At 47.8% G+C, this 288,358-nt stretch overlaps 1 pseudogene; it reads right to left on the bottom strand.

Annotated features, from left to right (window-relative positions):
- Positions 1 to 164,042: 164,042 nt before the first annotated feature.
- Positions 164,043 to 287,182, bottom strand: LOC115843499 (T-complex protein 1 subunit gamma pseudogene; annotated as a pseudogene).
- Between the last annotated feature and the right edge of the window lie 1,176 nt (positions 287,183 to 288,358).

The following is a 288,358-nucleotide window of genomic DNA, read 5'->3' as shown; positions in this document are numbered from 1 at the left end:
TTTGATCATACCAAAAAGAAGGTGGGTTGTATCTTAGCCTAAGGCAGCAGTGGTGTCTTCCCAGGCCTACACTGGATTCTTTGTCCGGCCTAAACACTTGTTAATAAATGCAGCAGGAGCAGCGCCTCTGGAAAGTTAAGCCACATGGGGCCAGTGCCCAGGAAAGGGCAAAGCCCAGCACACACTACAGACTTCTTCATTGTATCTGTCCATAAGCAGCCTCATCGCCTGGGGCAGCCCTACCGTATGACATAAAACTCACGCTGTGCAACGACCTGCTCCCTGTTGCATCTCCACTTCCTTTGCTTCCTGGACACTGCCTTTGTCCTGCTGTAGGCTGGTCATTTCCAGGTTCCACACGTGTACAATGGGGACAGTCACACCTGTTCTTATGTGGCGATCAGAATAAAATGGGAAATACGGATAGGGTTCTGGGAATCCTCAGACAAGGAGTGCGGCCACCCTGGTGGCTGAGCACCATGGCCAGAGCACAGAGAGGAACGGTGCCTTGGGTGAGTTGATGGGCCGGCCTTTAAAGATTCGGACTTGGGTCTCTGTAAGTGTGAATAAGAAGGCATTTGGAGGAGCTTATTCTCTGGGTTCCTCATTTCCTGCCTCCAATTCAGCATGAAGGAAGGATAAAGGAGATTCCAGCCTAATAACTGGGAGGATATTTTTAAAGCATTTTCCATAGAAGGCTACGTTTGTCTTTTCAGGCAATTCCAGAACCAACAGCAAGGGACCTGGTGATGACTTCAGCTGAATTCGCTTTCTCACTCCAACGGACCAGGTAACAGTGAAGAACACCCAGAGAAACAGGTCCCAGGGCTCTGGAGGCCCCTCTTTCCTTTGGCCACATGCCTCAGAATACTTCTGATTGTTAAGGAGAGATGAGTGACAGAAGGTGACTCATGGGAGCTGAAGGGGACTGTCCCTCTGAGGGATTCATCGCCTAGTTGAGAAGAAAGACAGGAAACCAAAGGGTCGCACAACAATATAAGAAGCACTGCAAGGGAGCCATGTCCTAAGGTGATGGGAAGCAGAAAAGAAGGACTTATCAGGTCTGCTGGAGAAGGTCAGGAAAGCTTCATGGATGGAGAGGCAGCTGACGTGAGTCTTGAAGAATCAGTGGAGACTATCAGGTGGTCCAGGAGGGGCTAGCATGTGTGAAGGTTGGAGGCCTGGGGGAACTGTAATTAGCTTAGGAAGTCTGGAACCCAGAGCCCGAGCTCGGAGGGCCTTGTGTGTCTGGTGCTGGGCTCAGCCTGTGTGAACCTGGAGACTTGGATGGGACGACATGATCGCATCTCTTAGATCGTATATTTTAGAAAGAGGTGCCCAGTGGCAATGGGAAGGTGAACAGGAGGCAAAGGGATGAGCAAAACTGCTACAGACCCTCTCAGGATAAAAGGATGAGAAGGAGTTGAGGGTGAGAACAGATCTGGGTGGGAAGGTGATGTACTGGGTTGAAAGGGGCTGTAGGTTACCCGTAAGGAGAGGCCGCGTATGTTTTGGGCAATGAGTAACCAAAGCACCGTGAAGAGGTCTCTGCTGGAGATGAATCTCCAGGGGGTGATTTAAATAGAGATGGCTGTGGGCAGCATGGTTGGCTTAGGGCTGTTGAGGGAGCACATGCAGCTGAAGATGAGGGAGGCTGGGGCACTAATATCAACTGGACACACAGGGTCTGTGAAAGGAAGAAAAGCAGAAGAATGTTGCACCACGGATGCCAAGGCGAGGAGGGAGTTTCAAGGTAAGGGGCCACCACCAGTGTCAAATATCCCAGGAGGACAGAGTAAGGTATGTCCTGAAAAATGCCCTTTGGGATGCAGGCATTTAGGAGGTCCAAGTATTTGGAGTAAGAACAGTTACAATGAAGAAATGCCAGGCAAGGGGGAAGCCAGATTTCAGCGGACTAAATAGAGGTAAGGGGAATGCCCTGGAGGTCCAGTGGTTAGTACTGGGCGCTTTCACTGCCAAGGGCCTGGGTTCGATCCTTTGTTGGGGAACTAAGATCCCACAAGCTGCTTGGCACGGCGAAAAAAAAAATTTTTTTTTAAAGAAGTAAGAAGGGAATAGTGGAGACAGCAAGGAACGTGTGTATAAGAGAAAATGTTGAGAAGGCTGTGTGGACGTTCGGCACTCCTGTCTGCCGGTCGGACAACTTCAACCATGCCACAGGTGTTAGGACACCGTCAGCGTTACAGACAATCTGTTCAGCCCTGGGGATATAAACAAGACAAAGTCCACGCGCCCAAAGAGCTTTCCATCTGTGGTTCCAGAGAGACATATGGACAGACACGTCAAAATGCAAAATCGTAAATTCTGGACAGAGCAGTGTTTAACGTAAGTCATGATCGGGAGGAAAACTACACAATCCTTGCTCCCAAGGAGCTTACTAACATTTAGTTTGTCTGCAGACAGCTATAATATAACAGAAGGGATAATGCTTTAGTAGAGGAGCGTTGTCCTTTGGGCACCCAGGAAAAAAATCAAATATATATATATATTTAAATTAACTTATTTATTTTTGGTTGCGTTCGGTCTTTGTTGCTGTGCAGGGCTTTCTCTAGTTGCGACGAGCGGGGGGCTACTCTTCATTGCGGTGCGCGGGCTTCTCATTGTGGTGGCTTCTCTTGCTGCGGAGCACGGGGTCTAGGCGTGTGGGCTCAGTAGCTGTGGCGCACGGGCTTAGTTGCTCCACGGCACGTGGGATCTTCCTGGACCGGGGCTCGAACCCATGTCCCCTGCATTTGCAGGCAGATTCTTAACGATTGCACCACCAGGAGAGTCCAGGGTGTGATATTTTAAGGGGAAGTTTTACGAGAAACCTCTGGAGACACTGTCCGAATATACAGGAGTAAGAATCCAGTATGGATCTAGAGCACAGAGTCAGGCTTCTCGGAAAAGTTAATTGGATCTAGCCTTTTATATCCTCTCGAGTCACCAAGATCCAAGCTGCTCCTGAAACAAAGCCTGGGTCCATACCATGGAGACCTCACTACTATTTCATCTTCCCAAGGGCCTGTCCCGTGGCTCCATGATGAATGTAGGAAAACAGTCGTGCCCGCTGTTGTCAGTGCACGTGTGTGTGCACTCTCCATGAGTACACAGGGCTCCTTGGGCAATGACATCACAGTGGCCTCAAGGAAAACAAACATGGCGACCTATACTGACGAAAGAACACTGAGCAAGCCTGCAATATGCTCATGCCATAGGGTCCTCTTTAAGGTTCTATCAGGAAGATTACACGTTCTCTCTCCCCCAGAGCCCTCATGTCTCGACTTACGTGTTCGTTTTTGAAAATATTGTATTGTATTGAAAATACTGTGTAAAGATAGGGCCTTGGGATAAAATATACCAATGTGAGGTTTAAATATAGTTGGATAAATTTTTTAAATTCCAACTTTTCCTGAAGGCAAGGGAACTTAATTTAAACAAACAAATGGTTAGAATCACCCACCAGCATGTAAACAAGGTCATACTTTAAAATGTGATCATCATTCTTACCGGTCCAGCCGTTACCCTGGTCTGAATTTCTAGCCCTGTTCTCTCTACACAAGAGGCTCATGTGAGCTGAGGTTTTGGCCTGTTTTAACAGCCACTTTTTTGGCAAACAACGGGTCAGAACACACAGCAATCAAATCAGCCTCTAAGTTGGCTCCAAACATCAAACGGGCCTGGATGTGATGGCGTAGTTTCAGGCACATATAAACTTTGCCTGTATTCTTCAGGGTGTGAGGCTAGCGCTTCTCTGGATCAGTAAATAAGCTTTTTGAAAAGCCCAAACAAACCATAAGGAAATCCTGCATTCTGAAACAAAAGGTATAAAAGCTAAGTAAAGACACACACTGCATTGTGTCCTTGGCCAGGATGTGAGCTGTCGCCTTGGGAGAAAGATAACATGAAAGATGCCATAAATGCAGGGCCAAGACTGCAGGCCCCATGAAAACAGGATAAAAAATAGCAAAAAAAAAAAAAAAAGAAGTGCTCCAAGTCCTTTCAGCTGGGCCGGGGGGAAATAAATCAAAAGAGCAACTCCCCGTTGAACTTGTTCAAGAAATGGAGACACAGGGGGAAGAAAATGAGAAAGAACACCAGGATTAGGTTAAAGTACATGAGGGCGGGGGAGAGAGAGAGGGAGGGAGGGAGAGAGGGAGGGGGAGAGGGAGGGAGGGAGGGAGGGAGGGAGAGAGAGAGAGAGAGGGAAAGGAAAGGAAAGGAAAGGAAAGGAAAGGAAAGGAAAGGAGGAAGGAAGGAAGGAAGGAAGGAAGGAAGGAAAGAAAGAAAGGAAGGAAGGAAGGAAGGAAGGAAGGAAGAAAGAAAGAAAGAAAGAAAGAAAGAAAGAAAGAAAGAAAGAAAGAAAGAAAGAAAGAAAGAAAGAAAGAAAGAGAAAGAAAGAAAGAAAGAAAAAGAAAAAAGGCAGAACGGGGCTCCCCTGGTGGCGCAGTGGTTGAGAGTCCGCCTGCCGATGCAGGGGACACGGGTTCGTACCCCGGTCCAGGAGGATCCCACACGCCGCGGAGCGGCTGGGCCCGTGAGCCGTGACCGCTGAGCCTGCGCGTCTGGAGCCTGTGCTCCGCAACGGGAGAGGCCGCAACAGTGAGAGGCCCGCGTACCGCAAAAAAAAAAAGAAAAGGCAGAACGATTTAATGGCAGCCAAAGGAACTAAGGGGAATAGGGTGTGCTTTTTTAAACAGTTTGCTTTTTTCCTTTTCCTTTGTTCAGGGGGAGGAGAGTGGAAAAAGAAAATGTAGGCGCATTTCATGAATGAGGAGAGAGGCGAAAGCGAGGCAGCTCTACATTCTCTGAGCTTTTAAATGGCTCTTTAAAAAGTATCTTAAACAAGGAAAATAAAAATAAGGGGTAAGGACTATTGGGAAATAATGAAGATGCTGTCAGTAAACTATTGAAAAGGAGGAGTTAAGGGAGAATTTAAAGAAATTGAATTTAGAGATATGCAAATGAGAGGTTTAGAATTTAGAGCTATGCAAAGGAGAGGTTGCGGTAACACACATCCTAGGGTATTTAGTGGAGATATATATATATATATTCTTTTTCAGATTCTTTTCCATTATAGGTTATTACAAGATATTGAATACAGCTCCCCGTGCTATACAGTCGGTCCTTGTTGTTTATCTGTGTTATATATAGTCGTGTGTATCTGTTAATCCCACACTCCTAATTTATCCCCTCCGCCACCCCTTCCCCTTTGGTAACCGAAGGATTGTTTCCTATAGCAGCAATTATTTCTAATGCCATCCAGTATACAGGGGGTACTAAGAACAGGTGTCTTAACATTACACTGCATCTAGTACTAATATCGTTCATGATAAATGCATTCACTATGCTCAGAGTCGTACATATTAGTCTGGGTCTCATCTTCACCTCCATTCTCAGTGGCAGTACGAGAGAACTGAGTCAAGCAAAAGGAGTTTAAAATGCTGTCTGGTATTAAATAGAAACAGAAATACATCCCCCCAGTAAAAAAGGAAACTCAGGCATTGGGCAATCAAGGGGATTGTTGGAGATCTAAGACCGGGTCAAGGACTAAGTAATGACCCATTTTCTAGAATTCAGACGTCTCCCCCAAGCAGAAAGAGCACAGAAGGTAACTTGGGTCTCAGGTGTTAAAGCAGCCTCACTGCTGGGAACCAGCAGGGGAGCAGGCCTGGTCTGCATTCACAATGTGGCCACCGCCAGAGCTGGGTTTTTTCCAGGCATTTTCCTCCTCCAGGACGGCAGAGCTAAAAATATCAACACCAAATCGTTCATTCGCCCCCTACCCCAAACAAATTTCGGAAGCACTCCAGCTACCTTGTGAATCGTGCCTGCCCCCTTACGCTGCGAGAGCAGCCCAGTCAGGAGAACGGAGGGAGAGGCCTTAGCGGTTCCTGCACACGGACCAGACCAAGGGAGAAACGAACCTTTAGCTAGTGATCACGGAGCGCAGGTTTTGAGAGTTCAGAGGACATGGAGGTGAAGGTGGCTGGTGGTCGCCCCTACACACCTTATACGTGTCTCTTGCTGAATTACCCCGTCCTGCCGCACTGGCAGGCGACAGACACAGACCTCCACTACGTCCTGCATTGGCCTTTAGGGGCCGCTCCAGTTTCTGCCCCTCCAGACTGGACCACGCATCCAAGGCCTCCCTGCTCACACCTATTACTCATCCCCAGCCACCTGATCCCGGAGCATCGTCAGGGTCAGTGTTTTCACTCTGCCTGCTTGGCTGTGCTGACGGACGGATGACAGCAAAGCACAAACCGTGCCAGAGAAGAATGTCCTCTCCTTCTGGGCTGATTCAGCTTGGGACAGGAAGACGGGGCATCTGGCATCTGATGACGCCCTTGATCATCCCTTACGAAATATTAACTGAAATGGATTTGCGTCGGCCTGGTTCTGAGAAGGTCGCCCAGGATGGGTTTGAAAGGCAAAGGCCCCGTGTCAACAATGAGAGGTGATAAGCAGCTTGCCATTTCTCCGAGCTAACGTGAGGGATCACGTACCACGGGCTCGGTTGTATCTCTCTCCACAGATCGGTGTGTCTTTATGACAACCATCTCCATAGCAACCAGGTGTCCAGACACTAAACGGATCTCAGGGATTCTAAATCTCAGCGTGGGAGGGAAGCCCCTGTTGACTGTGGTTTCCACGGCACCATTTCGGGATGAGGGCTCATGGGTGAGCTCCGGGGATGGTTGGGGGGCTTCCCTAGGGCCCTGCTTGGCACAGGGACAGCCGCGATGGGAGAGGAGGCTTTATTGGATTATTTTTACTAATGCTCCAGAAGAAAGAGTAAACAGCAGGTCAGTTAAACTCTGATGAAACTAAACGGGAAAGAGTTGCAAACACCAGAGAGACTGGAGAAATTATGTCAATGGTAGAGGAAGATATAACCAAGTGGGGATTGTCCTGGTAAGCCCGGAGTTCGTACATCTGGGGGCCAAGGTTCCCAAATGAGAAGGCAGAGGAGGCGAACAATGCAGGGGTTGTTTGAGGAGGTCCGGGAGAGAAAGATGGCGATTAGGCCTAACACACAGGAGGGCGGGGTGCAGGGCTCACGAGGAAGGGGCGGCGCGGCACAGGCTCCTCCGGAGTGGCCAGGTGAGTACAGGGATCTGACCCGGGGAGGAACAGAGGGAGATGGCGGGGATGCGGGAGGCTAGGCGGGGAACCCCCAGAGCAGCATCTTCTTACGGCAGCGCCTTACCGCCGGAGGCAGCGGTGCCACGGATCACCCCAGGTTCTCACCAAACGTGAGTCCGGCTGACGCTGAGCCCTGCCCTCAACGGTCCCACCGTACCCAGGGCTTCTTTTGTTCTGAAGGGATGTCCCTGTGCTATCAGTACTCGGAGGGCAGGATAAGGACGGTCCAGACGGAACCAGAAGGAAGGCACAGATGATGAGACGGAACAAAGGGACAGCAGTTGGAACCCCAAGGGACATCTAAACAGGCTGCGAATGGCCTTTTGGAGGGAACTCCCATCCCTGTCTCATAATCTAAACCAGGACCAGACTGGGCGGGCTAGCCTGCTGGGGAGGTAACACATGGGCGTGAGGAAGGAGGGCGAGGCCGCCTCCCAGCTCCCTCGCTTCCCTCTGCGATCACTCTATCATCAGCCCACAAGTCACAGGGTTGAGGTTTAAATGTGTGGTTTGTCTCCTGAACGAAGATAACGGGATCCCTTACACTAGGTGTGTCCCCTGAAGAGAGCTGACCCCTCCCCAAGGAGAGCTAGGGGTTAAACCTGTAACTGTCGGCGCGTCTGGCAACAAAATAAAAGGAAACCACATTCGCCATGAATGAAGGAAGAAGCAGGAGGAAGGTCGTTTGCTTCTTTGGTTTTTTTTTCCTTTTCTTTTTTTAAAACCTGAGTAAGATCCTCAATATGTTTGAGATTATTTAGCAAATTCTCTGAAAGCGGCCACAGGTCACTAACCAACAGATCGTGGATGTAGAACCCACACTCCTCCGACTTCCCTTCCCTCCTCGACCCCAGCGACAGCAGATTGGGCGTCCTGGGGGTCTCTGTTGAGTTAACCGTTAACAATTCATAACAGTCCAGACCCCTGAACGATCAGTCCAGTCCTTGGAATGTTATTAGAAAATCCTATTTCTGGTCTGTTATGAAACAGAGGTTTTGATGTGCTGCCAGGTTTATGGGGAACTCTGGAAACAGAACACTTGCTACTCAGAGAAGCCGAGGCCGGTGGGTGTTACATAAAGCTTTCCTAGCAACTCAAGTTTATCAGAGAATGTGAGGCTGCAATAGAAAAAAAAAAAAAAGCCAACGAGTTAATGCGAAACATGAACCAACCCACTATCCCCGTATGCTCTGAGGCCTTCCGGCACATTCGTGGGAGTGATTTTAACCCGTGAGGCCCTGCGACTCCAGGTGGTTGCAAGGTTCAGCCCAAGAATACAAGTTCAGAGCTGAAAGGCACCTCCACATGGACCTCACGGAACGCAGAGCAGCTCTTTTCGCCTCTGAACCAATTGCTTATTGAAATTCACACAAACGCATCTTCTTTGCCCTTCTTGTGGCTGCTCCCAGTTTCTCTGAGCACTGCAGGAATAAAAGGCAGCAAGATCACAGTGTGGAATCCCTGCCAACTTAAATGCACCTAATGGCGTGACTGTGAGTCTGAAGTCAATGGGTGAGAATCTCATCTCCAAACTGTCGGATCCAAAATTATGCAGATTAGGGTTGAATCCTTTTCTGTGGATGGCTGCCGACTTTTGAGAGGTTTCTGAAAAGCATATGTCCAATCGGTTGTTTGAAATCTCCCAGGGCTGGGAGGGTAATGGTGGTTGGGGGAGACCTGGGGGCAGAAAATGGGCACAGAATCCCATGTCAAAGCTGCAGAGCAAAGTCAATTACCAATCATGATCTGCTGACACATGACAGCCCGAACTGCAGCGTTCTAGAGAGGAAGGGAGAGATTCCCCAGCCACGAGGACGAGTCTGAGGCACTGGGCTGGGCTGGGGGACGTAGTCAAGGGGGATGATGGTTGAGTTGGAACTCGAGGGGACCGAGGACAGGCAGTGGGAGAGGCGTGGCTCCTTGGTGGACAGCGCTTGATAAACCTGCCCCGGGGACTGAAGGTCCCTGTCTGTGATGCCACCAGACCCCGGCTCAGTGCTCGCCTCCTGGACAGTCAGTGCGAGAACCCTCACTTCATTTGGGAAGGAAAAGAATGGCTTTCAGAAATCCCAGAGCCCCCTATCCATGTGATGACAATCACCCAGTGGGAGGATAGCCTTTCCTTACATAAATGAGATTGCTCCGAATCTAGAGGGCCCCTATTCCCCAGGCCTTCTTTGCTGAAGGTCGTGCAAGGGGCTGAAAAAGGTAAAAGCTACATGTTCCTCTTAAAACAAACAAAGAAGGAAACCCCAAGACATCCGAGTTGGATTTGAACTTGAATTCACCTGGTAATGGTGAATTTCTATTTTAGGTTGTCCTTGAGAAGTCACCAGAAATCCAGAAAAGAACTGGCACTGAGATGCCTCTTAAAAGATTCCATTAAAAGTGGAAAAAAAAAAAAAAAGTTGAGGAACACCCAACAAAGGGCACAGGCCTGCCCAAGGGGGACAGAGGAGTCCAGCCACAGCTCCTCGTACGAGAAGATCTTATCCTGCCCATTTAATAATCAGAAGAGGGGGAACCCTCTGCAGAGGCCTGCCTGTCCCCGAGCATCCCCGCCCTGCCCGCAGGTAGGGGCGCCTCCCTGCAGCCCTGGAGGTTGGCTCGCGTCTGGCGGGGGAAAGCTATCTGCGCCCTGCATGGCCATAATGAGCCCATTTCAATTGAAATAAGATCAATACTACTCATTTTCTCTTGCTGGCTCCCGAGTGATTCATGAATCTGAAAACTAGTTCATGAATCACAGCGAGGTGGGGTTGTGGGAGCCCGGGCGGGGGAACATTTGTGCAGTCAGCGAACCTCGATTCCTTTCATGAACCCAGACATTAGTTGCATAACGCTTGCCTGCCTGCTGTGTTGAAACCAGCCTTTTCGGAAGCAGCTTTAGGCTTCTCCTTATTCACCTATTCTCATTCTCGAAAGGGAAAGAATGACTCTGGGTGCTGATTGTGTGTCCGTCTGTGTCGGGGTGGGTATCTCCATGCCCTTTGTGTAGCCGTGTGTGTGTGTGTGCGCGCGCGTGCGCGTGCAATGGTCTTTGTGTGCATATTGTGTGTGTGTGCGCGCGCGTGTGCATGTGTGAGAACCAGCCACGTATGACCGGCCGCAGGCCCTTTAAACCTGAACGGCCGCCAAGTTCATTTCTCAGCGGAGCTTCGTAAGGAAGCACGAGATGGGGCAGTTGGAAACCACAGCCCTGCGAGTGCTGATTACAGCCTGCTAAGGAAAATGAGATTTTTATCTCACAGGAATTCAGTTATAAAAATAAAATACAACGTCTGGCTTGATTCAGCGAAATAGACAAGCACCGGGGCGTTTGTGCATTTCACAGAGATGCTGGACAAGAAGCATGGCCTCAAACATTGCGTTTCAAGCGAGCCGGGGCGGGGGGGCGGTGAAGGGGGGCTACAGGAAGGAAGTGGGAGTGGAGGGGTGTGTGTGTGAGAGAGATGGAGGGAGAGAGGGAGGGAGGGAAGGAGGGGGGAGAGAGAGAGAGAGAGAGAGAGAAAAACCACCCTGCTGGCAAATGAATGCAGCGGGGATGATGTCATTGGAACAGTTGGAGGAGAGGAAAGAAAAACAACTCAGAGCTGGGCTAATCCTGTTTGCTGCCCTGAAGGGAATGGACGGCCGCCAGGGCAGGGAGTTCTGGGAAACCATATAAGGGTGCCAAACAGGCTTTGCCGCCAACATTAGAACTGACAGCTTTGTTCTTTGTAACTTGGCTGTCAGCCAGAGGCCTCATTTCAGCTCTGCAGCATGATTACCCTGGACGGCCGCCAGCCCTGCGCTGAGAGCTCCTTTTCTTCTCCCCGAGTTTTTTTTTTTTTTTTTTTCCTCTTTCCCTTTGCCAAACATGCAGCAGTTACCATGGCAGTCGAAAGTAAAGTTTTAAAAAAAACACAACAAAGTAGAGAGGCACGCCTTGATCCAGATGTGCCATGTGAGCGGAGAGAAAAGGCAGTTAACCTAGTCTCGGGCCTCCAGCTGCAGGAGAAAACACGGAGCCCTGGCTGTCGAGCCCCGGGGAGGTGACACCAGGATACACAGAGAGGACCTGGCCCGGCTGTTGACAGAGAGGGGCTGGCTCCCAGGCCTTGTTTGCCTTCTCTCTCTCTCTCTTTTCCTGAGGCATTGTGGAGTGCGTCATGTGAAACGGAAAATGTCACGATTTCCACTGGGAATGTGTCCACAGTTCTGAGAAAGCTCTAGAAACCCCGGTCCGCCAAGCACGAAAGGGAGCAGGAAGGTGGAGAGAGGGTGTGGACGGTCACAGTGGCCCCCGGTCACCAAGGTGAACCCAGTGAGCAAGTGATGGCCCGTGGCCACGGCCGAAGGACTCTGCTGGTGGCTGGTGCGCAGCCAAGCGGTGACCCTCGGGCCGGGCTGTGCCGGGATGTCGCCTAAGAGGGCGCTGGGGGGTTTGGTGCAGCGGGACCCCGGCCCCTGGAATCTTGGAGGGAACCCGAGGGCCAGGGGCAGTCCTTTTTGCTGCTCGGAGGAGCACCCGTAGTTTTGCTTTACAAGGGGATTCTGTGAAGGGTCCAGTCTGCTATTTTTAACCAGGTTCATTTCTCACCTGCTCGGAAAGTGGAACATCTCCTGGGAGGTGACACATCATGACCATCGGCAGGTCTCCAGGCCGGGAGCCGGCAGTTTACATAGAAGCGGGGTATTGGTCGCCAGCTGCCCTCACTGCACAGTCTGACCTGCCCACCCCCATGTGCAGCAGGATGCTGGGAAGGGCCTCTTCTGGTTCTAGAAGCTGCTGCAGCAAGGGCTGACTCAGCCGTTTCCTGGCCCCTTTAGTTGGGAGAAGGCAAGGCCACGGCAGGCGCTGTTCTCACCGGCCTGCGGCGGCCTCGCTGTGAAACCGCTGACCGTTTCCTTCCGATGGACCACACGGGCCCTCTGAAAGGGGCGTTGGCCTTTTGGGAATATGCATGATCACCTCCTCTGTCCAAGGATGGAAACGGAGGTGTCAGGGAGGAAAGAGCCCAAGGTCATGCAGGGAGGAGTCGCAGTAGGAGGCCAGCAGTCTTTACTCCTTGCCTCCTGCTTTTACCAGGGCCGGGCTGCCTTTCTCGGGACATATAAGGCTCGCTGGGAGGGGGGAGCTAGGAATCATTGCCTTTTTAGGGGAGCTGCTGAGGCAGAGAAGCTCCAGCCCCCTCAGAGGGCAGTTACCCTCGACCATCCCTGTGGGTCCATCCCTGCACCTCGTTGCTGCCCTGGACCTCCGGGCTGGCTGTCACCCTTGATGATGACATGACCACGGAGAGCTGAAGCGAGGAGGGCAGAGTTCCCGTCCAAAGACTCCCCATGGGCCTGGGGTTCAAGAGAACACCAGAGCCCAGGAGGTCAGGAGCCAGAGGCTAGCAAGAGACACACTTTGGCTTCAGGTCGGGGACAGAGCCAGTGAAAGCTGACTGGTGGGCAGAAGCGATCCAAAGACAAACGCCAGTTGCTTAAGAATCAGGAAAGGAATGGGCCACTTGGGTTCGAGAGCTGAACCTCAAATTTTTTGTTGTCCCCTACCCTTCACTGGTGACTCAGAGCTGTGCAGCTGATACCCCGTGCAGGGCCTGGCCGGGCCACATCTCTGTGCTCTGAACGGACTCGAATGAAGGAAAACGCTCACTGGTGAGCTTTGAGAAGCAGCCCTGAGACAGACGGCTCCGTGTCCATTTTGGCACAAGAGAGGCCTAGTGTCACAGTGTGTGTGACACCCCATGGCCTCCCGACCCTGGGGACTCAGCTTACCTCCCCGGCTGCTGCTGGGAAAGCCAGTCTCTGGCTGGGATGTCTGAACCTGCCCTTCCCACCTCGGAGGAGAAATCTGACTCCCTGGGCCTGGTTTTTAGAGGTCCAGCCTTCTGGCGGACAGTCCGAAAGTGGAGAAGGGCTAGTGGAAGGAGAAACAGACTGTTTCCTCGGGGGAAGCAGAGGCTCCTGGACACCCCCTCCAGCATCTCCACAGGGCCGGCGGGTACCAGGCCCTGCAGAGGTGAAATCACTTCCCCCAGGGCCTCCGCATACTTCAGGAGCCAAGGGTCTGACATGGCACGCGCGAAACAGCAGAAAAACCGTTACCCTCGCTTACAGATGAATGTAGGTTTCCTATCGGGTTTGTCAGGCAGACAGAAAAGGAGGATCCTAGGGGATTTTTCTTTCCTGAGAAAGCAAAAACAGATCTGCACGGGTGTACATGTGGGTCTGGGGGTAAATGCCTTTTCAGTAGCCACTGAGGCCTGAAGCAAGGCTAGTATTTGCAAACAGGTTACCTGTTCGAGTCCTCCTGTGCTCTTTCAGTTCTGGTGCTAGTTTTTCCCCCTCATTAAAGAGGCCCAATCTAATTTCTCACTTCCCCTGCATGGTAAAAATAATTACATACAGGCATTAAGCCTGCACTACAAATCATCGTACAGAGAGATTCCACCTTCGCCTTTGGTCATCACAAGACTTCACAGCCATTAGTAGAAAGCATTTAAAACATTTCTCGTTGTAGACAGACAAGTGAAACTCATCACCAGTCTTCTAGCTGGAGAGAAGCCTCTGTATGTTAGGGAAAGTCAGGGACCAGAAATTCAGAGAAGGCTCTGAATTGTGGAGCCCAGGGTCTGTTTGCTTACGAAGCAGAGGATGCTAGGATGGTCACCAGAATAAAACGCTCCAGCTGAAGATGCCGGCTCCGAAGTACTGCTGCTGCTTTAACGCGCACGGGATTTTTCTGTATTATCAGGAGCTCAAGCCTGAAGCAGGGAGGGGTGTAAAGAGGACCCTGGCGAGGCACGGGCAGCCACAGCACCCTGCACCCCCGAACCCACACAGCGCTCTCACCACCGTCTCCCGCGGACAGCTCTCCCCCGGGGTTTAGGATGGGCTGTGTTGCGGGGGGAGGGAAAGATAGTGGCCACCTTCATCAATATCTCCCTTAGCTCCACCCAGATGGGTTTGGAGCATTTGAAGACTGATTCAGGTGAGGCTGTTTCTAGCAGGAGGGATTAGAAAACTTGCCATTTGGGAAACAGTGTTGAAGGTTTTTCGAGACTCAGGGGTTGGGTTTGCACTAACGTTTGGATATGCATGAAACCTGCACGTTCCTGGTCCCGGCCGTCACGCAGTGGGTCCGGTGATACCCGCGTGTGTGGGTCTCTGGGCCATCGTATTTAAACTCCTGCCACCCAGACATCTCTAGGATTGGTCAACAGGTTCATCGTTTTTCTCTTGTTCTACTGGTGCAATGAGGCCTTCCACCGAAAGATGGAGAGAGGAAGAGCCCCGCCAGCCTTGTGTGTGAGGCACACTCATCCTGCGTGTGTGACGCTCCCACCATCCCAGAGGCCACAGGGACAGCTGCTGTCCTTTGAATGGCCGTTCAGGTTCACTGGCCAGGGCCACGGAGCTAACGAGTGGCAGTGATGGGCCTATAACCCAAGTCTCCAGCGTCCTCTGCAGGCCCTGGGGCCACCTCTGAGGTGGGCCCAAGTGACACCACGGGGACACTCAAAACCCTTCCGGGCTCCTCCCCCCAAAAAAAGCCCAACCCAGCAGGCCAGCAGAGCTATCCTGTGGCCGCACGCCGGGCACTGATTCTTAGTCTGCTTCCCGGTCCTTTCCTATTTACTCAAGAAGGCGTCTGTTAAAGCCAGGAATGTTCTTTCTTGCCACATAAATCTGTGCTGAGGTCACACACGGCACTTGCATCGGCCTGTTTGTGCTAAAGCTGGGACAGGATCTGAAGGGAAAGGAATGCCTCCATCACTTGTCTGTAGCGAGGGGCCACGGGGCTCTAGAGGCCCAGCTGAAGGGGTTCTCCGCAGTCTCCTCCCCGAGGTGTTGAGGCCCCTGCTCTGGCACCAGAGTCTGACTACTCTTCCTTTAGCTCACGGCTGGCTTCTCCAGCCCCTGGATGAAAGGGGAACCTTGTGGCCTTGGGTTAGTCGCAGACTTCGCCCATTGCCTCAGTTTCCCCATTTGGGTAGAGGACCTCTCCAACGCATCTGATGATGCTGTAATCCAGTGAGAGCGGCGGCAGAGAAACTTTAGAAATAACCGATTGCCCGTGGCAACCCATGGCACGGTCCAACGAATAGTGGGATGGAAGATGCCTTCAGCGTTCTGAGGAGGGAAGGCGCTTACCGACTCTGCCGGCCACGGGGCTGGTCTCTCAAATTCTGCACTGCTGGACCGAGGGCTCAGTTTCCCTACATTCGACACAGGCAGAGACAAGACCAGGCTACAGAAATGCATCATTGCATGTGATCGGTTATCTAAGCGCTGCTTCTCTAATGTGTGTGTGGCTGCGATATGCCTTGCTTTCCACCTAGCGTGTGAGCTCTTTGGGTGCCGAAGCCGCCTTCCACCTTTCCCCTGGGTCCTCCCTAGAACCTGGCAGGACACAGCCCTGGCTGGAAGCACCAGAACTCTCTTCTTAATGGATTGAACATTGAGAGAAGGGATGAGACCCCCCCACACACACCCCCAGAGGCAGGTGATCTTTGCCACACAGTCTGGACTCAGAGAGGTCCCTGCAACGGGCACCACATTCCGGCTCCTCAGAAAAATCAAGCTTAGCCTTCCCGATGGCCCCAAATGCACATGGTCTCAGGGCCACGTGGACCCACCGAACAGTTGCGATCCAAGGGCTTGCCCAGCCATCCACCACTCCAGTGAGAAAGAGGCCTGCAGGCACCAGAGAATGACCCATGCAGGGATGCTGTCTACTTGTGGTCCAAATCTGGAGCGTTGAATTCTGCGAACTGTGGCTTTTATGGCAGTGGTGAGCATGTTCACGTCACACCACTAACAGTGGAAAGGCTGGGGGAGGGAGTTGTTTTTTGTTTTTAAAGATAATGAGAAAAGTCTCTAATATTTTAGCGAGAATGTATCCTTGTGGCCGGTGTAGATTTTTAGCCAAGTGATACTGTATGTAATCAGGAAAAGGCAAACATGTATATTATCTACATCCCCTTCTAACTGCGTGAGATAACGTGAAACTGCAGGAAGTATCAAGCGAAAAGAATAAAAGCGGTCTATTCAACCCCTGACATGCCTCCCCTGCCTGTTCTAGAAACACCCTTTGGCTGATAAGAGTGGACAGACTGGGAAACACACTCGCGGCCCTGCACCTTGTCATGCTGGGCCAGGCTGTTTCCTAAGCCACAAGTCACCTTTGTGTCTGTGTTGAATCAGCTGCAGTTTACATCAGGCAAGTGAAGCGGCTCCAGCGGACGTCTCAGGCTGGCTTCGCCCAGTGTGTGTGCATCGATTACACATCACCTAAGTGCAAAGCCACGTGGAAGGCAAGGTGACCTGAGGGAGGCCCCAGCTGAGACGGCTCAAGAAGAGTGATGGAGACAGTAAGACTTGATTCTGTGGGAGAATTCTGGTGTGCAGCTATGACCTGTGATTAAGGAGAACAGTGTCTGGTGGCGATTCCTGCCCAGATCTCCCACGTACAGTAGGGCAGGGCCATGGTCCTGGTCCACGGCACCCCCAGAGACGTTTATTTCACACCCTGCACAACAGTCCACGACAACGGTGTCCTGCCTGGCCCCAGGACAGAGGAGGGGTCTTCAGGACACACTTGAAGCCAGAAACAGTGGGCCCGACTCTCAGGGAACACGCTGCAGCTATGTTTTAAGCCATACACACTTCGGGCTACGTATGGAAACTTGAGGGTTAGCCGGATATACCTTAGAGGTAGGGAATCCCATCCAGCACTGGGAGCTGAGGCCCCCTGCAGACCAGACAGCGTGGGCTTCTGAGCTGAGGACTGGTCACTCAGGATAAACTGAGGCATGTCTGCTTCCTCCGGGGCAGCCTTCCTTAGGTACAGGCTCACCAAGCCACAGGCCCCTGAGAGCCCTGTGCTAGCTTCGGGCGCTCAGGGGCTTCTTCCCAGCAAGGGCAGGGGAAGCTGCAGACTTGCCTCTCCTGGAGACATGCAGGCCCTGGAGCAGATAACAGTCAGCCACGCCTGGGATCTTTACAACTCAGAGAAGAAATGGGTCGAGCAGGACCAGGCAGCTGCCAGGAGGAATGACCACCACCTATAAAACTCTACAATGCGTGCGCTTCACCATTTCCAAAACACTCTCGGAGCCAAGATCTCCGTCGAGGGAAGACCCGTTCTCGCTGTACACTGTTTCTGATGTTCAAAACCCAACCTCCAAAAATGTGAAGACGAAACAAAAGGAATCACCAGAAACAAAGGAGGCACTGGTCACCCTCCAACATTTCACATCAGACCCACATCAGCTGTGACACCGGCGGTGACAAAGGCCCAGCCAGACGAATGCTCTGACGCCTGCATTGATCCAATTCTTTCACCATCAAAGGGGAATGCAGTTAGACCAGGAGGAGGAGAAAAAACAGAAAGAACCAGAGCAGCTAGGAGAGACTAGTGGTGTTTCCCTGGTGCTGAGTCATGCTTTTACAGTGGCCCGGACCAGCGGCCTTGACTGGAGACAAATAATGAAAATCTCACCATCGTTCTTTCTGGCGTCCTTACCTGTGAATACATGCAAGAACGGGTCTGTGTGTGTATATACGCATCTGTGGGATTCGTTAGAACTCACAAAAGTATTTAAGCACTAGATTGGGAATTAGAATCAACAATCACAAGTTAGAAGGTTAGCTTTGTAGACGGTCATTTCAAACTGTCAACGGAAAAACATTCCCTGTATGCCTGCGACACAGCAGAAGGTACATGTGTGTTGAAGGGCGCTGGGACAGGAAAGGACCCTGACTCGGACGTGAAGCCCGAAGCCCAGGGCCACGTTGGGGGTGGTCCTCTCGCTCTGCTCTCCCCTCCATCCTGGCTGGCTCCTCCCCACATCTTTCTGGTTCCTGATCGCTCAGGCTTTCTCTCTCATTTCCAGGCCTCCTTGTGGAAATCCAGCTTCTTGGCCTGCGCACTCAGATACTTCACAGGACACGGTGGAGACAATGCTGTCCCAGTTCCAGGCCACCAAAAACAATCTCCCTGGGAACCCAGCTCTCCCCCTGCGCCCAGAGGGCCCGGGCCGTAGTTCCTCAAGTTGGGAGGCCTTCTTTCATTAGCACCCACTGCCCCGAGCTTGGAGAGACGGCAGAGGGCAGGAGTGCCTGCTGCCAGGGGGCTCTCAGTCTAGGGGGCAGAGAACCGAGAAGGAATCAGGAATCACGCCTGTCAGCCAGGGAAGAGTGCCCGGTGCTAACTGCCCCGAAGAGAACCAGACAGGCAGGAGAGGGTGCCAAGCAGTGAAGGAGGGCCTCTCTGAGGAGGTGACCTTTAAGCCTGGATGCGGAAGGAGCTGGCTCTGACCAGAGGGAAGGCGGCTGGTCAAAGGCCTCGGGGCAGAAGTGGGCCCAGAGTGTATGAGAAAGAGCCAGGGTGTGGGAAGCTAGTAGGAGCCGGTAGGACGCTCGGTATATATATGCTCTGAACAGGCTCGGACCCCAGTCGTCAGCAGGCTTTACGAAGGACAGTGAGGGTTTGGTTCACGGGGTGAGATGTCACTGTGACTGCTGTGCGGAGGTGTCCTCGGGGCAGCCCACACGTGGGCAGGAAGCCTGGGTGGGAGGCGCCTTCTGGGGTCCCAGCGAGGGACAGGGCTCTGGCAGGGTCACGGCAGCGGTGCCGCAGGGGCTCTACCATGACCTTGGCCTTGGCAATGCCCCGCTGGGTTTGCTGTGTGGTACACTAGGGCCCCTCATCGCCGGATGTAGGTGGTGCCTCTGCACATGACTTCCTCGTGGGCGACCCTGACACAGAGATGATGCACCAGAGGGGGACACAGGCCCTGAGACCTGGCTGACCTGGCTTCAGGGCCCGTCTTAGCCACTTTCCGGCTCAGTCATCTGGGTCAAGGGGCCAAACTTCCCAGACCCTCAGTTTCCACATGTGTAAAATGAGGATAATCGTTGCCTGACAACGTTGGGCCTGAACTAATATATGAAATCGCCCACACAGAGCCTGGCACATGGTAGGTAATCAAACTAGTCTCAGTGGTAGTGGTAATAGTAGTAGAAATAAAATAATATTCATTCAACAAATATTTATGAAGGGCCTCTTATGTGCCAAGTTCAAGGTGCCTGGGATACGTCAGTGAACAAAATAAACCGACATCCCTGCCCTATGGGGCTTATATTCTAGAAAGGAAGACATACAAAGGAGTGAACTTTTTTTTTTTTTAAGTAAATAAAATCATTTGTTAAAACGTGATAACTGCCATGGAGAGAAATGGAGCAGAATAAAGGGAATGGGGGTTCAGGGGTCGGGCTGGGATGGAACGTGGCTCTAAGCAGCGCGATCAGAGCGGGCTTGTTGGTAAAGGTGGAACAAGGACTTAAGGAGGCAACAAGTGAGCCGTGTGGACCTCGGGGCTGTGCCTGGCCACAGGGCAGCCGTGTACAGCCCCGGCCAGGAGAGCGTCCAGAGTGTCCGAGGACCAGCCAGGAGGCGGCTGGGGGCTAGAGGGGAGGGCAGGGGAGGGCTAGGAGTGCAGAGTAGGTGATGTGGGCATGGTGACCGGATCCAGCTGGTCACGGGCCTCGTGGGCTCTTGTAAAGACTGAGGCTTTTCCTCTGAGGGAGATGGGCCGTGGATAAGGTCCCACTCACGTCTACGCAGGTCACTCCAGCCACGGAGTTGAGACAAGGCTGCAGGGGTGAAGCCGGAAGGCCGGTTAAGAGGCTGCTGAGTAACTCAGGGGAGGGGCGAGGAGGCCGGGCCAGGTGACAGTCGTGGCAGTGGTAGCAAAATTAGCAAAGCAACTTCATCCTAGTTAACCGACATTAATTCAAAGATACGCCAAGCCACTGAGAGCCCGGAGTCGCTTCTGTTTTACATGGAGTGGCCTCGCTTTTTTTTTTTTTTTTTGTGGCACCACGAGACAGGTGGGATCTCAGTTCCTCGACCAGGGATCGAACCTGGGCCCTGGGCGGTGAAAGCGTGGAGCCCTAACCCCTGGAAAGCCAGGGAATCCCCAGAATGGCCTCCCTTTAAACGGCACGGTCATTTCTTGCCTTCCTGGCCCTGCGTCCTCCCCATTCCCCAGTCCCACCCGCCAGCGGCCCATCCAGCTGATCCTGGCTCCGTCTCCTGGTGTCTCATCCCAGCTCTCTCCCACGGCCTGGCGGCTCCAGGGACAGAAGATGCCTCCTGCTGGACTTGGTCCAGTGGTACCAACACTGGGTCCCAACCACGTGGGCCGATCACACCAGGACTGGCCCAACGGGTGGGCAGCCCTGCCGACCGAAGACCAGCAGATGGGTTGAGGTGAGACTGGGAAGAAAGGAAGAGACCCATCCGCTAAGAGGGAAATAAGAGAAGAGCAAGATGCTTTTCCATGTGGATACCCAGAGGGTGCGATTCTAGAACGATCTCTAGAATAATGATGAATACTGCCAGTCACTGAGTGCCCATCCTACGCTAGCACTGGGCAGGCACTTTTGCATCCTCTAATCTCACCACACTTTTAAGATGTGCGATTGCCCCCAAATTACGAATGAAGAGGTTGACCTCAGATAGGTTTAGAAACAGGTCAAGGTAATACATCTAGCCACGCAGAGAGATTCCATCCCAGGCCTGTTCCTGCAAAGCCTAAATCCTCTTCCTTCGTGACTGTCCCTGTCGCTTGGACAGGTGGGAATGTGTCAGAGGGTCTTTGCTCCCTTTTCCAAAAGAGAATCCACGGGAGGAAGCTTGTCCCAGGCCTGGCTTGGACCACAGACACCATCAACAACCCCCATGCGTTCATTTGCGCTGGTTTCTGTGTTTGTGTTCACGGGCTTTTGAGTCTTTTTTCAGGCACGTCCGTCTTTCCCGGTTCCCTAAGATTCTCAGCTCCTCAGGGGAGGGACTGAGCCATATACTTCTCGTTTCCGGCTCCACAGCTCTGCGCTCCGCACTCTGTATCCAGGAGTGCTCGCTGGATGTTACTGATGGGCTGACTCAGGCCCCGTCTGCCCACATGAGCCATTTTGAGCAGCTTTGACTGGAATACGAACAGAGCCAGTTGAAGCCGAAGACGCGGTCTGGTCGAGCCTCTCCTCCCTCCCCACCCGCGTTCCCAGTGCAGCCGGGAGAAGCTGGTCCACCTCCTATCAGATCTGTCCTTCGTGAAGGAAGATGAGACTGCAAAGGCCCCAGCTTCTACCGGAAAGGCAGCCAGAGCTCTCCCTGCCACTGGAACTTGTCAGACGAATCCTGATTCTCCCAAGTGACCGGCTCGAGGCTTGCAATGGCCATTTTCCCACCATTCCCTCCATCTCCGCCTGACCAACAGCCCTGCACACCTGCTCCTTGCCCGGCAGAAAGGAACAAATGCGACCTGGTTCTCTGTGCCCCTTCTCTGTCCTCCTGGGACGTGACAGGGAGAAAGGTGATTCTTAAAATTTAAAAAAAAAGTCTGCGATTACCTAAGAATTTACTCACTTAGTCCATAAACAGATACTTGAACAAAGTAGTGAGTTCATCAAGAAAGTAAATTGGCTACAAAACAGGTCAAGATATGTTCAGCTTTTTAAATCCTGAAACCCTACCTTTTAGGCATCAATATTAAAAGGAAAGAGAAAATAAAATACACAAACACATTTGCTTGTGAACACATTACTTAATGTGTTCTCTGATTCAAACCGGTCACATTGGTTAGCTCTTGGAAGAGGAACGGGTGTCCGGGGGACAGGAGTGGGAGGGAGACTTTTCACAATAAAGTCTTTGGAATATTTTAAACCTTGCTAACAGCACTTACACAGCTTATTTAAGAAGTAAAGAGATACGATTTTTTTCAAAGCAAGAATGGGGACAGCAAAGCAACAGAGACATGAAATCATCCAAGCTCTAGACCACACCAACAAATGATTTCCCTATAACACGGGCCATCACAATGACCCCATCATACTCAGATTTTGGGAAAGGGGGCATGTTAAAATAACTTCTTCTACAGGGATCAACTGTTTAAGAGATGCTGGGTGGCTTTATCGTGTTCCGTCAAGCACAGACCAGAATGACTGGATGGTTAATCTTAGGAAGGAAAAGTGGTGAAGAAGCGGTGCATGGGTTGACTCCAACTGTTGCTTGTGACGTCACAGAATTCAGCAAAAACAGAGAGGAAGGAGAAACGACAATCGCTCCGCGACTGGCATCCCCCCAAGTCAACCGTGAATGGCCCCATCCTAGACCCGGCCGGCTCAGTCCTCCATCGCTTTGGGTCTTGGTATGAAAGGCAGGAAGAAAATTTAAAAACAAGGAAGGAAAGAAAAAGATCAAGGTGAGAGGCAAGAGCAAGCAGTCAAGGGCATCACGTAAAAGGTGTGGACATAGCAGTGGGGATGGAGAGGGCTTGCTCTCACCTCCACCTGTCCGACCCGGCCTGAAGTCAAAGGGAGGTTGTAAAAGCCTGAGGGCCAATTCCTCAGCCTCCTAAGAAGAGCCTCTCCTGCAGCAAAGGTCAGATGCCACGGCTGGTTCCCAGCCATCCTTGGGGGCTCTACGTACTTCCAGCTGTGAGGCAGCTGCTTCCATCCCCACGTGAGGGCGTGTGACCTGTGGAGAGGGAAAAAGAACCCTGTGTGGCGGGGGGAATATCCCCCTCAACGAAAGTCTCCTCTTCCTTTTCTCTAGGAACTGTCAGCTTCAAGGTGACATCACTCATGAGCTGCTTTCCATTTACAGATAAAAAGAGAGAGGAGAGAGAGGGAGAGACACAAGCACAGATGTGAATTACTGGGTACTGCTGAGTGGCTCCCCTGCTGAGCCTGTTGCTATGGCAACACTCCGGTTATGGACCACTTTGGATGGGGGGTGGTGGTGGGGATGCAAAGAATTGCAGGGAAGCATCACGATGACAGCAGTGTGAGTTTGGGCCTAGGCTTTCTGTATTTCTGAAGTATTCTCAGTATAGATGCATTTTTTGTTTTAACCCCTGCATATTCAGCTGTCGTGAAGCATCTCCCAAACTCTCACACTTTGCAAAATGGAAGGCATTTGCCCCATCTTCTTTTCTCTGCTCATACCTTTCCATCATTCAGAGTGCCTCTCTAGGCCTGTTTTCCCTAAGTAAAGCAGGAGGGTGTTGGATGTCTCCCCTAAACACACTTTATTACACTTGCCTATTCAAGATTGCTACATTGAACCTTGCATCTATAATGTGGATTTACTAGGTCCATCATATTTATACTTTGAGCATCGCCCTTGTTCTGTGCCTTCTTCCCACAGTGACTATTCCAGGGTGGAGAAAACTGTGAGAAGACCAAGCTCTGGTCAATTTTATTGTGGGAGCAGTGGTTGAGGAAGGCAACTTCATTGCAATCACAGATCTTAGACGGGAAGGGGCCTAAGTAAGAGTCTGGTTATCCAGTCTATTAAGTGGTGGTCCAATCTCTTCCTGAATACCTCTAGGGACAGTTACCTCACCGCCTCCAGACAAGGCCTATTCAATTACTTAGCAATTTTCTTCTGAAAAATGCTTAGAGTACTGGTTTTCTCATGGGCAGGACTGTCTTCTCACACCATCAGGCCCTTCTACGGCATGGTAAACCCCTCATGAGTGCAAGGCACCCTGAATTTTATTGAATTCTCACGTGGATTCCACGAGGAGGGCATTATTATCCCCACTTTACAGATGAGAAAAGTGAGGTTCAGAGAGGTACATGCCCAAGGCCACTTGCCGAGCAAGCAGTAGAGCTGAGATTGGACCCCCATTGTGTCTGACTTGCTGTCTCCTAGACACGATGATAAGAATGATGATGATGAAGCCAGTTTGGACCAGCTGGAGGGGGATGGAGAGGCTGGATCCTGACTCTGTCTGCAGCCACTGACCTGCTCTCAGAGCCGCAGTCTAAGTGGTATGGGTTGGAGTTCGATGTCACCGAGCCCATGATTGCTGCGGCAATTCCATTCGTTCTCACCACCTCCCTCTTCCTAAACAGAGGGACAGCAGGGGCTGGGCAGGAGGGATGCCTGGCAGGAGCAAGAGATCATCCACCCAGTCCTGGGTTTATGGTCCTACCTGGGGTGGTGGGGAACGCTTAGATACATTATTCCCTGAGGTTACTGCCGGGTCACAGCAGGTATCGGCAGGTACAACAGTAATAACAATATCCTAACTACCATTTATGGAGTGTTTATATACACCAGGCCCTACCTGAGATGCCTTTATAGTCGTGATTTTATACAACTGGCTCAAAAAGTTAAAGTGATGTGCCCGAGTTCCCATAGCTAGTAAGTGGCAGGACATCAACCTTGGTCCAGCTGGTTTCAAACCCCTGCTCTTTCCAACACAGTTCACCAAGCCCTCGAGTCATCCATTCAGTCGACAAAGATTTATTGAGTACCTACCAAGGCAGGCACTAGTCCTGGAGGTGCTCAGGATACATCAGTAAATAAAATCAAGATCCTGGACCTCGTGGGAGGTGAGGGGGCGTGCTTTGGAAAAAAGAAATCCCAAAGAACACGAATAAAAACCAGAGCGGGAGAAGAAGGACCAGGGATGCTGGGGCAAGGCAGGGTGGCGCTGGTGACGCAGGTGAGCTCAGCAGAGGTCAGGGTGGGCCCACCGGGCAGGGGGGGATCAGAGCCAGTTCTCAGTGAGGGACTCAGCCAGAGCCCCGGGGGTGGGGGGAGAGTTCCAGACAGAAAGACTGCGTAGGGCAGAGGCCCTACAGGGGGGCTGTTTCTGGCTTGTTGGAGGAAGAGCAAGGAGGCTGGGGGGGTGCTAAAGTGAGTGAGTGAGTTCAGAGACGCGGTCTGGGAGAGAACGGAGGCGGGTGTGATGATTTCAGTTCCTCCCTGAATGAGCTGGAAGCCTCTGCAGGGTTCTGAGCAGGTGTCGCAGCGCCCACCTTCTATTGTCCAAGGGGCGCTCCGGCTGGCATGTTGAGGGTAGAGTGTAGGGGTCCAGGAGAATCCATGGTGAGATGGTGTTGGCTCAGGGTGACAACAGGGGTGGCCAGACCCTGGACGTTTTTCCAGGAAATACATTTTCAGGGGTCTTCTGACCGTTCGAGTGCAGGGTGTATCGAGGAAAGAGAGAAGTCAAGGATGGCTCCGAGGTCTGGGACCTGCTAGAAGAGTCCCTCCCCCCAGCCTCCCGCCCAGCTGAGATGTGTCAGGTTCGGGCGCAGGGGGGCTTGGCTGGAGGGGGCGATGAGCTGGGTTTCAGACATGTTGAGTTTGGGATGTCTGTTAGCCTCACAGAGATGCCAAGAAGGCCTTTGGAGGTATTTTGAATGTGGGAAGTATTTTAGAACATCTATAAATAGGTATGTCTTTTAAGATTTCAGGTATAAGCTTCAGTCATCAGGGGAACAAAAACAGGTAACAAACTTCTTGTTTCCCATAAGACACCATATGGCTGAAGCGTCATAGTAGTCGATACAATAGAAATTCCGGACCTGGGTGGGCAGGAAAAGAGGAGGGGAGTAACCCAGAACACGAGAGGAAGCTGGCCTGGGGTGAGTAACTTTTGTTCCAGATGATCACGAGCTGAATGCATTCAAAGAAACCTATGTCTGAGGACTCCAGTGAATTGGAAAGAAGTACTTTATCTGAAGGGAGAGTCCAAATCTTGTGTACAGATCTGGAAATAGAAAGCACGATTTACTTCACAGCGGGTTAACAAAAGTTCTTGGGAACTAACACTTAACCAGAAGTTCACCAGAGGGCCCAAACGTGAATTATTGTTCCTTCTTTCCCTGAATTCAGCAGGAAGGAACAGCAGAATTGCTCTTCTATCTGCCTCCACCGCAAAGTTACTATCGTGTTACCAAATTTCTTTGGCCAAGTACTACAAGTCTTAGAAAAAGGACAGGGCTGTCAGGCAATGATTGAAGCTCCCATTTTAGATAAGTCACTGCCTTTCCTCCTGGAACCTGAGCTGCTCTCTGTGCCTTTTTATATTTCTACTTTGTGATGCATGGAAATGAACCTCATCAATTCAGATCTTAGGAATCACCAGCCATGGCTGTGAAGTTTGGCGTAGAAAATAATCAGGGAGACGTTGAGAAGAAGCCACACCGTCCCAATCTGAGCAAAGTTCAGGGATTTCGTATAAAATGCCCAGGTGAGTCCTTCTTGGCAAGGCAGAGCTGAGATTTTCACAGGACAAGGAAGATTTTCAGTCTTGTTGGAGAAAACCGGGTGCCTTGTCATGGAACCCATGCAGACACCTCGACACTCTCGTCTGTTTCTCTGTCTTGGGCTTTGGATTCTGTATGTAAAACCTCTCATCGTTATCACCAACAGAGTTCACGATTAGTGCTGGAATCTCTGTGCATTGAATTAAACAAAGGCTGTGCGGGCCCTTGTGGGCACTGGCAGTCTTTTTTGGATGAAGGGTGCAAGGAAGCACCTCTATTACATCATTTTGGCCCTTTCACACATCATCCCAGTAGCTCCACTGTGCTTCCGGGTGACAGCCTCCATCATCGGAAGCCAGCTTAGAACAGGGAAGTGGGTTTGCAGGCTCCTAAAGAACGACGGGTACTACCTACAGAGGGTGATGGGCATCTGACCACACACACACACACACACAGAGACGCACACACACACACACACACCGTTCCACTTGAGGAACAAATGTCTACCGGCATCACCACCATTACTGCTGTAGTTGGAAACCGATCAAAACCATTCCCTTTGATACAATTACCTATATACGCTTCATATGCTACAATGATAACTATCCACTTGTATCTGTCTCCTCACCGCACTGTGTGTTCCTTAATGACAAGGATGGGGGCCTTTCAACCTTATATCCACAGCCGGAAGCCGGAAGCCCAGTACACAGTGAGTGCCTGATAAATATTAATTGACCGAATGTGGAAACTGAGGCACGGGTCTTGTCCTCAGGGCCGTCTTGAGAGCCAAGTCTGGACACAAGCTCAGGATTTCCATTCGCGAACTCGTGCTTTTGCCAGAGGGTTGATGAAAGCTTGAGCTCCAAGCTATGCATATCCACAAAGAATTTCTCCTAAGCTCATTTCTAAGAAGGGACCAAGGAGCCGTGTGCCTTTTTACCCTGGACCCAGGCTTTCATGCCTCTGCCCAGTGGATGCGGCCCATCCGCCATGGAGGTGCAGCATCCTTGTGGTCTGTTCAGAGCATCACAGCCATGGCTGCTCTGCCACCCCCAAGCCCCCAGGCTGCAGGAGAAACGTCAGACAGGAGGGGAGATGCTGCCACACTGCAGACTGCGTTCTGCTTATCCTGCCGAGGGTCATGCTTTGAAAATATCTCTAATTTTGTTTTCATAGCTTGTTAACCTTTTCCTTCCCAAAACAACGCGGGTGTTTGTTTTGGCTCCTTTCGTGTACTGAGGACGGGTCTGAGTTGGATGCACAAAAGCATTTTTCCCTTAATCTCATTACAAGGGCTCCTCACTCTTGAATTCTTCCCAGGGCTCACTTGCTGTGAAGTGATTTCCTCTTGGAATCGTTTTTCTCTTTGTGAAGCTGGGAGAGCCAGTATGTTTGGTTTTGTAGGGAAACAGGGAGAGATAGCAAAGACAAAGGCGAAGAAAGCAAAACCCAGTGATACAGTGACGCCTTGGGGAGTTCTAGTATAAAATGGACCCAACCTAAAATTCCTGCCCCTTCGAGCAGCCGTACCCCAATTCTAATTTGCGTGAGGGTGCCACGATGAGGTCACTCTTCTCACTGTCGTCTCTCATCTACCTGAGGTTTATAAAATGTGTGACCAGAAGGGCCAGTGCTTTCACAGCAGGCATTTCTCATGTGTTCAGAGTATCTTGTTTCATCCTTTCGGCCCCCGGAATGCTGTACACCTGCCTGCGTGGCCACCGTGACTTGGTTCCCGCAGGCGTGTGACATTCCCAGCCTGTTCCTTCTAAGCATGGTGGACAAATTCACCTTGATTGTCTACTCTTATGTTTTAACGTTCATCGTCAAGTCCTGAAGGAATTTTAAGTTTAACTGGTGTTTTGTTCATTTTTCCGTCCTTCACCAAAGTATTCCTTTCCCCTTGGAACGGTTTCTTAAATTGCATCTGCAAACACAAAACTGAAACGAGGGGCAGAGGGTTCTGGAAGGATACATTGTGGAGCTGGGGGAAACTGACAAAGAACCTCACCGACCAGACCAATCGGCTGTGGCCTGAACCATTCGAGTGACCGAGGAAAAGGGCCAGGCACGTTTTGCCTATTGTATATTGTACGAACAATTGTGTATTGTATGAATTGTATATTGTATGTAGATTGCATACACACTATTGCATAGAACGGGAAACATGCCTTTACCTTTTTCAGGACCACGTTTTACTTTACACGTGAAACAGAGAACGGTGCACCCTACCCTACGAGAGGCAGTGTGAGCCAGTGGTTAGGGCAGGTGTTTGCAGCAGCCTTTCTGGGACCGAGCCCCGGCCCTTTCTCTCATTGGCAAGTTACTTCCCCTCAGCTACGAGATGTGTGTGGGGTACCAGATAGCATCCTTTCTTCCCCCATTAAGCATTAATTTGGACGTGAACTGAGAGACAGGAAATATACAGTACAGTCCCCGCTCTTTGCAAGCACAGAATCCAGTGAAACTTACAAATAGAAAAGGATGTAAGCAAATTCTTGACAGCATCTCCCATGTACTCACACGTTCTCTCCTGCTATTTCTTTATTCTATTTTCATGTAAAAACGCGTGTGGGTGAGGGAAGGATTCTGGTAGGCGTCCAGTCCTGGTCCTTCAGCACTTATCAATCACCCTTCATCTTGGCAGCTCACGGCCCCTGTGCCCGTGTGCTGAAGAGGAATGACTCATCCGAACTCAAACAGCAGTGCTGACAGTTAATTGAATTCCAGGGCTAAAGTTCCTTCCTACCTACGGCAACTCTCCACAGCTCAGAGCTCCAGATTGCTCGAAGCGAGGCTGCAGTGTTTCTGAGAGAGAGGGTGCCTTTTTCCAAGTGATTGAAAGGTCATGTTTATGGGTAAGATTCCATTTCTCTTCGACTTCCAAGCTTAGAACTTATGCAAACTTGGTCCAGGAGAAAATGGACCAGACAGTAATTAGCGCCAAAGATTGCTGTTAGCATCTTCCTACAAGGCAGAGGGCAATGGCAGACCAGCTTCTTTGTACTCCCGACCTAAACGCTGTAATTGGCAAGCAGCTGGTCCCTCCTTTAATAACCCTTTATCTTCTCCGCAATGACCAGGGGTGGTCGCTGTTTGCTGGCTGCCTCACTGCTGTTTAGAAGGAGGGAAATTAATGCATGCGCAGAGAATTTCATTGAGGAAAGATTTATTGCTAGAGTCCCTTCACAACGTGTGTACATTTCAAGAGGAAAGTGAGGATGCCAAGTGAGGAAGATGATTGTTTCCATTGGGGGCATCAAGTACTGGGCGGCTGGGTTGGTCGGCCTGACGGACGCTGGGTTGTCATGGATTAAAGTTTAAGCAAGCGCTGATCCCTGCAGGGAGCAGACGAGTCATTCACGTGGTTTAGCAGACTGTCGTCGTGATCGCGTGCACACAAAAGCAAACACACTTCTTGGGAGATTCCAAATTAGGCTGTGGAGTCTGGGAAAGCCATCCCCAGTGCGAGCCCTGGCCCCTCCAGAAGCCCCGTTTACGGTGGTGGTTTCTCACGGTGGGTCACTGACCCTTTCTCTCTGGTTCCCGGTTATATTCAGGATTTAACTGAGGCAAGATGACGACCCAGGTGAAATCCTCCGGTTCTTCCCCTCTTGAATGGTTCTTTGTTCTCGGCCAGGCCCAGGTCACAGTACACAGCCTGCACGGGCCTGTCTGTGCAGGACCCAGCCAAGGTTGTAAACGTCAGGCAGCAGAAAGAGGCTTTAGGCCTGGGGTAGTGAGTGGGCAGCCCAGCCCTGCAAGTCCCACACCCTTGCAGAAACGACTTTGGGGTCCTTCTCAGTTCTTAGTGCAGACAAGTCACTTTCTGACTGTGGCCCTAACGATCAGAGAAATGTCTACACTGGCAGAAAGCTTGGTGACCTACACCTTCAACCGCCTCTGGTTACAGAAGAAAAATCTGACTCCCACGTAGTCATAGTAGAAAGTCTGAATCAGATCCCTGTCCTAACTTGCGATAAGTCCCTTCTCAGACCACCACAGGCCAGCAGTGTGTTGGGCATGGAGTGGTAGGGAGCTTCAGACCGGCTGATTTGGTTTGGAAACACTGGGCTTTAAGACACTTCTATCCGACAGAACCCTTCCTTCTCCTTTTCCTATAACTGGTTGCAGAAATTCGTTCAAGAGATGCCAATTTGAGTCCTGGCTAATTAGCTAAAGTTCTTTTAGAGACATTCTTTTTTTTTTTAATTTTGTGTGTAGTTGATTTACAATGCTGTGTTAGTTTCTGGCATACAGCAAAGTGATTCAGATGTATATATATATTCAGATATATATATACTCTTTTTCATATTCTTTTCCATTATGTGGAGACGTTCTTAACCCCTTTGGGTCTTGGTTTCTTTCCCTGAAAAATCTAGAATAATAGTGATAATAATAATAATAATACCTTACATGCTGAACTGTCAGGGTTGCCATGAGGATCTAATGAATAATGAACACGAAATTATTTGAAAAGTATAAAGTTCTCAAAGTATCATGTAGTGTTACTGATAATAATAATTTCACTGCATTCCCATCCCTTAAGAACAAACAACCGAACTCTTATTTCTTTGACTTTCACCAAAACAAGGCTCTCTCTGACCTTTACCCTTTGGGCTGTTGGCTGCTCCCAAGCATTGACCACCTGCTGCTTAGGGTTGGATTGTGACCCTGATATTCACGTTTGGTGTGACCTAGTCAATTTCTTTTCTTTTTTTTTTTTAATTGTATTTTTATTTATTTATTTAGTTTTGGCCGTGTTGGGTCTTCGTTTCTGTGCGAGGGCTTTCTCTAGTTGCGGCGAGCGGGGGCCACTCTTCATCGCGGTGTGCGGGCCTCTCACTAATGCGACCTCTCTTGTTGCGGAGCACAGGCTCCAGACGCGCAGGCTCAGTAGTTGTGGCTCACGGGCCTAGCTGCTCCGCGGCATGTGGGACCTTCCCGGACCAGGGCTCGAACCCGTGCCCCCTGCATTGGCAGGCGGACTCTCAACCACTGCGCCACCAGGGAAGCCCATGACCTAGTCAATTTCTTACCCCCTTTCTGTTTCTGTTGTTCCCCTGTGACATCGATGTAATCGTTCAGAGATGGCGGCTGTCTTGCCTTGCAGAACATCGATGCTGAATTGTTGTTAAAGCATCCCTATCATCACAGAAGTGTTTGATGGGCATGTGCTGTGTGTCTGAGCTTTTGCTCATGGGTTTCCAAGCTCGGCATTCAAGGCCCTCTATGGTCCAGGCCTGTCCTGCTTTCCCAGTCATGTTCCTTCTGCTGCTGGGAATGCCTTCCCTTTTCTCCCCCCGTGTTTCCAGCTCTGCCTCTGTTGGCCCTTCTACTGCTGCTCTGTCGTGGCCCCCCCGTGTCCAGTCTTCTGAGGCCTGAGCATCTGCTCCTCCCTCCTTGAGGGTTTCCCTGAGCGTCTCAGCAAAAGGCACCGCTTCACTCTCAGAGTTTCCAGGACTCTTCTGCTGAATTTCTTTCATACCGCCTTTCTCGTTCCGCCCTGTGTCTTAGATCTTCATTGGCATGTCTTCTCTGAAATAAATACTTGCTGAATGAAGGAACAAATGTGTTGTCTTGGAATAACTGATTTATGTTCGTAGCTGCCTCTATAATTAGGCGACAAGGTCTTCACAGGCAGGGACCACATCTTATCCACAAATATAATTCAACTAACCAACACGTTGGAGGAACCAGGCTGACGTGACCCCGGAGGAGGTGCTTTCAGGGTGGGGACAGAGTACGCGAGACACATCTCTGCCCTTAAACTCACAGTCTAGTTGGAAAGGTAAGACCAAAAGATGCACAGAGAAAACACCCCAAATGTCCGTCAACAGGGGAAGGAATGAAAAAGCGAAATTATTGTATCCATAAAAATTAACCAACTAGTGACAACGCTCAGCATTGATGACTCTCAACAAAGTTATGTTGAGCAAAAGAAGCCAGACATCAAAAACGATCCACCGTTTGATTCCATTCATAGGATGCTCTAGAAGAGGAAGAGGAAGCTATGATAATAGAAATCAGATCAGTGGTGGGCTGGGCTGTCTGGGTGGGTAGTGGGTGGTGGTGAAGGAAGAGGATCACAGCGGAACTTTCCAGGGTGGTGGTGACATGTACACGTTGTCATCAAACTGTATACACTTCAATCCTGTGCATCTTATTGTATGTAAATTATACTCCAACTAAGTCAACTTAAAAATGAGTTGAGGGCTTCCCTGGTGGCGCAGTGGTTGAGAGTCCGCCTGCCGATGCAGGGGACACGGGATCGTGCCCCGGTCCGGGAAGATCCCACATGCCGTGGAGCGGCTGGGCCCGTGAGCCATGGCCGCTGAGCCTGCGCGTCCGGAGCCTGTGCTCCGCAACGGGAGAGGTGGCAGCAGTGAGAGGCCCGTGTACCGCAAAAAAAAAAAAAAAAAAAAAAAATGAGTTGAGAACTAAAAGTACTTTATTTTTTTTGAAGAGTTCTTTTTCTTAATTTTTATAGAAAGATAGTTGATTTACAATGTTGTGTTAGTCTCTGCTGTACAGCAAAGTGATTCAGTTACACACATATTCTTTTTCATATTCTTTTCCATTATGGTTTATTACAGGGTATTGAATATAGTTCCCAGTGCTGCACTGCAGGACCTTGTTGTTTATCTATTTTATATACAGTAGTTTGTATCTGCTACTCCCAAACTCCTAATTTATCCCTCCTCCTGCCATTCCCCTTTGGTAACCATAAGTTTGTTTTCTTATATACCACTAAATAGTACTTTAAAATGTAAAAACCAGTCCAAGACAACAGTGGAAGAGATATAGCAAGTCAGGATTAAGAGTAAAGATTAATTATAGAGATGATAATTGCATTGAGGGTCCGAGGGGGCCACTCTCCCATCAGGCCATGGTGGCCTTTAAAGCAGGGACTCGTGCAGAACCTTGAGGATGATAAAGGGGAGGAAGGTTGTGCGCCAGGTGTGTTGGCCTCAACCCTCATCATAGCCCCAGGACCCCAGAAAGCACTTAGCAAATAATTTTTTGCTACAAGAGATGAACTCTGAAGAATGAGTTCTTTCACCCTGTGTCCTGGGAATGTGGGCACATGCCAGGCCAAGGCCACGTCTCTGACCCTTTGCCCAAGCTGTTTCCTCCCGCTGGAACCCCCTCCCTCCCTGTTCTCCACTGGAGAAATCTTGTTCCTTTCCCAAGACTCAGGTTCTCTTGCATGGGGGCTTTAAGGACCTGCCCCTGCTGTCCCTCCAGGTGGGGTTCTCTCTCTGGGTCAGGCTCTCACGGTGCCTCAGTCCTTCTGCTGCTCTGATACTCCCCCGTCGTACCCTGGTTAGCAGTCTCCAGTGCGTCTGTGAATAATTCCTAACTAGGTGCTTGCCATGTAACCAGTCTTTGTTTTTCTTCTTCTTCTTCTTTTTTAGTGTGCACAGAGGCAATGCCACATATTCAGGGCTGGCTAAGGGTTTCGTTTTCAAGCCAAGCCCTGCTACTTGGTGGGATATACCCCTCCAACTGTCCACCTTTGCAGGGTGGCTGCATTCTGTAGATTCCTGACCCATAGGTAGCCCAGTGACCTGCAGAAGCAGTTCTCTCAAAGGTTCCCTGAGTGCCCAGCAGCGAGAACCCAGAGGGCTGTGAGCTGCTGTCATCACGCATGTCTGCAAGCAGTAAATTGCACCCAGTGAATTTCTACGCGGTAAAATCCTCCTGTCAATCAGCCCTGCTCCCTGGGGGGCAGGGGACCAGAAAAGGGCGATCGCTCACAGAATCATAGGACAGCTAATGGTAGACAAATCTAAAATGACCATCTAGTCCAAAAGATGGGAAGACTGAGTTTTAAAAGGTGAAATGATAGTCTCACTATGGGGACCTTCAAAAGCCAACAGAGAAACAAGAGAAACCCTTTTTGTCCTCCTCAAAACGCAGGGGGTGGCGAGGAAAAAAAATCAATCAAAAGTCACCTGGAACAGAACCCATCGGTAAGGAAAGACATGCTATTTTCAAAGTTTCTAAAAGGATATTAGTAACAGTCAGGGGGGAAAGAAACCCACATAAAAACTGCACTTGATAAAGGCCTTTTGGAAGCAGATAAAGGTGTGCTTTGCTGCCTCGCGGCCTTGAGCCTTTCACTCCGCTTTGTCCAGCTGGGTCTGGAGATTGAGGTCTGGGGGTGTGATTGTTTATCTGTTCCAAGTGATACTGGAGTTGTTTGCTTTGAACAATGTGACTTTGTTCCTTTGTTGGATGCGGCCAGCAGCAGAAATGTTGCTTAGGGAAGGAAAAAAACACATCGGGAACTTGCTCAAAGTAAAAGGGGGTTTTGCGGGTTAAATGCTGGCGCAAGCGCCGAGGCAGCTGAGCTGAATCTCTATCAAGGCAGAGACTCGGCTGTCCCGGGGGCAGGGAGGGACATGCCTCCACTGATTCCCTTTCCAGGGCAGCCCTGAGACAGAGGCACTGGCCCTGGGTTATTTCCAAGAAGTTGCTCAGAGCAATTTATCAGAAGCCGGCAGAGAGAGCCTCATTTTTTTTAAAAGATCATTCGCTATTTGCTTCTCCCAGAAGAGGGGATCTATTACCTGCCTTCTGCAGGGCAAGGAGACAGACCGGAAGCTGAGAGTCCTGGCGGATGTGAGCCGCAGCTCGCTAAGTACGCCTACTGCGTGCCAAGCAGTGTACCAAACAGCTTTAAACACTGTCTGTGTATCACCTCTAGTTAAAGCACCCAACGACCTAATGGGACAGGTTCAGGGCTGCACGGCACAACCAGCTCACAAAGCCCACTGTGTGCATCGCCTCCCGCCCGCATGTTCGGCGACATCATGGTACTAACTTGAAACTGGCCATGATGGATTCGTATAGCCACTGTGGAGAATAGTATGGAGGTTCTTTAAAAGCCTAAAAATAGAGCTACCATATGATCCTGTAATCCCACTCCTGGGCATACATCCAAAGAAAACCATCATTCAAAAAGATACATGTACCCCAATGTTCACTGCAGCACTATTTACAATAGCCAAGACTTGGAAGCAACCTAAGTGTCCATCAACAGATGAATGGATAAAGATCTGGTGTATATACACAATGGAATATTACTCAGCCATTGAAAAGAAGGAAATAATGCCATTTGCAGCAACATGGATGGACCTAGAGATTATCATGCTAAGTGAAGTAAGTCAGACAAACATCATAAGATATCACTTATATGTGGAATCTTTAAAAATGATACAAATGAACTTATTTTCAAAACAAAAATAGACTCTCAGACATAGAAAACAAACTTATGGTTACCAAAGAGGAATGGCAGGAGGAGGGATAAATTAGGAGTTTGGGATTAACATACACATATGACTATATTTAAAGGTAATCAACAAGGACTTAGTGTATAGCACAGGGAACACAGGTTATCTTGTAATAGCTGAAAAAAAAAGAATATATATATATATATATATATAACTGAATCACTTTGCTTTATTCCTAAAACACAACATTGTAAATCAACTATATTTCAATAAAAATTATTTTTAAAAAAAGAAATTGGCCATAATGGAAGTATTTACACCATGGAAACTGGCAAATGCTAGAACATCAGAAGTTTCTTTTTTGCTTGGTTGGTGTTTTTGAGAGCTCGCTGTTCACCGTTTACCACTGGACAGCCACGAGACTCTCCCCAGTTTACAGAGGAGAAATTGAGGTCTTAAGGAACTTGTCTGGGGGCACACAGGTTTCAAGTCCTCCAAAGAAAAGGCCTTCTGCTGAGACCTCCTGCAGGGTGCATTGGGTTCCTTAGGAGAAGGGCTAGAAGAGGCAAGGGAGGCTGGAGGGGAAGGGTAGAAAAAGGAATGTTTGCAGTTAAATTGTCAGCAAGAGTGAGGGGAGGTGATTTCATTGGGTAGGTCACCAGGCAGGGGTCTGCAGGACTCAGACAACAAGATTTTGCTCGGAGACTTCCTGGCAGCCTCAGGAGCTATTGGGAGAAAGAGACCAAAGAGACCTTCCTGAAATGGGGGTCCTGGGAGCCCTGGGTGGGCCCGGTGGCGGCTCTGAGGCCTGTCCGGAGGTGAGGGCGGGGGAGGAAGCCTGGAGGATTCCTGGGGATCCGCTCCCTGGAACCTGCTTTGAAGCGCACCCCCCAAGGTGAGAGGCTGTGCTCAGGGGCCGGGAGAAGCGGGCGTGACCTGGCCCGGCACCCTGCCCTCGCGACCTGCCCTGGGACCAGCCTTCCTCACTTCCTCAACCAATATTCCATTCCATCCACCCTCGAAGTGCACTGGCCATGCCTGAGGCCGCCAGCCTCTCAGGAGTGAAAAGGTCATGGTAGGGCTGGTGTGCCCTGTCTCCGTGTGCCCATCAAGCTGGTATGCAAACCTCAGGCCTCTGTGCTGGCCAGGGCAGGGCTGGGTCAGCCAGGTTGTCAGGGAGCTGTCCCACGGAGGGTCGGACGTCTGCAGAGAAGATTCCGGGACGCAGACAACGTGGGTGTGCCTTCTGGGTCACCTATGAGGACTTGTGATGTGGGGGGAGGGGGAGGGGTGGGGGAGGGGGCGGAGCTGGGGTTCTGAGGGGAGGGACGCTGATGGCAGAGATGGCCAGGGAATTCCTGAGTTTTGCTGACCAGGTGAGAAGGGGGCGCTGCCCTCCCCACCTCTACGGCTGCAGCATCTCCTTCCTCCAGCTTGGTCATCGCTCAGGGATGGATAGTGGCTACCAAAGCTGGCTGGTAAGTTTCTATGACTTTTCTGCCATGGAGGTCCCAAGTCATCTCAGGGGCCACGTTGGACATCCACAGCCCATGTGTGGGATATTTACTTCCCACTCCAAAGTGGGCTCCAGAAAACCCAGCTTTGGGTGCCAGAGAGAGATCACTACACTTCCAGTCAAGCCTGTGGCCAATAAAAAATGCCACTGAAACACTGTCGAGCACCATTTTTTCTTTCCTTGTGTAAATCAGAACCGTCAAGGGTGCCATTATAAATGGCCTCTTTGTTGTGCATCAGTAAACTTTACAAGATAATGGAGATGGAATCGTGATGTTGTTGGAGTTTTTCCCCCTCCCTTCTTAACTTTCTAAATCTTTCCTGGCTTTGTGGCTTTGCTGCCTAGCACAGTAGTAAATGATGTATGAAATGAAGCATTTCTTCCCTCCAGCCAAGCAATGGCTCTGCCATCATTGCCCCAAGATTTATTATTTGGCGTTGTGTTTGGACTGGCTACAGTCAGAATAGCCCATCAGTGCTTTCTGTTTGTTTGTTTAAGACCAAGAAGGAAGAGGAGGAAAAGGGAGAAAAGCAAGAAAGATTTGTGTAATAAGAAAAATAGACTGGGTCTGTAATGCCAAAACATTGGTCGGACTGACTTCTCCCTAATATATATATATATATTTAGCGTCTTTATTGGAGTATAATTGCTTTACATTGTTGTGTGAGTTGCTGCTGTATAACAAAGTGAAGCAGCTATATGTATACATACATCCCCATATCCCCTCCCTTTTGCGCCTCCTTCCCACCCTCCCTATCCCACCCCTCTAGGTGGTCACAAAGCACCGAGCTGATCTCCCTGTGCTATGCGGCTGTTTCCCACTAGCTATTGGTTTTACATTTGGTAGTGTATATATGTCCATGCCACTCTCTCGCTTCTTCCCAGCTTACCCTTCCCCCTCCCCGTGTCCTCAAGTCCATTCCCTACATCTGCGTCTTTATTCCTGTCCTGCCCGTAGGTTCATCAGAACCATTTTTTTTTTAGATTCAGCAGAGGAAAGGCCTTCTCCATTATGTTCTGTACCCTCTCCTGTGGGACTCAGCCCTTCCCTCTCGGTCATGGCGGTCTCATCAGACGGTTTATTGCCTTTGGGGCAAACATATGCAGACTTGGTTGTGTTTGTTGTTTAGCAAAATATTACAAAAATGTGTGACTATCTGTCAACTTGTACAGATCTCATTTTTCTGTAAGCTTTCCCCGTCAGGAATCTCCATGTGATTCCTGCTTCCTTTCAACTGATCTTGCGTTTGCTGTTTGTGACCACATAATTAGCTTCTAATTATAGTTTGTCCATTCTCTAATTATCTACATACAAAATTTGGCCCAATTATTTTTCGGCAGAGAATATCATCACTTGTTCCCTAGTTATTTCTGGAAAGATTCTTGGCCCTACAGTCTGAATTCAAATCCCAGCTTTGTTTCTTCCTAGTTCTGTCACCTGGAAAAAATGGACTTTATTTCCCTGTGCCTGAATTTCTCCTATATGGAAGCATATTGGGGCACATAATGTGTTTGCAAAAGTTATTCATTTTTTTATATTACTTCAAATACACGTGCGGTCTTTCTCACCACCCCACGCGGGCTACGGGCTTCATGAAGTCAAGAATCCTGTTGCACATTTCTTGGATCAGTTGTAGTATCAAGTACAGTGTTGGATGTTTGTTGATTGACAAGCTGTTTCTCCAGCTTGGAAATAATGAAAACTATTTCCCAAACTCTTTTTTTTTTTCTGTCGGTTTGGGTTTTAGCCCGTGCATTCTTATAAGCCAAATGATCATTTGAGTTACTGGAAGCAACACAAAATATGCTCCCAAGTTCAATAAGCAAAAGCAATAGATGTAAATGACAAGCTCCATGTACCAGAAGAGGCCACACATTCATCTTTCTGTGGGATCAATGCGGGGCAGATGCGATATCACTTGTAAAACAAGCAGTGATTCTGTGTTCCCTGTAATGGACGTATTCTATTTCTACATCTTGAATCAACATGGGTTTTACCTGAGTTTACTAATCATAGCTACATTTATTGAGTGCCTACTATGCAGGGGTGTGTTGATAAATAGGCTCTTGGGGGAAAATAAAGCCCTGCTTTGTAGCATCTGCTGATTTCCATGGAGGAAATACTCTTGCCGTGGTCAATTTCAAGCTACTGACATGACATCACTGAACAAATGATCAGCCCCCAGCCACCTCCCCTACAATGGCTGACGCTATACATATATTAGCAATAACTTTCACAACAGCCCTACAAGGAAGATATTATTGTTCCCACGCTGTCAGTAAGGAAGCAGGCTTGAAAAACGCTTTGCCCCAAATCGCATAGCTAGTAAGACATGACTTAAGGATTAAACCAAGGTCTACGTGACTCCCAAATCCACGGTTTTCCCAGCACATCACATTTCCCCGATACAATGTGGTGAATGAATGTGTGAATACGGTGGCCCACTAGTCACAAATCCTGGCAGGACTGGAGAGCAGGATCGTGTCCAGAGAAAGATCCAAGACTGCCCAAGAACTCCTGACCCAACCTTGAGAGACATGAAATTTCTCACAACTTACAAGATGGTCCGTACCCATTGGGTTAGTCAGGCAGTGTTATCTTGCGTAGTCCTGGCACATTTCTGTGTGATATAATTAACCCAGCCATGTGGTACCTACTCTGTGTCCAGCAGCACCAAGGTCAGTGTGTCTAGGGGAGAGTGTGGAAGGAAGTCCTCCGCACAGAAGGGGTCGGAAGGGACACCATCATGCCCGCCCCTCCAACAGCTGCTGGCCGGCAAAGTATGTCGGTTTTCAATGATCCTGTGGTGTGACCAGAAGGGGAATTTTCAGCACATCGCAAAAGAGGTTTCAAATGAGCTCTTCAGGTTCGGGTTCTTTCTTCTGGTAACTCCGGATCTGCCAGCTTCTCCCTGTCTTTAAAACTGGCACAATAGTGTCCATCTCTTTATATCCCCAGGGGATTAATGAATTCATGTCTGTGAAGGCTATAAAACCCTCAGATGTCAGGAAGCATACAAACACACATTGCTTTTCTTTTCCTCCCATGACTTGGTTTTCTGGATGTCACATCTTGCTATCATAAGACCTAGACGTAACCAAAGCAAACAAAATAATTGCTTTCCATCCTTATTGCTGTTGTAAAGGGGTCCTGTGTTATGAAATAATAATCATGACAAAAATAATAACATCTTGTGTCTGTGTAGCACCTTTCTTCTGAGGAGCTCAAAGCACTTTACAGACACAAGAAAAATTGTCAACAGACAATTTATAGGGAAAAAAATTGACTCATGTTGTAAGGAGTTACTCTGTGAGGGATAATGGTTCTGTTATTTTCACAAATTGACTGGCAAACACAGTATCTATTTCTGGTCTAAACCAGGAATACAAAAGCCACGTAGGAGGAAAGCAAGGGGACTCGGGGTGAGCAAGGAGATCGAGAGGGCTCCTCTTCTGGTTATTTACCTGAACGCAGTCTAGACGCAGTCTGGGACAATTCTGACCCCAACTGACCCCATGACAAAAGGCTGCTCATGGACCTGGATGTTAATATCAAGGGACAGCTGCCTGTTTTCTAGACCTTCCTTGGGGTTCCTCTCTGGGGTCCAGACAGAGCTTGTTGGATCATCTCAGCAGATGTTGGAGGGTAAAGCTTGGAACCCATCCCCAGAGTGCCTCTCCTAAATGAAGGGTAGGCCTCTCCCTGCTTCTTAAATACTCGCCCCCAATTCCCTATGGCTTCTGAGTTTACCTCCCAATACTCACCCAAAATCCACGAGGCGCAGACAACCAGCTATAGACCTCAGAGGGGACTCTGAAGTATCAGAAAGAGAAATTAAGTAAACAATCTCATTTACAATTGCATCAAAAGGAATAAAATATCCAGGAATATATTTGACCAAGGAGACGGAAGACCTGAACGCTGATCTTCATGAAAAAAATTGAAGAGAACACAAACAGATGAGCAGATATCTCAGGCTCATGGATCAGAAGAATGAATATTGTTAAAATGACGATACTCCCCTAGGCAATCTACAGATTCAGTGTATTCCTTATAAAAAGAACCAATGGCATTTTTCACAGAACAAGAACAAATAATCCTAAAGTTTGTATGGATCCACAAAAGACACCAATAGCCAAAACAATCTTGAGAAAGAAGAACAAAGCTGGAGGAATCACACTCCCTGGTTTCAAAGTATAGGACAAAGCTATAGTAATCAAAACAGTATGCTACTGACACAAAAACAGACACATAGATCAATGGAACAGAATAGAGAGCCCAGAAATAAACCCACACTTATATGGTCAATTAACCTACAGCAAAGGAGGCAAGAATATACAGTGGGGAAAAGACAGTCTCTTCAATAAATGGTGTTGGGAAAACTAGGCACTACATGTGAAATAATAAAGCTAGACCACTTTCTTACACCATAAACAAAAATAAACTCTACGTGGATTAAAGACTTGTAAGATCTGAAACTATGAAACTCCTAGAAGAAAACATAGGCAGTACACTCTTCAACATCAGTCTTAGCAATATATTTGTGGATCTGTCTTTTCAGGCAAGGGCAACGAAAGCAAAAATAAATAAATGGGGCTACGTCAAACTAAAAGGCTTTTGCACAGTGAAGGAAACCAACAATAAAGCGAAAAATCAGCCTACTGAATGGGAGAAGATATTTCCAAGTGATATGTCCATTAAGGGGTTAATATCCAAAATAGATAAAGAATTCATACAACTCAATATAAAAAAAAATCTGATTAAAAATGGGCAGAGGACCAGAACTGACATTTTTCCAAAGAAGACATACAGATGGCCAATAAGCACATGAAAAGATGCTCAACATCACTAATCATCAGGGAAATGCAAATCAAAACCATGATAAGATATCACCTCACACTTGTCAGAATGCTATTTCAAAAACGACAAGAAATAACAAGTGTTGGTGAGGATGTGTGGAAAAGGGAACCCTTGTGCACTGTTGGTGGGAATGTAAATTGGTGCAGGCACTATGGAGAACAGTACGGAGGTTCCTCAAAAAACTAAAGATAGAACTATCATACAATCCAGAATTCCACTTGTGGGTATTTATCTGAAGAAAATGAAAACACTAATTTGAAAAGAAATACGCACCCCAATGTTCATAGCAACTTTATCTACAGAAGCCACGATACAAAAGCAATCTAAGTGTCCATCATTCAGCTGAATGAACAGGTGAAGAGAGTGGGGGGGATGGGCAAAATAGGTGAAGGGGATTAAGTGATACAAACTTCCAGTTATAAAATAAATAAATCCCAGGGATGTAATGTACAGCATAGGGAATACAGTCACTAACACTGTAATAAGCTTGTATGATGACAGATGGTAACTAGACTGACAGCGATGATCATCTCATAATATATAAGAATATCAAATCACTATGTTGTATGCCTGAAACTAATATAGTATTGTAAATCAATTATACTTACAAAAATAATTTGGAAGTTATCCTATTTTACAAAAATAGTGCTGCCTTGTGAAATAAACCTTTTTCACTCCGAACAGAAATGAAAGTAGGGGGCCCTACAAAATGCATGCAGCCCACTCAGAAACACTAACATTGTTTCAAAGGGTTGCTGTTCTAGGTTAGGAATCCTTGCTCTGGAAAGGAACCTATTGGAGCTGGAACAAAAGTACCGTATATTTGGGGTTTGGAAGGTTGTCCTCCTGCAAAGAAAGCGGGGAAGGACAAAGTAAAGTAAGGAAAGCTGAGGGCGCCTGGAGAAAACGGCAAGAAAGGCGCTCAGCAGCGGTTTCTCTCTCTGTAGAGGAGAAATAAAAAGTTCTCAAATCCAACTTTGAACCCACTTGGTGTCCCCCAATTCAATGTTGACGCTGCCCAGGTGAGAGCAACCCAGTGTCCCCCCCCAGCCCAGGGGACTCAAACCCAGGGTGGGGATGGGCCACTGCACCCAGGAGGTATTGCCCCAGCTCAACCTCCCGGTCCATCCACCCCTTTCTTCCAGAAATCTTCACTTCCCTGTGCTTCCCGTGGGATTTTCTGCCTCAGCTCTGGGCTGCCCATTCCGCTCAGTTCTCAAGCGTGTTATCCAGGTAGATGGGTGTTAGTGAGAGAAAGTTTGGCGCGGGTAGGAAGGGGAGCCTGACTCCTGATTCTCAACACCTTTCCAGCTCCGTGCTCCACGCAGCTGTGTGTATGAGAGAGAAAAATAAGGTGTGTGTGTGTGTGTGTGTGTGTGTGCGTGCGTGTGTGTGTGCGTGTGTGTGTGTGTGTGCGCGCATGCTCATGCGTACGCAAGCAGAGTGGGCCGGAGCAGAGCTTTCATCACCGAAACGAAGAGTTCCTGTTTATAAACATTTGCTCACTATTTATACATGGGGAGGGAATTAACCACAAAACATGACCCACAACTTCAGGGCCTCCATTTTCACATCCTTCACACCACATACACTTTCTCTCTCTACCCCAAAGCCACTGAGTAGAAAATAATTTCTCTCTATCGGAACTACCAACAGGAAGAACACACTAAGGCCTATGGAGGGGGTAGGGGAGACCCTCACGCTTGGCCTGTGGGGTCACTCTTGGAAAAGTTATCAAACGGGCAGAATGTGTGCCCCTATCGGTTAAATAGTCCCTTTTGCAGACTCTCTCTTCAACCCTTTCCTCCCGCCAACTACCACGTAAAATGCTGTGTAGGGCGGGGCGGGGGGCTGGGGGTTGGGCAGCTACATGTCAGCTCTCTGATGGAGGTGGCAATGGCTTAAGGCATTTACTCTTTCCAGACCTTTCTGAAGCCCCCAAAGAGTTTGAGATCCAAACCAAAAGTATCTCTGTAGGATCTGAGGCACCATCTTGGGCAGGGGGGCAAAGCACCATTTGTAGGAAAAGCGGAGCTCCAAGTGAGGCTGCCTACCGTCCATTTGTGTCCTCAGCACCACCAGGTGATGTCACCTAGATACAGCTTCCCCTTGGGGCCGCCCCCCTGCTTCCCCCAAACCCGCTCTTACCCCCTCACCACCGCCACTCCCCAGGCATCTTCTGTGGAAACGGGCCAAGGACAGGGCCTCACACCCAAGTCAGCAGACCATGGTGCATCTGACCAAATAATCCCAAACCCGGGCTGCTTTTGTAGAAACTTTTATCGATGGGACACTCCTTAGATCAGGGCCGTTTCATTGGGACATACTAAAAATAATACAAGTCAATGGACATTGAGTGTTTAATATATGCCAAATTTGGTGCTAAACGTTTGACATACATGACCTCATTTTGTCCTTAAAACAGCCCTGGGAGGGAGACACTATTATTCTCCCCATTTTGTGATTGAGAAAACTGAGGCTTGGAGAAGTTAAGTAACTTGCCCAAAGTCACACAGTCAGCAGCAGGGCCAGGACCCGAGTCTGTCTGATTCCAAAGCTTCTTCTCCTACTCTCTCCATTTGTACACAAAAAGATCGTTTTCTGGAAGGTTCTAAACCTCTCTTGCATTCAGTCCTAGACAGAATTAGCAGAAAAGCGTCTTCCATGGCAGAGGGAACCTGGGAGACAAAGCAGCAGGAAATGCACAGCAAACAGAAGGTTGGTGCTGTGGGTGAAGGTCCGCAACATCAAAACATTCAGCAGGACCGCCCCTCACATGCGGCCCCGCCCACAAGCAGCATCCTCTCTAGACGGTATGTGGATCTGATGATGGTCCCCAGGTTGGAGCACGATCGCTTCTCCGACAGGTTTCCAGCAAATGCCTCTAGGCTGTCCTCTTCCTTCCATCTTTCCTGTCTGCCTCCTTCCTTCCTCCCCTCTGCTAGTCCTGAGGGACAGGGCTCTGCTGGGTGACCTGGAGACACGACCCCTTCTGCATCTATTTCCTCATCTGGTTTGTAAAATGAGCAGAGTAGTTCCACTCCCGAGAGAGGCTGTGTGAATTAAATATGGTACAAAAATGAGCGACACGCACTAGCACGGAGCAGGTGATCAGAAGATGCTGGTGACCTCATTCCAGTCATTTTCTTTCCTTCTCTCCTCGCTTTATGTTTTCCTTTCCTTCTTTTGGCATTGGACCATAATGGCAATTTTTTCACCCCCAGGATCCCCCAATCACTCCCGCCATGTGTGAGTCACGCGTGGAGGGATTAACCGTGACCACCTTTCTTTTGCAACTAACGAGTCTTGTGATCTGGGTGCTAAACTCAGTGTGGCCGCTGATGGAACATATGTGCTGTAAACAGGTAGAATATTTGAACTATCTTCTAAAATAATTTTATATTTTGGATTGGAAGGGAACCTCTGAGGCTCCATCTTCTTCAGGCACCACTGGGAAGGGTGATGAATTAATGCAGCCGTGCCAGGAGCTGCCACAAAGTCGCAGTCTGCATCCCTGGAAAGGGTCCTTCTGGGCTGGATGGCACAGTTCGCTCACCCCGGCTGCATCCTTGGGAGATGGGCGGGCCCTCAGCCCCCCTCCCCTGGACCTTCTCAGCCTTGTCATTGGTGGCAGCAAGTTCTGTATCACAACGGCGACTGCCCTGGTGCTTGGCCGGTCTCTGGAGACTGGGATGACCCAGGAGAAGGGGACTTGCCACGTCAACCACAAGAAGCAGAAAGAGGCTGAGACCTGGGAGTGGACCAGGTGAGGGACTTCCAGGCACCCAGCTGGGGAGGGTTCTGGCTGAAAGATGATTTGAGGAGAAGGGCTCTATAGGGATGGTGGTGGTTTTGCTTGGTTTTTTTGGGTCATCCTTTGAACTAGTAAGACGGTTCTTTCTGATGAGGGACTGAGCTCGTACTCCCTTCCAGCTGGTTTGGGGGCACTCCAACGGCAGGGATGTAAGCGCTTTGCAAACCATATTCCAAAGAGCACATCTAACCATAATTCCGGGTTCTCCTGTGGGAATGTTCCCCATCACGGCTTTTCAGCTCTTGCTTGGATGGCTAAGGAGTCGGGCTGGGGGCAGGGGACCCACTTTGGGTTCAGATCTACCGAGGCTGAAGAGAAGAAGTGTGTCCAGGCTCAGAGGGGGAATCTCAGAACCAGGGAGAGACTGCTCCAGGACACGAAGGCCCCGGATGGCACTCCAGGGTCACTGGGCCCCGGCGTCCTGCTTCCTGAGGTTCACCCTGAGTCCCGTCCAGAGTGCCATGCGTTAGCATAACCAGAAACACAACCGCGGCCAGCTCTGTGCCCAGGGCTGCACGCAGCAGCACGGAGAGAGCGGCCACTGCCCGTGAAAGGCGATCACCCCCCCAAAGCAAACTCCCTTTCGCTCTCCAGGGCCCCCAGAGATTGCGATGCCCCAGCTGCTCAGCCCCCCAAGTGTTCTCTCTCTTCCGGCCTCATCCATGTCAGTCTTTTGAAGCTCTGCTCTTATTCTGTGAGCATCCCAGATCTTAAGACACTTCTCTCCCACGTCCCTTCCTTCCTCCCAAAGGAGAAGCAGGTGTAAATGCTGCGTACCCATTTTTCAAAACCAGGTGGAAGGTGGGGTGCAGGTCTGGGAGGATGAGTAAGGGCGAAAGAGAGACAGAGAGAGAGTGAATGGCATTACGGGACTGGAACTTGACTTCTAATTTGCAGGACAGGGGAGGGAGGAGGTGTGCTGGGCTCATAAGGCTAAGGCAGTGGCGATATGGGGCTGGGGTCCCTGCACGTTCCCCAGGCCAGGGCACTGTCATGAGGGCTGCTCAGAGGCTCCCCATACTGGAACACAGTCACCAGCTTCCTTCACTTGACATTTACCAGCAACTTGGGGATGTCTTCCATCTCTCCAATTACTTCTTCATGGTAAATACATGTGTATATATTGTATCATGAGTGCACTCGTGTGTGTGTGTGTGTGTGTGTGTGTGCGTGTGTGTCTGTGTGTATCCTTACAAGGAAAACTTATGCTCCCTAGTAAAACAACAACAACAACAACAAAAACCCAGTATTAATTATGTTTTGGATTGACTTCACAGAGATCTGGGAACATAATTTAAGTAAAAAGCTATACTCCCGATTCCAGCGCTATTATTCTCATTTGAATTGTAACCCTAGGAATTTTCCAGCCCGTCAGCCAAACCCACACTCGGGCAGATTGACAGTTTCAAAAGCTAAGATCGTTCCAGTCTTCCCCTACCTCCTGGGAGAGGCCTGAGGTGCTGGAGCCCTAGCGGGACTGTGTCCCTGCTCCCATGGCCCCACCCACTTCCTGGGGCTTCCTGACTTACTTTAGCCCTCAGGGGGGTGAGATGCTCTTGAACACGTCAGTAGATCTGCCTTCGAGTGTACTGGGGTGCTGCCTGCTCCTCGCTCTGTTCAGTGTGCCCCGGCCCAGGACCTGCTCACAGAGCTCTGAGCAAACCTCACCCCAGTCTTCTACCCTCGCTGCTCACCTGGGGCAGGTGGAGGGCTGTCCTGTGTGGGCAGTCAACAAGAGGGCCTCCCTCTTGCCCTCACTTGTTAGCCCCTTCCTGACACTGAGGGATGACAGAATGGTACCTGAACCCCGCCTGCCGAGGGATTTGAACCAAGAATCCCAAATTCTACAGCTTCTGTGCCAATCGAACCATCCGGCTTCCTTTGGTTCCCATGTTTCTACAACACGTTCCTTCAGTGTTGTGGAACGTAATTCATTATACATCCATTAGGGATACAGATCCTCACTTATACATGGGGCAAACATAGGTACCTATAGGTTGCATAGCACAGACACATACATATATGTACAAAATGTGGAAGGTGTGTTCCAACTCGGAGACCTGCACGCTCACAACCGCACCACCACAATCCTCTAAGGGCTCCACAGCCAGCCACAGGCTCCCTGAGGCCCTCCTGGCCTCCGTAACTCACCTCTGTGCATTCATAATGGTACTTTGCTGCATTACAGGGCATTTTCCTAACAGGAGAGGACTTCCGTTTTGTTTAGGTGTCAATGAAAACAGAACTTTCTCCGATGACTGAAAGAACCCTCCACAGATCAGATTCTGGCTCCATACATTGCAAACTCTGCTTCTGCTCCCCCACGGACCTGGTTCTGGACCCAGAGGCCACAGGATTCATATGGTCATGTGACCCCAGGTGCTGTACCTTCACATGTCAATGCCCTACAAGCCAGCACGGGTACCGAGAGGGAAACAACTTCTACGCCAGAACAGCTAGGAATCACTTGGTATATACTGAAGAGACGGCACACTGCATAAACATCCCACTCGGTCCAAATTCAATATCCCCCCAGTGTAATCTTCCCTTAGCCAGATCCCAAAAATGCTCAAAGCCACTTCAACACCACGAGAAACTAGTGAGGCGTGTAGAGGCGAAGTTGGGTTGGAAAGAGACAAAAGTCCTAACCTACTTATCTTGCTGCTGCAAATTTTACAAAGTACATGCCCATGTGAACTGATTATTACGGCGTCTCCAGGTCCGAGGGAGGGATGGTGCAAGTGAGGGGCCCTGAGGTTAAACTTTATTAACCTCCTGGTAAAGTCACCTCTGAGAACAGGATTTGGCAACCGCTGATCAAAGGGATAAAGGAAATCAAGTATTCCAGCTGAAAGCAAAGCTTCAGCAGAGATGTGCAACACTCAGGACTCTGCGGTGAGCAGAAGTTCATCTGGGGGAACAGTTGTGGGCCTGAAGTGTGGAGAGGATGTTGATCTGAAAGGCAGGCCAAGTGCAAAATACAGAGGGTTGCAAACGCTGGGGTGAGACATCTCAATGTCAACTGTACAGTGAGAAGCTTTGAAGATCTGCCCAAGGCTCAACGCGCGGACGGCCCCTCTCAGAGCCAAGCTTCGGAAAAATGAATCTGGGATGTGTGGATGGGAGGGAGGGAGACCAGCTCAGAGGCATCAGCTGCCACGTCCTGCATTTTAGAAGTCTCTGGGACAGAAACACACACTCCCTGACTCAGTAGCCCTGGGGCAGTGCCGATGCCTCTTCCTGCCCTGACCCTGTAAACCCTGGGATCTGTCCTCAACCCAGCTTTACCTGCGGGGTTGAGATCTCCAGAACTGCGCTCCACAGCCCATCACGGTCCTCCCTGGGTACTGACTCTCAGCAGTGTGGCTCTGACTGGCCCCACCTCCACCAGCGCCCTTGCTGCTGGTCTCCCCAGGCCAGGAGGCAAGAGGACACCGTGGCTTCATTCCAGGAAGAAATAAAGAGCCTCCATGGGGTGGTGGCCTTGGGACTGGCATGGTGGGGACCGAGGGGAGAGACAGCCAACCTGGCAACTAAGTGTATGCAGACAGCAAAGACGATGGAAGGAAGGATGTTTGCGTGTTGAGCTGCAGGGGCAGCCCGCAGAGTGTGAATCGATGCACTTGGTCAGGACGTGTCCACTTGGAGGGGAATGGCGTCCAGCTGCTTCATTTTTAGAGCTCCATGTGTTTGAGTGTTGGTCGTGGGGAGGTCAGAGTGCCTCCTTTACCTCTTAGCACCCCCTCTGCTCTCCCCAGGTGGTGTGACCGGTGTCCTGGCTCTAACTTCAGGGTGGCACAGGGACCTGGGCCACTGCATTGAGTTATATACTCGCTATCCAGGGCTAGCGTTCGTGGTGCACTTGCTACAGTTGACCTTGTCCTTTACGACAAGCGCCCATGTGACTGGCCAGCACCCCTGCCACGGTGGTTGGTGACTTTTTATTGTGGTAAAATGTATGTAACATTTACCCTTTTAACCATTTCAAACTGGCATTAAGTACATTCACGTTGTTGTGCAACCATCATCAGCCCTTTCCAGATCTTTCTCATCCTCCCAATCTGAAGCTCTGTGCCCACTAAAAATTAACCCCTCATTCCCCTCTCTCCCGACCTCCCATCCTACCTTCTGTCTCTAAATTTGACTCCTCTAGGTACCCCATATAAGTGGAATCATACAATATGGGTCCTTTTGTGACCCTGTTTCACGTGGCATAATGTCCTCAAGGTTCATCCTTGTTGTAGCAGGTGTCGGAATTCCCTTCCTTTCTAAGGCTCAATGATAGTCCATGGTACGGATATATCACATTTTGTGTATCTACTCATCCACCAATGGACACTTGTGTTGCTTCCACCCCTTGGCTACGGTGAAAAGTGCTGCCATGAACACGGGTGTACAGACATCTGTTTGAGACCCTGCTTTCAATTCTTCTGGGTACATGCCCAGAAGCAGAACTGCTGGATCATATGGTCATTCTATGTTTAGTTTTTTGAGGAGCTGATGAATATTTTAAATAGAACACCTGTCATAAAATATATACAAGCGCTACTCAACATCTCCACATGGTACCTAGGTAGCAGCTCAAAGGCAAAATATTCAAAAGCAGAGTCTTGATTTTCCCTCAATCCTAACCCCCCCGCAATGCTCCCCACCTCCATAAATGGAATTGCCACATGGCCAGGGCTAAAACACTTGGCATCATTAGTGACTCCCCGCTTTTTTTCACTCTCCACATCCAACCCAGCAACAAATCCCTATAAGCTCTCTTCTCACAATAGAGCCAGAACCAAATCCCTTCTCGCCACCTCTGCTGCTATCACTGGGCCCAGCCCACCACTGCTTTCACCCCAACTGCTGCAATAACGTCCTAAGACGCCTTCACTCTTGTCCTTCCACCATCCAGTCTCCATCCAGCTGCTAGAGGGATCCATTTTAGATGTCAGTCAGATTGCATCACTCCTCTGACCAAAACTTCTGAAGGCTTCTCATCATAATTAGAAAAAACCCACAAAAGCCCCCAGCAAGTCCTTACTCTGGCATAGGAGACAGCCCATCTCCTGGCCTCCCGTCCCACCACTGTTGTCCCACCTGCACATCTGGCCTTGGCTCTTCCTCAGGCACTGATTGGCTGGTGCCTCGGGGCCTTGACCTTGGAAGACGCTTCCCACAACTCATCACATGGCTTATTCCGATGCCTCCCCCTCTGAGAGGCTCCCCCAATGATCCCATCAAAAGTAGCAGCCCAGTCTCCCAGTCTTCTAATTTGGCTTCACTCCTCTTCACACATTCAGCACATTACCTGATTCTCTATCTCTCCTTCCAGAGTGTAAGCTCCATGAGGGCAGGGAGAGGCTTTGGTGGCTTCTGGGTGGCTTCCCTGGGTGCACGAGATAGCACCTTTCCGCCTCACCAAAGGGCTTCCCATTAGCATCAACACATTCCTGTCTCCAGGCCAGTTCACTTCTGTGGACACAGGAAAGGAGAAAAGTGCTGAAATCCACTCACTTGACACATGGGCAGGTTCAGGGCTCTGGGATTCCCAGATCCTGTGACCAGTGACTTTTAAAAATATTTTTATTGGCATATAGTTGATTTACAATGCTGTGTTAGTTTCTGCTACACAGCAAAGTAAATAGGTTATACATATATATATGTGTATATACATAAATATGTGTATATATATACATATCCACTCTTTTTTAGATTCTTTTCCCATACAGGTTATTACAGAGTATTGAGTAGAGTTCCCTGTGCTATACAGCAGGTCCTTATTAGTTACCTGTTTTATATATAGTCGTGTGTATCTGTGAATCCCGATCTCCCAATTTATCTCTCCCACCCCTACTCCCTGGTAACCATAAGTTTGTTTTCTACATCCGTAACTCTATTTCCGTTTTGTAGATAAGTTCATTTGTCCCCTTTTTTTAGATGCCACATATAAATGATATCATATGATATTTGTCTTTGTCTGACTTACTTCATTCAGTATGACAATCTCTAGGTCCATGCAATGTAAATGGCATTATTTCATTCTTTTTTATGGCTGAGTAATATTCCACTGTATATATGTACACACAGCAGTGACTTTTAACTTACAGAATCATAGCCACCCTCATCAGCAGTGTGGAAAGTGCACACAGAGATGACTTTCAGTGCTTTAGGAAGGTCTCAGGCCCACAAACAGCCCCAGCCACTAACTAACATATCGCCATATCTTAAGTTTTACCGTTAGTCATTCTTTTCTTTGTTTAGTCCTCTCACCAACCTTATGCCCATTTGACACATGAGACACCTAGGCTTTCAGTCACCCAGCCAATGTAGCAGGACTGGAGCTCTAGGGTCCGTGTCCTCTTCACCAGGTCAGGCTACCTCCCGAGGGCCCCCTGACCTCCCTGTGAATGCAGTGATTCTGGGCAGCACCTCCCTAATGGTATTCTTCAGAGCACTAAGATCACCAGATAAGGAATGGAATGGACAGATGCTTAAGGAGGGGTGGAGGGGGCAGTGGCTGGAGAAGCAAAATCAGAAACAGCTTCCAAAGTGCTCCCGGGTTATTTTGCGTTTGAAAAATCTTTGTTCTAAGGTCCAGAACATTAGTATGAACCTGGCAACGGGAAGCAGCAAGACCTGATGACAAATTGTCCTAACCGAGAAGCACTTTGAGCTTCTTGGAAAGAAACTGCTGCATTGAATGGGGCCGGAAACTGGGCATTATTCTTTCAGACCCTCATCTCCCCTAAGCTAGTCACTTGAGCTTTCAAAATAGTCATTGGGTTCAGCTCAAGAGTGACCCTATAATATATTGTTCAAACAAGTGTGCTTTTGAGAATAAAAGGGGGAACTCTTCACAGTTATTCTGGACCACAGTGGGGACCGGACTGTCTGGGCTAACGGGACGCACAGTCTCCTAGCTGTCTCTTCTAACCATGAGGAATTGAGCGATGATCTAGCATTTTAATGCACCAGAGAAGGAAGTGAAATTCCCAGCCCCGCCCCTACTGGAAGGTACAGCCTCATCGTTGCCACTGGTGTCCCTGCCACCCCCTGCTCCTTCCCTGGGCCCCGGGTCTAATTAATGCCTTTCCCTAAAGGCCTAAGTTCTCCTTTGAGTCTCTTGCACCATATATCAGCAGAGGAATGCCGATTTCAACCACTCTTTCCTGACCCCCAGATTTTCCCAAGCACGCCCCTTGAAATGACCGCTTCTGGGTGCTTCCAGGTACTTCCACCCGCCCACCCGCAGTGAATCGCCGTCTGGCCCTGCTGGTGTTGCCCTGGGTCCCTGACCACAAGCTTTGGAAACGTCTCTTCAGCAGGGTCCTGCTTACACTGATCTGTTTAAAGGTCCGTTCCCTCGCCCAGAACAGGAGCAGAGAGCAGCAGAGCTGCCGAATGCAACTCTGCTAAGATCAAAGTGAGAGCTGGCTGAGGCTTCACGTCTGCAACCTCCCAGCGATCCCTTTGTGCTCACCCGGTGAGCAGAAGTGATGGTGAGCTAGCGTGCAGAGACCAACAAGACCTGAGCCCGAAGAGGAGTGCTTTCTGAAGCTTGATGGCTATAGCCTGTGTCAGCGGTGCTTCGACACTACCGCAGCCCAGCACGTAGTAGGTGCTCAGTAAATATCACCTGACTCAGTGAACCATCATCGCCATGGACCACGCTGAGCCCGGTTGAGTCAATGTGATGGACGGGGTCGAGGGCTTCACAGTGAATGCTGGAATGTTAGCGCTAAAAGAGATCTTAGAAATCATCCAATCCAGCCCCCCAAATGAGAGGTTTCCGATGAGAAACCCAGGAGAGGGCCCTGAGAGGTAAGATGACCTGCCCACAATTTGCTAATGTCAGGAGCCACACTAGGCTCAGCTCTCCTGACAGCTAATCCTCTGCTTCTCTGCCTACACCACATGCCCCAGGCCAGCTGGGCCTCTGATCACCACGATTGGCCTGATATCTCACAGCACGACCCGGACACTTAGCCTCAGAACCAGAAACCCGCACTTTGGCCTGTAACCCTAGCTCGATGTCTGACCACACTCCTGTACCCCCCGCCCTCCCCTCAACCCCCGCAAAATGACTCTCACCCTCCTCCTCGTGTGATTATTCGTCTCTCGTGCCGCTATCCTGTACCTCACACCGTTATCCTGTACCTTTCCCCGCTGTATTCCTATTGGGTCCAGAGGAATCTGCCTTCCTTACAATTTTACCAGGAACAATATCTTTTTCAGCTTTGATTCTCTAACACCTCCACTGCGCTTAACACTCATATATTATAGGAATAAGTGACTTGCTGTGTGACCGTGAGCCAATCGTTCACCATCTCTGAGCCTTCTCTGGGATCTATAGAATAAACATGATCCTGCTGACCTGTATACAGCATGGCTGTGTTCTAATGTATATACAGTCGCACAAGGATCTTGGCAGTGGTGCTCAAGAGTAGACGCCTGGTCCTGAGAGCATTTCTTGGAGACTGAAAGGGGACTTTCCTGTCTGTGATGCAAGAAATGGAAGATGGTTCTGAGTGGCTCCAAGCTCATGCAAAACTCTGTGTATCTGAGCACCCGGCCCGGAGCCCAGTGTGAGCTTTTGGTGGGGGAGGAAGGAACCTGGAACCTGGGAGGGGTCTGAGGGTGCAGACGTCTTGTGGCGAGAGGGCTTGACTACACACTGGCCCTCCTCTTCGAGCCGCCCTGAGTGCTGCCCCGTCGGGTCTGTCCAGGCCGCCTGCCCGCAGCGGCAGCAGTGAGGGAAGAGCCTCCCTCATCAGCTGGGTTCCTAGCGCTGCAGATGGAGCGGGGAGCTGCCTGCTTTTAATTAGAGGCGCTCCTTTCCTGTTTTCCGTTGGCGGCCAGCTTCTGCGTTTCCCTGCACCCCCTGCTGCTTCCCAAAAGCAACTTTTTTAAAAAAAGAATCCAAACTGTCTGGAATGAGAAAGGAGAAAGCTATCATTATGTGAGCTGCGTGGTGGTGGCTTCTGCTAGCTCTGCAGTCGTTTGGAGGTTGTCGAAGGGATGACCCTACTGTCCAGACGTGGCCTACGGGCCTGGTGTCAGTTGTCTCCTCCTAATACCATCAGCTCTTCTTGTACATCCTGAGCCCCTGTGGGGAGAACACAGCCCTACCAGCCTCTGATCCGGATTAGAACCGGCTCCCTCTCATGGCTTGTGGAGCCCGTGTCCACTTAGAAAGGGCTCCAGAAGGCTGCCTGAGTGAGCAAACAAGAATACAGGGCACCCAGTTAAATGGGAACCTCACACACACGGCGCACAACTTTTACTGTAAGTCTGTCGCAAATGTTGCATGGGACATACTTTTAAAACTATAACATGTACGACATAGTTGCATTACAAAAACGATTCTTTGTTGATCTGAAATTCACAGGTAACTGGACGTCCAGTATTGCTTTGTTTTTTAATCCGGCAACTCTTTTCTGAGGTCCACAGAGAGTCCCAGACCACAAACCCGAAAAGTCCACTCTCCCCAAGAGTGGGCCGTATGGAATGTTTTCCACTTGGGAGAGGTCAGCAAAACCAGGCGGAGGAGAGGGATGGCTGTCTTGCGTCACCAGGATAAAGAAGAGAGACTTCTCACACCTAAAGGCATCCACATTATAGGTGCCTAGGCTTGTTTGGAAACGTCAGCATTCAAGGGGAAGATGACAGAGACGGTCCCAGGCCACAGGGCCTGCAGATGAACCTGGTCTGCCCAGAGGCCAGTGGCCTGACCAAAGAAGGAGGAAGAAAACCATGGGCCAATTTTGGGGGGCACAAGTCGTTGGTCATTAATTCCCAGCCCTTTTGGTACCTCCACTCCTGCCGTGGTCTGCTTTGATGCCGGCTCTGGCCCTACTCCAATATGTGTCAGACGGCCTACAGTCTTAATCATTTAGCTCAAGTTTAATTTTATTTGAGAACGGTTTACAAACATAGAGAACTCTCAGACATCATAAGGAGAAGATTCAGAATCTCTGCACTGGAAACTAGAAAGTTCTAGAAGATCCGTGAAGGAGAGGCAGAATAGTAGGGCAAAGTCTCAACCCTCAGGGTCATCTACTGGAGGAAGTGGCCGAGTGGAGTCCGGAAGGAGAGAAGTGGCCTGAAAACCAGGCAGATGGGAGTGGTCTGCCGGGAGAGGAGGGAGACCCCCAGGAGAGCCTCAGCCCTGAGGGCAGAGCAGAAAAGGAGGAAGAAGGTTCTCACAAAGAAGAACGTGGGGCTTCCCTGGTGGCGCAGTGGTTGGGAGTCCGCCTGCCGATGCAGGGGACACGGGTTCGTGCCCCGGTCTGGGAAGATCCCACATGCTGCGGAGCGGCTGGGCCCGTGAGCCATGGCCGCTGAGCCTGCGCGTCCGGAGCCTGTGCTCCGCAACGGGAGAGGCCGCAACAGTGAGAGGCCCGCGTACCGCAAAAAAAAAAAAAAAAAAAAAGAAGAACGTGCAGCCTGCTGTTACTTATAAACTGCGATGGAGGTTGAGAGGCTCTCCACCAGGTTTCCCCCTTATGTAAATGACAATTCACGATGCACCGGGCCTGATAATTTAAACCCTCTCCGTTCACGGAGCGCTTTGTGCTCCCCCTTTGTTCTCCTCTCCAATTCCCCACTTCAGGAACCGAGATCTGTGAAATTGCACGTGGTCGATAGGGAAGTACATCAGAGCTGTTCTGAACTGCCGTCCTCCTGCCTCCACCCGCCCCAGCTCTGGTTTCGTCTTGGATATCAATTACGGGCTTTTCCATAAGCCGGCTAACGCGTTTTCAAAGCAGGCACATCCTCTTCCCATGTTTTGACAGTTTGGCTTGAGTTGAAATACAATTAAAGTTTTCGAAAACAAGGCTTTGAAACACAATCTCCACACTGTGTACATGTTGGTTGTTGGTTTTTTTTGTTGTTTTTTTCTCCTTAAGGGTTGGGTTTTTGCTTGCTGCGGCGCAATGACTTTGCCCTTCACTTTCTGCACTCCAAACAAACACTGGTTCTAGGCCTTCAGCTTTTCTAGCGCTGCATAGCTGAGAGCAGAAAAAATAACATCTGAAACAGGATGGGCTTTTGATGCGACCTCCTTATGACAGACACATCCGAAACCCACCGCTGGTGAGTCACTCGCATTCTGTGCATACCCTCTCTGAGGAGCAGGAAGTGTGGGTATTTTAAAGCCCGAGGCCAGAAGTTTTCAGCTGCATCTTGGCCGGCACCCCTCCCGTGACGAGCACAGTGGCCTGGCTAAGCGTGGCCCCGTCTCCTGCCAGCCTCTCTTTGTTCTCTTTGCCCTGGTTTTGCTTGTGGGCTAGGAAGCCAAGTCGAAAAAGCACAGAGCTAGCGAATTTACAAAACCAACAAGAACTTCAAAAAAAAAAAAAAAATCAGCAACAACAACAACGGGGGCCCGGCGGTTGGTAGGGGCGGCTCTGTGGCCAAAGAAGAAATGAAGAAGTCGGGTCCCCGCCAGCGTGACTCCTAACCCAAGTCGCTAGCTGTGGGAGTGGCCTGACTCTTCCCTTCCACTGTCTCCAAAGGCCAAAGAAGAACAAGGAGGGGGGAAAAGAAATAAAGACACAGAATCGAACCCAAATGACTCTGGATGAAAGATTTTTTTTAAAAAAGAAGGACTTGGTGGAAATGGGCCAGATGTTGCCATGAAAGAAGTTATAAATCCTCAACTTGTTTGGGAAAGCAGGTCCAGGGAGCTTCTGAAGATGCCGCCCGGCGGGGCCGGGGGCAGCCCAACTGGCCTCGTCATCCAGCGCCAGTGGGAGACCTCAGCTTCCTCTGTGGAAGGAGGAAGTCCTTCCAGAACATCGGCCTCTGATGATATGGAGAGGCAGTGGATTCATGCGAGAATCCATGTTGCGCTCATGTTTTTGTCGTTGCTGACAGTTTTCTTAAAGACGTGGAGTCGTTTGGGAAACGCATGCCCGGCCTTCCGCATTTTTAGTCCAAGAACGTGGTACGACCCCTGAACCGCTTGGGAGCCGTGTGAGCCACAGAAGCACCCCAACTGTGACGCAGGACTTCTCTTGTCACAAATGCCAGCTGCCTCCTTGTCCTAATGGAACCTAAAGGTTTTGTGGGTGGAAGAAAATCCCTGAGTGGCCCCAAGCAGCTCCAGAAGAGGTCAGATTACACAGAGCATCACGGATTCTTGGAGGGGTGTATCACGACGTGCACCCTCCTCAGAACGGCTTTGTGGGAGGACTGGGGTGGTGGTGGAGGGCGTCTGGGACACTCACAGAGGCAGCCCACGGGACACACAAGGCACAACTACGTGGATTAGTCTCCTACCGCTGCTATAACTAAATGACCACGAACTTGGTGGCTTGAGTAACACACGGTTATCACCTCACCATTCTATAGAAGTCTGCCACAGGTCTCATTACACTAAGACCGAGGGACAGCAGGGCTGCGGACCTTCTGGAAGCTCCGGGAGAGCCTATGTGTCCATCCCCTTCCAGCTTTTAGAGGTATCTCGTGGTACCTTTCTCCCCATCTTTCACATCTCCTCTGACTCTCCTCTTCTCCCCCACACCATCTTCCACTTTCGAGGATTCCTGTAATTACACTGGGTCTTCTTGGAGAATCCAGGATAGGCTCCGTGTCTTCAAGTCAGCTGATGGGCATACGTAATTCCCTCCGCAACCTTCATTCTCCTTCACCATGTGACCTAACACCTTCCCAGGTTCTGGGGATGCGGCTGGGGACATCTTTGGGGGCCACGATTCTGGGAGGGCGGTCTGTAGTACCCTTTGTGAGTCTCACCGAGCATGAGACAGTTTCTCATTCATAATAATGTAATTGATATAATACACATATACTATCTGCCAGGCATGGTTCTAAGCATATCATGTGTATTTAATCTTCATGACAGTTCTGTGATGTTAATGTTTGCCCCGCTGTACACATGAGGAGACCGTCCAATGTCCACGGCCGGTAAAGGGTGGAGACAGGGTTAGCACCCAGATTACAGGTGCTCTAGATAAATAAACGGGTATCACCTTCTAAATCCCCCAGGACAAGCCCACCTAGCCCCTTGTTCCCGTAAGTCCTCCTGCGGAGAGAGCGGGCTCCCTGTTATGTCAGAGGCCCTGCCCAGGAGGCAAGGGTGAGTTATAAAGTTCAGTTCATCCTGCTGGCCTCACACCGTCTGTGTCCTGACCACATGAAGCTGCATTTCCAGCTAAGAATTTGGAGGAGCCAGAAACACAGGCAGCCTGGCCTGCTCGGCTTCGACCGTGACAAGACAAGCTGGTGACAGCTGATGCATGGAAACTGTCTTGCTGCTTTTTTCCCTGAGTGGAGAGGGCCTTCTGCAGAGGAGAGGAAACTGGCATAAATTAGAATGTGGTCCCACCCTTCAGGGGACCCTGGAGTCATCTGATTGGACGGGAGAGCGTGCACGTCCACACGGGGAGGTTGCCTACTCCTTTGTGTCCCCTCCTCAGCCTGGCCCTGTGACCCCCCTCTGTGGAGGGGCCCCTGCCCACCAATGTCTTCTTGACCTGCCCACAATGACGGAGGAAAGTCAGAACTGGACACCCAGACTGGGGGTTGCCCCCAGCCCCTCAATATTTTCAGAATTTGGTCCAAGATGCAACGGCCGGGCCCCAGTTGGCAAGATCGACCCTAAACCAGAGAGAATTGAGAGCCAATGTGAAGGTCCTCAGGGCCCCAGGGAAATCGGCCAAGAGAACCTCCACCGCCAAGTTCCGCAAATTTCACAAGTTTGTTACAAACCCCACAAGTGTTGTTCGGTTGCTTAAAAACGATTTAATTTTTGCAATCTCTCAGAGAGAGGGTGCCCCAAATTAAAACTGATGTTTGAAAAACAGCAGCTATGGGGGGTGAAAGATGGTTCTTCTCTAAGGAGGAAAGCCGGCAGGAACGGGGAAGCGGCCCAGTGCCAAAGTGAAGGGAACCTTTAATTCCAGCTCCTGAGACATGAGATGCCAGGCGATGGAGCCTGTTCCCCCGTTAAATAGCTAGAAGAGCCATCTTCGTGCGAGTCACCTGGCAATGTGATTGCCATCAGAACCCTGAGCACCGGGGAAGAAAGGAGGACCCCCCACCCCCGTCACGGTGGAGCTGAGGCCTCAGACAAGCCTGGGTTGGAATCAGAACTCAGACGCTCACTTCACGGCTCTGACAAGATGGTCAGTTTAGCTGAGCCTCAGTTTCCTCGACTGCAGAGGGAAGGTGAGCGGCTGGGCCTGGGCATTGCGGGGATGCTGGGATGAGACCGTGGTGCTGTGAAGCTCGTGACCGCTGGTGCTCTGGGGGCCCTTGATCACGGTCGTTGCTATCACTGTCACCTTCCATGTCATTACTCCTGGCATTGGTGTCCTCATCAAGATGGCCTTCTTAAGAGGTCATTTACAGGCCAGGACCCTGTGTGACCTCTCACACTTCTCACACAATCGCCATGAGGCCAGAGGGCGAAGGGACGACCTGCGTGAACTTGGATGAGAGAGGTCTGCCTGGCCCAGCAGCAGGCACGACGCGGCCTCGGTTCAGCACAGGTGTCCCGAGCACACGGCCCCGACAGACGGTACAGCTGCAGCTGCGGCACCCGTGTCGCCCGAAGCCTGTCCCTCCCCTGCGCCTCTCACACCCCTGGATCAGCAGCGAGCACACCTGAGGGCTCCGCGTTCACAGCCGGGGCCGGAGTGCCCAGAGGGGAGGCGCCTGCGTCGTGCAGAGACGGTCGGCGCTGGTGACCCTCCAAGAGGCAGCCACTGCCACGCAGGCGTCGGGGGAGGGACACGTGCCAGGGCTGCAGCTTTCCAACCTCTTTGCTTGAACGCGATGCCGACGGCATATAACCCGGCCCACATTTTATAGCTGAACCCCAGATGGCTGTGTCCACGGTGTCGCTCTTGATACCTTTCAATTGCCTCGCTGCCTGACGTCATTCAAGTCACCTGGCTTTCCCCAGCACCGGCCTGGCACACGGGCAGGTTTGGTTGTTCTCTACAGGATGCCCACCCTGGCCCGCACGAGTGGCCAGGGACAGCTGAGTGGTGGGTTCCGGGGACTGACTCACCCGCAGTGGCCACACAGGGTGCCTAAAAGGCGGGAACGCCAGGGAGCTCCGGGTCTCCCCAGGGAAACTTTCCTCGCAGGGTGCTAGGCATGCTGACCTTCCACCTGGGCAGCAAACGGGATGGCTGCAGGGACCCACGACTTGGCCCTGTGACAAACAGTAAGTGACCACACCCTCTCCTGCGAGTACAAGCCACATGCGGCTTTGTGGCTTCGAGGGTCTCGGGAATTCCCTTCTGTTTGCTAAATGCCTCTCTCCTGGGGGTAGGGGGTGAAGATGCTGCATGCGCTCCGAGAGGACAAACCTGGGGGATGTCAGTTCCGGAAAGAAGAAGAGGCACCATACACACACACCGCAGGTGAATCAGCCTGCCTGGCTCGTGGGGATCCGACGACCTCCCTCAAATGTCCGACGGTCATGCACAGTGGACACCAATTGAAAGAAAAGCCAAGCGGACAGCAGTGAGAGCAAGCGGCGCAAGGCTGTGTTTTCAGAGCTTCACGTGCGTGAACTCGTTTAATCCTCGTAACAACCTGAAGAGCTAAGTGCTGTCCTTACTCTCATTTTACAATGAGGAAACCAAGGCAGGTTAAAGAACACGCCCGAGGTGACAAATGTCGTAAGCGATGCTGCTGGGCTTTGACCACTTAGTCTGACCCACGATGGGAACACTTCTGACTCCAGGGACTGTGTTCTGGATCTGGACACCAAGCTGGATAATGACAGGACACACCTTGCAAAGCAAAGAAGGAGGATCTAAAGATGCCCAGAGCCTCCTTTTGGCAGAGGGGAAAGACAGGTGAATGAGACAGGCCAGGTTTCTAAGCTGGCTTCCCTCCCAGGAAAGACCTTCTCTCCGGGTCGGAGAGGACCTGGCAAGACGTTCTTACTCCACCAGAATGAATCTCGCAAGTGCTGGAAAAGCACAGCTACCCCCAAACCCTGTCCCCAGCCCCACTGTGCAAGGAAGTGCCCCTTGTAGTGGGCTGTGGCAGTCACGTGCGTGGTCAGGGCTTCCAACTGCAAACAGAAGAGGAAACCGCGCCAGGAAGAAGCGCACTTGACCAACGCCATGTGCAAGCGTGTAGGGGACCCCGATGCATATGGGGTCTCGGGAGGACAGGAAGGCCGGGCTGGGTGGGGCTGCCTCCCCAGAGGATGCCGTGTGCTCGGGGCTGAGCTGCTCTGGGAGAACCAGGGGGAAGGGCCGGCGAGGAGCAAGGAAGGGATGCTGGTCCAGAACCCCACTCTGAAGACGAGGGCACTTCCTGAGAGCCGGCCTGAGGCCGCTGGAGCAGTTCTAGGAGACGCCCGGGGGCACTGCCCAGATCTCGTCCGTGGGCCTCCACCAGCCTGCGGCCAGTGCGGCAGCCTGTCGCCCCTCCCTCCCGCAGGTGACCTCTGGCCCGGCCCCAGTGAGCTGAGCCAGCCTCTACCCACACGGAACACAGCGGGCGGGTTCCCTGGAATCGCAGCCATTCCCCGCGGCTGTTTCACGAGGCCCTCAGGATCTGCCGTGTGTCTTTGGACTTGAGGCATGTCAGGGGCAAGGTGGCCAGGAATGCATCTGGGTCCCTGTGGAGCCAACAGGCATTTGAGCTGATGCCTCCTACACGGGCAGGGCGGGGAAGGGGGAGCAATCTGATGAAAAAGCAGAAATCTTAGTTTGATTCCCATCTCTGCCACGTGCAGGCTGCCGACCGGAAGCGTGTCACCCTCCTCAGAAAAACGCGGATAATCATACCCATCCCACAGAATTGTACGGCTGTGACCTGAGTTACTGGGTCACTTATTTGCTGAGCACTTGAGCACCCATTGTACGTGGAGCACTGGCAGTGAAAGGGCTTTGAATTCAGAAGAGTACCCCATGGGTTGGAAGGAGGAAGGGCTGCCTGTCTCAGGAGCAGAGCTCCTGGGGTGAAAGGTAGGCCGAGGAGGGGGCCTCCAGGGGCCTCTGCCCAAGCATCGAGAAGTGCAGGAATCAGGGGCCTCCCATATACTTGGGGTGCCAGGTAGCGTCTGCACCTGGGACCACCGCTTACCTGGCCTACAGGTGACTCCCTGCAGCCAACCCCCAGGATAGCAGAGTGCACCCTGTCTCTGCCTGGGCACCAGCAGCAGGCAGAGAGGGGACGAACCCTGCTCCAGCCAGCACGCAGCCTGATTCAGCGGCTGTCCTGGGAGTCCCAGCCACCAGCCCTGGAGAGGCCCCTGCCAGGAGCGGGTCCACACTGAGAGCAGCCCACGGGGCGTCTCGGGAAGTTCCCTGGCCGCACTGATATGCCTCACGGTCCTGGGAGGATGCTCCAGGTAGCCCACAGCTGCCGTCCCAAGACAGCCTCGGCAGAAAGCCATCTGGCCTGGAAGACTTTCCGCTTGCCCGAATGTCACCTCACACGCTGCCACCTTCTTGGACTCCCGTTGGACCGATGGATGCTTGAGGATACTGCTAATTGCATCCTTAAATGATGCTGACAGAGATCATCGCTCAGCCCAGGCAGCGGCTCTCTCTTCTCCAACCCTGCTCCACCCCACTGCATAATGGCGACCAGGCATCTTCAGATGACCTGGCATATGAGTCCCCAGAAGAAGCCACCTCTTCTCTGGAGGCTACGCCCATTCCTGGATCAGGGGTGTGGTGTCTGAGCATCAAGCTAAACTCTGAAGCACCAGGTCTGCTCAGGCAGAGGCAAATTTCCAGGCCTGTGGAACTAACAAGGCTCCTCAAAAAATCACATCCACTCTTTGTCCCTTTAGGGAGAACCTGGGTAGCGAAAGAAATAACTTCGGAGCTGATGGAAAGAGTGCTGGGTGTGACATCTGCAGATCTGAGCCTGTCATGTCCATGACTTACTGGCCCTCATCCTCCTGATGCCTCCATTCCCCATCCATAAAATGGAACAATAATACTTGCGGGTCCAAGCAGAGTTCCGTGTGTACGTATGTTGTGCAATTTATAAAGAGAGCTACGAACGTCTGTTATTAGCAGTATTAGGTAGAACCTTCTTGAAGGAAGGAGAGGAGATGGTAGAAATATTTATACCTGTTTACGATTCTGAAATCCTGGAATCTTAGCTTGTTTCTGTATCTTCCAGCTGGGCCGTGACAAGATGTTGGCTTGTGAACATTTAATCTCTGAAAACTAATTTCCCTCTGGAATATAAGACCGTGGCTGACTTCAACCGTGGGTCCACTTCACACATCCAGGATGGGTTGGAGTGGCCTGTGTCAGGACGGCCACATTAAACACCTCTGGTCTCTACGTTTAGAGGCTGAAAAGAAATTAGTTGGAACCTAAAATGAACTGGACCTTGGCCAGTGGATGTTTCAGAGTAAACTGAGACTCCAATCCACACCATTAGCCCGGTGCCTCCTCACGCCAGTGATAGTTACCCGCTGGATGCAATGAATCAGGTACCCTGGAAGGGGTAGGGCATTTAACGTGCTGGTGACTTCGGGCGGGCTGGTGAAATGCTGGAACCGGGCTCCATTAGGAGAATCCTCCACTGATTGATTGGCTCTTCTGGGTAAGGCTTTCCAGAAAATAAAGGTCTTCTTGGTAGGAATCTAAGAGAACAGGCATCCTGGTTGTGCTGGGAAGAAGATGGCTTTGGAGGCAGACAAATCTAGCTTCAGTGTGGACTCCAGCATGTCAGGGTAGGCAGGGCTTGGGGAGCAATCCCATCGAAAGGGAGGTGGCAGGCAGGGCAACATATATCAGACTTTGATTCTGTCCGCTGCGTGCTCCTTTTACTTAGATTGTGTGTTTATTTGGTGAGGGCGGGAGGGAGAGGTGTGCCCTCCCAAACCATCCCTTGAGGGTGTCACTGTCTTGATCCAAATTCAGAAGCTACCACGTCCCATCTATGTGACCTTGGGCAAGTAACTCAGCCTCTCTGAGCTTCTGTTTTCTCATTTGTGTAATGGGAACAGTAATGCCACTCTGGCAGCGTTCTCTGAGATAACATATGGGAAAGGGCTTAGCACAGCGCAAGCATCTAACAGGCCCTCAACATCAGCAAGTCCCTTCCATAGCTGGTCCCCAGATGTCTTAGGATCCTAACGGAGGAACCAGATGGGTACTCAGATCTGGAAATCTGAAAACGAGGAGACGTTGGTAAGATTTTGTGGGGTTTGCCTTTGGATTTCGTGGCTCGCCAACAAGTGTGTTCCAAGAGGATACCACATCTGCCCTCCACATTGTCAGTCGGGAACGCCAAGCAGCCGGTCTACTTGAAAGGGAGCCTTCACAGACCGAGCTATACAGGCAGCGCCAGTCCTGCGGATGAAACAGTCACCATGGCGAATGAATTAGACCAGCGGTTTTCCTAATGTCTGGAGGCAGCAGAATCTTCCTACAGTGGGTTTTTTCTCTGAGTGTTTTCTTCCCCCTCCCTCACTCACAGAGCTCCTAGAGTCTGGACAAGACACAGGATGACAGAGGGAAACGTTATAAGCATACGTCCAGTACCATGTTCTTTGCAAGGAATCTCCAGAGGCGCCTTATGGAAGTGGCCGGGTGGCGGGAAACTACTGAATTTGCTCGTGACCAACACAACGAGCCCATTCATTCATTCATTCATTCATGCAAGCATCCGTTCAAGAAGGATTTACGGAAGAGGGCCCCATGGCTTCGTTGTTAAGATAAACTGACACACTTCCCAGGCCCCGCATGTCAATGATGTATCCCAAGTAACAAACAATGCTGGCTCAGTAAGAAATGGAAAGTTGCAAAATCAGCTGCCTCGAGACCTAGGCCAGTGGATTGCAGAGCCCCGCACCTGCATAGTGTGTTTCTTTGCAGGGAATCAGACATCTGACTTCTGGTCTACCACACCCCCGATGGCGTGCAAGTGTCAGCCCCGTGTCTGGCTCACAACACACTTACTGAATGGATCTCGGGGAGCCCTCTTTATTGCCTGCAAGTTGTAGCTTCCCAAGGGTTAGGAGTAAGAGGAATAAGCCATTTAAACGAAATTGCTTTTGAAACGCAGAGGAGTTTGAAATCTAGAAGAAAGGGTGCTTGGCCAGACACATTTGGGATCTGGAGGATTCCACAGCTCACGCTGTTTGATGCTTCCATAAACCAGCTGCTTCCACTCTTCCCTAAACATCAGCTCCCGAGGGGGCAAGTCAGCCCAGGGCTCTCTGGGCAACAACAGCTTCCCGAATAATATGCAACCTCTTCTGGAGGGCCCAGCCAATCAGCACGGAGCACACAGACTCCAGGGGAACACAGCTCCCATCTAAAGCGTTCTGCTTCTCTTCTCTCCATGGTTTCCATAACAACAGCTCACACACGCGCACACACACACACACACGCACACGCACGCACGCACACACACACACACACACGCTCAGCAGCAGAGTGTCAGTTCAACTAAGCATGTTTCCCAGCACTTAACACAATAAATTCCTCACCAGGCAGCAGAGATGTCTTCTTACCTGGAATCTCTGGGAGCCCCTGCCTCCAGAGGGCCACAGGGGCTGTGACACTAGCAGCCCGTCCCAGGGACCCTCCCTCTTGTCTCCCCAAGGGCCATCCTTCAGCAATCTGTCCCCTCTCTCCAAGCACACCATACTTGCCTTAAGGTGCCCAGAGGCCCCCAAGCCAAGAAGATAATCTCCTGCATCTTCTCTGATTCCAGGGTCCCTTGCGACCCCTTCCCCCAACCCTTCCCCCCACCTCAACTTTATAAGCAGCTCAAAAGAAAACACAACCAAGACTCTGCCTTTGACGGCCTGCAACACAGCAGCCAGATGAGTGAACCCACTGGGGTTTGGATTTCATTAGTCAAACCCGGATCAGAGGGCTCTGGGTAAAAGTTTGTCAGGCTCAAGGAGACCTAGCCAAGACCGTGGGAGGAGAGAGGCTGCCTGTGGCTGTAGGGCCACTTCTGGAGGTCTGCATCAGAATGAGAAAAGGAAGCCTCCCCTCTGCAGTCTGCAGACCCATGCTGTGTGGTCCTAAAGCCTCAGGATCAGAGAGGAAGCCCCAGGCCAAAATTTCAGGCTTGGGATTATGGCCCCAAATGGGTAAGCTTCCATCATGATGAAAAATGTATAACGTTGAGTGGATGGTTTTTTGTTTGTTTTGGTCTTTAGAATATGGATAGGATTTAATCCAGCTGTCTGGAGGCTTCAGAGGAGAAAGACATACCTAGCATAGCTCTCGGCACCTAGCAGGAACTCAGCACACGAGGGCTATTGGTTTTTGCCCCTCTCTGCACAGCGAAAGGCCCAGCCCTGCCCAGTCTGGCCTGATTCCTCCTGGGGAGCTGCTACCTTTCGCAGGGAAAGCTGCCCTCCCCCCAGTTCAGTGGGCTGTGAGTGTTGGTTTTGCTCCTGTCACCTGTAACTGGGTCATGTCTTACTTACCCGTCTTGTACCCAGCAGAGGAAGTCAAATGAGAGTGTTAACTGAGGACTGGGTTAGTCAACACTGCTGCTCTTTTCTGGTGCGCTTTATGGAAGTGTAAGGCAATCCCAGCTTACGGCAGGGTTTCGGTGTCACCGAGAGTTCCCGGAGCTCTGTGACAGCCTCGCACTGAGTCCAGGCAAAGCGTAACAAGCAGCATCTCAAGTTACCTAATCACATGGCGGCAACACCCCATCCCAAGGCCGCACGGGGCCTTGCCGTGGCGCTCCATCTGAGGAGCTCACGGGGCGTAAAGAAAACCCTTTCTGTATTTGGGCAACATTATTACCTGGGTTTGACCGAGAGAGGCACCGAGACGTGAAGTGACCTGCTTTAAGACCACACGGTAAGAAGGGGTTGGGCTGAGCGTGCGGCCCGGGCAGCTGAGTGGAGCTCCGTGGCTGGGAGATGACGCACAGAAAGCATCTTACACAGAGCCTGCCCTGGCCAGGCCCTGGGCGGACTTGCTGGGACACTGAACTCGATAACACAGGCCAAGGCAGATGAAATTTTAAAGCCTCAGCCTGAGGAACCATGTGCAGAGAACTGCCTTATCCTTGAGAAAGCAGAATGCAGGACACAGGATGCAGAGACGGAGCATCAGGACGCCAGAGCACAGGTTAGCAGCTATTTCTTCAGTCCTTACCGGGTGCCCAGTGGCAGGCCTCATGGACTGACCCCCAGGCAAGACACTGCATCGCCCCTGCTCCTATATGACAACATTATTTTTATTAATAATCATAAGTGCAGCAACAATGATAATGGTTAGAAAAGAAAAGTGGAGAGTCTTTTTCTGACCTTTCTGCAGATGGTTATGCCAATCAGAAAAATTTAAAAATACAGTAAATATTCTAGTACCGAACAAATGTAATGGATTAGTACCTATAATTACATTAATTACATTTTAGTTACATGAATATACTTTTTGGAAAACAGGAAAAACACATAGCATTTCCATACTGGTCTATTGCAAAAATGAGTAGTAACATTATAGTTTCTGGTTTTGATGTGTAAATGCTTTTTTGTTTTTTAAGATTTTTCTTTTTGACGTGGACCATATTTAAAGTCTTTATTGAATTCGTTACAGTATTGTTTCTGTTTTGTGTTTTAGTTTTTTGGCCGCAAGGCATGTGGGATCTTAGTTCCCCAACCAGGGATCGAACCCATGCTCCCTGCATTGGAAGCATGGAGTCTTAACCACTGGACCACCAGGGAAGTCCCTGTAAATTCTTTAATTTGTCCATGCACTTGAAAAATTGATCTTCAAGTTTTCATGCTTGGTGGACAGGATGGACAGATTCATCCATCTACCTTTACTCCTGGTTAATCAGAGAACACTGTTTATTAATTTTAATTTTGAAAAGTGTCTTTCCCATAAATCAAGAGATATAGAGTTATGAAAACTCTTAAAATACATATGGCAAAGAGTCACGAAAATTCAATTTTACCATAAATTCTAGAAATTGCAATACTGTCCATATCTTTGTTTCTCCAAGATCCATTCTACTGTCTATCAAATGCCTCCAGACTTGAACATTTTAAAACACAAATAAAAACTCCAAGTTTGACAGAAGAGGTTGGCAGAACTGACGTGACTCAAGTTTCATATAAAGGCACACAGGAAGAAACAATCACAGGATAAATATAGAGAAATAAAGAAAATTCAGAGCAAGGGGAAGAAAGAAATAAGAAGGGGAAGTCCAGCCAGGGAGGAAAAGTCACATTCAGTGTCAGTGCATTGATGTAGTTGCTAGCGTTGAACCGTAAATTTCACTCTACACTCTGGGCTTCCTGGCAGCCAAAGAGAAACGGGGATGTAGCTGGTCATGGCACTCACATCCACAGAAAAGAAACCGCTGTGGGAGAGTCTTAAGAACAGCTCCTTGGGAACCTGTGCAGGAGATCCCATGCAGGGGCCAGCCAAGTCTACTGAGGGAGGTAAAGAGTTCCAGGACAATCTGATTCTACTTCTGTTTCCCTCCTATACTGGTTTCAGACCAGGAAAGGATGAACTTGGGAAAGAGGTAGCAGGGGCCCCAGAGGCCCTGTGAACAAACATTAGAAAGTGAGTAACCAAGAAAGATGAATTCTATTAAGACATTAGAAAATTTGTGTTTAGCACATTTTAAAACTGACGTTAGATAAATGGCAATGCTTAATCCAAAGGACTAGAACAATAATAATGAGGAAGGTCAAGGAGAGCAGCAAGGATGGCTTAACGTTGCCTTTGAACTCCGCGTTTCCCCTCCCCCAGCCGCTCCACCTGCCAGGAGGCAGCTTCAGCTCTGGGTCTGGGCGCGCAGGGACCTGCACCCAAATCCTGCCTCTAGGGCATCTTCCCTGGTGGTAACGGCAGGCTGACTTGTCACAGAATACCCTCCTGCCGAAAACACTGGCAAACATCGACAAGATGTATTTTTTCAATCTAGTTGAAGCCATCAAAAAATCACCAGGGCAGTGAGAAACTAAGGAGCTAAAAATCTCAGAAAGAAAGCATGAGCTGAGAGAGGAGTCCCAGCTGCTTTTCTCCTCAGCATTTGTCAGTTCCCAAGCAGTGGCTGAGAAGTTGAGCAGAGCTTCTAGGAGTCTATGGGGCTGGGGTCACAAAAAAGGAATTCAGGGTCCAGCAAGGGGGGAGGGCCAAGTGAAATATCTCAGACTTTCAGTTGAAAGTCCCCAAGAAAGCATGATCCAGAAAGAGGTCAGCCTGCAGAAAGTCCGAATCTTCTTTAAAGAGCTCAGTCCTTGATTAGATCAACGGGATGTACAACAAAGCAATACATTTCTAAATAACCCATGAATCAACGTAGAAATCACGATGGAAATTAGAAAATATTTTAATGAAAAGATAATACAGTAAGTCCCCTACATACGAACCTTCAAGTTGCTAACTTTCAAAGATGTGAACATGCCCCAGTGTGCCAGCTGTTGTACTGTACTACTGTACCTTTCAAGGTACTGTACTATAAGATTACAAATGTTTTCTTTATTTTTTGTGTTTGTTTGTTTTTTATGTATTATTTGTGTGAAAAGTATTATAAATCTATTACAGTACAGTACCATATAGCCGATTGTGTTAGTTGGGTACCTAGGCTAACTTTGTTGGACTTATGAACATGCTCTCAGAATGGAACTCGTTCATATGTAGGGGACTTACTGTAAAACTAAAACATCAAAACTTATGGGATGCACCCAAAGCACACTTAAGAGAAATTTGTAGCCTTAAATGCATCACTGGAGAAAATGAAAGTTTGAAGAAACAATGAATCAAGTTCCTATCTTAAGATTTTACTAAAAGAACAACAAATTAAACCCTAAGATAATACAAGGATGGAAATAGTCAACAGCAGGAATGAATGAAGTAGAAAACACTAATGCAACAAAGAAAAACAACAAAGCCAAAAATTGTCTTTTAAAAAGACTAACGAAATTGATAAGCTCCTGACAAGACTAATTTCTTTAAAAAAGGATGAGGAACAAATAATCAATATCAGGAATGAAAAAGAAGACATCACACTATAGCCTACAGCTATTAAATAAGAGGCTGTTCTGAACCAATTTATAGTCTTATATCTTTTAAATAAATGAAATCCATAATAACAAAATCTTTCTACAAAGAAAACTCCAGGACCAGATGGCTTCACCAGTGAATTCTTCTAAATACTTATGGACAAAATGACATTCATCTTACACAAACTCTTTCAAAGAATAGAAAACAAGTGACCTCTCAACTCATTTTTGAGAGCAATATCAAAGACTTAATATCAAAGTCTGACTGGGAAAGAAAATGACAGGTCATTTCTTTCTCCTGAACATGAATGCTAATACTAAACAAAATATTATCAAATTGGCTTTAACAGTGTATGAAAAAGATAATACATCACAACCAAGATAGGTTTTATTTCAGGAATGCAAGATTGTCTCAATGTTCAAAAATCAATTAATATAATTTACTATAGTAACAGAATAAGGAAGAAAATCATTGATCAACTCAATAGATTCTGAAAAAATCATTTGCTAAAATTAATCTCAGTGACAGTAAAAGGAAACAAGAACTCTTTTAAGAAACTAGGAATAGAGAGGTGATAACTTAATAAGATGGAGAAGCTACAAAAATATCTCTAGTAAATATCATACTTAACGTTCAAATATTGATACCTTTTCCCAGTATTGAGAACAAAAGAAGGAGGATCCCTGTCTTCATTTCTATTCGTTATTGAACTGGGGGTCTTAGCCTTTGCAATAAAGCAAGGCAAAGAAATAAAATTTTATGAATTGGAAAGAAAAAAAATAAAATTGACATCATTTATAGACTACATGATTACATATGTAGAAAATAAAAAATAGTTTGTAGAAAAACTGTCAGAATTAATAAGTAAATAAAACAAAGTTGTTCAATAAAAGAAGTCAACCTTGCTTGATTTACTCATGAACTCTGACAGTTTTTCCACAAACTGTTGTGTATTTCCTACATATGTAGTCATGTAGTCCCTATTTTTATACAACAGAAACAAAAAGCAGACTCCAAAAAAGAAAACATCAATAAATTAGACTACATTAAAATTTGGATCTTCTTTTCATCAAAAAAATTAAGAGTGAGAAGGGCAGCCACAGAGAAGAAGATAATTGTAATTCATATGACTGACAAAGAACTCATATCCAGAAAACACAAAAAACTCCTACGTATCACCAAGAAAGACACACAACCCAATAGAAAAATGGGGAAAAGACCCAAACAGGCCAGTAATGACCAATAACATTTGAAAATGTATTCAATTATATTAGTCATCAGGGAAATGCAAGGTAAAATGCACTCATCAGAATGGCAAAAATAAAAAGACCAACAATATCAAGTGTTGGTGAGAATGCAGATCCCCCACCCCACCCCCCGCCAAAAAAATCTCATAGCTGTTAGGGGTTGGCCAAAAAGTTCGTTCAGGTTTTTCTGGAAAGATGTTAGGGAAAAACTCAAACGAACTTTTTGGCCAACCCAATATTTGTTAGGAGTATGAACTGGTACAGCCACGTTGCAAAACTATCAGGATCTACTAAAGCTGACCATATGCGCACACACACACTATGACCCAGCAATTCCATTCCTTGGTCTACACCACACAGAAATGTATACACCAACATACGTATACAAGAATGTTCCAAGCAGCATTATTTGTAATAGGCCCAAATTAAAATCTAACCAATGACCAGCAGCAGATGAATGTATAAATAAATCGTGGTAGATGTATACTAAGGAAATTTTTACGGCATTAAAAATGAGAAAACGACTTGCATCCTTAACAACATTAGATCAACTTTACAGACATAATACTGAGTTGGGGGTGGGGGAAGCCAGATAAAAAGAATGCATGATGTACAATTCCATTTTTACAAAATCAATAGACACGCAATCTAATCTTTGGTGACCAAAATGGTTGCCATCGGGGAAGAGGTGGCTATTGGAGAAGGCGTGGAGGGATTTCTCCGATGCTGGTAATATTCTAACTCCTGTGTTGGATGATGGTTACACAGGTGGGTTCACATTTGTGATAATCCATTAAGTAGCACACTACAGCTTTCTTTATGTCCATTCTACTTCAATCTTAAAAAGTTTATTTACTAGCTAGCTGTGTGACAGTGGCAAGTTACTTAACTATGCTGAGTTTGTCCTCATCTATAAAATGGGTATAATAACAACCACCTCAAAGGATTGCTCTGAGATACAAATGAAATAATGTATGTGAAAAGGACAGCAGAGACGGACTTCCCTGGTGGCGCAGTGGTAAAGAATCCACCTGCCAATGCAGGGGACACGGGTTCGAGCCCTGGTCCGGGAAGATCTCACATGCCACGGAGCAACTAAGCCCGCGAGTCACAGCTACTGAGCCTGCAAGCCACAACTACTGAAGCCCGCGTGCCTAGAGCCCATGCTCCGCAGCAAGAAGAGCCACTGCAATGAGAAGCCCATGCACCGCAACGAAGAGTAGCCCCCGCTCTCCGCGACTAGAGAGAGCCTGCGCGCAGCAACTGACCCAGCCAAAAATAAATAAACAGACAGCCAAAAATAAATAAATAAATTTACAAAGGAAAAAAAAAAAGAAAGCAGAGGATGGCTGAATAAATGGTAGCTGCTTTGTTCTCACTCTAAAGGATTTCAGCTATTTCACTGTTTACTTCTGGGATTATCTGGGCTTGGCTGCTTGCAGAAGCAGCCAGTCCCCTTCTTGGGCACACTGTTCAGCAGCAAACCTGGGAATTTTCGAGGTTAGTGGTCCTCACACCTACAGAGGGATTAGCTGCTGGGGCATGTGGTCAGGATGAGGACACAGACGCAGCTTCTGTCATCCCAGACAAGCTCATGCCTCTGACTTCCCCACAGGAGACCCAGAGGCAGGTCCCCAGGAGGACCCAAGACAGGGAAATGTAGTCATTTGATCCAGAGGAGGTCGGTAGAGCTGGGACTTTAATGAAAAAGGGATGCAGGGCAGGCAGCAGCCCTTGCAGACTGTCAGTCCCCGAGCAGGGAGAGTCCAAGGGAAACCCTACCTGAGACTCCGGGTGACGGGGGAATGGCTCACTGGGGCACCTGGATAATAATGTGGGTGCTGTGATGGCCTGGAGCACACAGACCACCCATCCTGCTTATGAAGAGGGATCTGCAGACTCGGCTGCTTTCTGGAAGTCATCGTGCAATATGGACTACAGCTGCTTTTTGTCAATTCCCATTTTCTAAAAGGCTTGGTTGTGGTTTGTGCCTTTTGGGGGCAGACCCCCACCCCCTCTGAGACCTGGCTTTGTCAAGTTGCTTCTTCACTTTGAGAGGCGACACCTTCAAACCCAGAGTTTACCTAAATCTTTCCTGATTAGAAAAAAAATAGCTGGGGGTCTGGCTAAAAATGCCGATTCCTTGGCCTCAACCCAGATCCACTGAGTAAAATCTTTAAGGAGAGGGGCCTAGGAATCTATAGCTGTAAAAAGAACCCCAAGGGATTCTGATGGTCATTCAAATTGGGAAAACCATCCTTCAACCTGGTAGCGTCTCTGGTAACTCTTCCCACTTGGGATAAGCCCCTGCTTTTTTACCCAAGTTTCTCTTTTTCTATGGGATAAGCTCTCCTGATGGTAGTTCCAAGCTCTGTCCACCCCAAGTTATCAAGCCTCTACTTTGTTCAGGCCCAGAGCCTGGAAATTTGTAGCCGTGGGCCCTACCTGCCTGCCCATGATGCTGAGACAATGTCCTCTACCGCAGCTTCATACCCCTACCTGGGGGAAATCCAGCTAAATGATATATTATGCAATTCAAACTAAAATGCATTTTTGGGAGAATTTTGGAATGATTGGTAACACCATGAGGTAACTCAAAGGCACCCTGCAAAATCACTGCACACTTCCATAGTAGTATCTTGAGAGTTATAAACTAAAATAACATTACCTGCCAGGTAAGAGTACTTTTCCTAATCAGTATTTCTCAATAATTACTTGTGCAGGAGCTACTGCTCAGAACTAAGAGTTAGAATATCTGATGTGGTACATATGTACACAATAGAATACTACTCAGCCATAAAAAAGAACGAAATAATGCCATTTGCAACAACATGGATGGACCTAGAGATCATCATACTAAGTGAACTACGTCAGACCGAGAAAGACGAACATCATATGATATCACTTATACGTGGAATCTAAAAAAAAAAAATGATACAAATAAACTTATTTACAAAACAGAAACAGACTCACAGACATAGAACACAAACTTATGGTTACCAAAGGGGGAAGGAGGAAGAGGGATAAATTAGGTAAATTAGGAGTTTGGGATAAACATATACACAATACTATATATAAAATAGATAAACAAGGTTCTACTGTATAACACAGGGAACTATATGCAATACCCTGCAATAAACCATAATGGAAGAGAATATGAAAGAGAATACATATATATAAAATTGAATCACTTTGCTGTACACCAGAAACTAAAACAACATTGTAAATCAACTATATTTCAATTTAAGAAAAGAATTAGAATATGCGTCTTAGTCTAAGTTCTGATATCAATGAGCCAGGGGAGATGGCTCTATCTAATTGGGTTTCTTCGTCTTTTGTATGCAAAGGTGAGAAGGGTTTACCTGCTTTCCAGAGTTCTTGTCATCAACTGGGGCCAGAGAAAGGGCCCAGCACATAGATGACAAAGGTTTCATTGAACGAAGGAAAAAATGAACGAATAAGTGAGTGAGTGAATAAATGGTGCTACACTTAGTTATTTATTAAGAATAACTAAGAACAAATGTTAGATCTTTGAAAAAAATAAATCCCATAAGGTATGAGGCTGAGGTTCTCTGAAGTGGTGCCTAATTTGGAGATGGAGTCCTGCCGGGAGAATGTTCTTCTCTGCCGGTGTCTGTGCTGACCCTCTGTGCAAGCTGCTGGCTGCCCGAAAAGACACGTTGGCGATCTCCACTTGGGTTTCTACTTCTTTTGTCTCTCAGCACATTGTTGCATCGGGACTGCCAGGGACCAGAATTTGGTGACAGCTTTCAGGTTTGGTTTGCCAATGACAACGTCTGGCTGAGTGTGGGGCTTCCGTGGTGTAGCTGGCCCATGGCCTTGAATTTCTTCCGGATTCAGTGGGCCCGCTGCATTACCCAAATGGCCTCTCGCAAATGGTGTCTCAGAAATGAGAATGCACGCATGTGTGAGTGTGTAAATGTGCACGCATGTGCACATAGAGAAGACAGTCCTTGAACACCCAACCTCTCAGATGCCTGGCCTTGAAAATGATATTAGAGCATCTTCATCACCATCTGCAAACATGCCTTGTCATTATTTGCAAAGCACCGTTCTACAGGATAATGAGATATGGTACCGTCCATAAGTTTACAGTCTAAGTTAGATAAAATGTATATACATGGTTAATCAACCCTATCCAATTAATATCCATCAGGTTTCTAGGTTGCATGCCTCAGAAACCAACTCTGGATAACTTAAGCAGAAAATGGAACTGTTGGGGAGGTTAAAGGAGCAGGCTTAGTAAATGGTCTTCAACCAAGGGATCCAGGAAGGAGAGACAAACTTATGCCATCAATGGACACAGCTGTGATTACTGGGCTGTCCCCACCACGCTGGCCACTCTCAGTTCTAATCTCATCATCTTTGCATTGTTAGCTTATTCACTGAATAAATAATCTAGGAGGAGGCTGGCACTGTTCTAGAACAGCAGATTCAGGCATGAACCCAAAAGACAAAACCGTCTGCCTTCACGGAGCTGGCATCCTAGTGGGGTCATCTCGCACTCACTCAGGTTGGGCCAAGCTCAGTCCTATGCTTTTGCCCAGGCTGCTCTGTGCCCCACAGTGAATTCCTTCAAGGAAGAGGATGTAGATACTGGGCAGTTTAAAAATGACAGTTTTGGGGACTTCCCTGGTGGTGCAATGGATAAGATCCCGCCTGCCAATGCAGGGGACACGGGTTCGAGCCCTGGTCCGGGAAGATCCCACATGCCGTGGAGCAACTAAGCCCGTGTGCCACAACTACTGAGCCTGTGCTCTAGAGTCCGCGAGCCACAACTACTGAAGCCCGCGCGCCTAGAGCCCGTGCTCCGCAACAAGAGAAGCCACCGCAACGAGGGGCACGTGCATCACAGTGAACAGTAGCCCCCGCTCACCGCAACTAGGGAAAGCTCGCACGCAGTGACAAAGACACAACGCAGCCAAAAATGAATAAATAAATACATCTATTTTTTTAAAAAATAAATTAAAATGACAGTTTCCTACTACAACAAAGTCTAAACAATGAATGGAGAGATGTTCAGAGGAGGTCAAACTCTCTTCTGGGTGGGGAAGAGAATGTGCCTTGGAGAAATTAATCACTTGGGGGGGAGCAGTGTGTCTAAGGGCCCAATTGGGAAAGTGTGCTCTCAGCTCACTGGATTAGAAGAATTTCACAGAATGAGACTTTGTTCAGAAAGACCTAGAACAAAAATCCCATCCTTGAAGGACTGGGAAGGAGAGTGTTTTGCCAGCAGGGCCTTGAGATCATGAAGTTGAAAGAGCAATTTTAAGTAGATGCAAAGGAACTGTCCAATTGCTTCCTCCTCCCAGCCCAAAAGTAGCCAGCATAAGCCCCTGTTGGATGCAGAGGCCACATTGGAGCCAAATGACCACCATGGTAGTGACAGTGACTGTGGAGGTTCTGGACTCTGAGAGCAGAAATTAGTCTGCAAAAGAATTCCTCGCCCTTCAACAAGAAAGGGACATAATGCCATCAGAAAAAGAGAGGCAGAGCCCCAAAATTTAAGTACATCTTTGTGTCAATTTGTTCTTCTTGCAAAATGGAGATACTAGACCCTTCCTTGCCAAAATCAAATGGATGTTGATGATAAACTGAGAGTGATATAGTGAAAGGGATACAGGATATGAGACGCCATGGGAGCTGGTCTTACATCCAAGATTTATGAGCTGTGTGACCTTGGGCAAGTCACTCAGTTTTGCTGAATCTGTTTGCACATCAACAATATAAGCATAGTAATTCTTGACAGGTGTGTAAAGGATAAACAAATAAGATAATGTATGTGAAAGTCTTTTAGAAGTTACAAAGCGCACCCCCAGTATAAGGAGCTGTAAGTATTATCCTTTAATAAATACCTGTGGCTGTTATCAGTAAACTACCATGAAGAGTTTTGAAGATGTTTATTAAATAACTGATCCCCACTGTTCCTTCCCCTGCATTACACTTAGGCTGCCGGCCTGCCCGGCAAAGCACCTGCTCGCCTCCAAAATGAGCCAGTGGCCAGAGGCACTGGAACCCTTTGAGCCACATGCTCCCCACGCGGGCATGGGAGTGATAAACCTTGTGTACTGACCCAGGAAGAAGCCTCGACAACAAAGCCCAATTTATTATCTTAATAAATCACAAATTGTTCCTGCAGCAACTTCCTAAGACTGTGCAAAACATCACAGACTCTAGGAAGAAAAAAGGAGAGCCTGGCTGAACGGGAGCTGAGCTGGGCCCATCAGGCCCAGGCAAAGTTAGAGTGCGCCCAGCCGACCCCATGAAACAGTCCCTATGAAAGGCAGACGTTTGGTAGGAGTGGGCTGTTTTCCCCCATAATTTACAAGCCGTCCATGCCTGCTACTAACATATAGACGCTTGCCTCCCCAGACTGGCTCAGTGGGTTAGAGAAGGTGTTTCAGGGTGTTTGGGTACCAGTGCACCATGGTGGCTTAATTTTTTAACATCAGCCATTCTCCTGCACTTCTGCAAAGTACTGCCTGTACAGTCCATATTTAATGTCTAAATGAAAGCGAACTAAAATTTATTTTGTTTGGGGAATTCCACAGCTCCCTCTTGAGATAAGTGGAAACACCCTGGGGTGATATAAAATTGAGGTTGGGAATTGCTGTGTTGGAGTGCCATGTGAATGAGGTGAAGGTCAGGGGTTCAATCCCCATGTGAAGGGAGCAGTTAATTTCACTCCAACTCATGGCCTCAGATTCCACCCTTAATCCTGGCCATCTGCCTCAAAGATGAGCCACTGGTCCCCAGCAGGACGGAATGAGATAGAAGGGCCAGATCCATGCAAATCCATCAACCCTGTAGAAAGACAGCCCAAAGCCTGACCCACGCGTAATGTGCCAGGATCTTTAATTTTGCAGATGACAGCACTATTACATTATTACTTTATGTTAGAGTGTAAACACATGAAAATATGGAAGGGTCCCATGAATGAGATGTCATGGGGCCCATGATGTCTGAGGCATGACTCTTCGTTCCCAAGAGTTTAGCTAACTTGCTAGGGAGACAGCTTAATAGATGTGATGTATGTAGGATGGTCACACAGTCGATTTTTGTTTATCCTTAAGAGGGGGAGAAGAGGTGTGGACACCTACAGACAAAAGGTAATACAAATATCACTCATCTTTAGTTTGGAACAGACGATACAATTTAGGGACAACAGATTGCCCTTCTCAATTACGCTTTCCTTTAGCTAATAGTAATATTACTTTGCATTCACTGGACATGCAAGAAAAAAGAGCCCAAATGCTCAGCTGGATGAGGAAAGGGCATTTATCCCAGAGAAATGAAAACTTATCTTCACGCAAAAACCTGTACTTGAATGTTTATAGCAGCTTCATTTGTAATCATCCCAGACTGGAAACGTCCAGACGTCAAGGTGACTGGTTTAACAGACTGTGGTCCGTCTGCATCATGGCATACTGCTCAGCAGTAAAAAGGAAAAACTATCTTTTTATATATATTTTACTGAAGTATAGTTGGTTTACAGTGCTGTGCTCATTTCTGCTGCACAGCAAAGTGACTCAGTTATACATATATATATTCTTTTTCATACTCTTTCCCATTATGGTTTATCACGGGATATTGAATATAGTCCCCTGTGTTATACAGCAGGACCTTATTGTTTATCCATCCTATATATGCTAGTTTGCATCTGCTAGTCCCAAACTCCCAATCAAAAGGAACAAACTGTTGATACATGGAGCAACTTGGTTGAATCTCCAGATAATTATGCTGAGTGAAAAAGTCAAGGTTACACGCCATATGGCTCACTTTTAATAAAATTCTTGAAATGACAAAATCATAGATGTGGAGGGCAGGTTAGCAGTTGTCGGGAGTTAAAGATGGGGGGTGGCTGGGTGTGAGTAAAAGGAGTATCGCTTATATGTGGAATCTAAAAGAAAAAATGATACAAAGGAACTTATACACAGAACAGAAATAGACCCACAGACATAGAAAACAAACCTGTGGTTACCAAAGGGGAAAGTAGGGGGAGGGATAAATTAGGAGTTCGGGATTAATAGATACACACTATTCTACATAAAATAGATAAACAACAAGGACCTGCCGTACAGCACAGGGAACTCTGCTCAGTATTTTGTAATAACCTATATGGGAAAAGAATCTGAAAAAGAATGTGTGTATATATATATATATAACTGAATCTCTTTACCATACACCTGAAACTAACACAACACTGTAAATCAACTATACTTCAATAAAAAAATTTTTTTAAAAATGGAAGTAGGGGGCTTCCCTGGTGGTGCAGTTGTTGAGAGTCCGCCTGCCGATGCAGGGGACATGGGTTCGTGCCCCGGTCTGGGAGGATCCCACATGCCGCGGAGCGGCTGGGCCTGTGAGCCATGGCCGCTGAGCCTGCGCTCCACAACAGGAGAGGCCACAACAGTGAGAGGCCCGCGTACCGCAAAAAAAAAAAAAAAAAAAAAAAGGTAAGTAGGTGTGGCTATAAAAGACCAACATGAGAGACATTCGTAGACGCTCATGATGGAAACATTCTGTCTTGACTGTCTCAGTGTCAACATCCTGGTTGTGATATTGTATGATAATTGTGTAGGTGTTACCAATAAGGGAAGCTGAGTACAAGGTACACAGATCTCTCTGTATTATTTCTTACAACGGCATATGAATCTACAATAATCTCAAAATGAAAAGTTTAATTAAAAAAAAAGTCACCCGTCATCTGTGTATGATGGAGGGCGGTGTTACGCACCTAGAGATTCAGGTCTGTTGGGAATATCACAGGCTGGCCTTACTCTCGTCCTTATTAACATGCCCCCTCTTGCATTCCTCAGATAGAAACAACATGTACCTAGGAGTAGGCGGGCTGGGCCAGGAACTGCACAGAAGGGTCAGGACTCCAGGTGACGGGATTGGCCAGCGTGGAGACTCCTGGCAGTGTGACAACCACGAGGGCGTGAATTTAGGGCAAGAAGCTGCACTGTGGTGCTGGGGGTCAGAGAGATCAGAGGACTGGATTAGGGGATGGTCCAGCAAACAAGGAGATCATCAAGAGTCTAAAAGTATTTTTCGCCAATAATAAGGGCTGGGGCCACATAACAAGGGTCGCGTTAAGGTCCTACGAGGCGAGAGAGACACTTGTGTGTCTCCTCCTTTGTTCAAGAAATATTTAGTGAGAAACTCCCAGAAGCCAGGCACCAAGGTAAGTGACCAGGACACAGACCTGGTCCCTGGAGCTCACTGTCTAACAGAGGAAACAGTAGCAAGGATGCTTGAAAGCACTTTGGAGGGAGATCCACTCCTGATAGGGCAAGGAAGTGACAGGGAAGCAAGATCTGACAGGTTAAGTGTGGGACTGGGGGGGCAGGATTCATGCAGAGGGGACAGGATCGCACGGCCCTGAGGTGAAAGCACTATCGCCACAGGCTGGGCTAGTCTGCAGAGGCTGAAGAGGTTACTCGTGGTTCCTCTAATCTGGGCATCGGGATACACGCCTGGTGCTCATGGGCTGGCCCAGTAGGAAGTAAAGGCTCACGGCAGGAAAATCCTGCAGAACGGGCCATCAGCGACCACACTCAATCAGCGGATCGAAAAGAACCTCAGGCCGAGAGAGGTTCTCAAACTCTGGATTGCTGTCCCCTGGGAAGGTCAGAGCTTTGAAAAATCTATAAGGCCCTAGTGGATGCTTTGATCCTCACAGCTCAAGGTGTACCTGGTGGGCCTCCTACCTCTGCTGGAACTCTCTGACGGCCAAACGGGCCTCCCGCATGGAGGAGGCATCATCTCTATGGAGCTGAGAGGTCATGTGGACCCCAGGGAGTGAGGAGTCACATGAGTCCTCAGCAGAAAGGAAGGTGACACCTTCTAGCTTGATTAGAGGTTCACACTCCCAAAGAGTCCTTCAGCGGGACGGGGGCTCTTCTCTGACTTTTCATTTCCTGGGGACGTTCCCTACTTGGCCTGTGAGAGAGGCCACTGTCGTCCAAGTGAGCAATGGGCCAAGAGCCTCCCAGTCTTTGGAAAGCAGAATTCAGGATGCTGGAATAGAACAATAACTCCTTCATACTTTCAACAACTATTTATTGAGCATATACTATATGCCAGGCCCTAGTGCCAGTCCCAGTGACCCAACAGTGAGCAAACCATGCTTTCTGTCCCCAGGGAACCTACAATCCACTGCGTCAGTCAAAGAGAAGGTAGGTTCATCAAACTCTCAAAATAATAGGGTTTAAATAAGCTAGAACCTCGTGCCTCTCTCACATATCTGTGTAAGTGTAAAGCAGTCCAGAGTTCTTATGCCAAGACACGGGCGCCTTCCATCTTGTGGCTTTGTCATCTCAAGGATGTTGCCCTCATCCATTTAGTCCAAGATGTTCACCACTAGGACGCATTCCAACAAGCAGGAAGGAAGTGGTGGGTAGAAGAATGAGAGGCACAAACCTCTCCCCTGAAAGGCCCAGAAGTTGCACACGCTGCTTTAGCACAAACTCTATTTACAGGAATTAATCCTATGACCCTATCATGATGCAAGGGATCCTAGGAAGTGGGGTCTTTAACTAGACAGCCGTGTGCCCAGCCCACTTTCAGTTATCGTGGAAGAAGGTGAGCGTGGATGTGGCGGGTAAGCAGTCATCTCGAATTAAGCAGGGAGGTGAGTAGCAACAGGACACACCTCTCCCGGAACAAAAGCAAATGAATGGTCCAAAGCTGGGCAGAAAAGGAAAAATCTACAAATGCACAGGACCTAAAGGGCAGTAGCAAAAAACAAAGGGAACACTGACGTTCACACAAAGCTTCGGAACACCTAGGAATGTTATCTGTATTTTTTTCGGAGGCAGGCATCACCCCACACGCTACTATAGGTGGGAAAGGGGTGAAGGGGGTGCAGCCTGAGGCAGATCTGATGAAGTGAGCTTCTCAAGCGTGGATGCTTTTGGTTCCAGAACTGTCCATCATGAAAAGGCATAAGAGGACTAATGGTGCTACCCGTTAGTGGTGCCAACCCGTTGCCTTGCCAACCATCCTGATGGCCACAGTGATGCTGGTGGTGACGGCAATGTTGATGCTTTGTTTCACTGGAGCAGCAGTGAATTACCTTAGCATCCTTGATGAAAGGACCAGTGAAGCACACACCTTAATTGGAGCTATGCTGGTAAGCAAGGGAGAAATTGACATTTGTGGGCATCCTAAGCCCTTCCTCTGTAGAATAGGAGCTGGACCAATAGCAAGTCTCCCAGGGGTGGACAAGTCCAGACTCGTAGGATGGACTCACCACCCCTCACCACCCATCACCCCTCCCCAGCGTGTTTCAGATTTATCGTGCTTTTCATAGTTTCACATAAAATGCACAAGAATAGTGGAGAATAGCTTCCAGTGATTGCACCCTACTACGTTCCAGGCACGGAGCTCAGCATTCAACAGCATTTACGTGGGTTTCCCACTTTACAAAATGCTTTTGCAATATATTAACTGGGTCCTTTCTCTGTGGAGTAAGTGTAGTGGGAATCAGAGTTATTCCCATTTAACAGATGAGCAAAATGTGGTCCATGATGTACCTAAGATCACGTGGCCAATCCGGAGCCAAGGCTGGCCCAGAATCCCTCCTCTCCGGTGGTCACTTCCACCGAACCCGCCCTTGTTCAGGCCACCTTATTTGGGGATTTCTCCTCCAGTACCACGCGCTGGGCTGTGCAGTGATGTTCTAATATAGGTCAAATCCCAGGGTAGGTAAACTCCACGCACTGTCTGTAAACCCTAAATTATAAAACAGAGGATTAGAGAGTCATGGTTTTCTTTAAAAAGGGGGGAGGTTTGCAAAAGTCTTCCTTGAAGGTCCTCTAGGGCAATTATGATATAACAGCCTCTGGAATAATTCCTTTTCCATTCCACTCTCAGGAAGGCACCTGCTTCGGGGCGGGAAGCCCGTCAGTTCAAGAACTTAAAGGGAGTCCTGCAGGGCCTGGGGAGCGCAGGGGTGGTTTAGGGGAAACCCAATGTTAAGTAACTAGACTGTGGGCTGGGGCTTGTGTTTTTTTTTTTTTTTCCAGTTTTTAGCCTCCATCATCCGTCAAGTTCTGAGGGACCAAGCAGTGCACAGCATGTCGGGTCTACTGTGAGATTCAGCCCGCACGGAGCCAGGCTGAAACTCAGTCCTCATCTTACGTGACCTCCTGGCACCACGTGAGCCAGCTGATCACTCCTTCCTCCTGAAACAGCCCCTCTCCCTCTCCCCCCCCACCTCCTTCCTCACCTCCTCCTTCTCCTGGTTGCAACGCACCTGCAGGGTTTCCCTCCTGCCTTGAAGATCTCCTCCAGGGTCCTGACTGTAAATACCTTTCTTCCACTGATGATACCAAAGTCTTATCTCCAGCCCAGATCTCCCCCCTCAGCTCCAGACTCAGAGCTCCAACTGCCTTGACGTCTGACTAGCATCTCCAGCGTACCCTGTCCAAAAGAGAGCTCCTGATTTCCTCTCTCAGACCCGGGTTCCCCAATCACCCCAGCTCAGGGAACAGCAGCTTCATTCTCCCAGTTGCTCAGGACAGCTCTTTCTCTGACACCTTAGATCCCATCTGTCAGGAGGTCCCACTGGCTCCCTGTTCAGAATATCCAGAGCCTGACCCTGCTTCAGCCCCGATGCAAGCCACCATCCCCCTCCCCCGAGTTATTTCCACAGCCTCCTAATCAGCCTCCTTGCCTCCAGCCTCGTCCCCTCAGTGTGGCCTCAGTCCAGCGGCCAGAAGGACACTGCTAAAACCTAAACTGGATTGGGTCACCTCGCCGCTCCAAACCCCTGTGGCTCGCACCTCCCTCGGAGAAGAGCAAAATCCTCGGGACAGCCTCCAGGGCACACTGTGATCTGTTCCCCACACACCTACTACTGTCACTTCATCTCGTCTCCTCCTGATTCCCCAACCCTGCAGCACTGACCTTGCTATGCCTAGAACACACTGGGCACACTCGTGCTTTGGGGCCTTGGAATTCACTCTTCCCTCCAGCTGGGACCCTGCCCTCTCTGGTAGTTCTCCCCCATCCTTCAACAGTACCTACCCTGCAATGTCTTTATAAGGATTAGAAAGAGCACGGACAATAAATAAATCAATCAAAATCTTTAAAAAAAGAAAGCGCATGTGCAAAACTAAATAAATAAAAATTAAAAGAAAAAAGAGCACGGGCAAAAAATTAAAATTTAAAAACAGTGCATGTCCAAAAATAAATAAAAATTTAAAAAAGAAAGAGCATGTGTCAAAAACAAATTAATTAATTAAAAGTAAAAAAAAAAAAAGAGAGAGAAAGCGCATGTGCAGAAAGCCAGTGCAGGGCCTGGCATGGGGTAATTCGCTGCTATTATTATTGCTATTTCAGAGGAAAATCGGAAAATCTAACCCAGTAGATCTCCACACCCTGCTGACCTGGCTGACCTCCAGATATGTCATCGGCGCTCCTCTACTCGCCGTGCCGTGGGAGGGGACGCAAGCTAGTGCGGAGTCCCCATCACCCCTCTGTTCAACAGCTTCACTGTAAGCCACCCACCGCGCGGTCAACAATATTTATGGATATTTGGGGTGTGGGAGGAGCTGGGGAATCCAAGGAAAAATAAGACCCTGGCCTCTCTCCTCACGGCACTCGTCGTCCTTCACAGGGGATGAGCGGGTAGACCACTGATGTCAGAGGGGGTGGTAAGTTCTAGGAAGTTCCGGGGTCCATCTGTTGCCTGCCCAGCACCTCCCGTTTCCTCCCATCCCACACCCTCACACACACATTACGCCCAAGTTTCCAGACAATCACAAGCAAGACTGAAACTGAGCCCTCGGCACATCCAGTTCTGCTAACTGTGTAGCAGCCTCAGTAACACAAACTCCCGAGGATTCCTGCTGAGGCCCGGAGGTGAGTATCTCCGCCTCAGCTTCGTCATACTGCAGTCTGGTACTGACGTAAGCTGGTCTACCACGGGATGCAGGGCAGTGAGGAGAGAGGCCACAGGGGCCTCTCTGGACCAGCCCAGGAACCGAAGGGAGCTTAAACAAAGGCCAGGGAAGCTCCTGCCTGGTGGTAGAGGAAGGTTTTTCGGGCTGATGAAGTCCAGGCTGGGGGTGGCGCCCAGCCCACATTCCTTAGCCTAGCTCCAAAGCAGACCCCCAGCCCTTTACCTCCCAGCTGCCGTTTGCCCTTAGGGCCAAGGTCTTCCCTCAAATGGGTGCCCCGGGGGGAATGATTCACCAGAAGGGTGCGGGAGGGCCTTCAGGAGGAGGGTGTTTGTCTCCCCTGTCAAAGCTTGAGCATGAACTGCTGTCTTGAGGCGGTAACCAGGAGCTAAATAACTCTGCCCTCGGCGCCCAAGCTCCGAGAGCCTTTGTTTGACTAAGGTGTTTTCTCCACGGTTGCTGAGCTGCCAGCCATTCCTACGAGATCCCATTTGATAAGGCAGGACTGGGAGGGTAGGCGAAGGGGAGCTCGGGGTTTCTGGTTGGCAGGTGGCAAGTGGCAGCCCGCAGAATCTTCTGGCACCCCAGGCCTCCTGCTGCCATGCTCGAGTAGCTTTGCTCCCAATGCAGGGTTCCAGGAGCACATCCGGAGAGCACGTGTCTGGCCTCACAGCAGAGGAAGGGGGTGAGCTCCCTGTGGTCAGCAGGGGCTGGCTTAACCTTGGAAGCTCTGCTGGGTGTTGCCTAAAATGGACAGTCTAGGTCCTGTGATCCCAGGCACCCAATTGCACTCAGGGCCAGTTCTGAGCCTGCCCGGGCTTGGCTCCCTTCTGAGCCAGGAAACACACCTCCAGGAAATGTTAGGTGTGGATGAGTTGTGTGGGGGCCCGAGGAGGGGCCCCGATCACTATCTTTCCCACAAATCTGGGAAGAGCCTGGGTGTGAATGTAAACAGATGCTGCGCAGATCTTAGCAGCTGTTAAGGTTGCATGAGTAGTGACTGCGCCTCTGAGACGCATCTGAAAAGATGGGGGTGATGATAGTGATGGGATGATGTTGTTTTGAGGATGGAGGGATGTTGTGTGTCCAGCTTCTCTTTTGTACTTTTTTTCTTTGGCCGCACGACATGTGGGATCTTGGTTCCCCGACGAGGGGTTGAAACGTGCCCCACCACCACCGTGGAAGCACGGAGTCCTAACCACCGGACCACCAGGAAAGTCCCTATGTGTCCAGCTTCTAACCACATAGGAAACGCTCAAGAAACGGTAGCTGTTGGGCTTCCCTGGTGGCGCAGTGGTTGAGAGTCCGCCTGCCAATGCAGGGGACACGGGTTTGTGCCCCGGTCCGGGAGGATCCCACATGCCGCGGAGCGGCTGGGCCCATGAGCCATGGCCGCTGAGCCTGCGCGTCCGGAGCCTGTGCTCCGCAACGGGAGAGGCCACAACAGTGAGAGGCCCACGTACTGCAAAAAGTTAAAAAATAAAAAAAAATAAATGGTAGCTGCTGCCCTCCTTCCAGACCCCGACCCGCCCCCCCACCCCGTGTCCCCCTGAGGTGCTCGGGCAGAGTTTGCTGTGTCTCACTTCATGCTTCTACAATAACCCTCCAGGGTTCGTATTCTGTGCGTTTGCATTCACCTCTCCGGCACATCACTAATGCTTGGATGTAGGGATTCTGCCTTGTTTGGTGTCATCTCCCCAGCTCTGTCCCCTTCCCTGGTGCAGAGGTGCCCAATGAGAGTTCATCTACCCCTGGGCTCCAGCTCCACTTCAGAAAGTGCCTGCAGCTCCAACAGCCCAATCAAGGCCTGAGACCCAGGAAGGCGGTGGGGACGGGGCAGAGGTCCCTCCTCCCAACGTCGTCATCCTCACTTGGTTCCCGTCCCTGCAGAGTGCCGATGAGGCCACCGTACATCAGCCGCAGAGCAAATGTCACGTGGGGAGGCCAGGAAATGGATCAAGAGGCGCTCACTGCATCAGCCCCAGAATGAAGATGGAAATGTATCACCCCCTCGAGCTCGGAGCCAGGCTTAGCCTACTCCACCGTCCTTCCATGAACAAACAACAACCTCACAGCATTACAAAAATGATGGACACCAGGAGAGCTCCAATCAGGTCACCTCTTGGTGCAGAGAAAGTTTGCCTTTGAAACTGGAATCGAGAGATGGTATGTTCAGTCCTCATTTCAACTGTGCACCCAGGTGGCTTTGCCTGACCCCCAGGATCTAAGTTAGGTCCCCTCGCTCTCTCTGTCATCATTCCCCGGTGCTCTCTGTCATAGCTCTCACCACACAATCTATGTATACTTTATTTGTACAAGTATTTGTTTAATATCCACGTCATCCCTGTACTCACAGGTATAAAGGCAGTCATGTATCCCGGGTCTAGCATCCTACTGAGTATATAATATAATCAGCTCTCAATGTATTCATCCAACAAATAGTTCCTAAGTGTCTTCCACATGCAACATACTGTTCTAGATGTTAGTCAGTAGAAACAGCAGACAGATGGATAGCTTGTTAAATTAATACAAGACACTGAACTGGGCTATGTGCCTGTGGTAGTTTTCTATGGCTGCTGTTACAAATTACCACAAACCCAGTGGCTTAAAACAAGATAAATGTATTCATCAGAAGTGAAAAATCAGTCTCACGGGGCTAGGATGAGGGTGTCGGCAAGGCTGTTTCTTTCTGGGGTCTCTGTCTACACAGAGACAGAGGAAAGAATCTATCTCCTTGCTTCTCCCAGCTTCTGGAGGCCATCCACATTACCTGGCTCCTGGCCCCTTCCTCCATCTCCAAGGCCGGCAATGTATCATCCTCAGATCCCTCCATTTCTGACCTCTGCTCTTATGGTCACATCTCCTTCTCTGACTCTGGCCCACCTGCTTCCCTCTCATAAGGACCCTTGTGATGACGCCGGACCAACTCGGATAATCCAGGGTAATTTCCTCACTTCAAAATCTTTAACTTAATCACATCAGCAAATTCCCTTTCACCATGTAAAGGACCATTCAGAGGTTCCGGGGATTCATGGACATCTCTGAGGATCCATTATTTAGCCCGTCGTGGTAACCTAGGTAACACATATTTGGAAATCTTTGAATGAAGAAGTTTTCCTAAGTTTCAGCAATCTTTTACTGCAAACCTCGAGAGGTTTTTACAAGGTACACATTCTATACTGTGAAATCACATCTTACTCAAACTGGAGGTGATGTTTTCTCATCAGCTCCGAACGTCTGTGACATGTATGTGTGCTGTGACCACCTGCCTAGGAGCAAGGGGACCCCTTCTATGGTGGGTTGAATGTGTCCCCCACAAAAGATATGCCAATGTCCAAACCCCGGTACCTGGGAATGGGGCCCTATTTGGAAATAGGGTCTCTGCAGATGTAATCAAGTTAAGACAAGGTTCTACTGGATGGGATGGGCCCTAAACCCAATGACTTGTGTCCACATAAGGAGAGTGACATTTGCACACAGAGACAGAGGAAGGAAGGTCATGTGACAAAGAAGACAGAGATTGGAGTGACGCAGCTGCAAGCCACGTAATGCCCAGGACTGCCGGCCACCAGTGGAAACTGGAAGAGGCAAGGAAGTCTCCTCCCCGAGAGCTTATGGAAGAAGCACGGTCCTGTGACACACTGATTTCAGACTTCCAGCCTCTAGAAACGTGAGAGAATACAGTTCTGTTTTTTTAAGCCACCCAGTTTATGGTGTTTTGCTGCAGCAGCCCTAGGACACGAATACACCCCCTCTCCCAGCCCCGACCCCAGGGGCTCCCAGAAGGGCTACCCAAGGATGCTGGAGGAGCAGCTGCAAAGCATGCCCACATCCCACGCCTCCTTCCCAGGCTGGGGCCCATGTCTTCCCCGTCGCACACACTGGGCCACAAGGAAAGGCTTTGCCGTGGGTAATGAACCACTGATTCCCCTCCGCTCAGACAGCCTTCTCCAGAATCAAAGTCACCACTGTGAATTCATTTTTTCCCTTGTTTCTTGGAAAGCACCTCTCAGGACTATTTCAAGAAAAACAAATTGTGAGGTTTGCTTAGGATCTATTTAAAGGGAATCATCAGGGCAACTTCCAATAACAAACCAGAGGCCAGTCAGAGCTTTAGGACAAGACTGGAGCCACTGTGAGTGTGTGTGCGCTGCCGGCCAGGCTGGACCAAGGCTGCCACACACCCATTGCCTGGCACGCCCCTCGCTCACTGGCAGCTCGGTCGCTTCTTCCGAGCCCTCCGCCCAAATGGACACAAAACTGCACGGTCACCAAAAAAGAATTGCCAAGCAGTATTGCTGTAAGGTTTCCCACCTTGGAGAGTTTGACAGGAACATCTTGAAGCCATAGAGCTCCTTTCACCCAGAAATCCCAAACCACTTGGTTATAACTGGCTCCGTGTGTACAGAGCTTTTTTTGCCAGCCCTCCAGGGTGAGGTGAGTAGAAACTGTCCCCTGCCACCGCAAGAAGGGTACACTCCAGCTGAGACCTCAAGGAAATGAAGGAGCCATGGAAAGATTCAGAAAACAGTGTCCCTGGCAGCAGCAAGAGTGTGTGCAAAGGTCCTGAGGCAGCAGAAAGTTTGGCCAGTATTCAAGGAACTGAACACAGTGTGGCAGGAGTGGTGTGAGCATAGAGAAGTGGAGCAAGATGGGGCTGGAGAGGAGGGGCTGGGGCCAGGTCACGCAGCGCTTTACTCCAGGTCTGGATTTTACTCTAAGTACAAAGGGAGGCTGCTGAAGGGTTTTAATGATGGGGCTGGAAAGGGAGAGTAGATAGAGACAACTCAGGGGAGAGTGATGAGGCTCGGTGACTGGATGGGTGTGGGAAATGCAGACAAATGAGGACTCCAAGATGGCGCCCAAGCCATGAGCCCATGCCACGTGCAACATCTTTCAGATTCTCTAGATGCAAAATTATGCTCAATGACTTCAGACTCTGCACCTTCCAAAGCTGATGAAGAACTTCCTAGAATGTCACCCAGCGTCCCTCCTCTGAGGTGGTACCAACACAGCTCTGTGGGCTGTAGGGGGACCACAAAGGGATGCGTGCACCCTCCACTCACCCAAGGTCGCTGGACCAACCCTCAGAGACAAACTCTCCATCCCCCATTCATTCCATGTCCTCCCCAGGCGCATCCTGAAAATGCCTCATTCCATTATCAGCACACCTAACATCATCCTCTACTCCAACCTGAGTTCTCTCTCTTCAAAGCCACAGAAGTGAAAGTCATGAAGAGGTCAAAAGAGGGAACTGGGAGGTGTCTGAACACTTCTAGGGAGCAAGGACTGAGCCTTTTCCTTCCTTTCTCGTTCTCAAACTTTTCTGCACATACCGGGAACATTGGCTGGTGATGCCGCAATATTGAGGCAACTTTGTTTATGTTCTTGGCACTTTATTTGGCTGAATGTGCCTTTTCAAAATCAAGATGTTCTGGGAATTTTTTTTTCAATAAAAATATGAAAATATTCCAAAACAGAAAGGAGTACTGAGGGTAACCATACAAAAACAATTTAAGCTGAGAAAAATAACCCAGTCCCGCTGAGTCCCAAAGAGAACCTTGGTTTCCATGGGATGTGAACAAAGTACAGAGCTCCTAGCAGTGGGCGGGATGGGACGCTTGCTCTCAAACCAAATAAGCAAACATCCTCCCCGAACCCAGCATCCTTGTCCCACAAGCTGTGGTTCCAATTTGCATCCTGTTTTTGGCCCTCCCCAAAATACATCTCACAATCTTTTTTATTTTCATCTCCTCACCTTGAAAAGCACAGATTTGCAAGTGCGAGTATCTTAGCAGGGAGACAAATCCAGCAGGCATTCAAGACACTCAGGCGAGAAGAAGTGCATCTCATCGAAAAATTTCCATTGCCAGCACTTTTTTAAAATTCCCAAGATAAATGGGTTTTTACTTATAGGACTATGGGCTCCATTATTCTTCAAACACTTTGCTGCTTCCAAGGGGCCAAGAAAATTGGTCATGCACCCGGCCAGCTGATCCAACCTCAAAAATCTTAATGAAAAGGCCCTAATTTTCCCTCCCCTTTAATAAATGTGTCTTCTCTCCTTCCCAGCAGTATGTGGGGTGGGCAGGCAAGGTGCCCAGTTTATGCAAATGGGCAGAAACACCTGATTTACCAGGATTTTTCCCACTGCCTTCAATCTAGGGGTCCCTGCTCCAGAGGGCCTGGGAAGGGGAGCAGATGACTCATGGACCATGACTCCAGGGGACTCAAAAAAAAAAAAATCCACATTCTGATGTGGATTTTAATGTTTACATATATATATGTGTGAATGTACGGGGTTGGGGGAGGGTGTTAAAAGACCAGAATCTTAGAGACGGCTTGAAGGTGTCATGAAAGCTAATTCAGGTGGAAAACTTTCCCGGGAAAAAAAAAATTCCCCTGCTCTACAGATGCCTCTAATCTGTCTTTCAGAACCTGGAAGAGAGCAGCAAGGATTTGGACTGTGGCCTGGAGACACAATTTGCAGCTGTCTTTCCTGTACCCTGAGGCTGGTACAGCAGGTGCTGTGAAATCTGGCTGACAGGTCAACTTCAAGGTGATCCGTTCGCCGAGGCTTCTCTCTGTTCAACTAATCTCCCATCACACCTCTGGTGCCTGGTAAAGGTAAATAATTATGACTAAGTGCATAAAGTAGGGGGGTCTTTTCACACCTGTCATTATTACCTGGCAAGTCTCTGCGGAACCTGGGAGTTTCCCAGAGGGCTGGGGGCGGGGGGGGGGCATTTCGGCAGAGGATAAATCAGGGTGGGTCCTTCCAGGCAACATCTGGCTGGAGGAAACAAAATTCAAACAAACACTGGATGCCTGTTTTGTGGCATGGATGGAAGTCTCAGAGTCAAAGTTCTCAGGCCCCTAAGCTGTGATGAACCTGGCCGAGATGCTCACTTACATCTGTAAGTGTCTCAAAGTAAACAAAGTATCATTCCCTTCAAGCTGCACTGTCCCACAGAAATATCATGGGAGCCACAGGTGTCATTTTTAATTTCCAGTAGCCACGTTTAAAAAAAGAAACAGGTAAGAGTCACTGTAATAACTCAATTGACCAAAAATATTATTTTATCATTAAATATAAAAAATTTCAGCTAAATATAAACATTATTGGTGAGACCTTTTTTTTTCCACACGAAGTCTTCAAAGTCCATGGTCTGCTGCATATATGGCACGTTTCAAGTTTCCCATGTACCATATTAGACAGGGCAGTCTCTGAAGGTGACATTTCCACCTCATAACATTTTGACTTCCCATGAACATTTCACATAGAATAAATGAAATCGTGATACCTGACTTTTACTTGATTTAAAATGCTCGCATTCTTAATAAGATAAGAATTTCTAAACAATGAGCTCCAAGCGGGTCTGAAGGCCAGCCTTGGTTGGCACTTTCCTTCAAGCGCTAAGAACTGCAACCAAAGTGTTGTGACTTAGGCTAATCAGTTTTTGCCTCCTCAGAATGGAAAAATAAATACAGCCGGATTCTTGACTACTCCGCCCCTTAGGACCGCTCACCAACCTCTGGGTTACACCCACACGTGTGTTCACGTGATGTCTGCCAGGGACCCTGGGCACAGAGGCTGCCCTGGAGGAGAGCAGGGCCTAGTGACAGCCGAGCAGACTGAGAATACAGAGGCAGGGATGGCCGTGCAGCCGGCGGCCGCCCCAGCGAGAGGCCACCTGGGTAGGAGCCTCTAGGCCTGGATCCAGGACTATGGCTACAAGTTCTGCAGGAAGGCAGGAAGGAGGAGACAGGAAGGGTGCAGTAGGTACAGAGCCTGCAGCCACCCAGCTGTCAGGGAAATACAGGCTATTAGTTAAGCACGGAAGGAACCATCCACAGCGGGATGGTCCAACCCCAGTATAATGCGGGTCTTATGTGTGGCATTTTTTAGTAACCACATTAACAGAGGTGACAAGAAACAGGTACAATTCACTTTAAAAACATACTTTATTTAACCCACTTTTTCCAAAATCTGATCACGTCGACATGTGTGATACGTTACGTTCTCTTGTCACATAAGTCCTCGAGATCCGGTGTGTGACTTAAAATCACAGCACATCTCAGTTAGGAGCAGCCCTGTTTCCACCGCTCCAGAGCTACACACGCCGGTGGCTACCATATATGGCTGCGCAGCTCTCTCGCTGTGGGTGTGTGTAGAAGGATGCATCGCTTCTGCTCTGCTCCGATTGAGTCCACAAGAGAAGTCAGAGCAGCTGAGAGGGAGAGGGCTAGGGATGCACAGGGCGGTCAGGTCATCCAGCCCATTGGAGGGGTCGGCACGCCTCGCTGGGCGCTATAACCAGCGCGTGAATGAGAGGCACCGGCTCCTCTCACGCGTCCCCAAGGGTGTCTGTGCAAACAGCGTCAAGATGATACAAAGCACCGAGGAACGTTCGCTAAATTCTGCCAAGTGCCTGGACACCCGATCACAAGGGTGACCCAGAAAACAGCGAGTGCACCTGTGATGGGGGGCTTGGCGAGGAGCCCGGCGCGGAGGTCACCGGAGGTCACTGCTGGAGGCGGGGAACCCGGCGGCAAAGCCGCCTAATGTGGAAATGTTTGGATCCGAGCGCGGGGGCAGGCGCAGGCGGCAGCCTCGAGGCCGGCCGGGGAGGAGGCCTGGGCGGCGGGGCCGGGAGCGCAGCGCTGACAGTAACCAGGAGCGCACAGGACCATGTGGCCCACAGCGCGCGCTGGCCAAGACCCCGTCTTTTTTAAGAAGTCGGCCGGTGCCTGCGTCCTCTCTGGGCAGAACGGCCTCTCCCCTGCTCCCAGGTCTTATTTAAGGAGAGGGGGCGGGGTGTCGCAGGGAGAAAAGCAAGCCTAACTCAGCAAGGATGTGGAGAGCAGCCTTCCTTTCCCCCTGGCCTCCCCTCTCTGCAACAGATGCCGGCGTTGTAATGAATGAAGGGGGCGCTTTCTCCAAGATGGCTCTCTACCCCTCGGGCACACATCACGCTCCACTTGTTAAGCTGGTCTCATCTGCTCCTGCCCTTCTCTTAGGGCTGAGGAGGGGGCGCCCAGAGCGTCCCTCGGTTCCCCTTCCTGCCCCTCTCCCCGCCCCCCCCCGCAAAGGCACCGCCTACCTAACTTCAGAAGGAGGTCCACCCTCCCAGCATCTGGGTCTGGCTTGGGGATCTACGCTTCCCAGTTGCCCCCCAGCACCACGCAAGGGAGGGCAGGATTACAACACGTGTGTGTTTGGGTCAGAAGCACTTCTGAACTATGGCTCTAAGGAAGAACAGCCTGTACACCCACGCCGAGTCTCCCAGCAACAAAGAACGTACAACAAGGAACTGATTAGCCCTCACGAGCAAAACAATTTTTTTTAAAGAGGTGCAGCGTGGTCTCTTCATAGGGTCCTGGAAGGAGGGTAGCTGGATTGAAAGGCGCCCTCCCTGGACAGCGGACCATCAGCGTCATTCCCCGCTCAGGGCTTTATGACTTGGCTTTACTCATAAGCCCTTGTAACACGATTCCCGTCGGGGTTTTGCAAGCTTCCAGACCCAGGTGTGGTTGAAGGTCAGCTGCTGGCGAACAAGGGGCTCTCCTGCCGTTGGGAGAAGGTTACAAAGAATAATATTCCTACCCAAGGGCTTGTAGATGATTAACATGTTTCTTTCTGTTAACCAGAGAGTTAATAGTTATTCCAAGCACTCTTTGATAGTGCAGGCAGGGGGAGAAAAGGACTACGTTAACCATTAATTGAGGGAAATGCCATAAAAGTTAGGATGGAAAACACTCAGTTTGGGAGAGGAATTCACAGGCGATCCTGGTGTGGAAAGAGGAGGCGAGGCAGCAGAGTGAGGCCATAAGTTCATGCATACTTACAGCAGGGGGATTTTTTTTTTTTTTAAATCCTTTTCCTTGTTACATTGCTCGGAGGAAACAGAGTAGGGATAACAAAATAATAAACACGGGAACATTATAAATAAAGCCGGTTTTATTGGCTATTTTCCTCCCCCCTCTCACAGCCTAGCTTGTCCTCTGTATGACTTCTTCTTTGGGCCTCTTTGGGGAGAAGAAAAGGAGCCCAGGCACCCCGCAATCAGAGAAAGCCAGGGCGTCCAGGAGGCCCACACCGAGAGGCCTCTCCTGGAGGAGAGGCTGTCTGTTTGCTGCCCTGGAGAAAAGCAGCGTTAGCCTGTTTCTTGCAGCCAGGTTGTGGCACCAGGTCCTGGTGCCCATGAGTGCTTTCACAGCAGGCCTGGGCCAGGAAACAGGAGGACGCAGGGGGCAAAACCCTTGCCTTGCACAGACAAGTCCCAGCTACCCCACCATCACCACCAAAAACATGTCTGCGTGCAGCACACAAGCATGTGTATTTTTTTAAAGGCTAAGTCTCATGCAGAGCCAGAGCGGAATTGCTGTCAGCCGGGAGACCGGGTGGGAAGAGTGAGCTGGGTGCAGGATTCACTGGGTAAGGTGAGGTATGAGTTGGTGGCCCCAAGGATGACAGCAAAGATGAAGAGTGTGTGATAAACGTGGATGCTCAAGAGGTTCCGGGCAGTGTTGGAGCAAATGCCCAGTGGAGGGACACCCGCCCCTCCTCCCCTCCCAGACATTTAGAAAGACATGGGCGATGGTATAGGTGTCTTTGGACCCACCCCCTCCATCTGGCTCCTGGAGGGGCACAGACCAGGGAAAGCTGACTTCAGGAAGGCATGTCCCAAGAGCATGTGACAGCAGACACTCGTATGGTAACTCAGCTACTTGTACCGGGCAGAGAGAGATGGCTTCTCTGCTGAGCTGTGTTCTCGACTTGCTCTGTGAATGAGGGCCTCAGATTTTCCATCTGTTAAATGGAACAATAATTCTTGACGTCCACTTGCCTCACTTGGACACTATGAATAGAACATTTTCCCCAAGTGCTTTGGGCTCATGTTAAAAGGAACTACCCAAACATTAGCACACTCACTGCTGGATTTTCTTGGACACGGATCGATTTAAACGGATAATAATAAATTCCTCTGCCTATCTTTGTTGAGAGATTATAAGAGAGAGAATCCCACAAGACCTTGGTTCTAGAATCTTCTGCTCTCTAAAATCTCTTTCGGGAAAAGGGTCTGATGTTATACCCAGGGCTGACAGATGGCAAGAGTTGTCTCTAAAATAGTGTGGTTTTAAAAGTCCCCTTCACTGAACCATCCTAGACAAAAGCATTCTGCACTGAAGGATGAGAATGGAGTTGAGTTATTACTGGACTTTGGGACCATGTATAGACATTGGGCGGGTTCCGGATACATTCACACTCATTCACTTATTCATTTGTTCCATAGCAACTTACAGAGCGTTTATCATGGGCTCCCTACAAAGCCAGACCCAGGTGGTTTGCCACTATCTCACCTCAGAACCCACTCTCCCTGGCTGGACCCCCCTCAGTGTCAGGCTGCCTGTCTTGCACCCCAACGTCTGCTCACATCTCCCCTCACTCTCTTTGTCTGTGGGGTGAGGGAGCTGCCAGGCAAAAGGAAGTTGTTCTGGTTTGTGTGTGTATGTGTGTATGACACCCAAAGACTAAAGGAGAGAAGAAGAATAGAGACCTCTACAACCACTGTTCTCCTCTAATATCCTGAGATGGGACTTCCTGGGGGTGAGGTATACAGGGATCCTGTCCAGGTAAAATTTCCCATCTCCCTAAGGAGTTCGTAAGTTTCTCAAGCAGAAGGATCTAAATTCCCTTCAATCCAGCAGGGCTGTTTACACAATGGGCTTTTGTTGAATGGCAACCGAAGAAGTGATGGACGCAGTGGATTTGAGAACGAGATCATTCACTTTAGACTCCTGCTAGTGTGGACAGATGCTGAAGGGGCTTCCCTTGTTCTTGCATAACATGGGGGCCTGCCGTTCCTTATCTAAACTAAAAGTGGGAGGCTCAGAATCAGAACAGCAACAAAGACACTGCCCCTGAAGATTCCATCCCTATAAATTAACCCTAGGCATTGTACAGGAACTGAGCACAGGAAGAACCTGGCTGGAACTGCCCCTTGGACCCTGCACTGCTTTTGTTCCTGCCCAGAGGCTTAAAATCTTTCTCAGCCTTTCCTGTGTCTTCCTTGGCCAGCTGGGAAACCAGTCCATCCTGGACTCACCTGAGAACAGCCAACGTGTCTGTTTGCCTTAAGGAAGGGCATTTTACAACCAGATCCATCCAACGATAGATGGGAAGTCTCCCAACACAGGGAGGGTGGGTCCCATGTTTGCGAGCAAAGACTGTGCCACCACTTGCCTGGGATGCCATGACAGGGACTCCCACCTTGGGTGAACAGTTACACCCGCCGACCAACCTCTAGGGTCTTTTCCAACTTGAGATCTTTTAATCCTGTGGTTTCAGGTCACGGGACTCTAGAAAGAGCAGTGATGAGATATGGACTCTGACCCCACAGGAAAGGACAATGGGTCGAGAAACACAATTGCTTTGGTGTTTGGGCCATCCTAACTGACAGATCAAACACGTGTCAGCTAATCCACTCCATGGGGCGGAAGCTGGCCATGTGGGCGGCTAAAAAGCTCGACCACCGACAGCCTGGGTGACGGTGTGTCGTAATGGCTCCCATCCAGCTGGTGTCCTTGTTCTGAAAGGCTCCACCCCGTCCTCCTGAGCACCTTCCACGTTATCTGAAAGGTGCAGTTGGTACACAATGTGTGTGAAAGGCGCTCACATAAAAGTGATTTTATGGCTCTGGCTTGGGTTTGTAAGCCAAGCAAACAGAAAGGTCTCAGGAATAAAAGGGCCAATAAAATCATCACGTGATGCTTTGAACTCATATTAACTGCCATCTTTATTCCAAGGTTCTCAACGTGTCTTACCCAAAAGCTTAGAACTGTCTTTGTTGCCCCCCTTTAATTGGTGGGGAAACTGAGTCACGGCTGGGCGAGGGCTGGAGAACGTGCAGGGTTTGTTTCAAGGGCGCGTTCTGTGGTGGGCTGGTGGGAGGGCACCCCGGATCACACCTTTTTTCTGAGTGTCAATGATTCTGAGCCATCGATGTAAATTCTACCCACACAACACAGATCCAGAGGGTGGCTCACGGCCTCTGGAGTTAAACATAACAATAACAGCACAGATCAGTTTTCACGCTTCCTGTACATCGGGTGCCACCTCCCCTACTTCTCACCACAGTCCCGCGAGGTTTGTATTATTATCTTCCTGTGTAAATTGGGACAACGAGGTGTAAGGAGGTGAATGCATCTGGAAGGACCCCCGCTGGAGGGTGAGGTCTGATCCCACAGCCTTCCCTTTAATGACCAGGGATGCTCACTTCTGAGACAAAGGACCCAGGCCACCATTTTTACTCAGAGGCCAGAAACTTTAATTCATCCCTCCAGTCTTCACCTCAGAATATGGAGCAGGCCAGAGACAGATTCAGTAAGATTTGCCTTGGAGATCAAGGGGAAATCCCTGGCAGCTCAGTGGTCGCGACGCCACGCTTTTACTGCCAAGGGCCTGGGTTCAATCCCTGGTCAGGGAACGAAGGTCCTGCAAGCTGTGCGGTGCAACCAAAAAAAAAAAAAGAACAAGTCCAATCCCTTAGAGATCAAGGAAGCAGGCTGGGGGACGAACACTAACGGACAAAACTGTGAGATGAGCCAGACAGGCATTTCTAAAATCATAAATACAAAGAACTCAAAAAAAAAAAAAAGACACGCGATTGTTAAGATGATGATGGAGAAAATTCTACAGTACTCATTGTTCTTGTTATTTTACTATTTAAAATTTGAAAATTGTCCCCTTGAATGTATTTTAATTGCCCAATAGGGGAACGACTCAGGAGTTACAAAATGAGATACCACTGGCCCAAGCTGCACCCACTCTGGATGCCGTGGTGCCCCATTGCTCCCTCCTGGGGTGCCCACAGCCCCTCCTGGCTCACAGGGGAACTCTGGCTAGCTGCTCACCTAACCCGGCATCCCGTTCCTCCTGGGCAAGCTGGACTGGATTTCCCAGCCTCCCTTGCAGTTAAGTAAAGCCACGTGACTGGGTTGTGGCCAATGTGACTTCTGACCAGTGGGCATTTCTCCATTGTCTTTTGTCTTTTACCGTCAGTCTCCTGGATGTGAATACCTAAGTGACTGATCTTGGAAGCCACATCTTGAGGATGGCTGAGGCTCCACCAGCCTGGATTCTGAAGGCCTGGGTGGAACAGAACCCCTTCCCCATGTCCTGCCACGGACCGAACACAACTGATTTGGTGTTTAGAGTCATCCTAACATGTGCAAGCCATTCCAGTTCATGGGGCAGAAACTGGTATCACATGGATGGCTAAAAAAAAAAAAAAAAAAAATTGAACTTGGAACAGTTTCAGTGACAGTTATGTTATAAAATGTCATAAAATGTTAAAATAGCTTGCTTTACCTTAACTAGTAGAGCAATTTAGAGATAAGAATCCACCCTCTTCGGGCTAAAAAATAAAAATTCTCGAACCATCACCCCCTGACACAGTAGAAAGGAACCCGAGGCACAGAAACACCCCGTCATTCTCCTCCTTTGTTGCGTTAGTGGCCTGGCATAAGACTTCTCCAGTTCCCTTCCTGGATACTCTGGGCTGCGGAGGACAAATTGGTTTTGTCCTGATGCCACCTCCAAATGGCTGATGGTCACGACCTGCACGGAGGAGGATTCCGGGGCCAAGTCGGGAAAGAGCACAGTGGTCAGGAGACGTTCTCTGCCAAGCGCACCGAAAGGGGGAGAGGCTGTCTGTGCACTTGTATCCGCCGATGGCTCCCAAATACCTGTCCATGGACAGACTCCCTCAGAATCATTTGCGATGCTTGTTTGCAACTCAGTCTCCAAGCCTCCACCCTCATCCTCCCAAGATTTACTGAATTAAACTCTCTGGGTGTGGACCCTGGAAAGCTATATTTTTTTATAATCTTTCCATGGAGTTGAGATGAGTTAGTTAGCTTTGGCAGCCAGGCACCTACACAAGGTACCGTAGCTCTTGGCAACGAGCACCAGACGGTCGTCACCACCTGGAACAGGGTGACCCTGGGAGAGTCATTTAACCTCTCTGCGCTTCAGCTGCCTCATATTTAATTTGGGGATAATAATAACACCTTCCTCAAAGGGATATTAGGAAGTTTTGCATAATAAACACTCAACAAATATTAGGTTTGTTATATTATCTTCCTCTAAGTGTTTATAGGAGGCATTTTGCCCACTGGCACTGCCACAGGTAAAAACACTGCTTTCCAAGACTTCCAGATGCCCTGGACAGCACCACCATCCCCAAATAGTGTGAAAGACAAAAGCATGCAGGGCTCTGGGGCAGTCGTGACCTTCCCTCTCCACTCACTGCTGCCCCAACTCTACATCCAAGCTTGGATGGGACCTTGGATGGGGAACAACCTGTTGAGAGGAGACTAGGGGAGACGGGAGGTGAGTACAGGCGGATGCTGTCTTGGTCATGACTGTGATGATTAATAGGGCCTGGGACAGTAACGCCAGTGACGATGCCGCTTACGGTGATGAAGGGAAGAGTGGTCACAGTGGGACATGATGGCAGTGTGCCAACTGACTGTGTTCACGTGGGATCGGGGCTGTCGGAGAATGAACTCCTGACCTTTAAGCTCATCTATATCACGGCATACTTACTGCCTCTGCTTTATCAGTAGTCAAATCCCAGATCCTGGAATTCATCTTTCAATAATACGATGAGGGAGAAAGAAAAAGGGAAACCTCGCTCACGCCCCGTCTTGTACACATTAAGAGACAAACAGACAAAACTCTCGACTCTAGTTAACTTCATCAGGAAAGGAATTCATTGAAGGATCACTGGTAACTCACAAATCTATCCAGAAGTTTCCAGAAATGAGCAGGAGGCAGAGTACACCAGCGAGTCAGCTGGTGGTCAAGGTCAGACATGGCGGCAATCTGGTGACAAAGGGGACTCCTCAGGACCCTGGAGGTCCCATTGGCATCTCAGCACCACCGGTGACAGATGCTGGAGGCTTGGACCTCCACGCATCCCACCCACCCCAGTGAAGTCTACGAAGCCCCTGTGCTGTCCCCAGTTCCCACTCAGGGTCCCAGGCAGGCTTGGTTCATGTGCCGGTACCCTGCTGCCAGAGGTCTAGGAGAGCAAGTAGCCAGCGTTTTCTGTTTCCCGGGTCGATGGTGGAGCCCAAATATCAGAAAGTGGGTTCCAGCGCAAGGCAGCTAAAAACCGGTGAATGTTCACTAGACCCAGCTAATGCTGGCCCCTTTCAGCCGATCAATACATGGAAGAGCAGAAAACCAACATCTTACTGTTCTATAAGCCCCTCCGTCTGTGCGTCCTGGGAAGCAGGATTAGAGCACAGGTGAGAAGAGGCTGCTGGGGAGGAAAGGGTCTGGGTGGTGTTGGGTGCGTGTTCTGACTGCCTTTTCAAAGTGGAACCTTTTGCCCCTTGGACAGTGGTGTCTCGGGAGCTCAGGGGACCTCAGCCGATCCCAGGCAATGGGCTTGAGTAAAGAGTTGCCAACGGGGAGGGGCGGGAGCCAGCGGCACTGCAGGACCTTGGGTGGTCAGGAGCCTGGGCATGCGCCATCCCAGCACATCCCGGGAAACCGCTCAGCAGACCGGAACCAGGAAGTCTGAGCTCTGGCCCAGCCCTGCCTTTGCTCCTGGCACAGCTTTGAGTAGCTCTTTCAACTTTTGTGACTCAGTTTACTCAACTGCCAAATGGAGATAATTACGTGGTGCTCAAAGGACTTTTGTAATACTCTAATGAGTGTTTATCAAGCACTTTGTAAGAGTTTATGGTTATTGGAGCTGGGAAAGGAATGACAGATTACCCCCGAGTAAACAGTATTTAGAATCTGTATTTTCACCAGTCAACAGGTTTGCCTGGATGCCTATAAGACCAATGTAACAGGACACCCTGAGGTCCCATCAGTGCAAATGGGTTTCCCTCGAAGCACGTCTCCTCTCTGAAAAGCGTCCTGTATACTTCAGGCAGGGGGTCATTTGTGTATACATCGTGCATTTCGTGATTCATGAGCTAACAGGACAACTGGCTTCAGACATGGAAGCCAGAGGTTCATCTTTCTTTTTGATTAAAAAAATTATTTTTTCTTTTCTTTTTTTTAGGATGGGGGATGAAAAGCGCTACACACTTCTGCCAGAATTTGCACTGCATGTGATGTGAATAGATAATCACTCACAAAGAAATATACATGTATTTCCTTCGGAAGTTTGGAATAAACAAATAGAGTACTTGCGTGGAGGGAGAAAAAGGATAAAATATGGCCCCTGTACCAAGGTATATGCTTCCACTTGCCCTGTCTCTCCCTCATTTGCACAACTCTATGAGGGTAGATGTTCTAAACTGCCTAGTAGCAAAGTCACCCACGGTCGGTGCATGGTGGAGTTCACGTTCATGCCCAGCTGTGTCCATTTCGCCTCTGTGTTGTTAACTGGTGGCATTGCTGCTAAAACACCATCAGCTACACGTTGTTACGAAGTACACAAGCGCTGTACAAGTATCCCAAACTCTGTCCTATTCCCTTACCCCGCAGTCGACGCCCTCAGCCACCAAGCAGAAGAAAACAGGCAGGATGTGAAGGATGAGTGAGAAAGGAAGTGCTCTGGGGCAGAAGGTGCGGCTCTCTGGCTGGCCAGAGGAGAAGGGCGCGGGGTGGCAGGAAAAGAGCGACTCTCTGAACGTTTAATATTGGGAGAAGAGCCAAACTCAGCTCTTGTTTTGCTCTCTGTTTCAAAGACCGACCTGGTTCTGCAGAACCAGTTGCCGTCCGTTTCCCCAGTTAACATGAGCCAGGAAGCCAGAAGCATCTGAGATTTTTTTCCCAACTCATTGCCATGAGGAGGGGCTGGGCTTCCTACCCTGACCCACGGTTAGGAGAATGAAGATGAGAAAATGGGACCCATCATCTCAGAAGCTCGTGTCCTGTCCACAAAGCATTTTTATATCTGTGATTCCATTTAAACCTAAAGGAGAGAGAGCACACGAACAGAAGGAGTCAGGTCCAGAGAATTTCCCACAAACCACTCAGCCTGGCCCTCAAGACCCACCACGATCTGACAGCGAATTTCCATTCCCATCAGAGGGTGTCCGTTCAAATCCACTCAACAAACTTTCATTGGAATCCCTCCCCTATGCTACGTGTGATGTTTATAAAAGGATGTGAAGGAACCATCCCTGGCCTCAAGGAATTCCAGAGGGGAGACAGAAAAATGATATTATTCCAGGCAACTGCTTTAAAGGGGAGATGAGTAAAATGCCCTGCGAGAACATTCCATTCTGCTCAGCTCTACCAGACTCTTCACTGCTCAAGAAACTCCCATAAGTTCTCAGCTTAAGGCACTGGCTCTTGCCATCCTCTCTGCCCGAGATGTCTGCCAGGCTCCCAGCTCCCCTTGGTTTAAGGCTTTACCCCCTGGCATATCCTAGATGCTCTTTCCTCCAGGAAGTCTTTCTAATGCCCTACAATCTGTCTCCTTGGAACTTTTAAAGCTCTTACTTATCGCCTTTATGACACCTCTTATCTCCTGCCCAGTTATTTCCACATGTGTCTTAAAGCCCACATAGCACTGTACGCCCTTCAAAGGCAGGGACTATATCTTGCACAGGGTAGGCGCGCAATAAATCTTTGTGGGTTTCCATTAAACCCTATGGAAAACCTTATCAAGTAGAGTCACGAGGAAGTGTAATTATATCTACCGGCATTAAAAGATTCCTCGAAGCGAGTATTAACTTCAAAAAAGCTGGTAGAATGGATAGTACGGTACCATTTCCGTAACTACAGGTGCGTATTGTTTCAGTCTGGGTCCCGGCAGGAAGCACGATGCATCCCGTGAGCTTCAGTGCAGGGACCTCGTCAAGAGCTGTGGGCAGATTTAAGTGAGCCGCCGGGACGGTGACACCCAGACTAGCCCTGCTGGGAAGTCCTTATGGCCCCAAGTGCCGGAGGAACGAGGAGGGGGACGGCATGTCCTGGGCCCCTCGCCGGAGGGGCCGGAAGTAGAATGTGAGATCAGCAAGGACGGAAGACCCCTGGGAAATCGTAGGAAAGGAGCGGCGTCCTGAGTTCTCTGCCTCCTACTGGCTGAATATAACAGGATGCCAGGGTGGGGAGTGCAAAGGAGCCTGGGTTCTGCCATGATGGGCCAGCCTCCTGGGCACACAGCAGGGCGGAGAAGGGCGGAGAAGGTCTGAGGGCTCCGTGGAGACCGCACGGGACACACCTAACAAAGTGTAGAAACGCGTGCTCTAGGCAGTGTGATTATGAAGGACGGTCAGCTTTTCCCTTTTCTTTTATGCAATTAATTTTTTTTACAATGAGCGTGTGTTGTCTCTATTATCAAGGGGAAAAACAGGATTTTTCATTTAACACTCTGACCTTCTAGAAATCCATGCGGGCAAAAAAAAAAAAAAAAAAAAAAGAAAAAGAAAGAAAGAAATGAAAGGCATATTTCATAAATAGTGATCTGGACTTTTGAAATCCCCTTCAAATGTTTTCAATCTCTAAATTGTAAAGTCGAAGTCACACCCAGCCATTCATGCATTCATCCACGCACTGATTTATTCATTCAACAAATATGTCCCGTGCTGGATCCAGGCAGACACGGCCCTGGATGCACAAAGCAGAGAAAATGGAACATGAAACTACATGCCAGAGAGGGAGGGTCCCAGGTGACAGGCGAGAGGGTGCTGTGAGGGCCTCACCCCCCTGGGAAACACGTAGGGGTGCCCAGACCCCAACAGGGCCTCCTCCCTGGTCCAGAGAAGGGCCATTGGGGGGGGGGTCCCTTCCTGCCATCGCACTAGGTAATATCACTCTTTTCCCGCCAGAAAGCCAGGGGCACTAAATAAGTCAGTGCCTCCATTTCTATTGGGCTAACATCCACACTCAGACTGGGTGTACGCAACATGACAATGAATTTAGGTAAAAACTCATTTTAAAAATCTACAAATACCAAAGGAAATACTGTTGGGGTATGCGGAGATAAATTAGGAGTTTGGGATTAACAGATACACACTACTGTATATAAAACAGATAAACAAGGACCTACTGTATAGCCCAGGGAACTATATTCAGTATCTTTTAATGACCTATAATGGAAAAGAATCTGAAAAAGAATATGTATATATATGTATAATGGAATCACTTTGCTGCACATGTGAAACTAACACAACATTGTAAATTAACTGTACTTCAATTTTAAAATGGTTTAATAAAAAAAATCAAAAAATTAAGTGGGAATTTCATAAACATGATGCCAAGCCCCTGACCTCGATGAGTGGGCTGTTTGCAGGTGTCATTAGATATAAGCTCATCCTTATTTCTGTCCTTTTGCTCTGCAGCCCCACCCGGGATGCAGGCCTCTGCTCCATCGGGCCTGATGCTTAAAGGGTCATCACCTTATTGGCCTCGGCTGGTCTCTTTCTTAGCAGGTCTGTATTCTCTAATCTGGGGACCCTTTCTAAACCCCCCAAATATGGCAGAATAGTGGTTGTATGTTCAATATTTCTTGATTAAGAAAATACATAATGACCAAAGAATATAATGAATTTAGGTATGCTTTCAAATAAATAAATGTGCTTTTTGCTAACTATAACCATCTAGATATATTTAAAAAATAAGAGCTCACATGGGTGGATGGTGTTAGTTATTCAGACACACCAATGCTGACCCTCATCTGCAAAGCCCCTTCCAGGGAAGCGTCCACAAACCCTGAGGCCTTGGGCATTTCCCTCCTCCATTCTTAAGCTCCTTTATCCCCCATATGACAAAGGAAATGGCCTGCCGAGACAGTGAGGTTCAACTAGGGGTGGAGACCTTTGGTCAGCATGAGACATTCTTTAATCAAAATTTGATGTCATGGGAGGGGGGACCATCAAGTCACCTTGTTAGTTAAGAAACTCAATTCCAACAGCTGATGGAAGGAAGGATGGGTGTGGAAGAAAGAGGGATGCCCTTTCCATTTCAAATAAACGGAAGCCAATTGTGAGCTTTAAAAAACCTTTTAAGGATAACTGACAGGAATTGAGCGTATCATTCAACATTTATAAATCAGTCATGAAACTCCATCCCCACTGTCACGTCACCTCTTTCCTCCTAACTAGTGCCAACCCAGGTTAACTATCATTCTCAAGCCAGTAAACTCTCAAAATCATGTGCCAGAAGAAGAAAACATTCCTTTATCGGCAGAGATTGGAAATCCCCTAACGAGACTAAACCACAAAATATTAGCCTATTAAATGTCATCATCTAGAGCTGATGAGAACCTGAGTGACTTCCTAGTCTTGTTGTAGGACTTTAGAGATAGTGGTGCCTGGAGTGAATTAAGATGAGCAAACAGGGTTTTCTGATAGCCATCTGTCCAAAAGTCACTTGATACTTAAGTGTTGGGCACCCCAATAGTTTAATTCAGGATGAATGAAAATCACTGTTTGTTTCTTGGTGTGGACCCTGCATTTCCTTAGGTAAAAGGTTCTATAATAGTCAAGACCATTAGAAGTGGGCTTGGAAGCCACAAGAAAGAAGCAGGGAGAGTGGCTGGCTCTTCCGTGCATGTCATCTGCACCATCCCCAAGGAGCAGTGAACTGTCCCCCAGCAAGGATGACCTGTCCCCCAGACCAGAACAACCTCAGACACCATTTCCCATGTATCTATTCAACTCAAAGCCAGCGAGATTCATTACTAACGGGCTTTGTCCAATCTGTCAGTTTGGAGATGTGGTAAGAGATCAAGTGAATTGTAAGGCAGCTGAGGTTCGGTCCTTTCTGAAGGGATATCCCAGAACGTATTTGGGAACATGAGTTCTTAACTCCAAAAGTCAAAATTCCCTGAGTTTGATATTGTTGTTGAACTCCATACATGGAAATCATAAAGGTAAGTCTTGGGTGAAGGGAATGAAAAGATACAAACTCCCAGCTGTAAAATAAGTAAGTCTTGGGGATGTAATGTACAGTGTGGCAACTACAGTTACTAACACTATATTGAATATTCGGAAGTTGCTGAGAGGGTAGATCTCGAAAGTTCTCATCCCAAGAAAAAAAATCTGTAACTATGTCTGGTGACGGACGTTAACTAGACTTATCGTGGTGATCATTTCACAATATATATTAGTATCAAATCATTATATATTTGAATGAAATACATAACAAATAAGTTATGTATTATATCTGAAACGAATATAATGTTGTATGTCAATTATACCTTCATTTTTTTTTTTTTTTTTTTTTGCGGTACACGGGCCTCTCACTGCTGTGGCCTCTCCCGTTGCGGAGCACAGGCTCCGGACGCGCAGGCTCAGCGGCCATGGCTCACGGGCCTAACCGCTCCGCGGCATGTGGGATCCTCCCAGACCAGGGCACGAACCCGTGTCCCCTGCATCGGCAGGCGGACTCCCAACCACTGTGCCACCAGGGAAGCCCTACCTTAATGTTTTTTTAAAAAAGCTAACTTTCTGTAACCTTATTGATGAATAGAAGCTCAAATAACCCAAAGGGCAGATAATAATAGTAAAACTGGTCTGACCTGAAAATGAAGTTACAGTATTTTATGCAGAAATTTCAGCTTTCAAATTACACTTTGATCTGGATAAACACATATATTGCCTTGTGTCCTGGTACAAAGCATCTGATGTGGAAAGGATGTGGCCACACGCATCCTGGGTGACAGTGAGACTCTTGCTGCAGAGGGAAAAGTTGGCTCCCTGGATAATGCAGCACGCTGGAGAGAACATGGATAAATCCCAGCTGTCTAACTGGCAAGATTTAGATCTACTCAACTTGAGTAAGTGAGTAACTCACCAGGAAATGGGCAGATGTTTGTTTGCAGTATGAACATGGCTAAAGTTCTGTCTTCTCTTTTCATCATTCCACTTGATCCTCTGCATCAGGTAAGTGAGTAATGCCCAGCTGACTTGGTCACTTCCTCTGCCATGTAAGGATGGCCGCAATTCTTTATAAGGATGTCAGCAACATCTGTGGATCCCTGAGGTCTGGATGGACAGTGCCTTGCATTGCTGTGTATGCAAACTCATGTTCCCGTTGTTTTATATTAAGTCCCCACTCCCACTAGTGCTTGTCACACTGAGGAAACTGGTCCCAGGTTTCACACGGGGGCCAAAGGGAAAACGAGAGCCTCTTAAGGGAGAGTCTGTGGAACGTAAAATTAAAATGCCTTTGACGTCCCAGACATATGGCTATCCTTCAAGATGTGGCCAAGAGAGGGGAAAGGGTTGGCTACTCCTGGAATAATGGAGCTTGTGAGTAGATGTTAATATGTGGAGGTAACGTTTCTAAATGTCATCCAGTAATGCAGCTCTTTACTCCAAACACCAAGATAATACCTATCAGCATCTCCATGTAACTGAATGCATGGCCACCAAGATCTCCGAATTCTCAGTGTAACTGCCAAGGACGCTGAATGTGCATCCAAGCACTTCAGTAAATCCTTCTAGAATAGTCTATCCTCTGATGTCCAAGCCAAAGAGAAAACCTGTTCCCAGACCTAGCAGAGGTTTTAGAAACTACATAACTATTCACCAAGGAGACATTGAGTACATTTGCCTGCGTGTGAAATAATGGTGATGGAAAGGAATCAATTATGGACCCATCTGCAGATCATTAATATGATCTGTTGAAAAGGAGGCCAAATTCAGCAAGTCAACCCAAAAGTCTAAAAATAGCTCTAATGCGAGCCTGGCCCAGTGCATGCGAAGCAACAAAAAGATCCCTACATCTGCTACAGCAAGGGTCCTTTAGTGTTTCCTCACTCTTGACTACTTATCCTCAGTGGTCATTGAGAATGGAGGCATTTATTTTCTTTCCAGAAAAAAGAGAAAAGCATTCCATGAGGATCACTGTGGCCAAAAATATCATCCTGTGCTGGTGCAGGAGAATACACAGAGGTTTTTGTCTTATAACATAAATCCTACATGTTCTAAAGATCTATAAAGGGCCATCTCTTACATGGTTCAAAGGGATACGTCTCCCTTGAAGAGATGTGGTAGTTACTAGGGCAGCATTTGCTAAGGGGCAGCATAGGCAATGATTTTAGGTGGTACACAGATGAATAATTTTTTAAGAGTTGTATTTATTGTGATGTGTGTTAGAAAAAATATAACTTAACCAATCTGTAACTCTGAGATGTTCCTTACGATTAAGGTAGATCTAAAATCGACTGTAAATTTATAAGTGCAATTCTTCAAATACATAAATACTAAATAAATTGGTAAAGGTGGTATGCAAAGATGCAAAAAAGGAAATCAGAAGGTGGTCCACAGATGGCTAAAACTTGGAAAATACTATTCTAGGGCTGAAGCCAGATGGGTTCCCATGGCTTGGGCCAGTCATATGGCGCACAGAATCATTTTCACAGCCTTAAAGAATGCAGAACCACCAAGATCTCGGAGTTCCCCGTGGCCTTACTGCCCGTCTGGGACCTCAGCAAAGTCGCAAGAACCACTTGGTTTTCTCACTACGTTAGGAAGTCTTCATTCAAACGGACTGAGCAATAGACAGAAATTCCTTTCCTGATCTACCATCTCTGGGCCCAAATCCCTGAACTTGAAGCAAGTGTCCCCAGTGCCCTGGAGGTAAAACAAAGACTGTTTTACTTTTTTTTTTTTTCAAATTATTCCAATGAGAATTTTATTTTTTTCATTGACGTATACACTGAAGTAATTTACAATTGTTGTGTTAGTTTCAAGTGTGCAGCAAAGTGATTCAGTTATATATATACATTCTTTTCAGAATCTTTTCCAGTATAGGTTATTACAAGATATTGAGTGGAGTTCCCTGTGCTATGCAGCAGGTCTTTGTTGTTTACCTATTTTATGTATAGTAGTTGTGTATATGTTGATCCCAAACTCCCAATTTATCTACCCCCGCCACTGGCCCCCGCTATCCCCTTTGGCGACCATAATTTTGTTTTCTATATCTGTGAGTCTATTTCTGTTTTGTAAATAAGTTCATTTGTATCATTTTTTTAGATTCCACATATAAGTGATATCATAGGATATTTGTCCTTCTCTGGTGTACTTCGCTTAATATGATAATCTCTAGGTCCATCCATGTTGCTGCAAATGACATTATTTCATTCTTTTTCATGGCTGAGTAGTATTCCACTGTATGTATGTATGTGTGTGTGTGTGTATATATATATATATATACCACATCTTCTTTATCCATTCATCTGTCGATGGACATTTAGATTGCTTCCATGTCTTGGCTATTATAAGTAGTGCTGCAGTGAACATTGGGGTGCATGTATCCTTTTGGACCATGTTTTTCTCTGGGTATATGCCCAGGAGTGGGATTGCTGGATCATGTGGCAACTCTATTTTCAGTTTTTGGAGGAACCTCCATACTGTTTTCCATAATGGCTGCACCAATTTACATTCCCACCAACAGTGTAGGAGGTTCTGCTTTGCTATTTTGAAAGAGCCTGAGGCTACAGGTGCAGGGAAGGGGTTCCTCCAGGCTTTTGACACCTTGTTCCCCGACGGCCTCAGCTCTGACAAAATAAGCAGGAGCTCTGGAACCAGCTTGTCCATTTCCTGGGACAGTGAAGGTTGCCCAGTAGGAAGCACGACGACTCTGGATACACCCATATGAGATTATGATTTTGGAGAAAAGGGGCGAGGTGGGGAGAAGGGTAGGGGGGACTGCAAATTAATGGGGAGGAAACTTGGGGAGTTAGCCAGCTGACACAGACAATAGAAGAGTCTGACGTCTTTTTACTTACCGCTAAATCTCTCGTCTCTGGTTAAATAAACTGTGGCCACGATGGAGTACCACGTGGCTGTTAATGGGAATGAGTTCGGGCAGAGTTGCAGCATGATTTGGCTTTTGGGTAAGAAGAAAGGATTTCTACATGCTTGTAAATAAACCTACAGTATTTCTGAAAGGATTTACCCAAACCATTAAAGATGGTTTCTTATCCAAATTGGGCTGGGAGGGGGGAAGGGACACTCAGGATGGAGAGGAGGCTTTGAAGCTCCACGTTAGAGCTGTCTGTGTGTTGGCAATTTTTGCAATGACCTATTGCTCTGATGACAAAAGCCTTTCAAATGGTGGCAGACACTGGGAAAATATTTTAAAGCTGGTGTCAGTGCCCCAGGAATATTAGTCCACGAGACATATGTTAGAGTGAGATGTTCATTTGTGTTTACATAATAAGCACAATACATAATCCATATTACATAATAATCATGATGACATATACTTGCATTTACATAATAATTATCATACAGAAGGCACATTGCGTAATAATCATTATGAAACCTTCGGCAGAAGCCCAGGCGTGGACAAAGCATTCTCAGTATCCGGGCAGGGACTAGACTGGATCACCCTTGCTCCCGCCATGAGACAGGGCCCCACTCCCACTAGCTGTAATCATGGCCAAGACTTGTGTCAGGTGCTACACTAGTCCCATCACAGACATTAGCTCTGATCTTCACAAGAGCTCTTGGAGATAGTCTCTGTTTTACAGATGAGGAAACTGAGGCGTTGAAAGTTTACCCCGTCATTGTGATAGAGAAACTAAGTGTCCAGAAGCTCCCCTGCTCTCCCATCCCTACTACAGAAACCTCACCGGGATTACCTTTCCCAGGCCTCTAGCTCAACGAAGTATAAGTGGAAGCGATTTCAGGCTAATGTGAGATGTACCCCCTCCCTCACCTTCTACCTCCGTGCAGAGGTCTCCAAGGTCCTGGGGATGGGAGAGCCATAGCTGGAAGAAGCCCAGCTTCTCAAAACAGCACCCGAGGGGAGTTGCCCACTTCCCTGAACAGGATGTAAATGTCAGCGTTAAGGCCCTGGAACCTGAGGGTTTATTTGTTACCCCTGCAATGTTCCCCGAAGTAACGCAACAACTAAAAGGTAGTGTCAGACACCATTACAAAGGATTACAAAGGATAAAGCGCAGGGCCAGGACACCAGGGCCATTAGCTTTCAAAGCCCGTGCCCTTACTTCCATGCTGAAAGGCCCCCCCTAAACAAAACTGTCAATCTCCTAGGGCCTTACCCAGCCCAGACTGGGGCCCCGGATGGAAGCTGAGTGGAGAAACAACAGTGCGGGTAGCACTCCTGGCCGTGCGGTGCCCCCTCAGAAGATGATCTGAAGGCGGCAATGGCTTCCCACTGCCAGCAGCTCATGTCTCTGCCGGGGAAGGCTCTGATCCCAGCTTTACCACCAATCCCTCTCCCAGCAACCAGCTCAGGATGCGCCCTGCGTAACCAAACACGAAACCTACCACATTCCAACCAATCCACCGCTGCGTGGGCCTGGTGGGTGGCAGTCTTCTCGTGCACCACCTCTCCTACCCCAACTCACACCCCTGTCCTTTGTCTAGTCACTCCGCTGATGGAGGGATGTGATGAGCCCCCCGAGAACCCAAAGAAGTGGCTGTCTAATCCAAAGGGGGCTGGGGGTGGGGGTCAGGACAGGAGCTATAAAATACTCTGTTCTATCCCCTACGAGGCTCCCAGTGTTTTGTAGATTTGACCACGTCATAGTGATTGATAGAATTGGATCTGATCTAAAAAAAAAAAAATGTTTTTTTTAGCCACTCCAGTACACTGTGGTCCATCTTTTTCACTCTGTGAGCACAAGGCATGTAGACATACTGGTCTGCCATTCATTCATTTGCCAGGTGTAGGCTCCTTAGGAACAGAGACAAAGTCTGGGTTTGTATACCATTGCACCACTTAGATCTCAAAGGGCTCTCTGGGACATGGTGGGTGCACCGGAAAGATCTGTCGTCAAGCAAGGGGCTCTCTTAATGAGCTTCGGGTAACTGGAAAGCCATAATCTTCGAGGAATATTGAATGTTGCTTCAGTCATAGGTGTGGTCTTGGACTAATTTGTACAGAGATGGTCCCTGTAAATTAAAAAGGGATGTGTACTGATAACCCTCCAAATAAGGGGAAAGACGCAAGGAGAGAGGATGCGAGTGGTCCCAGGTGACTCTGGGGGCACACTGAGAGGAGCATTCATCCTCGAGCTGTTCATTCATCCCTGCTCTGCTGGACCGCACAGCTTCCCAATGCCTCATCTGGGAGAACAGTGTGCCGGTGACGGACTTTACATCTGAGTGAGGGCCCAGGAAGGGAGTGAGGACCCAGCCACCTCCCACTGCATGGCTTCTGTGAAGACAGGAGGGCTGGCCTGTGGTCAGAAAACAGAAGAGAGGCCCACACCCGAGAGACAGATGAGGAACTGCCCAGTCAAAACCAGCCACAGTCCACTGGGGAATGAAAGCCGTGTGCTTATGTGGTAAGCCTGCAGGGAGGCACTTTTCTAATATTTTCCAAGACCTAAGGTTTTTGGGGTTTTTTTCAAAATCCTATACAAGGAAATGTTACACAGAGGCCCTGTTACAGCGATTGCTTCACAAAAGTTGCGTCAGTTTTCCGTGGTAATGTTAGCATTTAACTATACTAGAGAACCGATAGATACAAACATCCTGAAATCTCAAGCGATTGATTTCCTTTTTCAATTCTACATATTTCATTGACGCATACGTAAGACTCTATGAAATCTGTTATGTTATGTAAGACTCTATGAAATCTGTTATGAAGAAAGGTAATCGGCAGTATTATATTATTTTAGGATAAAACAACTACTTAAAAAATTTTCAAGAAAAAGAATTGTTTTCCTATTCTAGGTTTTGAAAGAGCTAGAATAGGTGGGAACATTTCTTGATGAAGTAGCATGAATGCTTTTATCAGTGGTATCGTTTTCTGGTTTCTAACGACATTATTTTCTATGTGTTGATGTTGTCAACATCCTGACAACAGGATCTGTTGGAGATATTCACACTTTGTGCCAGGCTGTCTTCTATGCTGAGGTTACAGCAGTGATCAGACCAGCCCTCATGGAACTTAATATTCTAGTGGAATAAGAAATGGACCCCACCGGGGAGGGCTGGATTGGGAGTTTGGGATAAGCAGATAAACAACAAGGTCCTACTGTAGAGCACAGGGAACTGTATTCAATATCCTGTGATACACCATAATGGAAAAGAATATGAAGAAGAAGTGGACCGCAAGAAAATGAGCTCTGTTTTTCATGGCAATGAGATGCCTGCCCAGAGCTGACTCCTGCTAAGCAGACCACGCCCACTGTAAATTACACATTTCACTGCGTAAACAAGTGCCCCAGAAATATAGCAGGAAACTTGACCCCGTCCTCCTCCTAACATCAGGTCTTTCCCTAACCTCAGTGAGGGCTCCCAACACACGACAGATCTCAAATGTAACAAGTGACTCAAAAGCAGTCAGTGAGATGGCGCCCCTTCGGCGAGTGTCTGACTGGCCCCAGAGGAAAGCTGTTAGACAGGCCGGCTCAGAGCCCACGTCTGGAGAGGAGTACGCAGGGCCTGAGTTTCTGGCAGGCAGCTGGGCTGAGGGAATAGCAGGGCTCTCTGCATGCTCACAGGTGAAGCCCTGTGAAACGTGCAGCCTGGGCCACCAGCGGGCTTTCTGCAGAGCCAAGGCACGGGCCCACCTACGTGCTTCTGACCTCACCACATCACCACCCACAGAGGGAGGCTGAGAGGTATTTCCAGGGAGTAGCAGCCTCTTAAGTACTACAATAATGTCAGCAGACTTGAATTGATTAATATCACACGCTGTGATGGACTCTTCCAAAAAAAGATTCTAAAACAGCTGAGCTATTGCAGAACGGAGGGCATTAGGAAAAGTTGACTATCTAACCCCGGGCCTAGCCAAGTAGTGAATCAGTCAGGGACAAGGCCAAGATGTTTCTGTAAAGCAGATTTCCTTCGATGAAAAAAGTAATGGAGGAACCAGACACAAGAGGACAAATATGGCATGATTCCACTTATAGGAGGTGCCTAAAGGAGTCCAGTTCATAGAGACAGAAAGTAGAATGGTGGTTGCCAGGGTAGGAATGGGGAGTTGTTGTTTAATGGGTACAGAGTCTCAGTTTGGGAAGATGACAAAGTTCTAGAGATGGATAGTGGTGACGGTTGCACAACAATGTGAATGTACTTAATAACACTAAAAAATGACTAAACTGGTAAGTGGTAAACTTTATGTCATGTCTACTTTATCACAATAAAAAAGTGATGGAACTATTCATTGTGATTCTTTAATTCGATCACTTGGAAGATTAACTGGGTCACATTTAGCATTTTCTTTCCGTATATGAGCTGGCCCCCCCGCGAGGCACTGGACTACGGGATTCCTAAGGGCAGGGGCTATTTATAATTTACCTTTTCAGACCCACAGCACCTAGTACAAAGCCCTACATAACTTAATGCTGGATAAATGTTATTTGAACAAAAGAAAAAAAAACAAAAACGAATGAACAAATAGGCCCAGAATTCCCTCATTGGCAAAGGCCATGCCACTGCACCATGTTTTTTCTAAAAAGGTGTTCACAGAATAATAACAACAACTAAACCAATGAACATTATTGAGCGCCTTGCGTTCACAGTAAATAAGGTTTTCAATCCAAAACACAACCAAAAAAATCAACTGTGCTTCAATAATTTTTTTTAAATAGTAGAAAAAAAAACAACAAAAAAAGTTAAGTAAATATATCTAGTCATATTGAAAGCTTCCTGCCTGAATTCCCCACATAGCCCTCACTTTACTCTGATGAGAAGTAAGAGCAATGAATGAATGAATGAATGACCTTCCTTCCCGGTGCACAGGTCTATATTTTCCCTGTCTGGATATCAGAACATTCCATGCAGTGAGCCTTGCAGACCCTGGAGAGGTACAGGAGCCAACTAGAGTCCTTCCAGCTTAGACATCCCTTTTCGGGGTAGCTCCCTTCTGCAGTGAGACAGGAAATGATGACCACCAGCTGCCCTCCCAGCTGACTCAGCCGTGAAACCTTTTACAGTAATCTGTCTTCACTTCTCTGGTGCTTCTTTGGGTGAAGACTCTCATTTTCTGGTAAAGCAGATATTTAAGGAGCAGAAAATTCAACGGCAAAAGGAAGGAACAGCAGAGAGAAATCCTTGCATTATTCGAAACTAGAGAGCATGCATGGCATAGGGAACTGAAATGCCTTTCTCCTTCTGTTTTCCTTTCAGTGCTGAGCAACCTTCCCAGTGTCCTCAGATTCCTAGGATTTTTAAAAACATCTCGCATTTTGGTACTAAATAAATCCAGCCATTTGTGCACTCCAGTCATTTTTAGCAAAGAGTAAGTACATTAGCTGTTTTCTTTGCAGAGCAAAACCAAAATCTCATCTAAATAAAAGCCGCATATAAAAATATGGAGTACTTTCCGATTAGTACAACAGAACTGCCATGAATTTGGTCAGGGATCCTGGCCTGCTTCATAAGATGTTTCTAACTTCTAGAGAGATCTCAAAATATGTAATCATAATGAGAACGCTTTCCCTGAGCTCAGAAATTCAGAATGACAGGAACTATCATTTGTGGCAATATCATGAAGGAGAATCTAAAAAACCTCCGGCCACAAAATACCTAGATATGCCTACAAAAATAACAAACATGGTTTTACGAGTGCAGCTGAGATCAGTAAAGGAAATCCCTGAGACCAGAGCAGGCTGAACACCAGAGCAGGTGCTGATGGTTTGGCTGCCCGAGCAGTGGGAGCTCTGGCAGGGAAAAAAGTCACCTTGAGTTTTGTAACCACAGGCCACACTTCACACAGGTTTGCATTTAAATTTACTCACCTGTGTGGTCTAGGAACCCCATGCCAATTCAATAACATAAGAAGAGTCCCAATCCCAATACCATCACAGGGGCGTTTGCTAAAGCAAATGAAAAACTCTAGAAACAGATCCTCAACCTCCATCACACAAGATACCAAGAGTGAACATTCTTTGATAGAAGGTCACGATCAAAAACTACAAAATGCTTTAGGAGATGTGACTAAGGGTCCACTAAGAACCAGAGTCAACAAACACAACAGGCAGCATGGGTATTGAATCCCAGGAACCGCGAGACATTAGATAATGAAACTATCAGGAAGAGACTATATAATTAAATATGTAATTAAAATGTAAAAGGGGAAGTCAAAGTTATGAGGAAATAATCAGACTCTTTAAAAGAAGACCAGACATATTTGAAAAAGGATCAAATATAACTTCTAGAAATGAAATGTGTATCATTAAAAACAAAAACCCAATGAATGGGTTTAAAGATCAGATGAAACAGTAAAGAGAGAATTAGTGATACAGGTAATGGTTTGGAAGGAGATTACCTAGACTGCAACACAAAAAGATAAAATGTTTTAGGGCTTCCCGGGTGGCGCAGTGGTTGAGAGTCCGCCTGCCGATGCAGGGGACACGGGTTCGTGCCCCGGTCCGGGAAGATCCCACATGCCGCGGAGCGGCTGGGCCCGTGAGCCATGGCCGCTGAGCCTGCGCGTCCGGAGGCTGTGCTCCGCAACGGGAGAGGCCACAGCAGTGAGAAGGCCGTGTACCACAAAAAAAAAAAAAAAAAATGGAAAAGAAGTTAAAGACATGAAAAGTTCTAGCATGTATCACATGGGACCTCCAGAAAGAAAAAAAACAAACAGGGCAAGAAGTAACATTTTAAAAGGTAGTGGCTGAGAATTTTCTAAAACAGGATGAAAATCAGATTCAGGAAGCAAGATGGGGTCAAAGCAAGATACGCAAAACTAGATACATTGTAAGGAAAAACCGCAAAAGACAAAATCAATTGGGGGGGGGGATACTTTCAAAGAAACAACAGCTAGCTTAACCGCAGACTTTTTGATAGCAACAATACAAACCCAAGGTCAGTGGAAGATTCTCAAAGCACTGAGAGATACAGACTAATCTTACTTAGTTTGCAAGTTAAAAACAGCAAAGAAACAAACTAAGGTTAAGTCACAGATCATGCCTAGGGTTAGTCGTAAGAAGTTATTTATGTAGGAATAAGAGATTTCATGGGGGTGAGCTCTTGGTCCAATGATTTGATGTCACCAACTTGAAACTTTTAGTAACTATTGAGCAAGGATCCCTGCGGTTCTATTTTTCACTGGCTCCTACAAATGATCTGGTTGGTTGTGTATGCAGGCCCTGAGGACAGCATTGGGACAGGTTGTGTATGCAGGCCCTGAGGAAAGCAAGCAGGCAGCATTCTATACGATGTGTGGTCGAGTTCATTAAAACAAAGCAAACGTGTGGGAAAATCTAGGCCTTGTAGCTTGAAAGACAGAAAGAAGAATTTATGCAAATATATTTGACAGGGTTTTTCAACTACAAGTGCTCAAGTCCCTTGTACATGGGGAGGGGAGGGGAAAACAGGCTCCATCAGGGCGTGTACCAGGAAGGAGAGAGTAAGTCACCAAAAAGCAAACGTCTGTTAACCAGGTAACTTGCACAGTGCACCAAGCAGCTGAACAAAAAAAGAGGACCGGACAGATTTAGAGCTGGTGTCAGTGGAAAGGAAATTATCTTTCTCATAGCAATAGAAACACTCACTGAATCACTTTGCTGTACCCCTGAAACTAACACGACATTGTTAATCAACTACACTCCAATATAAAATAAAAAGTTTAAAAAAAATCTTAATAAAAAAATAAAAATAAAATAAATTACACGGAAAAAAAAAGAGACACTCATTGGCATCATTGCTGAAGTCTAGATCTTGGTATAAATCAAACGCTAGAAACATAATGAAAAAGATCTAGAGAAAGTCACTCCTCTAATCCTTCAAATTACAAGGGCCTTGTGACAGGTGGTGATAAGGAAAAGCTGCTGTAAAAAGGTATCATGATGAATTTCATCGTTTAATACTTTTGTTCTCAGAGGATTCTGGTAATATTAGAAGATGCCTTAAAAAGCAGGAAAAAGGAGCCATACTCGTATGAAGCTATCTGATTTATTATTTTTTTCAAAGATGTAAGTTTATGGCCTTAAGTGATAATGGGTTCTATCCATTAAAATAGTTTTTCACTATTACTGTGACTTTGGAAGAAATGCAGAGTTAATTGGTCTACTTGTACGATATTTGCAGCCATCTTGGCCCATTAGACAAAAAAAGTATCAAACATCTAGGAGAATGTACCATTTTTAGAACTAAAAATTCAGAGTTGCAAAATAGCCTTGTAGTATCAGAATTAAAATGGAAAGTATTCATCTGCAGTTTCTGAGGTTATGTGGGGTAGGATGGAATTAGATGGCAAGCCAAAGTGAAGTGGAAGATGACAGAAAGAGAGCGAGAGAGAAGAGACAGAGGCAGAAAGAGAATGATGGTTTCAAGTCTACACTGGGCCATGGGGACAAACCTGTAGTGGATTCCTAAAAAGGAATTACCTGTGACTGTTCTGGTTGACACAGAAAGTGAAGATTGCCTAGGAAATGAAATTAATGAGCATTTGTAAAGAAACTAATTGGATATAAGTAATGATTTCCTTTAGTGAGTCACTCTCATACTGGAAGTGCTGCAGAGTCTCCTTTGGAAGTCTTTCAAAATAATTTAATTCTTCAGTCGTCTAAGACACTGCTCCCAAGCTGGGATGTATATTCTGTGTGGCACAGTGTAAGGAGTAGAAATTGGGGGTGGGAGGGATGAATTCAGAGAGGGCTCTCCAATCTGGCTGCACACAAACATCCCCTGAGTCTATTCCATCCATCCACTCACTCTTTCCCTCCCTTCCCCAGAGAACTCCCTGAAGATGGCTATGTTGGCCAGTTTCTTTCTCTCCCAGGACAAGCTATGGCGGAAGATGGAGAGGAAATGAGTGCATGGCAGGCTCCAACAGGGAATGTTAAGGGTCAGAACTTGCCTAAAAACACCAAGAAGAGTCTTCTCACTGTGGCCTCCGCCCCAGTTCTTAGACTCTTCCTCCTTCGAAGATTCCTCCAGATCATCTTTGTCTGGAGGAATCTTCGAGAGGTCAAACGTCCTCTCCTTCCTCTTTCAGCCTTTGTAGGGCATCCTGAGTAAACAATGACACTTCTCTGAGCATGTGCTTCTCTGTGTGTTTTGGGGATGTACATTTTGTGGAAATAAAAAAGAGAACGTGGGGCTTCCCTGGTGGCGCAGTGGTTGAGAGTCCGCCTGACGATGCAGGGGACACGGGTTCGTGCCCCGGTCCGGGAAGATCCCACGTGCCGCGGAGCGGCTGAGCTCGTGAGCCGTGGCCGCTGAGCCTGCGCGTCCAGAGCCTGTGCTCCGCAACGGGAGAGGCCACAACAGTGAGAGGCCCGCGTACCGCAAAAAAAAAAAAAAAGAGAACGTGTTTCTGCTGCTTCCCCACGCAAGGAAGGCTCAGGTTTGGCAGTGACCTGCTTGTTGGTTTTTAGCCAGATGCCCTGGATTAACCATGCAGGTGGGTGTGCTTTCGTCAAAACGAGTACATCACAATGGCCAGTCCAGTGAATTGGACCTAATTAAAATCCAAGGTTAGCACACTGCAAAAATGTTAAGAGAAAGAGTTAGAGGGCAAGATGAGGTTAGTGATGGGTCATGATGACAATGAAGACAGAGAGAAGAAAGGAGAGCAACTTCAGACTCCTGGTGGTGCATTCTAGAAGAGTCACTGGCTAACATCCTTCTCCTGCACAGGTGGTTGGTAAGGACAGTAACCCAGGGACGAACGTGTGGCTTAGGACATAGCAACCAAACTTTCGAAGTCAAAATCTTTAAAAGCTACTGGGAGAGGGGCATTTTTCAGATGTGGTACAGTACGCAGGAAATGTTTGAACACTTCTAGAACGTTGCAGGTAGCACAAACCAGATAGCAATTGAACCCTCACGTTTATTGCTTATTTAGTATATTTACTGGATATGTGTGTTGCATAACAGCCCGTGGGCATGTTTGTAGGAGGAATGACAATGTAAAAAAAGGGGAAGTTACTGCTATTAGGACTTAGAATCCATCATCTGAAAATGCACGCCAATGCAAGCTGTTTCAGGGGGTCGTTTCGTATGCCTGCCGCTTTTCCTCCCATTGAAGTTTCTGGTAATGGCTGCATGAACACGCCCTTTGAAAGACAGATTCTTCAGTCAAGGCTTCCACAAGCTAACACTGGATGGTAAACCCTGGGTAGACCAGTAAAACTATAATCCCATTCTGGCAAATCTCTACTCTGCAGAGGAGATGTGTCTACACAGTCGCAGACACAGCCAGCCAAGGGACAAACATGTTGTAAATATTATCTTTAAGCTCAAAAGAAAAGCTTTTTGAAATGCACAGTTAGAGGAACTTAGTACAATGATTCAAAGCTGTTAAGAGTTACATTTTCTTAAAAAATGCATAGGAGATGACAAAGTAGAAAAATGTCCATATTTAGTGTTTTGTTGGAAAATATTTGAGGGCTGAACACAGGAAGGGAAAGCCGATGGGTGGGTTGACACCGTTCCAACCTAAGCACGGTGGGTTCGTCGGGGCCCACCTAGCCCAGAGGAATTATCCCCAGGGAAGGAGAATCATAGCATTCCTAGCAGTTGGCACCATCACTTAACCTTACTTATCACTCTTTCGCTTCCCCTTTTATCCATAATCAGAAGCAGCAGGTGAAGAGGAGGACCCAGGGCTCCTAGCGGAACTGAAGCCACCACGTGACCTCTCCCAGGAAGAGGCATGAAGAACTGTGGCCCTGGGTTGGGATCCAGCCACCCCTTCAGGATGCGGCACTTCTAAGCAGCCACCACGCTTCTCTTAGAAGCACTTCCTTGATCCATCCCCTGCACACAAATTCTCATCTCGGAATGAGAGCTTCCGGGAGCCTGACTTAAGACAGGGCCACCGACATGCCACCGTTATCCAGGTGTCTGTGAAATAGAAAAAATAAACATCTTCCCCAGCTATGGACCCCAGATGACGCATCGTTGCTCATTTTTGCACCACTGTCCCCAAAAGTTTAAGCCTGTTCCCATCAAGCCTGGTGGAAAGTTCCTACACTCCCTGGTCCACGACAAGCGTACAAGGGTGTAAAACTGCGGACGCTCAGTTCTGAACACACCTGACTGTCCCGACAGAGCGCAGGGACGGATCATGAAATGCAGCCATCCTGCCACGGAATTCTGTCCAGGACACAAGATGCTCACAAGCTGGAACTGCTCACAAATGCCAGGGGGAGCAGAGCACACTGTTTTCCTAGGATAAGCCCTTCATCTTTGCAAGGAATGTGGAATAAATGGCCTCCTCTCTCTAGACGGCTGTTTTCCCTCTCTCTTTTTAAAATCTGATTGAAGTATAATTGATTTACAATGTATATAGATATACACATATATATTTTTTTCCCTCATAGGTTATTACAAAATATTGAGTATAGTTCCCCGTGCTACACAGTAGGTCCTTGTTGGTTATCTGTTTTATATATAGAAGTGTGTATATGTTAATCCTAAACTCCTGGTTTATCGCTTCCCACTGTTTCCCCTTTGGTAACCATACGTTTGTTTTCTATGTCTGTGGGTCTATTTCTGTTTTGTAAATAAGATCATTTGTATCTTTTTTTTAAGACTCCACCTATAAGTGATATCACATGGTATTTGTCTTTCTCTGACTCACTTCACTTAGTATGATAACCTCTAGGTCCATCCACGTTGCTGCAAATGGCGTTATTTCATTCATTTTTAGTAGCTGAGTAGTATTCCATTGTGTATATGTACCACATCTTCTTTATCCATTTATCTGTCAATGGACATTTAAGATGTTTCCATGTCTTTTCCATGGCTACTGTAAACAGTGCTCCTATGAACATTGGGGTGCATGTAACTTTTTAAATTATAGTTTTCTCTGAATATATGCCCAGGAGTGGGATTGCAGGATCATATGGCAACTCTATTTTTAGTTTTCTGAGGAACATTCATACTGTTTTCCATAGTGGCTGCACCAATTTACATTCCCACCAACAGTGTAGGGGAGTTCATTTTTCTCTACACCCGCTCCAGCATTTATTATTTGTAGACTTTTTTTTTTTTTTTTTTTTTGCGGTACACAGGCCTCTCACTGTTGTGGCCTCTCCTGTTGCGGAGCACAGGCTCCGCACGCGCAGGCTCAGCGGCCATGGCTCACGGGCCCAGCCGCTCCACGGTATGTGGGATCTTCCCGGACCGGAGCACGAACCCGCGTCCCCTGCATCGGCAGGCGGACTCTCAACCACTGCGCCACCAGGGAAGCCCTGTAGACTTTTTGATGATGGCCATTCTGACCGGTGTGAGGTGATGCCTCATTGTAGTTTTGATTTGCATCCTCTCTAAAATTGAGTTTTCTCAAGTTTGGTATCAGGCGCTCCTTGAGCTCCTTCTATAAAGCTGATGGCTTAGCTCAGTATTATTTTATTAGTAATGGTGATAGAGTCCACCCAGCTTGGAAGCAGAAGGATAATGACAATGATGGCGCTGTTGGAAACGTTTCTGTTTCTAGTATTCTTAAACACAGTCGAGTAAGATGACGCTAGAAGCACCAAGGACTATTAGTCATTAAATACAGAAGGAGATTCAATCTGTAAAAGGATATCATGAGCTCAAGTACCTTTAAAAGTCCCTCGGCTTGGTTCTGAGTAATCCCTGAGTTTCTAATTCTTACCAAGGACACCGCTTCATAACTGGTGGTGTTGGTTGGAGAATCCTTTTGCTGTGGTGTGAGGAGGGAGGGAGTGGGGAGGGAGTGGCTGGCCGCAGTTTTCCCCCATTCTAGCACTTGAGAAACACATCCGCTCTACTGTGCTGCCGGGCCTTCCAGCATGAAGCCGGTGGTGGCAGTGGGCTGAACTGGCTGCGGAATCATCTTCGCAGCTGCCATTGCTACCTCCCGATCCTGAGTGTCCTCTGAGCTCTCAACCCCTGCTAATGCCCCTCAGTGGGCTGGGACCCCTCAGATTCACTAGGCAAAGGGGGGCAACTGTCATGGGCATGGAAGTAGGGGCAGGGGAAGTAGGAGTGGGGTGGCACTCCCAAGCCAAAACCCATTGCTGAGGACGAGAAGCATTAAAAAATGGCCCCGTCTGGAGAACGCAAACTCTTGCAGTAGATCCGTTTTTCAAATCAAAGCTCAATGGGAAACCCATAAGCAAACAAGGTGAAGGCAGAGCTGCTTTCATTAAAGAAAGCGAGAGAACCACCCAGAGCTCGGCCCCTCCATCCTCCTCCCTGGACCCTGCATCAGCTACTTACTAACTGAATGAGTGGCGTTAGGCAAGTCAACTGCCTGTCTGAGCCTCCATCTCTTTACCCGTAAAAGCAGAGAGGATGCTTCGGAGGGTGTGCAGAGAACGGAATAAAATGACATACAGATGAAAGCAAGCATGAGGCATAGTTATTGATAACAGCTTCTTCCTTTCCTCTTATTTGTAATCGGTAAAGGTGAAGAAGAAACTAAACTTTGTTCCCTAAAAGGTCCTTGAGTCTCAGAGGAACCCCCAAATCCTTGGCGGAATAAACTCTCTGGGAGATTCCAAAGGCATTGGGGTGTCCACTCCTCCTTAGACTACAACCAAGACAGAGCCCACTGTGGTTAACTGTCTCCCACTGGGTCATCACAGGCCACCTGCTGATTCCATTTTGCCTTCCGTCTCCAAGGGAACAGATCGGTGATGGCTCTCCGTGCCTCTCTCCATGTTCTAAGATCATTCCACAGCATCAACTCCCAATGGATCAAAGATACAAACACAGGAAAAACAAAACCATAAAAGTACCAGAAGAAAACATACTCTAGAACCTTGGAGTATGGAAAGCCTTTCTCTTATCCAGAATCCATACCCCCGGAAAAGATGACTATATTCTATCACCTAAAATTTTTTTTCACTTAGACACACACACACACAGCATAAGCAAAATCAAAAATCAACAATGTGAGGTAAATATTTGCAACTCCTATCACAGAGAGCTAATCTTCCCTTCACATGTCAAGAACTCCCAGAAATTATTAAGAAAAAAGGATCAAGCCAATAATACAATTTTTGTCCAGATGGGCAAAGGATATGCAGAGGCAACTCACAGAAAAGGAAATACAAACGGCTCTTAAAAGAACCAAATGGTGCTCAATTTCACTTTAAAATATGGGAAGCGCAAATTAAAACTGCAATGAAATGCCTATGTGGCAAGGTTGTGGGGAAGGAGGGTCTTCATTAATTGCTAGTGGTTGTATATATTGCACAACCCCATTGAAAGTATCTGGAAAACCTTATAAATATTATAAACACACTTACCCTTTGACCCAACAATCTTCCTTGCCAGAACTTATCCTACAGACGTACCGGTACATACACGAAGTGTCCTGGTTGGCACTGTTCGTAGTAGCAAAAGGTTATATGCAACCCAAGGGTCCATCAATAGGAAAATAGTTAAATAAATGTATGGTGTGTCCATAAATAGGATACTAAAAAGCTGTAAAAATGAGTGAAGACACTCTTTATGCATCAATTTGAAAGATCTCCAAGATATACAATTAGGTGAAAAGAGCAGAGTCCAAAACAATTTGCATAGAATGCTAACTTTTGTCAGTCCTGTCCCTCTGGTATTTCAGTGTCATTTTAATTTGCATTTCTCTTAACATAAGTGAGATTGAGGCTCCTTGCATTCTTTTATAAGCCATTTGCATTTTATTTTCTGCGAAAGGGGGAAATAAAAAGGAAAAAATATATATACATATGTTTTTTAATATATAAATACAGACACACGTTTGCTTGTACTTGTTAAAGACACCCCAGAAACTAATATAAGTGTTCGTTTGTGTTGGGGTTGATGGGAGCAAAGGTAGGAGCCGGGCTTTTTACAGTTTTGATTTATGAACCAAGAAAATGAACTATCTGTCCAAAAATAAAAGGAAACTAAATTAAGCTTTCCCCACCAATGCCTCAGGCTCCCGTTAAACCTATCATTTTCGAATTTGCCGAGTGTTTTTCAAAGGCTAAATTTGACTTTGGAGGAACAGAGCAAGGTCAAGGATGAATGGACAGCCAGGGGTTTCCAGAAGACCCATGAGGAGGCCCCACTGTGGGTGGATGGACTCTCTTGCCAATTTGTAAAAGCTGAAATCGACAGAGCCCCCCCCCCATGAAATCAACAAGAGGAGCAATGCCTGCTTTGGAGCTAACATGGCCACTGAGTCAGGGTACCCAGAACCGACTCCAACAACAAACAGGAGGTTCCTGCAGCAGCTGAAGAAACAGAAGGCTCCCAAGCTGAGGATATTCCCTCTCTAGCCTTCAGGGCTACAGCTGGACCCAGACCCGACCTGACTCACATCTTGTCAGGATGACACATGTGCAACTGCTCTCATGTTTGGTTTAGTTATCTTCATTTCTCTCAGAGCACCTGGGACGGCCGCCTGTCACCCCCATTTTAAACATTTTCCCAGCCGGAGGGGCCCCTGGCCGCAGCTTTGCTTCCCCTTCCCTAGTGGAAGGGGAAGAGCTGGCCAGGGCGCTGCAAGATGAGACGGCACATCTGACGCACACAGAAAGGAAAGAGCCAACGGGAGTCTCCAAAGCCGCCTGTCCCTGCGGGCCGAGCACTTGCAGCTTCCCCCTTCGATTCCTCTGGTTTTCTGAGCTCAGAGCACAACATGTTGGAAGTTAGCGGAGCAGCTGCCCCAGGAAAGAACATGCTCGTTCCACTATGTTGGACTTCAAGGAAAAGCACTGAGGGCTGTGAGGCCCCAGGAGGGGACAGACGCCAGTGGCTCCACAAAATGTCCAGTGCCCACCAGCCTCAGTTCCGTTCATGTAAACCAGCTGATTTGGTCTGGGCAAGCTCCAGTTCCCGGGCTGGGGAGAATGCATTTGTTCTGTTACTGATGGATGGAACAGATCTCTCCCCTGCCTGGTGCTGTCAGGGCCAAGTGCTGATCTGGCCTGAAGTGGGGGACACAGTGGGGTTCTGGAATCGGACAGGGAGCTGCAGCCTGGACTTCCGCTCGCCTGGGCATCAAGCAGGGGCATGGCAGGGAAGTAGCAGGCATGGCAGCCTCCACAGGACTTCTCAGAGCGTGGTCCACGGACCAGAGAACTGCACCTCTCCAGGAGAGGTCCTCATCCTCCCACCTCCACCCCAATTCCTAGGATGTGGAGCTCACCTCTGCGCCGGGCACCACGGGCCTTGGGCAGCCCTGACGTCCTTCTTCAAGATGTGTCTGCCCAGAAGCCCCTCCCACCCACCGCAGACCGTAAGTCCCCCCACCCAGAGGCCGGAAGTCCCTCCCACACCACAGACCGTCGGCGCCTGGAGGGCAACTGGATCTCTCTGGCCCAAGCGGGTCCGCTGATGGTTTGCAGACTGTGATGCGCCTGTGAGCCCTCACCCTGCAGAGTCATAGTCCTAAGCTCCTCCATCCACTCCTCCCTTGTCATGATTTTAAAGCCCTTCACCAACCTTGTCATTCACCCCCCATGCTACAGTTCGCCCGGGTCCCTCTGAAAGCATGAGCCCCCCAGTGCAACTCCCTCCCCAGATTTCTCTGAGCAGAGCAAAGGACGTGGAACCATCATTTCTCAGTTGTTCATTTGTTCAACCCACGTCTATCCAATGCCTCCGATGTGCCAAGAGCTGGGCGCATGAGGCTCTCCCAGATGCCCTTCATGTATGTCGTCTACAATGGGGGAGTCTTATCAGAAGAAATTCCGGAGCTACAGCTGACATTTGTTTCCCCAAAAACCACGTGACCTCTGTACATCGCTACTCCCGTATCCCTAGGGGTTTGTCCTGTAACAGCACGCCGGGTGGCGAGTATTCGGCAGAGCGGCGGAGGTGTCTGTCTCATTCCCGAATTATGGGGCTAACGCTCAATTCGACAATAAAGCAGAGAACACCAAAAACAGGGTGCAAAGGCCACACCCGAACAATCCCCACCCCCATCTTCCCCATCTATTAAAGTGCTTGGGCTGAACACAGAGACAGTGGCCAGCTGTCAGGAGAGAGGGAGAATTCGGGGTGTAATGCTGGATGCTTGCACATGTACTGTCTTCAACACAACCCCTGGGACTCTGACCTAAGTTCCTGGGTCACAGGGGACATTGAAAGAAATGGAACGAATGAAACTTGGGATTGTAATCCTGAAGGAAGAACAAGAATGACCTGTGTGTGGTAGCTGGGTCTGAGCTCTTAGACTTGGGAGGAGGCAGCTGCCCCCTCTTTTCATTGGACCACAGAGGAGACAAGGTCAACACCAGGAAGACAGGAAGAGAGACCTCAACATGGCAGTGGCTCATCTCAAGGTCACATCAAAGCCAACCCACCCCAGCAGGACAGGAGCCCAACGGCACCACAGAGGCCCAGCCAGAAGAGCAAAGGACTCCAGACTGACAGCTACCATGCAAAATTATGTCCCACCAAGGAGAATGTCTGAGTCCTCTTGGGACCCTTACCTTCCAGAGAAACGGAGGGCTGGGGCTGCAGAATTTGTGCAAGTGGGACTACAAGCCAGAGCCTGCTACTGTTGGGATCCACCGTCATCCACTGGCCCTAGCCAGCTGTGAGCTGGGGACACGGAAGTCACCACGGCCACCATTCAAGCCAGCGTCAGATCCGGAAGCAGCAGCAGAAAGCTGATCTGCAGCCACTGCAATTTCCCCATCTGCAAATGGAAAAAAGGTTCAGACCAACTGTTTCCACACTGGAGAAGTCAGATGCCTCCAAAACCAGCTCAAATTGGGCCGTACCAGTTTTGTTAAACATTTCAAGGAATTACACGAAATTCTTCACACGACCCAAACATTTTATTTTAATCCACTTAAACTGTAAAATAGTATGTCATGATGGAAAAAGTATTGAACTGAGAGTGTTAAGTGTCTGGGTTCAAATTCCAGCTCTGCCACTGCCTAGCTGTGTCAGCTTGGTCAAGCTACTGAAACTTGAATTTTTGGGCTGTATAAACAAGACGATAAAAAGACAAAGACGCATGCTGTATACTCATTTTTGAATAACGTGACTGCTTTATGGAATAACTTTTCAACACTGGCAGAATTTTCTAACTTAAAAAAAGTTTTGCTCTGTTCACAATGGAATGGACACTTAGGTCATACCCTTTTAAATTTAATCTGCACTATTAACGTATTCTCCATCACATTCTTTTTTATTATAATTTTTTTTACTGAAGTAGAGTTGATTTACAATGTTGTGCTAGTTTCTGCTGTACAGCAAAGTAATTCAGTTATATATACATATACATTCTTTTTTATATATTCTTCTCCATTATGGTTTATCACAGGATACTGAATATAGTTCTTTCTGCTATACAATAGGACCTTGTTGTTTATCCACGCTATATATAAAAGCTTACAACTGCTAATCCCAACCTCCCACTCCATCCCTCCCCCATCCCCCTCCCCCTTGGCAACCACCAGTCTGTTCTCTATGTCCAGGATTCTCTTTCTGTTTCCTAGATAAGTTCATTTGTGTCCTATTTTAGATTCCACATGTAAGTGATATCATATGGTATTTGTCTTTCTCTTTCTGACTTACTTCACTTAGTATGATCACCTCTAGTTGCACTGCATCACATTCTTAAGTTCAGTCATTGAGGAATACAACAAAGCCTTGCTTTGTAGTGGTTAAGAAAAAAAAAAAAGGATGCTACCTAGCTCACACGTGAACACGTGCATAAGTAGTCCACAATCTATAAATGTTTATGTAATCATCAGTTATTCTCGTCACAGTGAGAGTTATACAAGCCACACGTGAGGGGGAGCTGCAATGCCCATGATCAGGGTCTCATGATCAAGACTCAGTCCTCAGAGGTCAGCCTAGCACACGAACGACTTGGTGATGGGGCTCATGGGCTGAGAGGGCAGAGGGGACCCCAGGCACCATCCTGTCCAAATGCCCCCCTTTCACAGATGGGGAATCTGGGGTCAGAGTGCTCAAAATTGCACGGTCAAGAGGCCTGACCTCTCCATCTCATCCCTGTTTTCTGGTCTGGGCTCCAGAAAGTAGCCCAGTGAATAGAAGAACGGGACTCCTTCACTGCCAGGCATGCCGCTGTTTTTCCCTTGGAGGAAGACAGTATCGTCTCATTTAAAACTGAATCCCACTGCTGCCTTGCCCCACGCTCTGCGGGTGTCCTTCCCGCCGCCTCCACCTCTCCCCCAAACTCGGCCCCCGGACGGGCTGCCCAGCGGCTGATCCTGCAGCACTTGCCCTTCCTCACCCCACCCTTGGCCTCTCTGCAGCATATGGCCTTCACCTCGACTCCCACCAGCACACACCCCAGATTGTTCCTTCCTCTCGTCCTCTTCCCACTCTGCTCTTTCCTTTATCCGTCTCTGAGCCCGCAAACATTCCCTGTGCCTGTCCTCAGTCCTCTATGCTTACCCCTCTCTCTCTCTCCTCTCCCATGAGCTAAGAAACCCGTCCCATGTCAGCAGCCGACTTGCAAGTCTACATCCCCACCCCTGACCCAGCTCCCAAGGGGCCCCTCAGAGGCCATGTCCTCCTGCCGTCTGAAAACCCATAACCTTCCTCCCTCCAGCCCAGCTCCTCCCATGCTGGCGACAATGCCCCAAAGTCACCCTAGACCTGTCCTGCCCCCTTACCCCACATCCAAGGAGCCCCAAGGTCCTGCAGGGCCTGCCTTCCTAACGGCCTTCGTATATATTGATTTCTTTCCATTCCTACTGTCGGTCAAGGTCCTCCAAAAATATAACTTTCCCATTGTCTCTCCCTCTTGGGAAACATTCAGAAACTCTCCACTCAAGGGTATATCATTCAGGACACGGTTGAAACCCATGAGGCTGCCATTCTGACGCCTTTCCAACCAACCCCAATCTGTTTTTCCACACTCACCTACTCCTCCCTAAACTCCTAACCTTAGCTCCACTGTCTGTTCAGTTGTGGGTTTGAATGTGTTTTGTAAAGGGATGCTTATTCTATTCCTTTCCCTAGAGATAACAGGAGCTTCGTGGAAATTTCCATGTTTCAGGCAATGTTTGAACCATTTTACACCCATCAAATCGTGAAACCCTCACAGAAACCCTGGGAAACACATACCGGGAAACACATACAGTTGTCACCCAACCTAACAGAGGAGGAAACTGAGGCACAGAGAGGTTAAGAAGGTTGCCCAAGGCCACACAGCCAGCGAGTGGTGGAGTCACCATTCAGCCCTGTGCCACCTGGCTCCAGGGTCACTGACCCGAGAGTCCCATGTTGACAAACAAACCTGTTTGTGCAGAAGGGTACCTGCACCGCTCAGTATTTTAGCATTAACCAAGATTGGCACGGTGCTACACGGACTTTGGAGTGTCATTCCTGGAGGAAAGAACGTTTTCCCACTGACCTTCAGGCATGGGAGAGAATGATGAAACAGTAGTCATCCTGCCATTAAAATTAAGTTCAATCACACCTAATAGAATGCCACCTCCAAGATAGCCATTAAAGCCACTGGCCTCCCGGGCTGACGGGGTTCGGCATATATCACCATTACGCGTCCCCCTAACTGCCATGGTGTCCGAGGAGCAGGAAGGCCTGGGGGGACTCTGAGGGACGCTTGGGTCTGCCCCACAGCTGTCGCCCAGAGGAGATGGGCCTGCTGCCGGATCCCACGATGGAGACGATTGTATTTCAGTGTGGAGGAGACTTGATGGAAGGTGAAACCCTACGTAAGACACAGAGACCTTGACCCGCTCAAGATGAAATCCGGCCCTGGCAGAGTGGCCTTGCCTCGTAAGCGGGCAGGACACCGGGCCCTGCCATTCACGGCTACACGACGGCAGCGCCCTTCTCCAGGGCATGGGGCTCCCAGCCTGGCTGCAGTGCCCAGCTCAGCACCCCGGAGGGTCTAGCTCCCCTCCTGGGTCCTCCGGCCCCCAGGAGGCACTCACTCTGCCTCAGACTCAATTCCTCTAATGTTCTGGGACCGAGAACCTTCACAGGCACGATGAGATGAGGTTGTTGTTTTCATCTCCCTTTTAACAGATGGGGACAAACAAGACTCGGGGAGGTGAAGGGAGTAGGTAGGAGTAACTAGGGCATGGGGAGGAGCTGGGATGGGGCCCTCCCCAGACCATGCCATCCTGTTCCTTGAGCACCGCCACAAGCATTGTTTCTTTAGTGTCTGTACTTTGCCCCATAAAGCAAATGGTATTATAGTAAGTCTCCTACGTACGAACGGGTTCCGTTCCAAGAGCGCGTTCGTTAAGTCCAACAAAGTTAGCCTAAGTACCCAACTAACACAATCGGCTATCCAGGACTGTACTGTAATAGGTTTCTAATACTTTTCACACAAGATAATACATAAAAAACAAACACAAAAAATAAAACATTTTTAATCTTATAGTACAGTACCTTGAAAAGTGCAGTAGTCCAGAACAATAGCTGGCATACAGGGGCTGGCATCGAGTGAACAGGCAAGACATAAAGATACTGCACTGCCGTACTCTCCACAGTACTGTAGTAAAGTACACAAAAGCACAATCACTTGCAGAGGACGCACGCACACGACGACATACACCAGACATGTGAACTGACTTCCGTGATTGGACATGCGAATGCACGTTCGCATCTTTGGAAGTGCAAAACTTGAAGCTTCGCATGTAGGGGACTTACTGAATTCCCACTTAATACGTGGGAAAACTGAGGCTCCACTGGGCTGAAGGAAATTGCCCCAAGTGTACCTCTACCGAGTGGTGGAGCTGGGTGCGGGCCCGGACTCTGCCCCTGAGCACAGTGCCCTTTTCATGCCGTGTTGCAGCAGCCGTGGCTGGCCCCCCTCTGGCCTGGAGCCCCATCCTCACCCACCAGCACCAGCCTCGTCTGACGTGGGCCATGGTCTAGACCTGCCCTTGTTTGCTCCTCCCTGGCTTTGCCTTGGACTCAACTTCTCCCTGGGCCCGGGGGCCTGTCCTCCCTAAGCCCTCGCAATGTGGCTCAGCTCAACCTCCTTCATGCCCAGTGCCACCTGCTTCCCTGTCCGAACCTGCCCCCACTACACTGACTGGCCACCCCCCTGGTCCTCTGTCTGCTTGCCCTGTGGACCCTGCCTGGCTCTTTCAGCCAAACCAGACTCCAGGTCCCTGGTCTGTCCTCATTGGGCAACACTGTCGCCTCCACGCACCAGCAGACAAGATCCCACTCTTGCCACCAATTCCCAGGCAAGTCAGCTTTTGACATGAGCTTTGTTTTGCACACTCTGGGGTCAGTTTTGACCTGCCCCAGCAGGTAGCGGTTTGCCACACTCTGAATCCCCTGCAATGGCCTTTGGGAAAGTGTGGCATCACTGAATTCAGAGAGATTTTCAACTTTCAATTATTTTCAGGAGGCTTTGTCTCCAAAACCCTCTCTTTTCCCATCCCTGTCCTACCAAATGGGTCCAGTCTAGCAGAGGCAGCCCAACTCCTCAGGGTTTCTGGGACCCCGTACACACTGATCAATTCTTCCTGGCTGTACAAGGAGAAGCCCAGTCCCGGCCAGTCCATTGCTTTCCTAACTGCTCAGTCCAGGCCAACTGTGCTGCCCTCAAAGATATGCCAACACGCTGTCCTCACCCCAAATAAGACAAGCCAAGGTGAAAGGTAAGCTTGATTTCAAGCAAAAGTCCCTATAATATTAGTTAACATTCACTTCGGTGCCAAGCACTGTTTTGAGCCTTTTACCTGGATTGACTCCTGAGTCCTTCTTATGAAAAAGTTGCATTATTACCCAATTTACAACTAGGAAAGCCAAGGCAAAAGGAGCTCAGTAACTTGTCCAGAGTAAGTAATTCCTGGAGCCTGGGTTCAAACCCAGAGAGTCTGACGTGAGATCTGAATCTTAGGTGCCACCTCTCATGTATGAAATATAATCATGGTGCTGAGGAGAGAGTAGACTTTGGGGTCAGAATTCTGGTTTTGCTCCTTATTCTGTGACACTGGCAAGTTATTTAACCTCTCAGAATATTGGTTCCCTCATGTGTTAAAAACTGGGCTAATAATGAATGTAGCTGACAGAGTTAATGAAAATTAAATAGAATGGTGTGTGGAAGTTTCTAGAATAATGTCTGAGATGTAGTAGGTGCTGGGTCATTTTTCATTTCCTTATTTCCTCTAATGAAGAAAGTCTTCGAAGTGAAGTACCTACTGCTATAGGGATCACTTGAGCGCCAAATACTTCACAGTCAAGGGGTTTTAAGAGAGGTCATGGATCTGTTCTAGGGGAACACTTCTAATTGTTTTAGAGATTTTTAAAAATCATCTGAGGTGGAGAAGAAAAATTTTGGTCTTCCTCAAGATCGTGGTTGGATTAACCATATGTATATATAACCAAATGTATCCATTATATATATATATATATATATATATATATATTTCATGTATATATAATAAACCATAGTTTTCTTATAATATATAAACCATCAAATAATTTTATCTGGTCAGTAGTCTGGTGTTTCTAGTATGTCAGTAAGCCAATATTAAACAGTCTGCATTAACTTTAGGAAGAGGAACTTTTCTATTCTCTGAGACAGGGTTTCCAGTCTCTGGAAATGCCACGGGGATGCTGTGAAGGGGCCATGGGTGATCCCGACCACATGTGGGCCAGGCCTAACCCTTTTTTCCCAAATGCAGCAACTGTGTACTCCCTGAACACTCTGGGCCCAGTCCTTCCATGACTGGCACAAATGAGAGTTTTTGTTTTTGTTCTGTTTTTTAGTTCCTTAATAGAGGGGTGGGTGTTACGTGGGCATGGAATAAAGTCATGGTGCTGAAATGCTTCTCAGAGAATCTGTGACCATAATTCTAATTCCTCTCCCCCTACCCTGGATAAATCATTTAACCTCCCTGAGGCCTTTTGACAAAAAATTATTTGTGAAATATGAATTACACAGTGTCTCTGAAAATACACAGTAAATGCAATTTCCCATTCCACATGCTATTCTCTCTCCTTGGCATACATCTGCAGTGTTCTTCCCTCTTCCCCTTCCCTTTCTTCCAGAAAATTCCTATGTGTCTTTCAAGACTTAGCATAGAAGCTACCTCTTCCAGAAAGCCCTCCAGTCTGAGATGGGCATCTTTCTCTCTCTTCCATGGTGCCTGGGCTCCCTTCCACCATGGCACTGATGGCCTGTCTCTTTCATTAAACAGTGAACTCCTTCCCAACAAAGTGGATCTGGACCACGCTTGGACCCCCAGAACCTAGGAAGACAGGGCCTGGCACATGGCAGATTCTCAGAAAACCTTGCTGAACAACTAAATCATAAAGTTAAATTCCATAATCCAAGCTGGATTTTCTCATTCACTTGCAATATGGTATATCAATGACATCTCTAGAAATAAACAAGTCAGAGGTTGTGAGATCAGAGAGTTGGGTCAGAAAGCAGGGCAAGGGGCGGGAGGGGTCACCACCCCAACATGCCAGGCCCTTGGCTCCAAGCAACCTCACTATATGACACAGTAACACAGGGAGGGGAGGACACCCTTTCTGCCCCTTGCCAAGCTATAAAAAGTGGTGGCAGGAAAGCATGTCCTAATTTGCCCCCTCAGATCATGCCAGCTTGTGGAATCTAACCATGAGAATATTGATAAATCCCAGAACAAAGCTGGAGCCAGAACTGTAGAGTCATCCTGGGTCTTAAAGGTCATCTGGTCTACCCTTTGCTCTGTGCACAAATATCTCTGGATCCAACCAGTCATCCCCCACTCATGGGGGTTGGGGGGGAGGTTCAAAATCTCAAGACTTTAAGTTTTAAGTTGGCAAAGAGAAAAAAATTCACTCCATGATTCCTCCAGGTTTTTGAGAATCAATAGAACCCTTATTATGCACAATGCACTACCTTGGGAACCATGAGGAACACAAAGATGAAGAAGATATGTTGCACCCGCCCTCAAAACGCTCATGATGCAGAAGGAGCAAAAAGGCCAGTTCGGCTGCGGACACAATTATAAGGGCAGCTCCGACTTTCTGTCTTTCCCCGAAATCGCAGGGGTGGTGAGTCCCTCTCCCTGGAGGGCTCCGTAGTTGGATGCATCCTTCATCCCGTTGGCCTGGGCTCTTACCAGTGAGAGGCCCTGGGCGCAGGTGCTATTGTAGAAGCACGAGGACACTGAAAGACCGACATCCAGACAGGCTCCCAGTCTCCCCTCTCCGTCCAGAAGGGTTTCTCTGCCCAAGCACAGCAGGGGTTTGTCCCTTCTGATTTTGTGCACTCTCTCAAAAAAGGTTATCAGTCGGGTAGAAATGCATTATAAGACACTCGGACCTTAGCCATTGTCCTGGTGGGCAGCGTAGTGGAGAGAACATCCCCTCGGCAGGTACTGGGAAACGAATCCACCCCTCGAGGGCCGAGGGCTTTGGGCCCAACCACTCCTCAAGTTCCTCACCCCTCCAATGATAAGACGCCCCATCCACCCTGGCCCTGTTGGGTGGGATTTTCCCAACAAATTGTGGATCTTGTGAAAGAGTTTTTGAAAAGTATGAAACCCTGGGAAAATGTGAGGGATTGTGTTGACTCCAGTTTGGGTCTCCAAACCAGACCCCCCGTTCATCCTTCTGTTGTCTTGGGAAAAACCCAGGACCCCCCCGCCCCACTGGCCAACCGCTCCTCAGGCAGAATCACTGGGGCTCTTTCTCTTACCTTTGGGGAGTATGTGGCCGCCTTGCCATGGGAAAGCCCACGGGATAAGCTACTTGGCTCTCACGGCTTCTAGGTGGGTGACCACGTGTTCCCTTTACCCAGACCGTTTCAGTTTATTCCTGTTACCCAGAATAATTATTAATAGCACCTCCTTTTTTATTTTTTTATTTTTTAGCCATGGCTTGCAGCATGTGGGATCTTAGTTCCCCGAACAGGGATCGAACCCGCGCCCCCTGCATTGGAAGCGTGGAGTCTTAACCATTGGACCACCGGGGAAGTCCCAATAGCACCTCCTTTTATTCTCAACAAAGCATCCCAGCTTGTGCAACAAAGTATATGGTCACTGTCCCTCCGGGCCAAGTGGTACCTCTACAGCCAAGCTGGGTTGAGACATCATCTACTGCAGATGTTACCCCCATTTCACTGCTGCCAGAGGGCACGTGGCTTTCAAGGAAGACCAGAGGGTGCCGGGCCCAGACGTGCTGACCAGCCTCCTCAGGGCGGGGACGCAGCCCTGTTCCGCAGCCCTCACGGGACACGTTCCTTCCTCTCCAGTTCCTCGCTCATCCAGCTCCATCCTGAAAGCTCAACCCTGCCAGTACCAGCACCGCCCACCCCTAACCCAGAGCTGCCCCCGGCTGGGGCTCCCGAGGCCTCGGAGCGGCTTCCGTCGGTCCGAGAAGCACAGGGAGAGCCAAGGACATTTTGTGCCGAATGGATTGAAACTCCTTATCCCCTTGGGCTGATTGTTCTCGGCTGTTAGCACATCATGACAAGAGAAACTTGAAAGAAGGCTTGGGATGCCACAGATAGTTGAACTGATGATGTTTTGACATATTTCCCGCCCCCCACCCCAGCCAGCAGTCCTGTGGTTTTTCTTATTGGGTTGGAAAGAAAACAAATGCCTTCTGGAGCACACTTCATGTTGACAACGATTTATAATTATGTCACTTCCACCCCTGTGTGCCTGAGAGGAGCATCACGGAACAAGCGCTGGTCCCATCTTACAGATGGTGAAACTAAGTTCAGATCAGGAAAGAGACACTGGTCTTTCACTTGACCTAGCCAAGCAGGCTTCGCACACACACACACACACACACACACACACACACACACACACACACACTCAACTGCTCCCCAGGGGACCTCATATGGTTTCCCTGCTCTTGTTTTACTCATGATTCTTTCCTACTTCCTGGCTATAAATATACCAAGGTCAAACACGTCTCTTGGTTTCACTCCATCAGCCAAAGAAACAGTTAGCTACTCAGAAGCAGACAGCAGGCAGCAGCCACAAAGGGAGAAGCAGCAGATCTGCTCAGTCCAGGACAGAGGGGGCATTTCCGTCGTGTTTGGCTTTTCAGATGTAGCCGCCAGAGTTCCGTCTGGGAAGGCCAAGGCCCGTCACACACTCTTGTGCCCCTGCAGGCTTGGGCTAGGCAAGCAAGGGTGGAAAAATCACTCTCAGTTTGAATCCCACCTAAACCAAGACTGGCTAGGGCGAGGCCCCCTCATGGCCAACCACTGACCCAGCTGGGAAAACCCACCCCCAGCCTCTTCGGATGGGGATTCAAGGCCACGCCCCGGAGAAGCTCTTCTCCTAAATACCACTGTCTTTCTCTTTACTCGCTTTCAGGGTAAATACTTTTGACGTGTCTCAGAGACTTTGAGTCAATGTTTCGTTTCTTAGGAATTTATTATTATTTGTAATATAATTATTATTCATAATATATTTATGTTATTTATCATATAATTTATTATTCTTTCATTATCATTCCTTTATTACTGTTAATTAAAATACAACTCTAGTAGTAATATTATTATATAGTGGTATTATTAGCAAGTACTAAGGTACTGGGTGCTTGCTCTGTAACTGGTGCCCTGCACGCACGAGTACATATGATCTTCTCGACAGACCTAAAGGGCAGGTAATCCTAGCAGTAGTACCATTATCATCATCATCACACAGATGAGCAGACGGTGGCCCAGAAGGTTAACTCACACAGCTACTAAGTGACAGAGCCACGATCTGAACTCAGGTTAACTGACTCCGAGTTCCAAATTATCTACTACGATGTTCCCCCGCTCCTGCCCTATAAGAGACCATCGACTCCAGAGTTTCCCAAATGGAACACCATGGCCAACAGATGCTGAGGGCTGCTCCCCGACCTAAAGGGGGTGAGAGAGGGGGATTCTGGAACAAGTAAGTTTAAGAAATATTTATATCTATGGTTCTCACACTTTTTGGTCTCAGGAATTCTTTACACCCTTAAACATCTCTATCATCAAGTGCCCCGAAGAGCTTTTGCTTATGTGCACTGCGTCTTTCAATATTTAAACTGAAAAAAATTTAGTATTTATGAATTCACTTAAAAATAACAATAATCAACTTACTACATACTTATGTAACTACCATATTTTTATAAAAGATGACTATTTCTCTGAAAAGCAAAAAGTTAGTAAGAAGAGTGGCTGTAGTTTACATTTTTCTGTGTCTAGCTTTCATCCAGCGTTAGAGCTCAGTTCTCATTTCTGCTTCTGAACTCGGTCTGTTGCGCCATCACGAAGCCTGAGGCAAACTCCACTGGACGCTCAAGAGAAAGGGAGAGTAAAAAAGGCAAATGATGCCTTAGCGGTGTCTGGAAAACAGTCTTGGCTACCCTGAGGAAGAGGATACTCCCTCAGTGCAGTCAGGAGCCCTGGAAACGGTCAAGGGGAGAAAGTCAGGTTCTGAGTTACACTTTAGGAAGTTCCCTTGGATGCCGCGTGGAGGAGAGAGAGAGGAAGGGCAAGCACGGAAGCAGAGGGACCGGTGAGGATACTGTCGCTAGAGTTAGGACAGAGATGGTCATGGCCTGGACGAGGATGCTGGCAGAGCAACAGCTGAGTTGCTGGAATGCTGAGGAGAGGTGCGGAGGACAGGGAAGCCTCCTGGGCCACAATCAGAGGGGCCCGATGCTGGCAAAGGACTTGGGGGAGAAATTCCTCCCTGAATACATGGCCGGCCTTGCCCTGTCCTGGCCTGGGCTATGCCCAAGGCTTAGACGGCGGTGGGTTGGCCTGGGCCAGAGAGAAGGGCCTGCCCTTTTCTGAGCAACAGCAGGACAAGCCAGGGCTCCCCTCCGTGCAGTAGGCTAAGGCCGTGAAGAATGCGGTCATGGTGGTCCCCAGGCACACCCTGGATGCGGGAGCTGGCATAGCCATAGGCACACAGGGGTCCCAAAGCCAGAAACCAGCACCTACACAGACCCTGCACGGGGAGCCTGCTTTCCCCAGCCCAAGAAACTTAACATAGTTAATGCCTGCACTGACCTGTGGCTTCCTACTGGCCTGTCCTAGTGCTCCAACCACTGCCACCAGCCACCCCAGGTCCCTTCATGGTCCCACAGCAGTCTGTATCTGTGGTCATTGCCCACATGGTAGTGGACTGCATTCTCAGCCTCAATCTTCCCTTCCTGTGCCTGTAGCCCAGCCATGGAAGAGTGCTCTTCCCCACCCCTTGGCTTTTGGCTTGGCCATGTGACTTGCACTGGCCATGAGCATTTGGACAGAAGGACCAAGTGGCAGGCCCAAGCCCGGGCCTCGAGAGTCTTGCATGTTTCCACTTGCTCACTTGTATCTCTGTCATCATCAGAAGAAGAGTCTACTGCCAGGTCATTGCTGCCTCTTAGGCTGGGACCTGGGATGAACAACCATGGAAAGGGATCAGCCCAGCCAATGCCCACAGACCTACAGCCTGAACCTGAGTCACCCCAGTTGACCCACAAATCCATGAATATAAATATTGTTGTGTGCTGCTGGGATTTTTGTAGTTATTTGTTACACAGCAAGAGCTAGCCAATACACATCCGTTTCCTTACGTCTAGTCTCTTTAAGACTATGAGTTATATGAAGGTTGCAACCACATTTATTTTTATCTTGTTTCCCAAGAGCCTAGCACACAGCAATTTTTTAAATAAATGTCTTTTGAACATGGGAAGGAATGCACAGATGAACACCTAGACTAGTCCAGTAACCGGGTCAGACTTCTGGGAATCCTCTGACCCAAGGATGATCATGGAACAGACCAAAGATTACCCACTAGGTACCCCCAGCACAGACACACACACACACCCAAGCCTGGGCTAGCATTAGGCCAGCCCTCAAGACAGGCAATTGGATAGGTAATACCCTTTGGGATTGTATTTAGCTATCCCTTGACTGAACTGGTGTCCTCGGCTACCCTCTCATGCTTCAGAGACAGCCTCTCCTGGAGGCAAGCCCTGGTGATCTGCTAGCCATTCTGCGCCCCAAACTGCCCTCACTCTCTGGCAAAGGACTCCACACCCATGCACCTGCCCCATGATGTTATGGACTGAATGTTTGTGTCCTCCCCAAAGTTCATATGCTGAAACCCTAACACCCATTGTGATGGTATTTGGAGGTGGGGCCTTTGGGGGGTGATTAGGTCATGAGGATGGAGCCCTCATGAATGAGATTAGTGTCCTTATAAGAACAGACACAGGGGTTTGCCTCCTCTCTCTGCCATAAGAGAAAACAGCAAGAAGACAGTCATCTGTGAGCCAGCAAATGGCTCCTCAACAGACACTGAATCTGCTGACATCTTGATCTTGGATTTCCCAACCTCCAGAACTGTGAGATATAAATTTCTGTTGTTTAAGCCACCCAGTCTACTGTAATTTTTTATAAATGACAGCCTGAAGGGACTAAGTCCCATGGGATGGCAAGTATTCCAAGAGGATCACATTGGTCAAAACAAAAGGAGGTGAGGCGACCAGGTGAGGCCCTGATGAGCAGCAGAGGGAGGCTGAACCAGCAGCAGATCCAACATCCTCAGCTCTCCCAGACTTGAGAGCTCTGGGGGTGGGGGTGGGGGTAGTGGGGGCATCAGCGCTGCTCAGGGACTTGACAAGAGACCCCATAGCCTAGGGGGTTGTGATGTGGGACATGGGGCCCTGAAAGGGACAGGCTAAGTGGAGTGGAAGTGGGACGATGGAACCTGCAGATGACTGACTACCCTTGGTTTGGGCCACACACCTCAGTGAGTGCAAGAAACCCTCCACTGAGGGTCAGCGGCCCAAACCAAGGGCAGGGTGGGTGGGCCCTGACTGAGACAAGGGCTCCTTTCTCTATCCCACTGCCTGTGACCTGCCATATGTCCACTTACAAAGAAGAGCAGAAGGGGAGATGGAGAGCCCAGCTTTGCCTGGAATGTTCAACGTTATCCGTGCTCACGGAATTTGTAAGATCCCACCTCTTCAGGGGAAAGCCCCATGTCCTGAACCTCCGTGGACCTTGGTGGTGAGGCAACATTGACCGTGAAATAATCCCACTATTTTGGGAAACTAGTTTGGGGGGAACACATATAAATTATGTCTCTATCACTTGAAAGGCAACTCTAGACCTTTTAAAGGAGGTTGCGAAATAACCCTTAGCAGTTCCCTCCTCGTCTGGAACTTGTATCTCTATTTTAAGCAAATGAGCAGCCCCATGTCTAATGAGGATCCATGAAGGTGGAGCTGACTGGTCTCGACTTACGAATGAGTCCGGTGGTTGAGTGCAGTACGGCTTCCCAGCACTGCTGGGAACCGAGGGACCCAAAGCATCATCTTCTGAGCCGGCCCAGAGAGGTGCTGAACTGAGCTGACCATCTCACACAGACACAGCTGAGAAACGCAGACACCATCCCACCCTGGAAGCAGAAACGAGGACCTCTGCATTCAGTGTGAGTGAGAAGAAGATGCTACCCACAGCCCTACTGCTCGACAGAAATGCTTTTGGTTTCAGTTTTAGCTAATGATCCAGCACAAGTGAGGTTCCTTGGCGGCTGTCGGGCTCCACACATTCACCAAGAACCCGGAGATCACGCTAAACTCAGAAAATGTTCCCTCGTGCTTTGGTTATGTTTTGATTCTGAGTTTCGAAAGCTGGGAACCAAATGACTTCGTGAAGGGGTAACAGCCAAGCCTCTATTATCCATGAGCTTGTCGTCGGTTCAAGGGACGCTACATGGGTGAAGTCATGCACAGAAGATGTGTTAGGAAGGATGTCGCCCACTGTGAAAACAGCGCGGTCCATCCCTCGGGGGCCAGCACGGTAAATGGGACTGAAGAGCAGGCTGGCATTCTGATTGAAAGCTCCAGTGACTTGCAGGTAATGTTTCAAGGATGCTCGGAGCACAGGAGACAAAGGAAGAAGCCAGAGGATAGAGATTAAGCTGTTTGCTTCTCTTCACTTTTGGCCTCGACCTTCTCTGCTACACAAAAGGGCAGACAGTACTACCAAAAAGGGGCGGTGGCGTTATTGGGGGTCCTGTGCCCTATGGCCACAGGCTAGGCCTGGTCCAAAATAATTTACATGCTAGATAGAGCATGTTCCACGACACATCTATTTTTTCAGACTTCTATTAAATGAAACAAAATATTTATTAACTGTTCAATCTGATCAAAAAATTGAGTAGCTGTGTGAGGCTTAGTCCAGATTCTCAAAGAGTTTCAAACAAAGCAAACCCACATAAACGAGCGTGGAGCGAGCAGAGGCCACCGGCTTGAGCAGCTGATGGAAAGGTAAATCAGAGACATGCTGTCTGGGGGCCTGGGGCAAGTGGCTTGCTCTGTCTGGGCCTCAGCATGAAGAAATCGAAGCCCCATCTAGCCATCAGACACCATGGCTCTAACATCCCAAGCCAGCTGGGAGTGATACAGGCCAGGCACACACGTGACCTCTGGGGCAGCCCCACACTGGCACCAAGAGACAGGCCTGGGTCAGATCCCTGGGCTGGACCAGAGGGGATTTCCTGCAAGGGAGCCATGGGTGCAGGAGGGCGGAGAGAAAGCGGTGCTCATTAGGTAGAAGGCTCCTCCCCCCAGCAGCAGGGGTGAGAGAAAAGGGAGGTGCTCGGAAGAAAAGAAGAGCAGAGAAAAAGAAAAGGCGAGGGGGGGCAGGTACGGAGAGGGATTGAAAACCCTCTAAAAGCGCTAGGCTCTCACGAAACCAGGAAACAGAAGCCAGAATTGACTCACCACCGGGCTGAAACTTTGACCAAACTCAAGGTTCACTCAACTGCACCAGATGCGTTGTAATGATGTCTTTTCTCTGGGCTGTGTTTTAGCTGATGCTCAGGACAACCCTGCAAGATAAAGCAGGGGTTGTTCCCCTGTTTCATAGACGGTGAACTCCGAGCCATGGCAGCCAGGGGCTTGCCCACAGTTGGCCGCCAATGGTCCAGTTGCCATTAGACAGCCTACATCCTCACCATGGGACCCGAGGGCCCCATTTGAAACTGAATCCAAAAATACAGATTTCTCAGAGTCTGAAGATTTTCTAAAACTACTGAACCAAGACATCAAAATACTCTCCAAACAGAATTGTCCTTTCATCATTTCTGGTACCTTCTATAGAGAGCACACCACCAGATAGCCCTTTGCCTGTGGGTAGGGGCAGGCACCCGAGGTCAGACGGAATTTAAAAAGCCCCTCGTCAATCCATGCAGGGAGGTCGGCCCTCCACCAGTCTAGAATCCCCGCTGCTGAAAGGTCTTTTTTCAAACCCAGGGTAGAAAATAAATTAGGTCTACAGGAATGTTGAACTTCAAGGCGGGATAAACAGACTCACTCACTCAGCTGAGACTCTTCACTTGGGAACTACATACAAGCTGAGGATGCACCAATGGTCCCAAGCAGGGATGACTCGGGGGCACAGACTGTGGACCAAAAGGAACCTTAAAGAGCATCGAATCCAAACCACCCCTTCACTTTGGGAAGGAGGAAACTCGAATGATTTTCTCAAGGTCATAGAGCTTGTATTCAAGTTCATTGCCAGCCTGCCTCTTCCACACTCCAGGCCCTGGCCTTCCCCTTCTGGGGCATAAGAAAAGCCAGCTCGGGCTTCTCTGGTGGCGCAGTGGTTGAGAGTCCGCCTGCCGATGCAGAGGACACGGGTTCGTGCCCCGGTCCGGGAAGATCCCACATGCCGCGGAGCGGCTGGGCCCGTGAGCCATGGCCGCTGAGCCTGCGCGTCCGGAGCCTGTGCTCTGCAACGGGAGAGGCCACAATGGTGAGAGGCCCGCATACCACAAAAAAAAAAAAAAAAAAAAAAAAAAAAAAAGCCAGCTCTTCTTGCTCTTGGCACTTGCTCTGAGGCCAGGAGGAGACACAGCCGTCAGCGGAGCCCTGTCGCTGTGGCCGCCACATTCCATCCTCCAGGGCAAGGACTGAGGGGTCCCGCGGGAAGCAGGGCTTGGGGAGGGGTGCTGGGGAGGAAGCTCCCTGGGAAGTGAGCGCAGATGCGGGTGGTACATGCAGAGGAGGCTCGATGCAAGGAAGAGCTACTTCCTCTGAGGAGATGCAGCCGCTGCACACACAAGAGCGACGACGATGCCATTCCATTTCTACAGATCTCAGAAACAGGCGAAACTAATCAAAGGTGGTGGAAATCAGAAAAGTGGGGACCTTAGGGCGGACGGCAGGGCTCTTCCCTGGAAAGGAGTATGAAGAAACTTGCTGGGACGGGGGAGATAGTCTCTGTCTTGATCTGGGAGGTGGTTGCGTGGGTAGATGCAAAGGCTGGGCCATTTTAGAAGGGATTCAGGACGGCGGGACGGGTCCCAGCACCCACTGGAGAATTTCCTAGTGTGGAGAAATATCCGTGCTCTCTCGGGATAAGGGGGCGAAGGGATAAATTGGGAGACTGGTATTGACATAGACACACTACTCTATACAAAATAGATAATCAACAAGGACCTACTATAGAGCACAGGGAACTCTACTCAGTACTCTCTAATGGCCTATATGGGAAAAGAATCTAAAAAAAGAGAGAGTGGATATATGTATCTGTGTAACTGATTCACTCTGCTGTACACCTGAAACTAATACAACATTGTAAATCAACTAGACTCCAATAAAATTTTTTTAAAAAATCAACCCTAAATAAATAAATACATAAATAAATAAATAAATTTTAAAAAGGGATTTGGGCATCGGGAGAGGGCTGATGGCTTTCAGGGATCCCGTGGCCACACCCTCGCACAGCTCCTGATGACCTCTGCCCACGCTGGGGTCTGTCTCCCTGTGGCCTCCTGGGGACCGTGGTTTTGCCCCGGCCTCCCTCAGACCTCACAAACACCGTGGCTCCAAGTGACACCTCCAGACCCCTCCCCTGCCCCTTGCCCAGTCCCGTCCCCAAACCTTCCCTAGATCCACCATCTGCCCCAAGCCTCCTCTCAGTGTTTCAGAATTTCCCTCGCTCTGTGGCCCTCTCTTGCTCTGGACCCTCACCCAGGCAGCGGCCCCTCTCCCCTATCATATGTCCTGGGCTCCTAAGTCCCCAGTGCAGACCTGAAGTCTCCATGCCTTCTGAGATGAGGCCAATTCGGGCTGGCCTGACACTTTCTCACAGGGAACCTCAGGGGTGTCCTGATAGGAACTCATAAACCCAGTCCCATAGCTACACGACAAAACTCTCTGTGTAGACATGCTTTCTCAGACTTAAAATTACACGCTACCCACACATCCCAAATTCTGCATTGAAAACCATTGGTCAAATGTCCTTGTCCCAAAAAGGAAAGTTATAAACGCTGTTGCTCAGTTTGGTGACATAAGTGAACATAGGTTCAAAAAATTCAGCCCCAAGGTTGCATGGTTTGGGAGTATGACTGTGATCAAGGATTTACGTGATGAAGCTGCAGTGGAAGGGCTGGCAAAGAACAAATATGGCGGCAGGAGTAAGTCCAGAATCCAAGAAGGCACACAAACTCAGTGACATCAGTCCCTCCAGAAGGCTGCCTCCACGACTCGGATAAGACAGGCCCCCTATCTAAGCCCCTCTCAGGCAGCATGCCTCTGTTCCATGGGCTCTGTCGGTCCTCACTCCAATCTCATGAGGGCAACTTCAATTCCCATTCACCAGATCGGAAAACTGAGGTCACACAGCTAAGGAGCGGCTGAGCGGGGCTGTCAGAGAACAATCAGTGTTCTAGGAACTGGTGATACAACGGAGATCGATGGAATCTATGGTCTGCAGGGGAGACAACGAAACGAGCAATCCCAATGCAGTGTGGTCAGGCCAGGTGCCTGGAACTCAGGGAAGCCTTCCTGGAGGAAGTAATATATGAGTCGGGATGGCTCAAGTGAGTGTGTTACGGGAGCCCTCGCCCAGGACCCATCTCAGCTCTTCTTAATGCCAGTGGGCCCTCCCAAACAGAACTTCTCCAGTCATGTTTGTCATCTGTCACAGCCCGCTGGGGAAATGATAATATTTGCAAGAGATGAGTCACAGCCAGAGGGCTGAGGAGTTCAGCACCCCATACACACCTCTGACTGCTGGGCACCCTGTTGGGAGGCTCTGCCCCAACCAGCTGGCACGAGGCTCACCAAAAGGCTGGTTGCATTTCACTTGTAAAGCGCGTTATGATTTCACATCACTTTCACGTATGTTTTCTTATTTGAGTCATACAACCAGGGCAGGCGTTATTAGCCCACTATTGGTGGGAAAATAATGAGCCATGAAGTGACTCATGGGGCATACGGTGAGTCAGCAGCCAGGCCAGGTGAGTAGGTCTGCGACACGGCATGGAGGGCTCTAAACAGGCCAACTGCACGTGGCCAATTTTTTTTTAAGATTTTTTTATTGGAGTATCGTTGATTTAAAATGTTGTGTTAGTTTCTGTTGTACTATCTGGAGAAAACCATAATTCAAAAAGATACATGCACCCCAACGTTCATTGCAGCACTATTTACAATAGCCAGGACATGGAAGCAACCTAAGTGTCCATCGACAGAGAAACAGATAAAGAAGATGTGGTACATATAGACAATGGAATACTACTCAGTCATTAAAAAGAACGAAATAATATCATTTGCAGCAACATGGATGAACCTAGAGATTGTCGCCCATTTTTTTTAAAAAAGAAAACTGATGTAGAGGTACACTCCTTCTTGGGGGGTAACTTTTTCAATTTCTCTTAAATGCCCCCAGATTCCTCCTATCTTCATATTTCAGTGGTTTTTCACTAAAATTGAGACGTTGGCCATCCCTGCCACTAGGATTCTGAGAAAGCCTGGAGAATCTTCTCAGCAGTGAAAAACTTGCTTTTCCTCGATACAGAGAAAACCTAGAAATGGAGCGGGCAACGCATCAGGAAGACATAGTGACATTGCTTAAAAACATCTGACTCCAAGCAAAGGAAACAATTGCAGATTCAGGACACACACCAGACTCTTCCACAGCTGCATCAACAATCGCTATAGGGGAAAAGTCAAGACAGCACAGGAGGCTCTGGCCTCAGATCCCAGGTACCTAAATCAGCCAAGCTTTGGAAGGAAGCCACTTCAAATGTTCGTGTTAAAACAATGCTGCAATATTTCTTTGTTTCCACTGAGGCTTCCACTGAATAACAGCTGTCAACAACTCAGGAAGATGGTGGTTGGTTCCAAGTCTTTCTTCTTTGCAAGTGTTCTTTCCTAAACGTTATATTGCTCTTTTCAGCAAGGGCAAAATAAAGGCACGATTACTCCAAGGGGCAAAATATTTCCGCACATGTTCGAGGCTTTGTTTCGTTGCTACATCTGAGGGATCAAAGGTCCTATATTAAGAAGACAGAGTTCTTCAATGTCTTGTTGAAGGAGGGGATTGTTGGAAGCACACTCTACTCTCTTCCAGAAGCCTCCTGTGGTCTTTACAAAAGTTTTGGTAGAATAAATGGTGTTTACCAGGGGTTGGGAGAAAGGGGAAAGGGAGTTAATATTTAATGGGGACAGAGTTTCAGTTTGGGAAGACACTCAAGTTCTGTGGGTGGATGGTGGTGATGGCTGCCCGACAGTGTGAATGTACTTAGTGCCACTGAACTGGGCACTTTAAAATGGTGTAAAAAGTCAATTTTATGTTAAGTTTATTTTACCACGATAAAAATCAGGCCAAAAGAAGTGTCAAGGAAAGAAAAAATGGTCACCATGATGAAAAGAATCTAAAAGGTTTTACAAGTTTATTCTGCCGTTCTGCTTAATATTTAAGAAGAGCCCATTCGATTTCACCTAATTCCTAACCCTGCATTCAAAGCACCTGAGTTGCTGAGCGCCCTCGGGAATTACAAACACCCACCCTGGGCCAGGCCTGAGGCAGAGTCACCCTGTTCCAATGTCTTTCTCCTGCAAAGCCCGTGGAACTCTCTGGACACTGTCTCACATGTCTTTTCATCTGGACCACTCTATCCACCCCAAAGGGTTCGAGCGACCTGACCTATGAGATCACAGTGAAAAGTCAAGAACCAGTTTTTAGAACTCTTGGCTCAGCCTGGCCAAAGCTCCTGGCATTATCAGTTCCAGGCTAACGTTTCCTGGAGGAACACGGCAGCCCAGCTCGGCATCTGGAGCGGGTTCTGCAGTCGGCTGACAGGCTGGAAGGTGGCTCAAGGGCCCAGTTGCGGGCACATATCCCTCACCTGGTGTCCGGAAGGAGTGCCCTATGGGACTTACTGGGGGGTATGTTGTGATGAATGAAGAAACAAGAAGCCCAAACATTGCTGGCAGGACCTCTGCTTTCTAGTTCTGAAATCTTTTTCATCTTTCTTCCATTAAAATTTTGAAACAGTTACTTCGAAATTATTTTTCCATGGGATGAGCTATATTACCTTTCCAGTGCTCTGACCAGAGGCGAACCCCACAATAACAACTACAGCTTATGGACCACCTACCATGTGCCAGGCACCGTACTACAGATCTCTTGTCATCTTCCGAACAGCTCTGCGAGGATCCTTATCTCCATTGGAGAGATAAGGGAACTGAGGCTCAGAGATGTTAAGTAACTTTCCCCAGGTCACACAGCTAGTGAGTGGCAGAGCTGAAATCACACCCAGATCTGCCTCGTTGCAAAATCACAGTAGCTCCAAAGAGAGGGGTGAAGCGTTAAGGATTCTCACTGAGACCAAGTTCACTTATGACACCAAATACCTGGATATTTGAAAAACTCTGGGTAGCTGTTGGAAATATTTTGTTCTCAGAACAGAGGCCATCCCAGACTCTAAACACTTCACGCTCCTTGTGGAGTGACTGGCACCCAGTAGGCCCTCAGGAAGGGCAGCTGGGCATAGACCTCAAAGTCAAGTACTATTTATGTCAGTTGCCTGGCATTCAATAATTCCGTAAGCAGGATGATAACAAACGACATGAAAGAAATCGGCACATCCTTTGGAAGATGGCTTGACAGAACACGGCAACACCAAGGCATCAGGTTTCCCCTACGATTACAGCCTCCATACGGCACTAATGGCGCTGTCTGTGCTCAGGCAAAGCGCTGGTCTGGCCACGCTGGAGGCATCCACGCACGGAATACACCCCACAGCATACCTGGGTAACCACCTATCCACAACACGCTGGCTGTCCCTTCCACAGGAACTAGAACCAAGATGAGAGGAAGTAGCTTTGCTCGGGCTCAAAGAGAACAGATCAGCACAGGGTCTGCACGCTTCTGCTACCCAGCGAAGGAAAAGCAGCCCTCCCAGTGTGTGTGTGTGTGTGTGTGTGTGTGTGTGTGTGTGTGTGTGTGTGTGTGTGTGTGTGTGTGTGTGTGTGTGTGTGTGTGTGTGTGTGTGTGTGTGTGTGTGTGTGTGTGTGTGTGTGTGTGTGTTGGGGGGATGAAAAGCAAGGCCCAGAATGTTGATCCCTTGATCAAAAACCATTATCTACACCAAGAGGAGGATGGGGCTCAAGGATTCTGGAGCCCTTCTCTTGCATCCAGGCAGGCGTTACCCATCCCAGCTCGGAAGTATTAACCCAGTCTCAATGGCCCTCGAGCTGTAACCCCTCCCAAACCACATCCAGGAACCAGCGAGCATAATCAAGCAGGCCAAACAAATGACTTTGAAAGATGAGAGGTTTTGAAAGATATTCTAATTCAGAGGCTCCCCAACTCTGCTGTGCATCAGAATCCCCTGGGGGGCTTGTGAAAACAGATCCTGCGTCCCCTGCCCCTAGGCAGCTCCTGAGAATGTGCATCTCTGACAAGTTCCAGGATGCTGATGCTACTGCTGGTCCAGGGGCCACAGTTTGAGAACCACTGTTCTAATTATTTAAAGAAAATGATTTAAGGGCATGAGAACATTGCTCTGAATAACAAGGATATTATGATCGAATGCCTCCCATATGCCAGATACTTCACTGCCTTTGATATTTACAACACGTTCCTGCCAAGAAGGAATTAATATCCCTGCTTTACAGACCAGGATACTGGGACTTGGGAATCCAGGGACATGCCTACCACTGCACAGCTAATAACTAGCAGAGCCGAGATTTTAACTGAGGTCAGGGAGACTGGAAGCTCTCCTTCTTTCTACCCCCTGGCAGGCATGGGGGTTCAGGGGAGGGGAGAAGGATACGCTGACATGTACTGACAAAGCCAAGTGCCGTGCAGACCGACAGAAAACCCAGCTCTGCTGCCCGTGGATGAGCCAGCCCCCTGTGAGGGTGTGAGGTCATGGGCACTCCAGGTCCCCAACCACTGAGAGAGGCTACGGACTCTGAGCTGGCCTGGCAAAGAGAGAAGCAGGTGACAAGTGGACGCTTGAGCCACACCTGTCCTCAAAGAGAGGCAGTGCTGTCCATGTGAATTACATGGTAGCTGAAGATTCTCCCCTCCTGGTGTGGGTCTGTGACGGACAGGAACGCACTTGAGAGATGGAGGGATCGTGTTACCCATGGGCCTTGGCCAACTCAAAGGCCGAGGAGGAGGGAAAGCAACCACCATTCACTCAGCTCCTACGATGAGCCAGACGACTTCTTATATCAGCTGTCCATTTTAGGGATAAGGAACCTGAGGCTCAGAGAGGTTAAGTAATTTTCCCCAGGCTGCACAGCACAGCAAGCAAAAAAACTGGGACATGAGACTTAAACTCAGGTCTTCCAGAAGACCAAGCCTGCGCTTACCCTCTGACTGACTGTACAGATCTCCTACCTACCTAACCCGTGTGATTTGGAGGTGGGTATGGCCAAGCCACAGGAAAAGGGTCTCCCCCTCTGCCCCTCCTGCTTCCCAGGCTTGGGCGAGAGTGGCTGCCTTCCAGCCAGAGAAAGGGCTTTTCTCTCTCACCTGTGCCACAGGCTAACCTGAACTAGAACTTTAGCTCTACCGAACCTGTAACAGGAGAGAGCACCCCAGAGTCACAGAACAATGATTGAGATACAGCAACGATGCTAAGTGATACCCACTGCCGACCCAACGCGACTGTGCATCCGGCGGTCAGGACCCTGCCAGATGCCCAGCCAGATCCCCGGGGAAGCAGGCCACCAGGCACCCCTGGGCTCCAGGTTAGCCTCTCCTGCACTGTCTCGGCCACATCTTTTCACAGATGGATCTCAAAGCTGCCCCCAACCCCACCCCAGGATTTCAGCTTTGTGAGACCCTTCACCAGAGAAGCCCTTGCAGCTAAACTGGGCTTGGGCTGAAGGCCTCCACCAGTTCCTGGAGGAATAATCTAGCTAAGCAGCAGAAGTCCACATATTTTTCTGCTTTGGAGGGCAAAGAGAGCCTCCTTACATTCTGAAACAACCACGACACAAGATATTGTCATGTTTCCCCAGAATGACTCTCTCTGGTCTGAGTTTTTGCCAGACAAAACACCCGGGCAACATCAGGTAGACACAGGAAACTCTGGCGCTCACGGGGGCTGCTATCTCCCACCGACGAGTGTTGTGTCTTGCCGTGTTTGATAACGAGATGCCGTGTATCACAATGCAAATACAGTCTCAGGCAGCATATGGCTGGCAAAGCACCATTTACAACCATTTGCGGGCACCGGCTTTCCAGTCTGCAGAGCTGGCTGCCCTGCAGCGCAGCCATAGGGATCCACCTTCCCCTTGGCCTCAATCTGTCTACCATGGCACCCGTGAATGCTAATGGGTGTGAAGCACGTGGGTCCCGGGGAGACCGAGTTCCAGCATGGGGCGTTAAACGGGGTCCAGCAATTGTCCAAAGTGAAATACTGAACTGAAATGGACCTGCTGTTTCTGTGAGAAGATGCTTTTGGCTAAGGCACTTGAAGAATAAAATCCAACCAAAACATCAATGAAACCAGAGAAATGGGGTCTCCTCGAGAACCACTGCATTACAGCACAACTTAAATAGAGTCTGTATGTGGTGTTAGACATACCTAATTTCACCAGGCATGAAGCTCAATTTACAGAGGAGAGAAATGAATAGCAAGAGGTATTACAGTCACATGTTTTCATTGTGAGAGCCTTGGAGTCTTTTCAAATTGGAAGGCTTTGCCAGGGTGATCAGAGAGCGAGTGGGACCAGTCCTCACCTCACCCTGCAGGGGCTGGTTGTGGAATTCTTGGACCCTCAGTTACGTGAACATGCCCCCCAAATGTTGTGTGCACCTTACCACGGACTCATGCATTCATTTTGTTTTGAAATTTTGCTTGTATGCTCATTCTAGGCGAGAATGTCTGTCTCCATCTGTCAGATCCCCAGGAAGAAGTTCAAAACCTCTTCTCCGTATCTTTTGCCTTATATCCTTGGGGCGGGGAGGGAAAGCTACTGGGACAACCACGGTCAGCGGGGGAGGAATCAGAAGTCCAGGTGAAGTTATCAGGTGGGTGATAAAATAACAGAACTCAGGTGCTGGGGGAAGGAAGACACGACAGCTAGGAAATGAGGTCAGGAACACAGAGGGCAAAGGCAAGGTCATACATTCTTTGCAAATGTATGTGAAAATATTATTTTAAATATTTTATATGTTCTTTCACATTTCTGATGAAAATATATTCAAAATTTGCATATTTTAAATACACTTACATTTTTTAAATACTCTAGCTCATTGCTGTCCACAGAACAAAACGATGTGAGAATGTTCACTATGACGACAAGATTTGTGATCATGTTGAAATGAAGGCAAAAAATTAAGGAAATAAATGTAAAATAATTATAAATTATGTGTGTCTTCATTTCGTTACTCATTCAAATGAAACAAAAGAACATTTAAACATGTGCAAGAATAATTCAGTCATCTTTTTTTAAAAAAACATTTATTTATTTATTTATTTATTTATTTTGGCTGCATTGGGTCTTGGTTGCTGCTCGGTCTTTCTCTAGTTGAGGCGAGCAGGGGCTACTCTTCTTTGCGGTGCGCGGGCTTCTCATCATGGTGGTTTCTCTTGTTGCTGAGCACGGGCTCTAGGTGCGCAGGCTTCAGCAGTTGTGGCACACAGGCTCAGTAGTTGTGGCTCGCAGGCTCTAGAGCACAGGCTCAGTAGTTGTGGCACACGGGCTTAGTTGCTCCACGGCATGTGGGATCTTCCCGGACCAGGGCTCGAAGCTGTGTCCCCTGCATTTGCAGGTGGATTCTTAACTACTGTGTTGCCAGGGAAGTCCCAATTCAGTCATCTTTGATGCTGCCAACTTTTGGTCATAGAAACATTACAGGTTTTCAGTTTTGTCTTTATGGGTTTTTTTGTCTTTTTTTTTGCGGTATGCGGGCCTCTCACTGTTGTGGCCTCTCCCGTTGCGGAGCACAGGCTCCGGACGCGCAGGCTCAGCGGCCATGGCTCACGGGCCCAGCCGCTCCGCGGCACGTGGGATCTTCCCGGACCGGGGCACGAACCCGCATCCCCTGCATTGGCAGGCGGACTCCCAATCACTGCGCCACCAGGGAAGCCCTATGTATATTTTTTTAAAGGAAGAGGAAAGAGCAGATTTTATGTATCCATTTGTAGGCTTGATTTATATTCCTCACTATTTGGACAAACGTTGGTTTCCATTTGTACCCCTGCCCTGGACTCTGCAAATGTTAGAGCGGGCCCATGTGTTTAGAGAGAATTAAGCCAGACATACCTACAAACCTGGAAGACAGACACTATTATACATTTTCCTTTCAATAACCACCTTCAGATAACGTCAAAACACCTTCAGCTTTTGTTTACAGGATTTCCTGTGGCCTCTATAACAGCTTTTCTCACTGTCTTATTAAGTAAAGCGTGTCCAGCACATAGCCCTGTGCCTGATACAGAAGACATTCAATAAGTATTTGTTGGCTGAACGCACTTCATTCATCACACATGGAAAGAGAATATGAAATCTCAACCGATTGTGAATGACGTCTGGATGGTTTAATCAACAGCTGAAAATCCCCCAAAAAGAATTATTGACTGTGTTTCACTCCTATGTCACAATTTTACAAGTACTGTAAACTGTCACCATCACCCTCAGACACAGGTGGTGCCCCTCTTTCCAGAAACAGGGGCCCAAATCACCTTATTATGCTATCTCTTAGATGGCATGCACCGCAGGGCACCAAAGCCACAACGCCTTCCCTTTGTTTCGGAAAGCAAAAGAACGGCCGTGTGTCCAGCACTGCTGTAACTCTGAGCACTTCCCAAAGTCTTAACAGGCTGTGGGTGGAAACAGAAAAAAAAAAAAAAAAAAAAAACAGCGACCCAAGCTGGAGAACAATTGCTGAGCTTCCCGACACAAGGGGGATGCGTTTTCAGCGAATCCAGCATTCCCCAAAGGATGCCGAATTGCAAAACACTCCAATGAATCTGGAAGCAATAGCACCACCAGGTAATTTTCATCAGGTAATGAAACAGGTCAAACCACCTTTTTCTTTTCTGCACATAACAGATCCATTTCTTTCCAAACAGCCAGGAATAGCATTGTCTTTGCCCCTGAGGCAGTGCTTCTTGACCTTTTGCACAAGACAGCACACGTGCAGAATGCATCTATGTGACCGGGCGGGGATTGGGAAGCTGCTGTTCGAAGCTGAGCTCACAGCCCAGGACCCCGGGCTGCTCAAGGAGGTGGACGAGTCACACTATATCGGCTCAGCTAAAACCCGTTTGGTACATGCCTCAGTCCATCAGCTGGGACACTTTGCTTTAGGAGGATGCCTCCACTGATGAAATCCCAGGTGGAGGTGGGGAGAGGTCCTTGATAATTCTAGGATGCGTGAGTCACCAAGGGGAGGGGCTGAATCAGGACCTGCCAGTGAGTCGTGTGAAGTGTGCCGCTTTCCTGCGCAACAGAGTGGCCAAGCATAGCCCCGCCCACTTGCAGGAAAACAGGATCCATCACAGGAAAACCTGAGAGAGGGCCTCGGAGGCTTTATTCCTGGTCTCCTCTTTTGACTCTCTTTTCCCACGAAGAAGGAGCTCAGTGTTCTACTTCCGGTTCTGAAATTCCCTCCTGAGCTCCGCAAATTCTCTCTTTAGCAAAACAGGGAGGACTTCCCATCCATGATGCTCCTTCCCCGTCCTGAGATGCTGCCTCAAACGCACGTTATGTTTATCCTTTCATCTCTAGAATAAAAGGATTTTTTTCCTAGGAGTTGCAGGAATAGTAACTAGGAAGCTTATTGTTGTTAGAAAAGGGAATGAGTAGGAGGTCGGTAGGATTAATACGGTGGGTGTTCTTGTTGGAATGGCCTCAAAGGTGACCGATTTACAAATGTTGATTAAATTGCGCCGCTGAGCAAATCTTGTAAGGATATAAAAATAATGCCGGAAAAGCATTTGGAAGTTCTGATTAAAAATCAGTGGCATACATTGTAACAGACACCCAGCGCAAATCATTTTTTAAAACGCCCTTCTCTATACCACAAAATTATTCATCTAAGAATCACACAACAATCAGTCATAGCCATTACCCTCCTGATGCATTCTTTAGCTTTAAAATGAACAAAACAATGCAGAAAGAAAAAGAAATGTCAGTGTTCAAAATATTATTCAGATTCAGTAAAATATTTCATGTATGAACTACAATTCGCACTTACCAAACAAAAATATTACACCTCGCAATTCACACTCTGCTTCACTGTGTTCAACTTTTAACATAAACAAAATCTTCAAGTAGTCACATAAAATGACAGAATTGAAGGAATTCAAGTATACGTCCTTATCTTTACAATCACCATACTATCGTTCTTTACACATACATGAACAGCCACATCACTTTTTAAAATATTTTTAAATGTTCTGTATATTGCTTATTTCATTTAACACTATATATTGGAGATTGTTTTATATCAGTATCTAGAGATCTACTTTATTCTTGTCGATAATTTCATAATACTCCATTAAACTGATATACCATTTTTTTAAAAAAGGAATTTATTGTAAATTCCTTGACAATAAATTGGAGACAAGAACAGCACCCAAAGAGAGCATGGATGGTTCCAGATCGTTAAGCATTTACTCTTGAAATGAAATATGTAGCTGGATAAGCATGTGTTGGGAGGCCAACGACATACCTGGGAGATCTCCAAAGTACTTTCCACAGAGAGTACAGTGCTCATTAAAGGATAAGCAGTAAAAATATGCTAAAACATTAACATATATTTTACTGAAACTCAACAGTAACCGTACCGATTGTTTAGAACTTAGAAAAACAAAATTATTTTTTGTGGGGAGGACTATTTTATCACAGATTTTGTTTAAAATGGCCTATGATGAGGGTTTCCCTGGTGCCGCAGTGGTTGGGAATCTGCCTGCCAATGCAGGGGACACGGGCTCGAGCCCTGGTCCAGGAGGATCCCACATGCCGTGGAGCAACTAAGCCGGTGCACCACAACTACTGAGCCTGTGCTCTACAGCCTGCGAGACACAACTACTGAGCTTGCGTGCCTAGAGCCCGTGCTCGGCAACAACAGAAGCCACCGCAATGAGAAGACCGTGCACCGCAACCAAGAGTAGCCCCCGCTCGCCCCAACTAGAGAAAGCCCGCGCACAAGCAACAAAGACCCAACGCAGAGAAAAAAATAATTAAAAAAAAAAAAGGTTATATACTCTGGAAGGCAAAAGAGAAAATTATGTCTCTATGTTTCAAAATCTTACCCCAGTATCCAGCACTGGGGCGCTTGCAGCATGCCTACCATTGTGCTAAGAGCTTTCTGTCCATCATTTCATTTAATCCTATGAACCCTGGGAAGTAGCTATAAAAATCATTAGCATTTTTTTTGTTTGTTTTTTTTTTTTTGCTTTTTAAACGTTTAAGTAAAAAACATTTTATGTATCATTTACAGCTGTCATCTTTAATCTGGTGGTGCTTTTTTGGGGGGAGAGGGGGGCAAGTGTCAAATGCCATTTTGAGAATCTAACGAACGTTTGCTGAAGGAAAATTCACATATGCAAAAATAAAAGTGTACCAGGCACATAGAATATTTGTGGATGTTTCTTGGAGCTCATCTTTGGACTCAGGTTAAGAACCTCTACTTTAAACGATGATAAACACAAGGAACGGCATTTTCGTTTTTCAGATGAAAGAGAAAACTAAGGCTCAGAGAAGCAAAGTAAGTTGCCCACGGCCTCACGGCTAGTAGGGGGCAGAATCCCGATTCAGACCCAGCTGGTTAAGCTCTGAAGCCTTATTAGCCCAGGCTGCTCAGCACCAGGGTGAAGGGTTAAATCCTTAACACTCTAGAATGAATATGGTTATCAGGTCTGTTGGATTTTCTCTCTTTTGTGAGAAAAACAGTACTAAGCAAAACAGTACTAAGTATCTGGCAAGAAAGGTGGGCTTCGGTGCCCTCTGGGCAAACCAGGCCTGGAGAATGCAGGCGGGAGGAAGTGGGAGGGGTCCAGGGCCCCTTTGCCCTCATTGCTCAGAGGTGAGCATCAGAAATGCCTTCTCTTCACACTCCTCTGTGGAGCACCTTGCTTGTACCAAGAGCCACTCCAGATGCACAGCAGAAACCTCCTCCTCCATCCCCGATGGGGCCGTCCAAGGAAAGCATCACCTGCAGGAAACACTGAGACACATGTGGCCAAGGCTGGGTCTTAAAGGACCAGCATTCTATGTGGAAAACTTTTACAAGTCCAGCTGTTTCTACAAGCTGGGGAGACAAGAAGGAACTCTATCCAATGACATACTTCCTCCTTGAGAATTAATTAGTTTTCCATCAAGGATCCACTTGGCCTGGGGCTTGGCCGACTTCTTATTCACAATGCTGGCCTGGGAATTCTGCATCAGGCTGTTGGTCCTGACCTAACACTTTTATTTCCTCAGCTGCTTTCACCCCAAAGTACAGGCCTTCCAGAAAGACTGTGGCAGCGTCCCAAGTACAAAGTCATAAGTTTCTAAGATTCTCTGGTGAATCAGGCACGCAAATTTTCTCAAACCATCACTGTGACCACGGTTTCTGTTATTCCCTGGAATATTCCAGCGACTGGAACCTTGAGCTTTGAGACATCAGACCTGTTCCCCCTCCTACAATCTATTCCAAATTGGCCTCATCCCACATCCTTTATGACCAGATCTATGTGTGGGAAGTTAAACATAGAAAGCCGAGGCTATTACCCGGATAAACGAAGGCCAAGATACAGGAAAGCTGAGGTCTTAAAGGGGGTTCTTGGGGATGTTTTTTGCTTCCCCCCAAACGATCTGTATGAGGGCCATGATTCTTCATTTCTCCCTTGTATAGGCCGCTGAGGTGTTTCATGCCCCATGCACTCGGAATTCCTCATAGATACCACAGCCCCACGTGGAAAATGGAGAAGCAAGAGGAAAGGCAAGGTCCCTCTCCTGCCTTCTGTGTTCCACAACTGCCCGCACCCTCCCCTCATGTGCGGGCTGCCCCTCCTGTGTTCAGTCTCTGAGTTTTCCCTTTCTGCAGAATCAACTCTTCCTCGGCCAGATCCCTTGGTTGGAAACCACCTGTTGCTTCAAAGACCCAAGAAAAAAATTCCTCCTACGGGGCGTCCATGGAGCCGGCCACGTCTGGCGGCCCTAGAACTTGTCAGAGATGGTCTGTGGCGCTTCCCATTACCATGCTACTGGGAACCCGGCTCCCTTGAAGAGATTGTTCTATGCCCACAGACGGCTGCTTCTGGGGGGGTTTCCTGAGGAAACTGAGGCTCAGAGAATTGAAATGGATTAGCCAGGGTTACACAGGCAGCAACGGTGGAAAATCCATCCCCGTGCCATAATGTCTCTTGGGCAAGGTTGGGCCTCATTTTAATACACTGTTAGACACGGCAGAGCGCGGCTTCTACCGGAAGCCTTTGATGGCCTCCAGTGCGCCTCTCAAAGTCCCCCCCCACTCCTGACTCCACCTCTTCTTCCATTTTGTCAGTGGTTGTTTCTCTTCCCACAATAATCTTTCCACATTCAAGTCACTCAACAGTTACTAAGACTCTCTGAGTCTTAGTGCATCACAGAGCCCTGGGCTGGGCCAGCTCTATGAAGCCTCGTTTCTGTCTCTCAGCATCCCCGCTGTGCCCTTCCAGCCCATCCAAGTCTCCCCAACACATCCAGGGTGGCTCAGGGCCCTCCAGAGCTGTGCCGTCCAGGACAGAAGCCACTCATCACAGGTGGCCACTGAGCACTTAAAACATGGCTGTTCCCAACTGAGATGGGCTGAAAATGCAAAATACACACCAGATTCCAAACGCTTAGCATGGAAAACAGGAACGTAAAAACATTCTCGGTAATACGTTTTATATCTATTACTTATGAAAATGACAACATGTGAATATGTAGGATTAAATGAAACATATAACTAAAATGAATTTCACCAGTTTGCTTTTGCATTTTCTTTATATGCGGCCACTAGGAAATTTGAAATTACATATGTGGCTTGCGTTCTATTTCTATTGGACAGAGATGATTTAGAGAAAGCATATTTTTGGTCCAGGAGAAGCAGAGAATCATTCCTCATTCACCAAAACTTCACTGAGCAGATATTCATTAAGTACATGAAGGATAAAGGCAAAGTGCTGTGGTGGATACTGGGACGGGTACACATTTAACAAGACAGGTTCCAGTTCCCTCAGGGCTCGCATTGTCAAGGAACCACAAGCTCCTACAAACCTCTGGTTTCCAAACAGAGCCAAAGTATGGCTCTAGTGGAGGTGAAAGTACACACGTTCAGGATATATAGGAAAAGGCAGGTAGGGACTCAATCTCCTCAGGATGAGTCTTGAGGATATCAGAGTTGGTTCTCTAAAGAAAACCAAAATAACTAGGTTTTTAAAAATGTAATGAAAATAAGTGTATTTTCCAAAACAAAAACTTGTATTGAAAAGAGTTGCCTTATTATATATATATTTTTTGTTGTTTGCTTGTTTTGTTTTGTTTGTTTTTTTTTTGCAGTACGCGGGCCTCTCACTGTTGTGCCCTCTCCCGTTGCGGAGCACAGGCTCCGGACGCGCAGGCTCGGCGGCCATGGCTCACGGGCCCAGCCGCTCTGTGGCATGTGGGATCCTCCCGGACCAGGGCACAAACCTGCGTCCCCTGAATTGGCAGGCGGACTCTTAACCACTGCGCCACCGGGGAAGCCCTATTTTATATATATATTTAAATTTCTCTGATATCTAGCTTGATAAAAGGCAGCTAGAGTCTCACATCTACTTCTTCTTTTTGGATTTTGAAAACAAATTTATGGTTACCAAAGGGGAAACGTGGGCGTGGGATAAAATAGGAGTTTGGGATTAACATATACACACTACTATATATAAAATAGATAATCAACAAGGACCTACTGTACAGCACAGGGAACTCTACTCAATATTCTGTAATAGCCTACATGGGAAAAAAACTCTGATAAAGAATGGATATATCAATATGTATATGTATAACTGATTCACTTTGCTGTACACCTGAAACTAACACAACATTGTAAATCAACTATATTCCAATATAAAATAAAAAATTAAAACAAAAAAATAACTAGCTTTTAAAAAAGAGAGAGAGAACTTTAGTTTTCTCTCAGATTATTGCTTGAACATCAATACCCCAGGGCTGATGGAGCAGCTGCACCATGTCAAGGACCCAGGCACCTTCCCTCTTGTTGCTCTGCCAAGATATGGAGTCCTAATACCAAGTTCACATTCCTGCCAGCAAGACAGGTTGGAAGGAGCCAGTTCCTGGTCAAGGAGGTATATCGAGTTTCAGGAAGTCTGGGAAGCACTGCACATTTAGCTGTGTGCCCCATTCAACCTCAGGGGTTCTATGACCACCAGAATCAGAGGAGAATGGATATTGGGGGTAGCTCGCATTCTCTGAAACAGAGGGATTATCTGAGAGGAACCTGGGCAGATGGATAGAATTTAGAGGTGGAGACGAGAGATGCTAGGCTAACAGAACAGTGTTAAGCAAGACACAACAGTGTGAAGGCCTCTGACAAGTATGAGGGATGCCTGAGCGAGACATGAAGGCAGTGCCTGGGTCTGGGATGGAGAATCAGAACTCTCTGCTATGTCCTCCTCACAGCCAGAAGCACTATTTAGCTTCCCAGGTTGTCAAGAGAAGCTGGATGTTCTTATAAAAGCTCCAGAAGTGTCCTTCATGCAGAAGGGGAGCAAAGTGGAAGTTGAGGAGCCACAGAGCTCGCTGGGCCTGGGAGGTAAAGCCCCAACAGGACCGGAGGAAGGACCTCAAGAGTGAGCACCGGCATATCAGCCCGGCTAGGAAAAGTCTGAACAGGCATGAAGATCAAGGATTTCCTAGGTCGCTGGCTCCCTGAGCTTGGCGAAGTCAGACCCTGAATCTCCCTAATGAACCTGTCATTGACCACCTGCACAGGTATCTGTACCTCCCATATGTTTAAGTTTACGTGACTGTCTGTCACCTCTCACTAGGATATGATATCCATAAAGGCAAGAGTTTCATTCGCTGACTGCGGTATTTCTAGCACACAGAACATAGCAGGTATTCAACAAAAATTTGTTGGATGAATGAATGTATGTATGTATGAATAAATGAATGAATGAATGAATGAATGTAGGTCAGCACCTACGGTAAAGCAATTTTGTAACACCCAAGAAGATATCTGAGAATGAGATGCCCTCCTGAAAACTCGCTACAAGAAGCGAGGGAGGGGACTTCCCTGGTGGCGCAGTGGTTAAGAATCAGCCTACCAATGCAGGGGACACGGGTTCGAGCCCTGGTCCAGGAAGATCCCACATGCCATGGAGCAACTAAGCCTGTGTGCCACAACTACTGAGCCCACGTGCCAAAACTACGGAAGCCTGCACACCTAGAGCCCGTGCTCCACAAGAGAAGCCACTGCAATGAGTAGTCTGCGCACAGCAAAGAAGAGTAGCCCCTGCTCGCCACAACTAGAGAAAGCCCACGAGCAGCAACGAAGACCTAACACAGCGAAAAATTAATTAAATTAATTAATTTAAAAAGAAGTGAGGGAGGTCACAGTAATAATTGCTGCTTGATAATTTACCATTAGCCCTTTTTCCTACTTGGTCTTCCCAACGGCCCGCTGAGAAAGGCATTCTTCCCATTGACAAATGAAAACACGGAGACTCAGCAAAACTCAGGGAGGAAGAAGCAAAGCTAGGATTCAAACTTAGGTCTTCCTTCCTTAACTGCTCTTCTTTCTACCCACTTCTTTTCTTACATAGCCTCCTGGAGACTCTCGATCAATTTCTCAACTGCAGACAAACCCACCCCAGAGGCCCCAGCTGATGTGATAATCTGTAGGGAATCACATGGCCTCCTAAGGAAAAAAGACGACCTTGACCAAGATCTCCCTAGGTGCCCGGCGCTGTACTAGATGCTTTCTACACATCTCCCTTCATCTTCACAACAACCCCATGAGGTCGGGACCATTATTTAGTTCCATCTGAGGAGTTAGCAGAATTCTGAAATTGCCTTTGCTTTTTCTCTGGGAGCCAAGTCACTGAACCACTGAACCACTGAACGGGAATAGGGTAATCCTGGTATTTGGAGCTAGGAGTAACTCTGCCAAAGTGTGTTCGAGCAGCTGGAAAAAGGGCTACGAGGATCACATGCCCCAGCCTAGGAAAGGCTCTTGTGGTTGGTAAATAATGCAGCATCTTTATGGCGGCTTCCAGACAGAGAGGGAGATTTTTTTTTTTTTTTGCAAATGACTTAGATTTAATCATCGGAAGCAAACTAAATGGAGAGCTTACAATAGAGAAGAATTACATGTCAGAGCCTTTTGCAAACTGAGCTGGGACAGAAAGGGACGGGGGCTGCCCCTCAACCCGATCCCTTCCAAACAAAGACATCCACAGTGTCCCTGGCAGTCTAGCTCAGGGAAGGGGGAGACTGTTGGCTCTGTGCGTTGAGGTCGCCTTGCCACCGCTCACTCCTGGCTAGCCATCAGGAGTCCCGCCTTGCTGGCTCTGGTCATCACCCTTTTTTTTGTGGCCCGATATGATGTCATCAATCCGCAGCAGTAGAACTGCCGTCTCCACTGCTGTCTTATACGTTTTCAGCTTTACAACCAATGGTTCCCAGATGCCCAGTTCTTTCAAGTCCACCAAAGTACCTGTCTCCCCATTTACGTCCCAGGTCTCACAATTCTCCTGGGTGTGCTTGGCCCGAAGGGAGGTAAGTAGACGGATGGTGCTGGCCCCACAGTTATGAATAAGGGTACAAGGGATGACCTCTAGGGCTTGGGCAACACCCCAACATGGCCATTGTTCCACACCAGTCATGGCCTCGGATTTTTCTGTCAAGGCATGAGCCACAGCCACCTCAGAAGCCCCACCCCCAGGCACCAGCTGAGGGTCCAGGAGAACATTGTGGCACACCTGCATGGCATCCTGGAGGTTGCGTTCTACTTCCGAGAGCAGAGAGGGAGATTTAATTTCATCTTATGCATTTTGCTTATTTGAAAAAAATTTTTTTCAGCACGGAGTGCGCCAATCACAGCATCGTGGCATACGTGTTGTACTGACATCTGGAAATATTTAGCAATTCTAGAAACAAACAGTCAAGGAGTTCGCCCAGATCATCAAATACAGATTTGACCCTAACCCAGATTCCCAGGAGCACGCATCAGGAGGGAACAAACATTAAGCTCCTAATGACACTATCTTCTTCTGTAGCAGAAACAACATGGTTGGTGCTGGTACCCAGGCCTGGAAGTGACTTGGGGATCCTGGTCTCTCATATGTTTCCCACTGGCAGCCTCAATGGAATTCAGCGGAAATCAGGCCACAGGACTGGATGAGACAGGACAGTGGACCAGACAGGCTGGCAGAAGTTCAGTCCAGGGTTCAAGGACAAACGGTGGATGAATGGGGGCAGAGGTCAGCAGAGGTCAGGACTGAGAGGGCAGCGCCAAGGATTAGGCTTGAGGCTTCAGTGCCAAGCCATCAACAGGACCCGGCAGAAGCTCAGGGGCTGGGAGATCAGAAACAGGCCAGAGGCACAGAAGAACACAGTCGGGACATGAGCTGGGAATGCAGTGTTAGGGTTAGGACCCTTCTTCCTCACAGGTGCTTACAGAATGGGACTGGGCACACCCACCAACTCAAGTTCCAGATGGGGCTGGACATTGCCCCCCCACACACACACACACATGCCCCCAGTGCCCCTTACCCCCCCGAGGCCCAAGCTTCATTCCAAGCACCGTTTTGCTCCGGCTCCAGTTCACCCGCTGTGCCTCTCCTTCTATTTCCACAGTGAGTGGGGATTTCAGAGTCTTTAGAACACTGCTGTTGTCCCAGGATCTCCAAACTGTTCCACCAAGCCACACAGCCACCCAAACGAAGTACAAAGCCCTCTTCCACGTCTGCCAGCTCAGCCCCACCCCAAGGCATACCTCATTGTCACTTGCTCTTTATTTCCATAGAAAGAATGTTGGGGTTCCGGATATATACCTGGCGTTTACCTTAACCACAAAAGACTAAACTCATACTCTTCCCCAAACTTACTTTTCTTTCTCTATTTATTCCCGACGCGGTGATGAGCATTGTTGTCTGCTTAAAACTAGAAACCCAGGGGCCACCCTAGACTCCTTCTTTTCCCTTTTTTCCCCTGTATCCAACACCAAGTCCAGTGATTTCTTCTTTTTAAACCCTCAAAACTTCTCAAGCCATATGCCTTCCTACGTATCTGCCTCTACCATTTCTCAAAGAATTATTACAAAGCCTCCAAGTTGGACTTCTGGCCTCCAATGATTCCAGAACAATCTTCCTAAAATACGAATTGGATTATGAGCTACTTCTCCTTGGAAGCCTTTGTTGACCTCCCATGGATGGATGCTCTTCTCTCCTCATCAGAAATTCAGGGCCCTGGGAAATGTAGACCCCAATCTCTCCCCGCTCCCTCCCTCCTGGCTTTAAGCCAGATCAAAGGGGTCTAGAGAATGTCTGTGGACCTACTGAGATCACAGGCAAAATGTCAGCCATATGCACGTTTTCTAGAAGGACTTGCAATCGTTGTCAAATGGCTCTCAAGGGTCCATGACGCAAACACAAGTTAAGAACTACTGCCCTGGGGCTTCCCTGGTGGCGCAGTGGTTGAGAGTCCGCCTGCCGATGCAGGGGACGCGGGTTCGTGCCCCGGTCCGGGAAGATCCCACATGCCGCGGAGCGGCTGGGCCCGTGAGCCATGGCCGCTGAGCCTGCGCGTCCGAAGCCTGTGCTCCGCAACGGGAGAGGCCACAACAGTGAGAGGCCCGCGTACCGCAAAAAAAAAATAAAGGAAGAATTACTGCCCTTCACGTGGCATTCCTTCACAGGCCAGACCCTACTCACCTCACACCTGGCTTGTCAGAAGTGTTCAAACACATGTGACCAGGACCTATGGTAAGAAACATTATATTTCTGTGTAAAACAGAACCAAATTTTTACAAAACAATTCTCATTCGACCTATGTCATAGACACTCTAATCTTTACTATTTTAGCCATTTCATTTTTTTTAATGCTGACTATGATCCCTTAAACTTATTTTACAGCCCATCCACCACGAATGGATTCCAAATCACAGTCTGAAACTTAGGTCTTGAGGCTGTGTCGTATTTGTGGTTCTCTATTATTTTTTTGGTCTCAATTCCCAACTGTCCCGTAAGCTCCTTGAGGGCAGGGAGCGTGACTTATACATTTGCAGTATTGCCCCAGGCACAGTCAGTGCCGTAAGAAAACAGCTGGAAGACATGTGGGGAAGAAACAAAGGACTACTTGGTGTAAAAACTGCCAACTACTTCAGGCATGGAGATGTGACAGTCATTATTTGGTGGAGGAGAATTCCCTGGATTGCATTTAGGGCAGGGGTCCCCAACCCCGCTGTTAGGAGCCGGGCCGCACAGCAGGAGGGGAGCGGCGGGTGAGTGAGTGAACTTCACCTGCCGTTCCCATCACTCCCCAGCGCTCACATTGCCACCTGAACCCTCCCCTGCACCCCCGTCCGTGGAAGAACTGTCTTCCACAAAACCGGTCCCTGGTGCCAAAAAGGTTGGGGCCCGCTGATTCAGGGGAAGGGTGGGGTCTCTGTGGTGCTACGTTAGCACAATCTCTGTCTGCTTGAGTCTGTCCCTAGAACAGAAGATGCACGGACTTGTGTGGTAGGAAAAGCATTGGCCCACGCATAGCTCAGCAGAACGATAAGCCCTAAACGCTTTGAGATCTCTCTCCCACTAGACATAGGAGAAAACAATGAGTTACTAACGGAGTAAAAATGCTGCTTTGCGAAAGACACCAACAAGGTGAGGAAGGAACCTTTTTATTATTGTATCTGTCGATCAGTCTTTAAGAATCTGTTGTTCTCGGCTACATTAGCACTGGGCCAGGCAGAGGATTTTAAATACTTGGTGCCTGCCCTCCAGAGCTTGACAAACCAGCAGATGTGTGGAAACCGACAGATGGAAATGATTAAGGGCTAAACTGCTGGTGTGGACTCAGAGGCAAAAGTTCAGGAGGGGAGATCTCATGCTCGAAGGAGGTAAGCGCTTCATTCTAACCCAAAGCTAAAGCGCTGGTATTGTCTTGGTGTAAACATTAATATCGCAGGAAACCAGGGGCCAGATAAGCTGGAGGACCTTTGTCAACCACAGAGGCTGCTGCTATAGTGGCAAAGAGGCTGCCTGACTGGTCTGTTTGCGGAGGGCGGGGGTGGTCCCATGAGGATGTCGCTCTGCATCACAGCCCGTGCAGCGCCCACCGTGAGAGAGCCCTTCTCTCTCCTGCACAGGTGCCCCTGGGCAGCCTTAAAGGGCTGGGCTGCTTCCCCGCTTGAGTGTCCCACCCAGAACCCCAAACCCCATCACAGGCAGACCTGGAGGCAAGCTCCTCAGCTGCTACAACCTCCTTGTTCCAAAGTGAGATAACAATCATGGTTGTCCTCAAAGGATGTCCTGAGATCGTGTCCATTCAGGACCCAGCGCATAGTACGCACTCAATAAACGCAGTCACGGCTGATTTGCGCTTCCTTCACTCCGTTGATTGACACGTATGCATTCCTGCGTTTGCCTCTCTGAACTGCCAAACAGAGTAAGGGCTTAGAGGGACACTGACGCAGCTAAACGGATGAACCCTAGCCCTGTAACACCCAGTACAATGGCACACACCCCGTGCGGGTCAGATCCCACAGACTAGAAGTGACGGCTATAATAGGAATAGTCCAGGTCCCAGGACAGGGGACGTGGGGAAATAGACTTGAATAAATACCAGCAGTTCATGTTCAAGTGCCATTTGGCTGAGACAACCACACACTTCCTTTACCAGAAGCACTTGCTTCTCCCTCCCCTACCCCTGCTCACCCCAATGGGACTGCTTGGAATCAGGGTGATTCACCCTCTGAACAGAGCAAGGGGGTATCCCTGGTTCACATCCTGCCCGCTGTATTGTTCAGAGGCCAATTCACTTTCTGCCCTCCAAGTCCAAAGGCATGAGAACAGGAGGAAATGTTCAGCTGGGCATGCTTTAATAAAACAAAATAAACTCAGCTACGAGTCCTTATGAAACTGCTCTCTGGGGAGCAGTTTCCCTGCCTCTGACATGCTCCCAGGAGAATCATGCTTTTAAAAGGAGACTTTAAATTCCCACCCTACAGTAAACACACTCTTTCAATCACACTGCAGCAAAAACGGCCAGTGAGCCACCGTAAGAAACCGCGGCCCCAATGTACGAAGGCACACACCCCACCTCCTTTCTCCATTCTAATAAACCGCCCTTGGGCCTTGGCTGGTTTTTTTGTTTTGGGGGCTTGTCCCAATGCATTGAAGGGCGGCCTACTCCCTGCACTTTTGTATTTGCATCGTGGACACCCTCATGCCGTTCAACACAAGCAATCCAATCGTGACACACAGCCGTCAGCTTGCCCCACTCCTAGGAGAAGATAAAGATGTGCATCCTCCCCATCCTGGCAGAGATGGGGCCCATCCTGCATGTGAAACAGTGAAAAACAAGATGCAGGGCCTTCCCCCAAACACAACTGTGGCGAAGATGGCTGGGGGCCTGAAAGACCACTCTTTTTTCTTCCACGGCAGCAGCATTTTAACCTGGGCACACGGCTGCCCAGAATAAGATCACGTTCCGGCCTCTTTGCCGCTCCTTGGCCCCGTGAGTAAGTGCCAGTTAGTGGGGTGTTAAGCAGAGGTGGCCCATGGCTGCACTTTCGGTCTCTTTTCTGTCCTGTCGTCCTTCTTGCTGCCTGAAAGTGGGTGTAGCCATCGGGGACTAGAAGGAAGAAGGCCACTCCCTGGGGAGGGTGGGGTAGGGAGTCAGGGGAGCCTGGGACCCCAAGGATGCCATGGTCACTTCCCTCCGGATGCAGTTTATGTGAGAGAGAAATAAACGCCTATCTTGTTTAAGCCACTGTTACACTGAATTTTCTGGGCCGTGGAATTGAATCCTGCCCTAATTATAGCAGTTCTGTCCCAGAACAAAGTCACCACTGGAAATGGTGGGTGGGTCCCATCTGCTATGCCCATCCACCAAGCCACTGCCCAACGCAAGACCCTAACCATACAAGTCAGCACCCAGGCAGCCTGGTTTCCAGAAAAGCAGAGCCACCAGTTCATCCCTGCATCTGTCCAGCTATTTTGTGAGTCAAGACTCTGTGCCAGGTGCTGGACTGGCTGCTGAGCTGTAAACAGGACGGACTGGGCTCTGTCCTCCCAGGGATGCCTCTCATCTCACAAGGACGAGAAGCCAAGACCAGGGAACGTGATGGGGAGGTAAACACGAAAAGGGCAGCGACAGGGCACAGGGCTGGGACTCGGCCTGGTGAGGGGGCTGACACCGAAGGACAGCTGGCAGGTACGCTCACTTGTCCTACGTTCATCAGCCGCACGTTCACGGGAGGAGAGAAGCGTGTGCAGAGGAAGCGTGGCTGCGCGGATGGACGGAGAATGTGCACGGAATCCGGATGGCGGACGCGGAGCCGCCGCCGCGGTGCTCGGAGGGCTCACGGAGGTTCCCGTGGTCTGTCGCCGGGCCACCTCTGCGCCGTGGGTGGCTGCGGAATGTCCTTTCAGCTTCTCCAAGTCTGGAGCAGGCGCGGATGCAGCTCTGTGAGGAGGCACCAGCTTCTCCGGTGGGCGCCGTGAGGACAGACGCGTGGTCCTCGTTCTCCCCTGCTCCGTGTCCCCTCCCTTCCCCAGCTGCCCGCCCTGCTCACCCACAGAGACCTCATGCCCCAAAGCCCCATCAGAGTACCGCCCCCATCCACATCCTCCCAGCTCCTCCGAGTGGCCCCAAGTTAGTACCCTCCTCTGATCCCCCAAACGTCCCCTTCCAGGGTTTCACCTCCCGGCTTCTCCCATGATGGTATAATAAACAAATCCTCTGATAAACCCCTTATTTTTTTGCTCTCGTGGTCATGCTGCTTCCCTATTCAGATCCTTACTACCAAATATCAGTGCTGTGACAATCAAAGAAGGGCCATAGAATCCTTGGGGATTAAAGGAGACTAAAAGAGACAGGACAAGGAAATGCGATGAATGATTCTGGACAAGATCGTACATGCGGGGAGCGGGGGATATTATAACAAGATTATTGGGACAACTGGGAAGATGTGAATGTGGACTTCACATTAGATCACAGTAGTGAAACTGATCATCATATTGTGGTAACACAAGAGAAAATCCTTCTTCTTAGGAGATACTCGCTTCCTGAAGAACCCTGTGGTCTGCAACATAATCCCAAATGGCTCAGCAAAAAATACAAATAATACACATTCATAGGGAGGGAAGAAGCACAATGTGAACTTGTAAATCGGTGTGAAAGGCGTACAGGTGCTCCTTGTAGTATTCTTGCAACTTTTTAAAAGTTGAGGTAGAGTTGATTTACAATGTTACGTTAGTTTCATGTGTACAGCAAAGTGATCCAGTGTGTGTGTGTGTGTGTATATATATACACACACACACGCACACGAACACACACACACACACACACACATATGCTCTTTCAGATTCTTTTCCCTTATAGGTTATTACAGAATATTGAGTAGAGTTCCCTGTGCTCTACAGCAGGACCTTGTTGTTTATCTATTTTATATACAGTAGTGTGTATCTGTTAATTCCAAACTCCTAATTTATCCCCCCAACACCGCTATCCCCTTTGGTAACCACAACTATGTCTCCGAGTCTATTTCTGTTTTGTAAATACGTTATTTGTATCACTTTTTTAGAATCCACATATAAGTAATATCATACGACATTCGTCTTTCTCTGTCTGACTGACTTCACTTATCAGGATAATCTTGCAACTTTTCTGAGGGATGAATTTCTTTCAAAACACAAAGTAAAGAAAAACATTTTAAAAGTTAAAAAAAAAATAGGAAGTAGTCCAGAGGCAGGCATGGAGGTATTGCGAAAAGGAGAAGAATTTGGAACTCCTCAAAGATCACCAAGAAGGGAGGTGTCAAGTCTGTGAAGCCCCCAGAAGCTGGGTGACAGGGTCTCAAGGTCCCCCAGGGCTCTGGGCCCCAGCCTCCCCACACAGTGACCACCCCCACCCCCCCCCCCCACAAATTTGTTTGCCCTGCTATTTATAGAGCAATCACTTTCCTACATAAAGCCCCGAAATAGAAATGTTAAAAGAGCAGCTGGTGCCTCGCGGGAGCCTCATAAAACGTCTGTTTCCAAACAGCTTCCCTCTGTCATAAATATCTTGTAGCTCTAGCTCCCTCCTTCTTTGTCAGCAGGCACATTTGCATAAAAATGGGCCTCGGTTTATTAAGAATTTATCTCTCCCTGCTGTTTACCGCCTGCCTGAAGATGCACAGGGCCCCCTGTGACATGGCCTGCGATGGTCACACCAACCTTTTGCCTGAAGGTGAGGCACAGTGAAGACTGGAAGAAGGGTCTACTCTTCTTGGGGTTCTGCTTTTCTGCATCAATAAAGGAAACACAAAAGCTGACACACAGGCACAGGAGCGAGTTCACAGGCCTGGTCCCTGGGTGAAGACTCGGTGGGGTCTTGGGAGGGCAGCCCTCATCAGCTGGTTGGGCAGATGCCTGAGATGGCCTTTAGGGTCCATTTGCTCCCAGACTTCCCGGTGCCTTTTGTCTTTCAGATTTGCCTTTGGATGATGTCTCAGTGTGGGCTGTCATAACAAAATACTGGGCAGCCTAACCGACACTTACTTCTCACAGTTCTGGAAGTCCAAGATCAGGTTCCTGGTGAGGGTTCAATTCCTGGCTTTCAGAGGGCCACCTTCCTGCTGTGTCCTCACATGGGGAGAGTGGGAGTGAGAGAGACAGGAAGGGCACTCGCTGATGTCTCTTGCCTAGGGACACTAACCCTATGGCATCAGGGCCCCACCCTTAATGACCTCTATAAAAGCCCTGTCTCCAAATACAGTCACGCCAGGGGTTGGAGCTACAACACATGAATTAGAGGGTCCACAATTCAGCCCATAAGAGGGGAGGAGGCTGCTGTCACTAACGTCCCCCAAACCCTTCTTTTGGTGACAAATTAAGACTCCCCCATCTCAGCTGCCTTTAGCCCCTGATGACCATCTCCTCCTTGCTGTCAGCTGAAGTCCTCAGTGCCACCAGCCGCTGTCGGCAAAGGGCCTGCCCCGACTGAGGGGACCGAGGGCTGAGACCAGAGGCAGATATGGCTGAAAATGTCCGAGTCACTGTGTGCAGGCAGTGGACGTGTGAGTTCTTGCATGTGAGGAGTGCCAAGCCCCAGCCATGTTCCACCCCTTCTGGACACAATGCAGGGGAGGGACGGCCTCCCTGGGGGCACCGACCGTGGGAGAGCCGCCAGGTGACCCCCAGACTGGGTACTCAAGCGCTCTCAAGGGCTTGCCCCAAGCACGACAGTCCTCACATGGAAATGCCATTCAGCTTTTTTGTCCATTGTTGCATGCCTAACAATTGGGAATGTTTTCCTTGGAACCGGTTTGTAATCCCATCATGCTGTACTTCCTTTGTACTGAATAAGTGTTATTTAATGGGGCCGTTTTGATTGTTTTGGAGATAGGGGCATATTTGGAAAGAGGAGGGGTTTGTGTGAGTTGATTACATTGGCCAGCTTCCTCTATTTTTTCTGGGAAATCCTTCTTCCCGTGTGCATAGATGGTAAGTCTCACAGAAGAACCGTATGACGCGGCATGTGAGACCCTTGCCCTGGGCAGCTTCGCGGCGACCCATCCAGGCCTGCAGCTTGGGGTCCTTGGAGGCCACGGATGGATGGGGTGGAGGCTGCGTCAGTGGCGCCTCGTAAAGTCGTGAAGTCACACTCAGGTAAAGCCGTCAGCGGGAGCTGGCCTGGCTCTTTCGTGCTGGAGACGGGGCATATCAAATTCCAAGTCCGTTCCAAAGGCCTCTTGCTTGCCTGGGTCACAGCGCAGGCGTCTGGGGCCCCTTTCTTCCCTTTCCTTAAACTGCTCCCTCCCCTGGCCCAGGAGGCCTTTCCTCTCTTAGGGAAGGTCAGCCTCCAGTAGAAGAATGACCATTGTTCCTTCGCAGGGGAAAAGAGGCCCCCGTCCCCTCTGTCCTTCCTTGCATCCTGTTGCTGGTTCCTAAGTCCCACTGTGGGGCAGCCCGTTTCCCGCACCTGAGCGCCTGCCTGCCCTTCCCCGCTAGCCGCCTGCGCACCCTTACTCTCTCTATGTCCCCCGGGAGCCCGCTGGCTCTGGCCACGCTCCCCCCACCCCCTTCCCGGGTTCCAGGCACCCTGTGGGGAAGCTCCCTCCGGGCCCCCTCCCGAACCTGGGCAGCTCTGCCTTCTCTCTCCTCACCTCCATGCAATGTTGATCAAGACCTAGTATGAAAAGACACACTGTGAATTCCCTCGCCTGTATCCCTTGCGCTTCTCGGCGGCATCACCTGGGATGCAGACGGCAGACAGCTTGCCGACGCGCCTTTGTGGGAAGTGGCTTTCTCCCAGTCTTCATGGCAAAGTGAGTTGTCACAGACTCATGCGGTCACCTGCTTGCTTGTCGGCCTCCTTCCTCAGGAGCTATGTCTTTTGGCCGACTGACACCTAGGCACTGGCTCAAGGGACACCTAGGCTGTGTCCTGCCCCAGCCCTGAGTCCCAAACAAGGAGCTGGACTGGCCAGCTTGGAAGCTGGAATCTAGAGAATCCTTCATTTCTTTTGCAGCCACATTTTCTGTTCACCAACTGGAAGGTCAATTCCTTCTGATCCCTGAAAAAATCTAACAGGATCATTTTCCCTACATAGGAAAATATATAAACAAGGGAGTTGAACCCAAGAAGCTTAAAGTGAAAATGCCAAAACCACAAGATAATCCTGAGAACATCCCCGGCTTCCCTGAGCCTCGTGCTCGTCCGGCTTCTGTCATCCTTTGGGGCCGAGCGACGAGTGAGATCGGGAGGGATGATTCTGAACACAGCTTTTTGCATGGTGGTCCTCCTGTTCTCTGCCTGCCTTAGCCCCATCAAATTCACCAGGAGACAGAGACAATGTGCTTCACAGATCCGTAATTGAGTTTTCCTGGGGTTAGGAAACGACCTAATAAACCCACACTTTTCCCAACTTCAACGGGAAACCTGTAGCATTTCTGTACAGGGATGCAAAGTATAGCTGCTGGGGGGGTGAGAGCTTCCCGGCTTGGGGTCCCCAACTGTTCTGCTCTCTGCTGGGCTCCACCCTGGCCCTAACACCTGAAGCCTCTTTCCTGCTCAGCTCTCACCCCTGTTGCTTGCCGTTGCCATGGTCACCACTCTCTCAGATCCTCCCATTCATCCAGAGCTCACCCAGGACCAGTGCAGGCCAGGGGCTTAAACCACAACCTATGGCATGGTGAGCCCGTACCAATAAATCAATGTTCACCATTGCTTTTATCCAGCCTCTGGTGTAACACCACAGCCTCTGCCTCTCGGGGGTGTTGTGAGGACGAAATGAGATGAGGCACTGAACGCGCTAGAACAGTGCCCAGCAGGCCCTGAGGGCCCACGGGTGTTTACTGGCTGTGATTGCCCTGCTTGCCCTCCATGTCAGTTTAGGGATGGATCAGAGGTCTGAACACAATGCGTGGCAGCCCTTAAGCGCCCCGTGAGCGCTTGCTACTGTCAGCGGGAAGTGGTGACCAGCCGCAGAGCTAGCTGAGATGACCTGGAGTGGTTCAGCCAGACCTTGGCCTCTGAATGAACAGCCTCATCTTGCTGAGTTCCTGGATCTACCTTACTGGGTTAAAAAGCAAATTCCAAAGTGGTCATGCCTTTGTAAGGTTTACTGATATGAATTAAGTGTGCCCTTTGTGCGCTAATCACCCAGTCCTTCGAAGACTTTCCGAGTTAATGGCTCAGCAATTCCTCCAGATCTGGGCCCCTGGGGCCCCTACTCCCCAGCCACCTCTGTCCTCTTTCCCTTGCACCCAAGGAAGCGCATGGACGTGGAGCCTGGGGCCCCAAGGGGACCCAGCACCCACACACACGCAGACCATACACACACCTCTAGGCTTCCTTCCTCTCAAAGCCAGAGCAGACTGTCCCCTTCTGACACAGGATGTCAGGTCGACTCAAGCCAGAGGCCTTGGGACCAAGCCCCAGGTGAAAAACTACATGGGCTGGAATATTTCTTGGAAACAAAAAGGAGCCAGTGGCCTCTCTGTGACATAAGGGTCAGACGGGAGCAGCAGGGAGATGAACAGGCTGTGTGTCAGGTCTCCTCGACTGAGAGATGCGAGTGATGAGCCCGGATACACTACCCCATGGGTACTGGGCAAATAGAGCAGGACAGACACAGACCATGGTGACCTGCTAGCGATTGTCCCAGGGTAGAGCCTGGGGAGCAGGGGGTGGTGGGAAAAGGGGATGGGAGACCTACAGGTGTGGGCTCCAGGGTCCCAAGTGGCTCAGCACTGACCTGTGTTAGTTATTGGGTTCCTCAGTAAGATTTATTTAAACAAAGGCTGCCCCTGCATTATATTTTTCCAAAGTTGTCTGATCTAGTCTCCTTGGGTTACTTTCTTTCTGTTTTTAAACTGTCCGTTTAGCTTAGTTTTCTGTCCCCCAGATGGGGACTTACCTCCTCTTTTCCGTCAAAATACCTACGATCAATTACATAGACTTTGATCATAAAGTTCGCCAAAACAACAGACACGTGTTCCTGCCTCTGTCCTGTAAACCGAAAACCACACAGGACTGCGCATGTGCAGAATGGTTTTCAAACCTGAGGCTGACACAACTATAGAAACTGTCAAGTTTCTTAGTTTGAAGGAAAAGAGTCCCCATGGGCTGTGCCATTCCCAGACAAGAAAAGTCATTCTGAAGCTTCGCAATCCTTATGGGGCCAATGATACAAAAAGCACACAATTCAGCATCAGGAACCCGGTGGCCCTAATTCCTTATTGTTTAAGGAAGCAAGAAGCCTGGAGAGAGGCCCAGTTACCGGAGACCGATGCTGGAAGCGGGAGACACCTAACATCGAAGGGCGTGTTTTCCTTCTGTCCCTGGGTCCCCCCACCCAGGGGCTCTCCGTTCCCCTGGAGCCCTCCCTCGGCCAGGGTGACAATTTCTGCCCCAGCACACGCAGACAGCCTCAAAGGAAGGACCTGTGCTTTCTTCCCAATAGGAGCCTTCCCACCACAGCCCACGACCGTCCGACACGAGGGTGCTGGCCAGAGAGTCCTCCCTCCACTCGCATCACCTGCTGCTTTTCACGGCCAATCTCTCCAGTGCAGATCTCACCTCTGAGCCCCACGTCCAAATGCCTAGCTTCCTACTGGACAGTGGGTTCTCACACTCGATAGGCCCCAAACCTAAGACCTCCTCCTCCCCAACCCCTCCCCAGAGGATGGGATCTAGCCACCTGTCCACCCAAACCAGTGACCTGAGGGCTGTCCTGATCACCTCCCTCTCTCCCTCACCCCTGAAGGTCTCCAAGTCATACAGATTCAGCCTTAGTAACGTTTTTGTTTCCACCCCCTCCTCTCTACCCTCTGCTGCAACTGCACCATCCACGGCCTCAGCCCCTTCTGTCTGACCTTGTATGTCTCTCCAATCCTCCCTTCTGGCTTGGTTTTCATTCAGCCTCAGTAAAGCCACCAGTGTCCCTCTAAAACAGGAAGCTCTGGTCCTACTATGCCCCAGCTTAAACCCTTCAGTGGCTCTCCCTGGCCCAACAAGAATCACCTCCAGCCTCGCCCTGCCCTTGCTCCTAATCTCCAGCTATGCTAAGTGCCTGTCATTCCCAAATATATCGTGTCATCTCCGGCTCAAGTGTCCCTGCCCACCCTGCTCCCTCCCCACCCGCCCAACCAACCCAGCAGCAGGAATCTCCTCTCCCTCTCAAGGCTCCAATCAGCAGCATTTCTCCCATGAAAACCTTTTCCAGCACCACAGAACCACTATCTCTGTACCCTGCTTCAGGACAAGCAGGCCAGTGTTTCGCGGCTTTGTTTTTTCCTCGTCTGCTCTGCTCGTGATGGACATTTGGGTTGTTCCCAGTTTAAGGCTAGTGCAAGTAGTGCCGCTGTGATCATTCTTATACCCTGTGTCTATAAACTGGTGCATTCGTGCATGCACTTCTGAGGGTATTGCCTCCGAGTCTAGGGTTTTCTTTGTGGAAAGATTTTAAATTAAGGATTCAATCTGTTTAATAATTATTGGACTAGTTAAGATTCATATGTTTTTCTTTTGTCAGTTTTTTTCATTGAAGTATAGTTGATTTACAATATGTTAGTTTCAGCTGAAGAGCATATTCATTCATATATATATATATGTGTATATATATATATATATTCTTTTTCAGATTCTTTTCCCTTACAGGTTATTACAAAATACTGAGTATAGTTCCCTGTGCTATACAGTATGTCAGTTTTGATAAACTGTATTTTTTAGGAATTTACCCGTTTATCTAAATTTTCAAATGTATGGGCATAAAATTGTTCATAATACCTTCTTATGATCCTTAATGAAGGTGGGCTCTGTTGTGATGTCTCCTTATCATGACTGACATGGATTATTTTTACCTTTTCTTTTTTTTTTTTTCCTCTCTTGCTCAATCTTGTTAAAATTTTAGGGTTTTTTTTTTTTTTAAATCAATTTTATTACTTTTCCAAAGAATCCAACTTTGGGTTTTATTGATAAGTCCTACTTTATATTTTTGTTTTATTACATTAAATTCTGCCTTTATTTTTTTTTTCTTTGGGTTCAGCTACTGGACAATAATTTCCCTGCAGGCAGATATTATGTCTTGGTTGCTATATGTTTTCTAGAGCCTAGCATAGTGCCTGGTACAAAGAAGATGCATAATAAATATTTAGGGAAAGAGATGACAGAAGGGAGAAGAGGAAAAGAGGGAGAAAGAGAGAGGGGTAAGGAAGGGAGGGAGTTGAAAGGACAACAGAATTGGAATATAAACTGCCCATATACCTGAGAGGTTACTTGTAAGATACCTACGTGTGTGTGTGTGTGTGTGTGTGTGTGTGTGTGTGTGTGTGTGTGTGTGTGAGATATACTAGGGTCCTTTTTTTAAAAAATTTTTATTGGAGTATAGTTGATTTACAATGTTGTGTTAGTTTCAGTTGTACAGCAAAGTGATTCAGTTATACATATAGATATATCAATTTTTTTTTTAGATTCTTTTCCATATAGGCCACTACAGAGTTTTCAGTAGAGTTCCCTGTGCTATATAGCAGGTTAGGGTCCTTTATTTTAAACAATCTAGTATCATGACTCCAAGTGCAGCTCAAGGTGGGAATTATAAATATACCTAGAGACCCCCAGCATTTTCCCTGGAAGATCTTTATGGTGTATTACTCAGCTTACAGCCCTGAAGGTCCACCATGAATCAGGCCCCACGCTGGTCACTAGGGAGACAAACATGAATAAGAACTTGTTCCTCAGACTTGTGGTTGCCTAGGAGGAGAGGGGTGGGAGAGGGATGGATTGGGAGTTTGGGATTAGCAGGCACAAACTAGTATATATAGAATGGATAAACAACAAGGTCCTACTGTAGAGCACAGGGAACTATATTCAATATTCTGTGATAAACCATAATGGAAAAGAATATGAACAAGAATATATATATATATATATGTATAACTGAGTCACTTTGCTGTACAGCAGAAATTAACACAACATCGTAAATCAACTATACTTCAATAACATTACAAAAAGAAAGAAAGAAAAAAAAAAAAAAAGAGAACTTGTTCCTGCCCTTCAGAAACTCCTAGGAAAAATCTAGGCAGTTTACAAATGGGCCAGACCCAGCCAGCACATTTTTGTAAATAAAGTTTTATTGGAACACAGCATGCCGTTCACCTGTGGCTACTTTCACACTACAATGACCAAGTTCACATGAACCTCAAAGCAGGAAATATTTACTATCTGGCCCTTTGCAGAAAATGTCCACAGCCCTGCCCTAGGCAGTAGGCCCCTAGAAGGCAGGCCCTGGCCTTGTCCGCCGGGGACAGAAGGGTCCCCAGTCCACTGGTGAACGCTGAGCATACGCATTCTCAGGTCCAGAAGCTCTCTGGGGTTGGCCTCACGGGTGGGCAAGAATCCCTCCTCATTATCTAACAAGTGTGCACTCTTTCCTCTGAGCAAACGCAGCACAAAATCCGGTGGGTACCAGTGGCCTCTTTACAAACGTGTCAGCTCACTCCTGGGGTCAGCACCTCACAGAGACACCTCGTCCAGAGCCCTCTAAGTGTGTGGGGCTCGCCGAGCAAATCCTGAGGCCCAGAAGCAGAAACCAAGCTTCCTGTTGATCAGTGAGGCTGGTTGTATGGGTCCCCACCTCACGGCCAACTTCGGGCTGCACCGCCTTATCTTAAATCAAATACTCCACCGGGAGAAAACTTCGCACTTGTGCCACGACAGTGTTAACAATAGTCTTGGAACTTGTACCCAAGATGACCTCCTCAAAAATGTTTTGTTCTCCTGTTCTGGACATTTAGTGACCGTCAGGGTGGACAGAAAGACGAGGCCAAAGGCCCTGGCCCAGCCCTTCAGCGTCCAGAGCCGCGCCCAGATGCCTGGCCCGGTGCTGCCTGATTTGGGCACCAACCCACTCGGCCACTGGACCTGTCTTTCCTGCAACAGGAGTGTTTGCTTTTCTCTCAAATGGAGATGATGTGTCTTGATGGAAGAACCATGAGAGATATCCATCCTCTAGAAAATGAAGTGCTGACAGCTTACATAGAGTTGTGAACTATTAAAAATTCAAGCTGTGTAAGTCAGCTAAACTGAGAATTTTTGTCGTGGCCCCTTGCTTTTGGAGGGCCAGCCTCAGTGCTTAGTCAGCTCTTAAACAGGGTTTGTTGTTTTGTATGTTTTTGTTTTTCCCTGTGACTATGTGTATGTGCGTGTGTGTGTTCAACTTTTCAAAAACTGTGGTTTAAAAAATAAGTCGATCAGTAAGTGTCAGAAGTGTCTGAGTGAGAGTAGACACTAACAGGAAAGCAGGAAACACAGTCTGTAAGTTTAGAGCGGGGAGGAAACAGAATTTCCATTCAACACCAAGGCGACAGTAGCACACTGATGGGAGAGCCCAGACAAAGCCAAATGTCATTTTCTTTATCCTAATTTATTGATTTTTGCTGGCTGTCGGAAGCGCTCAGGGGAGGAAGCGTGGTGAGTCTCTGGCCGATGGTTTTCATCGTTCTCACAATTAGCGTGGAGGGTTTGCTGGAGGGGAGTATGTGAAAATGATGGTGGGGATGCACAGGAACCCCAGAGCCCAGAGCAAACACATGTGCGCCCATTCCTTGCACTGCAGTGTTTCTGAAAGTAGCCTATTCACTTACTTGGAAGAGATCTCATGCCAAAGAAAAAAGACATCATCTCATTACCCACCCACCCAGACATCTTGAATCATCAGCCCAGAAACACAACCGTTGCTGGGGGGGTGCACCCCCAAAAATCACCATCCCCAGAGCACTCGTTCATAAGTCTGTGATACCAGAAATGTAGATCACCGGAGCTGCGTGGAAAATCTCCAGCCGGGTGTGCGACCCTCCTAGAGGTCAGGGAGGCCCAGGTGTGGGTGTCAGGGCGGGAGAGGGGGAGACACTCGGAGTTCAAGGTCAACAGACAACCCTGAGAGAGAGATTTGGCCCCCGGGATGTTCACTGTGCCATGTTTTTTCATGAACACTCATTACAAAACTGAAACCAACATCACAGAACAATGAGAAATCACCAGCCCGTTCCACAAGTTCAGAGCCGGGCACACCAACCGCTTCAAATCTGGAAAACGTTCCGTGTGCGTGTGCGGTGACCGCCCACCGTGGGCTTTCCCAGGCGCCTCTGGTCTCCTGCCTAGGTGCCTTCCTCCCCCAGCCTCACCCCGGGGCAGGGTCACCTCTGGGAAGATGGCTCCTGGACACGCGCCATGGCCCTGACTGCTCAGCTGTCCTCCAGGGGCCTGACACCGACTGCCCCTGGGTATCACCACCCGAAGGTCCCACTGACGGTTCCCCTCCGGCCTCCCCATTCCGGTCACAGTCAGGTTAGCCTCTCTTACAGCCCTAGAGTCCTGCCCGTTCGCCCTCAGAGAGTCTCCTTGGTCAGAGCTCCCCTCTCCCATGTCCACTGACATCCACTGTGCGAGGCCCTGTGTGGACTTGGGCTCATCCTAGAAGGGCCTCCCCTCTGTAATGCTGCCCTCCTCCACCACCCGCTCCAGTGACCTTGTCTCTAGCCTGGCCTTCAGGGACTCCTCAACCCGCCCAGACCACCTTTCCTAGCTTCTCTTGTGTCCTCCCAACACAAAGGCTCAGAATCCTCACTCGCTCCATGAGCATCTCTCCCAAACCCCTTTATTCACGCCATAACCCCACCCAGACATTCCTCTCCCTCTAACCTGCCAGCTCAGCTCCACTTCAAACCCCAGTGCACGTGCATCCCCCGCTCTGTAACCTTGCCACTCGCCAACCGCAACCTCTCCCTGAAATCCCATGGCTCTCGAATTTTGCATGAGGACAGTGGGACAGTATTCTAAGGCATTAGAGATGACTGTTTCCTGTTCTGCCCTTCACCAGCTCATTTTCAAATTCAGAAGAAGTTTCCCCTTCCTCAAAATGCTACCTCTCAGATCTCTGTCACAGTAGACACCACACATCTGTGAAATCTGTGATGAGTGGTGACCCTTAGGACCGCCCGAGCTGACCTTCCCCGCCCCTGGCAGTGGCCTGCCGGCCCCTCCCCCATGCCCTAGGGGCAGGATGGCTTTCCCCACACTGCGCACTCCAAGTTCAAGTTCTTGGGTCTCCAGCTCTCAAGGAGACCTTGTCCACCTCTAGCTGAAACAAAACTCTGAAAACCAAAGTGTTCTTGATTTGCAAAAGCCAGGCTGTGCTATTGAGAAGTAGAAGCTTTCTCTTAGAATACCAAAGGGTGGCCTTCACATCAACAGCTGAACTCCTCGAGGTTCAGGTTTATGTGAGAGCCCAGCGGGTGAGGAGGGGACAGGGAATACTGGGTGGCGACAAAGAATCGTTATTTATCTACCCAAAGGGAAATTGTGGGTTAACAGTAGGCAGAAGGGAATCCATGTGAGTACAGCTTAGAAACACTTGGGAAGTAGATGGGAAAGTTCCCTCCTAGGTGCCCCCTCTCCCCTCTCCCCATCCCCTGTCCAGTGAAGATATCAGCAAGGAGGCAACGGGACCTTTCAGAAACCCCAGATGCGTGTGAGAGGAGCAAGAAGAGAGGGTTCATCTCTCCCAACCTCATTTACTGGATTATGAATTTTTCTTTCATGGAGCTGAATCTCCCCAAGTAATAAGTCAGCTCCTTGAGGCAAGACAATGGCCCACGTGTGCACAGACCACACGGGCCCACACCCTGCGTGCAAGAGCACAGCAATGTCCGTGCCCTCCATAACCACGTGCGGACTCCTAATGGGGCCCAAGGACCGTGCCAGGGCCCGAGGGCTTCCGGAGAGTGCTGGCCCTGCCTGACGGAGGGTCACTTTGGTCACTCCCTCTTTGGTATGGGAGGCAGCAGAAGCGGGTCTGCGTGGTTTCCAGGGGCTTAGGGGGTAGGCAACTGTGCTGACCTGGCCTTATCCCAGAAGGGCCTCCCCACTGTGAGGCAGCCCTTACTAGGAGCTGGAGGGTCTGGATGGCTTCAAGGCTAGAACTGGGGCTGAGCCTTGAAGCGCGAGGAGGGTGTGATATTATTCTTCACTTTCCTCCTTCCTGTGCCCAAGGGGGATGGGTGAGAGGAATCTTAACAGGACTAACCAAAGTCCTGTCTTGCGGTGGGGAGGGCTTCCCTGGTGGCACAGTGGTTAAGAATCCGCCTGCCAATGCAGGGAACACGAGTTCGAGCCCTGGTCCGGGAAGATCCCACATGGCCCAGAGCAACAAAGCCCATGCGCCACAACTACTGAGCCTGCGCTCTAGAGCCCGCGAGCTACAACTACTGAGCCTGCAAGCCACAACTACTGAACCCATGTATCACAACTACGGAAGCCCACGCGCCTAGAGCCCGTGCTCCACAACAAGAGAAGCTACCACAGTGAGAAGGCTGTGCACTGCAATGAAGAGTAGCCCCCATTCGTCGCAACTAGAGAAAGCCTGTGCCCATCAACGAAGACCCACTGCAGCCAAAAATTTAAAGAAAAATTTTAAAAACAACAACAAGGTCCTCTCTCGGAACCCCCAACCCAATGCCCTGCCCCTATAGCGCTCACATCCCAGCAGCGGCTAATCTTGGCCACACACATCAGAGCCAAGTCTCCTAAGTGTTGGCTTCCTCTCACTCTTTCCCTGATGGGGTCTGGAAGATAAAAGCTTGGAGACCCAAGGATCTAAGTCTTTGAGAGGCTCTGCATTCTTGTACTAGGTCTGGGCTCCCCACAGCCCCTCAGGGCCTCAGATGGTGACTCCCAGCCAGTATCTTGCCAGCCACTCTGTGGCTCATGTGACCTCACAGCTTGACTTGCTGGCTTTGCCCCACGGGCTAGGGGTAGGGCTGAAGCTCCCCTCCACCCCTCCCCGCCCGCAAGTCATCCTGGGCAGGTTGGTGCCCACCCTGGCTCCTCTGTGTTAGATCCAATTTTAACTTTTGAGTTTCTTTTTTGAGCAGTTCTATTTTTTTGGTAAGGATTAGTATTAGGGGTTTTCCAAAGGAAAAAAGAATTACTTATTTTTCTTAAAAGATTAAGATTAATCCTATATTGCAATGATCATAGCATCCATTGGACCCTTTATACATCTAAGTTATATTTGGGGCTCTTAGGGGCTTATTTTTCCCATATCTTGAAACACGTTTGCTACTTCACTGTTACTCATAATTATTCTGAACAATACGAAAAAAAGAAGTAGAAGAAGAAGGATGGAATGACCTAGATTAAGAGGATAATGCAATAGTGAGATAAATCATCACAAATGCATCATTGTCAGTTTTCCTATGGCACTGCCAAATGTACGGCATCATCTTTAAGAAGGTACAAAAGAAGACTGGACATACCATCTTTGTAGCTTGCATTGCACACAGTTGAAAATTGAGACTTTTTCTACTTTTTGTTTATAATGGCAAAGAAAAAAAAAAAAAGGAAGATGTTTCACAACTCTTAGATGAATCAGAAGATGAAGGTAGAGGCAGCAGGTCTCTGTGCTCTAATGACAACGATGAAGTTGATAATATGCACGAAACCTCAGACAATAAGTCTTTAGATAACAATATCTGCGACGAATTTTCTCAAACTCAAAATTTGACGGGTGGGGCTTCCCTGGTGGCGCAGTGGTTGAGAGTCCGCCTGCCGATGCAGGGGACACGGGTTCGTGCCCCAGTCCGGGAAGATCCCACATGCCGTGGAGCAGCTGGGCCCGTGAGCCATGGCCGCTAAGCCCGCGTGTCCGGAGCCTGTGCTCCGCAACGGGAGAGGCCACAACAGTGAGAGGCCCACGTACCGGAAAAAAAAAAAATTTTTGATGGGTGAATTATATATTTTTATGGACCAGAATGAAATATGGCAATATTCCCATTCAATCAGCCATTCAAAGGAGAAAGACTTGATGATGCAATATTTTGTCACAGGAATCTAGACCATTTCATTTGCTAAAAGGATGTTTGGGAGTGTTCTTTCATCTTTTATGATGTCTATGCACTGAGAATTTACTTGCATGGACAAATGTTGAAGGCAGAAGTGTATACAAAGATGACTGGAAGGAAATGGAGAAACTTGTTAGACTGATCATCTTAATTGGTTTATAAATCTAAAAATGAAAATTCTTTGCAATTATGAAGCAAAGAAGATGGCCATCCTCTCTTCCTCAAAATCACATGATATTGAAGGTTTCAATTTTTTTTTCTCGTATTTTGACGATGCGAGTGCAAGAAGAAGATGCAGAAGCAATGACAAGCTAGAACTTACTAGAGATATGTTTGAAGTCTGAGTCAGTGTTTACAGGACAATGTTCCAGACTCATGCATGGCAGCCGCGAGGCAATGAGTTGCGTTCAAAGGGTATTACATTCAACATCAGGAAAATATGGAATAAATATGTAGACTATTTGTGTTCAATTCTAGTGTCTAACTTTCTAGTAGAGTTGTTTTTCACTCTTACTTCTACAGATTATTTGTACAATGACTGAGAAATATTTTTTAAAGGTTCCATTGGATCCAGATGTTAAGCAGGGATGACTACCTTTGCCAGTACATTGAAGGCTTCATAGGTAGAAATTTCCTAATACATATTCTGCAGAAAACCATTTTGTGGCCAAGTAAGTATGAGAAATGTTGGATAAAACAGAATTATGTAAATTTTGAACTGCAGGATTTCTCTGAACATTTAATATGCAAGATGTCCAAAATTGGTTTGACCACGAAATTCTTTTGGGGACAGAATATTTCATGGGACTAGTGGTCTACACAAGACTCAAAAAAATAAAAAACAAAACGCCCTAGAAGATGGAAGGACAGCAAACCAAACTGTATTTATTAGTTAGCTAAGGTTAAATTTATGGAGGCTTTTCCCCTTTTTTAGGGAAAAATTAAAGTGTCAGAACCCCAGCTCCATGAGAGAAGCCCCATAGGAAGGCTGGGGCAAGAGGAAAGAGAAAGGGCTCGGCCCCTAAAGAGGTCAGAGGGAGCTCTAGTGAAAAAGACAGGTGCAGAGTAAGGTTCCCATGGTCTCAGACAAAGAGGACAGAAAGAAGAATAACTTCATTAGCTTTGTTTTGAAAAGGAGGAGCAAGATTATTCTAGAGACAGGGAATACAATCAGACTCTTGGGAGAGAAAAACTCTCTGCCCCGCACAGTTCCCGAGGGAAGGGGACAGGGGGTGAAGGGAAGAAAGGAAAGCAGTGGTTCTATCTAGATCCTCAAGGGAGAAGGAATTTTTTTTTTTAATTCTTTGACACAGAGGCCTGGGTTCCGGCCACTTGGACGTTGCTGATGTGAACTGAACAATCCATCTCTGAGGCAGGGGTGCCTTCCCACAAGAATCCTGCGGCAGGGGCTCCAGCTGTCCCTGCTGGGTACTGAGCCTCCACCACCCCCTTCTACCAGCCACCAGCTCGCTCCACCAGCTGGGACAGCCGCCATGCACACACACTCTGCCTTACCTTCCGACATCCAGCTGAAAGAGTGCCCCTGACTGTCAACGACCAACACCACCACTCATCCCCTGAATCTTCCCCCATCTCCTCAAGGGCACCTCTCCTGCCAAAACCCCCGTGCTCCCTGATCCCACATACCCCCCAGCACCTGACCCCTTTCCTTGCTTCCTTTCAGAGAAAAACTTCTCCAGGGAGTTGTACAGACTTACCATTACCACCTCCTTGTCCCCCAACCCCTGCTTCTCTCCTCCAGCTGCCATGGTCAGGCTCTCGTGTCCCCTTCCTTCCTGAAACAGGGTACCAGAGACCTCCATCACCCCTACAGTCATGCTCAACGCTGTCTTCCTCTTGCCCAAACCCTCTACAGCATTCATGGCCAATCACTCCCTCCTAGAAACACCTTCTTCAGGAGACTTCTACAATCCCACCTACATCCGATGTTTCTCCTACCACACTCCCCACCTTCTCAGGCTCCTCTGTCTCTGCCAGATCTCGAAATAGTCTTTGAATGCCCCAAAGTTCTGACATCAGCTCTTCTCTCTTCCATCTACTCCCAAGACTTTAAATATCATCTATACACCGATGACTCTCCAATTTTATCCCTGTGCCCATCTCTCCCTAAAGCCCTAGACTGGTAAAGTCCAATCGCCTCACTCAGCATCTCCACTTAAGTTTCAAAGAGGTATCTCAAGCCTTAGCATGACCAAAGCCTAAGTCTCAAACCCAACTCAGATCCCCAAGCTTCCTCATTTCAATAAACCATACTGGCTGTACGGGCCACGAACCTAAGAGTCACATTAACTCCTCCTCTCGTCTCCCAGTCCTCCCCTAACATCTAATCCAAGAGTAAAACCTATAGGGTTTCTCTAATATATCCTGTACCTGAAAGCTTCTCACCATCTACCCAGACATTACCCTCGTCCAAGTTACATCGTCTCTGACCTGGACCACTGTGACACCCGGTCAGACAGTCAGCTGCCAGAGTGATCTTCCATTGCATTAATTACAGTACATCACTCCTCTATTAGTTTCTTGCAGCTGCCATGAAAAACCTACCACAAACTAGGTGGCTTAAAACAACAGAAATGTGGGCTTCCCTGGTGGCGCAGTGGTTAAGAATCTGCCTGCCAATGCAGGGGACATGGGTTCGAGCCCTGGTCCGGGAAGATCCCACATGCCGTGCAGCAACTAAGCCCATGAGCCACAACTACTGAGCCTGCGCTCTAGAGCCCGCGAGCCACAACTACTGAGCCCGTGTACCACAACTACTGAAGCCCGTGTGCCTAGAGCCCGTGCTCTGCAGCAAGAGAAGCCACCACAATGAGAAGCCAGCGAACCACAACGAAGAGTTAGCCCCCGCTTGCCACAACTAGAGAAAGACCAGGCACAGCAATGAAGGCCCGATGCAGCTAAAAATAAATAAATAAATTTATGAAAAAAACAAAACAAAAAACCAGAAATTTATTCTCTCACAGTTGAGGAGACCAGAGGCCCAAAATCAATATGCTGGCAGGACTGGTTCCTTCTAGAGACTCTGAAGGGGAGACTGTCCCAGGCCTCTCTCCCAGCTTCTGTGGTTGGTAGCAGACCTTCGAGTTCTCGGCTTGTAGACACATCACTCCAATCTTTGCCTCCATCTTCCCACTGCCTTGTCTCTGTGTGACCCTGTGTGTCCTTTTCTGTCCCTCCCAAGGACACTCTCATTGGATTTAGGGCCCACCCTAATCCAGGATGAGCTCACCTTAATCCTTCCCGTAATTCTACCTGCAAAGACCCTGTTTTCAAAGAAGGTCACATTCTGAGGTTTCTAGCGGACATGAATTTTTGAGGGCACTCTTCAACTTACTACAACTTCCCTGCTTAAAGTTTTCCAGTGATGTCCTGTTGTAACCAGAATAAAATCTAAACTCCTGTAAGGTCCCCAGGATCTGGTGCCCGCCCAGCCCTTTGCCCCCTTTCTCTCCTCTCTCCATCCATCCACCCCAGTCCAGCTACATGTGTCTTATTTCTCTCCCTTGACCCTGCTGAGGGATACTTATCTCCTGGCCTTTGCACTTGCTGTTCCTTCCTCTTGAAACACCATTCCCTCCCCCGCCACAGATTTTTGCATGGCTGCCTCTTCATCATTCAGAACTTAACAAAAATGTCACATCAAGAGGCCTTTTCTGACCATTCTAATGAAAGCAGCCAACACTCTCTCCAGCCATTGCTTCATTACTCTTCTTAATCTTCTGTATAGCACATACCTGCATGTGAAATTAGTGTCTCTGCCGATGAACTTGCTATTTACACTCATGAGAAAATAAGGTCCTTGAGTGCAAAGACTCTGTCCTATTTGCTTAGAGCAGTGCTTAGCACATAGTAGGTCGCCTGTGTTAGAAACCGAGGACTGGGGGAGAGGTGGAGGGAGAGATAAATTAGGAGTTTGGGAGCAGCGGATACACACTACTATATATAAAATAGATAACCAACAAGGACCTACTGTATAGCACAGGGAACTCTGCTCAATATTTTGTAATAACCTCTAAGGGAGAAGAATCTGCAAAGGAACACATATATAAGGGAAACATATATAAGGGAAAAGAATCTGAAAAAGAATATATACATATGAATCACTTTGCCTCGGGGAACAGGCAGTCACACAAGCCTTAAATTTGGAACTAGGTCCAGTGGGGAGAGAAATGTGGCACAAGGCATTCATTTTGGTGGCGCAGATGACGTAGCAGCTGAAGGATGGCTTTGCAGGTGAACAGCAAGCTTCCTGGTGGCGGCAGGCGCAGTGTCTTTCAGTGGACTCACCCCTGAGAGCTCAGCCTAGAACCTGTCCTCCCCACCATCCTCCTAGCCATTTAATGCCTTATGATAAATTTCTGTCTTCTTGAACTACTAGAATGGCATCTGTGCTCTGCAGCTGAACACCGATCAAAACATTGCTCAATAAATGTTTGCTGGCTGAGTATGAAACGGCATTTGAAGTACCCCAGGTGTGGGTTTGTGGGTTGGGGGCTTCCAGCTTAGAAATGATCTTATGGTGATTCACCTCTGCCATCATGATTACTGGCTACATTAGGTTCCTTTGGCTGTTGTAACACATTACCAGACACTTGGTAGCTTAAAACTATTCAATTTATTTTCTTACGGTTCTGGAGTCCAGAGGTGCAAAATCAGTATCACTGGGCCAAAATCAAGGTGTCAACAGGATCATACTCCCTGTGGATTCTAGAACAGAACCCATTCCTTGCCTCTTCCAGCTTCCAATGGATGCTGGCATTCTTGGGCTTATAGTCACAGCGCTCTTTGCTTCCATTTTTACAACGTCTTCGTGTGTGTGTGTGTGTGTGTGTGTGAAATCTCCCTCTGCATTTCTTTTACAAGGACAACTGTGACAGCATTCAGGAATCACCAGCATGATCCAGAATAATCTCTCCATCTGAAGAGATATTTTCCAAACAAAATAACATTTATAGGTTACACTTACAGGGATTAGGACCTGATATCTTCGGGGCTATTATTCAGCCTACTACCCTGCCCGTGACCAGAAAACTCTGTTCTTAGATGCTCCTCAGTTATTCCATGGGAATTCTATCATATGTGCCCATATCTCACTTCATCTCCATTTATCCTACCTGTGAAGAACTTACCTAAGGGGAAGAGTAGGGAAGAAGGAAAGACACCACCAGCCAAGGGAACAAGGACGCAAGTGAACCCAGTTTTAACCAGGCAGTCTACACTCAACTGAGAGCAGGAAGTGAATACCCAGCTTGCTGGAGCTTCAGCCGGATGTATTCAGCTGTATCTGACAGGCCAAGAGGGAGACCCGTGCTCGGCATGTCCACCCTGGCAGACCGGTGTGTTGGGCCTGATGCACTCTCAGAAAAGGACCACTTCCCAGCTGAGGGCTGATTTTCAGGACAACTACAGCCAGCCTCGCCCACCTATAAGGCCGAGAAGGAAGAAAGAAGGTCAAAGAGAGAAATGAGAGCAGGGGAGTAGGAACAGATGACTGCCTGGACCCAACAGGCTATTCAACAAAGATCAGGAGAAATGAAGAGCTGAAGCAATTATCTGGATAAATTAAGCAAAAATAAAAAAGAAGTGATGGGATCTGGAGACCTTTCCAGCCAATGCCATTTAAGCCATTAGACAATTGCTTAAACTTCCCTGCACCTGCGAGGGTAGCAACAGACCGAGGCTCTGGTGGCTCTAGAGGCCTCTGATTATCTCACCTATCTCAGCAGACACCTGACGTTAAATCAAGCCATCAATCAAGATGGAAACACTAACGTTAAGCCAGCACATATAGGATGGATAAACAAGATCCTACTGTATAGCACAAGGAACTATATTCAATATACTGGGATAAACCATAATGGGAAAGAATATGAAAAACAGAATGTCTATATGTGTGTAACTGAGTCACTTTGCTGTACAGCCGAGATGGACACAACATTATAAATCAACTATACTTCAATAAAAAATTAAATAAAAAAAAAAAGAAAAGACCATTCCACCCAAAGCGGGGGCTGGGGTTGAGGGGGGAGATGGGAACACTCATTTGAGCAGATTGTCAGTGTTACTATGGGAAAAAAAGGAGCTGATGAACTGTCCTAGCAAGAACTGTCACCAAAAATAGTACCATATGGGCTGGTGATTGGAAAGAATCATAGGGTTTAAGTTTAGGTTTGGCATGTTTTTGTTTGTTTGTGTAGAGGATAGTTGGCCATGTGAATAGGGAAAGGCCTAGTACGAAGGGAGAGAGTGAAGACGCTTTACCATTCTAGACAAGTATGGAGAGAAATCACACAAGTAAGGGCTTGCTTTCAAGAAGAGGGGACATTTCCTTCTCTGAGATGTGAAGGAAAAAGATAAGGAAAAAGGTTGGTATAAAGAGAAATTAGAGGTGGAGGACCATGGCAGACTCGGCAATTTTCTCCCAATCTTCCCAATGAGGACAAACATACAAGTTACACAAAATACAAAAATACAAAAATCATCTTTCTAGGGGCATCAGATAGTTCACACCACAGTGAAGAATTAGCAAGGCAGGAACTGGGGTAAATGGAGGCAGAGGAGACCCGAAGCTGGAGTCTGAAGATGCTCTTTCTCTGGATGGTTACCCAGCTCCAGATCAGGCAGCAGAGGCCGAGAGGGTAAGTAGCGATTTTCACAGCATCACATGGCTAGCGGATCAGGGACTGGAGTCTCAGGGCCCACCCAGCTGCATATCCAAAGAAAACTGAATCCCTAATTTAAAACCTTTCCACAGAGAAAACCCCAGGCTTGGAGGTAATACCCTCAGAAATGCATGCACGCGTGCACCAGTGTGCAAGCACGAGAACGATCCCAGCAGCACTCTTTGCACTAGCCCTGAACTGGGAACAACCCCAATGTCCATCAAGACTAGACGGATAAACACACTGTGTCACATTTATAAAAGGAAATACTATCCAGTGGAGAAATTGATAGACTAAGGCTACACACAACAGCACAGTTGAATTTCACACGTATAATGAGTGAAAGGCATCATGCCGTACTCTGTAGTTACGTTCATATGAAGTTGTAAAAACAGGCAAAACTAAACTTTCGCTTTTAAGGACGTGTATTTTGACGGTAAAACGATAAAGAAAAATCAAGGATGTTTTGCCAAGAAAGTCACAATAGTGGTTACGTGTGGCAGAGAGGGAGGAGTGGAGGCCAAGAAGAGGGAGTGGGAAGACCTTCCAGAGTGTGGCACAGTTACATTTGTTGATCTGACTGTGGCAATGACGCTGGTGTTGACTATAAATAAATCATTGAGCTATCCATCTTTGCTTCGAACACTTTTCTGAAGGTATGTTTTATTTTACAGTTTAAATAAAAAGTGATGAGAGGGAGAGAGGATGGAGGAGAGAGGGAGGAAGTGAGGAGAAAGGGATGGAGGAAGAAAGGAGGGAGGGAGGGAGAAGCAAAGAAGAGTGTGGTGGGCTAGAAGCCTATTGAAGAAAGGAGAAAGGTTGCTGAGAAAAGTCCACCGGGCAAGGATGGAAAATTCAAATGCCCAGAAGAATCAGGCAGGTCCTCCAGGAATGAGGTACATTGGTCGGGGGATGGGTGGGCGGAGAGAAGCCCATTGACCCAGAGCGTCTCATACTCAGTATCTGTGCACAGGAAGACCCTCACTGTTGTTGCAGAGACGCTGGCAAAGTGGAGCACGTGTGCCACACGTCAGAGGGGCAGCTGCCGCTCAGTGCCAGAGTGAGGAGAGATCCAGTCCAGCCAGCTCTCCACCTTTTCAAGAATACAGCAAGTCCCCTATGCACGAACGAGTTCCGTTCTGAGAGCACGTTCAGAAGTCCAATTTGTTCGTGAGTCCAACAAAGTTAGCCTAGGTACCCAACTAACACAGTCGGCCAGATGGGACTGTACTGCAACAGGTTTATAATACTTTTCACACAAATAATACATAAAAAAGAAACAAACAAAAAATGAAGAAAATATGTTTAATCTTACAGTACAGTCCCTTGAAAAGGACAGTAGTCCAGGACAACAGCTGGCACACAGGGGCTGGTATCGAGTGAACGGGCAAGAAGAGTTACTGAGCAGAGGAGGGAGAGGACGCGGGAGATGGTAGAGCTGAAGGATCCTCAGCAGTAGCAGACGGAGGGCGAGCTGCTCTTTCACTCACGCCTGACGTGGATGGAACGCACGTTAGCGTCTTTGAAAGTTCGCAACTTGAAGGTTCGTGTGTAGGGGATTTAACTGCAGTGAAATATCTGGATTTTCTTGTGTCCCCTGTTTCTTAATTGTTGATAACGAAATCAAATTATTTTAAATATCATTTCAGTCAAACAAAACCCAGTTTCTGTTCCAGAGGAGGTCCATAGGCTTTAAGACCTCTGCGTGAGGTGCTCAGAATTCAGGGAACCCGTCACCCCAGAGGCACGGCTTTCTCCAGCATCACTCAGTAGCCCCCCATCAGCCGATATCAGACTTGGGGAGTAAAAATGCTGGAAGGCAGAAGAACAAGAGGGACAGGAAATCAAGGGAGGACCTCGTTTGAAGGGTTCCAAGATCCAGAATACCAGAAGGGCCTCTGCACCTAGAGTCTCGTGAGAGATCAGAGACTTCAAGCCCCAGGAGAAAAAAAGCTGAGTTAGAAGAAGTGAGGGAGACAGTTTCAGAATTCAAGAGCTCCAAAAATAAACCCTTGCCTTTTATCACTTTTCTCTTTTTACTTGCTTGCTTTTTTTTTTTTTAATTCTAACAATTCTACAAGCAACCATAAGTGGGAAGAAAAAATAAAGCAACCATAAGTTTTTGCGGAGCTGCTCTCTTCATCCTGCCTTTAGCCCGAAGATTTCCAAGTTAGGCGCACGCCTGCTCTCCCAATGGCCCAGTGGTGGATTCAGACCACAGGCCAAGGCCACAAGCAACAGCCTGGTGCTGCATCTGCTCTGGCCCTAGTGGCTGGCTTCCAAGAAATGCTGGAACAGCGGAAGCAGCTAGCAGGGTGCATAAGAAGTGGTCAGCAGTTGGGAACAGCTGGAGGGAGGAGGGCCAGCGAGCAAATATCAGAGTTTGGGAAATAAGGCTTGGGCTGAACAAAGTTCACTGTTGTTTTCCAAGAAAGCAGGACCTGGTTGAGCCACCCCAGAGAACAGGGCGAGGAGCCCATGAACTGAATGCTGGCTCTCAATTTCCGAGACCCGGGATGCTTGGCCGCCCAACAGTGACCAGCGCCATTGTTGTTCCCCTCAGGGCAGAGGGCAGGCGGCAGCTCAGCGTGAAAGGGGAAAGATGGACAGCCAGTCAAAGCAAGACCGAACTGCAGAGATGGAAGGCAAGATAAAAGGAAAAACAACAAAAAGGCCATTGGTGCTTTCCAGGTGCTATATGCAAATTCACCTAAATTCATCTCCCATTAATTAGTGCATCTTGAACACTTAGAGCTGTTCAACCCTGCAGGTACCTACGTTTTGTAGCGAGCTCTCTGTTCCTAGCAGAGCTGGAGCAGAAGCCCAGCTATTCTCTATCAGAAACTCTGCTATGGGAATTCCCCAGTGGTCCAGTGGTCAGGGCTCCGTGCTTTCACTACAGGGGGCATGGATTCGATTCCTGGTCAGGGAACTAAGATGCTACATGCTGCATGGCACGACCAAAAAAAAAAAAAAAAAACTCTGCTAAAAGGATGAGAGATTGGACTAGCTAACTTCTAATTCTTAAAATTGTAATTTAGCAGAACTGGATAATGATATCTTTATGACAAATGATATTTTTTCTGAGTATCCATGTGTCACTATTTGAAAGGTACTTAGACAAGCCAGATTGTTTGGCAATAGGTCTGATTATCTGCAATCAGCTGATTGAAGTTCTCAGGTATGAAGAACGGCTTATTTTAAGAAATTAAGTTAATTCAGGTAATAGTTTTATTGAAAAGCAATGAATTCAAAAACAATTAGAAATAAGACAGTTTCCTTTTCAAAAATTCTATACATTTTTCAAATCATTTCTAATAGACCCTCTGCTAAGAAAAGCTCTTTGTAAATTAATAAAATGTTCTTGGGAGTCATTATTACTTTTTTAACTCAAAGGAGTACGTTTATTTATCTAATAGCAGGAGTTCCTGTGCTTTACATGTTTGTATCCCTACAACTCCCAGCCCTGTACCTGGAACATAAGAGGTGCTCATTAGATGTTTGTTGAATGAGTCAGTTGTAAAGAGAGAGCACGTAATGGTCCATTTCTGCCAACTGGCAGTAATAATAGCATTTTGAACACTTACTATATGCTAGAAACCTGTCCAAACAAACTTAATACGTGCTAGTAATTGCTCCAGATCCTTAAGATGTGATTACTGTGATCATCCCCATTTTACAGATGATTCAACTGAGGCTGGTGAGTGGCAGAGCCAGGATTCAAGGCCAGGTCTGTCCCACTCCTGAGCCGAAGTTCTCAGCCATCGTTTTAAACAGAATCTCAATCCTCGGCTCCATGGATACAGTTTTCAGCGCCCTATGTGGTGTGTTCAGCAGGTGGAAACTACAGCGTCGCCCCATGGCGATTGACGGCAGGGCTAAGAAGGCCGACTCCCCTTGGGTGGGCATACAACCTGCCCCACGCCACCCCTAGCTTCTTCTGTCAACGGCCATGCAGCCTCCCCTCCCTCAGGCCCTAAATCACTCCCAGGCCCTTTGTTCTTCCCAGAGCTGCTAGGTAAATTCCTTGATTTAAAATTACGATCACAGGTTGAAGTGCTACTTAAAATAATTTTGCCAAATATTCCATCTCTCTGTGTTGATGAATATAATGGATGAAAATTTAAAGAGGAAAAAAAATTTAAGAATTGGCTTTGTGGAAGACAGAAGAAAAAAAAAAAAAAAATCATGGGCTGCATCCACGGCATTTATTTGGACCTGAAGGATTCTCTCGCACAGAAAGCGGCCCAAAAGCTGGGCTTTCAGGAGCCCTGGACCTGGTGGGGAGAGGAAGCCGCAGGCAGGTCCGGCCTGCCCCACATGGAGGGAGCAAAGGTCAGGGCGGGTGTTGGGTTTGTTTAAGCATGAGTCAGAGGTGGAGTAGGGTAGACCCTCGGTTTCCAATTTCCAATTTCCTGTGCAAGTTACTGATGGGCACTGCTCCCTGCCCGGCCAGCCTTTCACGCGCACTGCTCTGCAGAACAAAGGCGGATCCAGGGACCCATAAATAACCCGGACAGGCCAGGTCTTCCTTCTCTAATTCCAGATTTCTCTCTCGAGTTCGGAAGAGTTCAGCCTCTAAGGGATGCAGGACGCGAAGGCAGACCCCTGCCAGCAGCTGGATCCCCCGAGGCCTAGGGCACGTGGGCTCCTGGTTTCCTCCCCTTGGACCCGCCCTGAGCTCTGGGTGAAGCCTCCGGCTGGCCCATCCTTCAGGCTAACCCGATGCTGCTCAGGGTCCTGGGAGCAGGGTGGCTCCTCAGGTGACCGTGGCTCAAGAGACCCAGTCGATGGGCCATGATGAGTCACAGCAAGGACTCCTGCATCACCCCAGTTTCTGTCACATGAGCTGGACTCCGCTTAAGATGCTTCCCCCATTTTCTGAGGCTTCCTCTTTGCTTGAGAAGTTGGTGGGCAGAGATGAGAACAACCCTGAGCTTTTGGATGGAGGTTAGAGTCTCTCTCAAATTCTCTGGACCAAAAAAGCCCAAGGAGACTCTTCAGCCAGCAGGTGTCCACGGTCAAAGCTGCCTCTAAGCGAGAATTCTAGGCATCCCATAGAGAACATGTGCCTCCAGACTGCTCTCTAAAAATCACTAGACCTGCCACTGATGGAAAACCAGCCACTCTGGAAACAGTTCCTGCTCGTTGTGGTGCTGCCTGTTTATTCGGCACTGCACCCTTCAAGGACTCTCAAAGGTGACACTTTTCCGTTTTGCTGCATTGCAATAAGTTTGGCCCACTAAGCTTAAGGGGAGCTCCAAGTATGCCCCCCAAAACGATCTTCCACCCAGAGCAAAGCCCTGGGAAGAAATGATTACTCTCAGCCTTTGAAGGCAGGGAGGCCACGAGATGACACACCCAGGACAAAGCATCCCCAGACACATTGTTTCCCCATGGGAGGTTCCTGTCCCCTTCCGAGCCTCAGTTTCCTCATCTGTTAAATGGGCACGATTCTGTGCTCTTCACCAGGTGGTTATGGTGGTTAAATGAGCCCACCCTGCTGGGTGTAAGCAGGAGTCTTTAGAGCTGTTTCCACCAGACCTGGCAGAACCAGAGCAGGGCAGGAGGGGATGGAAGGGGAGGGAGTCTTTGCAGCAGGAATGCGGCGTTCTCTGCCACACCCTCACCTTCCAGGGCTGTCTGCTTTGCTGGAAGGTCTGTTACCAGATCCTCTCCAATGTATGCCCCCCCCACCATCCCCAGCCCACCCACCATGGGCTCCACTCCCAGGCCCTGCCCCGGGGACTGGTCTGGGAGAGAGCAGAACCAGCTCGGCATGTCTCTCAGGCTGTGGACACCTCTCTCTCCCTCTCTCATTACTCTCTGAAACCCAAGGGTGCCTGAGCAGTTGGCTCCTCCAGCCCCTTTTAGGGGAAAGAAATGTCTCAGTTCCTTTGAGTCTTGGTCACGCTGTCTGCTTTCTACCCACTCACCCAGCGCACACTGAGAGCCCAGAAGGAGCAGCTGCCCAGTGGAAGGAGTATTTTATCACCGATACTGTGTAGAATGACTGGTGCCCAACCATTAAAAATTTTTCAAGCAGAAAACTCTACAGACAGGGACTTCCCTGGCGGTCCAGGGGTTAGGACTCAGCGCTTTCACTGCTGTGGGCCTGGGGTCGATCCCTGGTCAGGGAACTAAGATCCCACGAGCCTCCTGGGGCAGCCAAGAAAGAAGAAAGAAAGCTCTAGAGACAGCGCACCCCTCGTGGCCACACCCGAGTCCTGCCCACCCTGCACCCTCACCTCCTAGGTGACCCCCTTCTCTCCTTTCTTCCTGATGCTCTTCTCACAAAAGGTGCTAAGTCTCTACTATAGGAACCATGGGGAGAGAGACCTGTCAGAACTCCAGAAAAGAAGTTATGCCAGGCCCTTTGGGCCAACAAAGAAATAACTCCTCCCCAAAGATCACCACAGACATCTGAGAAGGGTCCTTGGTGCCTCCTTTCCCTTCTTGAGTGTTCTATTTTTTTTCTTTCCTTTTTTGCAGATGGCTGCATTTAATGAGGAAGTGCTGTTGGCAAATAGGAGAGGAAACCTTCACCCCTGGCCACTCAGGATCTGCGTCCCCATCAGCAGTGAGGCAACAACATTCCTTTGCTCTGCAGGGCGGCTCCATCCACTCGAGTGGAAACAAGTAGGAAAAGCATGGATGATGAAATCACATTTTTTTACCGTGGACAGGTGACTTCCTGCAGAAACTTCTGGAAAGAGAAAACAGAAGTTTTTTCCACCCAGTAAAATGACTTAAGACTTAACTCTGACATCTTGTAGACTAAACGTGTATACCACCTTCCACTCTCCCATTCGGCCTTTCACGTATGTCTCTCATTTTTGTTCTTGTTGTTTTTTGTTTGTTTTTGGCTGCACTGGGTCTTCGTTGCTGCGTGCGGGCTTTCTCTAGTTGCGGCGAGCGGGGGCTACTCTTTGTTGCGGTGCGTGGGCGTCTCATTGCCGTGGCTTCTCGTTGCGGAGCACGGGCTCTAGATGCATGGGCTTCAGTAGTTGCGGCACGCGGGCTCAGTAGTTGTGGTTCGAGGGCTCTAGAGCGCAGGCTCAGTAGTTGTGGCGCACAGGCTTAATTGCTCCGCGGCACGTGGGATCTTCCCAGATCAGGAATTGAACCCGTGTCCCCTGCATTGGCAGGCGGATTCTTAACCACTGCGCCACCAGGGAAGTCCCTGTCTCTTTTTTGAATCTTGTAACAACCTTCCGAGGGAGAGAGGACTTTACAGATGAGTAGATGAAGGCCAAAGAAATGAAGGGATTTGTACAGTAAGTGACAGAGCTGGGACATTAACCTGTCTGAAGTCAAGGCCAGTCTTCATTTGGTCACATAGTCCCTCCAGCGTTTCCACAGCACCGTGGGCAACCCCGGTTATCACGGGTTTCCGCTAAAGAGGCCAAAATCCCTCATCAGTAGAGAATTAACACCTTCTTGAAAACCTGGAAAGTGACACTTCTAAAAGCAAATATATTTCCAAACTTTGGGTTAATGATAAAGCTGGGAAAACGCAAAAGACTCCCTGTTCCCTCTCCTCCTTTATCAATATGTGACTTAGATTTGGGTGCCAAGTCAAATTTCTCCAGCACTATATCCTTCATGGTAACTTATTAAAGAGTAAACCAAAGTTTGCTTTAAAAGAAAGGTAAATAGACCCAACTTTCCATACCACGCCGGACCCTGAGTCCACTTCCTGGTTCCCCTGCTGACTCAGGCTGTAATCGGAGATAAGTGCCTGGGGTGAGTGTCCCAGAATCCACGTGCCCTCAGGGATGATGGAGATGGAATTGTTATCCCCAGGGGAGCCTGCGCGCTTCGGCGAGGAAAACCAGACGAAAGGTGATGCCACGGGTGCAAAGCTCTACATGCAGGTAGCAGCTGCCTGTCTCTGTGTCTCGTGGCAAGGAAAGGAGTCACTCCTTTGTCACATTGCCAATAAAACCCTGCCGTTCTTTGACTCTGAACTCACCCATAATTATTGGGAGTGAGGTGGGAAGGGCTGCACTTTTGGACTCAGATGGCAGGGAGGATAAGAACAAAGTTGGCACAGAGTCAGCTCTAATCACACAGGGAGCATTTTCAAGGAAACAAATAAAAATAGCCAGAAATGGGTCAGCACTGACACGGAGGTTAGAGACAGGAAATTGGGGCAGAGTCCTGGGTAGAGGGATAGAAGTTTTACTTTACAAATTCAGACTGTCTTTCCCATCTGATTCCCTGTTTTCCCTTTTTTTCTTCTCCTGTCTACCGGATGCACAGGAAACATACACACAATACCCACAATGAAAAAGAACAGCGTGCTATTGAATCCTTGATCCATCTTCTCAATTCCAAAACTCTCTCCCTTTTCCTGAGGCTGAAGAAAAAAGATACTCAAAAAGAACTCATTTGACAGGCAGGCACGCAGGAGAAATGTCGTAGACCCTTTACCTGCCTTTAGGGTTTCTGCAATCTCCGTGCATACTGCTGACGGGAGAAAGGGCAGCAAACGAGAAGAAAAGCACTTTGCACTGAAGTGATCGCTCTTCCCAAGCAGCCTCACTTACACCAGCATCCTTCCCATCACTGTCCCAAGGGGCCTGTGGCATTCCATGTGTCACACATACAGTAGACATGCACGTGTGTATGCATATGCACACAGATGATACACGCACACACTCACACATATGCCCAGCGCTCATGCAGATCCACAGCACACAAGCACACACACAGTATACACAGGGTACCCATGCACCCATGCGTAACCCAGAAGGTGGTTCTTGCTCTTACTGTAACCTTAAGATTTTGGCAGTTCTCGTGAGCTCCCACACATGGCAGGATCACATTTCCCCGTGGCCTCAGTGACGTGGCTGGGGCAGATTTATTGGGCTTACCAGAGAGAGAGAGAAAGAGAGACAGAGGGCAGAAAAGTCTGCTGTGCGATGATCCCAGGCAGATTCATCAGGGCCGAGACAGAGGGATCCGCAAGACAGGTTCCTTTGGTGAGAACTGGCAAATACTTGACTGGTCATTTGTTGGAGCACTGAAGCATACACTTCTTCCAAATGTTATCTCCTTGGAATTCACCGAAAAATAAAAGGAATCTGGGGGACTTCCCTGGCGGTCCAGTGGTTAAGATTTTGCCTTCCAATGCAGGAGGTGCGGATTCGAACCCTGGTCGGGGAACTAAGATCCCACATGTCTCGTGGCCAAAAAACCAAAACATAAAACAGAAGCAATAAGGTAACAAATTCACTAAAGACTTTAAAAATGGTCCGCATCAAAAAATTCTTAAAAAAAGAAAAAAGGAATTTGCAGGCTGAGCCCCCAAACACAGAAAACACACATACATGCATGCACACACGCAGACATATATATACCTACATACATGCCTACCCAGAATCCACAAGGACTCTGAGAGGAATTGGGGTGTGGAGGTGGGTTCCCCTGGGTTGCCCTCTCTCCCCACTGCAGGCAGAACACAAGAGGCAGCCACCTAAAGGCAGGTTCAGCGGGCCAAACCGTCACGCCCGAATCCCCTCCAGGGCAGCCAGGAGAGCAGAAGCCCCATCCTAACGGTTTTTGTTTTTCTGGCTGTGCCACGTGGCTTGTGGAATCTTAATTCACCCACCAGGGATCGAACACGGGCCCTCGGCAGTGGAAGCGCGGAGTGCTAACCACTGGCCCGCCAGGGAAGTCCTGAAGTTTGTTTCTAATGCAGCATGTTTTCTGGGGCAACAGAATTTTCCGCGCGGCGGTCAGTTAGCTGTGTCCCAAAGGAATGGCGCCTGTTCGCATTCATTTCCGAACATGAGCACGGGTCCTGGGAGCACCTGTCCAACTGAGCCTCCCAGTGTTTGGTTTCCAAGAGCAACGTAGCATTTACCTGGGGCTTGAAATTCCCAGAAGGCCCAGGATATGGAGAGGTTTCAGACTGGTTTTCTCCAAATCATACCGTTTTTTAAAGGTCTGTTTATTACGAAGCTGGCCTCAAAGCAGACTGATCAAACACAGACCCACTGAAAAATCTGCAAGAATTGACGATTTTTTTTTAGCGTGGGGTTTTCAGGGTGGGATTTCTGGGGAGTGGGAGGGAAGCTACCCAGTCAAGATAAACTCCTGAAGAGGCAGGGCAAAATTCCCTTCTCAATTACCAGCTTTTTGGTTTTTTTTTAAATGACAAAGTCACACAAGAGAGGAAATGAAAAGGGAAATTTTTAGACTTCTCATCCGTCCAGAAAGCCCCGGGTCTGTTTCAGAACCCCGTCAGGGTAACTGTCGCCTGCGGTCACAGCACTGCAATCCCAGGAGGCCTTGCGTCACTGGCCATTATATATCAATAAGGAACTACAATCACCAAACCACAAGCCAGCTTCTTTTCTGAGCCCACATGTTGCTTTAGAGGGTTTTTGAACAAGAGACTTTCCTGTTTTTGAAACCCGTGAATCCACAGGTCTTACAGGTTACTCAAATGATCTTATCACTTGCAGCACCCACTGGCATGGATTTCAAAACTGCCTCTGCCAGCCCTGCCCTCCCCTCGCTCCACAGACATCCATTTACTCACCAGAATCCTTATTTACACGATCGTGTTGCCAACTGCTGACACAGAAGAAAAACATACTAGTTATACATTAAGCTGGACGGTTAAAGTATCTGTGCCACATCCTATCCAAACGCTATTTATCCACTGACCAGAGGGCAGGATAACCACCCTGAAGAAAACCCAACAGAAACTGTTTTGCGGTCAGATCACTGCTCCCTGGTACAGCCATACTATTATTCATGCAAACACACACACACACACACACACACACACACACACACACACACACAGGCGGCGGGGCGTGGGGGGGGAAGTAGTGGAAGAAATCATCACAGTTCATGGGAAACGATTATATTCATCCCAAGATGTGCGGCACATCTACTGGAAAATGTTAACTACATCCCAAACCACCAAATGAAGCTGCTGTCCAGATTGCTGGGAAATAAATGCAGAAAACTGTGAGGAGAGGGCTCCAAGGAACCTGGGTGAAAGATGTAAACCATCCAATCTCAATCCTCCATGGTATGCAAGTCAGACTTGTTTTTCTCTTGAGCAAACAGAAAGACTCAGATTACAGAGTGCACTGTAGAACGATGAGCTAAATCCACAAACAAACGTCTCTCTTTCCTGCTCAGCACAGCAGCTCGAGACAGATGGGCCAAACCTAACAACTGCCCTTGATAGCCATCTCCTGGTTTAACTTCTACCCTGGCCGGGGGCCACTTGGCATTGCTCAAGCACTGCCTGCAGAACCCATCCTGAGCTCCATTGCTAGAAGCGTCTACCCTCCAGGCAAAGACCTGAAGCTACCAGAGGGCTTCTGGAAGGTGGTGCAGGTTCTGCTCTCAGTAACTGCCCAATCAGAGCGAAGATGAACAACAAAAACTTTATTCTGCAGATGCACCCAGTGACTCTAAGCTGACTTCACAGAATCCACACGGCAATAATGAATCTAGCAGCCACTTATCTAACCTCACACTTTTTGGTCTTTTTGGGTTAGAATCAACACTTAGCTCATCAAAAACACCACACGTCGTCCAAAAAGAACCTGCTCTCGGTTTGAGAGTGCTGGTGTTTTGTTGATCTTATTTTGTTTTTCTGCATTCCAATAAATCTGCTAGCACTGAAATGTAGGGATACACACTGTAAGGCCATGATGCTGTGATTTTTATGTCTGAGGGAGGATTCCTTCAAAATATTAAAAAGTCTCTGTCTTGTGAAACGTTGAGTGTGAACAAGGCGCTACCGAAAAGTGTCAGAAGTAAATCTCTCAACGATTATGACGGGTCTACTGTGGCCTAGCACAATGCATCCTCAGGGGAAAAGACAATAAAATCAAAGAATTCCAGAGAATTCCAGACTTCCCACACAGGCCGAGTAGATATTTTTCATTGTAATCCTCACTGGCAAAGCGTCTACTACGTTTTATGGAAAGCATCCTATTCTTCAAAAATGTTTTAAAAATAATCGCTTTTTCTTTCCTCCTCTGGAAAAGCCATGGCTATAAAACGAACATAAACGTTGAACAGTTTTCCGATCCTTTCAGACTGTGGTAATTTAGGACTCTTAGGCCTAAACAGTCTTGCCTGACTTACAGCATGCTAGACAATTACCCAAGCACCCTCTCACTTTGGCTGTGTGGACCATGGCTCTGTGCCCTCTCCCCAGGGGATAAACATTGCCCAATGAGGAAAATGTTGCCTCTCTCCTTTTACATCATCCCAGACACCCCATCCCCAGGCAGAGGCCACCAGGCCCGCCTCCAGGACTGTATGTTCCCTGTTATCCTGGGCCTTCTAGCTCAGATGCCAATGAGGGCACTAGGTAATGGGTATTTTTGACAAAGGACACTCCCATCACTTAAAGGGAGTTTTCCATTTGGGGTCATTACCAACCCCTGTCCACTCAGACCAACAAAGCACTGAGGAAAATAACACGTATGGGCAAATGTAAGATGTCGCCTTACATTTGTGTCTGTCAAAAGTTCCTCGTAGTATAGAGTGCTCACCTGATTTCTTTATTTTGAATAACAAAATACCTTGAAAGGCATTCAATCAATACAAGTCTGGGATGTTCATAGAGGTTCCCTAGAAGAAGTTGTATTTTTGTTAATCAAAGAAATTTAGAAGTTTTTGTAGTTATTCTTGAAGGTCAACCTCTAGTTTCAAGTATTAGATACTGTAAGCAAGTCTTTTAAAGCTCATTTTTTAAATTTTTTATTCTGAAAATTTTTAAATGTATCAAAAGAAGAGCATATAGTAAAATGAAGCTCCGTATACCCACTGCCCAGATCACTAATTACCCAGTTTGTTCCATATTTGCCTCACTGGTCCTTTTTTTGTCTTTTATCTTTTTCTCCTTGCTGAACTGTCGCAAAGAAAATCCCAGACCTCATGTCATTTCAGCCCTTCATTTCATCGTTAAAGTGCATGAACACTTCCTTACATAGCCACAACCCCATGAAGGTCCCTTTTTAAATCAGGACAAGAAGAAGTCAGCTTTATCACAAATAGATACTGAGCTTGAGATAACATTTCCAGAGACTGCAACATATAGACTCAAAAATACGCGGGCAGAAGCAAGATGGTGTGTCCTGGAAGACTGAGTGAGATTACTCAAAAGGGGGCTCGAGTGATGACGAAGACAGGTGTGATGAAGAATGTGGATAATGAGTAAAAAAAAAAGGCAACATTCTAAATAAGTATATTTATGCATCAATTTAAAATAGGCATATAATTAAATCAAGAAATTAAATTTTATAACTAAAATTTGACTATTCCACTTGCATCATTAAAAGCGTACATACTCAAGCCAGCCAAGAAACACACACACACACACACACACACACACAAAACTTTTGTAACTTGCTCATTGGGAAATGGGGCATTGCCTCATATCTGGAGTTGCATATATGGTATCTTCAACCCACTGCCTGCCAGCCCTGCCAAGACTACTCTTCTTAACGAGAGCATTTCTACTAGCGTCTGCTAGACGCCAAGCACGACGCCGAGCCCTGAATACATAATGCCCCTTATGTGCGTGCCAGCCCTCCGAGGGCATCCTGCTAGCCCCTCATTTTCAGAGGGAAGAAAACTGAGGCTTCAAGAAAGTGAGTTATTCTCCCAAGGAGAAAAAGATGGAACGTAGTCCGTTGTATGCCGCTGCCTCTGCAAACTCTTCCTTCTCTCCCTTTCTCCAAGCAGCCACTTTACTTTAGAACCACCCTGAACCACGTGGTAATACCAAGATTTCTATTTTATACTCAAATGAAGGAGACCTGGGAGGCTGGGAAGAGGGTTCAGTGCCTGCGTGATTCACAGTATAGCCATCACTCTACCTGTCGTCGCTGAATCATTGTTTCTGGCTATAATAGTCGGGGGATAAACAGTAGATGACGCCACCAAATGGTCTTGCTAATTCCGCTAAGACAACAAAACCAGCCAGAGCATTTGCAGAAAGGCTTGGCTGGATGAGCGGCTAGATGCTCCCAAGTTTCCGTCCTCCTCTTTCTGTGCTCTGGTTGCTTTTGCCCCCTTGATGAGACATCTTCCCATTCAGGGAATCCTTGCCTGGTATCATTCCTTAACTGTGGGGTGATCCCCACCAAACCATTTAACCTTTCTTTACTGCAGTTTCTTTATCATTAAAATGCGATGTTTGAGGGCCACGGCTGCAACAGCCAAATACCATTATCCAATTAAGGTGAAAAGCACCGTATAAATGCTATAGAGGCTAGAATTTAAATAGTCACATATGGTTTCATGAAAAGCACTCCAGTGCATCAGCTAACAGTAAAAACATGCAGGAGTGAAATGATCTGGCTGGAAATGAACTGCAAACTGATAAACATTTAGTTGCTAATGCCGTGTTTATTATTTTTTTACTAGGATAAAAATTAACTTGGGCGGCCTTGGCCAGAACACAGATTGAACCCTACCATCTGGGTAGTGGAAACGGTATTTCTTTAGGCTCCGGTTACATGCAGGTTACCGCTGCCAGCTCCGATTTTATTTGTAAATAGGCCCTGGCTGTCCAGACAACAGAACTGGGGGAACCTTCTGGGAAGCACAATCAACCGAGCCAAAGTACCAAAAAGGTGTACCAAAAAGGTGTACCGAAAAGGTGACTCTCTGGGGGGAGCTTAGGACACAGGGCCGCCCCCGCCATCCTCGGTTGTCCCGCATTTCCCACGAAACAGGTTGCCACACCAGCCGGGGAATTGCCTTCCGCCTGAGAAGCCGCCGCAGCCCGAGAAGGCAGCGCGGGCTGCGAGGCGCGCGCCTGCGGGCAGAGCAGAGAGCCCACGTGGGGCGCGCGCGCGGGGGTCTCGGGCGAGCGCAGGGGCGGGGCCGGGGCTCGGGGGCGCGCGGGGCCGGGGCCGAGGGGGCGGGCGGGGCGGGGGGCGAGCCTGAGCCAGCTCCGCGGACGCCGGCCGGGCCACGTGACCGCGCCCGCAGCGGCCCCAACTGCAGATGTCGTCCCCCTCCCCCGGGCACTCTTCCAGCAGCCGGCGAGCAGCTGGATCAGTTTACTTGCGCCCCAGCGCCCTGCACCAGCACGGGCTGAATTATTACTCATGGAAATCCCCTGCGTTTCAGGAAATCAGGTAGCTTTCAAACTCCCAGCAATGAATGGCCCTTTGGGTCAAGGGAGAATAGCAGAGAGACACACACACACACGCACACACACACACACGAAAACAGAAACAAAACAAAATAACAGACTGCAGGCTACAGGTTTCAAAACAGGCTGTTTGGTTTCTAGTAAATTAGAGGGAGTGGGCGGTTGAGGTTGGGGAGTGTGGTCTTCTTTGACGTCAGCAAGATGCTTCTCTCCCCATTTTCCCCTGCTTTCCCTCCTCTGTCTCTTTGGCCCGTCCACAGCCTCGTCGTCTTCCTCCCTCCTTCCCTCTCTATGTCAAGGAGACAGATGACATAGGGTAGCTCTGGAAAATTGCTCAGAGCTGTGCAACGGAGCTCGCAGGCTCAGAAAGTTCCCACATTCTCCAAAATGAAGGCCGTGGGGTTCGGCGGGTTGCGGGGTTGATCGTCTGCCGCTGTCTCAATTAGCCGGCCCCAAATCCATGGGACTCAGGCAAGGAGGGGAAAGACGGCTGGAAAAGCAGCAGCAGCCCTCACCGGCTGTTCATTCCTCCCTTCATCTCGCCCGATTAGCAGTTCTGTCTGAGGGAACATTCCTCCTATGGCAAAGAGCACATTCTTGCCTCCAGTCAGCCTGAAATAGAATCCTGGAGAGCATGCGCTGCTGCAGCTGCATCCCGAGGCCCAGCCCCCGCTGCTGTGCAAGGATTTCTCCAGCAGCCCCCCGCCCCCGGCCCCGGCCTCTCCCCTCCCAGTTGTTTTTCCTATCCTCACCCAAGACAGCAGCAGCTGTCCCCATGTTGACACAGACTATCTCGAATAAGCGTTCCAAGGCTAGGTAACCATTTGTAGCCTGACCCTGCTATCTTTTTCTTTCCCCTTTAAATTGCTTTGGAGGGGGGCATTGTTTCCAAAAGGGCAGCTGTGTCCACTCCACTGCAGGGTCGTCCCCACAGTCACATGGTGAGTGTTGGTGGAACGGGCAGTTCTCTGGGTGGCTTGTAATTGTCATGTAGCCTCAGCTAGACGGCTTGCTGTAACACTGTAAGTCAACTCTACTTCAATTAAAAAATAATAATAATAATAAATAAAAAAATAGAAAATAAAATGCAGATTCTGATGCAACAGAGGAAAAAAAAAAGACTCCTTGGTTTCTAAAGTAACCTGACTCTCATTCTTTACCCAGGCGGCTCTTGAAAAGCAGAAATCTGTCCCAGGCCTCACATCAGGAAGCATGGCTCCAGGCAGGGTAGGGTAGGGAGCAGGCCCCAGGTTACACGTGGGCCTGATTTTCTCCACCAGGCTTGTGGTGGCTCCTCCCTCCTCCCTTCTCTGATCTGGAGAGCAAAGGCCTCAGAGGACCTTGGAACAGGGAGTGCTTTCTAAATCAGAGGCTCCAAATGCTCTCTGCCGGCGCTGAGTTCCGTGAAAAAGTCTTACCGGCACTGAAAAAATACACGCACAAAAAATGGAGGGCACGTGCATCTATCTCTTCAGAAATTAGCCGTGGAACCAGAAAGACTAAAGACCCTTTCGTGTGTGTATTTGGGGGGCGGGAGGGGTGCATGGGAGTGTCACAAGCAGGTGACAGCACTTCCACAAGGGCACAGGCCCAGCGCACAGATCTCTTTGGCATGAGTGTTGGGAGAATGGATGAATGAGCAAGGGAATGAATGAGAGAAATGAATCTGGGACACAAAGAAAGCAAAAAGGAGCCCAAACTTTCTGGGAGGTGAGGAGGGGGTAGAGCATGTCTGCCAGAAAGAACCATTTGGTCTGAAGGAGAACAGACTTCTAAAGTGTAAACACAAAACGGATTCTGACGCAATAAGTGACAGTAACATTAGATGACATGGATTCAGCACGTCCCGTGTTCCAGATGTTGCCAGTGTCGCACACTGGCTTAGTCTGCGTGGCACCCTCCAGAGGTGGGAACCAGCTGGAGAGTCTGTCGGCTCTTTGGAGCACCAAGGAAGAGACTCCTAGACCCAGAGGGCTTAAGAGGACCGGAAACAGACCCAGCCAGTCCAAAGCATCCCAGGCATCTCTTCAAAGTCGGTCCAACCTGCCTGCCTAGTCTGGCCTCCACTGGCCACTGCTGAGAGAGGATGCTCACTCTCCTGCCGACTCACCGGAGCGGAGACCTCTCAGGCAGCAACGAGATCTGATCTCTAGGCAGCAAAAGCTGGTCTGCCTCAACTCTGCTGCTCCCTCCTTCTCTCAGAAACACCAGACCTTCCGAGGAAGCCTCTGAGGCTCACTGACGCTCCCTCTGGGAACACGCCTGGCCCTGGCCTTGCTGGGTGACCTCTGGGCCCTCGGGGAAGCACCCTCCCACATCCTGGGACATTTAGGGACCCGGGTAAGCAGAAGTGATGCCACGGGGCCCCTCCTTGGGGGCCTCAGGGGGGCCTCTCCCACCTTTGAGAGAGGAACAAGAAACATAGGTTTCACCCAGCTGAAGTGTGTGTGTCTAGAAGTTCTCTTTTATTACATGTAAGCAGGCTCTCCATTCAACGTCATCACAAGGATCCTTTTCTCCACCTCTCGCTTCCACTGTGGGAAACACACCTTCTTCATCTTGGGCCACAGCAGGGGAAGCCTCTCGTTCGTGGTCTGCATGTTGCCTTACTGATTGCCTCTCTTTTATTCCAAACGTGCCGTATAGTCCTGGTGCCAGAGGTGCACCCTTAATAATGCAGTCCTGCGAGGGCATAATTTGAAATCTCATCGTCTCAGGTAAAATGATTCCTGGACAGAGGTGGGTTGGAGGAGGAACTTGAACCGTCTGCTTCCTTCTGGCCACCAAGACAGAGCAAGGTGACTGTCCACCTTAGCTTCCTTTCCACTCCTCAAGCACCCTAGACACCCCCCCCCCCGCCACACACACACAAACATCCCGACAGCTGGGATTCCTGTCACCCGCCCTTGGACACTCCATTAAAACTTTGGACTAGCAGCAGGTCCTGGAACACTGCTCCGTAACTCGGCAGGTGTGTGATCTACCTAAACAAAAGGACAGAACAGTCAGCCACTGCCAGGTGGTTAAGCAAGGGCTTTGCGAAGCTGTTTGGCTAACAGCACACAGAGCAGTCTGTGCTCATGTAATGGGGCAAAGATGAAGCAGGTGCCCTAGAGTCCTCCTGACACAGCAAGTTGCCAGCCTCCGCTAAACACACACACACACACTCGTGACCTCCAGTGTCCCTGAAAAGATGGCACAGGTCGTGGCCAGTGTATGCTCCCCACAGCCAGAGATGCCTGGCTCCTATTCTGGCTAGCTGCTCTCCTGAGTCTCGGGCTATTCTTCTGTAAAGTGAGGATAGTAATGCCCCCTTGAGGGTTGGATACAATGCATATAAAACTTCAGACTTAGAGTAAGCCCTTAATAACTTGAATCCAGAACAATCCAAAAGTGTCAGCAGCAGCAGTTGTCATTGTGGCTGGGTGCTAAAGACAATATTAGCTACAGTGGACGGAGCAGTTTTTATGAGCCAGGTGTGTTACATGCATTCTCCCATCTCGACTCACACTAGCCCTGCAAGGTAGGTTTTATTACCCTCACTTTACAAATAAGGACTCTGAGGCTCAGAGTAGTTAAGACACTTACCCAAAGTCACACAGCCAGTTAGTGGTAAAGTGATGGCTTACATCAAGGTAATGCATGCTTCAATGCATGCCGGCCCCAAAGCATGCTCCCTTCTCAGGGCTGTGCTGCCTCTTGATGCAGTCAGTAAAAGCGGAGCTCTGCTCTCTTTACAGGGCAACGCAGAGGAAATGCCAAGTGACTACGCAGAGGGCTGCAGCCTTGCACGCGTGGTGTGTGTGTGTGTGTGTGTGTGTGTGTGTGTGTGTGTGTGTGTGTGTGTGTGTGTGTGTGTGTGTGTGTGTGTGTGTGTGTGTGTGTGTGTGTGTGTGTGTGTGTGTGTGTGTGTACACATGCCCTCGGCCAAGGGCCACACTTTCAGCCAGCATACTGGTCTGCCAAAGGCCTGTCTTCAAATCCCGCCTATTGAAAAGCTCATCTCTGATTTGGCAGGACAGGCCCTCAGCCTGGAACAAATGTAGGAAATAAACAAGGGCCATTCAAAAGGACTGAGCTTCAAATGGGAAGTTCCTACACAGTAATAAAGCTCGATAAACCAAAGAGCCGAAGGCCTCAGAAAGCGTCAGTAGACGTTCAGGTAATGATCCATTTATTTTAAGTCGTTAGTAAGGGGGGGCAAGGGGTAAATCCAGTTCCTGTGTGGGCATCCTCGTCCCTTCTCTGAGGGCAGCGCCGACAAGCCTAAAAGTGTTGACTTGCACAGAGAGGTCACCCCTTGGGGAGCCACGGGCACCCGTTGGTGAAATATACCAGAAATGTGTCCGTGGGACAAGCAAGTTTTAACGCACGGACTCTGAATGATGAAAAGCACCCTTCTGCTCTTTGTACCTTCATACCCACTTCAGTTTCTCAAAGACGGAGACTTCTTTTGAGCTTTTCCTTCTTGGCAAAGCCACACTTGTTAAGAAACCAGTATCCTAGAAACCGAAGTGGCCTTGGATGTCATTCTCTGTTGTGGCAGACTAAACTTTCCTTGCTGCATCAGACCCCAAAATATATCAACTGTGAGTCACACACCAGCAAAGGGGCCACTATTTGGAAGAGAGATAGTGTGGTGATATTTAGCAGTGGCTGGATCCTAGCAAATGTCAAGTGTTGCCTAATCACAGGGCATATTCATATGCATTACCTTCCAGATTATTGCTTGGTAGCTCTCGGGGTGGTTTCTTAACTGTCAATATTTACAGAACCAGGCACTTAACAACACAGGCCAAGTGGGCTGGATGTCTCCAAGGATGAGTCATGCCGAATAAAGCCTCCTATCTCGGGGCCACTGCTCCCTCCTCATTGGCTGGAGCGAACTCTAGTCATGGGGTTATTGAAAAGCATGTGCAGGGTTGCGGGCTCTGTTCGGTTCTCTGGAGGAACCAACATTTATGAAAACAAAGCATGGGGGGAGAGGGTGTGGGTTTGAAAGCATATAGAGCTGTCTTTTTTTGTCTGCTACCTAATAAATATAGCGCTGGGGCGAGGGGGAAGTGGCAGAGAGATGGCACCGAAGCCCAAATCAGTCTCCACTTGCAGCAAGACACATAATAAATACCCTTGAGTGACACCCAGGCCTTGGCTGGAGAAGGAAAAGTCACCTGCATCACACCAGACACACACCAAGAAAGGGGGTGCCACTGGGCTTTGAGTGAGACTGACCACCACCACTGGCTTCTTATTTGAATAAGCAAAGTAGACCATCGCCCAACCAGTCCAGGTAGAAACCCCCAGCTCCATTCAAGCACTGGAAGACCTTTCTTTGGGTTTTGAAAGCTTAGGTGTTCATCACGCATTTAAAATGCAGGTCAGGAATTCCTTGGCGGTCCAGAGGTTAGGACTCAGTGCTTTCACTGCCGTGGGCCTGGGTTGGATCCCTGGTCAGGGAACTAAGATCCCACAAGCTGCATGGCACGGCCAAAATTTTTTTTTTTTAATTAAAGTAAAATGCAGGTAACCTCTGGAGTTGGGCACACCTAAGGTCTCATCACGTAGATGCTTGGTGAGAAGCAGGAAGCAAGAGGGCAGGAATGGAGGGCCAACCAAGGAAGGAGAGCACTGCAGGAAGGAGTGGGACAGTCTTGCTTTTCCAGCCCTCAGACCATCCTGGAAGATGTGTGCCCGTACGTAGAAAAGAAAGGAAGCTTGTTTGCACATCAACGTTAAATGAAGAAATGGCGGGCTTCCCTGGTGGCGCAGTGGTTGAGAGTCCGCCTGCCGATGCAGGGGACACGGGTTCGTGCCCCGGTCCGGCAGGATCCCACATGCCGCGGAGCAGCTGGGCCCGTGAGCCATGGCTGCTGAGCCTGAGCATCCGGAGCCTGTGCTCCGCAACAAGAGAGGCCACAGCTGTGAGAGGCCCGCGTACTGCAAAAAAAAAAAAAAAAAAAAAAAAAAAAAGAAGAAATGCCACCATGCTTCAGAAACACCACGATCAGTACAAGTGACCATGTTGCAAACTTCACTCCCCCAGCATCTACAGAGAAGTTGAGTGCAACCACGTGGGCAGTAAAATCTTTGCCAAAGTCCTCAGGGGACCCAGTACTACGCAACACGGGACCCGCTGGTCAACACTGATCTCCTGGAATCCCAGTTCCCTTTAAAATCAATGAGCTAAGGGAGCATTGCAAAAGGGTCCCGTGAGGGGACAGGATTATTACTGAGTTGTGTGGTGCAAAATGTCTTTGATCAAAAAATCGTAGACACCATGGAAGAACGAGAAATATCAAGACTTACATACTGGGCACATGTGCAAATGGACTGAGCTTCTTAATAAGCCCAGCAGGTTTTTCGGTTTCTTTTTAAAGATTTATTTTTATTTATTTTTGGCTGCGTCAGGTCTTAGTTGCTGCGCGGGCTCTTTGTTGTGGCGCACGGGCTTCTCTCTAGTTGCGGCGTGCGGGTTTTCTCTTCTCTAGTTGTGGAGCACAGGATCCAGGAAGCGTGGGCTCTGTAGTTTGTGGCACGCAGACTCTAGTTGAGGCACGCGAGCTCAGTAGTTGTGGAATGCAGGCTCAGTTGCCCTGCGGCATGTGGGATCTTAGTTCCCTGACCAGGGATTGAACCCACATCCCCTGCATTGTCAGGTGGATTCTTTACCACTGGACCACCAGGGAAGTCCTGGCCCAGCAGGTCTGAAGGCTCAGAGATGTCCCCAGATATCCCAAGATTATTCCACGATGAGATGAGCTCCTGATTCCTGGAGACAAAGAGGTCGCAGCCCCCGGCCACTGGCCAGGGCCATAAACCAAAGGACAGTCCTCCTGTAGCAGTTGTATGGACACACGACATAGGCATCATCTGTAGTCACAAAGGGCAACAAGGGATGTAATTCATGATCCCGAGAAAGGTTTGACTGTGGCCCTTTCCAGCCAACGTGTGCCATAAAGCTGGGGACAGCAAGAACCCTGGGGAAGGCCCTGCCAGCTGCATGGTCACAGTGTGTCCACAACAGCTGAGGACCCTTTGCCCAATCTTCAGACGCACACACATACTCGGGCTGGCCATGTGCATACACACACATGCACCAAGTAAGGACTGGGGGGAGAGACGCAGCCAGAAAACAAAACAAACAAAAAACGTGGTTCTGCAAATATATATGGAAAACACTTCTTAGATGACTGCTCAGCTGAGATGACTTACTTACCTGTATCATCCTTCTGTGGCTTGGAATGAAGATATGATGGCTAGAGCTAAAGCAGCCATTTTGGACCATGAGGTGGTCTTCATGATGGATGCCAAATTCTAAGAATAGAAGAAAGGGGCCTGGAACACTGATGGATGTAGAACTGCTAAAGCAGTCCTAGGCTATCTACTGCTAGACTTCTTTCATATAAGACTGAAATAAACTTTATTGTGTAAAAGACACGCAAGCCAATAAACAAAAAAACGTGCTTCTGATTCTGTGTGAAAGGGTTTCATTCTATTCCAGAGCTTCTGTAGGATGGCATCTGCTGGGGAGCCATCTGTTTCATTTCCCCCTCTGTTTCCACTTTCTGTTGGGGGTAGAGGTAAGGAGAAGCTGAGTGGAGAGGGGTTTGGGTGGAGAAAATGTGAAGAGAGAATGGGCTCCTGGCTGTTCCTCTTTCCCTGTATGTACTTCCCTGCTTTGTCTCCAGACGCTCCTAGAACACCTTGCAGGTGGTCCTGTGCTCAGGCAATGTGTTGAACAGTTGTATCAATTTGCTGGGGCTGCCGTAACAAAGTATCACAGCCCAGTAGCTTAAACAACAGACATTTATGTCCTCCCAGTGCTGGAGGCTGGAAGTCCAAGATCAAGGTGTCAGCAGGGTTGGTTCCTTCTGAGGGCCTTGAAGGAAGGATCTGTTCCAGGCCTCTCTCCTTGGCTTGTAGATGGCTGTCTTCTCCCTGTGTCTACACATGGTCTTCCTGCTGTGTGTGTCTGGGTCTTAATCTCTTCTTCTTATAGAAATACCAGCCAGATTGGATTAGAGCCTCATTTTAGCCGAAAATGACCTAATTTTAACTTAATTCCCTCTTTAAAGACGCTGTATCCAAATACAGTCACATTCTGAGTTCCTGGGCGTTACGGCTTCCACAAAAGTGAGGCCAGAAAGGAAATCAGCAAACGGGTAGAGCCCCTACCACAGGCTTGGCATCGTGCCAGACAGCAGGGACAAAAGATAATAAGATACAGTCTCATTGTGGCTGAATGACTAGATGACAGCCCTAGCGAGTGAGTAAGTGGATGGATCAATGATGAATGAATGGGATGAACAAACATCAAAACTGCCGCCAAAGCCCAGAGGGCTGATCAGATGTAAACCATACTGAGTCCAGAAGCATAGCTGAGTCCAGAGCCGGCAGCCAACTCTCACCTCCATCTACACAGGGGTCTCAGAGATCAGTAGAGAAGCAAAGTGGCAAAGGGGCCCTATTCCCTGCCCAGGGGAACCTGACCAGCTCTTGGCCAAGACAGAACGGAACCAGCACGCACACAGATGCTCCCAGATGAAAACCAGACTTTTCATCACACTCAGCCCACCGCTCCTAGGAGACCTGGGGAGATACCCCCGCTGTGGGTCCCAGCGGCCCCGGGCCACAAACCAAATGGAAAGCCCTCCACGAGCAGCATGTCAAGTTAGCTGGGGTGGGAAGGAGGGCCCCCTGCCACAGGCCACAGCCAGCTGCGGTGTGGTGACAGGTGGTATGCTATCCCTGGGATGTTGACACCCATGAAATGAGAGTGAAAGTCGCCACATCCTCAACTCCATCCCCTGCAAACGCTCTCTGCGCCCAAAACTGTGACCATAAGCCAGGAAGCCGAATTAGAGGAACAGAAAGAAAGGCAAGATTCCTGTCCACGTCATTATCAGCACACACTTCTCCTGACTGCAAGCATGCCAGCGACGTCACTCAATTATTATTATCTGCACTGCGCCTGTTTACTTAATCGGTCTTCAGAGAGATTTCCAAACGGGTATTTTTTTTTTTTTCTTTTTTTTCCAAATGGGTATTTTTGTGACCCAGTGGAGGTCAGAGTTCCCTGGACAATCAATCAGAGCCAGCAGGGGGCAGGCCAGCTGCCCATCATCTGATTGCGGCCGCTGTGCACAGACTTTGCACCAGTTCCTGTGGCCTGTGTCTGTCAGGCTCCCCGTGAACCCTGGTCATCGGTCACTTCCTGAATTGCAAGAACGCACCACACAGCTACATACCCCAACGGCCCTCCCCTGCTCGGACGACTCCCTTTTATTGTTTTCCAGCACATTCTCCCTCCAGCCCAAACAGGATCACAGAGGAATGGCCTATCCTTGAATCTTTATTACCAAATCTGCAGCTCAGAAGCCTTGAGTTGGTATTTCCTCTGCCCTAGTCGGGATTTTTATGGGGTTTTTATTTGGTTTCATTTTTGCCATGCTTCTCAGAATGCTTCCTTTGTTCTGCCTCACTCTGCTTTGAGCCTGCAAGGCTGTCTCCTCAGAAGATCACACAGCTGCATATCCCCCCAAAAGATGTACTTGAGGAAACCCCCCGCCTTTTATGGATTTTCAAGCAATAAAATGATGGGCTCTGAGGGCTGAAGAGGCACCTCCTCCCCCAGCCAGGCCCCTCACCGCAGCCCCGGGGAGCAGGGATGAGGCAGCCAAGGACCCGAGCCGTCAGTGCCTGGGGTTCGTGGGCCTAGTGTTTACCTTCTTTGGAAAATATTGCCTCCCCTTCACTGATCATATAGCATACAATGTGAGTAGCCACCTGCTCAGAGATCTCCCCCGGCCACAGAGACGGAGCCAGGGGCGGTCACCTGACCGCAGCGAAGGCCATCAGGGCCTCTCTGGGACTTTTGAACTCTCAGCCCCTCTCTAGCAGTGAAGCTGGGAGGTGCGATAAACAGAAGCTGTCGTCGTGTGCACTCCCTGCCACGCAGAGGAAACTTATCAAAGAGACTGGAATCAATATTCAGTGGAAGATTCAGTAAGAGACGAGAGAGAACGCCTGGCAGGGTCGGGTCCTGTTGCAGGCGTCCTCAGAGCCCCTTTTGGAAGCCCGAGTGGTCTGGGTCGCATTTCTCTTGCCTGTGGCTAATAATAGCATCCCCGTGAAACTCACCAGGGATTGGATTCTGGCCACCCTGCCTGAGTGAGACCGGCTGACCTCTGCTTTGGTCATGGGAAGAGGAGGGGATGGAGGCGGGAAAGAGACCATTATCCAAGGTTACCCAAGGTTGTTTAAGACATTGAAATACAGAACGCCTGCAGCAACTGTGAGAGAATTTCAGCGTCTTTATCAAGTCACTACTTTCAGGCTTGTATACTCTCAGGCAGAGGTCATTATCTGGATAATTGAAGTGTTTCTTAGAACACGATTCAGGTGACAGTGGTGATGGCGTGTAGACAGCACACTAAGGACGGATCCTTGGGAAACAGCGCTCTGGAATAATCATGACTCTTCTCGTGGGAAGGGAGCAGCTGGGCTCCTGTGCTGGAGCCCAGCTAATGGACTCATTAGCCCATCATTGGCTAATGGACAGATGGACTCCAGGAGACCTAGTTCAACAAGTCTGACACCTGCCAAGGCCGAGCCCCTCAGAACCCAGATGCTCCCCCAAATGTGACCCCCAAATCCGAGGAAGCCCCCGAGGTGGGAGCAGACCCAGGAGAGGTTTGGGCTCCCCACCTTACCGGTCTCTCTCAGCTGAAACCACAGGAAGGCCTCAAGTCAGAAGGGCTCACCCAACTCGGAGGGAGGCCCAGAGTTCAGCCTAATCCCCTTACTCATCCCAAAGGGTCAGAGGAGGGCGAGCAATCACAGGGGTCAGAGCCTCAGTTTTGACTCCAAGTTCAAAGACTCTAGCTAAAGCGGCCCAGGGCCCCCTGGCACCACCCTAAAAAAACGGATCCAATCCTGAGTCAGAGAGGAAGCCGACACTGACTGAATCACCCGTCCACTTCCTTCTACCCTCAGCCACTTGGCCAAGAGCGGCAGCCGCTTCTGAGGGGCAGCGTAGTGAACGACACTCAGAGAAGCTGAGGCCCCCGGAGAAGGGCCAGCAGGGCCGAACCGCCGCAACCCATTTCCCTGCGGCTCCCCTGCCCCCTGCACTTTCCAAAGTAACGCTTCACGTCTTGTGACGGCCCTTCTCCTGTCCTGTGCTGCCCTTGCCTGGGTTATTTTTCACTTCCCTGTTCAGAACACAGCCACACTTTCCAAATGCCATGAATCATCACCACCGAGCAACGGCCATTCAGCCAGGCAGGAAACCACGGAGCAGCAGACCTAGAAGGAAGAGCTCTCCTGCAGCCGCCCCCGGCCCCGGCTGGGCATCGTGAGGCCACAGCAGAGGCTGCTGGACGGAGCTGCCAGTCCGGGCACTCATTCTCTTCCATCGTCCCCAGTGGCTGTCCTCTCCTCTCTGATCCGCCCTTGCACTAGGTCCCAGACACCACTAGGCATTTCTGACGTCGTTCTAACGACTTTCTTGGTTGCATTGGCTGACGCAGAGCTGTCATCTTCCAATGCTGGGAGGGAGAGAATTGGGCAGATCCATTCAAGACCCAGGGAACTGAGACAGGGATGCAGCATAGAGCAGACCCACCTACAGAACATGGGGAGTTGGTTCTCTGTATGCAGGTAGGCTTGCAAAAATGGTACAAAGTCATCCCTGTCATCCAAGCCCCTTGGTGACCGGAACCATGTGGCCTTCTAGACGCCATTTCAGCAAGCACCGGAAAGTAGTCACCAGTGAGTCTATGAATAAATCAATCAGTGAAAGAGTATCATCCCCAAAGAGCATCAAATGCTCGCTCCTGTGCTGGGCTCCTGGCTCCTCTGAATAGTAAGTCTGCTTTCGTGCCAGGGTTAGGTACTCGTGTAGTAAGGAGAACCTAATTTGAAGTCATTATTTTTGCCTCTATGTAATCATAGACAATGCCATTCAAAAGTCAAGCCATCTTGGAAGTTCCCTGGTGGTCCAGTGGTTAGGACTCCCAGCGTCCACTGCAGGGGGCGTGGGTTTGATCCCTGGTCCAGGAACTAAGATCCTGAACACCCCACATCACAGCCAAAAAAAAAAAAAGTAAAGCGATCTAGGAAACGCAAATCACAGGACAATATTACCTCAGTTTTAACCTATCAGATTGACTAAAACTTTAAATATTAACAGTGGCCAGAGAGTGGAAAATAGGTACTGCCCTATACTGTTGGTGGGTGTGGAGTGCTACACATTTTCTGGAGGCGGTTTGGTCCTGTGCATTACAATTATTAATGAGTAACTTTGACTCCTTAATTTGGAGACTAGGAATTTATCCTCAGCTGAACAACCAGGAAAATGCACATAAATGTAAGTACAAAGAAAGTCATCACAGTGTGGTAAATAAATACAAAAAACTAACAAACAAAAAATTTGAAACAACCTAGATGTGACTGAGCCAGTGAATTATACAGTACATTTAATAAACTACTATGCAACTGTTAAAAATAATGTTGGAACTCTACATCCAAAGCCATAGAACAATATTCGCATGGATCATTTTGATAAGAATAGGAAACAAAACGTGTGTAGCCCATTTATGGACGTGTTGACGGTATGGGGGCCTAAAAGAGACACCTGAAACGTTTATCAAGTTGTTAAGCAGCGCTCTCTGCGGAGGTGGATTTCAAGGTGATTTTTACCTTCTCCATATTCTCTGTATTTCTTAAAATTGTTTATAAGAAACTTGAAGCATTTTTATGATCAGAGAAAATTATGTATCTGTTTTCATTTGAAAACCAAAAGTAAGAAAAAAACTGTCTATGTCCCTGACAGGCTATATCTGTCCAAGATGAATTTCGTGTCCTCATTCTGGTAGGACGTGTTACTGGTTGACCACTCCGCCAGGTGGCCTTGGTCTCTGAGTTGTTTCCCCTGAGCTCTGATGGGCTGAACTGGGTCTACCCGTGCCGTCTTAAGCAGCCCCTGTATGGCAACTCGATTTATCAGGATGGCTGACCAGAGTCAGGATGGAGACCAAAGCGTGGCAGAGTTTTCTCCCACAGGTACCAAATACCCTGTGGGGTTATCAAATCCCAGGTTTCAGTGCTTGGAATTAACCAAATTAACGAACACAGACCCAGCTGGGCGGCCAAGGAGATTCAGATGTTTTGAAAATATGTGAATCTCAACCCCCAGAAATAAATTCCAGACCCTTGAAGACCACAGCAACTAAAGCCAGAAAGATCTTCACGAAATCATCTGTTCTGGACCTCTCATTTGACACACGAGGGAACCAAGGCACAGAGAAGGGAAGTGACTTGCCTAAGGTCACACAGCTTATGGGTGACAGAGGCCAGAAAAGAACTTGTGTCTCCTGACCTGCAATTCAAGGTTCTTTTTGCTTTATCACAACTGGGACCAGTGCAGTGGGCAGAAAATGTCCTTCATACCCTCAGAAACTACTCCTGTGAGGGGTTCAGAATGTACTCCAACGGTCCCAGGCTCTGTAGAGGGTCTAGTAGAGTTACATGCAGGCATTCTTAACCAAGAGGTCACGTATTTTTCTAAAAGGGGATTACAGAGCGTTCATCGTATTTCCAAAGGGATCCCACTGCACAACAAAAGTTAAGAACCAATGAACTGGGGGGAAAAGAAAGAACCAATGAACTAGAACATGGGTTGTAAACTTGCTTTACAGAAAGTAAATATTTTGGCTCTGCAGACTGCATGGTCCCTGTCCCAGCTACTCAACTCTGCCCTTGTACTGTGAAAGCGATCTCAGATAGTCCACCAATAAATGGGCAAAGCCGAGTTCCAATAAAACTTTATTTACAAAGACAGGCTGTGGGCCGGATTTGGCCCAGGCAGTAGTGTGACATTCCCCCCCACCCCCCCGCACCCCAAACTAGAGGCTCCGATCAATGACCTTCCCCTTACTTCAGATTCTGCTTCTGGTCGCGACCCAAACGACAGCCATATTCCTGCAGTTGGATCCAGCTCTTAGCTGGGGACCACCAAGGAAGTGGGGAAGCACATAAAAGGAATTTGTTTCACTTTTTCATTAAAAAACAAGTCCTCTGACTTCCTAATTGGAAACTTTCACACGTGAATTGAGGTTGCTGCAGTCCTGCTCCACTCATTTATCTTGAGCAAAATAACTGTTGAGCTTGGAGAGTGACCTTTGACCTCTGATGGCTGCCTACAATCTACTTTACTGGCTCATTTGCATATAGGGTGTTAAACGCCCGCTGACACAGTCTTCTCATAAAATTCTGACTTTCTTGATCAACTAGGAATTAAAACAAGATCTCAAGACAAAACAAGTCCAGGCAGGAACTGGAGATCTTTTTTTTTCCCCCTCTTGTTGTTGGCTGAAAACCTCTTCAATTCAAATCGAGAAGCATGTATTGAGCATCTCCCGTGCAGCACTAAGTCAGGCCCTTCGAGGGCCACTGCCCAGAAGTTAGGCTTGGGATCCGGGACATCCTCCGCTCCTGTACAGAAGATGAGATTTACAAACAGCAACAAGGGATGTTTCCTCTGTTGTACCTTCACCCAGGACCGGTCACTCCCCTGGCCCACAGACCCTCACCCATTGACTTCTGAGAAGGCAGAGATGGAGAGAGAGTGAGAGAGAGAGACAGAATAAACCTCTAGGGAAGTCTGCTTCTGCCCTGATTAGGAGAGGGAGGGAGGGGCAGAATTCAAGCTGAAAAAGGACAGCGGACAGCCTTCCCCAGCCTCGCACAGCCCCTTCCAAATTCTGGTGGCAAGAGGACTGAGTCATTGAGTCCTAATAGTGACAGGCAGGTAACACATATGTTTTTCCATCTGTATGACATCAGTTCTAAGCACTGGATGTCCATATACATCAGAAATACCCTTTGGGGATCCTTGCTTAGAGGTGGGGACGTGCTTCTGGGTTATTTTAGACCCTTTTCACACTTCAGCATTAGGACGCACAGGAACAACTCTAAGGGACACAAGAGGTGATGAAGTCTCCTTAGAAGAGGAAAACAAAGGCAGCCGGAGACCTCGTGCCATGCCAAGGGTGAGCCAGCGCTGAGTCTAGGGGCCCTGGCTTCCCATCTGTTATCTTGATCCTTGGCCATGCTTCCATCAAGCTGGTGCCTGCTGAGAACCCAGTTTCCCAACATCTCAAATGGCTTCCAGAAGATTCAGAGGTGCCCTTTTTCTTCCTTCTTCTCTTCATATCCGGGCATGCTTCCCAGCCTTCCCATGGAAAATCCCTGAGCCAGCCACTTCCTGTTTTTGTTTTGTTCTCCTTCCCCCCCCCCACCCACTCCCCATGTCCCCTTCGACCTTTTGTCCTTTGTCTTGATCTTCATCTCAAACTGGGAAAGAATCCCCAGCTCCAAGCGGTTCCCTGGCAACTGGAGATTTCTATCTGTGCTCTGTTCCCTCCCTGTAGGTGCTTAATAGCCCTCACCCCAAAATGGGATGCTAAAAAGATTAAGAGATTTGTTTGGGGAGATACCTGCCCGATATACATGCAAATTTTGTAGCAGCTGTTTTTCAGTTCGGATCCATTTTTATTTGGGGCGAGGAGTGTTCTTTTGTTTTGTTTGGACTGCTGGAGGAGCTGGGAGGGTGCCCTTGGTGATGCACTGTGCTTTTCCCTTCTTTCCTCTGGTTTTGTCCCCTTCCTCCAGGGCCCTGCATTCCTGGCATATTTGGAGAGAGTAGGAGCTGGCCTGAGGCCACTTTTCTAAGTATCTTCTCAGCTCTGCAGTCCAGTTTTCAGCGCCGCCGTCTCTTTGCTTTGTTTATTCTTTGTGTCCTACTCCTGGGCAAGTACCAGATGCTACCAGATGTGACTCCAGTCGTGAACATCGTGCCCCGGCCAGTGACTCCAGATCAGACAGGCTGGAAACTCCCGGGCCCCACCAGCTCCAGAGGGGGAACGTGTGAAACCGTCAAAGGATGTGTTAACCATGCGCCAGTCTTAGGGGGAATTTCCCCAAACACATCTGCCACATACAAAGAAAAAAGGAAGAAAGAACCAAACAGTAAACCACCACTGACTTCGAAAATCTGCTATTGGAGCAGGTGTGCACTGTAGCATCATGAAAGGCTCTGGGCTGAGATATCTCCCTGGGTGACCTTTGCTAACACAGTGACCGACTCCGGCTTTGCTCTCCCTGGAGAGGCTGTAAGAGGATGTTCTAGTGTTGAGAGCAAGGCGTTTCCAGCTGGGAAGAGCAATGGAAACGGAGTGTGAAATCTGGTGACACCAGCTCCATCACTGTCTGTCGAGCCCAGGTCGGTCCCTCTTAAGTCTTACCTCGAGGAAAGGTTGACCTAATTCATATCACAGGAAAATCTGAAGTTTACTCTCTTCTCCAAAATTGTTTTCAATTTCCCAGGAGGAAAAGAGATTGAGTCATACTGTTAAAAAGCAAGGGTCTTATTTTTCCACCTTTGGTCATATAAACGTCAAGGAAAGAAAAAAGAAAAGAAAAGCTTCATGTTCAATCAAAAAACTGTTCCAGCATTTTTAAAAAGCCAAGTGGAGATAAAACAGATGAGTCTCTAGGGGGAAAAAAAAAACAAAAACCCTTAACTCTCAAACCATAAAACCTTAAGTTATCTAATGTTTAACTGCCTCAACAAAAGCCTTGTGGAATTGTTTAAAAAAAAAAAACAAAAAGTTAAAAACGTAGACCGTGCAGGAGCAATAGCCCAGATGACTCCAGGTTTCTTATACCCTTAAGATGAATCAAACAACTGGACCAAGAAAGCTGAGGATGCTGAGGGAGTGCATGTGAGTCAAGCCATGATGTACAATTCAGAGTTCTGATCGCACACCCATATTCATAGCAGCATTATTCACACTAGCCAAGGGGTGGAAGCAACCCAAGTGTCCATCAACGGATGAACGGGTAAAATAACTATGGCATGTCCATACAGTGAAATATCATTCTGCCTTTAAAAGGAGGAAAATTCTGACACAGGCTACAACATGGATGAATATTGAGGGCATTATGCTACATGAAGGAAGCCAGTCAACAGAAGGACAAATACATCTGAGTCCACGTATACGAGGTCCCTAGAGGAGTCAGATTTGTAAAGACAGAAAGTAGAATGGTGGTCACCAGGGGCTGAGGGGGTAAAGGGGAGGAATAGGGAGTTAGTGTTTAATGGGGACACAGTTTGGTTCAGTTAGGGCTGATGAGAAAGTTCTGGAAATGATGACGATGGTTGCACAATGTGGGTGGACTTAATGCCGCTGGATTGTACACCTAGAAATGGCTAAGATGGTAATGTTATGTTATGTCTATTTTGCCACAATTTAAAAATATTTTTCATTAAAACATTTTTTTAAATTCACAGTTCTGAATAAAGAGTATTGAGTGACTAAATCTGCCCCCTCTTTACACGCATACAGACCAGGTCTTTTTGGAGAAGCCCATTGATTGTGCCTTTAATTTGGAGCCCACACAGAGCCACGTTTCTGCTTCAGAACTGAGCTGGAGGTACCACATCCGCAGCCGTGAGGCAGAGAAACAGCAGCCCTTTGACTAATGGAAAATCCAAGGGTTGTGGAGGTTATATAGCTTGCTCAAGGTTACACAGTTCATAGGGTCTGCCCCCGCTTGAACTTCCTGGTGGCATGTCTCCAGTTTATAGCACTGAATAATCACGGGACAAAACCAACATTGGTCTGTGGAGAGATGGGAGCACGCCAGGACCGATTTTCCAAAATGGGTCCTAAAACCAATGCCATGTGAACAAAAATAATCCAGGGAGACTTGGCATTCATTTGTTCAAAGCGTGCTCACAGAGCCCCTCCGCGGCTGTGCTCTCTGCTGGCTCAGCATCCTGAGTACTGGTCTCTCTCAGAGCCCTTGGGCAGTGGAGGATGCAGAATGCAGGCATTCCAGGAGCAATCAGAAAATGGGGTGGAAAGTGCAGAGATGGGGAAAATGGTGAGTGTGGGCGCAGCACCAAGGGGTGTTCCAGGCCCCGCGAGAGAGGCAGTGCATCCAGCTGAGTCCTGGGCGGGTGGGTGGGGTCTGGGACCTCTGCTTTCCTTTTCCCCGCTTTTCTTTTTTTTTCAATTGACGTGTTGATAGACAATATTATATTAGTTTCAGGTGTACAACACAGTGATTCAGTATTTTTATAGATTATACTCCATTTAAAGTTATTACAAACTAATGGCTATATTTCCCTGTGCTGTACAATATATCCTTGCTTCTTATTTTATACATAGTAGTTTGTACCTCTTAATCCCCAACCCCTATTTTGCCCCTCCCCACTGGTAACCACTATAGTTTGTTCTCTATATCTGTGAGTCTGTTTCTGTTCTGTTATATCCATTCATTTTTTTCTTTTTTCTTTTTTTGGCCACGCTGCACAGCATGCGAGATCTTAGTTCCCCAACCAGGGATCGAACCTGTGCCACCTACGTTGGAAGCCCAGAGTCTTAACCACTGGACCACCAGGGAAGTCCCGTCATTTGTTTTATTTTTTAGATTCCACATATAAGTGATAACATAGAGTACTTGTCTTTCTCTGCCTGACATTTCACCAAGCATAATATTCTCTGGATCCATCCACATTGCTGAAAATGGCGGTATTTCATTCTTTTTTTATGGCTGAGTAATATTCCATTGTATACCTATACCACATCTTCTTAATCCAGTTGTCTGTTGATGGGCACTTTGGTTGCTTACGTGTCTTGCGCATTGTAAATAATGCTGCTATGAATATTTGGGTGCATGTATCTTTTCGAATCTTTTTTCTCAGATATATATGCCCAGCAGTGGAATTGTTGGATCATACGGTAGTTCTATTTTTAGTTTTTTGAGAACCCTCCATATGGTTTTCCACAGTGGCCACACCAACTTACATTTCCACCAACAGTGTAGGAGGGTTCCCTTTTCTCCACATCCTCGCCAACATTTGTTATTTGCAGACTTTTTTGATGATTGCCGTTCTGACAGGTATGAGGTAATATCTCATTGTGGTTTTGATTTGCATTTCCCTGATGATTAGCGATGTTGCATCTGCTTTCCTTTGTAGCAAAAGCCCTCAAAAGAGTCTTCTAGACTCAGGGGACGAACCTTGGGGCCAAGTGCTCTCACTCTGGCGTCTTAAATGTCACGTCTTCCTGATGATCCTCAAATCTGTATCTCCAGCTCCAACCTCACCCCAGAGCTTCAGACTCAGACACCCCCATTCCTCACTTTGGTACATGACTCTCCTATTCAGGACAAATCACACCAGTCATCCTTAACCAGCTTCTTCCCCCTCAGCCTGATGTCACCCAGGACGGCTTCAGCATCTCCTGCCCCACCCCCATCACCTCTCCTTTGGAGCACTGGAGGACCCTCCTAACCACTCTCTCTCCTATGCCCACGTTCTCCTTCCCCACACACAGCCTGGGGTCATGGGAACGGCTGCTGAATTCAGGCCACTGAAGTTGTCCGTGATATGAGCAAGAGGGCACGCATGGAATCCACTCTCCAATGGGCTGCTTCCCTTCAGAACATGGCCCTGTGTCAGCATGTGGACGCTGGGATTAGCCCCAGACTAAGTCGCTGCCCCTCCATCTGCATATGTGTGTGTGTGTGCATGCGCGCGCGCATGTGACAAAACAAGCCCAGGACCTATTTTTGTCAATAAAGTTTTATTGGAACATAGCCACACCTGTTCATTTACACATTTTACATATCTTTGACCACTTTGGAGCTCTAGCTGCAGAGCTGAGTAGCTGCAACAGAGACCATCTGGCCCACAAAACAAAAAATATTTACTTTCCAGTCCTTTCCAGAAAGTTTGCTGACCCCTAGGTTAAATTATGCTTCTTCTATATGCAGCTATTAAAATGATTACATAAATGTGTAATTACAGCTCTGGAAAGTTGTTATGATATATGACTAAGTAAGTAAATCAGTTGGAAAAGAATGGGATGATTTCATCCCATTCTTATAAAAGGAAACTAGATTCAACTAATTGTGCATATCTGTGTAGAAAAATACATCCATTTCCTTGGAAGGAGGGAGATAATAGGTGATCTCATCATTTCTTCTTTCTTATTTTTTTTTTTATTTTTATTTTTTGGCCATGCCACATGGCATGTGGGATCTTAGTTCGCCAACCAGGGATCGAACCCACACCTCCTGCATTGGAAGCACCGACTTTTAACCACTAGACTGTCAGGGAAGTCCCTCATTTCTTCTTTCTACTTTTTTTTTTAATATTTGTTTTTTTTAAAAAAATAATGAGTACACCTTAATTTTTCATTTAAAAACTAATAATACAGGTTTTTTTTTCATCTTGGGTAAAACTGCTCACGTCCCTCACCCCCACTGACAGCTGAAAAGGAGTGTCAGCGTTCGGAGGGGCTTGTGCCACGGGTCAGCCTGGCTTCTGGGAGCAGGGAGCCAGCGAAGGGCCCAGAGACACAGCCCCTTGGGGGAGTGGACCCCACGGACACCACTGGCTCCGGCTGCACAGCTCCTGCTTCCGGGCTCTTCCTGACACAACCCCCAAATCTGGCCAAGGTCCAGGCCTACAATGGGGAGACTCATCACCAAGCACTGGTTCCATCCATCACACCCAACCTGGTAGAAAAAGAGGCCAGAGAACCTTCTTCCCCCGATTCACTCCGGTCTCGACCCGCACAGGGCACCACAGGAGTCAGCCTGGCACTGAGTGCCAGGTCTCTCTGGAGACAGAAGTGCGGCGTCCCAACATGAATGGCTTATTTTTAGAAAAGTCCTCCTCGTGCCCTGGCCGCACTCCAGCGTGAGCGATGCCACTCCCTCTGACTCAGCTCCCCAAGCTGACTCAGTTCAGAGGATCAAGGGGGTCCCCCCCAACCCGACTGGCGGGAGCTGCAGGCAGTCCTTCGGGAAAAGCTCTACAGCAGGTCCAAATCCTTACGGGCCCGTGTGCAGCCTGCTTCTAGAAAGAGCACAACCATCCTCCTAACAGTCTGTGCTTTGGAACAGACCGCAGAGCCCTCTGCACTGACTCTCCTGGGTCCCCACGTTCCCAGCAAATGTGTAAGGGGTGCTCACTCCTCTTTTTCCTCCCCAGCACGATGGGCCTAGAGCCCCGGCCTGCAGCCCTGCTCCTCACCTGCGGTCTGTTTCACAGCCATTTGCCCATCTCTTGCATCAGTCCCTACACTACGTCCAGTGGACTAGAGAAATGAAGGGAGAAATTGTTTTCTCCCAGTAAAGCCACTAGAACCCATGCCCTACTGTCATTCATCCTGTAGGCTTCACAGTGTCCTCAATGTCAAGGAAAACAGTGTGAGCACAGACTTTTTGCTAGAGAGGAGCACAGGCCTGGCAGGTTTTGGGGGGGTGAGGGAGCTGGGAAATGGGAAAGAGTGGGAGATTGTTTCCCATCCCAAGGCAGCTGTTTCCAACATTCCAGAGGTAGCAAGGACACAGCTGTCCTTCCCACATTGTCCCTGCACGACTGGACTTGCAGGCATCAGTTGTCTCAAAGCAAAGAGAGCCCAGGGCCTGCCGGTATGCAAATCTTTGGAAAGAAGAGGCCTCTGTTCTCCTGGGCTGGCGCCCGGGTTTCTCCTTTGCTGCTGTCTCCCATGTTCTGCCTTCTCCATCCTGAGCAAAGAGCAGCCCTGGCCCCAGGCAACAAGTCAAGGCCCCCTGGGTGACGCCAAGAGCTTGCACTGCCCCTTATTTTGTTAGTTGACGTCATGCATCAGCCTTCATTCACGCCTTGTAAAGTTGTAGCCTTTAACGTTAGTCTTCTCCACACCTATGATTCTCCATCACAGCAATTTGCTGTGGAGAAAGAACACTTCAGGCAGGGCCTGTGAGTCACGGCTTCCTCCTGGCCCTACCCACCCAAGAGGGGCCGCAGTTAACAGGCGTGTTTAATTCTCTGGGACGCGGAAGACGTGACTGAGCTTACCTGTGCTCCTAAGGTCAAGGGACTTGACACAATGAATGGGAACAGTAGGACCCTCTGTTAATGGGAATGGATAAAGAAGATGTGGTACATATATACAATGGAATATTACTCAGCCATAAAAAAGAACGAAATACTGTAATGTCATTTGCAGCAACATGAATGCACCTAGAGATGATCACAATAAGTGAAGTAAGTCAGAGAAAGACAAGTATCATATGGTATCACTCATCTGTGGAACCTAATTTTATAAAGATTTGAACTTATTTACAAAACAGAAACAGACTTCCAGATATCTAAAACAAGTTTATGGTTACCAAAGGGGAAACGTGGGCGGGGGGGGCAATAAATCAGGAGCTTGGGATTAACACAGACACACTACTATATATAAGATAGATAACCAACAAGGATCTACTGTATAGCACAGGGAACTCTGTGATACTCAATAGTCTGCACTAACCTGTATGAGAAAAGAATGTGAGAAAGAATGAATAACATGCATAACTGAATCACTCTGCTGTACACCTAAAACTAACACAACACTGTAAATCAAGTATACTCAAATAAAATTAATTTTTTTAAATTAAAAAATAAAAAAAGAACCCTCTGGATCTTGCCCTCGGCCCACGCGCTTGGCCTCTGTTCCTCATGTAGGGTCAGTTCTACCTCTGTCTTTCAGATCATCGTCTCTACTATTCGAACAAGCAAGATCGTCCGTGGCCTTGGCCTGGCAAAGTGCTCCTTGTCTGGGAATTGTTAAGACTCCCCGGAGCCCCGGAGCCATCTCACTGGGCGGGATGTGGCCCCGCTATGGAGTACAGAGTCTCTCCAGGGTCTCCTGAGGCTGTTCAAATGGCTCAAGAAAACCCTTCAAGTAATTTCCTTGCGCTCAGACTCGTTTCCTTATCTGTCCACTGGAAGACTTGGAGTAACTATTTGCTCCATTCCCAGCCAGCTCTAACTTACTAAAAGTCTGTGATTATCTAGATTTTCACATTTCCAGAGCAGACCTGGTCCTACTCAACTCTCAGCCTGAAGCCTCAGAGCCAACCTCACACATGCACGTCGTCTTCAGTTAGCAGTCACCACCCTCATTTGAACCTCTCCACACCTCGGTGACATGGACGGCCCCTATGTGACAATGAGCCCTGGGAGAGGAGGAACAGTTTGCCAAAGTCCACAGAACTATGAAGAAGCCGAGCTGGACCTGGTATCTTGACATCAAGCCCAGGCGTTCATTCAGCAGCCCCACCACTCCCGCAGGGTGTGTCTACAAACAACAGCGGCCGCGGGGAGAATCTCAACCTGCTGCCATCAGTGAGCGGGTCCTCAAGTGGACCAGCTGGACTGGAGAACAGGAACAAGAAAGGCAGATAAGGAAGATGCAGTACATATACACAATGAGCTATTACTCAGCCGTAAAAAAGAACAAAATAATGCCAACTGCAGCAACACAGATGGACCTAGAGATGATCATACTAAGTGAAGTGAGTCATAAAAAGACAAATACCCTATGATATCACTGACATGTGGAATCTTAAAAAAACGGTGCAAATGAACTTATTTACAAAACAGAAATGGACTCACAGGTGTAGAAAACAAACTTATGGTTACGGGGGGAAAGGAGAGGGAGGGAGAAATTGGGAGATTGAGATTGACATATATACACAGTTATATGGAAAACAGATAACTAATAAGGACCTACTGTATAGCACAGGGAACTCTACTCAATACTCTGTAATGACCTATATGGGAAAAGACTCTGAAAAAGAGTGGATATAAGTATATGCAAAACTGATTTTAAAAAAAAGAAAGGCAGGAAGGTCTCTTTTTTTCTCTTCTTTTTTTTGATTGGAGCATAGTTGATTTACAATGCTGTGTTAGCCTCAGGTGTACAGCACAGCGACTCAGGTATAAGCAAGCCCTCTTTCTGCTCCGTTTTGGTGAACAGGGATTCAGCCAGGTTGCATTAACATCCAACACCTGGCAGCCCCACTTACGTTCAGTTCTCTCCATTCGTTTCCTCCTTCTTAGTCTCAGGCATCTGATGACTGCAGGGCTCTGTTCTGAGGATGCTTCCGGGCTGCCCATTTGGGTCAGACACACAGAATTTAAAATTCACAAAGCAGCCTGAGATCAGCTCCCACTCTCCCCCTCCCCACCTGAAAAGGATGAAGGAATAGTAATGGAATAAACCGTGGTGTGGGTTTAAATTGGGGGTCTCCTCTAGCCCCCAGTCCCGTATCATAATGGGCCCGAATCAGGGAGAAGGGAAGGTTCTCTCCATGGTCCCCAGAAGCCGGGTGCGTACTGAAGTTGACAGGACATGTGGGCGCAGGGAAGGGAGAGAGGGATCTGTGTCTTGTCAGAGTTAGAAATTGCCCAGAACATCAGCCTGCATCCTCCATCCTTCAACCACGGGTCCCTCGGCGTCTGCAGCGGCTCAAACTTGCAAAGACATAGCCTTCTCAAAACATTTACATTTCTGCCAGGCAAAGATTCATGTGACTTTGAATCTCCAAGTACACAGATTTCCATGGGAAGATTAAAAGGGGATCCTGGTCTTTTTGTAACAAATTAACCAGCCTTGCCAAATGTCACTTAAATATCTTTCTGGAATCCTACATGTATCGGTTTTATAACTTCGCTGACAACTTTTGATTGGCACTTAATTAAGAGAAAATAGAGAGCCATGTCAACCTTTGTCCCCTGGTTCTACAGAGGTTGCAGAAAGACGTCACCAAGGGCTTGAAACAGACCTGCAAAACTTCACAATGGGACCAAGACTCATGAAAGCATGTTATGAAGCCAAATCAACTCAATGTCCTCCGAAGATGCTGAGGAAGACGTTCTCTCCCACGATTTCAGCTTCAGAAATACTCTCCAGTCGTCTAGAAAACACACACACACACCCCCAATACCCTGCCCCCAATGGGATTACTTATTCTGTCCTTCACATGCCAAAAGAACAATCTTCAATGTTTCTACCCTTTAACTACTTCTGCCAGAAGCCTGAATTCATGAAAAGCATATTTATCGATTCACAGTTTTACCCATTTCATTAAATTTGAAAGTCAGAACACGTACATTCAATACACGCATATACATTAATGAATACAGTTCTTTTGTACTCTTAGCCCTGACCTTGAAATACCGTTAGAATTTTTTTTTAACCAGAGGGAAGATCTGAGAAATTCTATTTGGGCTTTGATTGCTGTTCATCACGGATGTGATAATGATGACGATCTTCAATAAGATGTGTCTCATCTGACTGGTGGGTGAGGGATGCAGAGAGGAGGCTGGGACTGGAGCAGAAGGTGGGAGTGGGGTGGAGGGGATGAGATGCTGTGAGCCAGTCACACCACATGGCAACTCAGGACGCTGCTGCCCTACAGCTGGGCTCAATATTTAGTGAAGATATTATGGAATAACATGTCAATTCAGAGTTGCAACATGGTGTTCAGTCCTAAATTAGAATAGGCTACGGTGCTTCTCGATACCTACCAGGAACTGGCATTCCATCTGCTAATGTGATTTATTACTATCTGAGTGGTCCCTGTGAAGAGGAGAGAGGTGTCTCTAAATAATCTAAGAGGGTCCAAGACACAGGTCCACGCCACTGTCCTATTCCATGAATGGAGCCATTGACCCAGCAGTTTTGTTGAATATGGCATTTTGATGGCATTTAAAAAAAATGTCCTCAATGATGGACTAAAGAATAAATACATATTCTTTAACGGTTGATACGATGTGTGGAAGCAACCAAGAGAAGGCAGGAGAGTACAGAGGTTAAGGACAGGGCTCTTCCTGAGTACAGGTTGGCTTCGCTGGAATAAGGCAGACTCTGCACATGGCAGTATCACTCCCTCCACTTGATGGAGGGACGGGCCATGCACCAGAGAAGAAGAGAGGAACAGATATTCGCAAGCACTACCAAAAGAGGGAACCACTCCTGCCCTGGCCAGAACCCATCCCCCAAATGGGACCAAGAGGCAGGGAAGTAAAGCAAGGAAGCACATGACACTTCTAAAAGCCAATATGCCCACCTGGACAACTGACTGACAACCACAGTACCCCACATGCCTCAAATATGCACACTTGGATTTCTATATTTATCCAAACACCAACCCTCCCATCTTCTTCACCCCTTCTGTTGAGTCTGCCCAGAATTCTACTCAAGATCTCCTTTAGGGCTCCTGGACCACCCCAGCCCCACCTAGTGCCATGGCCCTACCTTGGTGATGGCCCTGATGCGAACTGCTTTTCTTCCAGATGCGCGCAGCCTACCTCGTTCTTCTGTGATCCAAATCATGCAAAGAACCAGGTGGTTGCTTTACGTTATACCTCATGAGCTCAGCTGGCGTTAAGCAAACCTATCTGATTTTTCCCTGTATGTGTACTTTCAGTTCTGTTTTCGGTGCCAACCTGTTATTACTTTTATATTTCATGCTTCACTTTACCCCTCATCAATTTGCTCTCCTATATTATGTGTATAACATATCCCCAAATATGTATTCAAAAAAGCAACACACAGGTGGTCTCTGGGGAATGGAACCGGGTGGCTATGGGACTGTCTGGGAGGGAGATTTTGACTGTTTTAGTGTTGAATCACATGAGCAAATACCTAATCAAAAAGCACTTTTGCACAGAGGACTTTTTTTTTTTTTTGGTCTGCATTGGGTCTTTGTTGCTGCACGTGGGCTTTCTCTAGTTGTGGCGAGCGGGGGCTACTCTTCATTGTGGTGCACGGGCTTCTCATTGCAGTGGCTTCTCTTGTGGCGGAGCACGGGCTCTAGGCGCGCTGGCTTCAGTAGTTGCGGCATGCAGACTCAGTAGTTGTGGCGCACGGGCTTAGCTGCTTCGCGGCATGTGGGATCTTCCCAGACCAGGGATTGAACCCGTGTACCCCTGCATTGGCAAGCGGATTCTTAACCACTGCACCACCAGAGAAGACCACACAGAGGACATTTTAGGGCCATGAAAACACTCTGTATGATATTATAATGATGGATATATGTCATTTTATATTTGTCCAAACCCATAGAATTTACGCCATGAGTGAATCCCAGCGTAAACTATGGACTTTGGGGGATTGTGGTGAGTGGCTGTAGGTTCATCAGCGGTAACAAACGTACCACTCGGGTGGGGATGTTGACAATGGGGGAGGCTGCATATGTGCAGAGGAAGCGCTGTACATTCTTCAATTTTGCTATGAACCTAAAACTGCTTTAAAAAAAAGTCTTTTTTTTTTTAAGCCAGGAAAAAACTACTTGGAACAATAAATAATGAAAAGAATGATAAGACTAGGAGGGGTTCCGAGTGGTGCGGAAAAGAGCAGCAGAAGAGGAGCCACCTGCCTCCGGAAATAGAGTCCCAGGGAAAGAGAGAGATGCTTAAAGAACACTTTTAGACTACTCTATATAAAATAGATAACTAGTAAGAACCTACTGTACAGCACAGGGAACTCTACTCAATACTCTGTAATGGCCTATAAGGGAAAAGAATTTGATGCAGATGTAGAGAATGGACTTGAGGACACGGGGAGGGAGAAGGGTAAGCTGGGACAAAGTGAGAGAGTGGCATGGACATATATACACTACCAAATGTAAAATAGATAGCTAGTGGGAAGCAGGCGCATAGCACAGGGAGATCAGCTGGTGCTTTGTGACCACCTAGAGGGGTGGGATAGGGAGGGTGGGAGGGAGACGCAAGAGGGAGGGGATATGGGGATATGTGTATGCATATAGCTAATTCGCTTTGTTATACAGCAGAAACTAACACAACATTGTAAAATAATTATACTCCAATAAAGATGTTAAGAAATAAATAAATAAAAATTTAAAAAATAAAAAAAGAACATTTTTTGAAACACTTGTGGTATAATATGGAATGTAACCACCTCCCACCAACCTCCAATACTAAAATATTTCAGTAAAAGTCTACAAATCCTATCAAAACGTGGGGCAATTGGAACCCTTGCTCACTTTTGGTGGGAATGTGAAATGGTATCACTGTTATGGAAATCAGTATGATAGCTCCTCAAAAAATTGAACATAGGATCACCATATGATCCAGGAATTCCACTGGTACATACCCAAGAGAATGGGAAACAGAGTATAAAGAGATATTTGCACACCCACATTCACAGCACTTTATTCACAATGGCCAAAAGGTGGAAGCAACCCAAGTGTCCATCCATGGATGAATAGGTAAACAAAATGTGGTCTATCCATATGGTGGAATATCACTCAGTCTTAAAAAAAGAAATTCTAACCCATGCTACAACATGGATGACGCTTAAGAACATTATGCTAAGTGAAATGAGCCAGTCACAGCATGACAAATATTGTATGATTCCACTTATATGAGGTACCTAGAATATTCAAATCCATAGAAACAGAAAGTAGAATGGTGGTTGCCAGGGGTTAAAGTGGGGGTGGGGGAAGAATGGGGAGTCATTGTTTAATGGGTACACAGAGTTTCAGTTTTGCAAGATAAAAAAGAGTTCTGGAGATGGAGGATGAAGATGGTTGCAGCACAATGTGGATGTACTTAACACTGTTAGTGTTACACTATTACACTAAGTTTTACATTATGTGGATTTTAGCACTGTTGTAAATTTTTTCAAATTTCTTTAAAAATACTTTGTAAGTCTGGGTTGTGTGCGTATGTGTCAGGTTGCATGGGGGATGGGAGAGGCAAGGGTGTGTGACAATGCACTAAGCCTAGATTCAAGGCAAGGGAAAGAAGGACCAGTATCATCTGTGTGGCATCTCTAGGGCAGACCCCTCGCCAATGATGAGCCATGCTCAGGTGGTTGATTTGGCTCCAGATGTATCTCAATCCTCCTCCAACAGGTGGCGCCACACAGAAGCAGAGCCTGGACCTGAACCCAAGCATTCGGACTCCAGATTCTGCACTCTTAGCCAACACTCTATGCTGCCTCTCTTTTCTTAACAAAGCCCCCTTCCCAAGCCAACTCCAAAGCCAACAGCAAAGACCCCGATAATTCATTCCACTGAAGTAAGCTGCTTACTGAAGATGGGCCAGGTGACAGGTAATGGTTCAGGTGATGCTCCTGATAAGCACTGAAATACGGAGCCTCAGGGATCAAGACGCTCTCCTTTACCTGTGGCCATTTGCCTCAAGATGCACCTGACAGATGAGGAGAGGTGAGCCAGGACAAAGGAAATGGCAGGTAATTGATCAGATCCCTTCCTAAGCCATCAAAGTTCCATCCTACAGTCTCAATTACCTTCCAGGGAGAGAGGGAAACCCAGCAGGAATGGCAGCCAGGTGGACAGGTGCTGGGGAAGCTTCCTGGAAGGTCCCTTGGTGTGGAAGCAGAGGGAAGCAACTAGAAGTGGGCTGAGGGGACATCCCTGGTGGTGCAGTGGTTAAGAATCCGCCTGCTAATGCAGGGGACACGGGTTCAAGTCCTTGTCCAGGAAGATCCCACATGCCACAGAGCAACTAAGCCCATGCACCACAACTACTGAGCCTGCGCTCTAGAGCCCGTGAGCCACAACTACTGAGCCCGCATGCCACAACTACTGAGCCCGCATGCCACAACTACTGAAGCCCACGTGCCTAGAGCCTGTGCTCCGCAACAAGAGAAGCCACCGCAATGAGAAGCCCGCACACCGCAGCGAAGAGTAGCCCCCGCTCGCCGCTACTAGAGAAAGCCTGTGCGCAGCAACGAAGACCCAAGACAGCCAAAAATTAATTAATTAATTAATTAATTTTAAAAAAAAGAAGTGGGTTGAATCACAACAGACGAGGGAAGCTGGGGAAGAGGGAGTTCAGGCCTCAGGCCACAGCAGGCATGGGGAGCCACAGACAGAGGGCTCGGGCATAGGCTGGGGAGAGGGACAGTGAGAGGCGTTGAGGCGAAGAGGTGAGGACAGTGGTGATGGCCCCGTAAGGGGCCGGGCGTTTGCACCACTGAGAATGGAAGGACCAGGAGGATGGGGTAGGGGGACCAGGCCAAACTGTAGATGCTGAATGACTGTGTTCCTCCCCCATAACGGCCAGGCCATCTGGGATGAAACATCCAGCTTCCCACTCTGAGCCACTCTGAGCCTTACTTCCAATCTCACACCTATTTCCATCGTTAAGAGAGCCTGGGTACCAGAAGCCCTTGGACATGAGACCCATCAGAGGAGGGAGTGATGCGGATGGTGACCCAAATGGTCAGGTCACACTTCCCCCTGGGCTTGGAGGGAAAAGTCTTCATGAAATGAAACTTCAGAACAACAACAACAAAAATTGGTGAAGAAAGATACAAATGGCAGAGATAAAATGGTGGTTTCCCAAAAGCAGTTGAGACCTTCTTTGGGGGGACGGGGGGGGTCCTCTGGACTGTCATCCAGGTCAGACTCAACTGTATCTTATCAGGGTCTTTCCCAATGAAGTTTCCAGCATCATTAAGGTGCACAGAATGGCCACTAAGCCGTTTGGGGGTTTTATTTTCTTTCACCAAAGAAATAGGGGATGCCCAAGGTTGGGTCCCCAAACCAGAAAGACTGTGGATGCCTCAAATAAAGCAGGGGGTTTTAGTGCAGTCCCCATGGGGACTCTGGGGGCCCGCTTCACCCTTGGTGCTGCCCACCCCACCCCTGCCCTGGCCTTTTCCTCTCTCACCTCCCCTCCTCCAGCCAGCCCGCCTCTCCCCTCTCTCCTCATTCATGCAGAGGGCTGCCCACAGGGAGTTCTCATCTCTCTCACCCAACATCAAGGCTCTCAACTTTACCGGGCCTAAAAATCTCCAGGAATCTGTCAAGGTCCCACCCTCAGAGGTGTGTAATGAAGCCCAGGAATCTGCATTTTTAACAAGCATCCCAAACGGCCCTGATACTTTGGACTAGAATCTCCTGGAGGGCAGACACCCTGTCTTTCACAGATCACTCGCGCACTCAGCACACACACTCCCACACATGCCCGCACTGGCTCACACTGACATGCACACACTCAGAGCTTGCAAGGCTGCAGGACACACCACAGGCATCCGATACTTTGTCAGTCAATTCTTGAGTAGCTGGAGCCTGGGAAGGCATGTGTCATTATGCTCCTGTCCCTCTAAACCCCTCACCTGCTATATGACAGCTTCCCATCCAGAAACCGCATGGTACAGTAAAAAACAGAAAAAAGAAAGCCGTTAGACCCCAGTGAATGTTATTTTTAATGAAAGTGGTGCATTTTGACTCACAGTGTTGAAACTAGATTATAAATGAGTCATCAGTGAATCAACCACAGAGAACCTTTGTGAAGGTGATTTACAGAGGGCTCTGACGTCTGCTGTCCCTTCACGAACTTCGCAGAGATGCTGTCAGCCTTGGAGTTGGTCTGCGGCATCTGCTGCCGCGTCAGCTCAAAAGGATGCTGTGTTGTCACCAATGGGATTCCCCCTCCAGCCGGCAGTGCGGTCCCACCCACAGAGCAAAGGCAGCCATCACCGAACGATGCTGTAGTTACATCATAGCTGCTGGCTTTCAGGTAGTGACTGGTAGGCACTGGAGAGAGTCACAGGCCAGATATCTGTTCCTCCCATGTCCCCAGACTCTTCCAGAATGCCCACATCCTCCCACCTGGTCCTCGAGAGGCAGCCAAGTCCAAGGGCAGAAAAGTGGGACCTAAAGTGGGCTTGAGGACTTCCCTGGTCGTCCAGTGGTTCAGAATCCGTGCTCCCAATGCAGGGGGCACGGGTTCGATCCCTGGTCAGGGAGTGAGGATCCTGCATGCCGCACAGCGTGGCCAAAAATAAAAAAATAAATAAATAAAGTGGGCTTGAGTCCTAGGTCTAACGGGGTGGCCCCAAAGAGTCAGGTAACAGCCTCCTGTTTCTCATGTCTGAAATGTAAACTTTATCACCTGCCTGCTTTCCTCCAGGAGTATTGCAAGGTTCTCATGGGACCATGCTTTGAAACTATTACAGGCCATTCCAAGGTAAGTAGTCGGTAGAAGATGCAAAACCTACTGTTTGGGGGACGTCCCTGGCAGTCCAGTGGTTGGGACTCTGCACTCCAAATGCAGGGGGCACGGGTTTGACCCCCGGCCAGGGAACTAAGATTCCACATGCCATACGGCGTGGCCAAAAAAAAAAAAAAAAAAAAAAAACCTATATGAGAAAAGAATCTTAAAAAGAATGAATATATATACATGTATAACTGAATCACTTTGCTGTACACCTGAAACTAACACAACATTATAAATCAACTATACTCCAATAAAATTAAAAAATTTAAAAAAAAAACCCTACTGTCTGAACATGCTTTCATCAACCAGCAACCTCCGCCCAGACCAGAACCTGGTACCCAGGCCAGAACCAAGCACCTAGACCCACGTGAACCGCCAGAGCAGTGTGTGGTTAAATGCTCCTTCACCTCTTACCCTGCAAGGAGACACCATTGCTCACCTTTCCCCTGAGAAAACAGGAAACGGAGGCCAGGCAGCGGGGAGACTGCCCCAGGCTCTCCAGGGCACTACCTGGTGAAGGACTCCCCAGGACATCCAGGGAGTACAGCCAGGCTTCTGGTTGCCTGCTTAGAGCTGCCTCCATTGGGGCAGGAATCTACAGCAAAGAAAATCCTCTGACAACTCCAGGAACAGGAGGGTCAGTCTGGTAGGACAGTGAACCCTTGACCAACCCAGCAACCCAGAGCAGCCAGGTCAGCTGGGAATGCTGTGTCTAGAAATCAGGTTCACCAAGAGCAAAACTATGGTCCATGCGTAGCAACTACTCAGTAAATGTGAACTGTAAAGCATATGACAAAAAAGGAAAAAAGTCCTCAAAGAAGGTGAGGAATTCATTAAATCTGCTCAAAAGAGAGGGAGGGCAGAGGAGAAAAAAAACTGCTTGACAGAGTCAACCGAATCCCTCTTCTGTACACTGCAGATGGATGACCAGAATCAACGTTAAAGAGGAAGAGGAAAAGAACAGGCTTTTAGGGTCAGGCAAATCTGGACTTGCATGCCAGCCTCCTCCCTGCTGGTTCTAGGTCCTTGGAGAAGCTATATGTTGTCCCGGGGCCTCCATTTTTCCAGTGGCCTTCCTCCCAGGATCGCTGCGGGGATTAAGCAGAATCATGTGTGTGTCGTACCTACAAAGTTCCTGGAACATAGTTAACACTCAAGGAATGTTGGTTTCTTTCTGTGGACAGCTGCAAAATATGGCCGCAAAGTCCTCCTGTCTTGGCAAGCATGCCCCTCGGCCATGACTTGGCTGTCCTCCCAACAAGAAAGAGTTAAAGTCTATTTCCCTTCTCCCTTGAGTCTGGTCTTGCTCTAGCCAGTAGCATTTAGCAGAAGTAACAGTGTGTGACTTCCAAGGCGAGTCCTTACAGCGTCCATATTTGCCCTCTTGAAATGCTGCCCTGGGACCACCATGTAAGGAAGCTGGTCTAGCCTAAGATGAGGAGAGGCCATAGGAGACCTGAGGTCCCCCAACTTGACTGCCAGCACCAGCTGCCAGACAGGTGACTGAGGCCATCCTGAGACGCCCTTCCAGCCCAGCTGAGCCTCTGGCTAAATGAGGCCACATGAGTGAGCCCAGGCAAAATCAGCAGAGAAACTTCCTAGCTCACCCATAAAATCATGAAAAATAAGAAATCCTTGTTGTGTTAAGGCCCCCCTACAGGCTGATCTATTATGCAGCAAATTTTACTGAAACACCTTTCCTGTCTGCCATCTCCAAAACACCTTTTCCCTTGGGTACTCTTGAACTTCCCCTAGCCACACCTGACAGATTATTCAGTGAAATACTAACTGAGAATTTATCAGCACCAGGAGCTGTGATCAGCCTGTCATGAAGTCATTTTCACATACATGTTACAGCAGTTCATCAATCAAAAAATCAGACAACATCTAACAACCTAAGTTGATAGTGAGCAAGTAGGCCTGTTCTACATTGAAAACAGATCACAAGTCCAGCAGCTATATGTCCCCGCTTCCACCACAGCCTCTTGCCTGGATAACAGTACTATCTTCCTGATGGGTCTCTCCCTTTGAATTCTATCCCCCTACACATTGCCATTCTCCACAGGGGGATTTTTAAAATATAGTCACTCATTCAAGAAAAATTTAGTTTTGAGCAGAAATATCTACCTCCATAGCATTTACATTCTAGTTGACGTTCTTTAAATTAATCGGTAAATTAATAAATAAAACATGTGGTGATAAGAAAATTAATAAATAAAGTATGTGGGGTTAAGTGTTAAGAAGAAAATTAAGCAGGAAATGTGAAGGGGGATAGGTCATGTTGGGAGGGGCTGCAATTTTTGATAGGACAGCCAGGGAAGCTTTCTGTGAGACAGTGATATCTGAATAAAGACCGATGGGAATACCGAGTGTAAAGACCCAGAAGTAGAACCGTCCCTGGCAAACTTCAGAAATGGTAAGGAGGTCAGTGTGGCTATAGTATAATAAGCAAGGAGGCGAGTCGTATGAGATGAGTTCAGAGAGGTAACAGGGAAGTCAGGTCAAGAAAAATCAGACTACGTAGCACCTTATAAGCCAATGTAAGGACTTAGGCTTTTGCCCTAGGGACATGGAGAGCCACAAAAGCACTTTTATCAAAGATCGTGGTGGCATGCTCTGATGTGTATTGAATACAGGCTTTAGAAGATTCTGGGATGATCCCTATAGCATAGTTTTTGAATTTTTCTAAATTTCACCATGAAAAAAGATAGTATAGGTAGGACCTCCCTGGTGGTCCACTGGTTAAGACGCCACGCTTCCACTGCAGGGGGCGCAGGTGCTATCCCTGGTCAGGGAAGTTCCACATGCTGCATGGTGCAGCCAAAAAAAAAAAAAAACAAAATTCATGGACAATATGTACCACAAAACGAACAGACAAAGCATCCCCATGGTATCCCAAATATAAGTGGGTAGGGACAACTACCAACAGCTACAAGACCTGAGTAGGATTCACATCTATACAAGAGGAAACAAAAGAGAGGATCAGGAATCTGACAAACCTGAAAAGCCCCAAATACCCAACAGGTACCCAATGGGGAGCTGAGAGAGCCAATTTGAGAACAGCAGCTGAAACTGGAAGGGTTTTCCCCACTCAAGTAATGGGTGAGTTCAAGGGTGTTGCAGTAAAGGTCTGAAAGGGCTACAGCTGTCTGGGACAAAGAAAGGGGACAAATGGAAGGGCTACCGAAAAAGGGTCAGGGGAGGGGAGTTCCCTGGTGGCCTAGTGGTTAGGATTCTGGGCTTTCACTGCCGTGGCCAGGGTTCAATCCCTGGTCGGGGAGCTGAGACCCTGCAAGTCACGCAGCACAGCCTAATTATCTCTCTCTCTCTCTCTATATATATATATATATAAATGGTAAGGGGAACAGAGCCTGGAGACCTCAGAAAGTAAGCCAACAGATTCTTGAACACTACATGCAAACAGAAGAGGAAACTCTAGAGCAATGAAGTTAGAGAAGCCAAGTGGAACTCTATCTACCAGAGATTCAGAAAAACTAATTTCATATAAAAAGTTCAACAACAACAAAAAAAGCATACAAAGTTATTTAGGAAAAAAGATAAAAGTCATAGACAGATAAAAGTCTTATAGACAGACCATAAAATATGCCAGAAAGACATTTTCACAAAATAAGTGAAATCTACAACTTATGTCCAAAACACCTAAAAGAGCAACATAAATCAGAGCTAGAAAAACTCAGAAGTAAAATGATAGAATTCAGGAAAGTATTAGGAATTTTTTAAAATCATGTCAGAAATTAGATTAAATTTAAAAGGAGATGGGGTAGTGATGTTGTGATATAATAAGAAATATACATTTGGTACTCATCCCCAGTCCCTGGCACAGAGCTCCTAAAACCTTTGTAATTCCCCAAGTGACAGGGGTGAGAGGGGATGTTATTCATAATGAGACCCTTTCAACCGTACTCCAATTTATGCTAATGAGGTGACTCGTGGTGGACCCCTAGATAACTTCGGGATGGGGGTTGGTTACCAGGGGAAACAACCATATGATAAGAGGGTTGAAACTTTCAGCCCCACTCCTTGACCTCAGGGGAAGGGAGAAGGACCGGGATTGAGTTAATCACCAATGGCTGATGATTTAATCAATCATGCTTATGCAATGGAACCTCCATAAAAACCTAAACAAAAGGGTTCGAAGAGCTTCCAGGTTGGTGAAAATATCCATGTTGCAGGAGGGTGGTGTACCACAAACTCCTCAAAGACAGAAGCTCCTACACTTGGGACCCTTCCAGACCTTGCCCTATGTAACTCTTCATCTGGCTGTTCAGTGTTTCCCTTGGTTCCATGAATCATTATAGCAAATTACTGAATCTGAGGAGGTGCTCAGGGGAATCCCCAATTTGTAGCCAAATCAGACAGAAGTGTGGGTAATCTGGTGACCCACTACTCACGATTGACATCTGAAGTGGGAAGCAGTCTTGTGGGACTGAGCCCTTAACCTGTGGGGTCTGCACTAACTCCAGGTACTTAGTGTCAGAATGAGTTAAGCTGTAAGACATGTGGTTGATGTCCATAGAGAACTGGAGAATTGTTTGGTGTGGAAAACGTACACATGTGGTCAGAATTGTTTTGAGTAGAAACAGATTACAGTAGTATTAAGAGTGCATAAGTCCAGCAGATAATGACTTAAGAAAAACATAAAATTTAAAGGAAAAAAGTTAAATCAAAAGAAATGAAGAGATGGCCAAAAAGCACATGAAAAGAGGCTCACATCACTAATTATTAGAGAAATGCAAATCAAAACTTCAATGAGATATCACCTCACACTGGTCACAATGGCCATCAACAAAAAATCTACAAACAATAAATGCTGGAGAGGGTGTGGAGAAAAGGGAATCCTCCTACACTGTTGGTGGGAATGTAAATTGGTACAGCTTCTATGGAGAACAGTATGGAAGTTCCTTGAAAAACTAAAAATACAACTACCATATGACCCAGCAATCCCACTCCTGGGCATATACCCAGAGAAAACCATAATTTGAAAAGATACATGCACCCCAGTGTTCACTGCAGCACTATTCACAATAGCCAGGACATGGAAGCAACCTAAATGTCCATCAACAGAGGAATGGATAAAGAAGATGTGGTACATATACACAATGGGATATTACTCAGCCATAGAAAAAAACAAAATAATGCCATTTGCAGCAACATGGATGGACCTAGAGTTGTCATACTGAGTGAAGTAAGTCATATACAGAAAGACAAATATCATATGGTATCACTTATATGTGGAATCTTAAAAAAAAAAAAGGTACAAATGAACTTATTTATAAAACAGGAAGTAGAGTCACAGATGTAGAAAACAAACTTATGGTTACCAGGGGATAAAGGGGAGGGGAGGGATAAATTGGGAGACTGGGATTGGCATATACACACTACTATATATAAAACAGATAACTAATTAGAACCTGCTGTATAGCACAGGCACCTTTACTCAATACTCTGTAATGGCCTATATGGGAGAAGAATCTAAAATAAAAAAGAGTGCATATATATGTATATGTATAACTGATTCGCTTTGCTGTACACCTGAAACTAACACAACATTGTAAATCAACTATACTCCAATAAAAATTTAAAAAAAAGAAATGAAGAAAGAATAGAGACTAATCTGAAAGTAACAAATATAGAAGATAGGCAAGGAAGATCCAACACTGCATAATAGGAGTCCCTAAAACAGACCACCAAAGCAAGGAACAGAACCAAAACTAAAAACTGTATTTCAAGAGCACTTTTCTGAAGTTAAATGTCAAAAATTTGAAACTACATATATAAAGTCAAAATCAACCCAGAACAATACCAAAACATATTCTGGTCAAATTTCTAGACTTTAAAATATATATATATAAAATCCCTTGGACATCCGGGCAAAAAGACCAAGCTACTAACAGGGAAAGAAATCAGATTGTCATCAGATTTTTCAACAGCCACACTTTGTGCCAGGACAATAGATGGAACAAGGTGAAGATGGAAGCAGGGAGAACTGACAGGAAGCAGAACCAACAGGATTTACTGATGGATCAGACAGGGATGTGAGAGAAAGAAGGGAATCAAGGATGACCTGAGAAACTAGAAGGATGGAGTTGCCATTTGATGATACTGACTGTGGGAGGAGGAGGTTTGGGGCAGGAAATAAGCTAATAGTTTGTACGTATGACATTTTAAATATCTATTAATAATCCATGTGGAGATCTGAGGAGGTAGCCATATAAAGAATCTGGAATTCAGAACTGAGGTCTGGAGAACAGTATGGAGGTTCCCTAAAAAACTAAAAGTAGAACTGCCATATGATCCAGCAATCCCACTCCTGGGCATATATCTGAAGAAAACCATAATTTGAAAAGATACATGCACCCCAATGTTCATTGCCTCACTATTAGAATAGCCAAGACATGGAAACAACCTAAACGTCCATTGACAGAAGAGTGAATAAAGAAGATGTGGTACATATTTACAATAGACTATTACTCAGCCATAAGAAAGAATGAAATAGTGCCATTTGCAGCAACATGGACAGATCTAGAGATTGTTGTACTAAGTGAAGTAAGTCAGACAGAGAAATATAAATATCATATGATATCACTTATATGTGGAATCTAAAAAAAAAAAGATATAAAAGAATTTATTTACAAAACAGAAACAGACTTCAAAAACAAACTTATGGTTACCAAAGGGGAAACACAGAGGGAAGGGATAAATTAGGAGTTTGGGATTAACATATATACACTACTATATATAAAATAGATAATCAACAAGGACCCACTGTGTAACACAGGGAACTCTACTCAATATTCTGTAATAACCTATATGGGAAAACGATCTGAAAAAGAATGGATATATGTATATGTATAACTGAATCACTTAGCTGTACACCTGAAACTAACACAACACCATAAATCAACGATACTCTAATATAAAACAAAAAATTAAATTAAAAAAAGTGTATGGGCTTCCCTGGTGGCGCAGTGCTTGAGAGTCCGCCTGCCGATGCAGGGGACACGGGTTCGTGCCCCGGTCCGGGAAGATCCCACATGCCGCGGAGCGGCTGGGCCCGTGAGCCATGGCCGCTGAGCCTGCACGTCCAGAGCCTGTGCTCCGCAACGGGAGAGGCCACAACAGTGAGAGGCCCGCGTACAGAGGAAAAAAAAAAAAAAGTTTAAAGGTCTGGGTTAGAAATATGTATTTAGAAATCATTAGCATATAGAAGCTATTTGAAGTCAAGAGACTGGATAAAATCAATGAGGGAGTGAGCGTAGAGAATAGTTCCCTGTTCAAAACCTCACACTGGCTTACCATAAAACACAAACCTTTCAACATGGCCAACAGAGCCCCACGTGTGGCTCCCTCTCATTTCCTATTACTCCCACCTCACTCTCTTAGCTCTCTTAGGCCATTGTGCTATCCCTTGGGTAATCTCATTCCCAACTCAGGGCCTTTGCACTTGCTGTTCCCTAGGACAAGGATCTGTTCCCCCATATGTGAGCCTGCACGCCCACATCATTCCACTCTGTGCTTAAATGCCAGCTCCTCAGAGACGTCTACTGACACCCTATCTAAAATAACTACCCCCAACCATACCTACCATACTCTCTAACCCCTTAATCTGCTTTGTTTTTCCTCCGTTTACAGGTTGCCTGTTACAGTTTCTATTGCTGCATTAACAAATTACCCCAAAACTTAGTGGGTTCGCGGAACTATCTTATTATGAACGTGGATTCTGTGGGTCGGAATTTGGATAGAGCACAGAGAGGGTGGCTTGTCTATGCTCTACAATGTCTGGGGCCTCCACAGGGAAGACTCAAAGGCTGAGGGTGACTTGACAACCAGGGTTTAAAACCATCTGAACGATTCACTCATGTATCTGGCATGTGGGCTCGGCCAACTCAAAGACTAGGACTGCAGACCAGAGGTCTACGTGTGGCCTCTCCATGTGGCTCGGCAGCGTGGAAGCCACAAGACAGTCAGACTTCCTACCTGGTTATAGAGATGCAAGAGCATTGTCCCAGCAAACAAAACAGAGCTGCACTGCCTTTTGCGACCCAGCTTCAGAAGCTGTACAGTGTCACTTCCCCCATACTTTCCTGGTCAAAGTAGTCTCAAGTCTGTCAAGAGGAGGGACATGGACTCTATCTCCTACTGGGAAAAGAATCAAAAGAATTTTGAGGCTAGGTACTGCCACATTGCCTGAGAGGTATTCTCACTGCTGAGCTAGTCTTCCCAAGCCTGCTACCAGCTGTCTGTTGAAAGAATTGTTTCCTTAACGTTCTTCTGTTGACCTGTGAATATCTTGCTCTATCTCCCCCCTACTCCTAACTATCTGAATTCTCAGCTGCTCTACTATTTATCAAGAAGTCTTCACTGGATATAAGACCCTGACTCCACAAAGTGGAACACACAGTGTCTCCCTCTTTACAGGAGGGTTTCTAAATCTGTCAACAGCCCCTCCTCCATGATGGATGGTCTGTCTCCAGTTTACAACCTGGTCCCTGTTAATCCTCTGAAAATTCTTGTCAGGACTCCTTAAAGGGATGAAAGACTTCTCTGAACACTGAAAAACAACACAAAAACACAACAGAAGAGTTATTAAACAAGTTCACAGTGGCTTCTTCACAATGCCATTTGATTGAAAATAACTGGACAGGAAAAATTAATTCCAGACTGCGCTGAGTAGTTATTTTCCGAAATGGAAAGAAATGCTTCTCCTTCAACCATCAAAGCCCCTAAAAATGCCACCAAGATTGTTGAATACCACTAACCTGAGACAGGAAGCCAAATGACTGGAAATCCAGCTGCCCCTGGTTTATTCATATTCACGCCCACAGATTCGCCCTTTGGCCTGAGCATACTTGACTCAGAGAAGAGTTACATGTGTCTGAACACCTAGCACTGAATTTGAGAAGCTTCCCATGGCAATGACCAACAAGAATCTCTCTCAGAGTAAACCTGAGGCTGGGCATGGAATTATATGACATAATGGGACAGAAAGAGGCAGGGGACTGCATCCCAGAGGGAGATGGAATGAAGCAAAACAAAGGAAGAGAAGGACCAGACCCAAACCCAGACCCCACACACAGGCTAGGACATGGCTTGGGCTGTCTGGAAGCAGTTCCCAGACAGAAACCTCAGTGTGATGAATCAGTTTCCTTGGACATTGAGGGGATAAAGAGTCCGCTGTAGAGACAGAGCATATTTATCCAAGGAATGGCTGTGAGAATTGGGCTTGGGGGGCGGGGGGCACGTTGGAGTGTGGAGTATGTGGTGGGGAAAAGCCACCATGAATCCCCAGTCTAGACACTGAACCCATAATGCCTGAGGAGAAGCAAACTATCTAAAAGAAAGGGCGTCTTTGGGAGAAGCCAGTTGAGCCTGACTCGGAAATCGCTGGTTGTGATGCCAGAGTCAGATTTTGCAGACAAGTCCTTAAAAATCGCAGAGAGGAGAAAATAGAGATGAATTTAAGACAGATAGTAATAGGAGCACAAGTCTTCTTTTCTACCCTATACAATTCCACTGTAAACAATGCCATAAAAAACATCTACACCTCTAAATAGCAAAATTTTCCCAATATTATAAAAAGCCCCCTTTATGTGAAGCAACACAATTACATTAAGCACAAAAGCAATGTTTAGACAACCTTCCATTATTCAGGACTATTGTCAGTCTCATAAAAGAGTGTTGAGACCAATGATGTGCATCCCACGCACAGGCAAATCCCACCATGAGACCAGCAGAGACCTACAGTATGCACTTTGGAAAAAATGGTACTCTTCCTCTTCTACCACCCCTCCAAAAAAGTCCCAGTTCTTTTGTGACCAGCCCTACAAATGCCTGATAAATGCCAGGTTGGCTGCGGGAACTAGGGCTCTAGGTTACTCTCAAGTGTTTTCATACTGAAGAAATAACAGCAACTGATATTCATATCACATTTTTGTGCTTAAGAGGCATTTTTACATGTATTATCTCTGTGGATTCTCACAAAAACCATGTGAGGTCCGTTTGGCACATACAAGCCCTCAGCCAGAAGCCCTTCTGTCTCTCCTTGGAGAAGAGGAGGCATTTGGAAGGAATGAAAACACTCTCCCTTCCCTGGCCTTGCTGTGCACTAGGGCTTTCTCATCCTCCAAGAAAATAAACACGTTTTTATGGTCCTAGGGTGTAGGTGCCACTCTGGTGGGCAGGGGGCACCGTACAGCATGCTTTTGTCGCGGGGACTGGAAAAGGGAGGGAGCTAGGATGGGGAAAGGGGAGTCAGTCTCCAGGTCTGAGGGACCATAGACGGTTGGGGATCCCGGAAGTTCTGAAGGCAGTGCCAGGGGGCGAAGAGTAGCATGAGAACAGTGTCTGAGATGCGTCCTTGTGCTCGGGCAGGACCAGAGAGCCACGGCCAGTACTGAGGAGGGAAGGCAGCTGGTTCAAGTAGGAAGCCCACAAGGACGGGGTGTGAGATCGCTGACCTTCCCGGGAGCACAATCAGCTTCCTGCCGGGACTTCCACTTCCCCCGCTCAGTGCCAAATTGCTCTGCCACCCCACAACAGCCCACGGACATCTGGGAGACCTAGTGGAAGCCTGGACCCCCAGGGACGATGAAACAAGAGCTCTCACGCTTGTTCTGTGGGGCCACGTGGGCACACTTGAGACCCCCACAAGCCAGGGACAGATGGGAGTGGACACCACCTTTCCACTGGATTTATCACCATCATCACCATTATCATTATCCCATCTTTACCGGTAGATCCTTAAGGCCCAGCAAAGTAAAAGGACTTGCCAGGATCTCATAGCTGCTGAGTGACACCAAGTTACTCTGCCTCTAAGGCCCTGATTACTTTATTATACCAGCTCTAAGGGTGAATAACCCCAACCTCTGTGTTCACGTGTCAGATGAGGGCGGCCTGGGACTTCCCTGGCGTCCAGTGGTTAGGACTCAGCGCTGTCACTGCTGGGGCCCAGGTTCGATCCCTGGTCTGGGAACTAAGATCCCGCAAGCTAGGCCGCACAGCCAAAAAAAAAAAGAAGAAGAAGAAAAGAAAATGAGGGAGGCCCCATGTTCTCTCCATCCCCTAATTCCCTGGCCCCATGGTTCTAGCCGTGGGGCCCTGACTTGGAAGAGGTCAGCGTGTGTCTCTCCTGCGGAATGAGCACCCTCCCTCCGATCGCCCTTGGCCTCCTCTCAACAGTGTTTCCTTTGTCTCTGTCCTGGGCCTGCTTTATAAGGTGAGAGACCTCCTTTTCATAATGAAGCCCTTTTAATACTGAAAAAAATGTAAAACCTTGGCTTGGAAAGAATCCCAGACAGGCACGGCTGACACAGACTCCCCGGAAGCGGAGAGCGTTTCCGCTCAGCCCCAGGTGCAGTCACCCAGGACGTGATTTGGAGGCGAGGGACTATTTTGTGACCAGACAGAAGAGCCCTCTTCTCTACTATGCTTGTGAAAGTAGCAGCTGTGCTGTGTTCCTCTGTCCAGGAAACTAGTGCACAACTCAGAGAAAATTCCCGAGGAAAGCGACAAAGATGATTAATGAGCTAGAAAAGCAAGTGACGGCCTTGGGGGATCACACTGGCAGAGCCGGGTGGGCACCACGCATGGCAGAAGGAGCCGGACCCAAAGACAAATATTCAGCTGGGCCCCGGGGGTAGTAGCTCCGTAGGCGTAACGGGAATGAAATGGAGAGAAAAGTAGGATGTCAGCTGAATATCAGGAACAAATTCCTCATGCAGGGCACCCCCAGGATGCAGATGGAAAAGCACACTGTTTTGGTTGTGTCACGGAAGGCCAGGATGAAGATTCAAGCTGAGACCGGCTGGGACCTGGGACCCTTTGCTGCAGGGCTGCAATGCTTGCACCTGGACACACCTCTCTCCTCAAACAAGGAAATACAAATAAACTATATGGCACTAAAAATAACTACGTGTATGCGCAGCTGGGGCAAATGATGGACAAAAAGATACAAAAGACCAAAAATCTCAACTGCCACTTCTGAAGAGCTGGAAGCAAAAACAGGGTGTTGGGAGCAAAAGCAGGGTACTGCACGTGCCCTCTGCACACACCACCTACGGGGTGGGCAAAACTCCTAAGCCGCCCCTCCAGCCCCATCCCTGGACACACCCCTGCCCTCTCCCCAAGCTGGCTCCACCCCTCCGGGAGGGAGCAAGCAGAGGAACCTCCGACTTGTTTTTCCTCCTCAGCCCCAATAAAGCCTCGCCTGAATTTCTTTTCTGGCTTCTATTGACTGGGGAAAGCCAAGAACCCTGGTCGGTATCAACAGCAGCTGGATGTTTGCAGCGCCGAGGGTAATTCGACTCTCTGGGCAGGGAGGCTGGCTGAGGAGGTCCCACAGCAGCTCCCTGGCCACCAGGCCCCTTGACTCCTCCAGAGCCAGCTTCCCTCCAGGGTGCAGGGCTCCTGCAGCCCACGCCCCTGGACGGTCACTGTGATTTACGGGATCACCGGCCCTTCCCAACGTCGTCCAGGGACCCCAGGAACAAGTCTTCCTTTCTCAGTCCGCCGAAGTCACTGGAACCCATCAGTGAAGTTTCATCCCCGTCTGTAAATCACTGCCTTAGTCAGGCAGCGTAACTCTCAAACAACTGGGTAGGTTTGTTTTTAATTCCCTTAGAAGATGAGCATAGGTGCAAACACTGGCTGAAAGCGGCCTTGGCTCCTATTGTCCTTGCGCACACCACCTCCCAGCCTCTGCTCAGCTGCGGGAAGCGGCCAAGGCCAGAGGGCTCTTTGGGGCGTTGCAGGAAAAGGGGCAGGAGGGGTGGCCGCTGTTAAATCAGGAACACTGACTTGGGGCCGTCAGTCACTGGGGGCCGGCTGCAGGGTATTTTCGCAGCAGCCGCTAACCCCAGACACCCTGATCTTTCCTCCCACACACCCTCCTCCTCAGCCACGGCTTCCACCTGTGGCCTTTTTTCACAGCCAGTCTCGGAAGTGTCTGCCCAGCGCGGACCGAGCTCTGGCTATTTCACTCCCCATCCCTCCCCCTCCCCCCTTCTCCCTCCCCTCCCCTTCTTCCTCCCCTCCCCTCCCCCTTCCTCTTTCCTTCCCTTCTCCCCTCCCCTTTTCCTCCTTCCCTTCCCCTCCCCCGTCACTCCCCCTCCCTCTTCCCCTCCCCCTCCCTTTTCCCCCCTCCCCCCCTCCACTCGCCTCCCCTCTTCCCCTCCCTCTCCCTTTCCTTCCCCCTCTCCCCTCCTCCTCCCACCCCCTCCCACTCCTCCCCCTCTCTCACTTCTGAAAGCCAGTAGGCACCATGAGAAAGGCATTTTTTCTCTCAGCCCACACGGAACTTTGACCCTCGACAGTGTTCTTAAATGCAGAGAAGACTTCCCAGGACTCCTATCAGAAACCTTAGCGTCAGGCTCTCTGGGAGTCTCCCAGGTGCTTCACCGGCTGCTCTGGGGAGATGCGCTTGGTCGGGGTGATGGCACCCAAAGCTGTGGGACCCCTCTCTCCACCTCCTCCACCCGGCTCTTCAGAAGTTTGTTCCATCTTAGAGAAGCCACTTCACCTCCCCAGGGGTCATGTTCCTCCTCGTGTAACACACCCGCCACCATTCAAGCCAGAGGCAGAAGACTCCAACGATTTTGCTTGAAGGTTATGTGCACGTACTTCCAACGTTCCTATATTCCATGGAGGTGTCTTCAATAGACATTTGTTTTCTGCCTAATTGGAGCACCGTGTGGTATAAATGATAAAACCCAAAGGCAGGCTCAGAGTATTAAAGAAATATTACAAACATCACACACCTCTTGAAGCACCAAGGCCAAGTTTCAAACCCGTCTTACTCCAAAGCCTTTGCTTTTTCACTTATGTCCTCCTTTGTTGGACCTTGTTGGTCCAACAAAATGCTTGCTTCCAGGCCCTTGGGCTGACTCTCTGAGACCCAGTGGTCACCTGAGGATGGGCATATTCATCAGAGCTCTTGAAGGCACATAGCTTAAGCAAAAAATAATAAAGAAATGAACAAATTCTCCACCCCTGAGAACTCCAGGAATGGACTGGAATTGCAGCTGGGCCCTGGGCTCTGACAGGGCTCTCAGGTGCCCGCCTCCTTCGAGGTCCTGCTCTGCTTTGTCATTTGATGTCATTCTTAGGCAGGTCCCCCCACCCCACCCTGAGGGAGAAGAACGGCCACAGGTGATTTCACATTCTCCCTGAGCAGCCCAGAGGAAAGACACTCCAGTAAAAGTCTTGGGTTGGGTCTCATAGAACCAGTTTGTGTCAACATGCTCAGCCCTTACTGGGTTTAGGAGGTCAGAATATGTTGAGTGGTCAGGTCTGGATGCTCAGGTCGCCCCTGCACCTGCGGAGCGGTGACACCATTTACAGAAGAATGGGACAGACACAGAGTGGGCCAAAACAGCCAATGGCCCTGCTGAAAAATTGTCAGGTACAACGTTGTACATGAGGCCGGCCCTGCCACCTCTCCTGCCTTTTCTCAGTTCCTTCCCCCTAAAACCACACCCTCTCCCCTCCCTCCACTGCCCCCAGTTCCCACCTGTCCTTCTCTACCAAGCTGCTTCTGACCTCCTTGGTCTGAAAGAAGCGACCCTCCTTTGCATTCTCACGGTGTCTCATCCTGGGATGGCCACGGCCCTTCTCACAATGGGTCATCATCACCAGCTTACTTGCCTGTCTGCCCCGTGAAACTGAGTTTCTCGATGGTGAGACCATGTCACAGTACTTAGTGCACAATAAGTGCTCAATACACAAGTATAAAGGAAAACAGGCCTTTGGGGAAATGAAAGAAATCATTTTCAATAAAGTCTATTGATTATTTTATATGAATTGTAGGAAAATGAATCCATTAATGACTGTCTAACTTGAGTTTCAAAATACAGTTTTTCAGCAGAGATCTGATTATGATAACCAACCCTAAAGAAGGACTATTCCAAAGCCTATTTAATGGTACCTCCAATATACTATTCCTCTAACTTCCTATTCAACTGATACATTAAAAAAAAAAACAGTAATAGCAGAAGCAAGAAAACTACAATCCTGCAGCCTGTGGAACAAAAACTGCATTCACAGAAAGACAGACAATATGAAAGGCAGAGGGCTGTGTACCAGATGAAGGAACAAGATAAACCCCCAGAAAAACAACTAAATGAAATGGAGACAGGCAACCTTCCAGAAAAAGAATTCAGAATAATGATAGTGAAGATGATCCAGAACCTAGAAAAAGATGGAAGGCAAAGATCAAGAAGATGCAAGAAATTTTAACAAAGAACTAGAAGAATTAAAGAACAAACACCTAAAAAAGAACAAACAGAGATGAACAATACAATAACTGAACTGAAAAATACACTAGAAGGAATCAATAGCAGAATAACTGAGGCAGAAGAACAGATAAGTGACCTGAAAGACAGAATGGTGGAATTCACCGCTGTGGAACAGAATAAAGAAAAAACAATGAAAGGAAATGAAGACAGCCTAAGAGACCTCTGGGACAACATTAAACGCAACAACATTCGCATTATAGGCATCCCAGAAGGAGGAGAGAGAGAAAGGTCCCGAGAAAGTATTTGAAGAGATTATTGTCGAAAACTTCCCCAACATGGGAAAGGAAATAGACACCTAAGTCCAGGAAGTGCAGAGAGTCCCAGGTAAGATAAACCCAAGGAGAAACATGCAGAGACACACAGTAATCAAACTAGCAAATATTAAAGACAAAGAAAAATTATTGAAAGCAGCAAGGGAAAAACGACAAATAACATACAAGGGAACTCCCATAAGGTTAACAGCTGATTTCTCAGCAGAAACTCTACAAGCCAGAAGGGAGTGGCATGATACACTTAAAGGGATGAAAGGGAAGAACGTACAACCAAGATTACTCTCATTCAGATTCGAAGGAGAAATCAAAAGCTTTACAGACAAGCAAAAACTAAGAGAATTCAGCACCACCAAACCAGCTCTACAACAAATGCTAAAGGAACTTTTCTAAGTGGGAAACACAAGCCAAGAAAAGGACCTACATAAACAAACCCATAACCATTAAGAAAATGGTAACAGGAACACACATATCAATAATTACCTTAAATGTGAATGGATGAAATGCTCCAACCAAAAGACACAGGCTTGCTGAATGGATACAAAAACAATAACTATATATATGCTGTCTACAAGAGACCCACTTCAGACCTAGGGACGTGTACAGACTGAAAGTGAGGGGATGGAAAAACATATTCCATGCAAATGGAAATCAAAAGAAAGCTGGAGTAGCAACACTCATATCAGATAAAATAGACTTTAAAATAAAGAATGTTACAAGAGACAAGGAAGGATACTACATAATGATCAAGGGATCAATCCAAGAAGAAGATATAACAATTATAAATATATATGCACCCAACACAGGAGCACCTCAGTACATAAGGCAAATGCTAACAGCTATAACAGAGGAAATCGAGGGCTTCCCTGGTGGCGCAGTGGTTGAGAGTCCACCTGCCAATGCAGGGGACACGGGTTTGTACCCCAGTCTGGGAAGATCCCACATGCCGCGGAGCAGCTGGGCCTGTGAGCCATGGCCACTGAGCCTGCGCGTCCGGAGCCTGTGCTCCGCAACGGGCGAGGCCACAACAGTGAGAGGCCCGCATACCGAAAAAAAAAAAACAGAAGAAAAACATGCTGATGGTTGAAAGCAAAAATTATAATATTTTTGTTAATTGTTTTCTGGTTGTTTTTGTAGTTCTTTTTTGTTCCTTTCTTCTGCTTTTTTTTTTTTCCCTCTCTTCTCTCCTGATTTGATGACGATCTTTTGTGCTACAATTGGATTCCTTTCTCTTTTTGTGTATGTATTATAGTTTTCAGTTTGTGGTCACCATGAGATATATGTATAGCAGCATGTATATGATATCTTAAGTTGATAATCTGTTAATCTGTTAAGTTGGAATGCATTCTAACAGCTCTGCATTTTTACTCGCCCCCCCCATGTTTAATGTCTTTGACATCATACTTTACATCTTTTTCTTTTGTGTATCCCCTTAACCGCTTATTGTAGATACAGATGATTTTTACTACTTTTGTCTTTTAACCTTCCTACTAGCTTTCTAAGTGGTTGATCTACTACAGTTACTGTATATATGCCTTTACCAATGAGATTCTTCCTTTCATAATTTTCATATATCTAGTTGTGGTCTTTTCTGCTTAGAGAAGTCTCTTTAACATTTCTCGTAAAGCCAGTTTAGAGGTGCTGAACTCTTTTAGTTTTTGCTTGTCTGTAGAACTCTTTCTTTCTCCTTCAAATCTGAATGATAGCCTTGCCAGGTAGGGTATACTTGGTTGTAGCTTTTTTCCTTTCACATTTTGATTTTTTAATTTATTTTTTATTATATTTTTTATTTTTGGCTGTGTTGGGTCTTCATTGCTGTGCACAGGCTTCCTCTAGTTGCAGTGAGTGGGGGCTACTCTTCATTGTGGTGTGCGGGCTTCTCATTGTTGTGGCTTCTCTTGTTGTGGAGCATGGGCTCTAGGCGTGTGGGCTTCAGTAGTTGTGGCACATGGGCTCAGTAGTTGTGGCTCGCAGGCTCTAGAGCACAGGCTAAGTAGCTGTGGCACAAGGGCTCAGTAGTTGTGGCTCTCAGGCTCTAGAGTGCAGGTTCAGTAGTTGTGGCGCTTGGGCTTAGCTGCTCAGCAGCATGTGGGATCTTCGCAGACCAGAGGGATTCTTAACCACTGCGCCACCAGGGAAGTCCCCCTTCCATCATTTTGAATATATCGTGCCACTCCCTTCTGCCCTGCAAAGTTTCTGCTGAAATGTCAGCTTACAGTCTTATGGGAGTTCCCTTGTATGTAACTAGTTGCTTTTTCCTTGAAAGAAAAGAGTCTCTCTCTATCTTATACTTTTTAATAAATGAATTTATTTTATTTTTGGCTGCATTGGGTCTTTGTTGCTGCACGTGGGCTTTCTCTAGTTGCGGCGAGCAGGGGCTACTCTTTGCTGTGGTGCGTGGGTTTCTCATTGCGGTGGCTTCTCTTGTTGTGGAGCATGGGCTCTAGGTACGTGGGCTTCAATAGTTGTGGCACATGGGCTCAGTAGTTGTGTCTCGCAGGCTCTAGAGTGCAGGCTCAAGTAGTTGTGGTGCCTGGGCTTAGCTGCTCCGTGGCATGTGGGATCTTCCTGGACCAGGGCTCAAACCTGTGTCCCCTGCATTGGCAGGCAGATTCTTAACCACTGCGCCACCAGGGAAGTCCCCTCTCTTTAATCTTTAATTGTTGCTGTTTTAATCATTATGTTTCTTGATGTGGACCTCTTTGGGTTCATCTTGATCAGGACTCTCTCTGCTTCCTGGGCGTGGATGTCTATTTCCTTTCCCAGATTAGGGAAGTTTTCAGCTATTATTCCTTCAAATAATTTCTCTGCCCCTTTCTCTCTCTTCTCCTGGGACCCCTATAATGTGAATGTTAGTATGCTTGATGTCGTCCCAGAGGTCTCTTAAACTACCCTCATTTTTTAAATTCTTCTTTCTTTTTTCTGTTGAGCTTGGGTGATTTCCACCACTCTGTCTTCCAGTTCATTAATCTGTTCCTCTGTGTCATCTAGTCCACAGCTGATTCTTCCTAATGTATTTTTTATTTCCTTTATTGTATTCTTCAGCTGTTTGGTTCTTCTTCATACTTTATAACCCTCTGTTAAACTTCTCCCTGTGTTCATCCATCTCCTCTCCCAAGCTTGCTGAGCATCTTTATGATCATTACCTTAAACTCTTTATCAGTTCTTCTGGGGTTTTATCTTGTTCCTTCATTTGGAACATAGTCCTCTGTCTCCTCATTTTGCCTGATTCTCTGTTTTTTATTTCTGTGTGTTAGGTACACTGGTTACGTTTCCCGATCTTAGAGAAGTGGCTTTATGTAGGACACATACTATGGGGCTCAGCAGCGTGCTCCCCTCTGGTCACTGGAGCTACATGCTTTAGGGGTGCCCTCTATGTGGGCTGTGTGAGCCCTTCTTTTGTGGCAAGCTGACTACTGTGGGTGCTGGTCAGCTAGGGCTGACCCTGGCCCATGTGGCTGCCAGGCCCTGCTTCATGCAAAGACTGCTGTGGGGCAGGTGGGGCCAGGCCCCAGTGCAATTGGCTGTGTGGCCCAGAGAGTCCCACTGCTGGTTTCAGCCCACTGATGGGCAGGGCTGGGTCTCAGAGCAATTGGCTGTGGGGTCTGGGGGGTCTGAGACTGGTGTCAGACTGCTGGTGGACAGGACTGGGTCCCTGGGTGGCTGGCTGTAGAGTTTGGGGATCTCAGTACAAGTGCCAGCTCACTGGTAGGCAGGTCCTGGGCCTGGGGGGTCCTGGGCTGGTGACAGCCACTGGTGAGCAGGGCCGGGGCATGAGCCTACTGGTGCGTGGGGCTGGGTCCCCAGATAGCTGACCACTTGACCTAAGGGGTCCCAGAACTGGTGTTACGCAGCTGGTGGAAAGGTAAGCCTTCAGTGCTAATAGGCTAGAGGGAGGACTCCAAAATGGTGCTTGCCAGTACCAGTGTCTTTGTGGTAGAACAAGCTCCCAAAAATGGCTGCTGCCAGCATCTATGTCCCCCAGGGGAGTCCTAGTTGCCTCCTGACTCTCCAGAAGGTTCTCCAAGATCAGCAACATGGTCCAACCCAGGCTCATTTCAAATTACTGTCTCTGTACTGGGTCTTGGAGTGTGAGAGATTTTACATGTGCCCTTTAAGAGTGAGTTTCTGTTTCCCACGGCCCTCCAACTCTCCTGTACACATGCTCCCCTAGCCTTTAAAGCCAGATGTCTGGGGGCTTGTCTTCCCAGTGCAGGACCCCTGGGCTGGGGACCCTGATGTGGGGCTCAGGCCTCTTGCTCCTTGGGGAGAACCTCTGCAATTGTGATTATCCTCCCATTTGTGGGTCACCCACACAGGGCGTGGGTCTTGATTATACTGCATCTCCTACCCCTCTTGCTATGGTTCCTTCTTTATATTTTTAGTTGTGGAAAATATTTTCTGCCAGTCTTCAGGTCATTCTCATCAATAGTTGCTCTGTAAACAGTTGTAATTTTGGTGTGCCCGTGGGAGGAGATGAGCTTGGGGTGTTCCCACCCTGCCATCTTGGCCACTCCCCTCTAAAATTAATAACTTCTGTTCATAAGCCTTTAAAAGGGAAATAACAAGCTACAAACAGAGAAGACAGATAAAGCCTTGTCATAAATTGATAAGCAGGATCTAAAAAATTCAACTTCATAAAATGCAGGATTGCATTTTTGCAAAATTGTGAAAAAATATTTTTGAAAAAAAAAATTTCAATCAGTATTTCAGTTACTGTATGAAAAAAACTGGGGAAAATGTATTTATGAGTTGTGTAGGAGATAGACATTTAAATGCTGACCTAGAAAATTCCAAATGATCAAGAGCATTTGTTTCCAGATGCCATTCCCCTCTCAACAGAGGAAAAGAAATTTAACCCACTCCTGTTTGTATGCCCAACCGAATGGGAAATATTTTTCAAGAAGGAGAGGGAAAAAGAGCATTTTTAGACAACTCAAACGAAGCAGACTTTTGCTCACTTCAGACAGAAGTAAAATGATCCCAGAAGAGGAAGATCTGAATGCAAGAATAAATGAACAGGCAAAAATGTAAATATGTGGGTAAATCTAAATAAAAATTGATGGTGTAAAACAATGATAATTATGTTCAATTTGTGCAATTAAAATAAAACATGTCAGAACTAGAATACATGACAATAATAGCACATACATCTGGAGAGAATGATGGGAATCAGGTGTTCTAAGGTTTTACATTATTCAGGAGGAAGGAAAAGACAGTAATTAACTTCACATGTTAAAAATTTAAGGTTAACTACTAAAATAATAGAAATAAGAAATATAACATCCAAACCTGTATAGGGAAGTAAATGGAATAAGAAAAAATACTCATTCAATTAAAAAAAAAGTCAAGAAAAATGGAAAAAAGTTTTTAAAAGTTCAGGACAAACAGGAATCACCAAAGATGATAAAAAGAAATCCAAAATTATAAGTAATTACAATAAATGCAAACAAACTAAATGCTCCAGTTAAAAGACAAAGATTGTCAGATTGAGCATTAGAAAGTGAATTCAGTCTTGTGATGTTTATGAGAGATAAAACTAAAATATAATAATACAGAAAGAGTGAAAATAGAATGCAATATTCCAGGCATGCCTAAAAAAAAGAAGCTTATGTATTAATATATTAATATGAATTAAAATAGACTTTAAGGCAAAAAAATAATTGCTAGGGATAGAATCAGTACATAATGATAAAAGGTACAATTCTAAATTTGTACCTACCTAACAATGTGGACACAAAATATATAAAGGAAAAATTACAAGAAGAAAGAGATAAAACCACCATCACAGTAGGAAAGTTTAGCACATCCTTTCATAGAATAAACAAGTGAAAAGTCAGAAAACATAAAGCATATTTTAACATCACAATTGACAAGCTTGATCTGAGAGATCTGTAAAGAAAACCTCTAACAACTACCTATTACACAATTTTTCAAGCACATACAAATATTTATGAAAATAAATCACATACTCATCTATAGAGCCAGTTTCAACAAATTTCAAAAGATTAATATTTTACAAACCATATTTTTTAACTAGAATGCAATAAAGTTAGAAATCGATAGTAAAAAGATAAATAGAAAACTTAAAATATTTAGAAGATATATACTTCTAAATAACTCATAGATCAAAACAGAAATCAAAATGGAGATTAGGAAATATTTCCAGTCAAACTATAAGATAAATACCATATAAAAAAAATTGTGAGATACAACTACAGTGCACTTAATAGAAATTTATAGCCTCAAATGCTATGTGAAGTCAGTTTTCAACTTAGGAAAAAGACAAAAAAATAAACCCTAATAAATTGAAAGAAAAAGTAATAAAGGGGAGAAATTAATTAAATAGAAAACAAATATATGGGGGGATGAATTAGGAGATTGGGATTGACATATATACACTAATATGTATAAAATAGATAATAAGAACCTGCTGTATAAAAAATAAATACATGAAATTCAAAAAAAAAGAAAGAAAACAAATATACAATTAGGATTTTAAAAGCTGATAGGTGGGTCTTATAAAGACTAATGAAATTGACAAACTTATGATAAGATTGATCAATTAAATGAAGAAAGGATACAGATAAAAATTATTAAGAATGACAAGTGATTAAGTTGCTGGGGCTTGGGCAGGGCAGGGGTGTGGTAATGAATAGACAGAACACAGAGGCTTTTTGGGGCAGTGAAAATACTCTGTGGGATACTATAATGGTGGATACATGTCATTCTGCATTTGTCAAAACACATAGAATGCACAACATCAAGAGTGAAACCAAATGTAAACTACAGACTTTGGGTGACAGTGACGCCAAGGCAGGTTCATCAACCATAACAAACGTACCGCTGTTGTGAGGGATGTTGATAGCAGGGGAGGCTGATCCCGTGCGGGGACAGCAGGTATATAGGAACCCTCTGCACTTTCTGTTCAATTTTGCTGTGAACCTAAACCTGCTCTACAAAAAAGGAAAGTTTATTATTTTTTTAAAAAGTGACTTAAGTATAATGTTGTATAGAAAAAGAAAAAGGTTAAGAAGATAGTGCAAAAAATAAATGCCAGGAAGTTTGCAATGAATGCATTTCAAACCTACCAAAACTGACTCTAGGGAAAAAAAAGGGGGGGGAGTATTAATAGTTCAATAACCGCTCATGAAATCGAATTCAGTAGGTAAAACTCTTCTCACAATGAAAACACTAGGTCCAGATGGTTTTACTAGCAAGTTCTACCAAAGTTTTGACTTGTTCTACCAAGGAACCAATACTATTCCAGAGTATAGATAAAGAAGGAGCAGTCCGCAACTCCTTATATTAAGCTATCACAGTCTTGATTAGAAAACTCAGTAATAATATTACAAGAAAGGAAAGTTATAGGCTACATCAATGAAAGTCCCAGCGGGAAATAAGATGATTTGGGGAGGATTTATTTACAACGTGTGGTTGAAGGGGAACAGCAAAGGATCTTGTACCTGGGATAGGAAACAGGGAAGAGAGAAATTACCAGAATCCAATAGGACAGAGAGTGAAGTAAACTGGGCCTCTTTGACAGGGCCTTCTATCAAAGGGTACAGCCAGCCTGAGGTGACCTCACTTTCCTCCCTCCCACCAGTCTCCTGCCAGGGCTCCCCATTCACCCAGCCCAACTGTGAACCAGAGAGTACACTGAAGATGGTCATACCTTTATACCAGCCAGCCCCACTTAGCAGCGAGCACATCTGCAAGGGCAAATAGAAAATCTCCAAATCACAGGCCAAACTTGCTCACGAATTTAGATTTAAAATCCTTTTGTAAAATTAGTGAATTAAATCTAACAATGTATGAAAATTCTAATACAGAATAACTACGATGGATTTCAATTAAAAATGCAAGTTTGGTTTAACTTTAGAAAACAAATTAATGTAGTTCACTATATTAGCAAATCAAAGGAGGAAAAATCATGATTATCTCTATAGATGTAGAAAAGGTATTAACTAAAATTCAATATCTGTTCATGATTTTAAAATAAACATATTCTCAGCAAACTAGGAATAGAAGGGACTTCCTTAACCTACCAAAAGCCTAGCGCCAACACGAGAAACTAAAATGGTGAAGGTTTTCGCTTGAGACTACGAATACGACAAGAATGCCTGATAACTCCACTTCCTTTCAACATTGCATGGAAAGTCTTAGACAACACAATGAGGTAAGAAAAAGAAATGAAAGGCAAGAGGCTTAGAAAGGAAGAAACAAACTTATTATTTGCAGACGATATGGTTTCTACAGAGAAATCTCCCTAAATAATTTACATTTAAGTTACTAGAATTAATAAGAGTATAACAAGACTCCTGAACACAAAATCTAAATTTAAAAATCAGTTGCAATATTTATACACCAGCAACAAAAATAAAAAGTAGTTTTTAAACATTCCAAAAGTATGAAAAAATAAAATACTTAGAAGTACCAAATAACCAAAGATGCGCACGTCTTTAGAAGAAAATTCTAAGCCTTTATTGAAAGATATTAAAGAGCTAAACAAATGAAGAGAGGGGTCTTGTCCCCGGATTAGGAGACTCAATATTGCAAAGCTCTTCCCTGAATTAGTGCACACGGACCCCAGGTCCTGAGAACTATGGGGAAAGGGGCTCGCAGGGAACTTCTGAAAAACCCAAGAAAGTGACCACAACTAAGAGTCGGCTTTCATCTTTTTTTTTAAGGTGACAATTTTTAGGTGATTTTTAAGGTGCTTTTTGTTTAAGGTGCCAGATGTTTTTCTAACACAGTCCTTTGTTTCCCCTTGGTCTGTGTCTTTTGTTCGATGTTGGGCCTTTGTCCATGTGTAACCTATCTATAGTTTGCAAATTGTACAGGCCAAGCAGATAGGACTAGTCCAAGACTGCTCCAGCTGGGGGCAGTGGGGACCAAGGGCCAGAAGAAAAGCAAGAAAGCGGTTTATACACCAGGTATATTAGTCTGCTACGGCTGCAACAACAAAGTACCACAGACTGGGTGGCTTAAACAACAGACATTTATTTTCTCACAATTCTGGAGGCTGAAAGTCTGAGATCAAGGGGTCAGCATGGTCGATTCCTTCTGAGGCCTCTCTCCCTGGCTGGTAGATGGCCGACTTCTCCCTGTGTCTTCACATGGTTTCCGCTCTGTGTGTGTCTGTGTCCTGATCTCCGCCTCTTATAAGGACACCATTCATACTGGATTAGGGTCCAGCCAAATGACCTCATTTTACCTCAGTCACCTCTTTAAAAGCTGCATCTCCAAATACAGTTACATTCAGGGGTATTGGGGTCAGGGCTTCAACATATGAATTTGCATGGACCCAATTCAGTGCATACCACCAGGTTTCAAGTACTTTATGTGCTTGGTTTCAAGTAATCCTCCCAGCAACGCTATGAGGAAAACATTCCTTCCTCATTCATATATGATGAAACTGAGGCCCGAGAAGATTAGGTAAACTGACCAAGGCCACACAACTAGTAAATGGCAGAGATGAGTCAAAGCAGGTCTGACTGCCCCCAGTGTACCACAATGCCTGCTGGGACCAGGTGGCTACGGGTCACGAGGGCTACAGTGGTATATTATAAACAGGCACTAAAATTACTGCACAGAGGGTCACATGCCCATGTGTAGTCAGCCCTAAACTTTCCTTCTCACTCCCCTGTCCAATGCCCCATTGTGTCTCCTTTTCCCCTAGGTCAGCCCTTATGTTTTATTTATGTTTAATTTGACTGCGACTCTTGGCAGGAATTGGAGAGACTCCCTCTGCCTAGGAAGGAGGCGGCCTCTTATGGTTTCCATAGAGGTGGGTCTTAAAGGAGCAAAGAAGGATGCTCAGAGCCAGGGAGAGGTCTGTCCCTGACTGAGGACTGGTGTGGGGAGCAGCTCGGAGGCTGGAGCAGGAACCAGGAAGAAAGCTGTGGAATTCTGCTGTGGGTAGGAACGGGGCTGTGAACAGGCAAGTATGCCCTTACCCACTTCTTCCCCGGGAATTCAATCCCAGTCTGGTCCAGAGGGGCTGAGTTCAGATCAGGGGTTCCCAAGTGCTATGAGCTGAATTGTGTCCCCCAAAATTGATATCTTGAAGTCCTAATGCCCAGTAGGTCAGAAAATAATTGTATTTGGAAATAGGGTTTTTAAAGAGGTCATTTAGGTTAAATGAGGTCATTAAGGTGGGCCCTCATCCAATATTATGGTGTTCTTATAAGAAGAAATTAGGAGAGGGTGGGATGAATTGGGAGATGAGAATTGACATATGTATACTACCATGTATAAAACAGACAGCTAGTGGGAACCTGCTGTATAGTGCAGGGAGCTCAGCTTGGTGTTCTGTGACAACCTAGACAGGTGGGACGGGGGGGGAATGGGGGGAGGGAGGGAAGGAGGGAGGTATACATATAGCTGATTCACTTCGTTGTACAGCAGAAACTAAGACAACATTGTAAAGCAATTATACTCCAATTAAAAAAAAAAAGAAGAAGAAGAAGAAGAAATTAGGACACAGACACACACAGAGGGAAGACCATGTGAGGACAGGGAAAGGAGACAGATGTCTACAAGCCAAGGAGAGAGGTCTCAGAAGGAACCAGCCCTGCCAAACCCTTGATCTCAGACTTCCAGCCACCAGAGTTGTGGGAAAATGAATTTCTGTTGTTTAAGCCACCCAGCCTGTGGTACCTTGTTCTGGCTGCCCGAACAGACTCATAGGTCTCATCACACTGGAGAAAGCCTGGCTACCAAGGCTGTCCCCAAATCTTCCTCAGTTTTCCCCCAGGATTCTCCAAATAAGAGAGATGGGCCCACTCACAACAGACCCTCATCTGAGCCTCTGAGAATCAAGAATAAGGTGAGTTGGGAGAGAATATGAGAAAACTCAAACTTTGTACCGTCATTGGTAGGGGTTTTGTGGTGGCAAAAGGAGAGAAGAGGGGGAAAGAAATATTCAGTAATAAAAAAAATAAAAAATCAAGGCACACTGATCCATCGCTGAGTAAGCTCAGCCTTTGGTGACTGTCTTTTTAAACAATATCTTTAGGGATATCTGTCACCTTCTTCTGTAAACTGCAATTCTCCCAGGTAGCTCTGTGAACCAATGGGTTTCATGTTACCAGCCGACCCAAATCTTTAGGAATTTAGCCCAGGTCTTTTGATTTTCTATCCCCTATTCTAGCAGCCAAGAGGCAGGCTACTTGTCCTCACTACTAAGGTGGAAGAAGGCCATAAAAGGATTTATGACCTGAACATTCCAGAACCTTCTGAACAAATCCGCCCCACTGTCTCCCCTAAAAGCTGGACCCACTTTCTGAAAGCTGAGGAATACATTTTCCTTGTGGACCAGCCTGTCCGTCTCAGCTTAGTTCACACAAACATGAAACCCTTATCAAATGACAAGCTGCTCACCCACAGAATAGGAAATTTCTAGATCAGCATGACAGTTGCCAAGTTGGAAGCCCAAAGATGGAAGTGGCCTGTGTCATTTGTCACCAAAGTTCCACAGCCACGATGTAGCCCCGGCAACTCTGCCCTTCCCACTGGCAAGTCCTTGGACTGTTCGAGAACTCGTCATGGTCTGCCCTGCAGCGTGAACTCACAAACGGGGCCCCGCGCTCCCCACAGGCAGAGGTGTCCATGCCAGTCTTGTCAGGCGCATTCCAACCCCTTGGCCTCTTTTGCAGGGACAGCCTTGAAGGCCACAGTCCCGGGCACCATCAACCACTAATCATTCCACCACAGAGGTAACAGAATGTTAAAAGTGACACTTCGGGGGCCAAGCTACTTTCACCGTGAAATTCCAAAGAAAGACATGTTCACAAGAAATGCTCGAGGTCCATAACCTGCCAGCCTCCTCTCCCATCTGGAGAATATAACGAGTCAGCATGTTGAGAGATGGGATTTTATTTATTTATTTTTATTTTTGGCTGCGTTGGGTCTTCATTGCTGCACGCGGGCTTTCTCTAGTTGCGACGAGCAGGGGGCTACTCTTCATTGTGGTGTGCGGGCTTCTCATTCCTGTGGCTTCTCTTGTTGTGGAGCACAGGCTCTAGACACTCGGGCTTCAGCAGTTGAGGCACGTGGGCTCAGTAGTTGTGGCTCACGGGCTCTAGAGCACAGGCTCAGTAGTTGTAGCATGCGGGCTTAGATGCTCTGCGGCATGTGGGATCTTCCCAGGGCAGGGCTCGAACCCGTGTCCCCTGCATTGGCAGGCGGATGCTCAACCACTAAGCCACCAGGGAAGTCTAAGAGACGGGATTTTAAAGAGAGGATTTTCTGAAAAGAGTATCTTTGGAGAAAGCTGTGCTTCTTGGGCAGGTGAGGGCCTGCCCCCTCATCTGAAACACGTTGGGGGTTTCCACAAAGCCACTTGGCCATCTTACCATGTGACTCCCTCCCGCTGAGGGCAGAAAAGGCTGGGGCCCTTTCCCAGACAGGAAATCCAGGGGCGGTCAGGCTGCAGTGGGCTGAATAAAGGCCCACAGATGTCAAGTCTAATGCCTGGAACCTGTAAATGTGACCTTATTTGGAAAAAGAGTCTTTGCAGGTATGATTAAGTTAAGGCTCTTGAGACAGGGAGGTGATCCTGTATTATCCAGATGAGCCCTAAATGCAATTACACGTATCCTTGTAAGAGGGAGACAGAGGGAGACTTAAGCGCACACAGAGAAGGCCATGTAACCAGAGATGCAGGGATTAGAGCGACGGGGCCACAAGCCAAGGAACGCTGGCAGCCACCAGAAGCCCAGAGAGACAAAGAGCAGATTCTCCCCCCAGAGCCTCCAGAGTGAGCTCAGCCTTCCTGACACTGGATTTCAGCCCAGTAAACTGATTTCAGACTTCCATCCTCAGAACTGTGGAAGAGGACATTTCTTTTCAGCCATCAAGTTTGTGGTTATTTGTTACAGCATCCACAGGGAACTAATTAACATGCAGGGTGACTCCTGCTTGGGTGGTGACGCCAGATGCAAGCGTCTGAGTTGGGGTCACCCTCCATCCCGGAATTTGTCAGGGCAGGCGATGCATGAAGGTTAGAGCCAGATGTGGGCCACACAGGGCGGGAACCAGGATGGCCTCATCCAAACTCATCATCTCTGGCTGGAGGGGCAGAGACCCCAGCCGCAAGAAGTTGGAGGTAAACCCTAAGGGAAAAGTCCCAAGTGACCACCCAGAAGAGGGACACCTCCCCCTGGGTCAAAGACACACAGAGCCTTAGAAGAGCCCACCAGGAGAAAGGTCAGCTTAAACTGTAGCGAGCTCCCACCACACCCACTTAAGTAAGAGCTATCCTACGCCTCCCACTCGCCCCGAGCCCCAGCTTCCACCTTGGGGAAGAGCAGGAAGGAGACAGAAGCCCAGCAGAGAATCCCCCTTTCCCACGCAAGGCTCCAGCCCTGAGCAAGCTAAGCTGGAGAGCTGGAGCGGGGGTGGGGTGGGGGTGGGAGGGTGGGGGGGGCGGGGGGAATGGAATGTCAAAGTTGAGAGTTTTGACTAATATCTTGGCCTGGACATTCAAATTCCAAATTGAGACTGTTTTCCATTTAAAGCGACCTTAGGACAGACTATTTCCTAAGAGGAGCAGAAAAGGCAGCGCCTGCCAGCGTTTTCATCCCAGGCCAGGGAACATTAATCCCACTGAACACATTTCAAAGGGGCAGCAGCAAAGAAACCCTGAAGTTGCATGCCCAGTACACCGCGAGCCAGGTTTATTCAACATGCTGGTTGCAAAGGCTGGTGAAAACATCTCAGTGGAACGGAGCATCGCTGAGCTCCTGTGAAAGGAAAAAATGCAAATTTGTTTTCGGTGTCACTTTGAAGCTTCCTGCGCAGAGCCCTTGGCCTTGACAGACTCGCACTGACGTCAGCGCAAGTTAGCCAGATCCCAGCAGCTGTTCACCTCCTCCCTCGACGGCCTCGAAACCTGGTGCACAACACGCTGATTTTGTTTCACGGAAGATTAAAAACATTTGCTGCTGCGTCCATAATTCACAGGCCCTGTTATCACTGGGACCAGGAATCCTGAACAATAAATGCTTAGTCCCCTCTCACAACCGAGGAGCAGCCCCCAGAGAGAGGCCAGACACAGGATGATGCATCATCTGGGACCCAGCCCAGAGCCGGGTCATTACATCCTTTGCCTTTCTTCTGGAACAAGAGGAGAAGGATCTATATACCCTTCAGAACATGGTCATGCACCCCAAGCTGCTTTGTCCTCACATGCTGTAAGAGAGATGGGGCTACATAGCCCTGGATGAGCGCCCCCTTGCCTCCGGTCTCACAGCAAAGCATCAGCAAAGCAAGATGAGAAATGAGCTCCCTGGCTCCTCGCAGGGGTGTAGCAGGGCTGGTGTTGATGGTGGCAAAGCTGATTGTCATGCGGCCCGCCCTGAACCTGCAGCCAGGACCCCAACTCTACCTGGAACCTTCTGGTCCCTCCCCGCACCCAGGAGGAGACTTGGGCAGGCAAAGCCCAGCTGAGATGGTTCCTGCAGCAAAGAGCCAGTTCTTCTCCAGAAATCCTGGTGGGACAGATGGTTTGTCAAGCTGGTAGGTAACTCCACATCTTTCCATCAGGCTGCTCAGACACATCCCTTAGGTAACTATTGTTTGGCGCCTCCTCTGTTAAAATTCAGCAGAGGCCAGTAGATTCTTTATCCCTTTCATTTGTTTAGTTGCAGGAAGTAATGCTCTTCCCTAATTAAGCCAGTGAGTTGGGCGAAGAGAAGGGATGTGAGAGAAGGAAGCAGGGACTGGGGGAGGCTGGAATGACGGTCACACCTCTCTGTGGTCTTCAGATGCTCTCAGCAGGGACCTGAAACATGTGGGTGTGCCTCAGAGGTAACCCCCCCACTCAGAGCCAGCAGAGACCTGAGTCTGATTCCTCCGCGTGCCATCACTTGCTCTGGACACAGCAGTGTTGGTTTGAGCACTGCACCAAGCTCCAGCTAACGCTCAAGGTCCAGCTATTGCTGGACTTTCCCTCTCCCCTCTCCTGGGGGTCTCCCCTGTGCCTCCCACCCAGAGGCTGTGTGGGACCCTTCATCTGAGATCACCTCCCTCATCATGGTTGGCTGCAGTGGGCCGTGGCATTTCCCAGTTGGCTGTGAGCCACGGGAGGGTGGGGACTGTGCCCTGTCTAAACCCCATCACATAAAATGCAAAATGAAGTATGCCAACCTCAGAAAAAGAGTCGAGATGTTACTGTTGTTGTTGCACTGTTGTTATTTATCTAGGAGAGTAAGTCCCCTACACACGAACCTTCAAGTTGCGAGCTTTCAAAGATGCGAACACGCGTTCCATCAACATCAGGCATGAGTGAAATTGCAGCTTGCCCTCCGTCTCCTATTGCTGATGATTGCTTAGCTCTACCATCTCCCACCACCTCTCCCTCCTCCAGTCAGTAACTCTTCTTGCCTGTTCACTCGATACCAGCCCCTGTAATGCCAGCTGCTGTACTGGACTACTGTACTTTTCAAGGGACTGTACTGTAAGATTAAAAATGTTTTCTTTGGGGACTTCCCAAGTGGGGAAGTGGTTAAGAATCCGCCTGCCAGTACAGGGGACACACGTTCGAGCCCTGGTCCGGGAAGATCCCACATGCCGCAGGGCAACTAAGCCCATGCGCCACAACTACTGAGCCTGCGCTCTAGAGCCCACGAGCCACAACAAGTGAGCCTGTGAGCCGCAACTACTGAAGCCCATGCACCTAGAGCCTGTGCTCTGCAACAAGAGAAGCCACCGCAATGAGAAGCCCACGCATCTCAACGAAGAGTGGCCCCCGCTCGCCACAACTAGAGAAAGCCCGCATGCAGCAACGAAGACCCAACGCAAGCAAAATTAAATAAATTAAATAATTAATTTTTAAAAAAGTTTTCTTTATTTTCTGTTTGTTTCTTTTTAATGTATTATTTGTGTGAAAAGTATTATAAACCTGTTACAGTATAGTACTACATAGCCGATTGTGTTAGGTGGGTACCTAAGCTAACTTTGTTGGACTTAGGAGCAAATTGGACTTACAAACGCACTCTCGGAAGGGAACTTGTTTGTACGTAGGGGACTTACTGTAATGATAAATAACCACGTTTCCCTTTCTGGAATCTGAGTAAACCCATAAGATGCTGCGGATTCACATCACGGACTGTCGGCACTCTCTGTTCGAAGTTGAGGGACTTTTCTGGAGGAAGGCAGACTGAAAGAAGGAGTTATTTTTGCTGTTGTTACTTGTAATCAATCTTTTACTCACAGCTGCAAACCTTTACTCAATTACGGATGAAACGTAAGAACCTTTTTGAAATGCTAAGAAAGGAGTGGGTACCAAGGGACCAAAGTAAAAATCCAAAAGCTGAGTGGGGAACAGGCCGGGGTTGTCCACTGCACATGAGCCACACAGAGGCAGAGAGATGGTGGCACCAACGGGAAGGAGTTCGGGAAACTCTTGTCTCCCCCCAGTTGCTAAATGCTATTGAAATACTATGGACAGAACAATGAGAGGAGGTTCAAGGTTGGCGTGAAAAAGTCAAGATGCCGTCAAAAAAAAAAATTTAATGGGACTTCCCTGGCGGTCCAATGGTTAAGACTCCGTGCTTCCACTCCAGGGGACACGGGTTCGATCCCTGGTGGGGGAACTAAGATTCCACATCCCACATGCCGAATGGCTCGGCCAAAGAAAAAAAAAAAAAAGATGCCATCATTCCCTCAGCAAACATTTATTGAGCCACTTCATGTGTCAGGTCACAACTGTAAGGGGACGCACTCATTGTCCCCCAGGAGTTCCCAGCCTCTGGGAGACACTGTCACACCAGGCTGAGCAAATGCTATACAGTCAGGTCTGGAGGAGCAGTGGGCACAGAAAGGGGATGCTACATGGAGGCTCGTGGTAACAGCTCAACCCAAACACCAGGCAGACCCGGGCCAAGCCCTGGGTCCGAATCTTGTTAGCACTGGGACCGAACCTTGCTAGCACTGGGACCATTGCCAAGTCATTCAATCTCTCTCAACCTGTTCATGCCCCTTGAAAATGAGACTATCAGTGCCTGCCTCAGAGGGTTATCATAAAATGATTAAATAGAACATACAATAAAGTGGCCAGCCTAGATCACTGCTTGAAGAAAATACTCAGTAATATTGACTTTCATTCTTCTTCACCTGTCGGACAAAGTCAGACACTTCCACAGAGGAGGTAAGATTTTAGATGCATCAGGGCTTACGAAGGAGGACCGGGGATTTGGTGAAAAGGAGATGTCATTCACAAAGAGACCAACACGTACCTAAACGCATGGCATGTTTGGAAACCAGCAAGGGGTTCAAAGTCTTTGGCCTGAGGGACTCACAGGAGGGAAGAGCTGGACAAGTGGATTTGATCCATGCTAAGGAATTTGGACTTTGTCCTGTGGGCATTTGGTCAAAAGACAATGGGTTCTGGAATCGAATAGTTGGATTCCATCCCCACCCAATATTGTGGGTGGTGAGATCGGGGTTGAGGGAGGCAAGCAAGTGGGATTAATAACATCCAACCTGATGGGCTCCTGAATGGTTTACATCTGGGGTCAGAAAACTTTCTCTAAAGAGCCAGGTAGTAAATACGTTTTCTGTTGCAACTACTAAACCCTGTCAATGCAGCATGAGAGCACCCATAGACCATACGTACATGAGTGAGTACAGTTATGTCCTAATAAAACTTTATTTATAAAAACAAGCAGTGGGCAAGATTTGGCCTTCAGGCAGTAATCTTCCCACCCCTGCTTTAGATTAGGAAACAAACCTGAAATCCCCTACAACACGGTGCCCCCTGCCCCTTTCCACATGCCAACAACCAGCACTGTTCTTAGATCCTTATAGCAGGTCCAGTGGCTCCAAGACATTGCTAAATGATCTGAAGATTATCCTGAGCTCCCCCAATCCAAGCTCTAGAGGCTGCCACGCATCAAGACAATGTGTTCCACAGAATGAGAACTGCTTTGCCACTGAGTGTTTTAGTAATCAATCAATCAATCAGTCAGAGAAAACTCATTAAGCACAAATGCTGGAAACGTTGAGATCACTGAGGCTGGATCTGCAGGAAGAGCACGTGGTTCGGTGAGAAAGTCCCGCTTCCCAGTTGCCTGAGTTCTACTCACAGTTTTACACAGTTTTAGTTGTGCACAATCCTCGAGAGTCACAGTTTCCATTTCTTAATCTGTACGATGAAGGAATTCAGCCAAGCGAGGGTGTGGAGAAAAGGGAACCCTCCTACACTGTTGGCGGGAATGTAAATTGGTGCAGCCACTATGGAAAACAGTATGAAAGTTCCTCAAAAAACTAAAAATAGAGTTGCCATATGATCCAGCAATCCTACTCCTGGGCGTATATCCGGAGAAAACTCTAATTCGAAAAGACACATTGGGCCGCAATATTCATAGCAGCACTATTTACAATAGCCAAGACATGGAAACAACCTAAACGTCCATCAACAGATGAATGGATAAAGATGTGGTACACAGAGGACCTGCACGGAAGGGGAAAAGCAGCATGTGGAAAGGAGGGCCTCTGGAGTGTGGAGTTCTGGAGTTTGGAGCCATGTGGCTGACAGAGTCTTGGTGTTCCAGCCGGGTGTCAGGCCTGTGCCTCTGAGGTGGATGAGCTGAGTTCAGGAAATTGGTCCACCACAGACCTCCTGGCTCCAGGTAATATCAAACAGCGAAAGCTCTCCCAGAGATCTCCATCTCAACGCTAAGACCCAGCTCCACTCAACAACCAGCAAGCTACAGTGCTGGACACCCTATGCCAAACAAATAGCAAGACAGGAACACAACCCCACCCATTAGCAGAGAGGCTGCCTAAAATCATAATAAGGTCACAGACACCCCAAAACACACTACTGGACGTGGTCCTGCCCACCAGAAAGACAAGATCCAGCCTCATCCACCAGAACACAGGCAATAGTCCCCTCCACCAGGAAGCCTACACAGCCCACTGAACCAACCTTAGCCACTGGGGGCAGACAAAAAAACAACAGGAACTACGAACCTGCAGCCTGCAAAAAGGAGACCCCAAACACAGTAAGTTTAGCAAAATGAGAAGACAGAGAAACACACAGCCGATGAAGGAGCAAGATAAAAACCCACCAGACCTAACAAATGAAGAGGATATAGGCAGTCTACCTGAAAAAGAATTCAGAATAATGATAGTAAAGATGATCCAAAATCTTGGAAATAGAATTGAGAAAATACAAGAAATGTTTAAGAAGGACCTAGAAGAACTAAAGAGCAAACAAACAATGATGAACAAAACAAAAATGAAATTAAAAATTCTCTAGGAGGAATCAATAGCAGAATAACTGAGGCACAAGAACAGATAAGTGACCTAGAAGATAAAATAGTGGAAATAACTACCACAGAGCAGAATAAAGAAAAAAGATAGAAAAAATTTGAGGATAGTCTCAGAGACCTCTGGGACAACATTAAATACACCAACATTCGAATTATAGGGGTCCCAGAAGAAGAAGAGAAAAAGAAAGGGACTGAGAAAATATTTGAAGAGATTATAGTTGAAAACTTCCCTAATATGGGAAAGGAAATAGTTAATCAAGTCCAGGAAGCACAGAGAGTCCCATACAGGAAAAACCCAAGGAGAAACACACCAAGACACAGATTAATCAAACTATCAAAAATTAAATACAAAGAAAAAATATTAAAAGCAGCAGGGGAAAAACAACAAATAACATACAAGGGAATCCCCATAAGGCATTAGCTGATTTTTCAGCAGAAACTCTGCAAGCCAGAAGGGAGTGGCCGGACATATTTAAAGTGATGAAAGGGAAAAACCTACAACCAAGATTACTCTACCCAGCGAGGATCTCATTCAGATTTGACAGAGAAATTAAAACCTTTACAGATAAGCAAAAGCTAAAGAGAATTCAGCACCACCAAACCAGCTTTAAACAAATGCTAAACAAACTTCTCTAGGCAGGAAACACAAGAGAAGGAAAAGACCTACAATAACAAACCCAAAACAATTAAGAAAATGGGAATAGGAACATACATATCAATAATTACCTTAAATGTAAATGGATTAAATGCTCCAACCAAAAGACACAGACGGGCTGAATGGATACAAAAACAAGACCTGTATATATGCTGTCTACAAGAGACCCACTTCAGACCTAGGGACACATACAGACTGAAAGTGAGGGGATGGAAAAAGATATTCCATGAAAATGGAAACCAAAAGAAAGCTGGAGTAGCAATTCTCATATCAGACAAAATAGACTAAAATAAACACCATTACAAGAGACAAGAGACAAAGAAGGAAACTAAATAATGATCAAGGGATCGATTCAAGAAGAAGATATAACAATTGTAAATATTTATGCACCCAAAATAGGAGCACCTCAATACATAAGGCAAATGCTAACAGCCATAAAAGGGGAAATCGACAGTAACACAATCATAGTAGGGGACTTAAAAACCCCACTTTCACCAATGGACAGATCATCCAAAATGAAAATAAATAAGGAAACACAAGCTTTAAATGGTACATTAAACAAGATGGACTTAATTGTATTTATAGGACATTCCATCCAAAAACAACAGAATATACTTTCTTCTCAAGTGCTCATTGAACATTCTCCAGGATAGATCATATCTTGGGTCACAAATCAAGCCTTGGAAAACTTAAGAAAATTGAAATCCTATCAAGTATCTTTTCTGACCACAATCCTATGATACTAGATATCAATTACAGGAAAAAAATCTGTAAAAAATACAAACCCATGGAGGCTAAACAATACACTACTAAATAACCAAGTGATCACAGAGGAAATCAATAAATACCTAGAAACAAATGGCAACGTAAACAGGACGACCTAAAAGCTATGGGATGCAGCAAAAGCAGTTCTAAGAGGGAAGTTTATAGCAATACAATCCTACCTCAAAAAAAATCTCAAATAAAGAACCTAACCTTACACCTAAAGCAATTAGAGAAAGAAGAACAAAAAACCCCTAAAGTTAGCAGAAGGAAAGAAATCATAGAGATCAGATCAGAAATAAATGAAAAAGAAATGAAGGAAATAATAGCAAAGATCAATAAAACTAAAAGCTGGTTCTCTGGGATTTTCCTGGTGGCGCAGTGGCTAAGAATCTGCCTGCCAATGCCAGGGACACAGGTTTGAGCCCTGGTCCGGGAAGATCCCACATGCCGCAGAGCAACTAAGCTCGTGCGCCACAACTACTGAGCCTACGCTCTAGAGCCTGCAAGCCACAACTACTGACGTCTGCGTGCCACAACTACTGAAGCCCGTGGGCCTAGAGCCTGTGCTCCGCAACAGGAGAAGCCACTGCAATGAGAAGCCCGCTCACCACAACGAAGAGTAGCCCCTGCTCGCCACACCTAGAGAAAGCCCGTGTGCAGCAATGAAGACCCAATGCACCCAAAAATAAATAAATTAAATAAAGAAAGAAATAAACTATAGTTTTTTAAAAAAAATAAATAGTAAAAGCTGGTTCTTTGAGAAGATAAACAAAATTGATAAACCATTAGCCAGACTCATCAAGAAAAAAAGGGAGAAGGCTCAAATCAACAGAATTCGAAATGAAAAAGGAGAAGTAACAACTGACACTGCAGAAATATAAAGGATCATGAGAGATTACTACAAGCAACTAAATGCCAATAAAAGGGACAACCTGGAAGAAATGGAAAAATTCTTAGAAAAGCACAACGTTCCAAGACTGAACCAGGAAGAAACAGAAAATATGAACAGACGAATCACAAGAACTGAAATTGAGACTGTGACTAAAAACCTTCCAACAAACAGAAGCCCAGGACCAGACGGCTTCACAGGCGAATTCTATCAAGGCAAATGCTAACAGAGAAAAGCTAACACCCATCCTTCTCAAACTCTTCCGAAACATAGCAGAGGGAGGAAAACTCCCAAACTCATTCTACAAGGCCACCAGCACCCTGATACCAAAACCAGACAAGGATGTCACAAAGAAAGAAAACTACAGGCCAATATCACTGACGAACATAGATGCAAAAACCCTCAACGAAATACTAGCAAAGAGAATCCAACAGCACATTAAAAGGATCATACACCATCATCAAGTGAGGTTTATCCCAGGAATGCAAGGATTCTTCAATATACGCAAATCAATCAATGTGATACACCATATTAACAAATTGAAGGAGAAAAACCATATGATCCTCTCAATAGATGCAGAAAAAGCTTTTGACAAAATTCAACACCGATTTGTGATAAAAACCCTCCAGATAGTAGGCATAGAGGGAACTTTCCTCAACATAATAAAGGCCATATATGACAAACCCACAGCCAACATCATTCTCAATGGTGAAAAACTGAAAGCATTTCCTCTACAGTCAGGAACAAGACAAGGTTGTCCACTCTCACCACTATTATTCAACATAGTTTTGGAAGTTTTAGCCACAGCAATTAGAGAAGAAAAAGAAATAAAAGGAATCCAAATCGGAAAAGAAGAAGTAAAGCTGTCACTGTTTGCAGATGACATGATACTATACATAGAGAATCCTAAAGATGCTACCAGAAAACTACTAGAGCTAATCAATGAATTTGGTAAAGTAGCAGGATACAAAATTAATGCACAGAAATCTCTTGCATTCCTATACACTAATGATGACAAATCTGAAAGAGAAATTAAGGAAACACTCCCATTTACCACTGCAACAAAAAGAATAAAATATCTAGGAATAAACCTACCTAAGGAGACAAAAGAGCTGTATGCAGAAAACTATAAGACACTGATGAAAGAAATTAAAGATGATACAAACAGATGGAGAGATATACCATGGTCTTGGACTGGAAGAATCAACATTGTGAAAATAACTATACTACCCAAAGCAATCTACAGATTCAATGCAATCCCTATCAAACTACCAATGGCACTTTTCACAGAACTAGAACAAAAAATTTCACAATGTGTATGGACACACAAAAGACCCCGAATAGCCAAAGCAATCATGAGAAAGAAAAATGGAGCTGGAGGAATCAGGTTCCCTGACTTCACACTATACTACAAAGCTACAGTAATCAAGACAGTATGGTACTGGCACAAAAACAGAAACATAGATCAATGGAACAGGATAGAAAACCCAGAGGTAAACCCACGCACATATAGTCACCTTATTTTTGATAAAGGAGCCAAGAGTATACAATGGAGAAAAGACAGTCTCTTCAATAATTGGTGCTGGGAAAACTGGACAGCTACATGTAAAAGAATGAAATTAGAACACTTCCTAACACCGTACACAAAAATAAACTCAAAATGGATTAAAGACCTAAATGTAAGGCCAGACACTATCAAACTCTTAGAGGAAAACATAGGCAGAACGCTCTATGACATAAATCACAGGAAGATCCTTTTTGACCCACCTCCTAGAGAAATGGAAATAAAAACAAAAATAAACAAATGGGACCAAATGAAACTTCAAAGCTTCTGCACAGCAAAGGAAAACATAAACAAGACAAAAAAACAACCTTCAGAATGGGAGAAAATATCTGCAAATGAAGCAACTGACAAAGGATTAATATCCAAAATTTACAAGCAGCTCATGCAGCTCAATATCAAAAAAACAAACAACCCAATCCAAAAAATGGGCAGAAGATCTAAGCAGACATTCCTCCAAAGAAGATATACAGATTGCCAACAAACACATGAAAGGATGCTCAACATCACTAATAATTAGAGAAATGCAAATCAAAACTACAATGAGGTATCACCTCACACCCGTGAGAATGGCCATCATCAAAAAATCTACAAACAATAAATGCTGGAGAGGGTGTGGAGAAAAGGGAACCCTCTTGCAGAGTTGGTGGGAATGTAAATTGATACAGCCACTATGGAGAACAGTATGGAGGTTCCTTAAAAAGCTAAAAATAGAACTACCGTACCACCCAGCAATTCTACTACTGGGCATATACCCTGAGAAAACCATAATGCAAAAACAGTGATGTACCACAATGTTCACTGCAGCTCTATTTACAATAGCCAGGACATGGAAGCAACCTAAGTGTCCATCGACAGATGAACTGATAAAGAAGATGTGGTACATGTATATACAATGGAATATTACTCAGCCATAAAAAGAAATAAAATTGAGTTATTTGTAGTGAGGTGGAGGGACCTAGAGTCTGTCATACAGCGTGAAGTAAGTCAGAAAGAGAAAAACAAATGCCGTACACTAACACATATATATGGAATCTAAAAAAAAAAAAATGCTTCTGAAGAACCTACTAGGGGCAGGACAGAAATAAAGATGCAGACGTAGAGAATGGACTTGAGGACACGGGGAGGGGGAAGGGTAAGCTGGGACGAAGTGAGAGAGTGGCATGGACATATATACACTACCAAATGTAAAACAGATAGCTAGTGGGAAGCAGCCACATAGCACAGGGAGATCAGCTTGGTGCTTTGTGACCGCCTAGAGGGGTGGGATAGGGAGGGTGGGAGGGAGACGCAAAAGGGAGGAGATATGGGGATATATGTATATGTATAGCCGATTCACTTTGTTATACAGCAGAAACTAACACACCACTGTAAAGCAATTATATTCCAATAAAGATGTTTAAAAAATGTTAAAAAAAAGATGTACATATATACAATGGAATACTACTCAGCCATAAGAAAAAAGAATAACATAATGCCATTTGCAGCAACATGGATGGATCTAGAGCTTATCATACCAAGTGAAGTAAGTCAGACAAACACCATATGATATCATTTATATGTGGAATCTAACATATGACACAAGTGTTCATTACCTACGAAAGTTCATTACCTACGAAACAGAAACAGACTCGCAGCCATAGAGAACAGACTCGTGGTTGCCAAGGGGGAGGGGGGGTGGCATAGGGAAAGACTGGGAGTTTGGGATTAGCAGATGCAAACTATTATATATAGGATGGATAAACAACAAGGTCCTACTGTACAGCACAGGGAACCATATTCAGTATCCTGTAATAAACCATAATGGAAGAGAAAAAAAAAAAGAAATTCAGCCAAACGGCAATGTGATTCTGAGTTTGCTTCAGAGGGCTTCAGGGGTGGGGGAGGGCTTTCTGGCACCACCTTGAAGGAAGCCATGCCCATGGGTTGGCCTTGAGGGGTCAGGCTGGCATTCTTTGGGGGAAGGGACAGCATGAGCCATGGGGAGAGGAGGTAACTGGCAACCAGTGTATGAGCCTTCCTTCATCGAGAAAGGGTTCAGGGAGGGAGATGCAATAAAATGGGAGAAACGGGTGGAGCCAGTGCATTGAAGACTCTTGGTGTTTTCTGCTGTCATTGCAAGAAGAAGGAGACTTTCTGGTGTATAGTATAGATCAGGAATCAAAAACGCAATACCTTCAGGGGCTAGACAGGTAGGAGTGAGTATGTGGGACGGACATAACCACAGGGAACCATAAGAACAGGACAGACTGGCGAGTGCAAGCCCTGCCTAGGAGAGGTTCTGGCACTTAGCTCCAGATGACTGACTGCCGCCATGTGGTCTTCATGGCTCAGCGTGGTTGATCTGAGTTTTTTTTAAGAATGTTGGAAATTTAGGTTTGTATGTGAGAGCTCCTGATTTTTAAAAATTGACTTAATTGTTTTTATTAACATCATGCCAGCCAAACAAAACACAGCTGATTAGATTCTGCCCAAGTTGCCAGTTTGAAACTTCAGCTGTAGATGGGGAGGCTGATTTCAGAATGAGCTCCGGACAACCAGCAAAGCCAAAGAGCGACGCTGAATCCAGTCCCAGCCTCTGCAGACGGAGGCCTCCTTCAGCATTAGATCAGCTACGAGCTTCACCTGAAACTAGGATTAGCTAGTTACAGGACCCCCAGTTAAATTTGAATTTTAGATAACCAGAATACTTTTTTAGCATAAGTATATCCCAAATATTGCATGGGACATAGACTAAAAAGTATTCAGTTTATCTGAAATTCAATTCAAATGTAACCGAGCATCTTGCATTTTTATTTGCTAAACCTGGCAGCTGTCCCTGGAACCCCATCCCAGGCTCCAATAGGGTCAGGCCCTCCCAACTCCTCTCAGAGCAGCAGACTCCACCCTTGAGGACACAGGGATATAGTCCACGATGCAGATTTCAAAGGAAAGGGAAGCAGATCACACGTTGGAGGACCTGAACATGGCCGTAACTTCAGGTGATCTGTATTAACTACCCTTGGCATCAAAGGATGGATGTTCCGGAGCCATCTCACCTCTCCAGTTGTGTGTCCTTTGGCCCTCTGAGCCTCGGTTTCCTCATCTCGTAAATGGAGAAGGGAACTCCAATCCCACACGATTGTCAAAAGGATGAAATGGAATAGATGTAAAAGCATTATGACACTGTGTCTGGCACCGGGCAGACGCAGAACATTTGTTGTGTGAAATTCTTCCACCTCAGAATGACTGTCTTCCTACTGCTCCCGTCACCAAGCCAAGACCTGTCTACTGAGGGTCCCAGAAGGATGAGGCAGGGCAATATGAGAAGCCCACCATGGCAGGTGACATCTCTGGGGACGGGGGAACAGCCAGGGAGCTGAGCTCCTGGTGAACCACCAGGATCACAGTTCAGGGGGAGAATGAGACCCTGGCTTCCTACACTTTCAAGGCTGGAAGTCAAGTGTGCAGAAGCCTCCATTTATTTGTTTGTTTGAAATATAACACTGTAAGTTTAAGGTGTACAACATGTTTGTTTGAAATATAACACTGTAAGTTTAAGGTGTACAACATGTTTTGTTTTGGTTTTTTTTACAGTGGGTCCTTGTTGGTTTTCTATTTTAAATATAGCAGTGTGTACATGTCAATCCCAAACTCCCAGTCTATCCCTCCCCCCGACCCTTCTCCTCTGGTCACCCGCAAATTCATTCTACATCTGTGAGTCCGTTTCTGTCTTGTAAATAAGTTCATCTGTAACATTTTTTAATGCCATTTGCAGCAACATGGATGGACCTGGAGATTATCATTCTAAGTAAATCAGATAGAGAAAGACAAATATCACGAAGTCTCGATTATGTGCTGAATCTGAAAAAGATTCATACAAAAGGTGTAAAATATGTTGACTTGAGGCGTTTATATATTGTAACATGATTGCCACTGTACCGATAGTTAGCACTTGTCTTGTCCCATAATTATCATTGCTTTTCTGTGGTGGGAATAATTAAGATCTAGTCTCTGAGCAAGTTTGATGAATATAATACACCCGACGTTGCTGTCTATATTCACTACACTGTGCGTTAGATCCCCAGAACTCATTTATCTGCTAGTTGCAAGTTTGTACCCTTAAATAACTCTCCAATTCCCCACACCCCAACCCCTGGAAACCACCGTTTTACTATTTGTATGCATTTGGATTTTTTAGATTCCACATATAAGTGATACATAATATTTGTTTCTCTCTGTCTGACTCACTCAGCCTAATAATGTCCTCAAGGTCCATCCATGTCGTCCCAAATGGCAGGATGTCCTTCTTCCTCATAGCTGAATAATATTCCCTTCTGTATATATACACCACATCTTCTCACCCATTCATCTGTTGGTGGACACTTAGGTTGTTTCCATATCTTAACTACTGCGAATAACGCTGCAATACCCATGGCAGTGCACATCTCTCTTCAATATCCTGTTTTCATTTCATTTCCCTTGGGTATATACCCAGAAATGAATTTGCTGGGTCATATGGTAGTTCTATTTTTTAACTTTTTGAGGAACTTCTATATTGTTTTCCATTGTGGCTAAAGCAATTTACATCCCCACCAACAGTGCACAGGGGTTCCCTTTTCTCCACACCCTCACCAATGCTTGTTATCTCTTGTCTTCTTGATGAAAGCCATTTCTAACAGTGTGAGGTGATAGCTCACTGTGGTTTTGATTTGCATTTCCCCAATGATTAGTGAAGTTGAGCATCTTTTCGGGTACGTGTTGGCCATTTGGATGTCTTCTTTGGAAAACTGTCTATTTAGTTCCTCTGCCCATTTTTAATCGAATTGTTTGCGAGTTTTTGTTATTTCGGATATTAACCTTTTATCAGGTACAGGGTTTGCAAATGTTTCTCCCATTCTATATGTTGCCTTTTCATTTTGTTGATTTTTTTTCTTTTGCTGTGCAGATGCTTTTAAGTTTGATGTAGTCCCACTTGTTGATTTTTGCTTTTGTTTTTTGCGCTTTGGTGTCATATACCCAAAAAAATCACTGCCAATGCCAAGTTCAAGGAGCTTCTTCTCTACGTTTTCTTTTAGGAGTTTTATAGTATCAGGTTACATTTAAGTCTTTTTGATCCATTTTGAATAAATGTTTGTAAGTGGTATAAGACAGGGGTCCGATTTCGTTTTTCTACATGTGTTTATCCAGTTTTCTCAACATCACTGTGGAAGAGACTATCCTTTCTCCATTGGTGTTCTTGGTTTTCTTGTCAAATATTAGTTAACTGTATATGCTGGTGGGGGGTGTAATTTTGAGCTCAGAATTCTTCTCAATTCATGGTCTGCCACTGTTTTGCAGCAGCATGGCTACTCTTGCAGGTAGTATAGAGATGGTCTCTTATGCACTCAGAATGTTTCTTGAGAGGCTCAAAGAAACCCAGGACTAGCTCCAGCCACCCTCCCCACCTCCATGTTCAGGCCTGAGAGCCAAACCCAAACACAGAACAGCTGGGAAGACCTTCAAGCATTCTGAGGCACAAAATAGAACCAGGAGCTTGAAGTTCTCTGATTCCTTCCTCAGACTGCTTAGAGGATGACAAAGGATGTCTTCACTTAAACACAGAGATGCCACTGCCACACACTTATCTGATACACATACACACACACACACACACACACACACACACACACACACTAAAGGTCTCTGTGAGAATCTGTTTAAACTACGTCCCTTGGGAACACTGTATCAGTTTACTAGGGGTGTGTCTTAGTCTATTCATGCTACTATAACAAAAGCACCATAAACTCTGTGGTTTATTAACAACAAACATTTATTTCTCACAGTACTAGAGGCTGGAAGTCCAAGATCAAGGCACCAGCAAGCTCAGTGTCTGGTAAGGGCCTGCTTCCGTGTTCACAGAGAGCAACCTTCTCACTGTGTCCTCACAGTGAGAAGGGATGAGGGAGCTTCCGGGGTCTCTTTTATAAGGGCACTAATGTCATTCACAGGGGCTCCACCTCTTGACCTAATCACCTCCCAAAGGCCACACATCCTACTACCCTCACATTGGGCGGTTAGGTTTCAATATATGAATTTTGGAGGACACATACATGCAGTCCATAGCACCAGGTGACCTCTACGACTTGAAATCCCTGTAAAGGGAAGCCAGCCCTTCATTCCATGGTTAAACATAGGCTTAAATGCAAACGAAATAGCTTAATACTCTTTTCCTATGAAACTCAATTTCAAAGTAGCTAAAAGATAATAATTATGCCTGGCATCTGTCTTTGTGTTTTTAGGCACTTTGATGTATGCTCACCACACTCACACCAAGAGGACCCCCAAAAGGAAATGCAAACTTTATCATGCTGGAAACCAGAGTAAATGTTAGATTTCTAGAAGCCTGACCAGGTACTCGGGCACTCAGGATTGGCCTAACTGACCCCTTCCAAGCACACCTTCCAGGAAGGGGAAGGGCATGTGGGTAAACCAAGCTCTCATCCAGACACCACTGCCATGGGAGACCAGCCGTCCCTGTTCTGTGCCTGCACGGCCTGATCAATGAAATGTGGATAACGGACTTGATTTCTCTCACTGAAATTCTTGAGAAGTGTTAAGTACCAATTAAAGATGTGTCTAAATGCTTGACCGAAATAAGAGTAAGCTACAGAGAACGTGACTTGAGCTGAAGGCGGCAGGATTTCTGGGGAAGTTTTCTTCCCTCTGTTCTTTCCTCCCTCTTTCCACAAGTGGTTCTTGGGTCTTGAGTACCTTGTGCTAAGTGCTGTGATCAAAGTGACCAAAATAGAGGGTCCACTCTCTGCAAGTAATCAGTTCACTGGGCCACACAATCCCCCCAAAATAATCCCAACACCTGTAATCATGGGGCAGCTCATGTTCACAGGGCCTGAGGAAGCGGTGCTGTCCTCCAAGCAACAGGAAATGAAGGTCACAGGTCATCCGTTGACTGCAGCTCAGGCAGATGGGCTAGATGCTTCCTCAGGCTCCGGACAGGCCTCTGATTCATTAAAGTGAATAGGATCGTAGGTCCCTGGGCTGGACAAATTCTAGAGGTCAGTGAGGCCAAAGCTCTCCCCTAACAGATCCGGAAACTGAGGACACCCAGGTGGGGACCAAGCCTCCCACACTTCCTCAAAACAGACTAGCACCCCAGGTCTTCTGTGTAAACAGAGTCGATTTTCCCTGCCTAGCGATTTAATTTATGAGGTTCTTTTATGGTAATGAGTTGGAACCGCGCGCGCACACACACACCGAAATGTAGCGCAAACCACTGTGAGAGCTGAAAAATGCTAATCTCCCTCCAACATCTCCACACCATTCTCCTGAAACTACCTACTCCTGCAAGGTTCCTGCGCGTTAATTATTGCTGCAGAGGAAATGGCAGTGATTTGCATCAACTTCCATCTACTGGAATGAGGCAATGTCAGTCCTGCAGGAACAGGCTTGGGTTAACCTACGAGCCCCACTGCTTACAGGTAAGAGGGATGCAGCTTTGACCCACGGCACCGCTTCCCTCGACGAATCACACACAGTGCCCCTGCCGCCTGGGGGCCCCTGCGGCGATGTGGTTACCTCCTCACCTGTGCTTGACACATCTGATACTCCCGGAGCTTTCCCACCTGCTCCTCGTGGCAACAGCCTGAGGCCCTAAGCTCAATTGGCCTGGTATTTCATTTGGCCTGTTTGAAAGTTCCATCCATACCTGGTGAGCTCATCAATAACCATCAAAGCCATCTTTCTTCCTCTCCAAGTTCCAGGCTTTTTATAATGACTGGCTCCCAACAGAATTTCAAAATTTGGCTGGCTAGTGCAGGCCAGGCCCACTTCTGAAGGCAGGGCCAGTTACCAAACAGAATCACGTGCATTCAGGGAAAGCGTAAAGAAATCGCTACATAGGACTGGCCTCTGGGGTTCTGAAGGCCTGAGTCCTCTGCTCTCATATTGCAGGGAATTTGAAAGCTCACTGGCTGTTTGTCCACCTGTGTGTGTAACAGGGCACCGACTAGTTCTGAGAAAAGGAAGCGTCTGTAATCCATACGTTGATATGCAAAGGTGAGGTGCATTGTGAGAGATGCACCTGAGGTAGGTTCCCATTCTGCATTTCACCTTTATCCTGGGATTCCTGTGTCACACGGCTGCCCAAAGAGGGTTTCGAAAGGAAGTTCTGCTTGTACACACAGCTCATCTACAAAAATCTTTCACTGTGTCACGTTTCAACCAAAAACACTAATATGTTTGCATTCATATGTGTGGACTGTCATTAGGTGATGAGGCACCTAAGGGCACCAAGAGTTTCACATCAAGATAGCACCTGTCCTGGAAGATTCTCGATGGTGCTATGTTCCTATGTATAACAAGTATTTCATATTTAGAGATGCTGCTGCATTTTCTCCCTGAAAGGCGCTGAGCAACGCTGTACTGATAACCGTGGGCCCCAGGAGCTGTTCTGAGCGCTTAGCTCACTCCCTGTGGCTGGTTCTCACAAGCTCTGGAGGGCAGGACTGAGCCCATCCTGTTTCCCTACCTGGGCTGAGGAGGGCAGCTGGCTTAGCGGGTGCTCAGTAGCACTGGGGCGGGAGTGAGTGGGTGAAGGTGTGTAGGGATGGACAGAAAAGCAAAGTCTACTTCGTAGAGAGCGAGCCGGTCGGGGAGGAAGGCTGTGGCCACCAGAGAAACCCCACTAGGTGAGCGTGAGGGGCAGAAGGGGGCTGCTGCCTGTGGTTGCCTAATGTGCAAGAGGCAAGTATCTGCTGAGGAGCTTGGCACACAACACATGGCATCTTGTATGACTAGTTTCTAGGGGTCTTCCTGGGGGGAAAATATGGAGGACTAAGGAAGTGTAGCAATGGCCGACCTGGTGGCTAATGCCAGGATTACACACCCTGATCAAGATCGAGTCCATCCCGGTGCTACTCAGGACCACCCCCCCATCCCTGACAGGTACTATGGAGGCCAACAGCTGGGCCCAAGTCCCCTCACCGATGGGCATGTCCTTCAAATGCTGCCCAGGTACAATCGGAGCTGCACACCTAGGCGCCATGCCATCTCAGGGTGGGCTTGTGTCATGGCTGACGGCCGTGACCGGTGACTGGGCTTCCCCACATGTGTGACGCCCGCTTGCACCTGCAGCAGCACTGAAAGGAGACCTGCCTGCGTACAGGGGCCTCACCCAATCCCTACCTCCCACCCATCCTCCAACACCCACTCCCACCTACTCCCACCAAATCCCCCCCGGCCACTCCCACCCAAGCCCCACCTTCCACTCTCACCCAGGAGTTGCTGACAAATGCACTGAGTCAAAACAGAGTCCACTCCACGGCCTCCCCTTTGCGGCTCCATCATAGTGTCTAACCTTAGATGACCCAAAACAGCGCTATTACCTTCCTCAGCCATCGCCCCTATAGAGAAACACAGCTGCTAATGTCCTTAACCATTGCCAGCTGAAGCCACATCCTGTCAGTGCCTCGGCCTTTATAAACAGGCCTGCCCACAGGCCAGGGGCACACAATACCCCTGTGCTCCCAGCTAACATGTGGGCCCAGGTGCTGATGGCAGGAAGAGAACTCTGCAGCAGCCCCCGAGGTTCACAGAAGGCTCTTGGCTGCGTTATCCTATCAAATCCTTGTCTCCTTCAGCAAACTGAAGCTCAGAGGTTCAGAGTCAGAAAATGACAAAGCCAAATCAAGCTCAGGTCTTCTGACCGAAAAAGGAAATGTGAGAGCAGTCAACCACCCCAGAAAGGGGGAGAAGAGCCCTGTAATGTCTCTCGGGGCCCTGCAACGTGTTTCTCTCTGAATATTATTAGCCATAAAGAGGCCTAAGGACCAGGACCAAGGACTTTTCTTTGTAATTTCCTAGAATATTTGAAGTCTCAATTCAACACGTTTACTGAGAATCTACATGCTATACGTCGTGCTAGAAACCGGGTTGTACAGAAACAGTTCCTGCCCTCAGGATGGCCACAGTCCCCGAGATGAGAGCAGCAAGAAAGGAGATAATGGCAATAGAGTCACGGGGAAAATGAGAGAGGTCTCTGTGCAGGTCAGAGGAGTGTGACTGATTCTGCCTTAGGGAGGAAGCTGTCTTTGGAGGAAGCTGTGGTGACACTGAGTGAGGATTTTGCAGGATGAATAGGAGTTTGCCAGGCAGTTGAGAAATTGGGAGTTATCCCTGGCAAAGGCAACCATACCTATCAAGGCCATGGGCATGACCAGCACGCAGATGCTGGAGAACACAAGTTGCTCAGTACTTCTAGATCCCAGAGTGACAGGAAATAAGGCCAGAGATATAAACAGGGTCCAGGTCATGGCACCAGCTTGGCATGCTAGGCTAAGAGCTTGGATGTGACCCACAACTAATCAGCAGTCATGGAAGCATTTCAACAGGAGTGCATAAAGAAGATGTGGTACATATGTACAATGGAATATTACTCAGCCATAAAAGAGGATGAAATACTGCCACTTGCAGCAACATGGATAGACCTAGAGATTATCATACTAAGCAAAGTAAGCCAGAAAGAGAAAGACAAATACCACATGATATTACTTACATGTGGAATCTAAAATATGA

This window comes from Globicephala melas, chromosome 16, assembly GCF_963455315.2.
Source record: "Globicephala melas chromosome 16, mGloMel1.2, whole genome shotgun sequence".
In the NCBI taxonomy this organism is placed as follows: Eukaryota; Metazoa; Chordata; class Mammalia; order Artiodactyla; family Delphinidae; genus Globicephala; species Globicephala melas.
This window is presented reverse-complemented; position numbering and strand designations above follow the sequence as displayed.